At 37.7% G+C, this 243,793-nt stretch overlaps 2 protein-coding genes, 1 long non-coding RNA gene and 1 other non-coding gene across 4 annotated transcripts; 2 read left to right on the top strand and 2 right to left on the bottom strand.

Annotated features, from left to right (window-relative positions):
• Positions 1–697: 697 nt before the first annotated feature.
• On the top strand, positions 698–139,036 carry Tshr (thyroid stimulating hormone receptor). Its single transcript, XM_027931648.3, has 10 exons — positions 698–867; positions 70,720–70,791; positions 75,228–75,302; positions 87,959–88,033; positions 97,646–97,720; positions 99,165–99,242; positions 102,343–102,411; positions 115,744–115,821; positions 135,776–135,964; positions 137,632–139,036. Exons 1-10 carry the CDS (start codon positions 698–700, stop codon positions 139,034–139,036), a joined length of 2,286 nt encoding a protein of 761 aa, XP_027787449.1.
• Positions 139,037–175,804: 36,768 nt separating this feature from the next.
• Positions 175,805–213,318, bottom strand: Gtf2a1 (general transcription factor IIA subunit 1). Its single transcript, XM_027931649.2, has 9 exons — positions 212,873–213,318; positions 209,063–209,164; positions 198,688–198,892; positions 197,005–197,069; positions 192,955–193,030; positions 191,364–191,497; positions 190,642–190,962; positions 184,157–184,246; positions 175,805–179,940 (listed from the first exon to the last, which is right to left on the bottom strand). The coding sequence occupies exons 1-9, from the start codon at positions 212,900–212,902 to the stop codon at positions 179,833–179,835; spliced, it is 1,131 nt and encodes a 376-aa protein (XP_027787450.1). The 5' UTR covers positions 212,903–213,318; the 3' UTR covers positions 175,805–179,832.
• On the bottom strand, positions 197,625–197,770 carry LOC114089793 (small nucleolar RNA SNORA79). The gene has a single exon (XR_003582236.1). It is a non-coding gene; the product is annotated as a small nucleolar RNA SNORA79 (small nucleolar RNA).
• LOC139704666 (uncharacterized) lies at positions 211,862–231,334 on the top strand. Its single transcript, XR_011706547.1, has 3 exons — positions 211,862–211,956; positions 224,047–224,101; positions 230,994–231,334. It is a non-coding gene; the product is annotated as an uncharacterized lncRNA (long non-coding RNA).
• The last annotated feature ends 12,459 nt before the right edge of the window (positions 231,335–243,793 follow it).

Raw genomic sequence — 243,793 nt, 5'->3', positions numbered from 1 at the left:
CGGGGAAGAGATGGTCGCCTCCTGGAGGATGCTGGCGGCGACTCCTGTGGGAGAGGGCCACTGGCGCGGAGCGATCGGGGTGGGCGCTGGAGTCGGGCGGCCTCGAAAATCAAAGGTCCGCCAGGGCAGTCGCGCGCCCGCTTGGGCTGCACCCGGGGCTGGCCTGGGCGGTGTGCCAGCCCCAGACTCTCAGCAGCGAAGTTGAAGTTCAGCAGCACCGTCCAATCCAAGCTGGCTTTCCCGGGCTAAAGTGCGTGCGGGTGGGTCCTGGGCACAGAGAAAGGTGGTGTTTTGCATTTTACAGAAAAAGTAGGGAGAATGGTTTCTAAAGGAGGCTTTGGAGACAAATAATAGGAAGGAACGCGTTGGGGTGGGTTAGAAAACAGAGGGAACAGCCCGCACCGGTGCCTGGGAACAGACGGAGCGGGCTGCGTGGCTCAAGCCAAAAAAAAAAAAAAAAGTGAAACAAGTAGGCTTGTTTGGGTAGAGAGTTGCCTAGGGAAGCTGAGCACTTGAGAGCCTCTCCTCCCTCTCCAGCCTCCCCTGCGGTGGTGAGGTCACAGCCTCTTGGAGTCCTCCCTCCTACCACCCCTCCGGCTCCCTGATCTCCCTCTGCCTAGGGGAATCGGAGGCGCAAAGGACTGAGAATAAGACGAGAGCTCAGGATGAAGACATAGCCTTGGGGACCGGTAGAAAAATGAGGCTGGAGTCCCTGCTGCAGCTGGTATTGCTGCTCTCCCTGCCCAGGAGTCTGGGGGGCAGGGGGTGTCCATCTCCACCCTGCGAGTGCCACCAGGAGGACGACTTCAAAGTCACCTGCAAGGATATTCACCGCATCCCCAGCCTACCGCCCAGTACGCAGACTCTGTGAGTACACGGGAGAGGAAAGGGTAGGATGCAGAGGCCAAAGACACCTGGAAAGGTGGACACTTGGAAGTGCACGAAACAGCTTGAAAACTGGCCAAAGTAGATTGGTATATTGTGTGTGTGTGTGTGTGTGTGCCCGCGCGCTCGCATGTATCTGTCCCTAAGTAAAAATGTCATCAAATCACACTTGGAAAGTTATCATTCCTGACACCCTCGTGTTTTAACAAAAGAAAAGGTAACAAAACTCTGGTACGAAATGACTCATTGAGGCGTTCTTTCTAAAATGCTACCTTTATGCACTTCACCTACTCCTATCCCTGACTGAATCTTGGTTTCACTTCCAATATTACTAAGATTAAAAGCAATTCAAGAACAAACTTTGTAAATTTTATCTTGGGTTACAAAAATTGCAAAAAAAAAAAAATTCTCTTTTTAGTTTTTCTAGATAAGAAATTGTCTTAGTTCTGCTGATTTATCAAATAGTTGTCAAAAAATTAATCAGGAACCCATTTAAAAAATGTACCCTTCACCCAATATATATAATTCCTTAATGGTGAACTGCCCACCAAGGAGTGCATCTAGAACTCCTCTTTTTGATAGACATGGTAGAAGTATAAAGCAATGAAATTTCATGAACCATGTTTTTTTTTTTAATCTGAAGATTAAGTTAGAAATTTGGTGGCAACTAAAATCACTCATACACACACATGCACACACACTCAGGTACACACACAATGTTTCTTAACAGAAATTTAAATTAATGATTATTGAAAGGATAACTGAAGTCAACACTGAGGTAAAAGGGCTTTTTAATTGATTAAAAATAAAAAAACAAAAAAGAACAGAAAGAAAGAATGATCAAACAACCTGAAAGGTTACCTAGTTAAAGTAAGAAAATACAGACTACTTAAAAAAAAAAAAAAAGTATATGGCTGGAAAACAGTTGTATAGTTCTCAAGAATTCAGCTCATAGGAACACTCAACAGTTGATCGTGAATGTCGTAGCCTAGGTACATATTTCTGTGCTTGAAGAGATCCTACTTTCTTATATCACTTGGATTAATTAGTGCAATAACCTCTAAGCACTTCTTCATTCTCCATGATGCCATTACAGAATAAATTCTCATCTTCTTGATGAAACTGCTACATTGGTTCTGTACAGCTTCTAGAATAAAATCATTCTGTTCACACTGTAAGATCTGGCCCAGTATGTCAAACCTCTCTGCTTCTAATTTATCTGACTTCCCACTCCTACTGAGCACAACTTCTAACATATCCCCCCCAAAGTTCTCTGCTTACACCAGTGCCCTTGCTCCCCCTCCCACATTCTATCCCCCACCTGAAGTGCCTTCCCCCTTTCTTTGTCTGGCTTGTGTCTATCTAGTTTGGGAGTCAGTTCCTTTAAGAAGCTTCTCCTGACCATGATGCCTAGGCTGGGTGAACAACCCTCCTTCTCAATGTTCTGTGCATGAATATGACCCTAGCCCTTATATACTGTGTGTTTTCCTATGACTTTTTCTTTTGGGGACTAAACCCAGGGGCACTTGACCACTGAGCCACAACCCCAGCTTTTTTTTATTTTTTATTTTGAGACAGGATCTCACTAAGTTGCTTAGGGCCTCACTAAGAGTTGCTGAGGCTGGCTTTGAACTTGCAATCATCCTGCCTCAGCCTCCAGAGTTGCTGGGATTACAGGTGTGTGCCACTGTGCTTGGCTCCTGTGACTCATCTTTATTCGCATACCTACCAATGTAGAAATGAAGTCCTCTAACACAGTGACCCTGTCACTCTGAATTCCTCAAACCCAGCAGAGGAACTAAAACTGTTTAGAAGCTCAAATAAAGCTCACATGAATGAGTGAATAAATGAATATGGTGGCCACAGGTTGTCCACTGGGTGGTGGGAAGACCAGAGCACAAAGTTATCAGTGGCAGAATTTCAAGAGTCCTTGGAGAGAGATGTGGCTCTGAGAATGCAAAGGAACTCAGAATCATGTTGAGTGAAACTGCACCACGTGTTGAGAGAAGGACTGTCAGAGAACAAGCCATGGGATAGGAGTCGAGAAACCCTCCACTCTTCATTCTTTCCTCAAGAAACAGGGTGAGATCCTTTATTTGGAAGATTTCAACTTTTGTTCAGAGTAAAATAAAAGGTTCAATTAGGTGCTTTCTGATGTCATGATGCTATTGAGTATACTCTGAGGGAAACCACTGAATCACAAAGCGTGATTGGATAAACACAGCAAGGAGCATGTGACCTTGAGAATAATGGGGACAAGGTACTGTGTTCTGAACAATGAAAACTTTCTGAGACGGGGAAGAGAAAACTGATGAAAAATGTGGGTTAGATGCTATGGTGTTCTCATTTAAACAACAACTACAACCATCTGTGACAGCAGCAAAGTGATTTTTTTAATCTTTTGGGGGCAGTAGAACTCTTCCGTCAAAGGAAAGACTATGGGAGAAGTCAAATACGTAAACCTAATGGTTGTGCTGTGCTTATTTATGTGGGGCCCTGTTCTCAGCACTTTGCATCAATTTACCCATTGAGTCCTCACAAAATCCAAGTAAGTTGGTGATTTTATTATCCTCGTTTATAAAATGGGGTCATTGAGGCACACACACACACACACACACACACACACACGTGTCACTCAGCTTGTAAACGGTGGAGACAGGATTTGAAATATCATATTGAACTTCAAAGGCTGCCATCAGATGTACGTGGGTCTTGCCCTGCCAGCTTTCCCCCAGGATGGTCATGAGGTTTTAGAGATAAAAGTTTGAAAACCAGTGATGTCCAATAAAACACATATAACCTTGAGGGACGTTGGCCAGAGAAGCATGCAAGAACTCAGAAATTAGGAGGTTGGGGGAAAGGAAAGAAGGGAGAGGAAATGAGAGAGAGGGTTGAAGAGAGGGAGGAAGGAAGGGAGGGAAAGAAAACTCACCTTTTAAGTTATAGAAGGCATTCCCTGAGGCACCAAACCATATCTTTGCCATTAATAAATAACTTGTTCAAGGTAGCAATCCCTTTTCTGAAACTACTTAAATTAAAAGATCCGTTGCTGAGGGATGTTTTCTGACCAGAGCTATGTTATTGTTTAGATGTACCTCTTTTTGAAGTTTTTGAAGATCCTGCACTGATTTAAATGGAAGGACTTGTGCTCTTGCAGTTACTTGCCTTATTTCTGTATCCTTTATCCAGATGCTACAGAATCACTGCTTAGCCATTTTACAAATTACCATGGTGCTGAGAATAATTTTTCCTAAGCCTTAAACTTCCACCCATATTTCATGGTGTTGAAAGGTACTGCACAGGCCTCAACTTTCTGTGCTACCCATACCCATGGCCCATGATGTCTGGGAGACAGTTACACTGTTTGTGTCTCTTACTGAAGAGGTAGTTCTGAGTCTTTTCCTCACCTGTGTCCTCCAGTGGTCATGCGACAGTGACTTTAACAGGGCCGGGGTGCCAGGGGGTGAGGGGGTGAGGAGAGGGAGAGCTAGTTCTCCCACTCCCCAGTGGAACATTCAACAATCTCTGATATGCAGAAAGTCTGAAAAAAATTGACTCTCAATTGGGAATTAGTGATTTAAGGTAATTTAAATGAAGCAAAAGAATAAAATTATAAATTTAAATTTGGGGGCTGGGGTATAATGTAGGTCAGTAATAGAGGCTCTGAATTTGAGTCCCAGTACTGAAAATTTTGGAATATAATTATAGATTATAATGAATATAATAGAATATGATTATAGATTATAATGACCTGAAAATGAAGCTTGGCAAGACTGATCCATCAATCTCTCGTATTCAGAAAGTTGACTTTTTTTTTTTTTTACCTCTATGTATAAGAGGACCATCCTTCTCTGAATGAGACATTGATAGTCATTCTAGATTTGTGTGGATTGTTCCTCCAGAAAGTGCCAACTTGCCTTGCCTTGTCCCTTTAACCTACCCACTTGCAGTTTCATCGTGGCAGTAATTGCCATCTCTCCTTCCTCCAACCCCCACCACTGTTTAGGGTCTTAGGATTCAATGCAGTAAATGGTTTTTCTACCACACACGTGCTTCTCTTCAGAAATGTTTCTGAAGGAGTGGCTGTCTGTATTGTGATTTTCAGGTTATTTTTAGTCGTTTGCATGCTGCATCTGCACACTATCCCAGTGTTTTCTAAACTAGATAATCATTCATCATCTTTGGGATTTTTGCCCTGTGTACCATCTGTGCTACTATTTCCTCAGTATATTTTAAGTAGACCACTTTTTTAACTGAAAGAAATTTATTTAGGAAAGCATACATTGCTGCTATAAATGCAAAATTATCATGACTTATTTAAGTGAGAGGTAAACAGAAAACTGAGTATAACAAAAACAAAAATGTAATGAAATTCTAGGCATAGGTTATTGTCTGTGAATGCTGTGAATACAAGGCTCCCTTCTCTTTGCAAAGAGAAAGAGTACGAAGTGTTGAGAAGCATTAAACAGATCCAACCCTACTCTGTGTCCTTGATAGTATCAGAAGGACTGAAAGACAATAGGAAAAGGAATCACTTTTTCACTGTGTGATTCAATATTATCTCACGCTATGTAAGCTAATCTCATATATCTTCAAATCATCCCTGTTCCCCATATTTCAAAATGGTTTTAGTAACAGTCGGTGGTCACAACATGAATAACAATTGGTTTCTAACCTAAAAAAGAGGTTCTCTATGCCTAGACAACACAGCCCAATAAAATAGAAAGAAAGAAAGAAAGATAGAATCGATCTTGCACCGTGTAATGACATATCAGTTAATGACAAACCACATAAACAATAATATATATGTAGTATAGCCTAGCTGTGGAATGGGCTATACAAACCACCATCCAGGTTTTTATAAGCATATTCTATGATATATCACCACCATTAAGTGATGCATAACTCTATATAAAAATAAAATTAAAAAAAATATGTGTAACCCCAGGCACAGTGGTAGACACCTATAATCCCAGCAGCTTGGGAGTCTGAGGCAAGAGGATTGCAAGTTCAGATCCAGCCTCAGCAACTTAACAAGGCCCTAAAACAACTTAAGGAGACATTGTTTTTAAATAAGATAGTAAAAAGAGATAGGGATGTGGCTCAGTGGTTAAGCACCCCTGGGTTTAATCGCCAGTACCAAATATATATATATATATGCATATATTATTTACATATTACATTTTAATGTACATATAGCATATATTTCAGTTAAGATTTTCTATAGTAAGTAACAGATAACCCATTCTGCCCAGTTAAGAAGGAAAGAAATATTTAAAAGAATGATATAATTTACATGTTATATGATTTTATTGTCTGTTGACATCTTTATCCCAAGTGAATAAATCAATTCCTTCAGCTTTCAGGTCCTTTTCAGAATTTCTTATAGCTCCTGAAACTCTTCTTTCCCATTCTTTTAGAACCAGGCTTTCAAAATAGGCCAGGGTCCATAGCCTGCAAGGAGTTAGAGCCACAGCTAATGATCTGGTTAGGACAGTTTTTTAACCACAGCCACTGAACATCTGAAGTCCTATAACTGTTGGCTCTATATTGCCACCAATATTTTCTCAACTGTCCCTGACTCTCTTTGTTTGTTTTCAGTACTGGGGATTAAATCCAGAGGCTCTCTACTACTGAGTTACACACTCAGCTCTTTTATTGTATTTTGAGACAGGGTCTTGTTAATTTGCTGAGACTGGCCTTGAACTTGCCATACCCTGTCTTCACCTCTCTGGGAGGTATACACTACCACACCAAGCCTGTCCCTGCCTATTTGAGTCAGAGAGTGTTATCCTATATGGAGGATCTTATTGGTTGGCAAAGGTACCTGCCTTGTCCTAGCTGCTAGAGGGAGGAGGTCTGGGAGAGGCATGCAATGTGGAATTCCCACCAAAGAGGGGCCATATGCCCTCAACATCACTTATCACTTTCTTCATTCTGCTTTGGGTGTATCCAAGACACTGTGTTGAGTGCTGGATTGGATGAAGGACACTACCAACACTCTCCTCTAGGATCTTCTAGTATAGTGTAGAAGCTAACGATTAGTCAGATAGCCACATAAACATGTAATTACGGTTGTGCAAGTGTGCTGAGTGTTCTTGGCAGGGGTGGGGAACTAACTTACGTAAACTAAAGTTCAGGGAAGGCTTTAAGCCTGAAGAAATGGTAGGAGTTGAGTATGAAGAATTGCAGGGGCAAGGGCATAGAGTGGAAAAGAGGGGTTTCAAGAACCAATGAGCAATAAAATTGGTTACTATTCCCTTTATAACACAGCACAGGGAGGGGGTGTGTAAATGTCTTTATAAACTAATATTTAATTAAAGTAATGAATGCAAAACCTGGGTTTTTCTTGAGTTTTCCAAATATAGTAGTATACCAAGACTCCTAGGGGATGCCTGACAGTCTATGTATACTGTTATATGTTTTTCCTATGCATACATTCTTGATATAAAGTTAATTTATGAATAAGGTAAATTAAGAGATTAGCAACAATAAATAATAATAAAACGGAACAATAATAACAATGTACTGTAATAAAAGGTGTGTGGATATGGCCTCTGTCTCAAAAGAATCAAGATAAATAGGAATGTCTTTGAACCACAGTTGATTCCAGGTACCTGTAACCATAGAAAGTAAAAATGTGGATAAAGAGGGACCATTGTATATTGTTGTATTTGTAAGTCTAATTAATTACAACCATTACTTTAAGGGGTATTATTTAATAATACTTTCATGAGTTATTTAATATATTATTGAATCAAATAATTTAAATGAATAAAAAGTTTGTTTTGTACTTGAATGTTTGACAAAAGTTTCCCAATACTTAGAAAATTCTAGAGAATCTACTAAATTAGACCTTACAAGTGCCAAGAATCCCACATTTTTAGATACCCCAATACTATCTGTAGGGACAGGAGAGGAGAAAGTACCTTCTCTGGAGTGAGACCATTTGGGTCGAATGCCTTGCTTTCTGTCCTTGGTATGCTAAATTATCTAAATTCTCTGGGCCTTGGAATCTTCGTTCATAACATAAGAATAATAATATTACCTGCCTTATCAGATTGCTAGGAGATGTAGATGAATTACTACTGTTAAATGATAGTTTTCAGAGCAAGGTAAAATTATAACTTTCATTCTGCCACAAGTTGAACACATGTTAACTATTTTAATTGACTCATTGCTGAGTATATATTAGTTTCCTAAGGCTGTCATAACACAGCACCACAAACCAGGTGCCCTTAAACAGTAGAAATTTGACTCTGTTGTAGTTCTGGAAGCTGAAAGTCAGGAATCAAAGTGTCAGTAGGGCCAAGCTTCCTCTGAAAGCTCAAGGGAAGAATCCTCCATGACTCTTCCTAGCTTCCCAGGGCCGCCAGCAATATTTGCTGCTCCATGGCTTGTGCTGCATTACTTCAATCACTAGCTTTAGAGCCCACCCCAATCCAGTATGGCCTCAACTTAATTAATTACATCTACAAAACACTATTTCCAAATGCAGTCACATTCTACGGTTCCAGCTAGATGTGAATATGGCAGGGTGGGGGGTGGGACACTATTTGACCCATTATAATGAGGAAACAGGGAAGATATTACTGTTTAAAGGAGAATCCACAAAAACGACATATTTGTAGATCAGGAATATCATCACTTTCTAATATACATCACAATTTGTTTATTTTTATGCTTTCTTACTTATGTTTTTTCCCTTTAAGCAAAAAACAAGCTTTTTATTTTGTTTTGGTGTGCATTTGTTTCACTCAGCTGCATCCCAAGTGCCCAGAAAGAGCTTGGTATGATAGGCAGTCAATAAATATTTGCTTAACAGAGGAGTGAATGAACACAGGAATGAATGAATGGTTCTGGAAGCTCTTTAATGTCATTTTATTGGGTCTTTCCTGGCCTTTTATGATTCTTTTTCAAAGCCTTTGTGTTTTAGTGCTATGTTCTAGTGGATGGAATTCTGCCTATATTTCATTTTTTTCCTGGTTATCTGGGCCACCAGTTCTTCAGATACTGAAGTAACAGCTGATGGGGTTACACATCTCTCTCCACTTGTCTGGCCCTATGTTGAGACTGCTAAAGCCATGTTATAGACACTATTTTGAACAGTCACCTCCACAAAATATTAACTTCACCAGGACTTCTAAACTTTTCAAATGTGGTATTCCTAATTAAGTAATAGGAAAGAAATTTTCAGTGTATCGGGGATCTCCTGAAGTAAGCAAAAAAAATTCATTCAGAATTTCTAGTTTTATTGTTTAAATTTAATTTCCAAAACATTATGGTCATTTTTAATTCTTATTCATCACATAGATATTAGATAGCTTATACATGTCTTCTTGGAGTATTTCCTTGTACTTTCATGGTAATGTAATAACTCATTTGAATATCCCAGAAACTCGACTTGAATGCCCAGAAGAGCAGGCATGGTAGGGCTTTTGAAGTAATTTGGGGTGCAGTATTATATGCCCATAAGAGTCCAACTTCAAGGATCAGACCAACTCCACTGAAGCTATGCCCATTTAGTCATTATCTCAGAGACCTGGATCCACAATGCCTGGATATTTTCATCTGTATGAACAAACCCTGGCAAAGTTGGAGTCTGAGTCTATTTTCTTAGATGACCTCTGATAAAGCAGCAAGCATAGAAAACTAATTAACAATGCTCAAAATATATTGCTCATGAATTAATCCCATCAGAACATACTGGTAAACTTACCAAAAGAGTTATTTTGTTCTGTCCAGATCTGAGAAATTGTTACCTTGAATTAATATCTTTGATTATTATAATGTTTTCTGGTTGTACAGTTAAGTTGGTTAGCCTTCAGATTAAAGTTTATTAGCGAAAGGTTCAGAGGCTTCTAGAAGTCCATGGTTGTGCTTCTGGGAATCTGTCATTATTGAAAACCTGGACTTACACTTCTTAGATTTCCAAAAGTATCTTGGGCCCCCTAATAATTAAAGAAATTCTGCTTTGGAATAATTTGGCATTTTTATGTAACCATAAGTGTGTGTTTGGTATTCACTATGGCTCAATCTATTTTATTATAAAGAACACAAAACACTTTTAAAAAACAAACAAAAACTGCCTTGCCTTTGAATATGATGGCTTTCCTTATAAATATATTATTATGATGACCATTTTATTTATGCCTCACACATAGCCTGTCCTTTGAGGATTCTTTATACACAAAAGTTTACTAAATGTGGCCATTCTTCAAGTCAATACTTTAAAAACATACTTTACAAATGTCTGATGTGTCATATCTGACATTAAGTCCCTTCACAGAGTTTCTATTTTTTAATCAAACTAATCAATGTACTTCATTACTCTTTGCCTTTCATTACTGCTATTAAAAAATAGTGGAAAAAAATTTAAGCATGGGCAAAATGGTCCCAATTTGTTCAAAATTATAGATTAGATTTTAAAGCGTCCCATTTAGATGTCAGATTCTACTTATTTCACTTCAGTTCTGTATGAATTAGTAAGAACATTTAGGACAACATTCAATGCAAAATGTTTTGTTGTTTTGGTTTTTTTTTTTAAAGTTACAAAGCAGGCATTTGTAATTTTTTAGACTTCCGGTATATTGTTCCCTTACATGTGATGACATCCATATGTGCCCTGGATTTTCTGGCGTAGTTCTATTGAAAACATTTTGCCATTCAGAAAATGCCAGAAATTCAAATATTTCATCATCATCTTAAAATAAACTTGCCACATCATTTATGCACCTGGAAAAAGCTCCCTTGCGTCCAAGCTTTTCTCTCAGGAAACATGATCTCTCTATTTTCATTATACATTGAGGGTTTGGCTTTTATTTTGCAGACGTTGGCTTGATTTTACCCTTGCCCAAGTGTTATAATTACTCAACTCCAGAGAGGGAAATGAAATTGCCTCTTTTCAGGTGCTATCACATCATATTTTGTTATTTAAATCTTTTTGGGAGCTGAGAAGTTAGAAGTCTAACTTTGGGGAAAGACTCATGTAGGATCTGAGGACAGGTAGACCTAGGGCCTTCCTGTGACAAGATCTTCAGCAGGCTTGATGACTGCAGTATTTTCATCTTAAAGTCCTTTTCAATTATTTCTGGGCCCATGAACATGGTCCAAAGATTCAACATAACCAGAAATTCTACCTCTAGATCGATAGTATTTCATTGTAGTTTTTCTTCCTTTCTACTTAATTTTTTCAATAAATATTTCATACGGTAGTACTATTCTAGGCATTGGAGACATATGCTAAATTACTTCATTGGCTTTATATTATAGTAGGGGAAAATAGCCAGCATTTTTTTTTAAAAAAAAAAAAGTAGAACACAAAGATCAACAGATGGCAAAATAAATAAATAAACAAACAAACAAATAACTGATATCTGGTGGAAGAAAATTGTGCATAAATACAAAAGTACTGAGGCAAAAGAGACATGGAAGAAACAGGCATAGTGTGTTAAGAAGCAAGAAGAAAAGAAATGTGGCTAGAGTAGAAAACGTAGTAGGAAATAAGGTCAGAGTAGTTAAAAGGGACAGATCTATCTATCTATCTATCTATCTATCTATCTATCTATCTATCTACGGATACATACATATATCACTATATATAATGATCTAATATATACATAGTAGTGTGTGTGTGTACACACACACACACACACACTTTCCTGAATAAAAAGCTCTTAAGGATTTTGAGTCCCTCTTGCAGATATGCAAAGATCTGACTTACATTTTACTAAGGATCCCCCTGGGTACTGTTTGTTAATCAAGTAAGAGACATGAGGGCCTGAGCCAGCTTACTAGCAGGAGAGGTGATGAGAAATGTTTGAATCCTGGATTTATTTTGAAGATGAATCCATCTGCATTTCCTAAGACTGTGGAGTCTGAGGAAAAGACAAGAGTTGGTAATGTCTTAGCTTGGATTCTTCTGAAAGGAGAGCTTGCTCAGAAATCCTCCATGGGAAATTTGATTCTAGGGAGCAGAACTATAGGATGGACAAATGAAGCAGGGCAGGAGGGAGAGTTTGTAGCTACTAGGAACAAATGGTTGCTGTATCCCATAAGACCACCTGAGAATTCAGATAAGTATCTCAAGATTCTGGTTCTAGGAGGGAGGAAAGGAAAACCATATCCCCCAGTTCCTGTCCCTATAGGTCAGGATGTCAATTCTATCAACCTTTCAGATTCCTTGTGCATGGATGATAAAATAATTCCTGAGAACTAACAGAACGCTCCAATGTGACAGGTGAGAGGCATATGGTGCTTGGCTGAGGTATAGTGCTATCAAGTTGTAGCTTGTGAAGCCAGCTGGAACTCACACCACCGTGTGGTGGCTAGGCTAGGAGATAGGTCGGGCTGAGAGGATCTACAGTGAGGTACAGAGGTGTTCAAAGTAGTTCAGCCTTTACACGATTTCTCATTTGCCCAAGTTTCCTACATATCTGGCTCCCACACTAAAATGTAGGGCCTCTGTTTTTGTAAGAAGGATGTTGTCCTTACTTCTTTCCTGTGTGAGAGGACAATGCAAATCCAGTCGGCTACAGAGCTCCTTTTAAGACACAATCATTGCAAAGGTATAATATGAAAGTTGTCATGATATTTATCTTTTATGAATGATTGATCCAAGTTGCTTTTGTTACATTTTAACAATTTTAGTTATGACTTGAATTACATTTCTTTTTTGTACTGCATTAAAAAACCTATCACTAGGGCTGGGGCTGGGGCTCAGTGGTAGAGGCACTGGGTTCTATCCTCAGCACCACATAAAAATAAATAAATAAAGACATTGTGTCCATCTATAACTAAAAAAATATTTTTTAAAAAACCTATCACTATTATGTTGTTTTCTTTTGTTCAGTTAATTATATTGTGTCAACTCTAGAGTCATACTATGTGTTTTCATAATATCTCATTAAGTCCTCAAAGTGGCTCTGGAAGGTGCATGTCTGACTCTAATTTATAAGGGGAACTGAAACCCAAAAATATCAGCTTCCTTTCTCTTATGTTACTTATCACTAATAAGTGAAAGAATCAGAATTCAAACTCAAACTCCTGACTCTAAATCCTAGTCCTTCTATGTTATGTCATAGCTATCTTCCTAAATATGGTGTCTCCTCTTCTCTTTTCCTCTTTCTTTCTCTCTCCCTTCCTCCTTTCTCAGTTGTAAAATTCACATGACACAAAATTGATCACTTTTTAAAAATTTTTATTGGTGCATAATAATTATACAGACCCCTGGTCTGGTCACTTTTAAGTGTAATTACAGAGTGGGATTTTGTACATTCACAATATTGTAGAACCTTCACCTCCATCTAGTTTCAAAAAGAAACTATTGAAAAATGTTTGATATTTTCATCATCTCAAAAGGAGACCCTGTACTGATTAAATAAGTATTCCCCATTCCCTGCTTTGCCCCTGGCAACCACTAATCTACTTTCTGTCTCTATGTTCTTTTACCTATTGAAGACATTTTATATAAACAGAATCAAACAATAGGTGCCCCTTGGGTCTTGCTTCTTCCACTGAGCATAACATTTTCAAGTGTCATAACATTGTAGAGACAGAGTGGGAGCAATCAGACAAGTGGCCTGATGGAAAAACATGTGAACAGGGCCAGACTAATGCTCCCACGACTTTTCATGCAGTTTCACTATTAACATACTGGTGTGGAGAGCAGCCCCTCTCTGTCTCAATGCCTTGCATCTTGAAAATGAAAATTGGGGCACAGAAAACATCCATGCTTATTTTCAGAGGCTTGGAGTACAAAACTGCTTGCGTATGTCAAAAAGTTTTGAATGCCTATCTTGTAAAGGAGAGTATTTGGGGCCATTTGGCTGAGAAACACCATGCATTTATACCTCTATGTTTCATGGCAATCTTAGGCAACACATCTAGAAAGAGATAACCCAGTAGCAGTGCATGCACCATCATTTGTAACTCTTATGAGTCAATAGTCAAGCAAAGGGCTTTTCTTTGTTACAGGGAAGCTGGGAACAACTCACATAGTATACCATTTCCATGGCTGTTTTTCATAATAATATTGGCTTCTTTACCTTATATTGTATCTCCATTAAAAAGTTAGCCAATATTCTAAGAAAGAAAATTTGCCAAGAATTATAAAAAAGGTTTACATGAGAGAAATAGATTATTCTTCCCCTTATTTATCAGTGTTTTTCTCTCAGGTATTCCTCCCTCACCTGCTTTGATCTTAGAGGCAGAAGAGATGTGGTCAAATTCTCATCTCCCACAGACTCCCTGTGTGGAAGACTCTGCTTGCTCAACTCACAGGATAAACAAACTAGCAAGATCTATGAGATCTGCTATATCCATATCAAAATGTGGTTATGAGGAACTTAGTACTGGGAGTAGGTACACAGAAAACTGGTAAAGAAGTATATTTCTTGGATACAGGTTAGCAGTTGTCACCATTGCAGTAGTAAGTCTGAGATTGTGTGAGATCTCTTTTATATCAATTTATATCTCTAGGAAGAGACCATTCAGAAGCCCTATGGCATCAGTTGTGCAGCTTTAATAAGGAGAAAAAACACTTGTCCATTTTGCAAAAGGAACATGGTAAAGATATCTTAAGAGTTCTTTTCCTCTTTCAGAGATATTCGTCTCCTGGAATTGCTCTTAGTAGGATAAAGTAACCAAGATTCTGATGTGTGTGTGGTGTGTGTGTGTGTGTGTGTGTGTGTGTGTGTGATCCTATCCCAATGGGGCCCATAAATCTGTAAGAAGAATTTATCTGTCCTGTTTCATAGTTTGACTAAAAACTCTGTTAGTATTTCCAAATCTCCAGTTGCCCATATTTAATGCTTGGAGGGCCTTCTTATGTAGCATAACCAAATTGCCATTTCACAACCATCCTCAATCCCTGGAAATGAAAACAACAAAACCAGAAGCTCTGAAATGTGCTCTACATAGCATGAAAGAATCCATCAATCTCTGTCTGCTTCAGTGCTGGGTGATAACAGAGGTCTGATGAACTTAAGAAGGATTCCTTTTACTCATAAGAAACTTGGCACTTTATAGAAACTTATGTATATCATGTCTGAAAATACAGGGTGGCCTGGAGAGTCTCTGATTTCTCTTTATATTATATGCAGTATATTCATTATCAACAGCAGCAAAATAGGGAGGGAACTATCTTGCATAAAAGCTACGTCAGCTAAAAATCATGGAGAAGAGCAGAGGACTAAAGTTGCCCACCTCATAGGACAACTATTCTATGACTATAGCAAAGCACTAAAGCGTGGTAGGTAGAAATGGAAATTATATCAGGAGACCTTCAATAAGACATGAACATTTTAGCAAGGCACTTAATCATCCTGTGTCTTACCTATTCTATCTCTTACTTGGAAACCTTATAAGATGGCTCTGTTCTATGGTAGAGGACTTCTGGGAAGACCAAGGAAGTTCTTCAAGTGCATAAGGATCTCTTTGTTATTCAGGGTCAACCTTTTTCATTTAGCAGAGTAAGAATATGGGAGACTATAACTTATCAAATATGGGGGGAAAACACTGATTTAAGGAAGTATTTGAGGGAATTATACTATAAAGATGAAACAATAAAAGGTAAATATTTAACTTAGAGTCCCATATACTTATCCTTTCTTCTTTCATTCTTATAACAATGCAGGAGAGGTCCCTCTGGTGCATTCAGGTTCTTTTGATCTTATCCTACTTTGACTTTCTTCCTCTCCTTCCTCAGATCCTTTCCACTGCTGTCTAAACAATTCAAATGTCTTTCCCCTAAACAAAATATTTTTCCTCCATAATTTCCATATCAGGGTTCACTTACCACTTCTACTTCCCTTCCTCCTTCCCTCCCTTCATAGCAAAATATCCTCAACTTGCTTTCTTGATGTTTTGACTTCCCATTCACCCTTTGGCTTAGTGCAATCTGGCTTTTACCCTCATTACTCAGTTGACCAAAGTCACTGGCAGCTGTTGTTGCAAAATGTCCAGAGACATTTTTAGATCCTTTCCTGAGTCAGATGCTTTTTGTCTTTTGTCTAATGGCTTCTCGTGGTCTCCTCCACATCACACTCCTTGACTGCCTGTGCCTCAGTGTGGGTCTTCTAATGGGCCCAGGAGGCAGGGCTACTGCTGCTCATTGAGGACAATGCTGAGCTGGTTAGGCATGCCAAACCCACTCCTTGCAGCTCAACAGTAAGTGCATTGCTGAATGGAGTGCTCACCTTTGTTTACTGAAATAACCCACTCCTAGCACTGTGTACATCCACTTCTCCATATATATTTGGGACACACTGTCTAAGATTCCAGTAGGTCTGTCTTCCCTCGGGGGAAACAGAAGAGGGAAGATGGGGAATGAACTCTAACTCCTTTGCTGCACTGGCAATACTATAATTGGTAGTTATCATCTCTTTCCCACTATTCTTTCTAAATTCTCCTTAGCTTTCATTTCTGCTGGTTTTGATAACCTATCTGATGATATGGTCAAACCTCTCATTCCTGAAGGGTCTGGGGTCTATTCTTCATAGGTTGGGGTTATCACACTTGTCCATTCAAATATCATGATATGCCCAAGTGGATCATCTGTGTTCTACACATATTCTTCTCTGCCTTCATTATATGACAGCAGGGTTACCTACTCCCACTGAATAGCATCAGTTTTTCCTAACAACTAATTGATTCCTTCTTTAGTCTGCTACTCTTTATATAAGAAGTCCCAAATGCCCAGGTAACATTTATTGGTACCTGCAGAGCCTAGAATTGTAAAAATAGGAAGCAAAGAGCCCTCCAATGGGTCACTGGATATAATGGCAAGCCGGGCCACTCCTACTTCAGCACTTTGGTTCCCAAACTCTAATGGGACACAAAATCCACTTAGAGGTTTGTGATTCAATGAGTAGCTTTCATGATGGTACCCCATCATGGCAGCGTATTGCCTGTAAGTTAGCACTTCTGTTGAACCTTCCGCAGCCTATCCCATTGTACTCTGAAGCTAACCACTTCTGGATTGACCATGATTTGGGTGGATCTTGACATGTCCAGAAAATCCATGATCATAAGAGCACTCTTTTACCTCCTTCTTGATAAGTGAGTTGCAGGGTCATCTGCTTTCTTGTAGGATATTCTGTGCCTATGGGTCAGACACTTTGATATTTCCCTAGATAAGGCCCAGAGTGGTGGCACATGCCTGTAATCCCAGCAAATTGGGAGGCTGAAACAGGAGGATCATGAAATCAAAGCCAGCCTCAGCAATTTATCAAGGCCATAAGCAAATTAGTGAGACCCTGTCACAAAATAAAAAATAAAAAAGATTTCAGATGTGGCACAGTGGTTACGAGCCCTGGGTTCAATAGGAAGGAAGGAAGGGAGGGAGGGAGAGAGGGAGGGAGAGAGGGAGGAAGGAAAGGAAATCTCCCCCATATAATACTGCCTGAGGCAGTAAGAAGCAATAAAGGCAAATAGTTATCTGGAATAAGTGTCTACAACCATGATAATAGTCACTGGTCCTTCTAGAAAGAAGAGGCTCACTATAATCAGCTTGCTGCCAAATGGCCATGTGATCCCCTCCAGGAAAATGCCCCCTACTGATCTTTTTTTGCTAACTGACTGGGCTTTCAATAGTGACAACAGCCTGATCAGCCTTTGTGAGTGGGAGACCATGCTCCAGACCTATGTGTAGCCTCCATCTCTGCCAGCCAACTGTGCTAATTCTGCCAGTGAGAAAGCCTGGCAAATGTCAACTGGCAAAGTTATTTTGTATTAGTTGTTCAATTTTTTTTTCCTATAGTGACTGCTTTCTGGTGGTCACTAATATGTGATGCAAAGATCACATTTCTTGCTCATTCTCCTAAATATATACTCATGAATCTGACAAGACTTTCTTCTATGAAATCTTCTAGTTTTTTCTTGCCAGGATTCTGACAAACAGGCTAATCCATTAGCTCACAGATGCATATATATATATATATATATATATATATATATATATATATATTTATCTTGGGTCACTTTTCCCTGTAATCCACTCATTGGGAAGATTTTTCTTTGCCCCTGTCTTTCAAGACCACTTCTCTGTGCAACGCAGGCCCATTGACTAACTCAACATCCACATACCAAAGCTACTGAACCATTCACCAAGCTCTGACTCTTTCCTTTCCTTCAGTTGCTCTTTGGGGACCCTCACGTAGGCAGAAGCATAAGCCAACAGTGAAGGACTGCTGTCATCTGAGTGGATATCTTGGGGATCTAGATTGCCAGCTTTTGAGGCTTACCTGTGCTTTGCAGTCCTGCTGAGGCTTGATCTCTGATGTGTCACTTTCTGACAACCGCTGCTGTGTCTGCCTGACATTTTAACTTGGTATGTCATATAGAGATCAGCTCAGGATGTGGTATGTCAAATGGAGATCAGCTCAGGATGTTCCGTTTAGGATGCCTAGCCACTTGGTCTACTTAGTCACAAGTTCAGTCTCAACCAGTGCTCAGTAGCACACCAAGCACTATTTTTCTGCACTGCAGATGGTGTGGCCCTACTCCAGAACTCCAAAATACTGCATTTTGATTTTCCTATGAGTGCCTGCCATAAACTCCACATCATACCGCAAATATAGTCGGGTCTGCCAACTCATATGGCCCAAGTGGTGGGGCTGCTTGTACCACAGCCTGGTGCTGCAGAGTCCTGCCCAGGCCCTACTGCAGCTGGAGGCCTTCCATGTCAACTGACACACAGGCAGAGAAATCCTTCTACAGTATTCCACTTAATGAATCAATCCGTTTATTTATCCATTTTTCTGCTGAGATCTACACAAAGGCATAACTCTTAACCAGAAGTCCCAAGTTTAGTCTTCAGCTTTTTCTGATATCCACTGGACTCAATAAAGGCTAATTACCCTCAGCTTTGTTCTAGCATTATCTATTTCTGATAACTTCAGTCCAACATAACAAAATCCAGCTAATTCCCTCACCCCTGTATATATTGCTCTCCTTCCTCTTCTCATGCCTCCATATCCCACTTCCACACATGCTTTTTTCTAAACCGTGAGCCGTCACACAGGACAGGATAGTTCCCTCTATGGAACATTCTTCCAAGTCGGCATTGGTGAAAGTTTTAGAACATGGGCTGCCACTTTGTTCTGAGGGCTATCTGTGCCCCACATACCACCTAGAGTGGGAGTCCCATTGCTATGGGATTTCCATTACTGAACTGGAAATAGTAACTGGTTCCCAAACCCCATTTTACCTCTGCTTTCTCAGAACACTTCTAGTACCAACTGTACCAGTTGGGTTTTTCTAGGAAGCAGATACTGATACCGAGTTGGGAGTGTCAATGGTTCACTCAAGGGAAACATCTGTGAAAGACAAAGGGCAAGGAAGCAGGATTTGTCAGAGAGAGCCCTGGACTGTGCTGCATCTCTGACAAAGTCTTGGTGGCTAACCCAAGGAGGACCTCTGGAACAAGGATCACCTGTTAGAGAAACTCCTCACTGGGCCTAAAGGCCAGGCTCCAGTATGCCTGCCATACTCAGTTGTTGGTTGTAGGCTTCCTGGGAAGAGGAGGGTTGGTTAAAACACCAAGACAAAACCTGGCTGTGCTGAAGATGGAGGCTGGCAGCTAGCTGCCTCCTAACAGCTGAACAGAAAACAGTTCCCTGGAGGAATATCCGAGCAGCACATTTCATGGCTGCTATACCCATTCTTCTTTTTCATCTCTTCCATAAATACCTTGTCACAGTTTAGATATGGCTTGCCCCTAAAGCTTCACATGCTGGAAGCCTTGTTCCCAGTGTGTGGTGCTGAGGTGGTGGAACGTTTGGGAGATGGGGTCTAGTGGATGGTAATTAGGCCATGGAGCGGGTGGGGGATTAGGAATGGTTTAATGCTTTCTCATGGGAGTGGATCAGATCTGGTAGGAGTGAATTAGTTCCCGTGAGAGAAGGTTGTCATAAAAAGCACACACCTGGCTCCTTCCCAGTTTTGCTTTCTGTCTCACCATGTGACCTCTCTCTACCCTCTGCATGAGACAGATTCTCTTTCTATTTCTCCACCAGGTTGTGATGCAGCCAGAGGGCCCTCACCAGGATACTGGTGCCCTGCCATTAGGACCATCCAATGAACCTCTTCTTTATACATATATTTTCCCAACAGCAAGTATTCTTTTATAGCATTGCAAAATGGACTAAAATATACAACCTTGAATTTCTATGAAGGCTTCTCTTTCTCTCCCTATCTCTGAAATGATGGTGTTCCTTCGCTCCTTGTCCTATGCCACAATTGCCTCTCATGTACTCCCTTTCATACATCTAATAGAATTCTAATGAATTCTGTGTTAGGCAGCTTTCAGTTACTGTGACAGAATAACCTGAGATAATTAGTTTATAAGGAGAGATTTGTTTTGGCTCATGGTTTCAGAGGTTTTAGTTCATGGTTTTTGGGCCCCACCACTTTGGGCCTAGGGTGAGACAGCACCACATGATGGGACGTGTGTGGTGAGCAAAACTGCTCACCTCATGGTGCCTGGGAAGCAGAAAGCGGAGGGTGGGGGGCGGGCAGGGTCTCATCATCTCCTTCAGGAACACACCCCCAGTGCCCTTACTTCTTCCTACCAGGTTCTACTCCCAAAAGACTCCACCACCATCTAACAGCTGAACAGAAAACAGTTCCTTGGCATAAGCTTGCAGTCAAGACTTTAGAACATGGCCTTTGGGGGCCATTTCAGATTCAACCATAACAAATTCCAATTTCAGATCTCTAAGCCAGGTCTCTGAGAACTAAACCTATATCATCCAACTGCCCAGTTAGATATTCTATAGACTTCTAATATTTAGCATTTCCAAAAGTACCTCATCTTCTCAGCCAAAACTATCTTTCTGTATATTCTTCTCATTGAATGGATCCACTGTTTACCCAAATACTCAAAATAGGAAGCATAGAATTACTTGTCCCTAATAGAAAATCCATTATCAGTCATTACCAGCTAAATCTCTCTTGACTCTGTCTTCATTTTGCTGCCATTCAAGTTCACACTACCATCTTTTTCTCTCCCGCTTGAACCATTATATTTGGGGTTTCTTTTGTCCTTGCTAAACATAGCAGTCAGAACGATTAGTCTGAAATCAGAGTCTCAATTGCCCACGTAAACACATTATGGGCTTCCGGTGCTTTCAGGAGAAATTTCAAACTCTTCTCGTGTGTTAAACTCTTTCCAGCAGGATCTTACTTTTCTACTTTAGTCACTTCTATTCCTTCAGCCACTTAGAACTACTTTAAATTCCAGAATGTGCCACCCACTCTGTTGCTCCTATGTGTTTGCACAACTCATTCCTTTTTACTGAGACAGTCTTTATCTCCACTCCTCCTGTATCTTACTCATACTTTACTTTTAAAAGTTATAATGCATCTAAAGGCACACAAAATAGCAATACAGATAGCTATTCACTACCATCAAGATTAACCAGAAGTTAACATTTTTGCTTTCTTTGACTAGTTCTCTCATTTTTTTTAAATAAATGAAATGTCATAGACAACAGCTGAAGCTCTATCACTCTCCTAACTTTTCCTCTGATCCCAAGGGTCAAGATACAGTTTTATCATTTTTTTTTTGCCTTCTATTACTGCTGTTAAGAAATCTGCCACCCATCTGATGGTCATTCTTTTAATAGTAATCCTTTTGTCTTTGGCTTCTATTTGCTTTTAAGTTCTCTTCATTCTCAATGTTCAACACTTTCAATATAATGTGTGCAGACACTGATAAATTATTTTTATCCTCCTTTGAACTCATTGCCCTATTTTGAATGAGATGTTCTCTGCCATTTTCCCTTTAATATCATCTCTCTTCATTCTCTCTCTTCTTTTCTTCCATAAGTCCTATTAGAGGTATGTTGGATCATTCACCTTTAATTCTTGCCTTTTAACGCCTCCTTTATGTTTTTCAATGTGGAGTGTCTCTCTCTGTGCTGCATCTTATCTAATTTTCTTAGTTTTATCTTCCAGCTCACAGTCTCCAGCAGACTTCAGTTTAATCCACCCAGTATAATTGCATGTGTTTTCATCAGTGTCATATTTCAGTTGTTCATTCTTTCTCATATTCTTCTGTTTTTTTTCTTTATGGTTTTGACTATGCATTTTGTGTCTTGAATTGCTTTAAGCAATCTTTTTATAGTCACTGTGAAATCATTTCATATAATTTTTTAGCATCTCGATTTGCTAATTGTCAGGTCAAATGGCTCTTCTGGGATGAACTGTTACCTTCTTATTTTATAAGGTTGACTAACAAACTCATAGGAAGAAGGGCTAAGCCATTGAGAATCTTGTGTAACCTGGACTGGTAACTGGACTGGTGTAACTTTCCACCAGCAACATCAGGGATTGTGCCACTCCAGGCCACATTTTGTTACTATTTCAGCTTGGGAGGTGCCTCAACCACACAGTTAGTTTAAATGCTAACCCAAACACCAAATCTGTGGGCAGGTCCATGAGTCCAGATTCTCAAGAAAATTAAAAAAAAATACAGAAAATATAGAAGGGTTGCACAGACTTTGTTCAGTGGGCATATCTTTTTTGACTCACACTTTCCATTATATGTGCGGCCATCTGACATTTCTGATTTTATGGCAATACCTTAATTCCATCTCTGCCCTTTACACATGTCTCTTCTTCTGCCAGAGTGTCAGCATCAAGAGCCAAGCCCTTGGGTGACTGTGACTTGTAACTCCTTCCCCCTCCCCGAGGACCTTCCCACTCCTACAGCACTCACAAGGCTGCCCAGCCTGTTCTTGGTTCTCTTTTGACACCTGAGGAAGTTCTCATCTTACTAGAGAGGTCAGCCATTTATTTTAAAGAATTATTAGGTTTTACTGAGCACTTATAAGTGATCATAGTGGGAAGATTTTTTTTTTAATTACCTAGACTTATAAAAAGTCTTCATCTTTCAGCTCCTTGATAATTTGTTCTACAGAGATTTATTGTCTGAGGAGTTATGTTGGGTATTGAGGACAGTTGGTATGTTAGTCAGTTTTCCATTGCTGTGGCAAAATGCATGAGAAAAACAAATTAAATGAGAGAAGATTTATTTTGGCTCATGGTTTCAAAGGGCCATAGTCTCTTGGCCCCATTGCTGTGGGCCTGCGGATTAAACAGAAAATCATGACTTAAAGGGTATTGCAGAGGAAAGTTCCTTACCTCATGGGAGTTAGGAAGGATGTATATATGGATATATGGAGAGAGGGAGGGGGAGAAGAGAGAGAGGGGGAGAAACGGAGATTCAGAGACAGAGAGACAGAGTTAGAGAGACACAAACTAAGCCCTTTCAGGGCATATTCCCAGTGGCCTACTTCTTCAAACTAGGCCCTACTCCTACGGTTTTCACCAGCTTCCAATTGTCCATTAAGTTATTAATTCATAAATAGATTACTCCATTGATGAAATTAGAGCCATCATGATCCAATCATTCCCCAAAAGCCCCACTTGTGAACATTGCTGCAATAGGAACCAAACCTTCAAAGCAGGAGCCTTTGGAGGATGTTTCGTATCCAAACCATAACAGTGGGTAAAAAAAAAAAAAAAAAGGTTCTGTACTCAAGTTTTCAATATAAATTAGACATCAGTTTCTTCAGGAAGATTTTCCTTTTTTTCAAATCTACATTACATAGAACTAATCCAGCACTATACATTTCCTTGTTCTACCATGCTATTTTAATTTCATGCTTACTTGTCTGTATCATCCTCTAGACTATAAACTCTGATATGGTAAATCACTTAATGATTTCACAGTACCTTGCACAAAGTCCAGTTCATTTTAAGAACAAGAATATAGAGATGCTCCTTGACTGATAATGGGATTATGTCCCAAGAATCCATTGGAAGTTGAAAAATCATAAGTTACAAATGCCTTTGATGTGCCTAATCTACCAACCATCATCATGCCCAGATACTTATATTAGCCTACAGGTGGGCAAGTGTTTAAGGTAAAACTCATTTTTGCATTATAGTGTTAAATATTTGTAATTTATTGAATACTTGTGTCCAAAAGGAAAAAAAAAAAAAACACTGGCAACACAATATACTGTAGAGTGTTGGTTGCTTACTGTCATGACTGCATGGCTGACTAGGAGCTTCGGGTTGCTTCCGCTGCCCGGCATTTGAGAGATTATACCACATATCACTGGCCCAGAAAAAGATCAAATTTCAAAATATGGTTATCTACTGAAAATGCATTGATTATGTGCCATTGTAAAGTCAAAAAAATGACAAATGGAACCACTATAATTCAGGACCATCTGTAATTGTTGAGCACAATTTACTCAGAACATACTTGACATTTTGTGGTGTCTTTATGAAAATTCAATTATCATCCTGTTATTTTCAACATTTTCATGCACTATCAGCCTTTTCTTGTTCTTGAGTTTTTTCTTCTCTGCATATAAATTTGCTCAAGTGTCCTCTATTTTTAGAAACAAACAAAAAATAACATTTCTCCTAGTCTGACTGTTATCTTCTAAAGATAGTATTTCATCTCATCTGTCAAGCATTTCTCAGCTTACCATTTCTACATCTATTAGTTCTCTTAAAGCCAGGCAGATCAATCCTGATGGTTCCCAGATACCATTTCCAAAATAATACTGGCCACCCAGAAGTAGTAATCTACTCTTACCTAGTGTCTGCAGTTATGACCCAAAGCTGATTAGATCTCCTCCTGATGACCCCTGATCCTTGGCTAGTTCACTTCTATAAGGGTATTTTAATCCTGGTTCAATTTTTTTTATATTAATTATAAGAAATTATAATTAGTCAATTATAATTATGTTAATTATAAGAAATTATTAGGGTCTGGGATTGTGGCTCAGTGGTAGAGCGCTTGCCTAGCATGTGCGAGGCCCTACGTTCAATCCTCAGCACCACATAAAAATAAATAAAATAAAGGTCCATCTACAACTGAAAAAATATTTTTTAAAAAAGAAATTATTAATCTTGTTTCTGGTCTTATGCTGTTTCCCGTATCTTTTTTTAAAAAGTTGAAAAATAAAACATTTAACTTATATCTCATACTTTTAATTGATAGCCAAGTTCATCTAGGATTCCTCCAACAGGTCACTCAGCTCTGGAAGCTCTCTGTTGCCCCCTCCTGGTAGTTTACGGACCAGTACTTTGATTATTTTACATTGGCATGTTCTCATGGCTTCATGTAGCTTACCCCTCAGGTTCTAGTATCATCCTTTCATTCTAGTTCCTCAGTGCTCCTGTATAAGTTAGTTAAGACAATTCTGTATCTTACAGCCAAGAGAACTGAGGTCCAGAGAGACTCAATGCCTTGCTCAAGATTAAATGCCAGTCAGACATAGAACCCAATTCTCCTGAATCCTTTTCCAGAATAATGCTGCCTATGCAGCATTTCTTCTGGACCATTAGTAAAAACAACACAACAACAAACAACAACAACAACAACAAAACAGGGATTGAATTTTATTGAGCTTTTCTTCCCCTATAATTCCTTTTTTATAGTAGATTCACAAAATTATACTGGATGGAAATGAATATTTGATGTGCTGGTTAATAGATATTTTTAGCCAATCGTATGTACCTGGAAAACCATGCAAGGCAAAGATGGGAGAGTGAAGCGCAAGAGCAGTGAGACAGGAGCTGGGAAGTCATGTGCTAGCTGCTGCTTCCTGGTGAACCATGAGAGTCCCAGTAGGTAATGTGGCAATCCCTGCACTGGCTTTGTGAGCAATCTGTGGACAGCCTACATGAGAAAAGAATGCCTTGGGTCAGTTCACAAGAAGGAACTGGATATTCCTGTTCCTTACTTCCTGTTTCCCACTGATCACAGTTACACCCCTGTACTTCCAGTTCTGCCATCTGGCCCTTTAATAGCTCCTTGGATATTATCCAGAGTATATGTATGAGACTCAAATTGGTGTAAATATACTTTGAGTACAACCAGAGATATGAAAAATTGTGCTCTATATGTGTAATAAGAATTGTAATGCATTCTGCTGTCGTATATAAATTTTAAAAATTTATTAAAAAAAAAGTTCCATGGAAAGCCAGATATAAAGCTCTGTGGGGAAGTTTCTCATTTAAATCCAGAGTAGAAGATGATACACTCTCCAATAGGATAAAACATCCTGGAATCTAAGCCTCTTGCTTAAACCTGTTACCTAAATTTGTTACCGTCATCGTTGTTGAAGGAGGGTGGGATTGAAGTGGGAAATACAAAATGGGGATGATTTTTAAATGTTTTATACAAGCAAACGGGACATTCATGAGTAAAATTAAAATGTAGACTGGCTTTTTCCCTCAAGAATAATTTGCAAATCTGTATATGACTTTCAAAGACCCTCAAATTTTAGTGTTTTCTAATATTGTATGTATTAGTCAGCTTTGCATCACTATGATCAAAATACCTGACAAGAACAATTAACAGACTGGGAAAATGTATTTTGGCTCACAGTTTCAGAGGTTTAGTCAATAGTAGGCTGATTTCATTGCTGTGGACCAAAGGTAAGGCAGAACATAATGGCTAAGAGGAAGTGGGCAGGGTTCGGTGATGGGGGAGATGCATACTTCCAGAGCAAGCCCCCAACTCCTTCAGTCACACCCCCATCTGCCTGTTGTTACTAACTGGGACAGACTGACTAGGTTACAGTTCTCATAATCTAATAATTTTACTTCTGAACATTCCTGTATTAACACAGGAGCTTCTGGGAGACACTTCATATCTAAACCATAACATCGTGTTATGATTCTACATTGATGGACCTATAAACTCATCTTCTCATTAGTTACAATATAATGCAAAGAAGTCTATTCTGTTTACTTGTGATCTGTCTGTGTTATGTAATTCAGATCCTTAATAAAAGTCGTTTACTAGTATACATGATACAAACACTAAAGTCAGGGGAAAATTCCTTTTTTTTTTTCCTTACAAAAAAGACTTGAGGACTTGGACACACTTCAAAAGCATCTGAATATTTTTCTAAAGTAGAAATTCCGGGCCAGATATTCAATAACCAGGTTTGTTTAGAAAGAGGAAATAGAGAAACAAATTTCATACAGAAAGGCCAAAAATTGAAAGCAATTAATAGTGACAGGTCCAAGGGATTATTCTTCATTTTATTATTAACATTACCACTCTTTCCAGATTTTATTGTCAGATGTTAGAGAGGAGAGGGAACAAAAAAAGCTGGGAATTATAGATAAAATTCAACACAGAGAAGACATTATAAAGCCTACTTAAGAGTGGAGGAAGACCAATTGCAGGGTAAGCTGACTTCCAGAAGACCCTGGAAAGCTACAGATAAGAAGAGATGACAAATAGGAGGCCTAGGGAAGTTCTTTTCATGAACTTCATACTTTGAAAGTACTGCAGACCAATCCAGCTGACAGGGTAGTGAAGATTTTGCTTTAAACAAATTCACACCCAGAAACCTAGAGGGATACATCCCTCTATTCTGAAGAAATCCAGTCACAAGTCTCTGAGGGAGCTACGTGGAATTTCTGGGGCATCTTGGAAAACAAGTATGATATTACAAAAATAGAATCACTTTGTTCTGGTTTTCTAAAACAGGGATAAAGGAACTTATGTGCTGGATCACTTAATTGCTGTAAGTTTTTACTTCTTTTATGAATTGGAAACTATTTATCCATCAAAATTTCTTTGAAAATTAAATAAGATATGCGAAATAATTACAATTCTAAATCAATATTCTAATGTTAGTAATTATTTAAATCTCTTCCTTCTTTGTATTTTTTCTTTTTTAATAATATATACATATATATATATATTAGTTATAGATGGACACAATACCTTTATTTTGTTTATGTGGTGCTGAAGATCGATCTCGGTGCAAGTGCTCTACCAGTGAGCCACAACCTAAGCCCACTTCTTTGTATTTTCATATCACTCACACTTACCTCTGTTATTGATTTTTACATGCTGAACTATGGAAAAGTTTATGTCTAGCTTCTCATTTGGTATGTGAAGTACTCAAGAAATCAGATTGTAACTTAATTTTTCATAATGATCCCACAATCCAAAACACATTTAGTGGATGCTTAATAAATATTTTCTGAATGATTCAATAGCCATCTCAGCAAGGTGGGCTGTAATCAAAAGGTGCTAGAAAATATTTAACTGAAATAAATATAAACATTACATTTAGCTATATATCATACACTACATAGTTATAGGATGTTAAATTCCTAGATCAAAGTTCATGGCAAAGAATCTGGGAATTGTAGTTAACTATAAGGCCATGAGATAGAAAAGTTTCTAAAAATATTCATATTAATTTTCTTAGGCATGGCAGGGCATCATGAGAAATCATGGGAATCAAGGGAAATGGTGGTGTCACTGCATTCAGCTCAAGTCAAATCACATTTTAAAAGGAATTGACAAGGGGCTGGGCATGGTGGCGCACACCTATAATCCCAGTGGCTCAGAGTTCAAATCCAGCCTCATCGAAAGCAAGTCACTAACCAAATCAGTGAGACAATGACTCTAAATAAAATACAAAATAGGGCTGGGGATGTGGCTCAGTGGTTGAGTGCCTCTGAGTTCAATACCCTGTACCCCCCAAAATAAAAATAAAAATAAAGGAAACTAATGAGCTAGAGTAAATTCAGGTGACTATCATCCAAGTGGATAGACAGTACTCCAAGTTACATGAAAAAGAGTTGAAAGAGCCCAAGTGGAGTTCTGGGGAAGAGGCAAATAAAAGATAGATTTGAGCTAGCTTCAGGTACTTAAAGGATATTCATTTTTGCTCCTGTAGGCAACACTTAGACCAGTAAAAATTGTACTCCAAATTTGCATTGGCACGTGTGAGATTTGGGTTCAATACAAGGTGGAATGTTCTAAAGATAAGAGCTGTTCATCAATGGAATGGATTTCTCCAGAAGGTGGAGAGGTTGGCCTCAAATCTCTGTGGCTTAGACAGGTCTATAGTCCTATCTGCGCCTGGCATAACTCTGGGTACACAATCCATGTTCACTGTTTCTCACAGGTTAATGCCAGGGGAAAATAACCATATTAACTATGAGAGTATGCTTGCTTTGCCCAGTAAAGTTTGAACTAATCCAGTCTCCTACATTAGTGATCTTTAGATTTAATTAGTTCTGTGCTCCTGTCAGTGAAGTTTTTGAATATGTACTCCTAAAATATGTTTATTTATAAATTATATTCTACATTACTTTATTAATCAGCACATATTACACATGTTAATAAAACATAACAAGTGATGTAAAGGAAAAAGATGTGAGATAAAGAAAAAAGAAATAATATGAATTTTTTTCTTTGGCATCGGTGTGCCAAAAGGTCCTCACAGCCAGTTCACTTTGCCAATAACTGTTCCACAATTAAAGAACTTAATATAATTCTGTCCCAATACCTGGACATCCCTGGATATTTTGTACCCTTCTTGATCTAAATGATTTACATATCAATCTTAATTTTTCTTCCTTATAGACCAATATTAATTTTCCCATTTCCCTTTTCCCATGTGGGAAATGATTCAATAGCCATCTCAGCAAAGTAGGTTTTTTGTTAGTTGGTTGGTTGGTTGATTTTTTAAAAAAGTTAAGTGATTTTCTCAAATTTTATGTATTTTTGTAAAATTTTACGGAATTTTATATATTTTTTGCATCATCAGTAAATGTGAGTATGTGTGTGTGTTTGCATTATTGAGGATGCAACCCAGGACCTTAAGCAGTATGCTAGGTAAGTGCTCTGCCTCTGAACAATATCCTCAGCCTGGATTTTCTTTTTCTTTCCTTTTCTTTTCCTTCTTTTTCTTACCCTCCCTCCCTCCCTCCCTCCCTTCCTTCCTTCTTTCCTTCCTTCCTTCCATACTGGGCATTGAACCCACGGGTGCTTTACCATTGAGCTACATACCCAACCCATTTTATTTTTTGTTTTAAGACAGGGCTTAGCCAGGTGTGGAGGTGCATGCCTATAATCCCGGTGACTCAAGAGGTTGAGGCAAGAGGACTGGAAGTTCAAGGTCAGCCTCAACAATTTCAAGAGGCCCTGAGCAACTTAGTGAGACCCTGTCTCAAAATGAAAAAAAAGGGCTGGGGATGTGGCTCAGTGGTTAAGCGCCCCTGGGTTCAATCCCTAGTAACCAACCAAACAAACAAACCAGGGTCTAAGTTGCCCAGGCTGCCCTCAAACTTGCTATCCTCCTGCCTCAGCCTTCCCTGGCATTGTTGGGATTACAGGTATGCATCACCCTGCCTGGTACCAGTCTGGAATTTTTATGTCTTTTGCTAGTCTTTGTGAAGAACAAAACAAAATAAAATCCAACAATTTAGTTGGTGATGATGACATACACCTATAATCCCAGCTACTCAAGAGACTGAGGCAGGAAAATCAGAAATTTGAGGTCAGCTTGGGCAACTGAATGAGACCCTATCTCAAAAAAATAATAATTTTAAAAAATTAAATGTGGCGGAATGCCCCTGGGTTCAATTCTTAGGACTAAAAGAAAGAAAGAAACAAACAAACAAACAAACTTTTAAAAGTCAGTTTTTTTGTTGACTATGCATGATTTTGATACAATTTTTATCTCATATCTAAAACAACTATTATTGTTCACTTATAACTATATTACCTTTTACTAAAGTGAAATTTCATAGTACTCTCTGTTGAAACGATAAATTTCAATGAACGTACCAGCAGAAACTGAATCAATGACTCTTACTCCTTACAGCCAAACTTCCAATCAAATTCAAAGTCCTACCAGGCATGCTGGTGCACATCTGTAAAACCAGAAACTTGGAAAGAAAAGGCAGGAGGTTTACCAGTTCAAGGCCAGCCTGGTTAATTTTAGTGAGACTCTAAGCAACTTAGCAAGAATTTGTCTCAAAATTTAAAAAGAGGTAAAGAGCTAAAGATATAGCTCAATGGTAGATTGCCCCTGAGCTCAATCCCAGCACTAAATAAATAAATAACCAACTCAAAATCCCAACACAGACCTAGCAGCCTTATTTTGGAATGTAGGTACTCTTTGTTTCACCAATATCTTTCCTCTTACTCTGAGAGGATTTATTACAACTTTTTAACCTATGCAGTCCATGATTTTTCTTCATTATTAAAATTTTTCCTCTGTGACCCAATAAGTGAATATGATTTGTTTATTGCAAAACTTTCTGAACTTTGCTGTCCTCTTAATCTTTCAGCTAATCAGCAGAGGGAGCACCCAGGGATAAACTAATTTCATCTCAGCGTACTTCCAGTTGCACGAGTGGGCCAGAAAACCCCCACAAATACAGATCTGGTCCTGGGTAGGAAGAAGCATTATTCCAATAATTGGGAAATCCTGGGGTTTTGTCAATGTCACCACTAGGAATCCAGTCTCTTGCCTAAGACATCTCGGGATTCCTCTAGCAGTAGAGGGAAAATTTCTTTTGTACTAATTTCTCTTTGGGCCTCCAAAGGGTTCCTGTTTTTCCAAATCCTAAAAAAATAGAGCCTGTGGACTGAGGTGGGTGGAAATGATGAAACACAGACAATATGAAAAAAGCTTCTCATCAATTGTGTTTCTCCTAAAGAAAGTGCAAGACTTAGCATCTGGTTTATGGTGTCTCAAATCATTGAACTACTGAATCTCAGTTTCTTCAATTGTAAAGGAGATGTACAATCAACATCATCATCATCATCATCATCATCATCATTATGACTACCACCACTGCCACCACTATTACCATCCATTTAGTGACTTCTATTTCCTGTGCTTAATCTGATTTAATCCTCACATCAGTCCTAAAAGGCAGGTCTTATTGTTTCCAATTTATAAATGAGGAAACAGAGGCCTAGAGATGTGGAATAACTCAATCAAGATCACACAGATAGAAAGGAAACTTGAAGATGTCTCCCTGGTTTCAAAGTCACATGTCGTCACTTGTGCTGGGAATAAGACAAATAACACCATCTCATAGTTACAATATACCTTATAAAGCACTTTAACCTTTATAACCCCTGCCTTAGAATAATCCTGAACACAAATAGTAAATGTCCACCTCTCCCAATCCCTCTTTACCTTTTCAGTTTCCATTTTTTTAAAAAAATTGTTAACAAAACTAAAGCTCACAAACTAAAAAGGAGTTTCTAAAACATGGAGCAGGGATTGAACAGTCTTTTGTCTTTTGATTGCTATATCAGGATGTTTTGCCACATACAGGTGAAGAAGCTCTTCTAACCCTCTAATACTTAACATTAAGATGGTCATTTAAACCCTGCAAGTTTTGTGTGTGTGCAAAATAAATGGAAAAGATCTAAATGATAATAATACCTGTGTTAGTGTAACTTCCTCACAGTGTTATTTACAAAGATCAAATGGCATAATATGCCAGGAGTCATCCGTGAACTGTGCATGAACCAAATCAATGTGGAAGCCATTGGGCAGAAAAGCCTGGTATCAGGAACTCCCAGCAGCAACCCTGCTGGTTTGAGACTGCCCAATACATGTGGCTTCCTATAACAAGTTCAGCTCCATCAACAAGTTCAGCACAGCACCGGAAATGGGGTGACCCACTGGAGCCACACAGCCACAAAGCCTCTCAGAGATGAGTGTGACTTGCCAAGATGCCAATCAACCTGTTTACCACAAGACCCCTGCCACACCAAGAAGCAAGATTCCTCCCGCTGAACCTTATCTCTACCTTTGCTGTGCTCTCCCTTAAATAAAGAACTGGAGCCATTTTTCAGTTCCAGCTCCTTTCAGTACTGGATGACCTATCAGGTGAACCCTTTAAATCTAATTTCTGGCTCTGGCTCTTATTTCTCTCTAATTATTTCAGACTTTCTATTTCTCAGGCAGCTTATACCTTCCGAGCACAAATCTACCCCAGAGGGGTGATGGCCACCTCACAATAATAATATATGGAGATGTTTATGGGATAAGTGAATAATATACAAACCAATGAGATTCTATTGTAAAGATCATCCTGGGTTAGGAACTAGGTTATGTCTGGCTTCTGGCAAAAATTGCAAGAGAGAGCAGGTTGCTGTTTAACTACCCATCTTCCCAACTCCCGATCTCTAGGTAGCAAGAGCTTTCCTGCTGCCTTTGTCCTTACTCTCAGAATAGAATGTTGCCTGAAAAGGCATCAGGAGATATTTAATAGGCAGGATATTGTCTGTATTTACTTAAATTTTCTGATGAGTCTGTTTGTCTCAACTTTCCCAAGAAGTGGTATCCATTTGCTGGGAAGCCATCCACAGCTCATTCTTCCCTGTATGAGACCTGGAAGTAGTTCATTTTACTTTGAAACAACAGCTCAACAGCCAGAGGAGTTGTCATTGTTGATGTTCCTCAACTCACAATGGGGTTACACCCAACTAATCCATCATAAGTGGAAAATATCATAAGTTTAAAATGCATTTAATACCTACAAAATAGCATAGCTTACCAATGCAGCTCACCATGGATTTTTGGATGTTGCTGCTTGTGTTTACATGGCTGACTAGAAGTTGCAACTTGCTGCTTCTGCCCAGCATAACAGAGGATCCTATGGCATATCACTAACCCAGGAAAAGATGAAAATTCAAAAATGGAAGTACAGTGTCTGCTAAATGCATATTGCTTCCACGCCATCATAGAGTCAAGCAATCATAAGTCAAAACATCATTAGTTCAGTGACCATCTGTACCTCCCTATGAACTGTCCCAGTGCCTATTTGATACAGTTAAAAATATGGATTCATGAAATAATCTAAAAAGAGGAGCTAGACTCTGCACTGACCCAGAACAAAAGCACAAGAAAGTACTGCTTTCTTTCTTCAGTTTGCAAAGCAAAAGGAAACTGCTTCTGTTTAAGGAATTCCCCTCAACAAGTGTTTCTGTGCAGGTGTGGTGATGTGGGAGACACAATAAGTATTGGAGGGAACATTAAAAAATTTTTTACTTGCCTGACTTATTCATTCAACTAAATATTGCTTGAGTGCTAACATGGTTCCAGGTGCTAAAAATGAAATGCTGAACAAAACAGGCAAGTTGTTCTTACGTTCATGGAATTTGCATCTGAGATAGCCAACGTTGATGAAATAGTTACAAGTTTGGTGGGTTTTATAAAAGTGAAAACCAGATTTCCATTATTGATTTATCTATAAGCACACTGCAGTGCCTCAGAATTACTACTTACAATGATCAAGCAGAAGCTACCACTGTATACTGGAAAACTCCAAACGATTTTACGATGATAAAAAACTTGAATTTCTTACATGGTAACTCTTATGTAAAAAAGAAACTTGAATGGCTACTATTAGCTCTCTGCCTCTTCAAAGCCAATATGAAGAAAATGATAGATAACAGCACATAATCCTGATCTCACTGACTACGAGATACCCTAAGGAACAGTGCATGCAGATAAGAGTAGAAGGGAAAATCAGAGGATGTGTTTTATAAGGATAATGAATTCTGCTGGCTTTTTCTCTTCTGGACTATAATAATTTTTGCCTTTCTTGTAACCATACCCTGTTGGAAAGCCACATGGCTTGGCCTGATTTTTGCCTACTACAGATTTTGGTTTCCAAAAGTCTATCTCCATGACTAAGGAAATGGGCAGGTTGGCTGACTCCATCAAAAACACTTAAAATTTGGTTGCACAATTGTATAATCAGCTGGGGTCTTAGCGTCAATTTGAATTTTCTCATTGGCTTCTACTTTGGAGGATATCATATTGCTTGGGAAAAAAAAAGAGGGAGTAGTTATAATTTTCCTGGGCTTACAGAGTTTGAGTATTGGAAGGGAGACTTAGATACCAAATACTCTAACCTCTTCCCCAACATAAGAATCTCTTATACCTCCTTCATGATAATTATCCTTTGAATACATACTATCTCCTTTTTGATCAATTTCATTATCATTTCCTATACTAGAGAAGAAGATCTGCCACCATTTGTCTTAGATGTGTATACTAGAGGCCACACCAACCAAATCAAAAGGAATCTTGTTCTCCCTACCACTAATGAGTCTTTTGTCTTGTAGGTTAGACATTCCATTATTTTCTTCCATTTTTCTCCCCCATACACACCAGTACTGGTAACTGAACCCAGTGGTACTCTACCTCTCAGGTTAATCCCCACTTCTTTTTAAAATTTTACTTTGAGACAAGGTCTCACTAAGTTGTCCAGGATGGCCTTGAACTTGCCATCCTCCTGCATGAGTCTCCTGAGTCATTAGGATTATAGGCATGTGCCACCACACCTGGCTTTTCCCTTCTTTATGTAACATGATTCACTAAACTGCTACCAGTTTGGATGTAGGAGGTTGGGGAGGTAGAAATGCATCAAAATATCTGTGTCTGTTACCTAACATATTTGTTATTTCTCTCAACTTTGTAATATCATCAGATTTGATCAACATACCATCTAATTTCCCCAATAGCATTACCAAACGGGGTAACTTGACAACTCATCCTCTCTGGGTCTAGAAGTTACCCAATAAAAGAATATTGATGCTAAAATTAAGCCCCAAATTTAAAGATGCTACCATGCAGTTGAGTCACAAGAACATATTATTTTTAAATTTCTATTATACCATTATTTTAGTAACTTTTGCCAACGAAATATAAAAACATGCAATCTTCAATTTATAGGGTTGGGTTCCAGAAGTCAGTTGTTTGGAATATATTTTTACATAAGCAGTAGATTTTCAGGTCAGACGACCAAAGACATATTAACTCCTAAAATGCTTGACATTGTAATACTATAACAGATATCAGGTGCAAAACAAAATATTGTCTCAGGTGTTTGCTTAATATGTACCACACACAGCACTGGGAAGATTCTAGCATCCAGCATTCTGTTTAAAAATGTGTTTAGGGTTGTGTGACCAGGGTCATCATGGGGAAAACCAAGAGCATTTGCTTGCTTCCCTTCTTCTATGTGACTGAGTTGGGAACTCCCTGCTGAACAAAGAAACCTGAGCTCCCTGTGACCTGAGCCTCTGGTGGCTGGGAAGGTAAGGTACAGTGACAGATGCTGCAGATCTTCTGGACAAAAGCAGTTCAGGTGTACATCTCAGTCTTCACGGGTGACACAGACTCTCAGTCCTTCCTTCCATATCGGCCCAAGTCAGAGTCTCTTCATGTTCAATATCTCTCTCCTCACACCCCCTGTTACTGAGGGTCACAGCACAGTCTTCTGGTTTTGCTTCACGTGTCCTGTAAACACTGCCAAGGCTTTAAGAGTTTATAAGCATCTTTCCCACTGTTGGGTAGCTAAATTGAATAATCAATTAAAAAGTGAATCCTACTAGTCACAAAAGAGAAATGGGGGCTATGAAGAATCTCTCTACCTGCACCCCCTCTCCCCCATATCAGTACCTCATTCTCTATCTCATTTGTAATTGATTCTGGTCAAGTAAAATGCACTAACTTTTCAGAGAAAATGTAAGAACACCCTGGTTCTAGATCCCAGGGAAAGGTGAAGAAAGTGTGGAGTCCTATTTGTTGGTGGGGGGGGGGGGTTCTTAGTATTTAACCCAGGGATGCTATTTAACCCAGGGATGCTTTACTACTGAGCTACATCCCAAGATGCATCTTTTCATTTTGGGACAGGGTCCTGCTAAGTTGCCGAGGCTGGCCTTGAATTTGCAGTCCTCCTGCCTCAGCCTTCTGTGTTGCTGGGATTACAGGCATGTGCCACTGCACCTTGCTGGAGTCCTATTTTTAATAAGCAAAAGAACAGAGCCTCTTGTGGGAGATGAGAGTGCAGAGCTGGAGTCTAGCCTTTTTAAAACTTATTTTTGCAGCTGCTTTCTGCACAAATGAACAGGTGTACCCAACCCATCCCAAGGCCAACACATCATCCACCCTCCTTTTGTTTCTGAGATGCTTGGCTATTGTGAAAATACAGTTCCTTAACCTCAAGTCTAAAATATTATCAGCTCTGAACATGGACATTTTGGGGGTAACTCACATTGCATATCAACTTGGCCCAAAATGACATGAGGTTTTCTATAGTTGTGTTTTTTTTAGACAAAAATTTCAATGATTAGTGTGGTTGTTTCATGACGTAGCCCCAGTTCTTCACTGTGTGTAATAAACATCTGTATATTACCTTTCTATAATTTTAAAATCTCTGAATTCTGAAATATTTGGCCTCAAAAGTTTACAGGAATAGGATCATGGCCCTTGATTCCTCTTTTCCTCTTTCCAGCAATGTGTAGAAGTTAAGAGTATAGACTCAGGGTCTGAGGTGTAGCTGAGTGATAGAATATTTGTCTAGCACATGAGAGACCCTGGGTTCAACCCCCAGCACTAGACAACTTAGAGGAAGTAAGACTTATTTTGGCTCAAGATTTCAGAGGATTTAGATCATGGTTGCTTGGCTCTAAGGCAGAAATATAATGAAGGAAGGGTGTGGTGATGGAAAGCTTCTCAGCTCATGGCAGCAACACGGGCGCGTGGGCGCGCGCGCACACACACACACACACACACACACACACTGGGGGGAGGGGGAGAGAGGGGCTGAGGAGAAGATGAACTCTTCCAGGGAACATCCCCAGTGACATCTTCTTCCAACTAGGCCCTACCTCCCAGGAATCCATTCAGCTAGAAGCTTAATGGATGAATCCATTAATCCATTTGATGGATTAATCCACTTATTAGATTGGAGCATCCAAAACTATCAGAAATAATGTCTACTGCTTATATCAGCTCGTCTATGGTATTTTATTATGGCAGCTCAAGTAGACTAACATTCACCATATCTCCTAAAGTTCATCTTAACTCTAACATCTTGGAGTTTTCTTGTTTTCAATGACTCTGACAGTCCTGAGGAGTACTGGTCAGTTTTTTATAAAATGTCCATTAATTGTCTGATGTTTTTCCTCATGATATGACTGGGTTGTAGGTTTTAGAGAGGAAGAACAAAGGGGTGAAATGCCACTTTGCCACATCATGTCGAGTTTACACACCTCATCCTTGCTGATGTTAACTTTGCTCTTTCTCCCATGAAGTTCCTCTTAACCCCAGCTTCCATACTGTGGAAAGTCATTATGTGTAGCCCACAATTAAGGAGCAGGTAGTTACCAGGTCTCACGTTTATTATCTATAAAACAGTAGGTCTGGGTTAGTTGCTTTCTAAATTATCTCTAGTTATTTCATTGTAATCACTGAAAAGTACTGTCCTGATTAAAAATGAAGTCTGTATTCACAGAACAGACGAAATGGAATCACTTAGATTCAAACCTGTAGTTTCAAGCTCCCTAGCAATCACTCCAAAGGGGCTATAAAACAACACTATGAATTTAGCAGCATACCAGTCCGTCTTCTTGCATGTTGGCACTTATCCCATTGATCAGCCTTAGGACACTTGATCCTTGCATTCAGTACCGGTTCTGAAAGCTTGAGGAGGAAGAGGTGTGCCTCTGTTCTTCACTCTGATGACACCGTTGATTATGAATTGGTACTCAGTAACCACCTTGATTGCTCATTAGTCACATCTGACAAACCCAAGACGCTTAGGCATTTTCCAAAACTGAGAGAGGACATTTACTAGACATTTCACCTGGAATACAAACTATATAATTTACATTTCTTATTCCAGGGTAAAACACTTGTATTGGAATTCCACCAACATGAGTGTGGAAAATAAGGCAAAACAAACAAATGTTAAATGGGAACTTAGGTCTTTAATCTTTTTATCATAGGTGAATTATTAGTAAAATATGAAGAATCGTTAGTTCTTTCGTATCTAACCTCTTTCCTGCATTAGTTTTAAACATACATTTTCATTAAGAAATTCTTGAAAGCTCCAGTTACTATGGGAATAAAATACATTTTTTTCTTTAAATAATCAGGTCACTAATTCATTCTTTAAGAGAACTACCTTTTTAAATAACTATAAAAGCCCATAGAGCAATGTACCCATATAACATGGAATTGTATTTCACTGATAAACAATCCTCAAACAGGATATAATTTTCTTGCCTATAAAATAATTAAAATCAAATTTAAGCCCTCATTAAATATGATTACATGGATGAAATACCCACATTTTAAAAAGCCAATACTACAGTATTCAGAGAGCAATTCTTTATAATTAACGGCTTCCATGGTCTCAGATTTTTTAAACAATACAAACATAATCATGCTTTTATGTCCTCATAATTTATGAGAAAGGGAACAAATGATTTTGTCTTCTGTGTAAGAATGTTTTTTTTTTTTTTTTTAATGATGAAAACTCTTAGAGTTTCCAGGCTGGCAAAATATTTTCAACAGCATCATTTAATTTATAGGATGCGTTTGTTCATACACTGGATACACTCTACATATTAATTATAGGTTTTTCATCATCAAACATTTTAAATGAATAAAGATACATATACTAAACTATAAATAATATTCTGTATACCCACCTCCAAGAAAATGAACAGTTTGGGGATTTTTTACTTATTTACTTTTTCCACTATTGGGAATTGAACCCAAAAAAGCCCTACCACTGAGCTACATTCCTGCCCTTTTTATATTTTGAGACAGGGTTTTGCCAAGTTGTTGAGGCTGGCCTTGAACTTGTGATCCTCCTGCCTCAGCCTCCCAAGTAGCTTAGATTACAGGCCTGGGTTACCTTGCCAGGCAATAATTGTGTTTTCAAAAATCATTGTGTGTTTTTGTTCCATTTCCATTCACTACTTTCTGCAGAAGTTATCAGCTTGCTGCAATCAATGTGCATCTTCCTGTTTTGCAACCATAAATACCATAGCGTTGTATTTTGTATTTAATATTTTGTGTAAATGAGACCATTTTCTGTGTTTTATCCTATAGCTTATTTTCTTAACTCCATATATGAGTTCAAGAGAAACTAATATTGATGCAGGTATTCCACTTTCTTTTTATGAGAATACAGTAGTTCATCATGGAAATAAATCATGGATATAAATATTTATCCATTTTCTTTTGATGAACTTTAAGTTGTTCCCCAAAGTTGACTCTTACTAGGACTGCCACTGTGAATATCCTTGCATACATTTTTGTATATCAACATGTGCTAGTTATTGGGGGTTATATATCCACAAGAGAATTTGTTGGGTTGTGTGATATAGTGAATTTTAATTTGCTAAATTCATCTTTGAAGAACACTTCCCTCCCAAGAACAGGTTATGAGAAAATTCCTATTTCCAAATATGCTTACCACATCCTTATGTCTTAAATATCTACCAACCTAATGAATCCTCTTGTTGCTTTCATTTTTCTGACTACTAATATTGAGCATATTTTATATTTGTTGTTCATTTTACTTTCTTCTCTTGTACATCTTTTATTGCTTCATAGGAGTTGTTTATATATCCTAGGTACTAAGGCTTTGGTATACAATTAGTTAAAAGCCTTGCCTAGTTCATCACCTGCCTTTCATTTTTTTAAAAAATATTCTTTATATTTATTTTTCAGTTGCACACAATACCTTTATTTATTTATTTTTATGTGGTGCCGAGTATCAAACCCAGGACCTCTCACATTCTAGGTGAGAGCTCTACCGCTGAGTCACAACCCCAGCCCCTGCCTTTCAATTTAATTTTAAAAATATGTATTGGTCAGGAGGTCATACTCCTGTCATTTAACTTTTTGATGCAATCTTTTATTATATAGGAAACTTAAATTTTGGTATAGACATATATTTTTTAATGTCTTTCAATCAAATCTAATATTTTTCTCAGTATAATCTTGCATAGATTCCATTTACTTTTAATCCTCTAATAGTTTTTATTTTTTACGAGCCTTTTTAAAGGCAATGATTTCTGTTTGTCCATAGGAAATCTATTGATGTCTGTATGCTAATCCTGCATGCAGCAATTTTGCTGAACTCTCTGTTTTCCTTACATAAAAAGATATAACATTAACAATTGTGTTTTTCCATTTCTGATATTAATTTCTAATTTTCCTCATCTGGTGCATGGATTAGGAATTCTAATACAATGTTGGATAGTAATATTCAGTCTTCTTGACCCTAAAGACAATGTGCCTGAAATTTCCCTATGAACTATGTATGATATTTGCTATATTTTTTGGTAGACGTCCATTGTAGGTGTATCAGGCAAAATTTAGGGTCAGAGGTAACAGAAACTCACCCCAATAAATTTAATCTGTTTCCTTAAGATGTTGTCAGGGTCTCCGATCAGGCTTGGATGATGCCTCCTGGGACCTCAGCAGGGGGTCTGCCAGTTCAGACTACCACAGGTACAGAAAAACTGCTGAACTGTTTTGTCGTATTGCCCCCATGATTGAAGGGCCCAGATGAGATCATTCTATTAGCTAGAGCTAGGAAGTAAGCATTGAGTGGTTTGGGCTTTTCCTTTCCTGGACTATCCAGGTCTAGTTTTGATTTCAAGATGGTTCACATATCACACAATGAATTGGTCCTCTTCTTTCTTTCCTTCCTTCCTTCTCTTCTTTACTTTTTTCTGGAATAGTTTGTTGTTCAATCCCAGGGCTATAAACACCCCAGCATACTGTTTACTGTTCCCAAAGAAAGAACTTGGGGGACTCAACAGAGAGGTTTGAACAGTGCACTCCTGGGCAGAGGCAGGCCAAGATACAGCGGAGGGCCACACCATGCCTATAAGCAGGGGGAATAAATATATATGAAAGTTTGCATGCTCACTGCACAGGTAGAGTTCCTCAGATGTTTTTGTGAGCACTTTCTTTTACAAGTAAAGTCATTTTGCTTTGATTTTTACCTGAAAGACTGAAGGTAAGGGAAGTAGCCAGCTCCCCTCAACATTTCCCTTCTTCTTGCATTTTTTAAGAGTTCTTCTTAGCTTACTGCAAGCTTTTCTAGGCATAAGCATTTGACCCATCATTTGTATAAGAGAAATCAGTTTTGCAGCTTGGGTAAATTGTGAAATAGTTACCACAATTTGACCCAGCTATCCCACTCCGTGGTTTATACCCAAAGGACTTAAAAACAGCATACTACAGGGACACAGCCACATCAATGTTTATAGCTGCACAATTCACAATAGCTAAATTGTGGAACCAACCCAGATGCCCTTCAGTAGATGAATGACTAGAACAACTTTGGTATATATACACAATGGAACATTACTCAGCATTAAAAGAGAATAAAATCATGGCATTTCAGGTAAATGGATGGAGTTGGAGAATATAATGCTAAGTGAAGTAAGTCAATCCCCAAAAACCAAAGGCTGAATGTTTTCTTTGATATGAAGATGCTGACTCATAATGGCGATGGGGGGTGGGGAGCATGGGAGGAATAGATGAACTCTAGATAGGGCAGAGGGGAGGGAAGGGAAAGGAGAGGGCAAAGGGTTAGAAATGATGGTGGGATGAGTTAGACATCATTAACCCAATTACATGCATGAAGACACAAATGGTGTGAAAATATTTTGTGTACAATCAGTGACTTGAAAAATTGTGCTTTATATATATATATAATATGAAATGAATTGCATTATGCTATCGTGTATAACAAATTAGAATAAATCATTTAATAAAAAATTGTTAAATAGTGTGACAGGGATGGTGGTGGGGCAGAGAGAGAGAATTTATTTAATCACTATTCGTGCAAGTTTTTTCTATTTTTATTTCAGTCATTTATTTTTCAGACAGTTATCAACTTCTTAATTTTTAAAACTTATGAAAATAAGCTATTTGTAATACTGTTATTTTAAAAATCTGTACAATAGTTTTAACTTCTTCTTCTTTCCTAATGTCATTATGTATTTTGTGTTTTCCTTTTTTAGTGATCAATTTTGCTAGATGTTTGTCTATTTTATTAGTTTTTTTCCCCAAGGAACCAGATTTCATAGTTGTTTATCAAATTTTAAAAAATCATTACACAATATTTATGGTCTAAAAGGATAGCAATCACAATTTTTGGTCACATGTAGTAATTTCTGGGAAGAAGTTTACTTCTGTGTTTCAAGACATTAAAAAGTTCTCTGGAAAACATGAATTAAGATTTTTTTTTCCCATGTAGTCCTTGCTGAATAATCTGAACAGGTCTACATGATTGTGGGGACATATAGGTGCTTTTTCCCCAATAAATACATGTTCATATAAAATTTACTAGATCAGTGCCATTATGATGAACATTGTTACTACATTAAAAAACACACTCACTCTGTCCTCTGGGAGCTTTCATGGCAATAGAAATCTAACGCTCCTCTTCATCCCAGACCACACATGTGCCCAGGGAGACATATTTACTTTTGCTGAGTGGTATACAGTATCATCTATATTTACTTGGTTGATTAGAAATCGTGTATAACCCTAATCCTTGATGAAAGAATTTTGATGAGTTAATCTAACAAGATGATTTCCACTCTTAGACTGATATGTGAAAACACAAATTTACTAATCCTTAATTTAGATCTACTCATTCTAAAAATTCTGCTGTCATTTGAGCAAGGAAATAAACACTTCTAAAATATCTTGCTGATTCAGTTATTTTAATCCAAAACTCAATTTGAGATCTGTTCTATATCAAGGGTCCCTTGGCTATGTTATGAGAAGGAGTTGTTTTTCATTTGCCTGTTGTCTCGGAGAGAAGTGAAAAATAACATCAGGGATGGTTTCCTTGGAGCCCTAGAGATCTGCTTTTAATGGAGCACTCGTCTCCCCAGGGGAAACCAATTGGGCTGAGCTTCAGTGTCTGACCAAAGCGTGGCTGAAATCAGCAAGGGATGCAAAATAATCTATAGGGTGGCAGAATACAAAATTTCAGGGTATTTGTGTTGGGAGATTGGAATAAAGGAGGGTAAATGAGCTAATGTATGTGAAAAGCTAGGTACAACACCTGAAAAACACAGCCTCCTTCTCCACATTCTCTTTCTGCTCTCCATCTCATCTCTGGCATCCCCACCCCCACTTGTCTGTAAAAGCCTAAAGGTCTGATTGAACAAGGGCACCATACAGTCAATGCTACTAGATTTTTTGAACACCCCGATAACCACAAAATCATTGGATGGGAGCATGGTAGAACCAAACCGAGGTTGACTTTGTCCTAGAATTCCCACACCAAAGAAGACGCATGAGTCATAGTTCCTGCAGCGATTAGTCACGGTGTTTTAGTGGAACAAAGTTGCAAAAAGTCATTTTCAAATTCTTTCCAAAGACTCAGTTTCTCACTCGGATAGTTTTGACGAACTGTAATGATTGTTAGGAACTGCAGAATGTCCAGAAGAACATCATTTATGTCTTAAGTTTAACTTTGTTTTAGATTGAATCATCCTGAAAAATAAACCTTCACCTGATCCTCATTTTCATTTCAGTTCCCTGGACTAGTGATTTGAGTGTTGTGGATAGAATTCTTAGAATCTGTTTATGTGATAGGAATACAGAAATGGTCTGGGTCTGAGAATTAGGATAACAATCTGAGTTTTGATATAAACTCAAAGTCATGTATAATTTTTTTGAATCATAGAAATTGGACTTTGAAAGCAACCTAAATCCTTTTGTCTGGGAAACTTCAAATAAACACTGAGTTTTCTTGCCATGAAGTTCTGCATTGTATCTAGAAAGCTTCCTTGAAAAATAGCTCTGAAAACCCTAAGGCTGGGAAAGAAGTTGGCTAGTTGAAGGGGAAAATGGTAGAGAATTTTGTTTTGCAGTAAGGAAGAACAAAAGGAGGGAAGAAAATTAATTATTGTCAAAACTTCATATTAAATTTCTAGTGAATAGTTATTAAGACTGGCAAAAATTTGTGTTTGCTTTATCCAAACATAGTTATAATGCTAGATATGTGCTTAAAATCCAGCATGTGAATAACACCTCCTCAAAACAATTTAAAATTCAGTTTTATTTTTAAGTGACAAAAATTTTATCTATTTATGGTGTACAGCTTTATGTTTAAAGTATAGGTACAATGTAGGATGGCTAAATTGAGTTAATTAGCATACGAATTACATACTTAACAGTTTTTGTGATAAGAACACTTAAAAACTACTCTCTTAACTATTTCCAAATGTATAATTTGTTATTAATTGTAGTCATTATGTTGTACAATAGATCTCTTCAATTTATTCCTCCCATCTAGCTGAAAATTTATATCCTTTGATTTAAATCTCCCCAAAACTCCCCCACCCCTAGTAACTACCCTCCCACTCCCTGCTTCAATTTTCTTTCTTAGATTCCACATACAAGTGAAATCATGCAGTATTTTTTTTTCCTGTCTCTTATTTCACTCAACAAAATTCCATCCCAGCTCATCTATGTCACAAATGACAGAGTTTCATTCTTTTAAAAAACTGCATATAATTCCCTTGTGTATGTATAGCACAATCCCTTTCTCCATTCATCTGCTGATGGATATGTAGACTGCTTCCATATCATGCCTATCATGAGTAAAATTGCAATGAACATGGGTGTGTGGCTGTCTCTACAAGGTGCTGATTTCATTTCCTTTGGGTACACACCTACAGGAGGGGTTGATAGGTCATATGGTAGTTCTATTTTTACTTACTTTGAGGAAGCGCTGCACTATTTTCCAGAATAGCTATGCCAATTTATATTCCCACCAACAGTGTGTAAATGTTCTCTTTTCTCCACTTTATCAACACTTGTTATCTCTTCTCTTTTTGCTAATGTCCATCCTGACAAGGGTGAAGTGATATCTCCTGGTTTGGGTTTGCATTTCCCTGATGATCAGTGATGTTGAGCATTTTTTCAAATACATGTTGACCATCTGTACTTCTTCTTTTGAAAAATGTCTATTCTTGTCCTTGGTCCATTTTTCAATAGGGTATTTATCTTCTTGATATTGAGTTGTTTGAGTTATTTATATATTTTTTATATTATCTCCTTATGGGACACATGGTTAGAAAATCTTCCACTTCATAGGTACCTTTTCGTTTTGTTAGTCTTTTCCCTTGTTTTATACAAGCTTGTTTCCTGTAGTTTTGGGGTCAGATCCAAAAATCATTGCTAATACCAGTGTAAAGGATCTTTTCTCTTATATTTTCTTCTAGGACTGTAACAGTTTCAGGTCTTATGTATAGGTTTTTAACCCATTTTGAGTTGGATTTTGTATTTGGTATAAACAAGCTTCCAGTTTCATTCTTTTATAAGTGTGTATCCAGTTTTCCCAGGACCATTTATTGACTTTATTGAAGGGAAGTTCTGGTTTGTTTTATGCAAATATAGTTACAATATTATATATATGTTAGAAATCCAGCATGCAGACATTACTTTTTCAAACTTAAATAACTGAGGAGATGGGAACAGCAAAGGATTACAGAAATAAACAGCACATAGGCTTCAGTAGTCAATGAAGTGTGAAGGGCACCAAGGGTTACAGAGGTAAGATAAGAAGGGATGGAATTTGGGGCAAGTCTCCCTTTTATCCATCTTAAAAATTTCAGCCAATTCTAATGTCTGCTAACATTCTGTGAGTTTTAGAGGATGGTAAATTTGGATGGTGGGGGAAGTTTCTGGCCAATAGGACAATGGCCAAAGAGACTCCAGTAAAGCTCCAAGTAATCCAACGGAAGCTCGAGGGCAGCAGAAGTATCTAAGAAGGAAGGAGAACACAAAGAAAACCCTGACCCACTTTACAATTTAAGCGGAAGTCAACCCTGCTTTGGCACCCCAGAATGTTATTTCTCAGAGTATGGCCCCAGGACACTTTGCATGCAACTTTCTGGTAGGTCTGTTAAAAATCTTAGGTCCCCTGCCCAGTGCAGTGGCCCATGCCTGTCATCCCAGCAACTCAGGAGATTGAGTCAGGAGGATCACCAGTTCAAAGTCAGCCTGGGCATCTTAGCAAAACTCTCTCAAAATAAAAAAAAAATAAAAAGGGATGGGGATGTAACTCAGTGGAATTAATGCCCAGTACAAGGGGGGAAAAAAAATCTAAGTTTCTAGATGATACTCTAAACCAGAGAGTTGAACGTGTCTAGAGAGGCCAGAGAAGATACATTTCAAACCAATAGCCTAGACCATTTTTAGGTGCTCTCGTGTTTGGACCTCTGCACCTAAGAATAAATCAAGAATAAGTAGGAAAAGGCAAGGAATTTGCAAAATGGCTACTGCCCAGGCCTCCTCCATCCTCAGGTCAAGATTCCTGTGCAAGGGGCTGAAGTTGTGGCTCAGAGGAAGAATGAGGCACTGGGTTCAATCCTCAGCACCCCATAAAAATAAAATAAAGGTAATTGTGCCTACCTACAACTAAAAAAATAAATATTTAAACAAAAAAATTATTTTTTGTTTAAAAATATTTAAACAAAAGATTCCTCAGCAATTTCCTTCAGAGACTTTGGGAAATTTTCAAATGTAGAATTTTTGAAGAATCTTTGGCTTAGAAGTAAAGGAAGGAAGAACTTGTGAAATGCCAAGTAAGCAGACAGTGTGTCACTTATTGGGACAGACTTGTCCCAGGGCCAGTTTCAAGGCTTTCCATTCCACTTTTGAAACCTATAGTCTGGCCATGCTGAGCTGACTGCCTTACCCCAAATGGACCAGAATTTCCCCTGGCCCAAAGCTCTTGCTCTTACAGTTCTGCGTGCCTAGAATGTCCTTTGCCATCGTTTTAGTCAGGTTTTTTGCTGCTGTGACTAAAGGATCTGATCAGAACAATTTTAGGGAAGGAAAAGTTTATTTGAGAGCTCACCTGTTCAGAGGTCTTAGTCCATAGAAGGCCAGCTCCCATTCATCGGGGCTCAAAGTGAGGCTGAAAATCCTGGAGGAAGAGGTGGCAGAGGGATGCAGCTCACATGGTGATCAGGAAGCAGAGAGACACTCCACTGGCCAGATGAAAATATATACCCCATAGCCACACCCCCAAACCCCCAATTCCCACCTCCTCCAGCCACACCCTACCAGTTGAATCACCACTCAGTTAATCCCTATGAAGGGATTAATCACTGATTGGGTTAAGACTCTTACAATCCAATCATTTCTCCTCTGAACCTTCCTGCATTGTCTCACACGTGAACTTTTGAGGGACACCTCACATCTAAACCATAACAGCCATTTACATTTCAGTTAGTGTCACTTCCTTCAGGATACTCACAAGCACCCAAAATTTCATATTGTACAATTATTTAAAGTAGCACTTATCATATAGTAGTACTTAATATATGCTTACTTATCTTTGCATTAGCTCATACATTTATCAGGGTCATTTACTTTATTTTGTGGTCCTAGGGTTTAAATCCAGGGCCTGTACATGTCAACCAAGTGTTCTACCACTGAGCAATACTTGAACCCTACTGTCATTTATCTTCTGTATCTATCACAGAGCTTAGTTTATGAAAGCTATTCAACAAATGTTCTTTAAATTAATGACTTAATGTCTTGCTGTTCCAAAATATATTTTTTAATCTCAATAAATAGTTTCACTTAACTTTGCTTAGGATTTCATTTGGTGTAACTGAAAACTTTAGTTAGTGATCTAATAGTGTGAATAATTTCCAGCTTTGGTTTTCCATAGATCGGAGAGTAGAATGAGGAAGGAATGACAAGGGAAATTTTTTTTAAATTGTAGTTGGACACAATACCATTATTTCACTTATCTTCTTTTATGTGGTGCTGAGGATCGAATCCAGGGTCTCGTACGTGCAAGGCGAGTGCTCTACCGCTGAGCCACAACCCCAGCTCAATGGGAAATTTTTAAACAAGGATTTTTTTTTTTTTTTTTAGGGCTAAATTTATTCTGAGTGTAGGCACAGACTGAATGGGTGAGAGCTAAGGTCACTGAGCATCAAGAAGTTGGTGGGAAGTTCACACGGAGATGTGAAAAGGTGCTTGGGGATGAAGAAGGAGCGAGAACGAGAAATATTGCTTTCAAATTTTTACCTAGAAATAAATGGTCTGAGACCTGGTCTCAGGTCTTGGGGGAAAAAATGTACTTCCTTGTATATTGGCCATGGTCTCAACTCAAAACTCAAGCTTGTTCTCCTTTCCCTGCATGAATAGATAAAATAGACTTTGGGGAACTGTCCTGAGAATTTGACCACCCCATGGGAAAATGCACTCGAAATTTTAGAAAACATTTAGTTTTGGAATCCAACCAACTCAGAGATTGAGCAAGATCTAGATTAGATTTCTTTTGCAAATCAAGTTAGTAGCGAATTATATTTATGAAGATGAAGACCAGGACTCCAGAGACATAATGAGACATATTTTATGACAGAGAAACTAGATGTCATTAGAGGGACAGAGAAATTAAATGTATATGAATATCCTTAAACAAATAATAACAAAAGGACATTTTCTGAACCCAAAAGTGGACATACATCCTCATAAGTCATATCACATGAGAGTGGTCCCTTTCAGAAAATCAATGATATGACACATGCATAAAGAAGGGGCCTCCAATTGTGCCAAGATATAAACAAGATTGAACAGGAAAGAAAATGTGGATGGTTTAATGCAAGGCAATCACTAATTCCAAAAATCAATAACAAACATTAATTCATTGCATATGTGAGTGCGTGTGTGTGTGTATTACACTTAGGCAGGCACACAGAGATATTGAATAAATATTGTCAAATGAAAGAATATCTCATTGTGTGGCTACCATGTGCCAATGTTGTACTGGTGCTAGAAGACTATCCTAACAACAACATGATGTTTATTCTTATGGAGATTATGGTTCTAGAGGGAACTCTAGAACACATTGTTAAGTGTTGAGCACAAGAAAAGGAAGTACTAATTGTAATTGGAACACATAGCAATAGATGTAATCTAAGCCAAAAGGTCACACAAAATATCAAATAACTCAGAGAATAGGAAAGAAAAAAGGCAGGGGACAGAGCTGCAGTAAAGAGCTATGTGGAGAGAGCCCTGTATACCCCTGGGGGTGCCACTCACTTCTGGGGGAAGAAGAGGATAGATGCTAGTTCCTTATGCAATGGTGTATGCAAAAGCCTGGGCTGTGTGGGGAAGTATGGTAAATGCAGATGAACAGCTGGGGTCTGGAGAGTCACAGGAGAAGTCCAGCAGGCTGGGGCTGGAAGAAGTACGCCATCTTGGTCAGTGGGCGCTTTTGAGGGCAGGTTAGTACTCGGAACTTTATCCTAAGGTGTTTGTGGTTTGGTGGGATGGGTAGCCAGTGCCTTCTAGTTTGAGGGTGAAGCATGTTTTGGAGGGTGGTGAGAGTGAGAGCAAGGTGGCATGCACACTGGTTTGGCAGAGGGACACAGTAGCCTGGACCACAGTGATGGAGAAACTTCAGCATATGCAGAATAGTCAACAAGATGGCTGACTGGTTGGGTTTAGAGATTAAGAAAAATGGAAGAGTCAAGTATGTATATAGAGAGTGTGAAACATTAAAAAGATACAGAAAAAAAAAAGCCCTAGGCATTTAAGAGATCCTTTTTTATCTTTAAAATAAATTGCTCTGAGACTCTCTCCTGCTTCACATCTTGAGAATATGTAAAGGAGGCCACCACCTTCCCAGAGCTGAATACTCTGGAACAGAGTCCTCTAATCTCCAGTCTATATCTCTAAAATACCTGCTGTCTAGGCAGTGACAAATGTCCACAGAGGTGGCTTACTGAAGCTGGGAACCCCAGAGCTAAGGATGGAGCCTCTATTGGAACATCTTTTTCTCCAAAGCACTAATGGATGGTGAGCTCAAGATTTTACTTTAGGGACCAAAGACTTTAAACGTGTCCCTTGTTTGACGATCTCCTTTCTTTTTGCCCTCCTGGTACTCAAAGGCACCTGCCTTATGCTTTTTCCTTTGATACATCCAAAGTGATCCCTTTAAATGGTTGTTTAGGGTTTCATAACAGGTCTATGAACTTTGGGTGGGGAAAAGAATTTACATCTTTATTTCTACAGGCGTCTAACTGAAATGTAGCACTTCCTTTAATTTTGAATGTAGGCAGCAAAGCACAATTGTGTTTTGAGTATTTGTGACTTTGTTGCCAATAGGAATTGCAGATATTTTTCTATTTCATTATTGTTGTAGATTCTCAAAATACGGTCTACTGCATCACTCCCTAGATATTGTTTCTTAATATGTTAACAAAGAAATTCTCATACCTCTTTTCTAAAATTACAAGCAACCCTTTATTCGCTGTCATTACAAAAAGTGGTTACATTAGCAACAAAATGTGTTTTCTTGCATTGATATCAGAGGCAGTTACTCCCCCAAACATTAAGTATAACAGTGTACATCAGTATTAAAATGTTATATTTTACATTATCTTTACCACTTTGATCTTCTGAACTTTTAATTGAGGAAAATAAGGTAAAATATTACATATTTATTTCATTTTTCAGGAATGTAAAGGTCTAATTATTTAAACAATTTTTATTATAAAACCAAACTCTGAAGGTGTCTACAGAATTGGCTTTTTAAAAATGTTTTTCTTTAAATCAGAGTCATGCTTCTAATCATTAGTTTGTTTTAATATTCTGGTAACTGTGTTCTAGCATATTTTGTTTCCTTTATATACTTCCTGTGTATTTTATTTTATGCATTCAAAGGCATTATTATTGTACCAGAGATACCTTCCAAGTTTCTGGCTTGAACAACTCAGAGAGATATTTATTGGGATGAATAAAACTGGAGAAATTGGAAAACTAGTTTAGGGCTGTGTTGCACAGATAAAAAAAAAATACCATGGGTTTAGAACATGTTGTGATATAATTGAGCTCAGTCCATGTATGAACCAAATGAGTTATACTGAGTCACAGAAGCAAAGTCGTCTATAATTCAAAACCCTAAACCAAACCTAGAATTTTGCTAAGAGTATGCCTAAAATATCTAGCAATACAGTGAAAATCTTAGTATTCAGGGGAATGTTTCCTGTTAAAGCCATTTATGAAGTAACTCTGAAATGAAACTGTTTGCCTAACAGAGCTATTTTTCTTCTTGTCAACTTTGTGTCAGCTAAAATGACTTAAGAGTGTGAATATTCAAATCAGAGACACGCCGTCTGACAGAAGAAAAAGTTGGCTACGATCTACATACTGTGGGGTCGGGCTCCAAATTCCTCAATAGGACACCCATAGCACAAAAGTTAATAACTAGAATCAACAAATGGGACTTACTCAAACTAAAAAGTTTTTTCTCAGCAAAAGATACAATAAGAGAGGTAAATAGAGAGCCTACATCCTGGGAACAAATCTTTACTCCTCACACTTCAGATAGAGCCCTAATATCCAGAGTATACAAAGAACTCAAAAAATTAGACAATAAGAGAACAAACAACCCAATCAACAAATGGGCCAAGGACCTGAACAGACACTTCTCAGAGGAGGACATACAATCAATCAACAAGTACATGAAAAAATGCTCACCATCTCTAGCAGTCAGAGAAATGCAAATCAAAACCACCCTAAGATACCATCTCACTCCAGTTAGATTGGCAGCCATTATGAAGTCAAACAACAACAAGTGCTGGCGAGGATGTGGGGAAAAGGGTACACTTGTACATTGCTGGTGGGACTGCAAATTGGTGCAGCCAATTTGGAAAGCAGTATGGAGATTTCTTGGAAAGCTGGGAATGGAGCCACCATTTGACCCAGCTATTCCCCTTCTCAGTCTATTCCCTAAAGACCTAAAAAGAGCATGCTACAGGGACACTGCTACATCGATGTTCATAGCAGCACAATTCACAATAGCTAGACTGTGGAACCAACCTAGATGCCCTTCAATGGATGAATGGATAAAAAAAATGTGGCATTTATACACAGTGGAGTATTACTCTGCATTAAAAAATGACAAAATCATAGAATTTACAGGGAAATGGATGGCATTAGAGCAGATTATGCTAAGTGAAGCTAGCCAATCCCTAAAAAACAAATGCCAAATGTCTTCTTTGATATAAGGAGAGTAACTAAGAACAGAGTAGGGTCGAAGAGCATGAGAAGAAGATTAACATTAAACAGGGATGAGAGGTGGGAGGGAAAGGGAGAGAGAAGGGAAAATGCATGGAAATGGAAGGAGACCCTCAGAGTTATACAAAAGTACATACAAGAGGAAGTGAGGGGAAGGGGAAAAATAATACAAGGGGGACAAACGAATGTCAGTAGAGGGGGCAGAGAGAGAAGAGGGGAGGGGAGGTGAGGGGAGGGGGGATAGTAGAGGCAGCAGAATACAACAGACACTAGTATGGCAATATGTAAATCAATGGATGTGTAACTGATGTGATTCTGCAATCTGTATATGGGGTAAAAATGGGAGCTCATAACCCACTTGAATCAAATTGTGAAATATGATATATCAAGAACTATGTAATGTTTTGAACAGCCAACAATAAAATATTTAAAAAAATAAAAATTAAAAAAAAAGAGTGTGAATATAATTTAAAATAAGTAGTCATTGTGTTTCAGAGGAAGCATGTATAGTAATTCAGCTGAATGCACTTAACTGATCATTTTAACTATATAGGTTTTGAAATTCTAGGGTCAAAACAACTTTCCTTATTCGAAAGATATGCATACACATACAGTATACACATGTGCCTTGCCAATAACCAGTTGAAATATATGGAATTTCCATTTTGGGTATCAAAAGTGGTCAAATAGCATCTGTTTTCATATGCGTTCCATGTGACTTGCTCTAACAGTGCCTTGAGATTTTTGATTAAAAATTAAAGGAAATTTCTAATAGTCATGTCATAAAAACAACTCAAGACCAACTCAGAATAGACAGACAGATGGGCATATAAATACTTTTATTTCATTGTATGATAAATATTGAATTGGATGAACATACCTAATTATCTCTATTTTTAAGCTCTTTAAATTTCCTAGAAATATTGACTATTAGACCTGGAAACACTGGACATGCATTCAGTAAGTTTAAGAAGGTGGTCAAGTCCTTAAATGTTTGAATTTACCAACAGTGATTAAGGGCCTGGACTTTGAGATCAAAGACGTCTTGGTTTATCTTTTTATTTAACAAATTCTTTTGAGATCTCAACATTAAGTCAAATACTGATAGAAGCCACACTTGAAAGGGTGGACAAAACTCCTCCTTACTAGCTTACCCAGCATTCTCTTGTGGTTCTGTTTTCTCACATATGGAAGGATGAAAACATACATCTCATAGAGTTGTCATGAAGGATAAATAAAATTAATGCATGGAAAATACTTAGCCAAATGCCTAGCACACAGTAAAATTTCAGTATGTAGTGGCTATTGATCTTTCTGTGGGCCAATCCCTCATTTTGAAGCTGAAAAAAGTTGTATGACCTAGACATTCTCATTTTACCTACCCTACCCCTACCCCTAACATCTTCAACTTCTGCATAGGTTTTATCCTCAGACAGCCTTTCCAATATGGTGGCAAAGATGGACTCTTGCACCTCTAGGCTTTCTTTGTCCTCACTGCTAATGATCCCAATGAGAAGAACATGCCTTTGCAGAGGGTAGTGGGAGGTGAGAGGAGTGAATGGATTCATAAGGAAGAGAGTTTCTATTACTTGAAACAAGTATGTGGGAAAGATAGACAAGAACCATAGATATAGGTTAGGGATGTAGCTCAGTGGCAGAGTACTTGAATGTTCAAGGCCCCAGATTTCATTACTAGCACCATAAAAACAAAACAAAAACAAAAAATGAAGAAAAACACCTCACATAGCTACTAGAGTTGATTTTGGAGAAGTAAGGGAACAAAAGAGATGTGTATGTGCCACGGAGGTGGTGGTGGAAGTGACAGAGATAGAGGGGTGTGTGTGTGTGTGTGTGTGTGTAAACTGTGACCATGACTTAACATAAAGCAATAGACTAGAAACCACAAAAAGTAATCACTTCCTGAAGAGGAAAAGAAGAGACTAAAGGACACTCATATAAACAAATTAATTATCACATTTGCTGTCAGTTTCCTTTATCTTATGCAATTTTGCACAAGTCCTTACCATTTAATATGGTGATGTCAACTGCAACACTATAGATTAGAGAATTTACATTAGGAATCCTTTGGTTGCCAGTCTGAAAAATCCATTTCAAATTAACATTTCATGAAAATAAAGGTAAGAGTTGAAGGTAGGCTTGGGCCTACCTGGATATCACAAGGCTCAGTCAGATTTCCTTTATCAGTTAAATGCAGAAAACAAACCTCTGTTTGCAAAGACAAAAGCAAATTTAAATTCTCTCTGGGGAAGATAATCATAGGCTTCTAATGATTTCAACATTTTTCATATAAAATATTTTGTGTATGACAGAAAGTAACCAGAAAAATGAGAAGATGATATTTTTAAAAAATCAAGAGAAACAGAATAGATGCCCAGGAGACTCAGATAATAAATTATCAGACAATTTAAAAAATTTCCATAGAGTTTTTTGAAATCCCAAAGGTTTTTTTTAATATTTGAAAAGATCAATAAAGTTGAAAATCCACTGGTATGACTATTCCACCAAAAAAGAATCAAAAATGAGGTACATTAACACAGAGGTACATTAACACATTAACACAGGGACTATATAGCCTTTTTGACTATAATAAAAGATATTAAAAACTTTATTTTCCATAAATTTGAAAATGTATACAAAATGGACAAATTCCTGAAAATAAAATTTACCTAAACTCACACAAGAAGAAATAGATAACATGAATCATCCTATAACTTTTAAATAGATTAAAAACCATAATAACAACAAAAAAAAAAGACCCGATTTTTGAAGATTTAACCCACTCACTTTTCCCAGTTAAAATTTATTTTTATTTCTTTGAGATGGCATTCCTTATTTTCGCTACGAGAGTCCTTGGGAAGTTTTTTTGTTTGTTTGTTTAATATGAAAATCCATTTCCCTCCTTCATGTTTTTTTTTTAAACTCAATGTTATAAAACTCTGTGACTTACTTTTGAGGATTACATACATTAGCATTTCTACTGAATGGCAGATCATATGGCATAATAATGAAGGTAGAAAGGGAAGAGGAGAGACAGAAATAGAAAACTATTCTGATTTGTATTGCTACAGTTCTGTATTCACACTTTCTGTAATCTATTTATAGCCTTCTGACAGTAGCCGTGAATGTGTCATGAATATTGCTTAATATGAAATATTTTTGAAGAGGCATATAACAAAGTGGTTCAGACTTCTGTGTGTGGTTTTATATTTCTTGAGCAAGATCCTTGGACAAATCTCTTAACCTCTGCAATTTTCAATTTCATAACATAAAGGTCATTATGGTACCTACTTCATAGTATAACTGTGAATTTCAAATGAGAACAATACACATCACAGTATTAGTGTAGAACCTGGAATGGAACATAAAAGTATTCGATGAACATTAGCTATTATTATTTTTATTTCCATCATGATCATTAATATGTGATTTGATTATAGGTTTTAAAATATATTGCTTTTTTCTTTTTCCTTGGTACCGAGGATTGAACCCAGGAGCACTTAATCACTGAACCACATACCCAGACCTTTGTTATTTTTTGTCTTGAGACGGGGTCTACCTGAGTTGATTAGGGCTTGCTAAGTTGCTGAGGCTGGCTTTGGACTTGCAATTCTCCTGCCTCAGCCTCCCAAGCCACTGGGAAGGATTTTAAATGTATTGATGAAGAAAAACCCCAAAATATTAAGCTTACTTTATAGAAACAAAAAAATTTCGGTACCAAATGATAAAGAGTGGGCCATTCTTAGACTGGAAAGTTGTTTTTAAACTGGGCAACCTGGTGACTTTGGGGTTGATCAAAACATTTGACATTTTTCTAAAGAGAAGGGTGAAATAGCTTGGTTTTTTTAAAATACAAAATATACTCAGGGACTCCAAATCCTTGCCTGTTGTCTGTTGCATAGTTTGTTGAGACTGCCCAACATTGTCTGGAATTTCCAAGCGTTGGCTCTATAAAAATAATTCACTAGAACTGCCTCCAAATAACTTTATACTGTGTAATTACTTAATGCTGCACTTCGAAGAGAGTACAGGGCAGCTGTGTTTAACATTGGGTTCATTATGAGTCCCGTACGAAGACTGTTTTTTCCTAAGGAGCTGCCCCTTGATGCTTAGGGAATGGTGTTGATAGGATCTGGAAACTTAGTACTTACAATTATTGGAGTATATTTATTGCAGCACACAGAGGGCACTGGAGAGTGACTCATACAATCTTGGTAAAAAATAAGGCCACTGACATTCTAACATGAACCTTGAAGAGCCCTTGAGGGGCACTTTTCACTTTCACAGGGACTTTCCAGCTGCCAGCTTCAAGTTCTGATGCCTAAACACAGGAGACCATGTTCATTACTTTTTCCTTGTTTCTTGCCTAAAAAGACCACAGAAAACTGATCCTTCATTTATTTTTAAGGAAAAAAGTTTTTGGTTAAGTCCATCATTTTACCTCAAGGATTGAACTCAAGTTTATCATATCAAAATCTGTTTTCTTTTTTAAAATTCTGAAATTTTTGCTTTGGGTTTTATTGAAAGTAAATTCTACTTGAATTATGATATAAAATTTTTTGATATTAATAATTTTTTTCTCTCTCAATAAAGACAAAATAAGCCCCATTTAAAAATCATAAAGGGAAATATAACATTAATTATTGCTTTATCAATGGTTTATCATTTTGTGAAACCAGATTTTCTAAATCCAATGGCGTCACTGAGAAAGGAGCTATACTAAGGAAGGTTTTAATGACCCTGAATGGACTGAGAATGGCCTTCCAGATAGAGATGGGTCTGAACATCTGATTCTTTTAGACTATTGTATTCAAAAATGGAAATCATGGGATTCCATTTTAATTATTTTTGATTGAAGAAGATTGTCAAGAGGAAATATGGTTTTATTGTTATCTTGTTTGTTTTAATCAAAAACCATTATCAGTAGGAAGTGTGTCCTCATTATAGTACATGGAGCAAATAAATAAATGTGCCTTTGGGGTCATGACTTTTTCCCGTTTTAAGAGTGAAGGTTTTTCAGGGGTGCATGCCATGTTTTGCTGCCTTTTCCTTCTTTTTCATGGATTAATTTAGTAACATTTATTGATTATTTGACATATTCAAAGCTTACATTATTGGTCATTTTTGCAGACTCAAACTATTTTTTAAATGAAAATCAGCCGAATGATGAGAGATCACATATGAAGCTAGACTGTGACATACTCATGTATGGCAACATACAATCATAGAAAAATTACAGATTGCTAACCCATTCGCTAGCAAGATAAGAGCAACAGAAATTAGATGTTAAAACTCTGTTCAAGTTTTCATGGATATATAGATATAATAGACTTTATTTCCTGACCAACATGTGAATTGCTCCTATATTTTGTGAGTCTTAGTGGGAGACACTACAGAAAGAGAAAACACCAGATATACCCTTTCCTGGCCTCCCCTGCAGTTTGGATAAAGTGTATGACCTGGTGTGGCCATCAGACACTGCCACCCTGAACTTTGACTATAAAGCTGTGACAGTAAAGAATCAGGGACCGAAGAGACTATATTCTGGAGGCAGTAGACTGTGTCAGCCCCCTTATGAAGTGTACAGGGACAGAAGAGGCAGCAATATGGCGTTGGTACCTAGTTTTTAGTGCCCTGGGTCACAATGGGACAAGTGGCAGCACCTATAATTCAGAAGTAGAGGCATCAAGGTCCTCTCTGGACTCTCCCTGCAGCATTATTCTGGGTCCTATGTGCTCCCTATCCTCTCTTGTCTATTTTCCAAGTCTGCTTCTGTGCCCTTTTTTTTTGCAGGGGGGGCACTGAGGATGGAACTTAGGTGAACTTGTGCATGCAAGGCAAGCAGTCTACCAACTGAGCTATAGCCCCAGCCTCTGTGCCCTTTCTATAAATTTTCTAAGCTATCAAAAATGTCCTTTCAGTGAAGTTCCTTTCTGTTAAATTCAAACTCACTTCTGTTGCTTGCAAGAACTTGGATACATTGGGCTAGTAGCGAGCAGGTAATAAATGCCAGATTATTCCAATTCCAGCGAATTAATATTTGTTGAAGACTCACCTAATTTTGGGAGGGGAGTATATCAGAATTAATGAGGTACAACTCACAGAAAAGTAAACTTCACATTTTAAAATACAGTCATTCCTCAGTATTTGTGGGGGATTGGTTTCACAAAGCCAAACTCTGTGGAGTTCAATTCCTGTGTGAAATGGCACCTTGTGTCAGCTACAATGCCTTTTTCATATAAAATTGTAGCATTATAAATCTTGACACCTGTTCATGAAAGCTAAAGTATACTGGGAACCAGGAAGCTCTGACCAGTTGCCTCCATGAATAAAACAATGAGGAAATCTCCAGGGTTTCCTTCCACAGAGTTGAGGATCCAGGTATTCTCTACATAAGCCTTGATCTTACAAACCTGGTCACTCTGTCACTCTGTCACAGGGGAGATGGAAAGTGACATGCAGAGTGTGGATTCCTTCTGCACAGCACCTCACTTTAGGCCTTGAATCCCTATCCAGATTGTGAACCTGCAGTCACACCTCAGAAGAAACAACCACAAGAGACACCATAGGCATAGGCTTTATTAATGAAATGTTTTTTCATTAACATTTTGATGAGAAAGTTTCCTGAAAAACTGATTTTTAATTGAATCATAATTTGACTCATGATAAAAATATCCAGTGTGTTGTGTAGGAATTTCTGATTTAGTTTTTAGGAAAACTATTAGCTTTAATATGAAGAACTAACTATATTTTTAAGGGCAATTTCTACCACCTTGTTTCTTATTTACTTATACTTTTCTGCAATAAAACACTATTAGGGTATGTATTTCAGATTTTAAAAGTAGACATTATTTTTATAAATTTGCAATTGGAGCCAGGCGTGGTGGTGCACAACTGCAATCCCAGTGACTCAGGAGGCTGAGGCAGGAGGATCACAAATTCAAGATTAGCCTCAGCAACTTAGAGAGGTCCCAAGAAACTTAGTAAGAACCTGCCTTAAAACAGAAAATGAGAAGGTCTAGGGATGTCGCTCAGTGGTAAAATGCCTCTGTTTTCACTCTCCAGTACACACACACACACACACACACACACACACAAATTTGCAATTGCTTCATTCTCTTCCATTTCTATATATGTATCTCATGTTCAAACAACTTCCTAATTTTTTTTTCATAATAATAATAAAAAAGACATAGAATGTAAAGATTAAGCATAGTCTTTATTCCAGCACTGTCCAGGAACAGCCACATATGTGATTAAGTTTTTCTAGTTGTCACATTGAACAAAATAAACAGGTGAAATTTATTATATTTTATTTAACTATAAAATTATAATTTTAACACATAATCAAAATAAAATATTAATACAATAATTTACGGTTTTCTTATTACTTAATAAGAAAACCGTAAATTATCTTAAAATCCAGTGTGGGGCTGGGGTTGTGATCATCCAAATCTGGGACAAATATCTTTGTTCATTTTATCTCAGAGAAGGCTAGACCCTGGTAGAGCACTTGCCTAGCACTTGTGAGGCACTGGGTTCAACCCTCAGCACCACATAAAAATAAATAAATAGAAAAAAGGGATTGTGCCCATCTATGACTAAAAAATTTTTTTAAAAATACAGTGTGTATTTTACATTTACAACCTATCTCAGTTTACACTAGCCATGCATCACCTAAAGACATTTCAATCAGTGATAAATGGCCTATACAGCAGTGGTTCCCTAAGATTATAATGGTACTAGCCCCAGGCATGGTAGCACAGGTCTATAATCCCAGCAACTCAGGAGGCTAGAGGATTGCAAGTTTGAGGCCAGCCTCAACAATTTAGCAAGATCCTTTGTAAAATAATAATAATAATAATAATGATAAATAAATAAAAACTGGCGCTCAAATAGTAGAGCACCCCTGGGTTTAATTCCTAGTGCCAAAAAAAGATTATGTGGAAGTAAGAATTCTATTGTCTGGCGATATCATAGCTGTCATAAGATCATTGCATAGAGCATTACTCATGAATTGATGCTATTTCTGGTGTTAATAAACCTCCTACACTTCCAGTTGTGTATATAAATTATGCACACCCTGGGATACTTAATAATAAATAATATGCCCCTCTGCTTCCTGGCTGTCAGGAGATGAGCAGCTTTCCTCTACCATTCCCTTCTGCCATGATGTTCTGCCTCACCTCAGGCCCAAAGCAATGGAATCAGATAACCATGCAGTTCATGATCTGAACCAGGAGGAAACCAAGGCTGTATAAAGTTAATGACTAAGCCAGGAATCAAGCCTGCATCTGCTACACCCCAATCCTTTGAATCTGTGAGCTCTCTGATAAAGCACCTCAAAATGAAGATCCCATCAATACTAGGTAGAATCAGGGGAGCATAGTGACAGAATGAGTGATTTAATGTGAACAACATTTTTTTAAAAATATGTTTTTTTAGTTGCATCTGGACACAATACCTTTATTTTGTTTATTTATTTGTATGTGGTACTGAGGATCGAACCTTGCACCTCACACATGCTAGGCAAGCGCTCTACCGCTGAGCCACAACCCCAGCCCTTTTATGCAGTTTTATCCAAATCTGGAACAAATATCTTTGTTCATTTTATCTCAGAGAAGGCTAGACCCTGGGCTTGTGGGAGAAGGCAGCACTTCCTACAGGTATGAAGATGAGAAAGCCTTCTGTATTTATTGTATTTGTGTTATTGTCCATTCTTACCTGAAGGATGCTGCAGTTGAAAAGGAAAAGCTGATGATACAGGACAATACAGAGACATTTGGAGGAGTGATGTCCTTGGACAGGACCCTTTACCATGCTTAATGTGAAGATGGCTTCCCAGAGACACCATTCTATGTGTGAATGAGTCATGTATTTAGGAGCCCACCTGTATAGGACAAAGGCATTGGAACTGGATGAATGAGCAGACCACCAAAGTGATATGATTATTTTAAACTGAAAACATATCTCAACAGACACCAACTGTAGAAAGAAACCTAAACTTTAGTGAAATGTCCCCCAAATACAGCAGCCATTGACATCTGTCTGATAGAGCTTATTTTCTTGGGGGGAATTATATAAATATATAGAATATCTATATATGGGGGAGCTACATATCCATATATATATTATATATCTCTTAGGAGATATATGTATATTTAAGATATATAATGTGTGGCAATCTTTTTACACCACAGTGTGTCTTGATAAATCTCTTAAGATATATATATCTCCCCCCATTAATTAGCACCAGGAAACATATATTAGCACCAGGAGATTATATATGTGTGTGTGTGTGTGTGTGTGTGTATGTGTGTATGTGTACGTGTGTATGTGTGTGTATATGTAAATACACACACACACACACACACACACACACACACACATATATATAATCCCTCCAGGAAAAATTAGCTCCAGGAAAGTGTGAATTAGTGAATTAGGTTGCCATAACACCATCCTTATATAGGGGAAATTTCCACCTACAAAAGAGATAGACTGTCCATTCACATTAGCATAAAAGAAGCCAAATATATATCCAGGCATGGGGGTGCATGACTATAATCCCAGTGAATTGGGAAACTAAGACAGGATGATTGCAAGTTCAAGGCCAGCCTCTGCAACTTAGGGAGGCTCTAAGCAGCTTACATAAATAAAGGCACTGGGTTCTATCCTCAGTACTGAAAACAACAACAACAAAAAAACCCAAAGCCCAATATAACTTTCTATACCTTCCCACTGATGCCCCACTCACCGTGTGAGGCTTTTATATAAACCTTTATCTCTGCCTATTCAGTGAGTTACTCCTTACTATGAAACTTCTGCATACACATGGAATAAATCTTGTCTTTTCTCCAATTAAAAATAAATACACAATGGGGCTGGGGTTGCGGCTGAGCAGCAGAGTGCTTGCCTAGTACATGCGAGGCCCTGGGTTTGATCCTCAGCATCACACAAAAATAAATAAATAAAATAAACATATTGTGTCCAACTACAACTAAAAAATAAATATTTTTTAAAAAATTAAAAATAAATATATAATAAATAAGTAAAATGAACAATGCTACTGGTTTATGTATTTACTCTACTTCTATCACTATTTCTACTTTTTAATAAATTTATGTAGAACAGGATGCCATGTTACACCCACAGCAGCCTCGTACATTTCATGCTCACTGAATCTCTTGATTGCACCAAGAGGCCACATTGAGAGATTGGCCCATACCATCTAGGTTTTCATAAGTGCACTCCGTGATGTTGGCATAATAATGAAATTGCCTAATGATGCATTTCTTAGAATGTATCACTGTCATTAAGCAACACACAACCATGGCTGCATTTCAGGGCTCAGTTGACAAACAGACTGTGGCTATCCTATTGAATGGTGTGATTTGTTTTTTTCTTTATCACTGATGCTTCAGTGAAAACATAAATCCAAACCATTTTCAGAATTTTAGGGAAGGCAGAAATCTAAAGGGTAATTTCATGAATATAAAATATCTACCTAAATAGTATCAGATACAGAGTGGGTCTTTTTGTTATCTATTACTTCATGATAATTTACTCCAGAATGTTGAGGTTTAAAACAACCACCATTTTATTACATATACTGATGTGGTGTGTTAGGGATTAGGGTAAAGCATAGCTAAATCATTTTTATAGTATCCCGAGTTCACTCAATGGTATTTATATGGCAAATGAGTTTGACTGGAGAGTCCACAGTAGTTTCATTCACAGGTCTGCTGCCTTGGCAGCGGTTGTCCCAGTGCTAGACCTAGGTGGGACTTTAATTATAGCTCCTACACGAATTCTGCAGGCATGGCAGTCTCAGCAGTTGTACTTCTTACATGGCCGTTCAGGGCTCCCAGCATTGAACTACAAGGCACTCAAGCAGAATCTTCAAGGATTCTTCTAAGCTAACCTCTGAATCCCAGGGCATCACTTCTGCCACATCCTTTGATCAAACAAATAACCAAGACCAGCCCAAATTTAAAGCAAGGGAAATGTGTGTTGATTTTTTTACTACCACAGTAGGTCTTAGTATATCTTTCCCTCACTTTAATGGAAGTTGTCACATAATGCTATTTTTCTAAGCAATAGGAATAAAAAAGAAGTGGTCCGGAAAATATGAACCATAACAAAGAAGAAGTGTCATTAATAGCGATAGATCCCAAATGGCAGAGATGGTGGAATTGATAAGCAATGGCATTAGAACATCTGTAAGTCTTAAAAGCAACCTTAAGAAAATAAAAGAAAGCATGACCAACATGAAAGAAATGGAATCTAGAAAGAAGACCCAAATGATACTTCTAAGGGTAAAAATATATAAAATGAAAAATTAACTAGATGGGATTAAGAGCACTGAACACTACAGAAAGAAAAAAAGCAGAAGTTGAAACCATAGGAATAGAAACTAACAAAACATAAGCATAGAGAGAAAAAAGGTAGAAAAAAACTAGAGTGCCTCAGTGACCTATGTGACAATGTCAACTACTTTGACTTACACGTGATTGGAGCTACAGAGAAGATGAGAGAGAAAATGATAGGAAAATATTTTAGAGCAACAGTGACCGAAACTTGTCCAAGTTTGATAACTGATAACTCTAAACCTACAAATCTAAAAAGCTCTCAATAAACCCCCCCAAAGAGTAAATGTAAAGAAAACTATACTAAGGCATATTATAATCATACTGCTGTCACTTGTTGATGAAGAAAATATCTTGGGTTCAATCCCCAGCACCACACACACACACAAAAATGAAGAACCAAAATGGACATATTACTAGAAACTACTGACTAAAATGCTACAGAATGGCATCTTTAAAGTAAAGAATGAAAATAAAACTGCCTACCAAGAATGTTATATACCCAGTAGGAGTATCTTTCCATATTAAAGGGTAGAGACTTTCATATAAGCAAAAATCAAGCAAGGTCATTGCTAGCCAACCTGTATAAAAAAAAACGGGGAGAGAGAGAGAGAAAGAAGAGATGAAAGAGGAAAAGAGAGAGAGAAGAAAGAAAGAAAGAAACTTCAGCAGAAAGAAAATGGAAATTTGGTTTTACATGAGTAAATAAAGAGCAGCAGAAATGGTGGTAGGATGAACATGATTTGAATTCACTGTGTAACAGCTGAAACACAAGCAAAGAAAGAAAAATGAATCCACTGAGAAGTGGTAACACTTGAAATGCAAATTCAGAATGGGAAGAACTTGCTTCATGGTTGTCACTTTTCAAATGCAATTATTTTTCTTCTCTCAAACAACAATAGCAACAACCAACAACACAAATATTCACATACACATGTGTACACACACACACACACACACACACACACACACACACACACACAGTCCTCCTAAAATGCTTGCCTATGGTATTTCATATTTCTGAGTAGAATATATCAATGATAAACATGTACATACTCTCTTGAACATCTAACTCTTTTACCTAATGGGTTTGAAAGTTCCCTAAGCCAAGAATTGTTTTTTTTTCTTCCCGGATACAATTCGCTGGCAATACTTTACAATTTTAATGAGAAATGGTGAACTTCTGAACCACCAAAAGGCATGTGAGAACCAGGGGAAAATGTTACCCTGTGCCAAAGCCCACATGGCCATTTGTAAAGAGAGCTACTTTCAGAACACTGGACCGTGTTCATTAAGGGGCTTTTACGTGGAAGAAAGCGGAACACCAGCTTGTTTATGGACACCATCTTAGATAGAACTAATGACCTGCTGACATTCAGTGCTTTGTAGTATATAATTTTCTTTCATATCTACTTTGCCTTCTCCTCTTAATATCTGATTGTGGAGATGGAGAATATTACTACCCTTTTCTGTAATTGAAATTCAGAGTCCTGACTCTCATTATCACCCTGCTTCCTTCGCTGATATTTTAATATCCTTCAGACCCTGCCACAAACAGAAGCCTTCACCTCTCACCTGAGGTCAATTCCTCAGAGAACACCCTCTCATAGATTTTGTACTCTTCCTCTAGGAACACAGTGATAACAATATAGTTATGAAAGATGTAATACTAAGTATAATGTTTATTTTTCCCCTTAAAAATGTTCTATTTTTTAAAAAAAATTAAATGAATGTTTATGAGCAATCCAGTGTTCCAGAACAACCCAGTCATAGTGTATGAAGACTAATCCTAAGTACTGTAAGAACAAAAAAAGAAAGGACAGATGTTAAGACTGTAGAATACAATTTATTGGGAAACTTTCTGACACAGTATGGTCCTGGGTAGCAAAAAGATCACAATTTGAGTCAGAAAGAGAAGAGAGGTGTATTTGTGGATTAAGATGAATGTGACTTTGTCCTGACTGGAACATACCTGGTTTATCTTAAGATAATTCAGGTACATCCCTGGAGCTGGGTTCCAGTTGTGATGCAACACATACCACACACTAGTTTTGTCTGTTTATGATTGCTGGGAAATTATGCAGGAAAAAAAACATATAGGGTTATGCAAGGGCAATCATGGTGATCCATGACTCAAGATGGCTACAGTCATGCCAAGTTGAATCTACACAACAAATGGTTGTGTATATTTAAGGGATACAATGTGGTGTTTGGGTACTGGTATATATTTTACAATGATCAAGCCTTGCTAATTAACATCTAAAATCAGCTCGAATACCTATCATTTCTTCATCGTGAGGATATTTAAAATCCATTCTTTTTCACAATTTTGACATATGAGAAACAGTTTTATCACTACAGTCACCAAGCTGTACAACCAATCACCAATTCAAATGTTAAACTCAGTAAGAAACACCTTCACAGACACATCCAGAAAAAAAATGTTTGACCAAATATCTTGGCATTTATGTAGGAAAGGAAGACCAAACTAATTCCAAAATTAGTAGAATATAGGAAACAATTAAGATCAGAGATGAAATTGAAAATTTTAAAAAAATACAAAAGATCCATACAATAGAGTTGGTTCTTTGAAAAGACAAAAAAGATTGATAAACCCTTAACCAAAGTAACTAAAAGAAAGAGAAGACCTAAATCAACAAAATTGGAGATGAAAAATTAGATATTACCATTCAAAGTCCAGGCAGCAGCTGAACCAGTGCTTAAGTGCTTCACCCTTGATGGCCTTGTGACTCCATTTTGAAAATCTCTTAAAATGTGGTTTTCATTATAATTTTTCTTTTATTTTCACATAAATAAGGTCCAAAGGAAACATTTGACTCTAAGTCACATTGTTAATGATAATTCTTGGTTAAGTTAATCAAGAAAATTTTAAATTATATTGTCAGCTTATGTTTATTGTTTACTCTCATTTATAATAAATATCTCTATGTTAAAACTACTCTGATCACAAAACATACGGAATTCACCTAGGATATCAAACTATAGCTATGAACTCTTTCCTAATCAGTTATATGTAATGCCTTAATCATTAATATAAGGAGATAAGTTTTTTGAGGTTTTTAAATTATATTTTAGAAAAACTAATCGCCATATTTTTATATTGAATCACCAAAGATAAATAAAAAACAGAGTCTCATATGTAGAGTATCTAGCATACTCTAATATAAAATAAATACTATTTTGATGCTAATTCTTTGACCCATAGTAAAACATCTTGAAACTTTTTCTAATATTTTTGTCAGAAGAATATTTACGTCCTTCTCCTTTCCACTACTATCCAAAATGTATTTTGAGATTAACATAAAATATTCAGCCAAATAATCATACTCATTTTTTTGTTTGTTTTACTTCCTATTTCTGCTTTTTAAAAAAAAAAAATACTTCATTTATTTATTTTTATGTGTTTCTGCTGAGAATCAAACCCAGTGCTTCACATGTGCTGGGCAAGCGCTCTGCCACTGAACTATAGCCCCAGCCACTCATCTGCTTTTAAAGCAGTGAATGTTGTAGAGACCAGCAGAGATTTATACAAAAAGTGAGATAAATAAACAGTATAGGCACGGAGAGGACTGTCTCCTGACAGAACAAATGTAGCTCTTAAAGAGTTTGGGTTTTGAGTGCCTTTGTGCTTCCCTTAGTGGTTTTTTTTTTTTTTTTTTTAATCTCTTTAAATGGTTTATTGCCCTTTGTATAGCCCTCAGCAAATTTTCTTTGCCAGGGTCAAGATGACTCAATCACAAGGGGTGACTGTGACATGGTTTTTGGTAATGACCTGTTCACAATAGGAGAGTAGGGAGGGACGACCTGGGCACAAAAAATAGCTGTGCCTTGTTCTTGTTTCCTTAAGGGATTATAATTAATTCTACTGGGGAGGTTTGACATACCAGCTCCCATTGTTCCTGATGGTTGGATGCTTTGATAAAGGTTTTTGTTATCTCCAGTCCTGTGACTCAATGACCACTCTATCTGATGTCCTTCCCTCCCTACCTGCTCTTGGCTGACTTCCTACCTAAGGGGAATCATAACATCTTAAGACTCTTTGAATAAAGAAAATGTGGACAATGGAAAGAACATCCAGCTGCTTTTCCCTACAAGAAGGGACAAAGAAAAGCATATTGATGATAAACATGCTTCAATTAGCTCTAGCTATAAGACTGCTGCATAACAGAAGAGCTACAAAACCTCCTGATGGGTTATTGCTCATGTATCCAGGGTCAGCTGGGGCTAGAGAGGCATCCACTTTTTACAATAATTTATTCTCCTCATCTCTCATCTTGCAGTAAAACTATTGAGAAAAAAGAAATAGAACAAAAGCTCCCTAAAGATGCTGTCTTCATTAGTTAATTCACTAGATGCCAATCCTCACCGATCATTCTTGTTCTTTATTTGAAGAGCAATAGATGGCTTGGAAGAAAGTGCTTTCTAAATGCTTTCATAAGGAAAATCAGAAAAATCATTTTAAAATCCAGGAAAGAAAGGAAAGGAAAGCTTAAGGTAATCTGTGATGAAAAGAGGGGAAACAATTGATACCAAAAGTAAAAAAAAAAAAAAAAATTGAAAACTTAACTATGGATATTCTTCTAGATTATGTAGTGTTACTATGGATACACCAAGACGAAATGTATAAATTTTTTAAATCGTAATTGAGTTTGAATTTATATGATTCTGTGTCATTGCAATAATTCATTTAACATTATTGAAATCAGTCTTCCATCCCAGGCAATGCTATAATGATCACAATATTAAGTTCATCCAACAGTCAGATAATTTACTTTCATTTTAGGCTAAAATGGCTGACATCTCTTCCTTTATTTTTGAAGATTTATTGTGTATATAACATTATTACTAAGACAACTGCTCTTAGGTACATAATTCTTCATGGTTTATGTGCTTTTTATGGTGAGAAATCTGGCTGGAAAGAATATTTTGTTCTAACTTAAAGTGTGTATGTTTGGGGTGTAAAGGAAAGAGACTTCAAGAAACAGGATTCAAATATTTCAGAAACTCATACGTTGGGAAAGAAAATAAACATTGTTTGAAACTTTAACTCAAAGTCCGTTAAGTTGCATTTATATACTATTTTTGTTCCATGTCAGACCTCTTGGAAAACACTGCAATTTTGTTTTAATTTCCAATTTAATTCCATGTATATTATTTACTTGTGAACACAGGCTGCACCCCTCAATTTTTCAGTCAGTGAATGGTACAGTTTAGGCCCCCATTACCCACAAGCACTGTGCGCAGTCTTAAACCATTTTGCCTTAGGACAGCTTTAAATGACTATCTTTCAGTTTAAGAAACAGTCTTTGGGGGTGATACCTAACAGGTGCATACCTTATCCTTTGTTTTCCTTTGGCATGCCCCAATTTTACACAGAGATTTTAGTAGAATTACTTGTTCTTCCCATATCTTTTTAATTTAAGAATCCTGGATCGGTATCAATAAGCCCTTAATCAAACCAATTAAGGGAATGTAGGTGAGAGACTTCGAGGGAGGACAGGTAACTTAGGGACATGCATTTCGGAAATCATGATAAGGCAACATTGGGTTTCATGGTGAAACACTTGGCGTCGCAAAGAGCTGAAAATTTGCCTTTCTACTGTTCATATCACCCTCCCATGCACATATATTAATAGTCCTTTTAAAAACTAATTCAGCCTCCTGATATTTTGTAGGCAAGTTACAGATACATTTTAGGCACTGCAGAAGTGAGTAGTCCAAAGAAAACAGATCAAGGAAATAAATTATTAAGAAATAATCCTACAGTCAGAAGGGAAAAAGACATAATACCTAGCTATCAACAAGTACTAAATAAATGGTGTGTGAATACCAGTATTTAAATGGCAAAGAGAGATCCATGGAGAAAAATGTGTAGTGTGTGAGGCATTGTCTTTTTTGCCAAGTGAGTTAGGACATGAGGCACACCTTTGTCCATATGCATTCTATTCAAGTCAACTCTAGAGAAAGGGGAAATTTAACAAATGGAACATCTAGGTGGAGAGGCACCCTGGATTGCATGAAGATGGTTTCTTATAAAGAAAACAGCTTCAGCCTTCTGAAGGATATTTTTAACAAAGCAAACTGGAGGGAAAGCCACACCTTTAAGTTGCATATCCAACAAAAATGTCTTAAGACTCTGAGGAAGAATTAGCTCCTTGTTACTTCTCAATGGTAGCAAGTAGACAGTAAGATCAAGGTAATAGCTAGACACCTTTGCTTGGGCAAAACCATCATAACCATATCACTATTTTTAAACTTTAAGATAAAATAAACACGTTTAATTCCTTTAAATATGTACATAATATGTATACTGATGGCATGCCAAGTCATTTCTATAGACAAATACATGATATGAAACTCAGTAGTTCCAATATACTGATGAATATATTATGCTGGCCTTCAATTAACCAGTAGAATGTGGTATCAGAGGATACTAGTTTATTATTGATCCATTGATGAAATTTGAACATTTATTTTCTGTATCCAAATCTCTCTCAACTCTTGTACTACTGGGGAAAAAAATTTATGTTTTTAATTTAATACTATTTTGTTGATTATGTAAGATGAAATATGTGTTGTAAGAACTGTTGTACTTCTAATCATGAGGGGTTTTTTTGTTTGTTTTGTTTTGTTTTTTACAATTAAGAGCATTATTATAGAGGAGCAATAGTAACAATTCTAACTCATAACTGTTGTTTTCATAGGAAGCTCACAGAGACTCGTCTGAAAACCATTCCCAGTCTTGCATTTTCAAATCTGCCCAATATTTCCAGGATGTAAGTCATTTTTTAATATAAAGAAAAGTTGGAAATTGTGACATGTGATTGTCTAAATATGTTCTGTCAAGGAAAATACTTGTTACACTTGCATGACTCAATGGTATCTTTATTTTTAATATATCTGAAAACATGATGTCGGTTTGATTTTGCTACATCCCTACATCTTAAATCCTAGATAAATTTTTAAACCTAAAGCAAATTTAAATTGATTTGATCTTGAGAATTTTCTTATTTGTTTTTGTTTGTTTGTTTGTTTTGTGGTCATGGGGATTGAACCCAGGACACTATACCACTGAGTCACATCCCCAGCTCTTTTTATTATTTGAGACAGGGTTTTGCTAAATTTCTGAGACTGACCTTGAACAAGTGATTTTCCTGCCTCAATCTCCTGAGTCAGTGATATTACACGTATGTGCTACTGTCCCCAACAAGAAGTTGATCATTCTTGATATGTTTTAACATATTTTGTGATGTACCCAAACTTTGGCTGGGAATCTCTCCCATAAACATATTTATGCATCTCATCTAGCCAATTGATTCACTTTTCACCACTAATACAAACGTTTATATATGGTCAAGAATTTGGCCATTGTTTTCAGACTTCTCTCACTTAAAACAAAAAGAATAGAATTAAAAAAATTCTTTTAAACATTGAAAACTGAATTGCTGTACACTCAAGAGTGAGGAGAAAAAGAAGTTCTAGGGGCTGGGGATATAGCTCAGTTGGTAGAGTGCTTGCCTTGCATGCATAAGGCCCTGGATTCAATCCCCAGCATATCACACACACACACACACACACACACACACACACACACACAGAGTTCTGGATTGGGTTGACAGATAGCATACCTGTGTATGAAACGAGTCAGGTCTTCATTTCACTTCATTGGTTCTGATAGGCAATCTAGGTAATTCAGGCACACCAAATAACACCACCAGGAGCAACCTGCACAGTTACAGTTTCTGGCTAAATCTATTCATTGTATGAACGTTTATTAATTATTGTGTCATGGCAGTGGTTTTCACCCAGAGGCAATTTTGACATTCAACATTTTTGCTTGTCAAAACTGAAAAACTGCAGCTATGGCAGCTAATGGGTCGAGGGGAAGGACACTGTTAAGCATTGTGCCTTGCACAGGACAGCATGCACAGTAAAATCTACCTGGGTCAAAAGTCAACATTGCTGAGGTTGAGAGACCATTCTCACTGAACATCTCTGCAAGCTTTCATGTTGTTAAACAGCCTTTCCTTGTTCAAATCCTTGCCTTTTTTGATTTCCTTGGTGATCCTCTCTCATCTCCCTTCTTTTTGTCAGTGCAAGGATATTCTGATGACTTTATGACATAGACATCATCTACAAAAGTTTTAGTCATTCAACAAGTACTTATTTGACCACTCCTTTGTGCCAATCGCTATTCTAAGAACTAGGGAGACAGCAGAGAACAAGTGAAGAAAGATCTATGCTCCCATGAAGCTGATGTTCAAATAGGAGGACCCAGACAATGAAACCAAAAACACAAGTAAATTATGTACTTAGTTAGAAAATAATAATGTATGTGGGGGGAATAAAAAGTAGATTAGGGAGCTTCAGAAGTTGTAGACATAGGGAGCCTTCAGAGCAGAGATGTGAGCACAGATTGAGACTTGAAAGTCATGAACAGGCAGAGGTAACTGAGACCAGTGAAAGGTATAACAGAGGGAGAAGATGAAGGAGAACAATTTTAAGAGCATATGGTCCTTGAGGAGGGAATGGGATCCAAAGAGAAGGACCGACTTTCTACAGGAAGATGATTTCCTTCTGCACTGTTAACACTAGAGTCATAGTGTCGGATGGGGTTTCCATCTTTTCTAAAAATTATTAAAAGTTCACCTAAGATGGAGCTGGCAGAGTTATAAATTTGAAGATATAGTTTGAAGCCAAAAAAATGGGCAATAAAAGGAAGACTGAGATGAAGAGAACATCCAGGAAGATTCAAAGGCCTCACTGAGGCTTCTTCCAGCGGGGCCTTGAATAGAGTGGCCACTGGATTGTGTTCCCTATACCACTTCGGAGCACCAAGCACCTTGCACGTTAATCCCATTTACTTGCTTTCATTTATAACTACTATGATTTCCTTGAGGCTACAGAATAAGTTTGTTTGTCAATGTCTAAATATAGTATATGTTCCATAGATTTTTGTTGAATGATAGGAAATACACATGCATCAATGATAAAGATACAGTATAGCTCAGGGCAGAGAGGGAGGTTACCAGGGTGACTCTAGGTGTGCCTGGTACAGTACAAATTCCCACCCATTATTCTGGCATAAATATTAATGGTGCAAATTTTTTTTCTAATTTGGACAATCAATAATATAGTTATTATAGTCATCGTGTAAGATTTATATGCTAAGAAATTTGAAGAAGAGGTGGATCTGATTTTTTTCTAGTTAGAAAAATGGAATAATAATAATAGGAGCAGGGAATCATTACTTTTGCCCCACTGAAAAGTACCTCCTGTGTGTTTTCTTCACAACCAAGTTATAACTGCCTTTAAGGAGGTGTAGGTTGGAGAAACTAAAACTTCAGTTGGATGATATGAACTGAAGGATTAACCCTCTAAAATATTGAGAAAGGTTTTGCACTTCTTAACTAAGAAATTCAGTAGAAGATATGGTGTAATGCATTGGATGAAAACTTAGGGAAGCAACTTGTCAGTCTTCAAGTTGAATCTTGCTCTTTTAGATGGCTCACATTCATGCATGATAAATCCCTGCAGTCCCTAAACAATAAATCAATCTGCTTAAAAGATTCCATTGTTTCCTCTGTTTAATAAACAATATTTGGATCAAAATAATTTATATAATGCTGCTATCCACAAAGGACAAAGGGTTGGGAGACCTGATCAACCAAAGAATAATTGTTTAGAGAATAGGTCATTCAAAACAAAAAGCACAGGGCCATTAGAATCCTCACAATAACCAGGATAAAAAGCTCAGCATGCCACAATGAGCATTCCTCTTATAACATTGTGTCAGTGAAAATATTTTACTGAAAGATTCAACTCCAGTTATAGGCCAGTGAGTCTCAACTTTGCCTGCACATTATAACCATCCGGATGCTTTTGAAAAATAAAAGTGCTTGATCCATTCCTCATAAACTGATTTAATTATCCTGGGCCAGGTCTTGAACATCTGTGTGTTTTAAAAGCCCTGCAGGTAGTTCAAGTGTGTGTATGGGTTGAGAATCTCTGCCATGGTTACAACTGGACACCATCTGTTAATCATTAATTTTCTCAAATGTCAGAGAAAAGCCTCTCCATAGAAAATGGTCATTGAATTTGTCTGTATTGGTCATTCTCATTATAAGATGGAATTTGAGAACACTATTTGAAACATAATTCCTTACATATTCCTGTCAAGTCCTATTTAGGAGTTTCTCTTTTCTTTTCTTTCAGTACTTAAAACTTTTATTTGAGTCATCTTCTGCTTATAAAGTTCAAGCCAAATCTTGAATTTTCTACCTCATTCAAAATCAGGAATAGAGGTCTTGAGAGAATGTATAGTCAACACCCTATGGAATGTTCCACTAAGCATTATGTTTTTCTTTTCATCCTCTTGGATACTATACTTCTAATCTCATGCTATTAAGTGCTTTAATAAAAATGATTCTTATTCTGCCGAGGGCGGTGGTGCACACCTGTGATTCCAGTGGCTCAGAAGGCTGAGGCAGGAGGATTGTGAGTTCAAAGCCAGCCTCAGCAATAGTGAGGTGCTAAGCAACTCTATGAGACCCTGTCTCTAAATAAAATACAAAAAAGGGCTGGGGATATGGCTCAGTGGTTAAGGGCTCCTGAGTTCAATCCCTGGCATGCACACACACACACACACACACACACACACACACAAAGATTCTTATTCTAAGTCTTTTTTTTTCTACTTAGAGTAACTCATTCATTCATTGACTTAACATACTTATTGAGAATCTACTACATGTCAAGAACTAAGAGATGCATTTAAGATTCAATGATCAAAACCAGACACAATTCTTCATTTCAGAGAATATAGTCTAATAAGATAACATAAATCAAATATCAACCAAACAATAAGAAAGTTAAACTGTGATAATTAGTGAAGGGAGATATTTTATGGTACGATGAGGCCATGCATGGGGAATTTAACCTGGTCAGGAAGGCGGGAGTAAGCTTCCAAAGGAAGTAATAGTTGGATGAGATGTGAGATGAATTGGACTTAATGTTCTGGGAAAGCTTAGGTATCATGGGACCTGGAAGTAAGGAGTTATTAATTTTAGCATAATTTGGTAGAACACATGTGGGTTGTGTATGTTGCATGATGTGGGAAGCCCCTAACAAAGAAGTTATGTCAAAAACGGTACGTTTAGCGTTCACAGCCCAGCTAACTTCCTACTTTGTCTTATATTTTTGTGATGTTCAGCTACTTATCTATAGATGGAACTCTGCAGCGGCTGGAATCACATTCCTTCTACAATTTGAGCAAAATGACTCACATGTAAGTACAAGCAAAAGTGCAACATAGACCTGGGCAACTGACACCTTTGGAGATAATTTTGGGGCTCCAGATGGCCCTGAGAGCTGCTTTCTAGATCATAGTCAAACCTCTGTTTATGATTAAATTCATAACTTGTTCTCTCTCTCTCAGTTTGTATTAATCCATCCTAATTACTTTTCACTTACATAGTTGGATTCTGGACTTTCATTCATTCTCTTCCTACTATGTCAGCAGATTTTACTGGTATGTTGTGTATGTCAATAAGTCAATAAATACATACTGAGTCCACACTTGGTTCCAGACCCTGTGTAAGAGTCTGCAAAATGGACATCTTTTTTCCTTTATTGGGAAAGAGAAGGGTTGTTTAGTGAGATTAGATGGGAGGGGAGTTGATAACTGTATCTCTGGAGTTGGTAAGAATTGGATTTGAATGCTGGCTTCTCTGCCTGCCCACTAAGCATGGTCAAGCCATGGATTCTTTCTCAGCCTTATTTGTACAATAAGGATATTAAATGTTCCATCTGCATTTGATTATTGTAAATATAGAATGATATAATGCAGGTAAGCATTTACAACAGTGCCTAGCACATTAAACTAATCAATATACTTCAAAACCATTTTTAAAATTTCTCTAGTACTTTATAATCTAAGAAGTTTTACATAAACAATCACCTTATTACTTTAAGCATTACATTATTTTCATCACATATTATGAAATACTAACTTTTTAAAGTGAGTGTATTAGTTACCTTTCTGTTACTATAACAAAATACCTGAAGCAATTTATAAAGAGAAAGGGTTTAGTTTGGTTTATAGTTTTGTAAGTTCCAATCCTCCAAGATCAGTGAGAGGAGAGGGAGAGGGTATTACTTTGGACACTGGTGAAGTTGCATATGATGTTGGAAATAAGGTCAGAGCAAATTGCTTACCTCAAGAGCCATGAATGGCCTGGGTCCCACAGTCCCCTTTGAGAACAAGCCTCTAATGACCTAGGACCTTCCACTAGTCTCTACCTCACCTCCCAATAGTGCCATCCTGGGAATCAAGCCCTCAATACGTAAACATTTAGAGGATACTCATCCAATCCATAACAATACACACAAAATTATCAATTTATAAATGCTTGATATCTTCTAGTCAGTATATTAGATATCTCATATGCATTATTTGTACAACCCTTATTTAACCCATGAAGTAGAGATCATTATATCCATTACTTATGTATGAAAAACATAATTTTAATAAGATAATAAGAAGTATTAGGATCCCTAATAAGAAGTATGGGGTTTTTTATCACATATTTCATAATATGTGATGAAAATGATGTAATGCTTAAATAAGGTTTGTGTAAAACTTCTTAGATTATGGGGTAACTAGAAATAGATAAAAACCCTCACAAAGATGAAAGCCCAGATTTGAATCAGTAAAAAATAACTGGGCACATAGAGAAAAAAAAAGCCAAGAATTTATGGGAAATAAAATTTTTTAAAAAGAGAGAAGAAAACAGAAAGTAATCCATAGGAAATACAGATATTGGGGTTAATAGACATAGATTTTTAAATAACCATTACTTAATGAGTTCAAAAATTTAAGTGATAAGAGAGATAATAGACTAGAACTTGAAACTCTAAAAAATGATCAGTTAGAAACTCCCAAACTTGGGCTAGGGTTGTCACCCAGGGTAGAGTACTTGCCTGGCACTTGTGAGGCACTGGGTTCGATCCTCAGCACCCCACATAATAAATAGTTATTATGTCCATCTACAAATATATATATTTTTTAAAACTCCCAAACTTAAAATGTCAGTAATTGAAATAAAGATCTAAAAACAGGAGTTTAACAACAGATCAGACAACTCAAAAGAGAATTAGTTTCCTGAAAGAGTTCAAAAGAATATACCCAGCCTGAAGCATGGAGGGAAAAAGATATTAAGAACTATATGTTATATAAAAGGTTAAGCATATCTATGGTTGAATTCCAAGAAAAGGAAAAAAGAAGGAATGAGAAAAGCAGTATTTGAAAGGAATTTTTCAATTATCTTATGAGATATCAAGTTTCAGATGTTAGAAGGATGGCAAATCCCAACTAGATGAATACAAAGAAAATCTCATTAGACATCACAGTAAAATTGCTAAAATGTAAAGACAAAAAGAAAATCATTAAAAAGCAAGAGAAAATTATTATATAATACTTTCAAAGACAATAACAGCAAATCAGAAGGCTATTCAACAAAAATGATGGAACTCACAAAACAACAGAAAGATATCTGCAAACAGCAAAATAACAACAGCAAATACCTAACAACACATCAAAAATGTTCTTTAAAACTGAAAAGAGGGGCTGGGGATGTGGCTCAAGCGGTAGCACGCTCGCCTGGCATGCCTGCAGCCCGGGTTCGATCCTCAGCACCACATACAAAGAAAGATGTTGTGTCCGCCGAGAATTAAAAAATTAATATTTTTTAAAAAAACTGAAAAGAATAATACTTAACAAAAGTTGAGAGAATTGGTTGCCATTAAGCTTGTATTAAAGGAATTATTAAATGAATTAGAGAAAAAATGATCCCAAATGGTAGCACGTTCTGTGCAGAAAGAAATGAAAAGCAATAGAAAAAGAAAATATGTGGATAAATGGCAACAAATTAAAGAAATAAAGAACTGCTGAAATAAATATTAGATTTAACCCCAAATAATCACTGAATTAAATGTAAAAGGACAAAATATTCTATAAGATACAGAGATCACCAGATTGGCAACTTTTTTTTATATGCCAAAGTTGAATTTTTATTATATTATGGTAATCTTATTCTGAAACCATTGTTATATGATGGGTACAAGGCAAATTAATTATGAGATGGTTCTACTAGTATATGCAAGTGTTTTCTAATTGCATAAATCAAGACTGGAACATTTTGTCATAGCAGACCAACAAGGAAACTGCTAAGAAAAGGGTCATATCAAAAGGGCTTACAAATCCACTTGAAGAGTTACTTTAGGCTTTAGTAGGATAATAATAGCAATGACTTAAAGCCCACCAAATATATTTTTAAAAATCCAACAATATGGTGCTTACAAGAGACATATTTTACATATAATATAGGAAGGTTGAAATTGAGAGGATAAAATATATGATATGCAAACTAGCTAAGAGAAAATTTATATAAATATAACACAGTATGAAGCCTTATCATATATAAAAATGGGTTCTTCATAGTGATAGAAAGAATTACTACACCAAAATAATATAATGATTCTAAATCTAATATTTATAAGAGCATAGCTTCAAACCAGATAAGCAGAAATTGGCAGAACTATAGAGAGAAACAGTCCACAATCACAGTGGAAGCTGATTTTAATATAGCTTATCAATAATTGATAGAACAAGATTAACAAAAAAGTAAATAATTATACTAATAAGAAATAAGAAGAGTTAAATAACATAATTTACAAACTTGACCTTGACTTATAAAAAATACACCTCAAAATTGCCAAGTACATCCTCTTTCTCAAAGACATGTGGAATAACTGCTGAAATCAACCATATGTTGGACGGCAAAGCAATTATCAATTGCTTACAGAAAACTAAAATCAAATATGTTCTTTGACCAGTAAATAACCTGACTTCTAAATAACTCTGATGTTGAATAACCATGAAAGAAATCACAATAGGCATAGGAAATTTTTTAACTAAATGAAAATAAAAATACCATACCAAAACCTGTGGCATGCAGTTAAAGTCAGGTTCAAAGAAAAAGGTATAGACCTAAAAGGACACAGACTAAAAGAAAAGACTGAAAGCAAATCATTTGTGTATTTTTCACAAGAAATTCATGTAAGAAAGAAAATCAAAACCAAAGAAAATAGAAGAATACTGAGGCCCAAGAAAACAGAAAATTCTGCACATTGGGGACAGCCATTGACAAACTTTAAAAAACAAAGACAACTCCAAATATAATTCATTTATCAAACTGTTTTCTGTCTCTCTCACCAAAAAGTAAAAGCAACTAATTTGTAATAGATCCCTCTATAAATTGTTGACTTTAAAAGCAACTCTTTTGCTTTCATTTGTTTCCTCATAAAGTGGTCAGTTATAAGTTTTCTTATAAATATTAACTTCCCCCAGAATTTTTCCCTTCCTAGAGAAAAGAGAATTTAAAAATAATAACTAAAAAGAGGATAAGTTGGGGCTGGGGTTGTGGCTCAGTGGTAGAATGCTCGAATAGCACGTGTGAGACCATGAGTTCGATCCTCAGTACCACACCAAAATAAATAAATATTGTGTCCAAGTACAACTAAAAAATTTATAATTTTTTAAAAGAGGATAAGTCTACAAACAAGTATCCAAAAAGATATTTATTTGAGGTATTGAGAGTCTAATATCTTAGAAAATAAAAGAATAATTAGTCTTGCATTCTTCACATTTTCATAATGTGTGTGTGTTGGGGAGGGAGAGAGAAAGAGAGAGAGAGATTATCATCTGCAAATGGATTTGCTCAGCATAAAAGATAAGTGAAGATTATTTTTTGGAAGCATGACACCCAAATGTTTAATGCATTTATTTTTAATCATTTGTTAATCAGTGAATAAACAAAAAAAAGGGATTATGCTACTTGCAGGAGAAAAAGAGAGCTCAAACATCACTCGTTTTCCCACCAGGAATTGAGAATGATTTTGTGGAGTTAAGGGATGAAGTCAAATATCAATATGAAATCATTTGTTTTATCTATAGGCCACATAGTACCATCAACCAAACTTTCCTGGGATCCAGAAGTGCAGAATTAAACCCCTCTGGTTTATTTAGAAAAGAGAACTTTTAAACCATGTTGAATTTTCTCCAAGGTTGGATACTAAACTAGGAATACATATTTCAAATGCCAGTGCATCTTGCCTACATTTATTGAAGAGCTTCAACGGGAACATCAGCAGCAAAAGAACAAGATGTTTTTCGTTTTGTATGTGTATTTCCTTCCTCAGCTGCCTCTCAGACTTGTTTTGGTTATGTGATTTGGTGAATAGGAGGTTGAACTAGAAAAAACACAGGAATCTGTAGTGTTCCCACTACTAACCATCCCTGCCAATGCCTGTTCGGCCCTCTTCCTTCAGGTTTTGATTTTGTTTTGTGATATGGAGTGTTGGAACATAAGCACTAAAATTGTTTCTGTTCATGACCTAGAGCTAGCATTAAAAAATATAAAGCTACCCACTCAGTACTTTAACACTTGTTAAGCCTGTGGCCATTGAACCTTACAGGGCTATATGGAAGATTCAGAAGAGTGGATTATTCTGTTCTTATCAAAACTTCCTCCAGGTCTGAGGGTATGGCTCAGTGGTAGTGTTCTTGCCTAACATGCACAAGACCCTAAGTTTAATGCAAGCACTCAAAAACAGAAACAAACAACAAAAAGGAAAACAAAACAAAAGCAAAAAACACCTGCCTCCTCTGTGATAACCACAATCCTGGCTGTACTCCTGGTTGTCGGTCCTTTGCATTATCCTTTGCTGGAGGATCCCCGCTGCCTTTTTCACTTCTAATTGTTGGAGTTCCCTAGTAATCCAATCCCGTGTCTTCTTACTCGGTATTCTCCCCTTATGTAACCTTGTCTAATAATTCACAAGTTTGTGTATCTAGTTCAGGTTTGTCTTAGCATTGGATTAGATGCCTACTGGTATGCTAGACCATCTTCTCTCAGATGTCCCCCATATATCTCACATTTCATCTATTTATTTATTGGTGCTGGGAGTCATTATCTCTCATTTTAAATAGCCCAAACTGAAATCTTGATTGTCCTGAAGTTTACTACTCCTTCAGAATTTGCTGAGCCAAAAAAAAGATACCTGCAGTCATCTCAATGAAAATCCCAGATTCCTAAAGAGTCCCGTCTTCTCTCCCATCACATAATTCCAGTATCTACAGATTTCTGGTTTTGTTCAAATTTGAAAAATTTTAGCCCAACATTTCAATAGAATATGTTTGAAGTGGTGCCACTGTTGCGGGAAACAAGCCAGTCAAGAAGCAGCAAGCGGCACTTAAAGAGAAGGAGAGCTTCAAACCTTACGTCAGCAGGCCCAGAGGAGAACAAACTCCAAATTCTGAGCCCTAATCCACAATTTCTTACAACATTCATTGGTTTTTTTGGCATAATCTTAGACCTATCATTTTTTTTTTCCTTTCAAAAAAATTCCTAATTTACATGACTGAGGGCCTTGTGTGGGGTCTCTAACATAAATGATGTTTACAGAAACACATAAGGAGAGAGGGCTCTTTTCACAGGAATCTGTTAAATCTGTAGCCTTGAAAGCCTCTCATAGGAGTGATTACATTTCAAAAGGAGGTAGTCAGACTTCTACAGACAATTATTGACAATCCAAAAGGTAGGGACCCAAGGTTAATTAGGTTTCCATAAGAAAGGCTGACAGAAGAGTAGAGGAACTAACCCTTTCCCCAGGCATTGGATTTTTCACTATCACAGTCTTGTAATTTCATTTTACAACTAACTGGGTGTGGTTTGACCATCTCACCATGACAGTTCTAACCCTAATCCTTAAGAGAACCTATGCCTTTTACTTTAGATTCTTGGAGCCCTGAATTACCATATAAGGAGTCCAATTACCCTGATGAAGAGACTGTGAAGGTAGGCCATGAGATTATGTAGAGATGGGAAATGGCTTGTCTGAGCCTAGCCTTCTAGCAATCTCCATTAAAGATTTAATATAAAAGTCATTTGTCTTAGAGTCAATTTATAATAATGAAAATTCATAAACTACTCAAATGATTGGCTTGAAGAAATGTTAAATATAAAATATCACGCAGCCACAAAGAATCTGTTACCCTAGATATTTCACTAACATAAGAAATGCTTTTATCATAATGTCATTTAAATTTTTTAAATTTGTTTTTCCAATAGAAACCTAAAAATTATGTATATTTATGGGATACCTCGTGATGTCCTGATACATGTATACACTGTCTAACAGTCAGATCAGAGTAACCATATCTAGCTCCTCAGATGTTTATCATTTCTTTGTGATGAAGTGTTCAAAATCCTTTCTTCTAGCTTTGTTGGCCAGGACTCTAATGATGGGTGAGTAAAGGTATCACTCCTTCGCAGCAGGTGAAATGTCACAGTGGCTTCCTATGGCCCTCCACTTGTTTTCCGGTTTGGTATGGTTTTTTGTTTTTTGTTTTTTGGTTTGTTTTGAGAGAGAGAGAGAGAGAATTTTTTAATATTTAGTTTTAGTTTTCGGTGGACACAACATCTTTATTTTATTTTTATGTGGTGCTGAGGATCCAACCCAGCGGCCCGTGCATGCCAGACCAGCGTGCTAATGCTTGAGCCACATCCCTAGCCCCTGGTATGTTTTTTTAACTCATGAACTGGTGATGTTTGGAGTGTAGACAAATATCTCTAACGTCAAAGGTCATAATCAAGTACCATGATCTATTAAATAACCGAGGTCAGCTGGGCATGGTGGTGCATGCCTGTAATCCCAGTGGCTTGGGAGGCTGAGGCAGGAAGATAGTTCAAAGCCAGCCTCAGCAAAAGTGAGATGCTAAGCAACTCAGTGAGACCCTGTCTCTAAAATAGAAATACAGAATAGGGCTGGGGACGTGGCTCAGCGGTCGAGTACCCCTGAGTATAATCCTCGGTACTCCCTCCCCCACAAAAAACAGTTGAGGTCCAAAGGGAGGGGAAAGGAAATAAGGAAGTCAGGAGCTGGAGAGTTCCTTAATAGTAGATGAGTTTAAGCCTTCATTGCCTCTCCTTTTATTCCCCCTTTTCCCACCTTAGAACTACCTTTTCTCCCTCTGCTGTTTCCCCATATTGTTTGGGGTTTAGGTTTGGAGACCAAGTGCCTGGGACAACACTGACTGTCTCCGACAATCAGAGCCAATTTCTCTGTTCATGGCTCTTACTGAGAATAAGCAAGTATGTCTCAGAACAAGAAAAAAAAAAAAAAAGCCAGAACCTAGACATATGATTAAACCTAGTACATGCTAAGTTATTGATCTGTTAATTTGTGATCATACTGCCTCCTGGACGTTTCACCTCAGTGTCCATTTTGTTTGAAATCCAGTGAAGTGGAATTAAACAGCAGTATGTCATTTAAATACTTTTTACTCTGGCAAATGATATCCTTGTAATTAACTCAAAAACAAAAATCAAAACAAATAACAACAACAACAACAAACTGTCTTTGAAGTTAGAAGCCTGAGGATAAGGCCCAGTGTTGTCTCTGTGTGACAGATCAGGTACTTAATCTCTCTAAGCATGACTCTTCTGTTTCTCTGAAAGATAGGGGTGATTTTTTATTTATTTAGTTGTCAATGGACCTTTACTTTATTTACTGAGTTATTTATATGTGGTACTGACAATCGAACCCAGTGCCTCATTCGCGGTAGGCAAGTGCTCTACACTGAGCTATGACCCCAGCCCAGGGATGATCTTTACTTGCTTCACAGAAAGCTGTTCTTTCATTGTCTCATTGGTGCAACAGCCTGGGTGATGAGGAGCACGCTCAGTCTCTTCTAACCCTGTAATCATCATCATCTGAGCCTGAGCTTTTCAAATCAATAAATCTAAAAATCCTCAAATATTTCTCCAGCATAGATAAATAACCCAACTCCATAGAAAAAGCACACTGAACCAGTCTGTCTGGCATGTCATAGTCCAAAGATAATTTTAATATGGAATATATACTACTTGCTGTATTTAGATTTTGGAATTTGGGGGTTTTTTGTTTTTTGCATGCCCTTCTAATTTTTTTTTCTTTTGAACAAAATAACAAATAAAAATTGCATATTTTTTGCCTCCAAACCCATGTACCAGAATCGACCATTATTAGCAGTGTGCTCTATATTTTCAGCTCTCGATCGAATTCACCTTGCTCTGCTGAATATATATATATAGCTAGCCTCCTCCGTCCTTGGGCCATAATTGCTTAACTTGAAATTGCAAGGCACAAATTCATGCTGTCAGGTATGCTAGGAACACATTCAAATTTGGACTGCTCTTTCACCCTTCTCTAGCTGGAGTTGTTTTTCTTTTTTTCTTTTTAACTTGCTTTGAGCCCTTCTTTCTTTCTGTCTTTGAAAGGATAGTACTGCCTGCATTTGTTATCTTTCTCCATTTAGCTGAACTCCTGGTAATCTATGTCCACTCCATGCTTCTGTGCTCCTGGAGAGATTTTTAAGCCACTTGTGAGCAAGTGTTGAGCTGATGGCTGCTTCCTTCAAAAAGCAATTTCTTTTCCCTGCTTGGGTATTTTGTTCATTATTCTTTCTTTCCTCTTATACTGTCCTCCCCTCCCCCAGAAATCCATCTCTTTTGTGTCTCTACCCTCTCCTCGAGACCTCTTCCACTCCCTTCTTCTCTTCCAGGTCCCATGTAACTTCCCAGCGTCATTGAATCAACAGTTAGAACAGCAACGTTTTGATTCCTTTTCATTCACTGCCTTAGAATCCGACTCCTGTGGGCGCATTTCCTTCCATTGTGGACATACTTTTAGGCCACTCAAGTCCACCTGCTCAAAATGATCTCTCATCAAGCAATTTTCCAGACTGTAAAACACACTCAATTTCCAATCTCTCCTATTTTACATCTGTTTGTCTCTAACAGCAGCTGGAAGCCTCCTCCCCAAATGGAAAGTTCTGGTAAAAAGTTTATGGCTCACCTTGAAAAAAAGAGAGAATTACATCTGCGGAGACTGATAGTCTCTGGAGGGCAAGGCAGGATCATTATGAGATTTTGGAGTAGGGTAGCCAATGGTTCCAGTTTGTCCAGGACAGAGGACTTTCAGTTTTAAAATTAGTTCAAAATTTAAAGATTGGCTTAAGGAGAGTCTTTCCATGCAGAGTCTTGGTTAGGGAAATGGTGATTTAATAATTTAGGACTAGTCGGGACACAGCAAGGTGAGGATTTTGAAGTAGGGGGTTCCCAGAGTCTTGGGAAGCAAATGGTTGATTCTTTTGGTTGAAACACTGATGAGTCTTTCTTTTAAGAAGTTCCTATATTGAACAATAAAGTTATGATAATTAAGAAAATGAGCCAGTAAGGTTATATTACTATAGACAGTAAGCTATGTGTATAGGGAGGAGGGGGAGTAGATGTTTTCTTTTCTCAGAGTTAATTTCATCTTCTTTCCCAAGGTCTGTTTCATATTCAATGTCCTTAGTTGAAATACCTAACCTAGCAGGGTATTTAATTTTTTTTTTTTTTTTGCTAGAACATTACAGCACTTTTATGACAAGACTTGTGTGTTCTAGCTTTTATTATACTTGTTAAAATAATGAGAAGACCATTATTTACAGAAGACTTAACCTGTAGGAAAACTACGTAGCCAACCTTTTACAGATATTATTTAATCCTCATAAGAGCTCTTTGAAGAAGGAGGTGTTGCTATTATGTTATTATCCTTTACTTTAAAAATTTTTGAGGGAGGGGGATACTGGAAATTGAACTCAGGGGCTCTTTACCACTGAGTTACATCCTCAGTTCTTTTCACTTTTTATTTTGAGAGAGTGGGTTGCTAAATTGGTGAGGTTGGCCTTGAACTTGTGATCCTCCTGCCTTAGAGTCTCAAGTCACTGGGATTATAGGCATGCACCACAGTGCCCTGCTTATCAACCCTGTTTTACAGAGGAAACAGGCTAAAAGAAGGCAAGAACCTTGTCCAAATTCATGCAGTCAGAAGTGACAAAGCCAAGTTTCTAGCTCAGATCCATTTGACCCATTTGACTCAGTAAAAGGGGGATACTTCAGGTATTTGTTACAACATGGATGAACCTCATAGACATCATCTAAATGAAAAAAGGAAAACAGAAAAGACTACCTATGAGATGATTCTACATATAGGAAATGTCCAGATAAAGCAAATTGAGAGAGAGAGAAAACAGCTAGCGGTTTCTAGGCATGAGGGAGGGAATGAAAATGGTTAGTTTTGTCATTGAAAGAAATGTTTTACTGGATTGTGGTGATGGTTACACAATTCTGTAAATTAATTAAAAATTATTAAACTGTGTACCTACAGTGCATGAATGTTATGGAAAAGTTTTTCTTCAATAAAACTGCTTTTAAAATGGCACAGGTCAGATTCTATGTTTTCTGATTGGTACCCTCAATGACTAGATATAGGTCTCTTTAGGAACCAAGCCCCAGGATTGAAGTGGAGAAAATGTTACATGCATTTGTGGACATATCATGAATATATCAGAATGAACCCCACTATTATGTATAACTATAATGCACTAATACATTTTTTTTAAAAAAAGAATCAAGCCCCAAGAGCCAACCCAAAAGGAGAAAGGCTACAGGTTTTACTGAATTTTTATGTATTTTCCTATAAGCATAGAAAGTATCTTTAAGCTCTTTTAACCAGTCCACATATGTTGAATATGTTTAATTTTACTAGTGACAACCCATTTCTAACTTATTGGTTAGTGAGTTGCTTATTTCATTGATGCTGTGTTCTTGATCAGCATATATGTATGTATATACACATACGTATAAATCTAAGCATGTAAATTACAGACAAATAAAACAGCACAACATACATCCTGGAGAGTCTTAAAATACTCACATCACAAAATAAACCCAAGTGAACTGCTTAGGCTCACTGCGTACCTTACGTCTGACATACCAATCGACAGAACCTGACTGCCCTTGTTACAGGGCTCCATCCATCGTGAAATTCACCCGGCCTCTCCCTTTAGTGTTCATCACCTTGGCCAGGATTCTGGCTACTGTTAATCAGATAGATGTTTGTCCTCAGCTTCTCACCAAACCATTGGAGAGGTTTTTCTTTTCTATCTAAATATATATTTTGTAAAAAATCCCTCTGTAGTAGTCAGAGTTCTCTAGAGGAACAGAATCAACAGGAAGTATGATTATAAAAAGGGGACTTATCAGGCTGGCTTACATGACCAGAAGCTGGATAGTCCACAATGGCCATCGGCAGGCTGGAGAGCTGGAGGAACCAGTAGCTGCGGAATCCAAGAGGTTGAAGCCTCAGAACAAGAAGGATTAAAGGTGCTACAGTAGTCGGAAACTGAAGGCTTCTTGAGGAATCACTGGCAGAGTCCACTTTGGAAGAGTGAAGAAGAGAGAGTCAGATACCCTCAGCCGATCACAGCAGCAATCAAAAACCCATTCAAGAAGAATCAAGCTTGTATTTGCTGCTGCTTCCTTGTTCTTGCAACTTTTATTTCATCCAATCCACCATCCTATTGGATGGTGCTGCCCCTGCTTAGGGAGGGTCTCTGCTTTGGTTTGCTATCATACATGTCAATCATTCCTAGACACACCCTCACTGACACACCCAGAAGCCTCTTAATCATCAGCATCTCTTAATCCAATGAAGTTGACAATTCAAGTTAACCACTTACACCCTCAGATACTACAATTGAGAGAAAGGTAGTCCATAAGTGCAAACAGATGGAGATCAAGTCCATGAAGCAAAAGGACTAAACAGCCTTTGTGTCCCTGTGAGAGCCTGGAGTGATGGTGATGGGACTAATTTCTGAGATCAATAGTCCTTGAACCACCAAATAGATGCATATTCTTCTTATGGACATTTGTTAAAGCTGATTTATGTTGTTTTCTCTTTGGTAAAAGCAGAAGTAAATGTATACGGTGACTGTTTTCCTTGTAACTTTTACAGAGAAATTCGAAACACCAGAAGCTTAACTTTCATAGACCCTGATGCCCTGAGAGAGCTCCCCCTCCTCAAGTTCCTGTAAGTCCTAACTCCCTTCTTTTCACTTTTTTTTTTTTTTTTAGAATTTTAATGCTATTGTCTTGTGGGAATCTCCCTAGGATTTTATACTATGAGGTCATTTTCATAATGTATGGTTTGGGTTGAATTGTTTCTTGTGACTTTCTTCCCACCCCTTCTCATTAGGCAAGGTCTCAGGTGAAATGATTCACATGTTTAAAACCCACTGGAAGAATCAGTGCATAGTGCTGGGACCAGAGACCTGATCCAAGAGATGTGAGGGAGTGAATGCTGTTACATATATGTAACCTTTACATATAGTATCACAGGGCAAAACAAATTCCTGAGAGAAAATGGTCAATTTTGTTTAGAAAAGGATATTGAAACAATATTAGACTGGCTGCTACATAGAACACACACACAAAGTCACAGAGGATAAAATTTAGTCTCTTGAGGTTAGGGGACAAAAATGAAATGGAAAGGGACAACCACTTACTGTTTTGCTTTGACAATCCATTCTGAGCTGACTGTAAGCTCCATGAGGGCAGAGACCACAACATTTTTGTTCTCAGTTGTATCCTTATTGCCTAGCACAGAGTAGGTGCTCAATAAAAAGAAAAATGCATTCAGTGGATTTGTATTCATGAGCTTAGGCCCTCTAGAAACTGGCTAGAAGAAGATTCTTTCCTGCTTATATGCATTATAAAAATTAGAAAAATCTCTAAAAGGGACTATACCCTAAGCCCAGATATACACACTATTACCATTTCAGTTCATTTCCATCCAGGCTTTTGAAATTAAAGTGTACACCCACAGATATTTTATGAGAGAAATCTTTTTTTTTTTTTTAATTTTTATTGTGGGTTGTTCAAAACATTACAAATTTCTTGACATATCATATTCCACACTTTGATTCAAGTGGGTTATGAACTCCCACCTTCACCCCATACACAGATTGCAGAATCACATCAGTTACACATCCATTGATTTACAAATTGCCATACTAGTGTCTGTTGTGCTCCGCTGCCTTTCCCATCCTCCACCCTCCCCCCTCCCCACCTCTCCCCTCCCCTCCCCTCCTCTCTCTCTACCTCCTCCACTGTATAACCCTGAGGGTCTCCTTCCATTACCATGCAATTTCCCTTCTCTCTCCCTTTCCCTCCCACCTCTCATCCCTGTTTAATGTTAATCTTCTTCTCATGCTCTTCGACCCTACTCTGTTCTTAGTTACTCTCCTTATATCAAAGAAGACATTTGGCATTTGTTTTTTAGGGATTGGCTAGCTTCACTTAGCATAATCTGCTCTAATGCCATCCATTTCCCTGTAAATTCTATGATTTTGTCATTTTTTAATGCAGAGTAATACTCCATTGTGTATAAATGCCACATTTTTTTTATCCATTCGTCTATTGAAGGGCATCTAGGTTGGTTCCACAGTCTTGCTATTGTGAACTGTGCTGCTATGAACATCGATGTAGCAGTGTCCCTGTAGCATGCTCTTTTTAGGTCTTTAGGGAATAGACCAAGAAGGGGAATAGCTGGGTCAAATGGTGGCTCCATTCCCAGCTTTCCAAGAAATCTCCATACTGCTTTCCAAATTGGCTGCACCAATCTGCAGTCCCACCAGCAATGTACAAGTGTACCCTTTTCCCCACATCCTCGCCAGCACTTGTTGTTGTTTGACTTCCTAATGGCTGCCAATCTTACTGGAGTGAGATGGTATCTTAGGGTGGTTTTGATTTGCATTTCTCTGACAGCTAGAGATGTTGAGCATTTTTTCATGTACTTGTTGATTGACTGTATGTCCTCCTCTGAGAAGTGTCTGTTCAGGTCCTTGGCCCATTTGTTGATTGGGTTGTTTGTTTTCTTATTGTCTAATTTTTTGAGTTCTTTGTATACTCTGGATATTAGGGCTCTATCTGAAGTGTGAGGAGTAAAGATTTGTTCCCAGGGTGTAGGCTCCCTATTTACCTCTCTTATTGTTTCTTTTGCTGAGAAAAAACTTTTTAGTTTGAGTAAGTCCCATTTGTTGATTCTAGTTATTAACTTTTGTGCTATGGGTGTCCTATTGAGGAATTTGGAGCCCGACCCCACAGTATGTAGATCGTAGCCAACTTTTTCTTCTATCAGACGCCGTGTCTCTGATTTGATATCAAGCTCCTTGATCCATTTTGAATTCACTTTTGTGCATGGCGAGAGAAAGGGATTCAGTTTCATTTTGTTGCATATGGATTTCCAGTTTTCCCAGCACCATTTGTTGAAGATGCTATCCTTCCTCCATTGCATGCTTTTAGACCCTTTATCAAATATAAGATAGTTGTAGTTTTGTGGATTGGTTTCTGTGTCCTCTATTCTGTACCATTGGTCCACCCGCCTGTTTTGGTACCAGTACCATGCTGTTTTTGTTACTATTGCTCTGTAGTATAGTTTGAAGTCTGGTATCGCTATACCGCCTGATTCACACTTCCTGCTTAGCATTGTTTTTGCTATTCTGGGTCTTTTATTTTTCCATATGAATTTCATGATTGCTTTCTCTATTTCTACAAGAAATGCCATTGGGATTTTGATTGGCATTGCATTAAACCTATAGAGAACTTTTGGTAATATCGCCATTTTGATGATGTTAGTTCTGCCTATCCATGAACAGGGTATATTTTTCCATCTTCTAAGATCTTCTTCTATTTCTCTCTTTAGGGTTCTGTAGTTTTCATTGTATAAGTCTTTTACCTGTTTTGTTAGGTTGATTCCCAAGTATTTTATTTTTTTGAAGATATTTTGAATGGAGTGGTTGTCCTCATTTCCATTTCAGAGGATTTGTCGCTGATATACAGGAATGCCTTTGATTTATGCGTGTTGATTTTATATCCTGCCACTTTGCTGAATTCATTTATTAGCTCTAATAGTTTCTTTGTAGAGCCTTTTGGGTCTGCTAGGTATAGAATCATATCATCTGCAAATAGTGATAATTTAAGTTCTTCTTTTCCTATTTTTATGCCTTTAATTTCTTTCGTCTGTCTAATTGCTCTGGCCAGTGTTTCGAGAACTATGTTGAACAGAAGTGGAGAGAGAGGGCATCCCTGTCTAGTTCCAGATTTTAGAGGGAATGCCTTCAGTTTTTCTCCATTCAGAATGATGCTAGCCTGAGGCTTAGCATAGATTGCTTTTACAATATTGAGGTATGTTCCTGTTATCCCTAGTTTTTCTAGAGTTTTGAACATAAAGGGATGCTGTACTTTGTCAAATGCTTTTTCCGCATCTATCGAGATGATCATATGGTTCTTATTTTTAAGTCTATTGATGTGGTGAATAACATTTATTGATTTCCGTATATTGAACCAGCCTTGCATCCCTGGGATGAATCCTACTTGATCATGGTGTACAATTTTTTTGATATGTTTTTGTATCCGATTCGCCAGAATTTTATTGAGGATTTTTGCATCTAGGTTCATTAGAGATATTGGTCTGTAGTTTTCTTTCTTTGAAGTGTCTTTGTCTGGTTTAGGTATCAGGGTGATGTTGGCCTCATAGAATGAATTTGGAAGTTCTCCCTCCTTTTCTATTTCCTGAAGTAGCTTGAAAAGTATTGGTATTAGTTCTTCTTTAAAGGTTTTGTAAAATTCTGCTGTATACCCATCTGGACCTGGGCTTTTCTTAGTTGGAAGTCTTTTTATGGTTTCTTCTATTTCCTCAATTGATATTGGTCTGTTTAGGTTTTCTATATCCTCCTGACTCAATCTGGGCAGATCATATGACTTAAGAAATTTATCTATGCCTTCACTATCTTCTAATTTGTTGGAGTATAAGGATTCAAAATAGTTTTTGATTATCTTCTGTATTTCTGAAGTGTCTGTTGTGATATTGCCTTTTTCATCCCGTATGCTAGTAATTTGAGTTCTCTCTCTTCTTCTCTTCGCTAGCATCGCTAAGGGTCTGTCGATTTTGTTTATTTTTTCAAAGAACCAACTTTTAGTTTTGTCAATTTTTTCAATTGTTTCTTTTGTTTCGATTTCATTAATTTCAGCTCTGATTTTAATTATTTCTTGCCTTCTACTTCTTTTGCTGTTGTTTTGCTCTTCTTTTTCAAGGATTTTGAGATGAAGTATGAGATCATTTATTTGTTGGTTTTTTCTTTTTTTAAGGAATGAACTCCAAGCAATGAATTTTCCTCTTAGAACTGCTTTCAATGTGTCCCATAGATTCCGATATGTTGTGTCTGTGTTTTCATTTATCTCTAAGAATTTTTTAATTTCCTTCTTGATGTCTTCTATAACCCATTGATCATTCAGTAACCTATTGTTCATTCTCCAAGTGTTGTATGCTTTTTCCTTCCTTCTTTTATCGTTGATTTTCAGTTTCATTCCATTATGATCAGATAAGATGCATGGTATTATCTCTACTCCTTTATATTGTCTAAGAGTTGCCCTGTGACATAATATATGATCTATTTTTGAGAAGGATCCATGTGCTGCTGAGAAAAAAGTGTAACTGCTTGATGTTGGGTGGTATATTCTATATATGTCAATTAGGTCTAGGTTATTAATAGTGTTATTGAGTTCTATAGTTTCCTTATTCAACTTTTGTTTGGAAGATCTGTCCAGTGGCGAGAGAGGTGTGTTGAAGTCTCCCATGATTATGGTATGGTGATCTATTAGACTCTTGAACTTGAGAAGAGTTTGTTTGACGAACATAGCTGCACCATTGTTTGGGGCATAAATATTTATGATTGTTATGTCTTGTTGTTGTATGGTTCCCTTAAGCAGTATGTAGTGTCCCTCTTTATCTCTTTTGATTAACTTTGGCTTGAAATCTATTTTATTTGATATGAGTATGGACACTCCTGCTTGTTTCCGAAGTCCATATGAGTGATATGATTTTTCCCAACCTTTCACCTTCAGCCTATATATGTCTTTTCCTATCAAATGCGTCTCCTGCAGGCAGCATATTGTTGGGTCTTGTTTTGTGATCCATTCTACTAGCCTGTGTCTCTTAATTGGTGAGTTTAAGCCATTAACATTTAGGGTTATTATTGAGATATGGGTTGTTCTTCCAGCCATATTTGTTTATTTCTGTTACTAAACATGGTTTGTTTTCCTCTTTGATTATTCCCCCCCCCCTTTACTGTCCTACCTCCCACTGTTGGTTTTCATTGTTATTTTCCATTTCCTCTTCCTGTAATGCTTTGGCGAGGATGTTTTGAAGAGATGGTTTTCTAGCTGCGAATTCTTTAAACTTTTGTTTATCGTGGAAGGTTTTAATTTCATCCTCCATCCTGAAGCTTAATTTCGCTGGATACACAATTCTTGGTTGGAACCCATTTTCTTTCAGTGTTTGAAATATGTTATTCCAGGATCTTCTAGCTTTCAGAGTCTGTGTTGACAGATCAGCTGTTATCCTGATTGGCTTACCCCTAAATGTAATCTGCTTCCTTTCTCTTGTAGCTTTTAAAATTCTCTCCTTATTCTGTATGTTGGGCATCTTCATTATGATGTGTCTAGGTGTGGATCTCTTATGATTTTGCACATTCGGCGTCCTATAGGCTTCTAGGATTTGGGGTTCTGTCTCATTCTTCAAGTCTGGGAAGTTTTCTTGTATTATTTCATTGAATAGACTTCTCATTCCTTTGGTTTGGAGCTCTGTACCTTCCTGTATCCCAATGACTCTTAAGTTTGGTCTCTTAATGTTATCCCATATTTCTTGGATGTTCTGCTCATGGTTTCTTAACAGTCTTGCTGAGCTGTCTATGTTCTTTTCCAGTTGAAATACTTTGTCTTCATTGTCTGATGTTCTATCTTCTAAGTGTTCTACTCTGCTGGTAGTATTCTCCATTGAGTTTTTAAGTTGGTTTATTGCTTCCTGCATTTCTAGGATTTCTGTTTGTTTGTTTTTTATAACCTCTATCTCCCTGTATAGTTGATCCTTTGCTTCCTGGATTTGTTTGCGTAATTCGTTGTCGAAGTGATCTTTCATTGTCTGATTTTGCTGTTTAATGTCTTCCTTGATACTCCAGATCATCTGAAGCATGTAAATCCTGAATTCTTTATCTGACATTCCATCTGCTGCAGCTGTTACCTCTTCTAAAGTTGCGTTGACCTGCATTGCTTGTGGTCCTTTCTTTCCTTGTCTTTTCATACTGCTTGCGTATCTTTCCTGCAGGTGCGGGCGGCGGCTGTGCTCTCTCCTTATTCCAATTGGGGTGTCGTGGCTACCACGCCGGCAGGTCACTGGGCCTGTTCTGGGAGCTGGCGGCGGCTCTGTTCTGCCCCTACTCCAATTGGGGTGACGAGTGTACCACGCCGGCAGGCCACCGGGCCTGATCCGCCGGTCGGTTGCAGGTTTGCCTACCCTGCAGGCGCGGGAGGCGGCTCTACTCTGCCCCTACTGCAAATGGGGTGACGTGTCTGTCGTACCGGCAGGCCACTGGGCCTGTCCCGCTGGTCGGTCGCAGATCTGCCCACCTTTCGGGCACGGGTGGAGGCTCTGCTCTGCCCCTACTCCAATTAGGGTGTCATGGCTACCCCGCCTGCAGGACGCTGGGCCTGTTCCTGGCACGGGCAGCGACTCTGCTCTGCCACTACTCCAATTAGGGTGGTGTTTGTACCACGCCGGCAGGCTCCTGGGCCTGATCCGCCGGTCTGTTGTAGGTCTGCCTACCTTGGAGGCGCGGGCGGCGGATCTGCCCTGCCCCTCCTACCACGCCTGCGGACCCCTGGGCCTGATCTGCAGGTTGATCACTGATCTGCTCACCCTGCGGGCACGGGTGGCAGTTCCGCTCCGCCCCCACTCCAATTGGGGTCACGTGACCACCACACCGGCAGGGCCTGATCCGGGCGTGGGAGAAGGATCTGCTCTGCCCCTACTCCAGTTGGGGTGACGTGTGTACCACACTGGCAGGCCACTGGGCCTGACCCGCCAGGCTGACACAGGTCTGTTTACCTTGCAAGCGCGAACTGCGGCTCTGCCCTGCCCCTCCTACCTCGCCCATGTACCACTGGGTCGCGGGTCTGCCCACCTTGCGGTTGCGGCTGGCGGCTCCGCTCCGCCCCCTCTCCAATTGGGGTCACGCGGTCACCACGCTGGCGAGCCGCTGGGCCTGCTCCGGGCGCTGGCGGCGGCCCGGCTCCTTCCCTCTGGCTCGACGACAAATTGAGGAGACTCGGGTGACTGTGCCTCACCCCCCCTACCAGGAGACCAACTGCTTATGTCACCACTGGTATTGATGAAGTTCCCTCCTCCGCCGCTTTCTGCAGACATCAGATCTCTGCCATGTTGGTATCCTATGCGAATGGCAGCATTTCGTTCCCCTTGCCGGGCAACCAAAGCACCGGGTGAGTCCTGACCGGCCCTCAGCAGAACCCGGACCGAGAAGCAGTTTCCGCGGGCTCCTAGCCCCGGGCCAGGGAAGTTCCGGGAGCCGGAACTCGGCCACTCCGTGCTCGGTGTAAGCTCCTATAAATGTCAGCTCCAAGAAGCAGTCCCCGCGGGCTCAGTTCCGGGAGCCGGAACTCGGCCGCCCCGCGCTCAGTATTCACTCTGATAAGATCAGGTTCTAAGAAGCACCCAGGCGCTGAGCCCTAGCAATCTGTCTGCAAGCCGCAGGCGAATTGCAGCCTGAAATTACCTGTTCTATGGCTGAATGAGCTGCGGTCAGTCAAAAACAGGGGTGGTGACGTCAGTTTACCAACATGGTGGCTGCTGGCCTCCTCTGTGGTCTGACCGGTGTGGAGAACCGAGATGGACCGCTTCCTTCCCCCGTCTCGAACCCAGAATTCAGCCCTGAGTACGGTGCTTGCGCGGCTGGCAGAAACTGCAGCGCTGTAACCCTGCGTCTCTATCCCAGACTTTAGCCGCGGGGCGATTTGCTGAATAAGCAGTGATACCCTCCGTGCGACAAACCTCTCGCGTTTGAGTCCCCGTAGCCGATCCTCGTGCGATGGAAATCCTTCCTCCAGGTTCCGGAGTACCCCACTATTGCTGTAAATTCCTAACAAAATATCCTTTAGCCGTCCTGACTTGTCATACTCCCACACAGTGAAGCAGCACACGGGGACAATGCACTCCCCTCGCCGCCATCTTCCTCCATGAGAGAAATCTTTAAGGATGAATAGAAGTTATCCAGGAAAAGAAGGAAGAGTAGATGATGTAGCAGCATGATAAAGGCACAGAGTCCTCCTTTTAAAGGAGGACTTGTTCAGGGTTTTGGAAAAAAGTCAGAAGTTTCTTTAATCTGGCATTTCCAGCCCTCTGCTTTGTGGCCTCCATCTGACTCTTTGGCCATTCCCCCCCCCCCATTCTTTTACATGAACCCCCATTGCAATTGAGCTAGTTGGTTTACTGTACTTCAAATACACCTCATCACCTCATGGGATATCATTTTTCTTCTTTGGAATCTTCCATTTGCTCATTTTGAGGTCTCTGGTTCCTGCCACCTCTTCAAATTCTATGCCTTCCACTAGAGAAGGAGTTGAGTCTGAATTTCCTTTTCAAGGTGCATCAGTGAGGGCTGGGGTTGTGGCTCAGTGGTAGAGTGCTCACCTAGCATGCATGAGGCACTGAGTTCAATCTTCAGCACCACATAAAATAAAGATATTATGTCCACCTAAAGCTTTAAAAATAAATAAATATTAAAACAAAAAAAGGTGCATCAGTGAAACTAGTTGTTTGGTTTTCTACCAGACCTTCTATAAAGATCTACTGGGTAGTGTCTAGGACTCTAGGACTCACCACATCCCCCAAATCTCACAAAAAACATTTCTACTTCCACTAATTACATTCTAGTAACTTCAATAAACCTTAAACCAACTAAGTCTGGGTGGCATCAGGAACCTGAGAGCTTTCGTGCTCATGTTGTTTTAAGCACGTCTTTTAATCCTGACATTTTTTCCTAGGTGACACAAACTTTGGAAGGGGAAGACATTGTCTTCGAAAATTTCCTTTATTTTCTGGACATTTTAAAAACAGTTCTAGTGCAAATGTACTCCCAGGTTATTGCTGTAGGAAAATCATTCTTTTTTAAATATATTTTTTAGTTGTAGATGGATACAATCTTTATTTTTATTTATTAATTTTTATGTGGTGCTGAGGATCGAACCCAGGACCTCACACATACAAGGCAAGGGCTCTACCACTGAGCTACAACCGCAGCCCAGGAAAATCATTCTTAGCAAAATAGTAATGCAATAAAACATCGAATTTGAAAGAGGAAGACTGACTTGGTGTTGGGTAATCCTGTGTTCCTCTTCTATCTTACTCTTATCCCCCCATAATATACATACACATAATATCTTCCAATCAAAATAAGGAGATCCCTCTCTCTCTCTCTCTCTCTCTCTCTCTCTCTCTCTCTACACACACACACACACACACACACACACACAGAGGAAAGAAACCTAAATTTCTATTTCTAGGAATCCCACTGGGTCCAAACAATGCCTGGAGTATTCTAAGCAGAATAGATGTATTGACACTGATTAGATTACTGTGTCTTGAGCAAATATCATCTCATGGCTAGAACTTACCAATAATCACTCAGATAGTAAGCAGAAGAGTTAAGATTTGGCTACAAACTGACATTATTCTACTTCTGTGTTAATTTTTTTGAAACCTAAAATCTTTTTCTTCTTTCATGTAATTTAGTGGCATTTTCAACACCGGACTTAGAATATTCCCTGACCTGACCAAAGTTCATTCCACCGATGTATTCTTTATACTGTAAGTATATACAACATGATGTGTCATATTTTTATCATTGTCAAGAACTAGGGTGCAGCCATGGGGGGTTCAAACCCAAGTGAAGTAATTGTGTCAAGGAGGAAATGGGGATCAATTGTGACTACACTGGTAGAAGCAGCAAGGAAGGATTGAAAAACGGCCATGGGGTTCAGTGATGTGGGTCAGCGGTGACTCTGACATGAATAGTTCTTGTGAAGTGACGGGAGCAGGAAAGTCAGGGGGAGCTTCTTCTGGGCCAACGTACAAGAGAGGATGCGAGGGGTTGAATTAGAGTGATGATCACAAACTCTTGAGAACTTTTATTATTAAAGGGAACATAGATGTCCCGCTAGTTGAACCATATTGGTTGAAGAGATTTTATTTGAGACGTGAGAAAAATATTATAGAATGTTTGCCAATGGGAATGATTGAATAGAAGGAAAAATTAATGATCACAATGATACTTTATTTTTCATAGTGTTTTAAACAGGTTTTCAAACACTTTCCCATGCATTACATTTGCTTCGCTCAACCACTTGATACGGCATAAAATGAAGTTATGATTTTTCTATTTGACAAATGAAGAAACTGAGGAAGAAAAAACATAAGTGATTTTTGCCTGACTTGCTCCCATGGAGCAGTCAGAAATGATGCTCAGACTACTTGTGTTCTTTTCCAAAACCTGTAACATATCATCTTACCTAATTGTATAGAAGTAAAAAGACACATGCAGAGGGAATTACACAAGTTGAGTTTGACTACAGAATCAGCAAAATGTGGAGTGATAATATCCAAACTCTTGGGGTTTTCTAGGAAAAAAAAAATTGGCCATACTTCTTTGCTGCAGAAAAGCTCAGCTATCTTCTAGAAACTAGACAAGTGTAGAAAGTTTTTCCAGAATATCTGCCTGGCAGAGCTTTTCAAGTAAGAGGACATTTTAGCAATAGTCATGAAACAAAATCCATGGATTCCTTTCTCCCATGGAAGATTCTAGTGGCTCTGGACAAATGCTGCAAGTTCAGGAGAGGTTTGTGAAATCCGTTTGCTTCCTTTGAGATAAGTAAATTGGGGACCTCAGCTCTTACCGAAGCTTGCTTGCTCACTACACACCCAGGGTTCTGAATTCATGTCCTTCTCAGACAGCTCTTAACCACCTGATCTCTGAGCCACCAGAGGTTGAAAAGGGTCAATAAAACTTAACAGTAGGCGTTTGGGTTGTGGCTTAGTGGTAGAGCACTTGCCTAGCATGTATGAGGCACTGTGTTTGATTCTCGGCACCACATATAAATAAATAAAATAAAGACCCATCAACATCTAAAATTTTTTTAAAAAAACAGTAAATAAGACTAAGCTGTGAGCTTATTTAATCTGCATATGTATAACAAAAGTCCATTTCCAGGAAGAAAGCATTTTTTTTTCAAGTGTTCTTGTCCCTCTCTTTCAGTGAAATTATGGACAACCCTTACATGACTTCAATCCCTGTAAATGCATTTCAGGGACTGTGCAATGAAACCTTAACACTGTGAGTATTGCCAGTTTCACTCTTGCCAACAATTGAATATTGTTCTGGGCCACTGTCATAATTTTATAGACCACTCAGAGCCATAATACCCTGTAATGTTTATATTCTACAAAGAGTTTCATGTAATTAAATAAGCATATTGCCTTGTGCCATGGTACACTGTAGATTATTATTTCCAAACAGGTTTAGAAAATAAAACAAAAGTATTTCCTTATAGCAGTGGTTGGTTTTCTTTGTTTGGTTTTTTTTCTTTCTTTCTTTTTTCTGGGAAGGATCAATTAGGCTTTACAGATTACATGGCCTCAACTCTGCCTGTGTTCCACTAAAATTTTATTTCCAGAAAGAGATAGTGGACTAGATTAAGCCTGCAGTGGCATTGTATTCTGTATTCAAGTATCCCTATTTGACAGATTTGAATTTGCTGTAGAGCAAATTTAAGTGACTTTCCCTAGGTCACTGAGTATGAGAGTGGTGATAAGCTCTGCAGTCACACTCTTACTCAGTAGTGGCAAACTTATTAAGCTCCCGTAGGTGATGCTATACATCATTCTTTGACCAGAGCTTGAATGGATTCTTCTCTGTAGCTGTTCAAAAGCAGATGCTTAATCTGGGATAGTCACAGAATGGCTCTAAAAGGAGAAGATCTAATAGAGGTATAAAAGATAAGTTAATTCTCTTTGTATTAGCCAGAAAGTAGAGCTGAGACCACCTCTGCAGATCCCTTCTATTTTTCAATGCCACTGCCCATGTTCAGGCCTGGTGTGGAGTTTTTGCCCAAATTGTCACCCAATCTCCCTGTTTCTGCTCATGCTACGGTCTCTAGTGCTCTGTCAAATACAAATCAGATTCAAATGCTCCCCATAAAAACTTATTCAAGCCTCCTCACAACTTTCTAAGGGGCTTTTTTCCAAACCATTCAAATTGATCAATTTGGGATCTATGAACTATCTCCACTGTTGGAAATTTGTGCACAATGGAGCCTTTCAGCTAATCCTTCTCCTCACACTCCAGGGAAGAAGACTTTTGAAAAGACAAGATTCCTCTTCAGTTATGATTTCTTTTGACAGAACAGAAAAGACCTGGGCTCTTGTTCTGCTCAGCCCCAAACCTCAACACAACTTTCCTTCTTTGTGAGGGTTTCCATTGTATGATTTAGGGCCCATCACATCGCGAGTTAAAACTCTATCATTCTCAACTTCTTTACAGAATGTTGTTACTCTCCCTTTTAGACAACTATTTCCTAAGGACCTCATATCCCAAGCAGCCCTCTCAAATGAAAGCTGCTCACTGTCCGCACCCTGCATGAGGCCCATTTTATAAACATCTGAGCAGGGAACTGAATATTTCCTGAATACAGAGGTGGGAATGGCAGGGGTTGTCCAATACCTTTTTGTATGATCATTTCTACATTGATGCAAAAGTCCTTTCTCCTTTGAAGCCCATTCTCAAAGAACTATAAAAATGAAAAGAGGCACATCTAACAGTACAGTCTGTGCCTGTATTCCTGATAGGACAGAGTACGGCAAAATTTACAATCCTTTCTTCCTTCCTTCCCTCCTTCCTTCCTTCCTTCCTTCCTCTTTTCCTTTTTCAAAAATGTCTACTTGTTCATGAAGTTTTATTTAATCTCTGTAATGTAATATAAACGAAGAATATTTTCAATGTCCAGAATGTTCAATGAAGTTTGGTGAAGTAAAATGCATTATTTTCACAATTTTGTAAAAGAATTCCAGTTCAGAAAAAAATAAAGTTATTCATTAGTACTTTCTCAGTCTCCGTAACGTGTCCCTGGGGTATGTGTTATAGTCTTTGCCCAGTAACTGGAATTAAACTCACTGTGTAATTATTTAAAACAAAATAAACAACAAAACCATGAGATTGTTTCTCAGTTCCCCACAATTATATAAGATAAATACAAATCTTAGGGTATTCCTTTTAATGTGATCATCTCAAAAGTGTCCCTCATTGTGTTAGGTATAGAATGATTTGATCATCTTAGCAACCTTTTGTTCGGGAATTATCATCTTATTTTTAGAGACATAGAAACTGAGGATGAGACAAGTTGAGAAATTCTCAGGATCACCCGGCTCTTAAGTGACAGAGCCAGGTCTAGTTCCACATGTGAAGTCTCCTGTGTGCTTCTTAATGCATTACCAGAGTTTACATGGGGCAGAGTACCATCATTTTCCAAGTTCCCCTAGGGGTGTCCCTAAGAGTTGCCACCAGCTGTGCCTGATTGTGGTCATGGCTCTCTTCTCTTCAAGCCAACAACCACCAGTAACGCCCACACATCCCAGAGTTCCCAAGACTGGGGCTCCTTCTCTTGCAGAAAGGGTGGGTGGAAAGAATTGTATTTGAGGTCAGGATTACTGACAGTTCTAAACTACTGTTTTTGGCAAGTCACTTCCATGTCTTAGTAACTTCACTGGGACATGGAGGTGGTAACATTGCATACAGGTCCCCTGTAAATCATTGTATTAATTAATCCATTGTAGAAACATGGCAACGAGTGAAAACATTAAAATTTCCATAGAATGGGTTGGTCTTTATACTTTCTTATAGTTGTCTATGAAGTTCAATTTAATTCAGCCCACAACCATTAAGTGTTTAATCTGTGGTGAGCTCTGAGGGTAAATAGATAAAATACAAATGGGAAATAACATCTTGAATGGAAAAAAAGAGAGAGAGAGAGAAACCATGTGTTTAGATGAATGTCTTTCAAAGTGTTTATCTTAAGAAACTGCAGTTAGGCCTCCATTATTGACACTGGGTTAACGATTACCTGAAACTCTGTTTCCTGTGTATATGTGGACATTTAAAACAAAAATCCTTTTGCAAGCCTTTGTTCTTTGACCTGAATCTGCTTCTAAGAAAAAGCTTATTTACTAGCAGCAGAGTCCGAGAATCAATATTCACACTGGAAAATATTATCTTGTGTCCTAAGGAAGACATAATGTGAAGTTTCTCTGTGAGGTGCATATGTGAGACTGTAACTCTTTATGCACATTTCTGGCACAGAAGAAATGAAGCCCAAACATTCAGAAAAGGTCCATCAAACTTCCCATAAGTTATTAATTTTTCCTCTCTATATTTATTGTAGAAAACTGTACAACAATGGCTTTACTTCAATCCAAGAACACGCTTTCAATGGGACGAAGCTGGATGCTGTGTAAGTCAAGGGTAGCCATGAAAACCCTCCCCCACCTCCACCCCCAGATGGACTAGCCAGTAGGTCACAGTTTGCTGAGGGATAGGTCCTATTGGAACATCCCTCAACCCTAAGTTAGTGTGACCAATACTTGGAAATAATGTTAGGGAATCTGAGAAGAGCCAGTTGAATAGACGCTTAATATTGGCTCTAATTCTAAATCCCAAGAGATTTATCCTCAATAAAATGGAGGAACATGATGTCACCTTGTTACTCTGCAGGGGTGTGTGTGTGTGTGTATGTGTGTGTGTACACGTACATGCAGGTAATATTCATCTCCTAGGCTCATGAAGAAAAGGTGCCTTTAGTGAACCCAAAGTTGTTCAAAAAATGAAATTTCTCACTTAGTCCTGTTTGACATGTTTTAGAGAAAGATGTCACTTTCTGTTTGATTCACTCAGAAATAACTGAAAACCCATATCCAACATTTCCTTTTCTAACAAATTTTAAATAAGGCCCGAAATAGCTGAAACCACAAGCAACAGAACTTGTATTGGATTTATTTTGTAACACTTCTTACTTCTATATCAATCACATATTTTTTTTTTTCAGTTCCAGATGTTCTGGGTTGTATTTCCAAACTTACCTGCTCATTTTTTATAGTGTTTTGTTACTCACCTTTGTCATTTCCCCTTTAAACAATTTATACATAGTTGTTTTGTATTCCAGAAATGATCGTTGCCCAATTTGAAAGAATTTTGATTCTAAATCTGTTGTGTAGTACAGTGTCTTTCAAATCTTACTAGGCATACAAACTTTCTGGGATCTTGTTAAAATACAAATTTCCAATTTAGTAGTTCTGCAGAAGACTGTGGGATTCTGTATTTTTAACAAACTCCCAGGTGATGCTGAGGCTGCCACAGACCACACTTTGAGTATCAAGGTGAAGTAAATAAACTGCACAACCATGCATGGTAACCCTGGATGGAAAAGAATATACTTATAGCTGGGTGTGGTAGCACACACCTGTAATCTCAGTTCCTGGGGATGCTGAGACAGGAGGATCCTAAGTTTGAGGCCAGTCTTGGTAACTTAGTGAGGCCCTCTCTCAAGTTTAAAAATAATAATAAAAAAAATTTAAAGGGCTGGGGATGTAGCTCAGAGGTACCAAACTCCTGGTTTCAGTTCCCAGTACCACAAAATGAGGAGGGGGGGGAGAGGGGAGGAGGGGAGAAGGAAGGGGAGAGGGAGAGGGAGGAGGATGACAAAATGTATGGATTAAGTGATTTGGTTGGTGTTTTGGTGGTTAGGTGGTATGTTCTAGAATGATTCCAGTTTTACAAGATAAATGGTAAAACATTCTGAAGTCATTAAACTTAGGCAAGGCTCTCTGAGTTCTGTTTGAAGGGGAGTCTCATTCTGCCAAGCTTTTGGGTTTCCTATTAGTCTTTATCCGAGGAGGAGTTAGAGGTAATTCTCTTCATGTCTGGCAGGGGGTTGTCATTAGGGTTGACATTAAGTTGTCACTAGGGTCTCACTGAGTTCAGTTGTTTTCAAAATACATAATTATAGGGGATGTTTTAAAAAGACTTGTAGAGTAATATGAATACTTACATATCAAATTTATTTACAGATTTGGAGAGACCCTCTTTCTATCTTAACTTCATTGTACTAATCTCATGTAATCCTACATTTACTTCTCAACATATTTATTGAACACTTGTGATGTTCCAGGCACTGTGCTGTTCACTGGCAATACAAAGATAAGAGCAAAGTGCTTCCTTCCTCCAGAGGACAGAGCACTCTGTGGGGTCCACTCAAGGGCAGCAATAGGATGGACCCAAGTACAATAGGGAGAAATGTACCCAATGCCAAACATGCATCTCAATAATAACCCAATGCTTGTTATCCAAAAACATTGGCCTTCTTGCTTGGCAAAGAGAAAGGAATGATTTTCTCTAAACTTACCCTATGGTTTTCTAATTATTAGCATTTGATTTTAGTATTATACAAAACTCACCAAATATTGTCCTTTTTGATTCAGTTATTCCTTGAAAGCCGTGAACCTTAGGGAAATGGCTTTCCTGATCCAAATTTTTTATGGAGTATTGGGACCTCTTAATTATTAAAATAATTTGTAGATACTAAGGGTTTAAAATTTTCAAAAGACTGACATACTATTCTAGATGCATGGGGCATCAAGAGACCCAGCTATCGCACTCCTTTGTATTTATCCAAAATAACTAAAATCAGTAAACTATACTGATACAGCTACATCAATGTTTATAGCACTGCAATTCACAATAGTCAAGATATGGGACCAGTCCAGTTTCCCACCAATAGATTACTGGATTAAGAAATTGTGATATATATATATATATATATATATATATATATATATACACACACACACACACACACACACACACACACACATACACATACACACACACACAATGGAATATTACTCAGCCAAAACAAAGAATGAAATTATGGCATTTGCTGGTAAATGGATGAAACTGGAGACTATCATGCTAAGTGAAATAAGCCAATCCCAAAAAACCAAAGGCCAAATGTTCTCTCTGATATGCAATACTAACACACAATAAGTAGGGGGAAGGAAGAATAGAATTTCATTAGATTGGACAAAGGGGAATGAAGCGGGGAGGGGAGGGGGAATAGTAAAGGCAGTAGAATGAGTTAGACATTCCTTTTCTATGTTCATATATGAATGCATGGTCAGTGAAATGCCACATCATGTATAATCACAAGAATGGGATCCTAATTAGAATAAGTTATACCCCATATATGTATAATATGTCAAAATACATGTATATCTAAAAAGAACAAAATTTTTAAAAAGTTGGGGGGGAAAACGAAATTATGATGTTTGCTGGTAAATGGATAGAACTGGAGAATATCTGGCTAAGTGAAATAAGCCAGTCTCAGAAAATCCAGGGTTGAATGTTTTCTCTCATATGTGGAAGCTAGAGCAAAGTAAAGGGAACACAACGTATCATAAGGATAGAGGGAAAATCAGTGGAGAAGATGATGATTGAGGGCTGGGGTTGTGTTGTAACTCAGTGGTAGAGACTTGCCTGGCGCGTGTGAGGCACTGGGCTCAATCAGCACCACATATAAATAAATAAATAAATATATTGTGTCCATCCACAACTAAAAAAAAAAGAAAAAGAAAGAAGAAGATTGAAGAGGAGGGAGAGGGAGGAGGGATGGAAAGAGGAGGAAATATGGAATGAATTTGACAAAATTACGTTATGTGCACATATAAATATACCACAGTGAATTCCACCTTTATGCAAATCTATAAAGCACCAATTAAAAATAAACAAATAAATGAGAAAATAGAGAGCTTAGCATTGAGACAACAGAAAACCCACATTATGAAGGACATGGGTAGTGATACTGATGACACTTTCCACCAGGGAGATCAGAGGCGGGACTGTAGCTCCTGAGGTCACTGCTTTTCCAGAGTGCTGGATGCAAAGGATCCAAAACCTTGAATAGAGGGTGGTTGATTTCTCACACTTTTACAAGCAAAGGATTTTAATGCCCAAGATAAGGATGTAATCTCCAAATTATTTACTTCTTTATCCTGTCATGTTTAGTAATTGGAAAGTATATTCCTCCTACATTCTCAGTTACTATTATTTTTTGTACTGGAGATTGAACTTGGGAACACTTAACCACTGAGCCACATCCCCAGCCCTATTTTGTATTTTATTTAGAGGCAGGGTCTCACTGAGTTGCTTGATGCCTGGCCGTTGCTGAGGCTGGCTTTGAATTCACCATCCTCCTGCCTTAGCCTCCTGAGCTGCTGGGATTACAGGCATGTATCACCACACCCAGCTCTCATTATCAGTTACTTTTTTAAGAACAAAGATATGGGTATAAAATTCAGGCTTTAAGGTCTACAGAGCAGTGGGTACAAATTGGAACAATCTGAGGAGTTTCGAAAGCACTGATGCCTAGGTTTTGTCGCCAGACATTCTGGATGTAGCCAGACCAATGGGGATTTTAAAAGCTCCCCAGGTGAATCCAATGTGGAGCCAAAGTCAAGAATCACTGTTGTGGAACGCTATCAATCCTCTTGTCCAGTTTTCACATTTTACACGTGAAGGGAATAAAGCCCAAAAAAGGACACATGACTTTTTTTTAAAAAAAAAAAAAAAAAGCTTTTGATATTTGTTAATGTAGTGGTTGAACCAAAGCTGGGACCTAGGTAACCCAGTTCATGACTATTTTCCCTGGCCTCTGCCAGAATTCATCACTGTTGATTTAACAGCCATGACCAAAATAATTGGACACCCAACTTCTCTGGCCACTGCTACTTGTTCTTACCCCTGAAGAAGATTTAGGCTTCTTAGCTCAGCCAAGCAAAAGCATTAATACAGAAGTTAAAATATCTTGCACCTAGAATGATCATTTCTAGAAAGAATGAGACCAAGTAAGAGAAAGGACTCAACTCAAAACTTGGAGCACAATCAGGAGAAGTCTCAGATGGCAATCACACCAAGCAATGGTGTCATTGGTCAGTGAAGATCTGACTTTACCGATGCAGGAAGACCATCCACTCAATGAGCTTCCAAAAGAAGTCTCTGTAGGGATGATTCGATCAAAAGGCTGGGATAGTGAATGTTGTTAGATTTAAAGACTTGAGGTTGAGGTTAGTTCATGTATATTAACCATTTTGTTTCAAAACATTGACTCCTATTCATGATAGGCACCCTGGTCATGTTTAGAGAACTCTGCAAAGATTTCAAGAGATTTTCAAAAGGAGTCTTCTAGAATCAGGATACTCCATTTTATGGTTTGGTCATAGAGTCAGCTATAAAATATCAAACACTTTTTAGAGACATTGTCTATTGAAAAGATGGGGAAACTAATAAGGGAACAAGAATTTCTATCCCATCTTCTCTCTAGCCTTTATAATAAAAGAAGAGATTGTAGGGCCTGGGAACATTTGCCAATTTTTTTTCTTTGAACTTTGTTTCTATATTAGGCTAATGAGAGTTACTTTTAAAAAGGCAACTCATGATCTTATAAAGTTGAACAAAGTATACAGATGATTTTTAGGTCTTTTAATAGAAGGGTCTGAATGCAGTATCCAAGAGAGGGTGCAGAGCTCTTGGCTCTCGGAACATCTCTTTGGTGTGGTGTTCCATACAACACATTTTGGAAATATTTCTTCTAAGAGAAAGGGAAAAAAGTGTTTTCCTAGACATGATCTTAGTACATAATGCTTCACTTCTGGGCACCAGTACATGAAGGGATTTCTCTCCACTAAGTACCAAATTCTACAGCAGACACCAACCGGATGCTCTGTTAGTTCATTCTGACACCATCTTCAGGATTCACTTCTGAAGACAGCGTTAGATCCCATAGGCTATGAGCTCAGTCCTACATATTCCTACTTCACATGATAATCACAAGCCCTAGGTTGTGACCTGCATTTCTGCCCAAGTGGCTATCAATTGGGGTTTCTCTCTCTCTCCTGTTCAATTAATTTGCTGCTGCAAATATAATCATATAATGCTGGGAAACCCTTTACTTAAAGGACAGGGAAAGGACCATCCAGATGGAGGAGATCTACAGGGCAGAGCATGTGAGAAGGGGTACAGAGCTTCCCTGTCCTCTCAGGGCACACCACTCTCCAGGAATCTGCACATGTCCAGCTATCCAAAAGCACATCCAAACCCCCTGTCCTTATGGAGGTTTGTGGAGAATTCGTAACATAAGTAAGACTGACCACATCATTGGCCATTGGTGACCAACTCAAATTTAACAAGATATGTTCAAGAGGCAGCCTACAGAGATTCTAACTAGGAAAATTTTGGATTATTTGATGGTGCTCTGTCTAAAACTAACCCTACGAGGTGAAGGTACAGAATCTGTCTTTCCACCAGCTTGTTCTTCAGTCCCCTCGTAGGCTTTGTGAGGGAGCTGGCCGATGGTTTGGCAATGGCTCTTAACTCCCATTTTATTTACTGCAACTTTCCCCCAAACACGGAAAAGAAATCAGTGTACCATTTTCAATATACTTCCTTGACAATCGTATGTTAAATATTAAAGTTATTTGGAGGATTCTAACAAATGCAGAAAATATTTCTTAGTTAAGGATAATTTTCTTGATTTTTAAAAAATCCAGACTGGGGATCAGCAAACGTTTTCTCTGGAAAGGGCCCAGATAGCAAACACTTTGGGCTTTGTAGAACATCGGGTCTCAGTTGCACCTATTCAGTTCTGCTGTGAGTATATAAAGGCAGCAGTAGACAATATATAAACAAATGAAAGTGGCTGTATTTCAATAAAACTTTCCTTATAAAAACTGGTGAAAATCAAGATGTGACTGGAGGGTCCTAGTTTGCAGTCCTTGGCTCTAAAATGAAGGCATTCAGTGAAGATGGCCACTTGTGGCCAAATGTGCATCTATTTCTCTCAATTCCTGGTAAGGGCGAAAGGGCAAAGCCTGGGATAAAGATAAGAAGTATCTGGATGAAAATATTCCAGGGTTAAGAGTTCAGATCCAATCATAATAGAAAACAAAGATGTCTTTTTCCAACCAGTATTGTGGATCCAACTGGAAACTCTGCTCCTATGATAAAACCATGTTCCAGCCACTCATCATTCTACCCTAAGTGTCTGATTCCTGGTTGATGAAAACTGGTTCTTTCCTAGCTTTAAGCACCTCAATAAGAGTATCATGTAGATCAATTTATAACAAAGCTGGTGGTCATTTTAAGGAGCCCTGCTGCAGAAGGAAGACGAGGTTGAGTCATAGGTAAAGGAAATCAATGTTATATGTCCATAATAATCATGAAACAGTATTGACTGTGTGTTGCTTCTGGTCTCAATGTGTCTTGCATTTTCAAACTAGGTAAACAACTCAATCTTTTATAATTACCCTTATAGGATTCAAGGATTTCACAAAGAATGTTAGCAGTTTGGTCATTTCTCCCAAAGTATGTTCAGATATCAGTAGGTTCTAATTTAAATAATGTGTCATCCAAAAGAGCAATCATTTCCCATTATCTACCTCACGCCAGTGTGCTGAAACTAGCAGGTTTGACCTCATTTACACCCATGTTTGAGAGTAACTGAATAACAATACTGCCACAGCCAAATTGGGCAGATGCCACACTGAACACAAGCACTGGTGCTTCAGCAGCAGTTGAGTAATTAGTCAGAAGTTTGTAAAAATCATGGCAGATGTGTAAAAGCACGTCGTCCTGTGATTTTTACATGGAGCCAAGAAGGTTGTCATCACTCAGATGTGAAATGAATAATAAATACAAGCATCCTTGCTCAGCAGAAGTTGAACTGCACTCAGTCGCAGATCAAGTCACGTTGTCCATTCTTTGGAACCTCTTTTTCGTCTTCTCTCTCTCCACAGTCTCTGTGGGGATGTGTTGCTTCTCAAACATTGCCTGGTTCTCTGTATTATATTTTTTGTTTTCAAACTCTGGTGACTAGCTACTATCAGTAAACATTAAGGCAGGAGAAAAAAAATACCCTCTGGATGTGCCAAGAACCTAGTGAGACACTAATCATGACGAACCGAGAAGTCAACACAATTAAGGTACTGATTAGCATCACACATCAGCTGGTTAGAAGTTAAACACCACAGCTTGGAGCACTGGGAAAAGATGATGATAGAGAAGATTATAGGATTAAGCAGGCTATTATTTCTCATGGTTTAAGTATTTGAACAGCTTGTAGGATGTGCTCCAAGGCTGGCTTCTCCCTCTGCCTGTTGAAATCTTGAGTGCTTTCTCACCTGTTACTGTTTATAAACAGGTGCCCTGAACTTCTGCAACCAAAAGCATTTCCATAGAGCAGCCTAGCTTCTCTCTCTAGACTAATGTGAGAGCCAGGCAGGGGAACCCTGTAATTTTCTGAATAACTGGAGTCATGGGAAAGAAACAGTTCCCCACAGAAGTGTTCCCATGAGAGTCTCACAACACAAGAGGTGCCAGCACAAGTTTCTTCTGAAGGGAGTGCAGAGATACAGGTGAAAATTCCTTCTTGGAGCTGAAGTATATCCTAAAACTTCTCAGACAGCAAAGCTCAAGAATTTGCAACCAAATATCCTTGGTTGGCCCAGGGTCACACTCTTTTCCTCACATGGATCACTTTCTTGGTGAGAGAAGATAGAAGCACATAGAGGATGCTTCTGTCTTTGTCTTGGCCAGCAAATGAACTTTCATTTATTCTTCCAGCAACTCTCTATTGAATAGCTGCTGTGTGCCAAGGGTGAATCCAATGGAGACCATACCCACATATGTATATTGCACATGTAACAGTGAGTTTGTGAATTGAATATTTTCCCCCTACTCATTACTGACCAATTCGTTTTTCCCAACTATAGTGTTCTTCCCTAAGTATTATGAAATACACAATCATAAACCAGGGCAGGTCTTCCTAAATCCCTATATGGAAAATCTGACATCCCTTTTATGAGGAACTTCATCATTTTCAACAAGTCTGCAAAGAGATGTAAACCCCTGTCTCTCCAAACAATGGAGAACAATTGAACACACACAACTCTGGTAGCATCTCTTATTTATCTGCAGTACTGGGCCTTGTGTATGCTAGGCAAACACTCTACCACTGAGTTACATCCCTGGTCCTCTATCCTACTTTTAAAAGAAGTATCAGTTCTTTGCACATAAGCCTTTCTCAGTACTTAGATTTAGAAACCCTGACTTTCAAGAAATATTTCATTTCTTACAAGTCTTCCCACACTCTTTTAAGTTCATTGATGTTCCTCTTCTCCTTGCAAGGGATGGTTTAAATTATCATCCCCTATCAAATAATCATTGTCTAGAGTAGGTTTCCATCTACTAAGATTTGTGATGGGCTTGCCAACATGGAATAAGGATAAGTTATGACTAACGAATCCTTTTAACTAGACTGACATTCCCCAAAAATGTCATGTGATAAATGGGGCTGATGGAAGCACTCCCTTTCTGGATATTATACTTTCTCCATCTGTATTTCCTCACCCTACTCCCATAGCTTCAGATGGAAGGGAGGGTGAGGAAATTTGAACCTGAGGTTCAAAGGGAAATAAAGCAGTCCTCACAGTTCCAAAAGTGGAGTGATGGTTTCATTTTTAAGCACCTAATTATCTCAAAGAGGTTGAGTACCCAAACAGCCACATTGGGTTTAGAGAACACAGTCTCTTGTGAGATCAGTTCACCTCCGTTTAAGTTGGCTGCACCCACCCTGCATCTTGCTCCTCTCTTCCTAACTCTGACTGGCTTTCCCAGTTTCTGCAGTCTTTCTGGTAAACTGCAGTGCTTATCAACCAGTCTCATTATCCTCAGGGAGGTATTAAGTATCAGATGAAAACACTGCAGATTTGGACAAGCAATAATTTAGTTTTACAATAATTTCTGATGATGAGAGTAAGCCGATTTTCACTTGCAACAGTCAGAGATGAAGAGGAAAAACTGAAATGAGCTCACTGGCTCTTACTTGATTTTCAACGTCTGGGAACAAAATGTGATCTGAGAGCTGCATGGTCCAAAGAATACAAAAAATAGTTGCAAGCCAGTGTGGCTATTGTGCCGAGTTTAGTTGTCATTTTACAAAATCACACGGTTCAAGATTTTCTCTCCAGTTGGTGTTTTCTCCAAGATGGCGCTTGCCCACTCCAGTTATCACTAACCAAAGGATTCTCGTTAATGTAGTGGGTTGAAGGAATCAAGATATGATCAAATGGGGACCATGAATGAAGCCTTACATGACAGTATTGGAAAAGCACCAATTGGCTGCTTTGGCATCTTAGGTCTTTGAACATGTATGAGACTAATTATCTCTCTCCTGTCAGATTTAACAATGAATGCACTGTGCTAGAGTTTGGGTCTGGAATGTCCCCCAAATGCCCATGTGTTAAATGCTTGGTCCTCAGTTTGGTGCTATTGGTGGTTGGTGGAACCCTTAAGAGGTGAAACCGAGTGGGAAGAAGTTAAGTCATTAGGGATGTGCCCTTGAAAGGGATATTGGGACCCAACCCCTTCTTCCTCTCTGGTTTGTCAGCCATTATGAAGTGAATATCTTCCTCCACCATGTGCTCCTGCCATCATGTACTGCCTTTCCACAGACCCAAAAGCAATAGAGCCAAATGACCATGGACATGAAACCTCCAAAACTGTCAGCCAAAATAAGTTTTTTCTTTTCTTAAGTTGACTTTTCTCAGGTATTTTGTTATAATCATGGAAAGCTAACTAACACCACCCTAGAAGTTAGGTGTCTAGCCATTACCTGAAGAGGCCACGTCTGGATCAAACCCTTTGTAAACCAGCTGCCTCATCATTACTGCCATCCAGAAGGTCGATATTGGCCAATTTGACCACATCACATGCTAAATCATCTGTTCTATCGTTCTCTGTTGTTTTTTCTTTAAAATAATCACGTCACCCTCAGAATTTGACATCGCTCACCTCACTATCTTGGAGGAAAGATGTATTGATATATTTATTCACTCATTCATAATTTTCTTCCAGCAAATAGTTAAGGAGGCAATGAATTTGGCACTAGGTATTCATCAATGACTAAGACATAGAACTTTCATTCTGGTTGGGAAGACAGACAATAAACAAACAGATGAATAAAGCAGGTAATCAAAGATTTTGATAATGCTATAAAGGAAATGAAGATGTATGGAGGCAAACTGGGGAAGGCTGCTTTAGGTTAAGTCATTCTTGACTCCATTTAAGAAAAAATTGATGGCTGGGGATGCAGCTAGTGGTAGAGCATTTGCCTATCATGTATGATGCCCCCGCCAAAAAAAAGAAGAAAGAAGAAAGAAAAAGAAAAAAATTGAAAGACTCAAAAACGTATACAATTTGTAAGATCTGTATGAAGTCCCAGTATTTACCTGTTATTTGTTTAATCCCTCTTCCTTCCCAGAAGGGGAAGATTTCTTCAGATGTGTTGGTAGATAAAACTCTTATCCCCACTGCTACAAGGAAGACCCACCTGGATTCAATTAATCAGAGGGAACTTTCTCTGTGAAGTCTGTGGAGAAAGACCTCTTCTGAGGTTGTTATGCTCGAATTTGGGACCCCCAAAAGACCACCAGACACCAAGATCGATGTAAGCAGCAAATAGGTGTTTATTGCAAGCTAGCTTGGTCCTCCGAGTGTGCACACAGCAACAGGTGACGCTGAGAGGCCCCGAGCCCAGGGTTTGCAGCAGTTTTATACACTCTTTGGGGAAGTCAGGGACTTCACATACATCATAGAATCTCTTAGCAAATCATCACACACCGCAGGAAAATCATAAAACAACTCTAAAACATGATTAGTACATTCACTGGCGGGAACAAGTTGGGTAGGGGTGATTGGTTACTACAAGAGGGAGATTCATTTGAACTGATTGGTGTAAGCCACGAGAGATGTACGTGCTGAACTACATGGTTTCCCAACATGTTATCAACCACCATAAACTACTGGGGGGTCATCTGGCATCCCAGGTATTTTCCCTATCTCATGCTGATTGGTGGTTGCTAGGGGGTTGCTATGGGTTCTCACCTAACCTGACTGAGTCAGGACACCTGGCTCCACAGATCTCTCCTGTTATTTGTAGATAAACAACTCAGCAGGGTGGGTATGTGCCTAGGAGTGCTCTGTGGGTCTTTCCAAGGACAAGGGTCATGCCCGCTTCCTTGGACAGGCTTTGCTCTGAGGTAGAGGCTGGTTTTTCAACGTTACTATGGACTTTCATCCTTGAGAATTTTCCATCCTGAGAGCAAACCCCATCAGTACAATAAATGGAAGCATTATCTGAATCATAGCAGACTTACTAAGGTTCTGAGCTATATTCATTTTGTGTCAGGCTCCCCCCACTCAGCAGTTGGTTATGCTGGAGTCTTTTGTGGTGGTGGTGGTACAGCTGGGAATCAAACCCAGGGGCTTGCACTTGATGGGCAAGTGCTCCACCACTGACCCATGGCCCTAGCCCTAAGAGTTGTTTTAAATGTGTAAATAGGGATCATTCATAAGAAGGACATATATGTACTTTATTTCTTTTTAGATGATTTTGTTCTCTAAAAAAAGCTATGGTGGGGGTCAATTTCAAAATCCCTGGAAGCTTTTATCCATTTGGAGGAAATTTTATGTTTCAAAACCACTTTGTGACTTAAATTGCTTTAAAAATTACAGCCTCGAATATCCAATATGTTTTCAAAATGGAAAGATCAATGTGCCCATCAAATCCCTTCCATGGAAGGTATATGCTATGATTTTATCTGCCCAAACAATCCCTGTCCCCCTCCCCAAATTGTGTTCTCAGGTGAAACACAGGCTATTCAATTAAATCTGAACTTCAAAGAAATAACAGATAACTTGTAAAATGTAAAAATGTTTCAAAAATTGCATGGGGAATACTTCTACTAAAAAAATCATTGTTTATTTGAAATTAAAATTATACTGGCATCCTGTGTTTTCATTTGCTAAATCTCACAACCTTGCTCAAAGAAGATTTGGATCTCTGACCTTTCCTGTCACCACTCACCACCCTCACCACTTCCATTCCCTCCCTAGTTGAAGTCCTAATGGATATGGAAAATAACAACCCCCCCCCCACCCCGCCCAGGAAAAAGGTGAAACAACAATCACCAGAATAAAAGGGGAATAACAACCCCTAGGGAGAGGGGAGGACAATGTCACCTGGGGGTGGGGGTGGGGAGAAAGTAAACAATGGGCTCTGGAGTTTCATAATTTCCCATTCTACAACTATTTTCCTGAGTACCCAACCAACACATTCTACTATGATTAAGTCTCCAGTGATTAAGTCACACTAAACATTCTCTATGGTTAACTCTCACTAAACCCTATAAAAATCAGACCTTATTGTAACCAGTGCCCTTTTCTTCCCTGAAAATGTGCCATTCCACTGCTTAATAAAGAAATCCTTGCTGATCCATTGAGGTCTGCTCCCATTTCAATTATTTTTGTTTTCAAGTCCTGTCTTCCAAAAAACTTGGAATATTGATCAATACTGAGAAACAAAGTTTAAATCAGTTGTTACTGAAGAGGATTGAAAACACAATTGCCACTGCACAGGAAAATAGAAAATTGAAGCAACTTTAATGAAATTTAGATATGCGAACTAGATCCTAAATAAGCTCATTTTCCAAAACTTCTGCCATAATTAATGTCTATAAACCTTGCACAATTGAAACATAGAATACTTTGAGTACTTGTGGTAAAAGAAGGTAAAGTAAAAATAGTTTATAATTAGGGAGCCCATAGTCACATTTTGTTTGGGTATTTGCACTATTGCTTGAACTCACCTAATTTGTTCTCTTTTCTTCTCATTCTCTAGTTATCTAAACAAGAATAAATACCTGACAGTTATTGACAAAGATGCATTTGGAGGAGTATACAGTGGACCAACGCTCTTGTGAGTAAGACGCACAAAAGAATGTTGTAGTGTTTCCTTCCTTTACTGTTTTGGAATAGATGGAGACTGAGGAGGAGAAGCTGATGTTCAAGGGTAGAGAATGTTCTTATAAGGCTTCTGCTAACATTTTTCTGCCTGGCTGCGCAGGCTATTTCTTGGAAGAAAGTCCTGTTCTTTGAGATTCAGAAGGTCCCAAGCCCTGCATGCCCTTCTGATGTCTGGTCAGCCAGCCACCTTGGTGTGGCTCTTCATAGAGGTTCTGTTTGTGGAGCAGCTCCTGTTTGCAGAGTTGAGTTGTGAGATATGAGGTCTACAGATAGGTAGAGGGCACTATAGTGTCTGCAGAGAAAATATACATGGGTGGGCATTGCACGAGGCTGGCACAAAGGAGCAAATAAATGATAGTTTGATTCATATCTGAAAGAACTTCAATCATTAGGGAAAATGGGATATAAACATTTTCTAAAATAGCTGTATAATGTACCTATTGTGCATTTCTTCAGACTGGCAGCCCCCATGCAATCAGTGACCAAGTTCTGTCAATTGTGTCCCTTGAGCCTCTTTATCCTTACCATACTCTCCATTCCCTTGGTTTTGCCTTAGTTTAGAATCTTTCATTGAGCATCTAGCCTAATCCTCACCAGAGTGGAACACAGCATTCTAGAGAGGCAGAAGACAACCTGTTGGGGACATGAAGGAACATTTTACTGTGCTTTAAAAAACTAAGAACAAATAAGGTTTTATGAATGTTTTGTACAGATGATTGATGACCCTCTGGTGTCAGGTAGAGAATGGATGCTCCCCAGAGAAGAGAGCATAATCTCCAGCCCTGAGGATTTGGCCTCTTCCCTTTTTCCCCTTTTACAATCTCATTTCCTTTCAGGTTAAACGCACCCAGTTAAGTGGGTTTGTGGCTCTGTTCTCTTAATAACTGTGATTCCAAGTGGGAAGTCATAGCAAAGTGCTTCATAAACAACAGACTTAAATGCATTGTGTGTTTTTCTTTCTTTCTTTCTTTCTTTCTTTTCTTTTCTTTTTTTTTTTTTTTTTTTTTTTTTGCACAGAGTATAAAACAAGTTTCTATCAGTACTTTGTAAAATCTGGAACACATCTTTATCTGCATCTTCAAGATAAAGGTGATTTCTCCAGTGAATGAGGAAAGTTGTTGCTTTCTAAAGAATCCAGTATTTTAGAGAGAGCCTTTAGAAACAGGTGTTTAGAAACATTTTCATGTTTTGTGGCTTTCCTGATGACAATGATGAATACCATAAAAAAATCTGTTTTTCTTAATCAGAAACAGAATTTTAACTGTTTTTATAATCTTCAAATTATAAATTTATATGGGCTTGTGTAATTTATGTAATTCAAATGATTGAATATGTGTAATTCAAATGTCAAAGCCTTACCCTCCATTACCTTAGAATGTGACTGTATTTGGAGACATGGTCTTTAGAAAGATAATTAAATTAAGATGAGGATGTTGGATAGAACCCTAATCCAGTCTGGCTGGTATATTTACAAGAGGAAATCAGGGAAAACAGAGACACCAGAAATGCATAGGGAAAAATCATGTCGGGATGACAACCATCCATCTGCAAGCCAAGGAGAGCGACCTCAGGAGAAATCAAACCCCACTGACACCTTGATCTCAGGCTTCCAGCCTCCAGAACTGTAAGAAAACAGATTTCCGTTGTTTAAGCAACTCCATCTGTGGTAATTTGTTATGGTGATGGGTTTACAGAGTTGCAGTGGTTTTAAAGTCCGTGTGTATAAAACATGAACATGACACACACTCAGATCAGTTTGCAAATCATCAGAGGATATGGCTTTCCTTAAAAACGTATTTGCTGAATGGGAATGAAAAATGAGACTCTTAATTTATGATTACCCAAAGTTACTTTATTCTGTTATGCTTGAATTCGGGACCCCCAAAAGACCACCAGAGACCAAGATCAATGTAAGCAGCAAATAGGTGTTTATTGCAAGCTAGCTTGGTCCTCCGTGTGCACATAGCAAATGGTGATGCTGAGAGCCCCTGAGCCCAGGGTTTGCAGCAGTTTTATACACTCTTTGGGGAAGGCAGGGACCCCATATACATCATAGCATCTCTTAGCAAATCATCACACACCGCAGGAAAATAATAAAACAACTCTAAAACTTGATTAGCACATTCACTGGCAGGAACAAGATGGATAGGGGTGATTGGTTAGTACAAGAGGGGGATTCGTTTGAACTGATTGGTTTAAGCCAAGAGGGGTGTTCGTGCTGAACTGCATGGTTTCCCAAAACGTTATCAACCACCATAAACTACTGGGAGGGTCATCTGGCATCCCAGTATTTCCCTGTCTCATGCTGATTGGTGGCTGCTAGGGGGTTGCTATGGGTCCCCACCTAGCCTGACTGAGTCAGGGACATCTGGCGCAGCAGATCTCTCCTGTTATTTGTAGATAAACAACTTAGCAGGGTGGGAATGTGCCTAGGAGTGCTCTGTGGGTCTTTCCAAGGACAAGGGTCATGCCCCCTTCCTTGGACAGGCTTTGCTCTGAGGTAGAGGCTGGTTTTTCAATTCCACTTGAATGCACCTGTCTGTGTGGTAACTTTTTCAACTAAGACAACTGTTTACACCAAAACCAAAATAAAAGGCATCAGAAGCAGACTTCAAACAGTCATATCAGAAAGTGTTTTAAAATTGTTTTCAAGACTAGTTAAGCATAGTTGATAACATTGTTTTACCATAGTGAAAAAATTAAATGTTGCTTATTTTATCTTTAGCATTGCTTTTTAAAATGTGTACTTGGTGTGTTTTATAATATGCGTAATACAGTATTGCAGTGACACATGTATAGAGCTCGTAATTATTCATATATTAGAATTGCATACTCAACTAAGTTTTAGTTACAAACATGTGAGATTGAAAGCATTTGAAGATCAGTGATATAAACCAGAGCCACCCAAGGTATGGGTCCACCACAAGGTCAATGGCTGCCCCAGAATCTGCAACAGAGCCCAGCTTCCTCCATGGAGAAGGTCTTGCCATGAGAGTGTAGTCAGCCAAACTGGACAGTTTCTCAGGGAAGCAGTGGGCTTATAATCCAGCACAAGCTTCTTCTTCCCTTGTCAAGGACTGGTAAGAAGCTGTTGGCTGCTGGCCACCACACTTTGTAAGACAGTAGCATAGATGACAAAAGTCTCCAAATCTCCCCACTGCATTTAGTCTTGGTCCCTCTCAAATTCATCTGCCTCAAACATCTGCGGGCTCAAATGCCAGCAGGATCTTAAAACCCAACACTGGCCTCCCCTCAGAATAAGGCATTGGTGTGGCACAGGAGGCCCTGCTATGATCTTTGTCTCATGCCACTTCGTACCTCTGACCAAGGAGTCATCCATATTGAAACTCTTAGCCCTGCTAATATTCAAACCTACTACGCAGCTGTGATAAACTCTTCCTCTTCTCACGGTCTGGAAAAGCCTCCAACCTTAACTATCTAATAAGCTCCTGACACTTTGATATTCAAGTAGAGTTCTCCCCTTCTCCTCAGGAAAAAATGACCTCTTCTTCCTCTGTACACCACCACACACCCTTTGTGACTCTCATGTACCAGATAATTATCCAACTGTGCCCCTTTATGCATCTCTCCAGGGTATCCTAGAGAGCAGCATTTATGCTTTATTTTTATAGCTCTAGCTCATATTTTAATGCCTGAGACACAGTGCAAGCATAATAAATGTTTGTGAAAATAATAAAATTGACAATAAACAGTCCAATCATATTTCTATAATCACTACAGCATTTAAATAGCAGTCACATGTTAAAGGTATTTCAGCTTATAGTGCTTAGGTAAATGTGTTCATTTCTACGTTTTTGGAAGTGGTCAATTCATCTACCCATTTGTTTGTGCTTCTTAAAAGTTGTCTTTTTTATTTATGGCAATATTTCCTACAACCAAGTTAAGAGCAGACATCCAACTGCTTGAAAGTGCTTTTCTTGCTTCCTGATGGCATTCCAAGTTGAAGAAAGTGAACTTGGTAAAAAAATTATACCAGTAATTAACTCTTGGCACCATCATTTCCTGATTGTAAGAACTAAGTCTCAGTTCTCTCATGTCAAAACAGGAAAACTACAAGTAACGAAGTTTAAGCAGACAATCTAAAGGGACTAAGGGTATCCTCCATGAATGTTAAGCTATATTACGAGTACATTCACTTCCTCTTGAGCTTTGACACATCATGATTCTGCTCTCTTAACCTCTCACTAGCTCAGTTCAGCATTACTCCAAATAGTATTCAGTTCTGGGTCCCAGTTCTTTCTTCTCTGTACATTCTCCTTTGGTTAAACCATCTGCTGTCAAATATCATGAGACTATAAACACTCTCTTAAGTCTCAGATCTTAAATTTTATTAATCGTCTCACCTGCCTGAAATTTCTGCTTTGTTTGGTTAAATTCTCCCTAATTAACTTTTGAAAATGTACGATAAATACCTACTGAGACCTTCTAAGCTTAAGATGCTTGAGGGGGGCAATATTTTATTCTATTCTATTATTTTATTTCGGTACTAACTCAGGGGGCATTCTATCACTGAATTACATCCCCATGCCTCTTTTATTTTTATTTTGAGACAGGGTCTCAGTTGCTGAGGCTGACCTCAAACTTACGATCCTCCTGCTTCAGCCTCCAAATTGCTTGGTTACAGGTATGAAGGGTCACTATTTTAAAGAGCGGTTAGGGAAAGCCACCTTGAGAAGGTGACAATTAGGAAAATAGTTGAAAGAAAGGAAGGGGTAAGCCATGTGGCTAACACAAGCAAGAACATTCTAGACCAGTGCAAAGACTTCCAGGTGAGAATATTCTGGCATATTTGAGGAAGAACTAGGAGGTCATTACAGCTCAAGCAGACTGAACTAAATGTGAAAAAACAAGACAATTGGTTAAAAAAAAAAAAGGTAATGAGGTATGAGAACAATTTGTAGCCCTAGAGGCCATTATGAGGTCTTGATTTTGTTCTTAGAGCAGGAGCCTTTTGTGTTTTTTGAGCATAGAACTGACTCATGTCTTAACTGGAACTCTAGCTGTTATGTTGGAAATAGACTATAGGGGGCCAAGTATGGAAACAGAGACCACTTAATACCCCAGGTAATGTACGTAAGAGATGATAGCAGCTTGCCCTAAGGCAGTATCAGTGGATGTGATGAGAAATGATCAGATTCTGACTATTTATAAGGAAAAGCTAACAGGATATGCTGGTGTTGAATGTGGGGTTGAGCAAAAGAGAAAAATCGAAACAACTGCAAGTGTTTTTGCCTGAACTATTGGAAAATGGGATCACCCTTTCCTGAGGTGGGGAAGAACAACTGCAGGTACCTATGTCACCTCCAAGCAGGCAGTGACATACGTGAATGTGAAAAGCACAACAGAGGTCAGGGATAAACATGTATCTGAGACTCTTTAGAACGTAGGTGGTGATGGGAGAAATAGATGTGGAGGAAATCTCAAAGAACAGATAGAATTAAGACTCATGATAACCCTCCCTATCAAAGTGATGTTCCCTGATTTTTTTTCTAAAACAATATTAAAATGGGAGTAATTTGAGTGGGGGGGAGGCCATACCTTCTCAGTGACAAAGAAAGGTAGGTGACCATGTAAATAAGTGACAAATGTCTTCAAAGATGTAGAGAGAGTGGCTTGCTTAGTACTTACATGGGTTAAACCCATTAAAAAAAAAAAGCTAATTCAAATGACATGATCTAAGGAAGATTTCATCAATTAAATCTTAAGTAAGGGTATTGGTGATGTCGAAGTTGGAAGTCTTTAAAAACTTCACCTGTTCCCCCAGATATCCCCTCTCATCCTGAACTATTAAGTAGTAGTTCATCCTGAACTACTCCCCACCCCCAATACACACACAGGAAGAGACTAAAGTTTTTTCCATTAAAATATGATCATGAAGATTTAAGGATAAAAGGCATAGAATTTGGGACAGAAGTGAAGAACTGTTGTGAAAACAGGGTCTGTGAAACTACATTATAACATTTTGGGGAGGGTACCAGGGACACTCAACCACTGAGTCACACCCCCAGCCCTCACTTTTTTTTTTTTTTTTTTTTTGAGACATGGTCTGGCTGAGTTGCTTAGAGTCTCACTAAATTGCTGAGGCTGGCTTTGAACTTGTGATCCTCCTGCCTCAGCCTCCAGAGCTGCTGGGATGACAGACATGCGCCATCATTCCTGGAATATTATAACATTTAAGACCAAGAAGCCCCCCTGTACTCATTTCATAAAATGAATGCACTCTAGGGAGGAGTTAGAATTTGGAGGAAGCTGACATTCCCAAAGATAAGAAAGAAATAAAACATGAGAATGAACATTGGTAGTCTCCCCAAATTACCATGGTATCACGTGTCAGCCAATAACCCCCAAGCTTCCTGTAAGCTTCCTGCAAAGCTCAGAAACTTAGTATTCTGTTCACCATTTTTTGGAGCTTATACCAGGGAAGAAGAAAACGGAGAATTTGTAAGGGTCCGGTGAACGTCGGAGGAAGAGACCACCAAGAGACCGGCTCATGCAACAGCAAAGGGGGTTTATTGAGGATCCAATCCAGCGCGCTGGGGCTCCGTGCTCACTCAAGAAGGGAGAGCAGCCCAGAGCCCCGGGCGGGGGTTGAGCAGTGCTTAAGTACACTTTTTGGGGAGGGCGGGGACTTTACACACATCACAGTCTCCTTTAACAAATCATCATATACCGCGGGAAAATCAACAATTCTTAGACATGATTAGTACATTCATTGGCAGGAACAGGTTGGGCGGGAATGATAGGTCACTCCTAAGTGGGGGATACATTCAAACTGATTGGTTTGGGCCCTGAATGCCTACGTGCCAGGCTGCACAGGGTCCTAGGTTATTGTCCTAACAGCTACAGGAATTTCAGGTTTTGGGTCCTTTACGTTTTAACTCAGGCTTTGCAGCTTAGAAACTTTACAATGCCCTGTCTTTTACACTTTAACTTCAATTTCTTCTACCCTTACAAATTCAAAACAGTGATCAACACAGGAAAGAAGCAAATGGAATTCCAGGATGAGCATAAAGGGTGGTCCTGGGTGTCCACATCAGAGCTGAAGGCTCCGGAAGGAAGTTCATTTGGAAAGCAAAAGGGATGGTCAGATTCTCTGACAGGACCCACTCTGGGAAAAAATGGTTTGGGGGTGTTTTACAGAACTTTGGAACATATGAAAATCCTAGCAAAAGATCCATTCCAACCAAGGCATATAAATATAAAAAGAGGCAAAGAGGCAGACACCCCATTAGACTAGAAAGATAATGAAATCACAATATGCAGAGTTGTAATAACCAAAATAGTGAATGTGGGTTGGATCCAGTAAGTCCTAAAACTATTTCAGAGAGTAGAGGGGTATCCAGAAGGGAAATGTATGTTGTTGTGTTACTGGAGTCAAGGTTGAAGACCCTGGCTCTGGTGATCCCAACAGACTAGGCTCAGCTACTTGTCCCAGGATACCAAAGGGACAAGCGGGGGTGTAGGGCAGGAAAGGAGATTTAATTGGCATGGCCACATTGGGAAGGACAGATCTAAGAGTACAATGGCCAAAGATCTGTCTTTGAGGAACTGACACAAACTTTGCAGTATTATAGGAAAGGGAAACAAAGACAAAAGCTGGGGGGCTTGCATGGCTGAGGGGTTTGTATCACTGGTAGTGAAAGTCTCCTGCTCAGGCCTGGTCTGCTTGACCATTGTCTGCAAGGTCACCATCACTTGAGGGGTGATTCAGTTCCCATCTAGAAATGATCGCTTCTGCTTAAGGGGACAACCTCACCTTTGTCTCTAGGTAATTGCTCCTGCTTCGGGGGTGGGGGCAATTTCACCATGAAGTGGTCTGTTCTTTGAGGCTCAAGGTTGCTTGGAGGTGGTTTCAGTCCTTTGTCATAAAGATGCTGGTATCAACCAGACCTGTGGTTCCTGGCATCTAAAGTAAATGCAGAAGAAAGTGGCTCAAAGAAAAAAAAAAAAGGTTAAAAAGGCAAACAGAGTCAGAGAGGGACAAAAATGGAGTTGTTTAAGTCAGTGACTGGGTCCCCTCAGGCGAAGAGTGATGCATGAGAGTTACATCTTAATCTTCCATAGCAAGGAGTCAGTGAGTAAAATCTAAAACCACTACCTCAAGAGAGGTTTGTGAGCTGGGGTTGTGGCTCAGTGGAGCGCGCTCACCTAGCACGTGCGAGGCACTAGGTTCAATCCTCAGCACCACATAAAAATAAATAAATAAAATAAAGGTATTGTGTCCAACTACAACTAAATATATAAAAAGAGAGGTTTGCAATTATGGAAGGAAACACCAAAAGTTGAAAGTGATTGCTTCTGAGGTATCAGAAACCAGACCAGCAGAGACTGGACAAGAGTTCACTGCAATTTGTGTTGTCAAGTTTCTAGGGTAATTTACTTTTTTCAGAGAAGGTCCACATATTATATTAATAAAAATTTAAATTAAATTTAAAAAGAAAGCCACAGAATGTAGGATGAGAAGTCCATGGAGATGTCAGGAATTGAGAAGTCAGTAGAAACAAATAAAGAAATGAGTGGAATCCAGTCTCATTTCTCAAATTCCAAGCATATTTGTTGTCTTAAAATACATTTGTTAACTAATCATGCATGTCCCGTGACCACTCTCTAATTCTTATCTTGAATTCTTGTGAAAATCTTCATTACTTTATTTCCCACAAATTTCACATGACTAGATTTTAAGATCCAGAGGAAATGGACTATTTCTTACGGTTTTGTAGTCCCGCACCTCAAAAGAATAGATAGCAAGTAGCCAATAAATATTTGATGCTTTGTAACTGAATTTCAAATAGCCATGTTTGGTTGTTGTTTGGTATGAAAGCCAAAAAATGGAAAATCTGAAACTCCGTCTAATGAAAAGAAAATTGGGCGCCATGTGTATTTTTGCCTTATTGAAGGTTTCTGTAAAAGAACACAGTCATTTCTAATAGTCAACAAAATCAACAAAACTTGCCCTCTTAGTTTATCATCTTTTTTCCAGGTCACTTCTCAAAAAAGAATCTAATTAAAAACAAGTTAAGGCTGGGGCTATAGCTCAATGACAGAGCACTTGCCTAGCATGTATGAGGCACTGGGTTTGATCCTGAGCACTATAAAAAAAAAAAAAAAATGCATGCCATCTATTTACAACTATAAAAAACTTTTTTTAAGTTAAATATCTAGAGTGAAATCTATTCTTAATCTTTGCTATTAAGAAAAAAAAAAGTGGGGTAGGGTTGTGGCTCACTGGCAGAGTGCTTGCCTAGCAGGTGTAAGGCACTGGGTTTGATTCTCAGCACCACATATAAATAAATAAGAAATAAAAGTCCATCAACAACTAAAATATATATATATATTTAAAAAGAAAGAAAAGCTTTTGAACTTAGCTTGGGAGTAAAGTAACATTTTTTACTTATTGATTTTTTAAAATCAAGATATGCCATCTCATTTTCCATTTTTATGCTTTCTATTTTGGATTACCTCGTTTTCTTTCATGTTATTTTGAAAAAGAAGCTCTTGGTGTTCATAATGCTGAAGGAAAGAACACTGAAATGCAGGGCTTTCCATAATAGCCAGTGTTATCTAAATTTTAAATTATGTAACTCACTTAAATAGCCTGTAGCATACTCATGGAAATTACTATAATAAAATAGTCCCAATGATAAGTACCTCTTAAGAAGAAGGAATCTTTGTGAACGTATCCTTGAGTTTCCATTACAAAAATAAACTTGTTGCTTTTTTAGCTGATCAAATTAATCACTTGAAAGTCCAGGGGTCATAGTACTGCCAACTTTCTTGGTTTAGAGAAAATAAGTCTTTTTTGTTGTTTTTGTTTGTTTTTATATTCTTTTTGATCATCCCAAGATTATATGATTAGACAGCTGAAAATTTGTGGCAAGTTTCTCTCTAGTGTGCCTGAACTCTAAGGAAATACATATTTTCTAGATGTATCCAGGGCAAATTTTTTTTTTAGTTGTAGAGATGGACACAATATTTTTATTTTATTTATTTATTTTTATGTGATGCTGAGGATCGAACCCAGTGCCTCACGCATGTGAGGCAAGCACTCTACCACTGAGCTACAACCCCAATCCCCAGAGAAAATTTTTTTTCTTGAGGTATAATTTATATAAATAACAGTTTTTAAATGTACAGTTTAATTGTTCTACCTTGATTATGATTTAGAACATTTTCACCACCTAGAAACTTCCCTCATACCCCACCCTCTTGTAATTTTTCCAGTATAAAAATCTAAGAATAGGGGCTGGGGATGTGGCTCAAGTGATAGCGCGCTCGCCTGGCATGCGTACGGCCTGGGTTCGATCCTCAGCACCACATACAAACAAAGATGTTGTGTCCGCCGAAAACTAAAAAATAAATATTAAAAAAAAAATCTAAGAATAAGGTTGCCAAGCCATAGGAAAGATGTATGTTTATCTTTATAGAAAATACTGATGAACTGTTTTCCAAAATACTTGTTCCATTTTCTATTCCCATCAGCAAGGTATGAGAGCTAAATACTGGCCAACCTGTTTTATCTTTTTTTATTCTAGCCATTCTAGTGGGTTTACAGTGGTATCTCATTGTGGTTTTAATTTGTGTTTCCCTAACTATAAATGAGGTTGAGCACACTTCCATGTTCTTATCCATTTGTATAATTTCGTTTGACAAGTGTCTGTTCAAATCTTTTGCCCATTTTTTGGTTGTATTCTTATCATTGAGTTGTGATCCTGCATAAAAATTTGGGCTAAATGAAATACATTTTGGTTCTAACCACCAGCTCACTGCCCTCCCAAGTTTGACCTCTCTTTCTTTGTTCTATTGCGTTAACTGAGGAGAACCTACTAATCTAAAACAAATCAGGGCAAGGGGTTCACATACTCAGTTCACCACAAGCATCTTACGGAATGCCTAGTCAACTCCATGAAAATTATAAGGATAAGACAGAGTCTCTGCCTTTAAACAGGTTACAATCAAATTCAGGAGAAATTTACGTAAGTAACTATAACACAGGTTTGATGTAAGAAGAGCCATAAGACATAATTAGAGAATCAAGATACCATTCTTGCTTAGGGCCATCAGCAAAGGCCCCATTAAAAAAGTGGTAACTGAGATAGGATTCAGGTGAGGGGTGGAGTGAGAAAGAATAAGGTAAGCCTACAAGAAAACAGAGTGAATTCAGAGGTGAACTTAGGTCAAAAAAGAGTGTTTGAAAGATGTTGATACTATATTGGGGGAAATCTGATCTGATGATAAGGACAGTAACTGGGTTGCTATGGAAATACCACAAGCAGTTACAGAGCTCTCTGCAACCTCATGACTTCTGTCCTATGCTCCTCCACCCTCAGTCCTGGATACCTTGGTCCCAGCCACTCAGCTGGGACTGTTCTTCTGTATCTCCAGGCTATTTGGTAGGAATTGGACTTCCCTCAGAGGGAGGGACAAATCAGCCTGGAGCTCCAAAACTGAACCCCTGATCATTTCTGCCAAAGCTACCTCAGGATCTTTATACTGATGGGTCCTTGTCTGGCATGCTCTTTTCCTGGAGATTGATATGGCTTTCTCCCTCATCTCCTGTAGACATTTGCTCAATAATATTATCAATTAGGCCCTCCATGACATCTTCCCCCGATCTCTAACTGTGACTCACTTCCAGCCTCTTCCTTTTTTCTTCATTTTTCCCACAGCACCTATCATCATCTAATATACTATATGTCCTCTCTGCCCACTAGAAGGTGTGCAAGAGTAAAGCAAGAATATCTGCCCATTTAGTTCGACCACTATGGTCCTAGCATCTAGAAGTGCCTATAGACAGAGAGCAATCAAAGCATTGTTGAATGAAAGAATTTTAAAACATGACATGCATTTAAACACATTGAGGCAAGCTCGCTGTCTTTAACGTAATAGCTTTTAAGGCTTTATTTTAATTTAGTGTCAACAAATTTATTAAATTGTCTATATGCACTTAATTCATCTATTTGCTCTTCATTGCTTTTCATCTACCAATTTACAAATGTGTCTACACACAGCTTCTACATTAGCAATTGATATCGGAAATTTGGCAAGCCAATTAGTGCTTATTTAGTTTGCAATTGACTTTCTCAAAACTTGATTTTAAATAAAATATCTCACAAAAAAAGGAAATTATTCCAATGTTTGAACAGTGCTAGAGTACATAATTGTTTCAGAGAAGAAATTCATTCTTCCTGCAATATCAATTACCAGTTGGCTCTTTTTTCCCCCTGGCATTGTTAAATTTTGGTGATACTCCTGCCCTGTGTGTAACTCTGTGTATAATCCTCCTTCCAAATTCAGGTCTTGTCACTTTCATTAAACACTTGAGATGGTTCCCATGACCCATACAATTAGACTTCAAATTTTCTGCCAGCCTCAGCTTAGCTGCATCCTGATTTGTGAGTAAACACTTGCTAGAGACAAATTCTCATGGAATTCAGTGCCCATCACTTGAAGAGCTCTTCAAGGAAAGTGCCAGAGTCAATAAGAGGAAGCCCTCTGGCTAGTAGGTTTCCATCCCTGTGACTCCAATCACAAATGGATTCAGATCTTCCAGCTGCTGATAGCAACTCTCCATACACTTCTCACTCTGAAATAAACAACTTTTTAACTGTATGTTCAAGGTATGCTTTTAGAAGAGAAGTCATGCTAATGGAAAATCCTGAATTCAAAGTGACCAAATAAAAATTGGGGTAAATAGAAGACACAGGTTCAAATAACTTAAAATGGTCCCTGACTTGTTGAGTTTGGGGATTTCTTCAGAGTGACTCACTCTAGAGTAAGGGTCTTTCTCCACAACTCCAGAGCCAGGACACTGTCTCATGTGGCTCAGCACTCAACAATTATTTGGTCCAAGCTGCTGCATTGTTCTACATGGGAAATAGAGTGGTGATTAAAAGTTAAAGATGAGGGGCTGGGTTTGTGGTTCAGTGGTAGAGCACTTGCCTAGCATGTAGGAGGCACTGGGTTTGAACCTCAGCACTGCATATAAATAAAAGTCCATCCAACTAAAAAAAAAAAAAAAAGTTAAAGATGATACGTTCAACCTACACTTGTATTTCTTCTTCCTCTTCAGATCCTCCTGAAAAGATGAGGAAGGAATTTTTAATACACATAAATCCACGAGGGCAAGAGGACACATAAGACATATTGATGGTCTGGAGAACTATGGAATCCTGAAAGAAAAAAAGGCGGAAGGGAAAGCTTAGAGGAGCCCAGGGAGCAGACAGTCAGCTGCCTTGCTCTACACAGAACCTTTGAGGGGCGATTTAGAGGTGATGTGTTGGCAATGGCAAGAATGAAACATAAAATCAGAAGAATTCATGGAAGGTCAAAATGCCTACGTCCAAATAGCTCCCCTTTGAGCTAGAGGTCTCAAATCTCTTTTCTGAAAATTCTGGAAAATTCTAAGACAAAAAAGGTATCCACTATCTGGGATTTTAAAGCCCAACAACATAATTTTCAGCTTTCTATATAATTGCGTTAATCAAAATCTGCCAGTGGAAAAACTTGCTCTTAAGTATGAATGTGTAACCAACGATCACCACAGAATGCTTCTAATGTAAAAGATTGAAACACAGGTTAAACAAATGGGTGGAAATGAGCCTATAGAAATCAGACATTGCAGAAATCAGAATAGAATTATTAACAAAGCAATAATTAGTGACCTGCGATAAATCTAAGAAAATATTTCAGCTCTATGACTATAACAACACTAATGATTACAATAATTTATGAGAACACACTCTCAGCTACTATTCAACAAGCCCAAGATAAGGAAACTGAGGCACACAAATGCTGAATGACTGGTAATAAGTGCAGAAGCTGGAATTCAGATCTAGATAATCTGAATGTGCTGGGGATGTGGCTCAAGTGGTAGCGCGCTTGCCTGGCATGCGTGAGGCACTGGGTTTGATTCCTGGCACCACATAAAAATAAAATAAACATATTGTGTCCACCTAAAACTGAAAAATAAATATTTTTTAAAAAAGAAAGTTCAAATAGATAATCTAAATGTAAAACTCGTGCATCGTTGCTTCTTGGTCTTTGGGTTATGATCAAGTGTAGTAAAACCCATACCCCAAATGTGTGGTGGGCATCCTCAAATATCCCATCACCAAAGGAACAAAAACCAAGAAAGCATTCTTAAAAAAAATGTACTCATGCATCTGACAAATCCATATTCAGAGCTTTCTGTTGATTAAATACCAGCCTATTTGTCAAAAGTACTGCAGTGAACAGAACTGGCAGAGTCCCAGTTCTTGCGAAGCAAAAATTAAAAATTCAGTACAAGAGATGGAAAATACAATGAGGGAATTCTACCAGAAGACTTAATAAAAGTAACAGGAGAAAATGACAAACCAAAGAAGGAGATATATCTAAGTGACTCAGAAGGCTCCTTTTCTACTTAGCAGGAATTTCAGAGAAGCAGAGAAAACAAGAGTAGTAAGTTATCCCGGGAACAATATAAGAACACTTTCTAGAGCTGAAAACATTTCTAGACCTTCAGTCAGGTCTCCAGACTGAAGGGGCCCCTCAACTCCCTGTGCCCAGTGCAATAAATAGAAAAAGATTCACATCAAGGCACATCTTAATGAAATTTCATACCATAAAAAACTTCCAGAGAGCTGGGGTTCTAGAGTGCAGGCTCAGAATGCAAAAGAGTTCAATCCCTACCACTGCCAACAACAACTTCCCGAGTCAAAACAAGTCAATGACCAAAGAACTTAAATGGCATTGTACTTACCAAAATCAACACTGGTTACTAGAATTCAACAGGGTAAAGTCTTTTAAATTCTAAAGAAAATGATATTTTTAAATAAATTATTGCAATCCCAAATTTTACAGCCAGGTAAAACATTAATTGAATGCAAGAGAAAGACTGAAAAGAAAATAGAAAATACCTCTTTAGTGTGACCTTTCTAAAAAGTTATTTGAAAAATGTGCTCCATTGAAATGAGGGGAGGAAAAAAAGAGAAGCAAATTTTAAAAAAGAAAAAGAAACGTGGGAGATCAAGAAGATGACACAGGAATTCAGGAAGGTACCCCTAGTGGGGAAAGGAGAAGTAGTCTAAGAAGCTCAAATTTCATTCTGTAGACATTGGAGCAAGCAGGGGGTTTCAAGCTGGTGAGCAAAACAATGAGATCATGTTTTAGAAAGAACATCTGTACTAAGTTTGAAGGTGGGATTAATAAAAGATATTTCTGGCACCATCTTGGAATTTTTGCAAGGTTTGGGTGAAAAGTAATTCAGACTCAAACTAAAACCGTAGCAATGAGAACCAGCTAAGCTGGCATCTGATGGGTGGGGAGAGCACAATTGCATTTTACTATAGATTTTTACAGCATGAATCTAAGACAAGGTCAAGAAAGACTCCATGAGGACACTGAAGCTTCAAATCCTGAGATGTGGTGGATAGAAGATAGGAAATAAAATATATCAATAGGTTTAGAGGGAAGATTCATTCCATTGGGGATATTTTGAGTGGAGAGGAAATGCTACATCTACTGGGTAATATAAAGGGGCTTCTGCTTTCCTTTCTGATATCACCCAGAATGTCTTTTTAAAAGTGTAAGAGAAGATAAATTTTCAACAAGAAAATAAAAGGATAGTAGTTGCTTGCTTGACCCTGTAAATGTAAAGTAGTACAAGGAAAGCAACCTGCATCAGGAAGTAAACAGGATCACTTTAGCAGCAATAGGCTTAATGGATACTCAGAGTTACAGCAGGTCCCTGAGATGAGGTTGGAGAGCTAGTCAAGGGCCAGACCTGCAGGACCTTGAGGAATATAGTATAAAGAGTGAGGCTGGGGATATGGCTCAAGCAGTAACGTGCTCGCCTGGCATGCGCGGGGCGCTGGTTCGATCCTCAGCACCACATAAAAATAAAATAAAGATGTTGTGTCCACTGAAAACTGAAAAATAAATATTAAAAAATTTTTTTTAAAAAAGAGTGGATGGGGCTGGGGATGTGGCTCAAGTGGTAGCGTGCTCGCCTGGCATGCGTGCGGCCCGGGTTCGATCCTCAGCACCACATACAAACAAAGATGTTGTGTCTGCCGAAAACTAAAAAATAAATATTAAAAAAAAAAAAGAGTGGATGTGTTTTAGTCAGCTTTTTTGCTGCTGTGACTAAAGGACCTGATCAAAACAACTGTAGAAGAGGAGAAGTTTATTTAAGGGCTCACAGTTTTAGAGGTGTCAGTCCATAAGCAGCTGGATCCATTCCTCTAGTGAAGCTGAATATCATGGAGGAAGAGTGTGACAGTGGGAAGCAGCTCACATGGTGATCAGAAATGGGAGAGAATGAGAGAGGGGTGGGGGTAGGGGTAATCTTGATGAATATAGTATATCCAGGTAGTCTCCAGGTCTTCCAAGCTGAGCCTCACACATCACAGAGCAGAGACACCGCATCCCCACCATGCCCTGTTCATATTCCTGATCCAAAAAGCTATTCTTTTTTTTTTTTTTTGGGGGGGGGGGGGCGGGATGGAGTATCAGGTCTCTGGAGGCATTAACATTCCAATCTCCCAGGGCAGGCCTCCACTGATGGCTTGTCTTTAAATTCTTGCTTTATTTGGAACCAACATGCCTTGTTTCTTTGTCTAAATTTTCGTATCTGCCTTCTTCATTAAAAAAAATGTTTTAAGAAATGAGAGGTGCTTCTAAATGAACTCTATGGAGCATCTTACAGATATAATATACAGACTCCTGAGCTCCACCATAAGAGATTATTTAATTCATTTGTTTGGGGATGTGGCTGAGTCTGTAACGCAGATGATTCTGATGCTGGGGTCCAGGGTAGTGCTTGGACCCTAAATGCTGATTTTCAAAATGGTAACCTACCAGTTTCTCCCACAAATATCTGCCTCAGTGATATTTCCACAAGTTAGATCACAATAAGGCACCAAATTCTTTGACATGCCTTCCATTAAGAGGTGGGTTCTATATCCCCTGCCCTTGAATTCACTAGTTCTTTTAGAATCTGCTATACCTGAGAAGCCCAAGCCATATGGAGCAGCTATGAGCTCTGCCTTTGAGTCTGCTCCTCTGACATGCCAAGGAAGGAGCCTGTAGGTCACTCCAGCCTCCAGCCATCAGGTCACTGTTAGAAATACTGAGGTGCCGCCAGAAATCAAACACATGCTTAAAAGTGGGTGGGCATGTGTGTTAGTCAGCCTTTTTGCTGTTGTGACCCAACCAGCACAATTATAGAGGAGAAAAGTTTTGAGAGCTCACAGTTTCAGAGGTCTCTATCCATAGAAGACAGGCACCATTTCTCAGGACCGGAGGTGAGGCTGAACATCACAGCTAGAGAGTGTGGCAGAGGAAAGCAGCTGACATCATGGTGATTAGAAAGCAGAGAGAGAGACTCCATGCACCAGAAACAAATATATACCCCAAAGCCACGCCTCCAATACCCACCTCCTCCAACTACACCCCACCTGCCTTCAGTTACCACACAGTTAATCCCACCGGGTGATTAATTCAGGCTCTCCTAACTCAGTCATTTTTTTCTCAGAACCTTCTTGCATTGTCTCACATGTGAGCTTTTGGGGGACATCATACATCCAAACCATACAGTAAGGTAAACTTTACTTCTGCCAGAAGGGTGAGCTACAGAACGAGGCTGGGAGCCAGGTTAGCAAGTGTGCCTGTCCCAGGTAGTCCCTGGCTGCTTATATCCCTAATGGGGCACTGCCCTTCATCCTGATTGGAGGAGCTCAGGGTTACAGTCTATGTGATTGGCTAACTTTAAAATTGGGGCAGGCAAAGAGAAAGGCTATAATTAAAATGGCTACACAATTGGATCCAATTAAGGCTGAAGACTATATTCTGAAAATAAACCACCAGATTTTCTATTTCTCACAGTCACCTCAGACTTCAGGTCTTCCCAGCTGAGCAGAGACACCGCATCCCCACCATGCCCTATTCACATTCCTGATCCACAAAAGCTATTCTTTTGGTGGGGGGGGGGAGGGCAGTGGAGTACCAGGGATTGAATTCAGGGGTACTAAACCACTGAGCCACATGCCCAGCCATACTTTGTATTTTATTTAGAGATTGGGTCTTGCTGAGTTGCTCAGCACCTCACCTTTGCTGAGGCTGGCTTTGAACTTGTGATTTTCCTGTCTCAGCCTCCTGAGATGCTGGAATTACAGGTGTGAAACACCACACCCTGCCACAAAAGTTATTCTTATAATAAAAATGTTATGGTTTCATGCCACTTCGTTTTGGAGTGTTTTGCAATGCAGTAACTGAAACTTTACAACTTTACAATTTTGGAATATTTTGCAATGCAATAACTGAAAGTTTTCTCCAGGAATATCTACTAAAATGCAAACACTCCTTGGAAGGATAAATTCTTTCAGATAACATGTAAGCAGTGTATCTAGCAAATAGCAAGGCAGGGAGAATGAGCTAAGATATGTTTTCTTTTCTCATTGACCTGAAAGCACCATGGGACAAAGAGATATATAAATGTAGCTTCCAGAAAACTGGAGGCAAAAATATGGCCATACCTTGAAGTCAACATTGCTTAAAGAGTAGATGAGGCAGCAGAATGAAATCCAGCTTGACTTACTCCACAGCTGTACTAGAGACCAGCTCCAAAACCCCTCCAACAGCTCTCTCACTAACTGTAAATCCCAAATTTATTTGCCTAATGTTAGAAATCACCTAGAGATCACATAGTAATAAACACCACAAGTCATGCTTACCACCAGGCAAGTTTGGAAAATACTAAATGATAGAATTTTATGTCAAATACAAACCAAGATAGCAAATGTGTAACCTTGCCCCACAAGAGTCACGATTCTGCAAGGATAATGGGATTAATTTGTGAGCTTTGTGTTCATACAAATAAACAACAACAACAACAACAAAATAGTAGAAAGTTCTGGAAACCTTGGACCTTGAAAATTTAAATCCCACCTAAGCCCTATTATAATCATGTGCAGAAAGAAGCTGAAAATATTAGAATTCATTTGCTAATCAGAAACTACTAATTATGTTACATTTAAAAATGTAAAGGCTTTCCATAAGGAATGCTTAGCAAATATTTTCATTTATAAAATATAAAATAAGAGGGATGCTAGGTTAAATATTCATGGTTTTATTCAATCAATTATCTAGTCCTAGTAAAAAATGATAGAGCAAGACATATAACGTGGACTCTCTGGATTGAGAGAACAGAGATTGTCAATTAAAGGCCATCTACTTTAGTAATTAACATTATTACACAATTTCCAGCCTCCACCACTTCTCCCTCCCATAGTTTGTGAAAGTGATTTTAATCTCATTTCTCATTGTCTTTATACGTATACATTACAGTCTTCTAAAGAAACTGGGCGGGGGGGGGGGGGGGCATTGGTCTTAGTCATGAATTCATAATGTAACTGGCTAGGACTTTCAAGTTCCACATTATTATAATCATTTTCACCATACTGTTGTTGACCTAGATCAGTCCAAAACTCTCACAGAGACTCGTAACAATTTAGGTCCCGTTAAGCCTGTTCAATTTTATTTCTCTTGCCTCTTGAGGCCATTTAATAGTTGCCTGGTATCATTTTGCTGAGTAAACTTGACACCCATCTCTGATTCCAAGAGCTCTCACATATTCTGAGGGATAGAATAAAATGTCTGCAGAAATAGTATTTGTGTTGGTGGATTCCAAAATTTCCAGCAATAAAAATGGGAATTGCTATGACATATTGATGTAGAAGCCTAATACCCCTCCTTGGACCAGGGAGTCTATGTAAAGAAGTCAGTTACATATTCAGTAGCTAAAAGGAGCTCCTTGTTGATCTGGGGTCTGTTTGATCTTCTGGCCAAATATAGAAGACCTTGGCTGCTCACTGCCTCTCTGTGTTGTTCTGTTCTCTGTGTTCCAGGGACGTGTCTTACACCAGTGTTACTGCCCTGCCGTCCAAAGGCCTGGAGCACCTGAAGGAACTGATAGCAAGAAACACTTGGACTCTTAAGAAACTTCCACTTTCCTTGAGCTTCCTTCACCTCACACGGGCTGACCTTTCTTATCCCAGCCACTGCTGTGCTTTTAAGAATCAGAAGAAAATCAGAGGGTAAGTGGTAGGGACCCAGAAAGTGATGAGGGGCCATGGTAGAGGCTGCGTTAATTTCTGGGTTTGGGGAAGAATCTCTGTGGTTTGAAAAGCAGGTGGAAAAGAATTGGAAGCATCTGTATGAACAGGAAATCTAGGAGCACAATAACCCTGAAGATGCCGTGTGGTTGCGGACAAGAAAGAAAGTCAGTGTCTCTGAATAGTAATAGCCGAGGTGAGGTTTAGTCAAAGATGGCCTAGTGGGGACAGGTGTGACCAGGTCATGTAGCACCTTGTAAGAGGTTACAAGACATGACTTCTGGCCTCCAGATGCAACACATAAACGACACCACAACCACAAGGACACACTTGCCAACAACACATGCAATTGGACTACCTGATCCGTCAGGACCTTGCACCTGTCATAACTTGCTGGTTGCATGTATATCATTTTAGAATCGGCTCAGCTTGTATCCCAGCCCTGCCAGTTTCTAGCTGTGTTATCCCCGCTTGTCTTAAAATGCTTTATGTCTTGTACCTGTTCTCCTAAGTCCACCTTCATTAATCTCTTATTCAGTCCCCCTCAGCTTCTCTGTAAGTGTCTGCAAGTTGACTTTCTACACTCATATTTGTACTCAGAAAAGAATTGGGATCTAGTTTTGGGGGCAGAAGCAAAGTGGCAAGTTAAACGACTGTGCAACAGGTGTAATGGCTGCAGAAAACTAGAAGTGGGGCAAGAGGATGGAAGCAGCAGACTATACTGACTCCATGTGGCACTAAGTAGGAAAGGACCAGGGAGGGATGGAAAGGATCCAGGCTTCTCCTTAACCTCCCAACTGGATAGAAGTGCTAGCCCATTGGACGTTTTTTTGGTTTTTTGTTTTTGTTTTTGTTTTTTTGGTTGTAGATGAACACAATATCTTTATTTATTTATTTTTATATGGTGCTGAGGATCGTACCCAGTGCCTCACATGTGAGGGGCAGGTGCCCTACCACTGAGCTACAGCCCCAGCCCCCACTGGACATTTTAACCAGATCTCATTAGGTGAATCAAAACCTGATCAGCAGCTGAAGCAAGGTAAATTCCTTTTGTTGTAAGGAGATCAGGGAAGACTCCTCTGAGAAAGGGACATTTGAGTTCAATATTGAATAATAAGTCAAGGCAGCCACCAGTCTTCAGGCAAAGGGGATATGGAATTCTAGAGCTCTCGGTGGGAATAATAATAACAACAAATAACAATATCCAACATATATATGCACTCCCAATATTGCAGGTGCTGTTGTAAGAGCTTTAAAAAATACTGATCTACTCCTTTAATAAACTATGTGAAATATCTCATTAACCCACAATCCAAGTGAATAAGCCAAGGTTCTTAGACCTGCTCCAGGGAAAACAGCTGGAACTGTAGAGCCAGGTTCTGACCTACATAGACTAGATAAATATCATGCTTTTTTATTATTGCTGTGCTTGAAGTGGTTATAGAGGAGAAATAAGAGCAATGTCACTGGATCACAGTAGGAAAGGTAGGGAGTAAAGGAAATGGTGTAGGAGAGACAATCCTGGCCAGATCATGTAAAATCTTGTAGAATCATGTACATTATCATAAGCACTGACATCTTGGGTGTTGTGGGTCTCCTGATATTAAGCAAATATTTTTTCTGCAACTCATTTTTCTGCTGCCTTGCAGAATCCTTGAGTCCTTGATGTGTAATGAGAGCAGTATCCGGAGTCTGCGTCACAGAAAATCTGTGAATGGTCCCATCTACCAGGAATATGAAGAAGATTCGGGTGATAGCAATGTTGAATACAAGCCAAACTCCAAGTTCCAGGATATACACAGCAACTCCCATTATTATGTCTTCTTTGAAGAGCAAGAGGATGAGATCATTGGTTTTGGCCAGGAGCTCAAAAATGCCCAAGAAGAGACTTTACAAGCCTTTGACAGCCATTATGACTACACTGTGTGCGGGGACAATGAAGACATGGTGTGTACCCCCAAGTCAGACGAGTTCAACCCCTGTGAAGACATAATGGGCTACAAGTTCCTGAGAATCGTGGTGTGGTTTGTTAGTCTGCTGGCTCTTCTGGGCAATATCTTTGTCCTGTTCATTATCCTCACCAGCCACTACAAGCTGACCGTCCCACGCTTTCTGATGTGCAACTTGGCCTTTGCAGATTTCTGCATGGGGATATACCTGCTTCTCATTGCCTCTGTGGACCTCTACACGCACTCTGAGTACTACAACCATGCCATCGACTGGCAGACAGGTGCTGGGTGCAACACAGCTGGTTTCTTCACTGTCTTTGCCAGCGAGTTGTCCGTGTACACACTGACGGTCATTACCCTGGAGCGCTGGTATGCCATCACCTTTGCCATGCGCCTGGACCGGAAGATCCGCCTCAGGCATGCCTATGTCATCATGGTTGGCGGCTGGGTTTGCTGCTTCCTGCTTGCCCTGCTCCCTCTGGTGGGAATAAGTAGCTATGCCAAGGTCAGCATCTGCCTGCCCATGGACACTGAGACCCCTCTTGCTCTGGCGTACATTGTTCTTGTTCTGTTGCTCAATATCGTGGCCTTCATCATCGTGTGCTCCTGCTACGTGAAGATCTACATCACGGTTCGAAATCCCCAGTACAACCCTGGAGACAAAGACACCAAAATTGCCAAAAGGATGGCTGTGCTGATCTTCACCGACTTCATGTGCATGGCGCCAATCTCCTTCTATGCCCTGTCGGCACTTATGAACAAGCCTCTCATCACTGTCACCAACTCCAAAATCTTGCTGGTTCTCTTCTATCCACTGAACTCCTGTGCCAACCCATTCCTCTATGCCATTTTCACCAAGGCTTTCCAGAGAGATGTGTTCATCCTGCTCAGCAAGTTTGGCATCTGTAAACGCCAGGCTCAGGCATACCAGGACCAGAGAGTTTGTCCAAAGAACAGCACTGGTGTTCAGATCCATAAGGTTACCAGGGACATGGGACAGAGTCTCCCCAACATGCAGGATGCCTATGAACTGCTGGAAAATTCCCACCTAACTCCAAATAAACAGGGCCAAATCTCAGAGGAGTATAAGCAAACAGTCTTGTAAGTTGATCCCATAACCACTCACATATGGTAGGGGGACTTATAACAGGCTGGTGTCTTGAACATGCACTCCAATCTCATGACACACAAACACACAGCTGACCTGACCTTTGTGCAGGTGATGGTTCATGAGGTCATAGTTCATCTCTGGAGAGTGACTAGCATTAAACTAATCACCGCCCCCAAGAAGGAAGAGAAGCCACCAGCACCATCGGAATCCCAGGTGATGTGAAAACAATCTGGGTTCTCTGGAAGACGTGCTTCATGCTAAATTCAGAGATGACCTTGTGTGACATGTTCAACAAGTATAAACTGAACCATTGTTCTTCTTGCCTTTATACAGCATTTCATACTAAAGATTCAGCAAATGGTGACCACAGGATAAAAACAGCCCCATATTGACTCATTCAACTTCACATTCCCTTATACAACCAAAGAGTTTTAATTCCTTAAAGCTGAAAAGATAAAAACAGCTAGATGCCATTCAATAGCTGTTATAAAATAGGAAAAAGATTAGCTTTGAGTCCCGCCCCCCAAACTCTGAAAGTATTAATCATTTCTTCACTAGCATCTACCTGATATTATGTGTTGCCTGGAGAAACTGGTAAGATTCCAGTTCATGTGATCTAGAAAACTAGAATTAATCTTATTGGCTATTCTCATAGCATCAAAGATGTGAAACATAGAAAATATTTGACTGATAAAACAAACTGAACTCCAATTAACTAGGCCTCAGAAGTCCATGGAAATGAAGGATTCTATGGCCTTTTCCATTTAAAATTTTGTGTCTGTCTCTTTCCCTCAAGACAGATTTCCATGACAAAGAGAAAGAAGACCACTAGGTAAGTATAATCTATTTTTCCTATCTTGTAGGGTTGTTGTCTCCTTTTTGAAACCAGACATATGACTCAGGAATATGTCTGCTTCCAAAAATTTCTGAACCAAAATTTCCATTGAATGACTATATTGAGTTGGATCCAAATCATTTATCTCATTACTAGATCTATATTGCTATAATCATCAGACCAAAACCAGATTGGTATTGATATAACAGAATAAAAGTCCTGCAAGTCTCAATTACTTAGTTACTACTTTACTTTGCCAAACCACTGCTAAGCACTTAACTTGTCTTCAGGGATTGGTATATTAACAATTTCCAGCCCACAATACCACACTTAAGCTGTCAAGAGAGAGGTGTCTTCTCTTCTGATACGCCTGCTCTTTCCAATCCCGCTGACCACTGGATATAAACCTTTATTCCCTGACAGTGCTTCCTTACTTAAAATCACTAGGAGCTTCATCTTGGATTCTCTCGCCAGGTTATCAGTCATGGAACCCCTCTAATTTCTTGCTAGAAAAGAGTCCCCAAGCAGAGATGGTGTTTGCTTCTCAGTCCTGATGAACCCCAGCATAAACCTTTTGTCATTCTAGATTTGTGGTGTGAGGTTAATGGGCCTTCAGAGATGGTCCTTTCCTGGGACATTCACCTAGAATATGTTCACAACCATAACCATCACTGCACTTGCACATCTTAGCAAATCTTATAAAACACCTAAAATCGTGGCTTTCCTAGCAGTTCATATGTAACTAATGAAATTAAACAAGTGTGTTACCTCTTGGCATGTTTCTCTCCTGTGGCATTTTGAAATATCATGTCTTCATAAATAATGTGTTTTATCTTGAGTAGCTGAACTAGTTTGTGCTTTGGAGACAGAGTCCTACGAAATAGACTTCAACGAGATTGTTACTAAAATTCGCATCCACAACATAAAATAAATGTTCTTTCTATAAAATGATCGTTCAGAGTCCTACAGCATTGTTCTTTCCATTTTGCGTTTCTTTGGGGGTTAACATTATGTGTGTTAAAACTAAAGAGAGGGAAGGACAATTGGCTCATTTGCTAATGAATCTTTATTAGTAAACAAATAGTTGACTATCAACAACTTAAGTGTAACATTGGATCTTGACTGTAAGTGGTCTCAATGTGAAAAAAAAAAACTTAACTTTTAGTGAACTATGATTCTTCCATAATGATGATGGCTAAGAGAAAAATAGTAAAACAAATATATCAAGCAAAAGATTAGCATTAGTACTAGGAATTGAAGCAATATTCTAATGAAAGTAATAAGTCTGTAAGTCCTTTCTAGAGTTCACGTTAGCTGGGATCTTTCAATTATTTGAAGACAGATCCAAATCAGTGAGGTTAAAAATTCATGCCCTACTGAAAACAGGAGGGTCACCAGTTCAAAAACAACCTCAGCAAGGGTGAGGCGCTAAGCAACTCAGTGAGACCCTGACTCTAAATAAAATATAAAATAGGGCTGGGGATGTAGCTCAGTGGTTGAATGCCCCTGGGTTCAATCCCCGATACCCGCCCCCCAAAAATTGATGCCCTAAAACTCACACTTGTTGCTCAAAACATTCTAAAATTTATTGACTTGTTTTGTGGATAAGCTACTGTGTGTAATAGAAGTAGGTGGTTAGAAGAGGAACCTATATTACAGGGAGCACCATGAGAGTGGCAATAAAGGAAAAATGAGGATAAAAAGAAGAAAATCAAAATCACAAGCACTTTAAAAGCAGTAATAGTTTAAGACCAAATACCCTACCTACTTGAAGTCTTTGGAGGGAACCATATTATAATAGAGTGGAGTGATTCTTATTCATTCTGAATACATAAGGAGACAAGACACCCTTGCCGGTAGCAGTGAATTCTGTTTTAAAATGCTACGAAAGTTCCAGTTTAGCATGAGGCCCTACACCCACCAATCTTCCTCTTTCAAATTCCACGGAAATGACAGTGAGAAAATAGACAATGAGGTCAAGCTGAATATGCCTAGCAAACTGGACGCTTGGAACCACCAGCAAACCAAAGACTGGTGGCTTTCTGAAAGTGGCAAGTAAGGCTTGGAGTGGGTGGGTAACTCAGAAGGGAGGAGTCCGCAGCCTCCACCACACTCACAGAATCAGGCTGCAGCTGTGAAAGGATGCCTTCTTCCCTGTAAAGTCCCAGAGACCCCAAGCCTAAAGGTCACAGGAATGAGTGGGTAACTGGGGTCATTAATTGAAAGTCTGTCACTTGGCATCTCTTCCATCCAGTGTGTGCCCCAAGTCAAATCAGGATCTTTAAAGAAGGCAAATGACCAGTGTAGACAAAGAATCCAGTCCAATCACCCACTTCCTGTCTTTGCAACACACATTGAAGCCTCATCCTTGACACAGAGGCGTCACTGTGTAGCTCATTGGTAGAGCACTTGCCTGGTATGTGAGAAGCCCTGGGTTTGATTCCCAGTACCACGAGGAAAAAAAAAAAAGAGAGATGTCACCACCAGTGTCCCTCTGTCCAGGTAGGGAGAGGTGTCATGGGAGGAAAATCCATACCATCTGCCAACATTGACCATTCTCATCCTTTATTCAGAAATGTAAATGAGCCACCAAGAATGTGACAACTTGAAGAAAATGAATTGCACATTAATAATAGCACACAAAAAATAAAAAATGAACAAAAAGAACATTTGTCCAGAGAAAATAAATAATTCAGAAACAAAATACCAGGTTTAAAATTCCAATTAATAGCATTAGAGAAATTTGAGAAAATAATAGGCCCTACAACAATAGCAACCTACTTTTTTTTTTTTAAGGTAGTGCTCTAGAGTTAGGAGTTTTGTCAAATTTGACAAAGCAAGAATTTAACAGAAGGAATGGAGGTTAAAGTAGAGGATATTTCCTAGAATGTTGATGAATAAAGATGTGAGAGAAGAGTTAAAAGTTGAAGTATATTGAGGGCTGGTCTCCAAGTCCAACATCTGTCCAGTTGGACATCGAGAGACAACATGGAAGACATTATAATCAAGGAAGTAGAAGAGGAAATTTTCTTCAACAGATAATGATTGACAGTGTCCATTTAGTGCTAAAGAGGATTAATGGAAAGAGTCATTTTTAGAACAGGACTTATAACATGTTGGAGTCTCAGAAGTGAGGGGTGAGCCTAAATTCTTGAGAGAAAAGTCAGCTATAGGGTAGGACTAACAGACTGCCAATTCACTTCTCATTATCAACAATGCACACCAGGGACAAGGGAGCAGCACCTTCAGTGACTTCAGAAAAACTAGTTTAAATCTAGACTCTTAAATCCACCCAAATTTAATCCAAATGTAAAGGCAAAATAATGACATGTTTATATAATAAATATGCAAGTACTTCATTTAATTATGTAAGACCCGTGATTTAAAACTTTGAATTAAATAAAAATATAGCTGGATGGTTTTTTTTAATTGCATACTGGGTTTAACTTCTTAAGCTGACTCAGTAGAGGCTTTTTATTTTATTTTTATTTTTTTGCAGTACAAAATGCTTTGAACCCAGGGATGCTCTACCACTGAGCTATATCCCCAGCCCTTTAAAATTTTTATTTTGAGGCAGGGTTTTTCTTAGTTACCAAGGCTGACTTCAAACTTATGATGCTCCTGCCTCAACTTCCCAAGTAGCAAGGATTACAGGCATGAGGCACCTGCATCTGGCTTTATCTGAGAGATTTAAATAACCCCTGCATTGTTTATGACCCCACTGGACATTAACCACTTATGTATGTAAGCCAGTGTCTTATTCTAGCACTGTCGAATTGTTTTTATATACGTAGCTTCTTCCGTGCTTTTTGGACCAGTTTTCAATTTTTCCTGCTTTTTTTTTCATTAAGTCATACATTGAATAAAATCTTTGACACATGCTTATTTTCTATTCACATGAGTCATTTTTTGAATATTTTCCACATGCTCTTTTGTGAAAAAAAAATTATTGGAAGTTGTATTTCAGATGGAATGTAATTTCTTTCTCAATAAATCCTAATACACCATAGTAAACTATATAATTGCATTATACTATAATTAATAATGTTTATATGGCATAATATGGAAATAAAATTGTGTGAGACTCACTTATACTGACCAGTAGAACATGAATATCACAACCCTTGAGAAGTAGAAATAATGATCAAGTATTGATACAAGAGAGCAGGGGCAGGAGAAACATAGGATGTGGTGAAGAAGATAAACTCCTCTCTTACTCGATGGGGAGAGAAGAGAGGCTGCCCATAGTTCATAAGATAAAAAAAAAAAATAGAACCTTGTTTTCTAAGATTACAAAGTCAATCAGTTGAAAAACTAACAGTAATAACTGGAAAAAAAATGTAAGGCCAAAAGAAGAGATGTTCAGTCCACTAACTTCCCAATCTTCATCCTATGCAGCCAAAAGATTTAGAGTCTAGATATCCATAGTTCAAAAAGTAGGTATATAAGCATATAATAGAAGCACAATGGCTAAAATCAAAGAATGATTTAGTGATTTTTTTCTGAAGAGCAGGACTAAGGACTAGGCACTGCTAAAAATTGCTTGAAGTTGTATTGTGTCCCTTTGAGTTCATATGTTGAAGTGCTGACCCCATGTGACTGTATTTGAACACAGGGCTTTCAGGGAGATAACTAAGATTCAATAAGGTCATAAGAGTGGGACCCTAATCTGATAAGACTAGTATCCGCAAAAAAAGAAATGCTAGTAAGCTCTCTTCCACCCTCATACACACAGCAAAGAGATCGCTGTCTACAAGTCAGGAAGGCAGACCTCAATAACCAACCTTGACAGGACAAATATCTTGGATTTCCAACCTTCAGAACCATGAGAAAATAAATTTCTAAGTTGCCCAGTGGAAGCTTTTCAATTGTTACTCTTCTATAATGATGATTTTTATTTTCATATACATACTTTCTTAAGCCATTAGAATCATACTTTAAGATAACAGAAGTGTGATAGTTAAAGAACATTGCATAATGGCTAATTTTTTTTAGATATCTGAGTTACGTATTTAGAGTTTTAAGAAGAGGCAAATATCACAGTAAAAATGATGGGTGTAATTATCTAGTCATTATGAAATCTAGATTTTACAGGGTATGATAAATCTAAGCCAATGATTTCGAAGTGCCTACCTAATTGCAAAATCTGATAAGCTAACCACTAAGAAAGTAAAACTTCTATATATTTGTTCCAGTGGAAAGCATAATCACATTAGATCCAAAATTATTTTCCCATAAACGCATTGCTCTAAGTAGCATAAAAAAATTAAGCAACTAATTACATGTTATATTAATTTAATAAGTAAAAAAATTAAAGTCTGAGCAGATTAGGGAAACCAAGACTCTGTATAAACAACTTCAAATCAATCACCCCAATAATTTAGGATAATATTGAAATCTATCTTGGAAATTTGGGAATATTCTGTTCATTTAGTGAAGTATTTTAGATGAAGAGGGCTTAGGAAAGTAGTAAGTAATTGCTGTTTTTTGAGAGCTCAAGATATAAAGTTTGTATCTCAGTCCTGTGCCTCACAGTCTTAAAAAACCGCAGCATGGATCCTTGTACCACATTTTGGGGGGATTAGAGTACACTACTCTGTAGAAATAGCTCAAGTACATGAAAAATGCTCAAAATAACTAATAATCATCAGGGAAATGCAAGTAAAAGCCACAAGGAGACACCACCTCACCCCAGCTAAAATGCTGTTAGCAATCTCCCCGCAAATTACAGAAAAACAAAATCCAACAAAGATGTGAAGAAAGGGGAAACCCTTATATACTGTTAATGGGAAGGCAAATCAATCACTATGGAAAACAGCATGGAGGGTCTTCAAAAAACTAAAAATAGAACCACCCTGTGATCTAGCAATTCCAACACTGGAAATATATATCCCAAGGAAATGAAGTCATCATTCAAAGAGACACCTGCATCATGTGCAAAAGGCCTCTGGAATGATTAACTTAGAAACTGTCAAACTATATAATGACAAATGACTTACAGGTCTGCAGAAACAGGGTTTGTTATAAATAAACAATAGAACCATTTTACTCTATTTACTCTCAGATATTTTTCTGATTTCTCAGAGCTCTTTAAGCACTCTGACAGAAAGAGAACAGGGGAAGTATTAATAGCTTCCACAAATGTTGGAGAAATGAGATATCCTGGCCCATCAACACCCTGGTCCAGATGAAAGAGGAGATGGCTGACATCATACCTGTTTTCACCATCTGTGGGCCAACTCTGGTGAAAGGGAAAAAGTGAGCACTTTTGGCTCTCAGAGGTCTTGCCAGCCATTCAAGTTGCTACTTGGTTTCATTTTAATTAGCACAGTCAGCCACTAGTGGGAACAATACTTGGAGAAAGTTAAAGTATTTTTTTTCTGTGTCTTTAACTGTTTTCTCAACCAACTATAGGGTAGGCAAAAATTTCTCTCGAAACCCACTCACCCTGCAGCCACATCCTGTGTTACATCTGGAAGATGCTCAAACTACAGCAACCCTTCCATCCTATCCAAGCGCCAATACCCTTTCTTCAACCTATTCCACTCTGTCCCTGTCCAAGTCCCCTTTCGACATAGAAGTCCCTTATGCCACTACCAAAAACAAGAGTGAGGACGATGATGGTTGGTGCTGTGTGGGGAACCTATGAAGAATACATCAATATTCAAGAATATTGAATTTAAGAATCATCATCATCATCATCATCATCATCATCATCATCATCATCATCCACAGGCCATGGGAACAGTGAGAGGTGGAGAGAGAAGTGATGTGACAGGTTGAAGGGTGCAGGTTTAGAGATGACAGTTATACATCATGAGAGAGCACTGTGGCTGGTACTCCTTATCACTTGTCCCAGTTAGATAAAAAGGAATACAGGGACTAGTCTTCGCATGCTTACACAGCTCACTCTTAGAGCAATTGCCTACCATTGTTCACCATTTTTAGAGAAAGGTCCTTCAACCTTTTGGTAAGTTAACAAGACTACATCAAAACCAATGTTTGGAAGAAATGTCCAGAAATATCAAATTTCACTTATTTCCTTCAAGGTTTTATGGAACAAATCTGAAACATGCCTGAGGCAAGTCTCAGCTTTGTTGTTTACAAAGTAGTCTTATATACTAATAGGAATCTGGTTTTAAATGATAATGAAAAAAAACAAGGTCAGTTTGCTCATTCATCCAAAGTCTGAGCACAGGGAGACACCAGCAAGCTGGAAAATGATTAGATTGATGTTGGTTTTAATTCCACAGAGATATTTGAAATTTCTTCTGAGAAATCTGCTAAGAACCTGATTACTGTTTGTAAGATGTAAGGGTTTTTTAAATATTTTTTATTAGGACATTATAGTTATACAAAATAGGGGTTCATTTTGACATATTCATCAATGCATGTAATTTGCTCCATTTCAATACCCAATGCTTCCTCTTTCCCTTCCTTCCTCCCTCCCCATAAACCCTTTCCTCTATCTAAGATGTAGGTTTTTTCAATTACAAAGTCCTCTAAGAGCTGTCAACAAAATGCTGAATTGAAACTTGGAAATGGAATGACCTAACAACCACCAATTTTCTGTATTTCCTCTTGATTGTATTTTATCTGAATAAACTATAAAAGACAAGGGGCCCAAAAGGGGTGGAATGAGTATTTGACTTACCTATAGAAATATTTTTCAAGGAAAGAATCATTATTGACCTTGCTGATAATAAAGTTAAAAGTACATAAACCTAATGGTAATAATAGTTTTAGGGTAGGTAAAATGGTATTGAATGCTTCTTCTATTTCCCTTAATAGAAAGGAAAATCAAGGCATGAGCTCAGTCTCTTCAACAGAATTGTATCATACAATTTATCTCCAGAAAAAGCACTTCTAAATTCTAAGATGGCAAACAAAATTGTCTAATATTAAAAAATTTTTTTAAATTTAATTTGTGCATTATATTTATACATAATAGGATTCATTATTTTAAAAATTTTACACATAGTTATTCCAACTGAAGTATTTTATGTTATTTGTGTTATTGTATATCTTGTATAATTTTTTTTAGTTGTAGTTGGATACAATAACTTTATTTATTTTTATGTGGTGCTGAGGACTGAACCCAGCACCTCACATGTGCTAGGCCAGTGCTCTACCGCTGAGCCACAACTTCATACCTTGTATAATTCTTATAGATGCCCATTTTCTAGTAAAAGGAGTATAGATTTTTTATTTTTAAATTATTATAAAATAATAAAATTACCATACTTTGCATTCTTCCTTTTTTTTAATTAGTTGCTCAAAACATTACAATGATCTTGACATATCATACATTTGATTCAAATGGGGTATGAATTCTTATTTTTCCACGTGTACAAATTGCAGGATCAGCAGAATACAACAGACACTAGTATGGCAGTTTGTATAAACGTGGCTGTATAACCAATGTGATTCTTCCTTTCTTTTGGTATCTCCAATCTATATACAAATAAGTGGTTGTTTTTTCCATGTTGAAAAAAAAAATCTCTTCTTGATTTTATTTCTTCATCATTTCTTTGGCTCTTTTGTTGCAAAACCAGAATACAAAGAGTTGCCTTTAATCACTGATGCTTCTCTTCCATATCTATAAAGCCCACTCTAATTAGACTTTCCATCCCACAGCTCCAAGGAAACTGATCTTTGCATCCAAGTTGCTAAATCTACAGGTTAGCTTTCTGTCTCTTGCTACAGGAATTCATCAGCAGTTCTGGATACAATTGTCCCCTCCCTTAGACTGGGGATGTACCTCAGTCAATACAGTCATACAGCCTAGCATGCATGAGGCCCTGGATTCAATCACCAGCATAAAAAAAAAAAAAAAAAAGCCCCCTCCCTAATTATTTGTACCCTTTCTTCCCTTGGCTTTCAGGTCACAATATTCTGGCTCTCCAGTAACATCCTTGAATGCTCCTTTTCAATGGCTTTTGCTGCTTTCTTCTCTTTGCATCAACGTCTTATAATGCCCTAGAGTTCTGTCCTTGGTTCTTTTGGTCTTTTCTGTCAATACTCCTTAAGTGATCTCATGCAATCCCATGGCTTTGAATGCTGTCCATCTTCAGTGGTTCTTCCAAACACATCTCCAGGCCACATCTCTCTCTCTGAACTTCATACTTGGATGTCCACCTGCCTTCCCAGCATCTCCACATTGATATCTACAAACACCTAAAAGTCGACTTGTCCAAAACCAAACTCTTGATCTTCTACACCCAAACCCACTTCTCATCAGTGTCACGAGTGGTGATTTGAATCACGGTCACTGACTGTCTTACACCCGGAGCTACACACCTGCATTGGGAACTTCCTGTGCAAAGGTACAGGTCAAGAGTATCCAATTGCTATGGTGACACCCTGCTTAAAGGAGGTTCTGTGCTAGGCACAGGACTTATCAGTCTTGACCCTGAATTCAGACACAGCTGTCAAGGGTAGAGAATTAAAGAACTCTCAAGTTGATAATTACAATTGGCTGCTAGCCTTTGACCTTCATCCTGCATGAGAAAGAAGAAACTTTCTCACAGAAAATCCTTTTAATGAGAAAACCTACAAAATAAATATCATCCTCCATCAGGGGATGATGTCCCACCTGGTCCTAGGTTTCTCTCTATGTATATCTGTTTGTCTTCTCTCAATCTCTGTTCACCCCTTGATGGTTTCTGCATGGCCCATGAGTCTTGCTCATCTCAGTTAACAACAATAAATCCTTCAGAGTTATTCACGGCCCAGAGCAAGGTCTCCAAGTCTTTCCTTGACTCTCTCAAATCCTACATTCACACCACCAAACCTTAATGGTTTGCCTTCTAAATTTATTTGGCAGCTTTCACATCTCGTACCGTCATCCCAGTGTAGATTACCATCATCTCCTTCCTTGGATTATTAAATGGCCTCCATTGTTCTAGCTTTTCTACCCCCACAATCTATTGGAGGGTTGACAAACCATTCCCTCACCCCCGTGGCCAAATTGGATCCATAGTCTCTTTTTGTTTATATAACTAAGAACAGCTTTATATTTTGAAATGATGGAGAAAGAAATCAAAAAAGGAAGAATATTTTGAGGCATACGAATTATCTGAACTTCAAATTTCAACGTTCATACACAATGCTTCAGTGAAGCACAGCCACTCTCTTTCATTTCCCTGGCACACGGCGGTTCTTGTGCAACAACGGCAGAACTGAATAGTGGCAAAAGAAACTGTAAAAGCCCACAGAGCCCATCATGTGTACTCTCTGGCTCTTTGCAGAACAATTTACCAACCTCTGGTACATTCTCAACAGATCGCCTAGAGTAGTTCTCTTAACACTTAAGTTCAACCAGGCCATTCTTCTGCACAAAGTCTCTAAGTGGCTCTCCAGTTCTCTCAGAGCAAAAAGCCAAAGTCCTTAAACAAGGCCTACAGATCTCCTCCTTGCTGTCTGTATTCTAGCTGCTTTGCCTTTCTGTCCTTCCTTGATCACATCAACAAAATCCTCCACTAGAACCATGACCCCAATCAATCACTGTCTGGAAGGATTTTCCCCCAACTGCTGAATGGGTAAGTCCCTTTCCTCTGTCAAGCCTTCCCCCAAATGGTACCTGTTCAGTGAGGCCTGTTCTCACAATTCTAACTTAAAATTGTAACTTGTTCCATGCTGTAGTCCTAGTTCCCTCATTTTCCCCTAATTTTAATTTTTTCTATTATATTTATCACTTCATAATATGCTGTGAGGCTTATCTATGTATCACCTTAAATTAAATAGAATATCAGCTCCACAGGGTGGATGTTGGTTTTATTCACTAGTGTATCCAAGAGCCTAAAACAATCCCTGGCACATCATAGGTGCTCACTAAATATTTATAGGCTTTGACTTGAATTTCTGATATATTATTGTCCATGCTTATGTCATGTTTAATTGATGCTGAGCCCTTAAAATTCATCCTCCCAAATAGAACAGCCTATGTCTAGTATAGCATAACTATTTGGCAATTATCTATTTTATGACATAGTTAGGAATTCTGTGTGGTCAAAAATTAGCTAAGGCCTTATATAAATCCTTAAAGACCATGAGAAAAGATGTCACTACACAGTTTTCTCTGTAAAGAACCTGTTTATTGAGTCATCAATCTCACAGTAAGGCAGCACTTGTGATCATAAATTGAAAACCTTTGTAACTCACAGAAATTGAGTCTCAGCTTCCCTTTTAATACAAAACTGTGGTGATCCGCATCTATGAAAAAGTATTTGAATAGAGCTTCTGTTGTGTATTTTCTGAGTACCTTCTACAAAGAAAGGCGTGTAAATCGATGTTTTTTTTTTAATTGTCCCAGTCTTTAAGAAACTTACAATCTAGAGAGAAAGATAGATCTCTTACAGCTATAAAAATTATTACAAAGAGTTTCTGAATGTTACTGTGGAACAGCTCTGTCCCATAGACATATAATGCAAGCCACTATGGAATTGTAAATTTTCTAATAGTCACAGAAAAGGAAAAAAGAATAAAATTAATTTAATAAAACACTTTAAGCCAATATATACAAAATATTATCAATTGGACACAAAATCAATATAAACTTGTTGAGGTATTTATATTCTTTTGTCTTATTAGGTTTTGGAAATTCAGTGTCTACTTAAAATACATTGCAATTTGACAGCCAAATCTTCAGAAAAACTTGATCCATATATAAAGTTCAAATTTACACTTGAAAAATAGATTTATGTACCCCAATTTTTCCAAATAGACTCTAAGGTTTTCCAAATTGAATTGAGTACAGTGAAAAGTTTCAGAAATAAGTAATTCATAAGTTTTAAATTGAGTGCCATTCTGAGTACTGCAATGGAATCTCCCACCACCCAACTGTAGCTCACCCTGAACATGAATCATCCCTTTCACCAGCATATCCTCACTGTATGCACTACCCTCCCATTAGTCATTTAGCAGCCATGTCAATTACCAGCTTGACTGTCATAGTATCACAGTATGTGCATTCAAGTAACCCCTATTTTACTGACTAATGGCAAGAGTATTGATGCTGGAAATTCATTTATGTCAAAAAGAAGCTGTAAAGTGAACAGGTAAATGTTCTTAATTTAATAAGAAAAATATCGCAGGCTGAGGTTGCGAAGATCTATGGTAAGAATGAATTTATTTGAGAAATTTTGAAGAAAGAAAAATAAATCCATGCTCGTTTTGCTGTCACATCCCAAACTGCAAAAGTGTGTCATAGACATAGTGTATAAGTGCTAAGTTGAGATGGAAAAGGCATTCAGTCATTGGGTTCAGTACTATTTGTGGTTTCAGCCATCCATACAGGGAATATAACTTCCATGGACAAGGGAAGTCCAAAGTTGGAAATTTAAAATTGAGTTAATTAAAATTAAAAATTCAGTTCCTCAGTTCTCACTTGCTATATTTCAAGTGTGGTAGGCACATGTGGCTCAGGGCTACCACAGTGGACAGTGACGTGATAGGGCGGAGGCTGTCCAACTTTTTGGGGTAAGGTCCAGAAGGTAAATACTTCAGACTTTTGCCATTTGTATCCCTGGCCTAGAGGATTCCACATGGAGGACTGAAGAAGTCTTCAAGGTCTCCTTTGAGCTGAGATTTAAAGGATGACCTGGTTTCCGAATGTATAACTACAGAAGGGTTCCAGGAAGGCATTGCAGACAGAGGCATGAGCACAAGTAGAGCCAAAGCAATATGTGACCTGCCATGTTCCTAAAACAGGGAACCAGCTTCCCTGGTGTGCAAGATTCAAGGCCTAGAAGATGGGAAGGCAGTGTGTGCTTGCTCTCCTGGATACAACCTACAACTTTTCTACCCTGCAGAAAGGTAGAAACTGACCACAGTGGACCACAGTGGACACCATTGCCCATGCTCCTCTGAATTTGGTGGGTTTAGCCACAGGGACATTCACTTGGGATCAGAATACCAAGGGGAGAGACAGTTTGGATTTTAATCCCAGTTCACTCTCTGCTTCTTGGCTGTTCATGATGGTTCCATGGATACAGCTCTTGTCTTCTATAACTCCAAGTTCTCTCCAGGGTCCAGTTCCACCCTGGGGTTTCCCTATCCATTCAGTCCTAAGAGTGGTTGTAATCGGGGTATTTCATTACCCCAATTGGTTCCCTCAACCCCATCCATCACTCTTAAATAGTCTGTAGTTCTCCCCAGTTAAATCCCTTGATTGGGCCATTTGTTTCCTGTCAGCATCTTCATGATTCGGGTAGATGGAAGCCAGATCTTAGAGGGCCTTGCATGATGGACCATAAAGTTTGACTTGGTGACCATGAAGAACATCGAGGCTCTCAGCATAGAGTTGTGTGGGTTGTACACTATACAAGTACATCTATGGATGTACTCGCTCTCAAGGAAAAGGAGAAATATGATGAAGGGGAACACAAATAAGGAGGCCGGCCAGGGAGACATTTCAAGGAGGGAATCAACATAATGGTGTCATCGGTAGCTCAGAGTATGTCATAGGCACACAAGATGATCACTAGGAAGACTCCGAGCATGGTGTCAGTTTTAAATGTCATCTCTGTGTTAAATAGGTCATATCCTACCCAACATTCCAGAGCAGATGATTCTTTGCAGATCCCGTGGCCATTCATCGCAGGACCCTCCATTACTTCTGGCTTAGAAGCTGGTTGTAACTCACGGTTCCTTAGCACACATGTTCCCGCTTCATTGCTTTAAGATATTAATGGGTAGCAGTTCTGGAAACCAGTTAAGTGAATACAAGGAAGGCTACCTATTCCTTCAGGCCTTTGGGTCCTTATAGCAGTGCTCCCCAAACTTGTCCACATCATTGCTTTGCATAAGCACTAGGTAAATGGACAAGGCTGTTCTTGGCCATAGGTGACCAACATGAAGGCTCTGGTTGCTCCACATCCTGGCCAGCTTCCTTAAGTGTTAAGTGGTTCAAAATTGAGGCAGATTTTCAATACACTTTGAGACTTAGAGCATAAGGAGTGAAGCCTTAGACCTCCAACTCCATCTGCACAAGAAAGAGCCCCTTCTTCTTCTTCTTCTTAAGGCATCTCATGAATTTGTTGTCTTCAGGCAGGGCCTGCCCTACTCCTTTAACAGACTTATTTACCCAATCACAATCTGGCCCTAAGATCGGGCTTTGTTCCTCTGTTGAGTCTCTGAAGCACAGCCAGAGCCACAGATAAACCCTACTCAGTCTTCATACAAATTAGAAAAATGTGGACCTTGCTCTGGATAAACATTGCCTAGAACCAAGGTATCACAGTAACCAACCAAGACTGAGTTTATGCAAATAAACTTTACTTAAATAAAGTTCTATTAAGAACTCACAGGATTATAGGCTAAAGAGAAAGTACCATCACTCAATAATAAGCCTTACAAAATGCCACTCACTCATGTTTAACTCAGCCTGGGGCTCACAGGAAGGCAGCTTCCTTCCCTGGCTGGGCACCTTTATAACTGTCCTGCCATTCATTCTATCCTTGTGACTCTATACCTGGGAGATTGACCAGTCAGATTAGCTGGCTCTTCCCTACATAGCTCATCTCTCTGTTAAAAACAAAACAAAACAAAATATAGTTGCATTATAAACCATGAAGATACATTTTCACCCTCCAATTCTGTCACGGAGCCTTATGATCTGTCTTAGTGATACCCGAGATCTTATGGAAGTTTGGCCTGTTCTACGATTTTCTCTCTTGAAGAGTCTGTTCTATAACTTGGCTAACAAGTAGCAAGGATAATGCCATTAATCCCACAGCACAATCCACCAGCCACAATAAATAGTGCTAACTCCCTTAACAAAAATAAATCCTCTGCCTTCAGGCCAGGAAAGGAAGGGTAGAAGTTAAAGTTTTAATCCTTAGTATCCCTCTCTTTGGGGAGGGTCTTGCTTCTGAGCCAACTTGAATTGGACTTGATTTTATTAGGAAATAGAAAACAAATTTATTTGTAAAGGTCTGTAATAAGCACCTAGTGACATGGATGTTTTTCATGAAGGTTGACTTTCTCCTTTATAGAAAGGTCACTGATATCTGGCAAAGAACAAAGGAGTTTATAATTTACAAATAAATAAATTTATAAATAATTTACAAATAAATTTCACTTTGTGTAAAGTAGCACTAGAGGATTTCCCACGTCAAATAAATGCTTAGGGGTGGGGATGTAGCTCAGTGGTAGAGGGCTTGCCTAGCATGTGCAAGGACCTGGATTCAATCCCCAACACCACAAAACAAACAAACAAACAAAAACAAGCTTCCCCCACTGGGATTGAAGGGCATTTAGACTCCTCACGTGTTGAACATACACCTTAGCTCCCACCTATCTCTCGGGTCAGTTCAGTCGCTGGAAGCTGCAATCTGCAATGGAGAGGATCCCCCAGCCTCAGCTTCAAAATCAAACTGTGGCAGGAGATAAACTGCTTTCCAAATGTGGGAGAAGGGCAACATGACCCCAAACCAAAGCTCCTTTGTTCTTTGCCAGATACCAGGGGCCTTTCTATAAAGGAGAGAGTAAACCTTCATGGAAAGCATCCACGTCACTAGGTGCTTATTACAGACACTTACTCAGCGAGTCTGCCAGGTCAGTGAATGAGGTCAAGAACTTGCCAAGCTGAAGGGCCATTGTCAACCAGCGGAGCCAAGAGAAGGAAAGAGTGAAGTAGTTCTGAGCTAAGAGGGGAGGCACAGCCTTCTTAGAGCTGCTTGAAAATATGTCTTTCTCTCCTTTCCACTTGCCAGAGATTTAGGCACCTCTCAAGACAGATGGTCACAGTTGACAGAAGCCACACACGAATTTTCACCTGGAAGATTCTCCCACTACAGGCTGCGCAGGTGAAGCACAAGGAAGGCACTTGTATCAGAAGTGTCCAGGTGTTACTGACACTGTCTTGTGCCCCACCCTTGGGTGGCTTTCTCTCAGCCAGCCTGTGGATAGAAATAAGGACTGATTGCTCTGTGGCTGGTTCACAGACCAGAAAATGTTCAGCCACTGCTAGGTGATACGTGGGTGGGAAGTTATGCTTCTTTGCCTTTTTGTGTTGGTCTGTACTACAGGTCATGAGTTAGGTACATCCACATTAGTGTGGACCCAAAGGTACCAGACAACACTCAATTAAAGAGATTTTTCTCATTATATGAGATCCTTCAGCACCTTCTTGTTTTAAACTCTCCAAAACAGCTTGCCCCATTGGATAAGGAGAGGAGAACTCTCAATCCTACCAGTCCACACATACACTAGCTACTCAGGTGGTTCCAACATAGGCTTGAACAAGCTAGCTTTCTCCAAAAAGATGGGGCTTTCGAATTCACCAGGCAAAGCAATCTTGCAAACCAGCCAAATCATCTTGCAAACAGTCAAGTGGCAGGAATTCATTTAACTGTGACACAAATAGAAATGACTTTTGCAGCCAAATCACTTACACTTTCCACATTGAGTTAGATTTTATAGGACGGTCTCTCCTAAATTTTCCACAAGAATCAGACTGTGTTCCCTGGGTGAAGCCAGAGTCATGATTCAGCCCCTTGGAGGCAAACCTCCTCTGTAGACTGGATCTTACTCAAACTGAAAGTCCAAAGCCGCTTCTGGCTCTGCTTTCCCCACCTGTGACTTGAAGAGTTGCTCTACTTCCGCTTTGCTGGGTAGATTTCCTCTTCTAGGACATTTCACAAAGTCAGAGTTCAAAGTTCCTGAGTGAGAAAATTTAGTGCTGCCCAGTCTCAAAATGTACTCCGTGGGCCACGCGGAACATAAAGTGTTTGTCAATTACTAAGCTTCTGTTGAAGAATGTTGTGTTCTACAATATGGAATTGAAAATGATACATATTTGTAGGTGAATTAAATTTATAAAACAGAATGCTGGCAAATGACTTCAGTAAAAATAATGCAATATTAGACTCTCCTCATCACATAAGCTGAAGAGTCAGCTGCATGTAAAAATATAACAGTTGTTCAAACACGTAAATAAATGAAATAGTGTTTGGGTCATAGGGCTCATGCTGATGGCTCTTAGGAAGTAACCGGATGCAATTAACTTGGAAAAACCATCAATAGTAAATTATAAATGTGACCGCTGCATGATTAAATCACCCTGGTTACTTTTTTCAAACTTGCAAAACAAAGTCACCATCAGAAAAGTTACAGAAAGGGTTTTACATATATATGCAGGCGTGTGCCCCAACATCCTGGGCACATGCCTGCGAATACATTCCCCAACTTGCTCCCCAATGATCGAGATCTGGCTAGTGGAATGAAAACAGGGATAAGGAATGTCACTTCCAGGTCCTTAAGCCCTCCCATACAATGCTCTCAGGCTTTCTGTCTTCCATATCTGCTAGACTTATGTGAAGGATGCCAGGCAAAGGGAGAGAGGGTCTGTAGTTTCAGGGAAAGGTAAATCCACTAGATAGGAGGCACCTGTGTCCCGTGGAGCCCTCCACACATCCTGATGGTACTGTGACCTGCAGAGGCAGCCAATGGTTGTTAAGTGAACCTGCTCAAGACTTGAAGCTACATGAATATTGCTAGAGTTCACTTGCCAGGACTAATTCACATTCTTGCACGTTTTTATTTTTTCCATAGTTAGAACATATTTAAACTCTTTGTCGATGTTACTAAATTTAGGCACATCCTCCCATGTCAAAATAAATTGACAGCAGACAAATAAGGCAGAATGATACAGTCATAAACAGTCTTTTAGACAATCATGTTAACTTATGTTAAATTTAAAATTAAATATTCTAAAATAAAATTGGCATCAAATGCAGATAACAAGCAGTTGGGAGAAAAAAATTTTAAATAGTGTTAGATTCCTTCTTTAATCATAATCTCATACTGGCCATTTCACGAAAAAGTAATATTTTTCATCATAGTGTATACATTATTGTCAACAAATACCTCTGAGTTACAAAGCGATGGCTGTGAATTCCCCATCCTTTAGCCCAATCAAGTTGACACAAAATATTACCTGCAACAAAGTTTATTAATTCTAGTTGTTTCAAATTATATGGGAAATCTCTATATATTAAAGAAAAAATAATATAAAACACTTTCTCAAAAAGAATAAGTTTGACTTCATTGGTACTAGTATTAATGTTATAAGAATTATAAAGTCCTACGAATTACCTGGACTAAATCAAGGATCAATATATATCCAGAATGTATATGAGTCAAAATGCATAAGAGGAAGGACCACAGTCTTCCCCACCAATCCAGTATCAAAAAATGGATTTTCCAAGTACAATCAACTTAAGGTAGCAGGTAATGATAGTGACATCAACAAAAAATACACCATTTTGACACTATGTTTTTTATTTTTTAATATTTGTTACATATTTATACAAAAGAAAGGTTTACTGAGCCATCACCAGTGAGGAGATGGCCAAATTGAAATAAAAGCTAAAAAAAGTCCTCTTTTATTTAAAGAGCCCCCATTATCTATAATGCACAACATAATGGAATTTTTACTATAGATTATATTTGTTTCACTGTCTTTTAAAATTTCCCACACTATTTTTCTTGTAATCATTATTTAGAGTCATCCATGCCTACCAATTCCTTTTTCTCATTTTTTTCATCCTGCTTCTACTTTCTACAATCTTTTCCCTAAAAATATTTTTTTTTTAGTTCTTTTGTCCTGGACCTTATAAGTAGTAAATGCTTTCAGTTTTTAATATAAAAAAAATCTCTGTTTCATCTTTACTGAAATAATATTTTAGGCTACAGGTTTCTCGGTTGAGTTACTTCCCCTTGGTATTCTAAGTGTATGTCCTAGGGAATTGTTCTTGTTTTTGATGAGGAATATGCTTTAGTGGGTAAATTGTCAGACTCTGCCCAGGCTTGGCACCACCACCCACCTGCAGTATGACTGGGCAAGATCCACAATCTTTCTGTGACTCAGTTTTCCTATCTGTAAAAAAGGGGATCTAACATAGTCCATTAGGTTATTTAAAGATTCATATGTGGCTAATGTCTGGGACATAAAAAACATCCGATATCATTCTCATTTATCTTGTTCAGGACTTGCTGTCTTCTTGAATCTGTAATTGTTGCATTACATTGTTTCTAGGAGTCTGAGGTAGGAGGATCCAAGTTTGAGGCCAGCCTCAGCAACTTAGTGACACCCTGTCTCAAAATATTTTTTTTTAAAAAAGCCTGGGGATATAGCTCAGTGGTAAAGCACTCCTGGGTTCAATCTCCAGTACAGGGAAAAAAAGAGGAGGAGGAGGAGATAGAAGGAAAGAAAAAGAAAAATTGGTCAATGTTTCTTCAAATATTGTCTTTCTTCCATCCTCTCCTATGGGAACTCCTAATAAATTTTGTTAGTCTTCCTCATTACAATTCCCATGCCTGACAACCTTTCCTGATTTTAATATCTTTACTTCTGTGGGCTGTGTTTTATGTAATTTCCTTAAAACTACTCTGAGTTCACTAATATTTCCCTCCTCCCCTTTCTTCTCTTTCTCTCTCTTTTTATTTTTAATTTCTTTCTTTCCTTGGTACTGGGGCACTCTACCACTGAGTTATATCCCCTGCCCTTTTAAAATTTTATTTTGAGATGGCCTTGCTAAGTTGCCCAGGCTGACCTCAAATTTGTGATCCTCATGCCTTAGCCTCCCAAGTTGCTAGGATTACAGGAATGCGCCACTGTACCTGGCTCACAAATTCTCTTTTTAGTTATGAATTTTCTACCACTTAACTTATTACTTTTGTTGTTGTTGTTGTTGTTAATTTTAAAGACACAGATTTTCAGGTTTGTATTAGGGTTCTCCAGAGAAACAGAACCTATGGGATTTATACATAGATATGTAAGAGGAGGTTTATTATAAGAATTGGCTCACCCAATTATGGAAGCTGAAAATCCCACAATATGCCTCCCACATACTGGACACCTGGGAAAGTTGATGGTATAATTCAGTGTGAGACAAAGACTTGAGAACCAGGAACTCTGATGTACCAGGGTAGCAGAGGCTGGATATCCCAGATTAACAAGAGAGAATCTCCGCTTTGTCTGCCTTTTTGTTCTGTGGGGTCCTCAGTGAAGTGGATGATGCCTGCCACATGGAAGAGGGCAGATCTTTACTCAGCCCACAGAGTCAAGTGCTGATCTCCTCCAGAAGCAGCACACAGATGGGCTCAGCAATAATGTTTTACCAGCTACATGTGCATCCTTCTGCTCAGTCAGGTTGATGCGTAAAATTTACCAACCCAAGACCTTCTAATTCCATGGACATTATTTTCAGATATACCTGTTTTCCCCCCCCAATGGCATTCTGTTATTTCCTTGTGATTGTAGGACTCGTTTATTTGTTTATTTTAAACATACTTAGAGTCTTTCTGAGATGGTTCCATTGTCTTCAGTTTTAGGTGTTAAGCCTCCTCTCTGTTCTGTGGTATCTCCTTATGTTCCCCATAGTGAACTCATTCTGCATGTATCTAGGAGGTTAGTCTGTGAGCAGCTTTTTATCCAGGATTACCTTTCTCCATTAGAGTTCCGTCTTCCCGGGGAGTGGCAGCATTGTATACAGAAATTTTGCTTTGCTTCTGCTATGTAATCTCTGTATGTCTGGAGTCAATTTTTAAATTACTTTTTTAAAGCTTCACGAGCCTATGCTTATGAACAAATGTGTAACAACAAATCCCACCATTCTGTACAACTATTATATACCAATTAAAAGCATGGGAAAAAAACATAGTCTATGCTTAATGTAAATCTTAATTGTGTACCTAGACTTGGAACTTTGAATTCTCTTGGGGTCAAGGGCTTTTTCATTCTCTCTAGAGTCCTATGCAGAAGCATGCTTTCTTGAAGAGCAGTCCAGAGTAGAGGCTAAAAACACAGTTCTGAAGACCACTTGGATTTCAGTCTTCACTTGACTTTGTATTAGTACAGACACTCGGGCATATTAAAAAAAAAAAAAAAAAATCACTGTGACTCAGTCACCCTGTCTAGAATCCTTCTTCAATCTAGAGGGATTAGAAAACTCCACACATATCAGTACAGGAAAATGACAGTGATGATTGATGCTTACAGTACATACTGTACATTCTGCAGTGTTCTAAATATCTTGCTTGTGTTCACTCCTTTAATCCTTATAACAGTCTTACAACGTAGGCATTATTATTACAAATAAGAAAACTGAGTCACAGAGTTTTTGACATTTTAAAAACTATGCCTAAGGAATAATGGATTTCTTTTCCTTTCTTTTATACTCAACCCCCTCCCATATATATATTTCTTTCTCCACACAGGAAAAAGCCTGGGAGGATGGTTGAGGCAGGGGATGCAGAATGGGGGAGGACAACTCACCCTGGCACAGTCTGCTGCGATGTTGCCAGAATTGAAACTTTGCAATTGACTTTGAATACACTTTTCATTCAAAACCATCACAGGAAAGGGCTAATTTTGCAACACCACAGGTTCTTTCTACCCAGATGCCATTTGAGAGCACACTTTAATTTTCTAAAAGCTCACAGACAACTTCTGGGAAAATGCAGGGAGACCGTGAACTCATTTCACACCACATCACTGGCTAAGCTGAAAGCTCTTATCCTCTGAAGAACATGAGCAAAGCAGACAAAAGTGGATGGGCTATCCAGAGTGACCTTAGAAACTCCTACTTCTTCCCCCAAATCCCCTGACTTTATGCTTTAAAAAAAAAAAAAAAAAAACCCTCCCTAGATTCACCAGAATCATTGTATCTTATGAAAGAAAATATAATGCAATGTCTTCATGCAACATTTTGTATGAAAGTCTTAAAAAATGATTCAAACTAGAGGTTTCTTTCTGATGGAACTGGTTGTTATTGTTTATTATGTATAGGAAAGAATAAAACAAGATTATTGGAAAAAAAACAATGCTAATAAAATTTAACCATCTGCCATTTAGACTGATGAAATTTAAATATTGGTCATAAAACCTGCAATAATCTCCTAAACCATCCCTCCCACAACTGCAAGACTGCAGGGAGGGGGAAGGGCTCTGAAGTGAGCCCGTGATTCCCTGCATTTTCTCAATTCAAGTTCCTGGTGACAAAAGTTCACAGCAGTAGATGCAGGATGTGGATTAGGGATGGAGAGTAGTCTTTGTGTTCGGAAAAGGCTCTTCCACTAAGGACAACTAACCACATGAGGATTCCAAACCAGGACCCTTCATTTCCTCTGTGTGTACAGCTCATTCAACCTTAACGGACCTCGGGTTCCTCATTTGTAAGATGGGGGACAACCCACGTGTCAGCCAATGTCAGCCAGCCACATGATTATACCCTAGTTCTCCTACCTTGTAGATGAAGATTTTTTAAATATTTAAATTTAAATGGCTTAAGCCTCCATCCAAATACAGAGGGGAAGATAGCATGCAGGAGCCCATCCCAAACAATCCTGGAGATAACTCATGCTTCTGCTGGTGACCTGCTCAGATTTCCTCGACCCCATTGCCATCTTGCCTCTTGCAAGTCCACCTTCCCTTCATCCTCACTAGCCTAACATTGAGATTTTCAAACCATGCATCCATCCATGCTTAAGGTTGATGATTGAAGAGGACTTGTGATGATGTGGCGGAGGGGCCGCCGGGTGAGGGGACCGCCATCACAGACTCAAACCCCTCTATGCTTTAAATGTAACTTTACACATTTTTGTTCTCAAGAATCCCTCAATCATCCTTGATCATGGAAACTTCCCCCTGGCTGTTTTTCTTCCTCGGGGACCTCCACTCCCACCATGTGTCTCAGCACCCGCCCTCTTCACTTCTCTCCTTTCCTCTCTTTGTCATTTTTCATACTGAAAAATGTGGATCCCTGATTCTGAACCTTCTGCAGAACTCTGGAAGATGTTTTAACATGCAGAACTCATTAAGATGCTTTAAAAATAAGGTCATTTCCCCCTATTTCTCCCCTTCAAACCCCAACACAGAAGTTACAATATCAGTTATTATAAGATCACATTCCTGGTGATGGCTCTCTTGCTCATCAATGTCTTTAAAGAGAAGAGACCAGTATAAAAATGCATTATTTCCACTATCAATATGAATCGTGACGCTTCCTCCTGCTTCCTCCCTTGAAGAACCAAGGGCCATCATTTTTTCTTTCTTTCTTTCTTTTTTTTTTTTTTTTTGGTTTGTTTGTTGTTTTAAGTAGCAATTTGTTCCTTCCTTCTTGTAGGAGATAACTACCGATTCTTTAGTAGAATTGAGGATAACACATGAGAATATGCCAACTGCTAGGCCTAAACTGAGTGTAGTGGCACTGTGGCTACTTTAGGTTTTGACTGCTACTATTGCTACCCTCCTCCTTTAGGAAATAGTGATTTAAAAAATAAATAAGTCATGTATCTTCTGATTTAACCTCTCCATTAGATTCCCACTGCTTTGAGAAGATAATCCAATGTCTTTGTCACCAGGATCTATAGGTCTTGCTTTCTAATCTTTTCCTACTTCTTCTTTGATATGACCCCAAAAGCACAAACAACAAAAACAAAATAAATAAATAAACAAATGGTTCATCTCAAACTAAAAAGCTTCTGCATGGCACAAGACACAATAGGGAGACGGCCCACAGACTGGGAGGAAATTTTTGCAAAGCATATATCTGATAAGGGGATAATATTAAAAATACATATGAATAAACCACACAACCTAATAACAGGAAAACAACACAATAAGAAAATGGGCAAAGAACCTAAATAACATTTCTCAACAGAAGACAAACAAATGGCCAACAGATACATTTAAAAATGTTCTTCATCAAATCAAAGGGAGATCAGTAGAGTGAAGATCCAGGAGAAGGGAGAGGGCAAGGGAAAGAGGAAATACTGGGGAATGATATTGGTAATTATATTGCTATGTTATGTGTATGTATGATGAGTATGTGACAATCAATCCCATCATTATGTACAAGTATAATGTACCAATAATATGGAAAAAAAATGCTCTTCATCACTGATCACCAGGGAAATGCACATTAAAACCACAATGAGATATTATTTTAGACCTGTTAAAATAGCTATTATCAATGAGCTGGGGTTGTGGCTCAGTGGCAGAGCACTTGCCTAGCATGTATGAGGCACTGGGTTCGATCCTCAGCACCACATATAAATTAAAAAATAAAAATTTACATCAACAGCTAAAAAAAATTTTAAATAGCTATTATCAAATGAGATGAAGGCTAAGTGTTGGCAAGGGTGTGGAGAAAAGGGAACCCCTGTGCATTGTTGGTAGGATTATAAATTAATAAAGCAATTATGAAAAACAGTATGGTGGTAGCTCAGAAAACTAAAAATAGAATTGCCATTTTATGATCCAGTAATAAGGAATGGAAACCAGGGTGCTGAAGAGATATCTGCAGCCTGAGTGCTGTGCAGCATTGTTCACAACAGATAAGAGTAGGGAAGCAATCTGTGTGCACATCATTGGATGAACAGATAAAGAAAATGTGGTACACATATACAATAGAATCCTATTCAACTTGAAAAGAATGATTTTCAAGACTATAGATGAAACTGGAGGATATTATGTTTAAGTGAAATAAGCCAGATGCACAAAGACAAATGCTGCACCTTCTCACATATGTATGGAATCTAAATATCCAAACTCATAACTAAAGAGTAACATAATGGCTTCCAGAGGCTGGGGGAGGGAAAGAGGTGGCAACGGGGAGACGTTGATCAGAGAGTACAAAGATTCCGTTAGAGAGGAAAACCAAGGTTTAGAGGCTATTGCACAGAATGGTAACTTTAGTAAAGAATAATGCATTGTATATTTCAAAATTGTTAGAGAGAAGATGTTTTCACAACAACAACAACAAAAATGGGTATGTGAAATGATGAATTAAGCCTGACTTAACCAGTCCAGTATATCACAAGACATTGTATCTCATAAATATATAAAATTATTATTTGTCAACTATGAATGCAATTTTAAATGTTAAGAACAAATCAAAATAAGTACAATTTTAAAAGTCCTTAGGATACTGTAATATCTTTTTAAATATAAGAGAGAGAAATTTGTACTGATTTCACAGCTTGGTGTCAGGTAATGTTTTGGACACTTGAAGAACAACAATGAACAAATTAGAAAAGCATCTTTTTTACCCAAAGGACTTCGTAGCTACAATTTACCCTAGAACATACTTACCAAGAATTTAGCAAAATCTGACTCTTCCTCATACTTTCTCAAGTATTCCTTCCCCAGAAAAAACTTCCCTAACCACGTTTTCCTTATCCACTCTCCTGGTCACTATGTATTACATCATCCATCTTTGATCTCAATTGCACTTATCATTTTCCAATATTGCCTTGCTCATTAATCAATCAATCAATTAATTTAACTTAAATTTTTTTCTTACTGATCATCTGTCTTTCTGAATGAGGATATACATGTACACTTCATGAGAGCAGGAGCTTAGTCTACTATGCACCCCACTGTATCCCTGGCGCCCATAATGATGCCTAGCATACTGTAGACACTCAATAAATCATATACACTGAATTAGTGAATGAGTGAATGGATGAATGGATAAAACTGCCTCTACTTTTTTTAAAAACATTTTTTTGTAGTCGTGTATGGACAGCATGCCTTTATTTTATTTGTTAATTTGTATGTGGTGCTGAGGATTGAACCCAGTGCCTCACATGTGCTAGGCAAGCACTCTGCCACTGAACTACAGCCCTAGCCCCTGCCCCTATTTTTGCTTTTGAATTCAATCTCCCTCCATCACAAGGTCCTTGTTGAGTTGTCAATAATCATGCGTCTTCTACCACATTTGGGTATAGTTTGGGTATGTGGGTCAATATGAACCTACACTCTTTTGGATACAATAATTAATACAAAGGATTGGGCACAGGGTCCAAGCCAGACCAGTTGGTGCCCTTCTCCAAATATTTCAAAATTAGACACCTTAAGACAGGAAGTGTTCATGGTTCACAAGCTTTAAGGATATATATATATATATATATATATAACCATTACTGTTCACCACCTTCTTTTTTTTAAATTATTTTTAGTTGTCAATGGACCTTTATTTTATTTATATGTGGTGCTGAGACTCGAACCCAGTGCCTCCCACATGCTGGGCAAGTGCTCTACCACTGATCTACAACCCCAGCCCTCACCATCTTCTTTTAAGATAGAAAGAGGTTGTCAAGGGTAGACAAGAATGAGATAAATTTAAATGAAGCCACACTAAGAGCTAGAGTTATAGAGAGTATCTTGATAACATCCATTGGGCACCTGCTTCCATTTTGCTTGAAGCCTAGTATTCCACCTCTGTAGGTCACTGCATTTCTATTTTTGCTAGAGCCAAGTTGAGCTGGATTTCTGTACCATGTAACTGAAAGTCTAGACTGAGTCGCTGCTTAACACAGATCACTTCCAAACATCTGCTCCTTTTCCAAATGAAAGAATAAAGCATTGTAACACCAAGCAACAGTTAAGGCATTTGGCTCTCCACCCTGGAGTGCTGTTTGAAAATTGAACTTGAGAGAGGGCTGCTGTTAAGTCCATTCCTGCATTTGAGATCATCTGAATGCTGCTTGAAAATTCCCACCCACATCCCCTTCCTCTCACCATTCAGTAAGCAGCAAGGTTTACTTCATTCAATAGAGTGATTTTTCTCTCCCACCCCAGAATGCTTTGCAAAAGATCCTTTGCTCTAGGTTTGGTCACTAATAGTACTGGTGATAGCTAGGGTCCTTCCTTTTCCTCCAACTCTGCTCCTCTTTCCCAAAGACCAGAGTCCAAATGAGAGGCAAACCGAAATCTTATGTCTGAACCCAGAGCTATGTCTGATTTATTATTACACTTCTCTACGAAAAGAGAAAAAGCAATGACATCAGTGGGGTTCATTGTGCCTTGGTGGTTGCAGAGCCTTTCCTGCCCAGACCAGAGACTGGGTAATTCACCCTGGGTACTTTAAAACTCATCAGAAAACCCAAGACAAAAGGCAGCATAACACTGCAAAAATGAGACTATTGAGGCAAGGCCCTCTACTCTGTGTATTGAACAGAACACTGCTCTATTCTGTGACCTGGCTTCTCAATTTGATTCTCTCTGTTCTTGAATATGCTCATAATCTGTTGGGATCTGCTCCTTTTCTTTAAACCTCCTACTTTGAGAAAGGATTCTTCCTCCACCAAGTTCTCAGCTTCTCCCTAGCTATTCCCTTAAATCAAGGTTTCGTCAGAAACAAAAGATCTTACCCACACATAGTGAAGCCATTATTATTAATGAACTTCATTTTTTGTTGCCAAGATCTAGGGGCAAGAAATACTAAAATGGAGGATCTTCTCATTTTTTTTCCAGTTCTCTGGACCAAGTAATAAAAAGACAAGACAAAAAACAAACAAACAAAAATAGCCTCTGGCATGTTACTAGGGAGGGAAGGTATGCACTGCTTGCTGGATATGCTTTGCACAGAACCCAATATATGTACAGTATGTAATATTAATACTACTAATGATTAGCTATGCCAGATTAAACGCCCCCTAAAAGATATGTTTTTGTCCTAGAACTGGTAAGTGTGACCTTATTTGGAAAAAGGGTCTTTGTAGATGTAATTAAATGAAGGATCTCAAGTGAGATTATTCTGGATTGCCCAAGTGAGCCCAAAATTCAATGACAAGCATCTTTTTATTTTTTTAATTTGGTACCAGGGGTTGAACTCAGGGGTACTCAACCACTGAGCCATACCCTCAGCCCTATTGTGTATATTAATTCAGAGACAGCATCTTGCTGAATTGCCTAGCACCTTCCTTTGCCAAGGCTGGCTTTGAACTCACAATTCTCCTGCTCCAGCCTCCCTAGCTGCTGGGATTACAGGCATGCGCCACCACGCTGGGCTGACATGCATCTTAATAGGAGGTGAGAGGTAGATACATAGAAGAAATGGCCATGTGAAGACAAGGAAGAGACTGGAGTTAGGAAGAGGCAGCCCAGGAGCTTCTGGGCCACTGGAAGAGGCAAGGATTTTTCTCCCTATAGCCTTTGGAGGGAACATGGCCCTGCTGACGCCTTGACTTTGAACTACTTTCCAGGACTGGGGGAGAATAAATTTTTGTTGTTTTAAGCTATCAAGTTTGAATGGAAAGCAAATTAATATAGAGCCTATTTCATGCCTACTGTGCTTACATCCATGTTTGCTGCTTCTCATTCTTTCTCTCCCCTTTTCACAGCAAAACATCCTCACAAGGGAGGTGTTGCTGTTCCCATTAAATCAAAAGCCCTGCCCACAGTCTGCTGAGGAAAGGGTGAAGATGAATTCAACTTCAGTCCTGATTCTGAAATCCACACTGTTCCCATCATGCCCCTATTTCTGTATTTAATAGTCTATTTTCAAGTCACTGTAGTATCTGATCCCAACGCTAGTTTCTAGCATATTTGACATCCAAAGGATTTCATTTTTTAATGTTCCCTGTTCCCTTATGAGACATAATTATTTTCAGAAATAATCATAATTAGATGAATGTATTCTGTGCAAGGATTAAAATTCACATTTACCACACAAAAATAATTACACTTTACAGTTTGCATGGTTTCACTTGTTTCTTATAGAAACACAAATAAAAACTCCTAATGGTCACATAGAAGAATGTAAATCTTACTCAATTCTCTTTCCTTACAACCTTATGGTGGTTGTGCCTTTTTTAGTGGGTGGGGGTGGTAGCAGGGTTTGAACTCAGAAGCACTCTGACCACCAAGCCACATCCCCAACCCTACTTCATATTTTAATGGAGACAGGGTCTCACTGAGTTGTTCAGTGCCTTGCTGTGGATGGCTTTGAACTTGTGATCTTCCTGCCTCAGCCTCCCAAACTGCTGGGATTAGAGGCGTGTGCCACCATGCCTGACTCCAACTCTTCCTTTCTAATCTACTGTTTAAAATACAGAAATATACACTGTATGTTCAAAGTATGACCTGAGCCCCAAGTAAGTGGAATCCCACAGGAATTTACTCTAGAAACAAATACATGTTGCTATGCCCCTCATGTTGGGGTCTGACTGAGTATAACAGGGAGTTGTCCAAATTAAATCCACACTGAATACAATGTTTTTTTTAAAAAGATGTGCTTGCTTGTCTTTTTTTATTGTGGTAAAAACATAACATAAAATTTATCATCTTAACTGATATTAAGTGTACAGTTCCACAGTGCTAAGTATATTCACATGGTTGTGCAACTGATCTCCAGAACTTTTTCATTTTGCAAAACTGAAAATCTGCATCCAGCAAACAATTCTCCATTTCCTCCTTTTCCTCACCCCTCATAACCACCAATCTATTTTCTAGTTCTAAGAATTCAGTGCTATAGCTACTTCATTTAAGTAGTACTATTTATCTTTTTGTGATAGGTTTCCTTCATTTATGTAAAATACTTTTAAAAGTGTAATTCAGATGAAGCTTACAAATATATTATTAAAACTCAACATTAATCTATTAAGCACTACTGAATTGTACATATACTAATGGTTAAGATGATAAATTTATATGTATGTACTATCTTAAAAAAAGAAAAAATTGGGGCTGGTAGAGTGCTCAACTCGCACATGCAAGGCCCTAGGTTCGATCCTCAGCAACACATAAAAATGAATAAAGGTGGGGCTGGGGATGTGGCTCAAGCGGTAGCGCGCTCACCTGGCATGCGTGCGGCCCGGGTTCGATCCTCAGCACCACATACAAACAAAGATGTTGTGTCCGCCGAAAACTAAAAAATAAATATTAAAAATTCTCTCTCTCTCTCTCCCTCCCTCCCTCTCTCACTCTATCTTTAAAAAAAATGAATAAAGGTATTGTGTCCAACTAAAAAAGAAATATTTTTAAAAAAGAAAAATTATTGTAAAATACCCTCAACACTTGTTAGATAAATTTTTTTTCTTGTTGGGGAGAAGTGTTTTATCATGGACAATAGCTTAGGATTGCTGCCACTTGGTAATAATAAAAAGCACACCAAATTTAATCAACATTATTATTGTGTTTACATTCTCTTCCAACACTTCATCTCCTTATTGCCTATATCCAGGACAAACTGGTCCTCTTCTAAAATCACTACTGCTACAAAATATGACAGGGAGGACAGCATTCGACAGCTTTACCTGGAACCAGTCCAGGCAACCTGATCTACCATGTTCATATATTTAAGTTAAAAAATTAAAATGGGTTTTTAAAAAATAACTGTCTTAGTTATTTTTAAATAACTTAGTTCGGGCTGCTAGAAAAGAAAAATCTGAGGGACTTATCAAGAGTAAACATTTATTTCTCAGTGTCTGGTAAGAACAAGTTCTTTGCTCCATCTTCACATGATTGGGCTAGCTAGCTGTCTGTGGTCTCTTTTATAAGGGCACCAATCTAATCTTTGTAAAGAGGTTTCATGATCAAATCACCTCCCAAATGGCCCACTTTCTAATATTAATACTTTGGGAGCTGGGATTTCAACATGAATTTAGGGGACATTAAACAGATCATAATAACTATAAAACATTTGCCTCTGGGTTTCCTATATCCCTGCTGCACCCTATAAGAAAGATTCAGAAACCAGGATCACTTTGATTACATTAGGAAGCTCTCTTGGAGAAAAACACTTAAGAGAACTAATGTGAGCTGAGTGCAGACAACTCTCCTTTGGGCAAATAAAAATATTTTCTTTTTTTCTCTTGTAAGCATACTCTTTTCCTTTAACTCATTTAAGTATTAAGGAGAGGAAAACCCATAACTAACCACTTTGTTGATTCCCAAGTCAGCAGAACAACTCTCCGGAGTGACTGTGACCCCAGTGGTGTTTATCTCCCTGTCTTTTCAGAGTTGGGAATGCAGTGAAAAGTGCAAAAGGGTTCTCAAAGTACCTCCACTGATCAGAAACCAAGACCAGGCTGCCGGCAGACCATGATCGCTTATCAACAGGTTTAACTCATATGCAAACCATTTGCTCCTGAAAACTGAGGTGGTGGATAAACCTATTTCATCTAAACTATGCTAGAGATGAAGCATCTTGACCTCACTCTGCCCACCTGCCCACACTTCTTGCAATGTGATCTTAGGCAAATGATGTGGCTTCCATAAAGTGTTAGTCAACTCATCTATAAAATAAAGATGAAAAATGATGATCCTCAGGGCTATTGTGAGAATTTAAAGAGCTGGCAAAATATTTGGCACTGAAGAAATATTTATTCCTAGCCCATGTAACTTTTCCTTGGCAAAAACAGTTTTTCAAAACATGTCTTTCTGGTCCACTGAAAGCTGTGTCTATAAAATCTTTTGGTCAATTTCAAGCAAGGAAATAGAAGATGCCATCAAAAGCCTACCAACCAAGAAAAGCCCAGGACCAGATGGATTCACAGCTGAGTTCTACAAGACCTACAAAGAATTAATACCAACACTTCTCAATTTATTCCATGAAATAGGAAAGGAAGGAACCCTTCCAAACTCATTCTACAAAGCTCATATCATGCTGATATCAAAACCAGGCAGAGAAACACATCAAGGAAAAAATTTCAGACCAATATCCCAGGTGAACATTGATGCAAAAATTCTCAATAAAATTCTGGTAAATCTCATACAAAAACATATTTTAAAAAAACTGTGCACCATGATCAAGTGGTTCATTCCAGGGATGCAAGGTTGGTTCAACATATAAAAATCAATATATATAATTCATTACCTCAATTGACTTAAAGATTGGAATCATATGATTATATCGTTTGATGCAGAGAAAGCATTTGACAAAATACAGCACCCTTTCTGTTCAAAACACTAGAAAACTAGGGATAGTAAGAATATACCTCAACATTGTAAAAGCTATCTATGCTAAACCCAAGGCTAACATCATTCTAAATGGAGAAAAATTGGAAGCACTCCCTCTAAAAACTGGACAAGACTGGAATACCCCCTTTCGCCACTTCTATTCAACATAGTCCCTGAAACTCTAGCCAGAGCAATTAGACAGATGAAAGAAATTAAAGGGATACAAATAGGAAAAGAAGAACTCAAACTGTCATTATTTGCTGATATCATGATTGTATACTTAGAGGATCCAAAAAACTCCACCAGAAAACTTCTAGAATGAATTAACGAATTCAGCAAAGTAGCAGGATATAAAATCAATAACCATAAATCAAATGCATTTCTATATATAAGTGATGAATCCTCTGAAAGAGAAATTAGGAAAAGTACCCCATTCACAACAGCCTCAGAAAATAAATAAAATACTTGGGAATCAACTTAACAAAAGAGGTGAAAGGCCTCTCCAATGAAAACTACAGAACAGAAAACTAAAGAAAGAAAGACCTTAGAAGATGGAAAGATTGCCCATGTTCTTGGATAGGCAAAATTAATATTATCAAAATAGCCACATTACCCAAAACGCTATACAGATTCAATATGATTCCAATTAAAATCCCAGTATCATTCCTTATAGAAACAGAAAAGGCAATCATGAAATTCATTTGGAAAAATAAGATACCCAGAATAGCCAAAGCAATTCTTAGCAAGAAGAGTGAAGCACGAGGCACCACAATACCAGACCTTAAACTATACTACAAAGCTACAGTAACAAAAATGGCATGGTATCAGCACCAAAATAGACATGTAGACCAATGGTACAGAAGACACAGAGACAAACCCACATAGATAGTTATCTCATATTAGACAAAGATGCAGAAAACATCTCATATTAGACAAAGATGCAAAAAACATACACTGGAGAAAAGATAGCCTCTTCAACAAATGGTGCTGGGAGAACTGGAAACCCATATGCAGCAAAATGAAATTAAACCTCTATCTCTCACCATGCACAAAACTCAACTCAAAGTGGATCAAGGACCTAAGAATTAGTCCAGAGACCTTGCACCTAATATAGGAAAAAATAGGCCCAAATCTTCATCACGTCGGATTAGGCCCCGGTTTCCTTAACAAGATCCCTAAAACATGAGAAATAAAGAGAAATGAAAAGTTGTGTGGCTATGTGTACAAATGAATCAAAATGCATTCTGCTGTCATACATACTTAATTAAAATAAATTAACTTAATGTAAAAAAAACTTAATTTAAAAAATCTTTTGGTAAACTTCTTCCATTTTTAATGCCCTCCCTGTCTGAGAACCAGAACTCACACAACAGCCCCTTGGTTGTGGATGGTGGAATTCTATAGGGGGCTTTTAAGAACGTGAAAATGACATTAAGTACACATCACACAGGCACAGACTCCTTATATAGACTACATGCCACTTGGGGACAAGGCATGGAGGCCCAATACATGTTCACACCAAGGAAGGAAAGGATATTTTGAAGAGAGACTGATGGCTCTCAAACCTGTGCTAGGTCAAGTTCAGGGAGACATCAATGACTGAAACCTGTGTTCCTTCATCTTCTACAAATGGGCCTTTATTAGCCTTATCTAGGCAAGACTCTTTTCTTGGTCAACAGACACCATCCATGCTAGGGATGAGGGATCTTGAATTGACTCTGCCAATCCTCCTAATTGGGTACTCCATCAAGACTATACTGGGGGGGCTGAGGTTGTGGCTCAGTGGCAGAGTGCTTGCCTTGCACATGTGAGGCACTAGGTTCGATCCTTAGCATCACATAACAAATAAATGCATTCTGTCCATCTACAACTACAAAAATAAAAATAAGACTATACTAGATTTGAATCTGTTATCTCATCACAGTGCACATAGCAAATACTCAAATATTTGTGAATAAATGATGCAACAACACATAATAGACTTAGATATAACAAAGTTATGTTCAAGGATAATTTTCCATCATAATTGTGTTATGGACATTTTAAATAGTACTGTTTTATTTATCTGGTAAAGATTTTAAATGGGATAATGAGTATCCAAGGGGAAAAGGGGACTTGGAAAGCTCTCAGCAAGGGAGATGATCATTCTTAAAATATGCCTTATCACTTCCAGATTTATTTGTCCCAATTTACCAACAAATGTGGAAATGTTTACATACTATGGATGTTTAACCTTGCTGTTAAGCGACACTGCTTTGTGTGACTAATAAAATTTTCATACTAGCTCAATATTAATGGTGGCTCATTGCCAAATAAGCAGAGATATATCAAGTTTCTTGGTTGCAAACAACAGAACCAGACTGGTTATTTTAGAAAGAAAAGGAATCAATTGGGTTATTTGCACATCAAAAGGCTGATAAACTAGGCTGAGGCAGGAGTCCAGTAAAGAGGAGTAAACCCATTCATTGTCTTGCCTAGCAAAATCTGCTTATTAAGGCTGCCACTGCCACCCTTGTTCAGTCACTATCATACCACCAGAGATTACATAGGACGACCTGTGACAGGTTCTGCAACTTTGTTTCAGCCTCTCAAGATTCAAAGTCCTGAGTGTAAGCATCATACTGACCATTTGAGATTTTGATCCCATTGTGGATGCAGAGACAGTTGACTCCTTGGGGGTACTGACTGTTCTCTACGCTGCTTGGCATAAAGCAAAATAGGAAGGGTATTTTGCTATTGTGTCAAAAGAAACCAAATATCCTTTGTGCAATCTGTTGAAAGTAAATAGTTCTCTCTCTTAAAACCCAATTGGACTTCCTTGGTTTTCCTGCCCCTATGTATCCTATTTAGCACTGCTACTCTACCCATGGAATCCTTGGTGTCGAAGTTCCATGCTTGACAATTCTCAACGAAGTGAACTGGGCAGACCTACTGATGCCGGGAAAATTAATTTTTAAAATATAGTTCTACCTTAGTTACACCTTTAGGAAAATTCAATCTATTTTAGACATAATTCAGGACATATCTTCAGGTTAAAAATATTTTTTTTATTTTTTTAAGTTATTCGACACGGTATCTTTTTCATTTTTATGTAGTGCCGAGGATCGAAGCCAGTGCTTCTTCACATGTTCAAGGCAAGCGCTCTGTCACTGAGCCACACAATCCAGTTTTTTTTAAATTGGTTAAAAATACTTTTAATTAAAAAAAAAGTATAAAGGTTCCCATTGTTACATTATTCCTCTTCTGCACACATCACTCACTTTTCTTCCAACACTGTTTGCTGTGGCCAGACGCACTGCTCCATCAAATCACTTAATCAGATCACAGATTATCTGTTGCTATTCTGACCATTTAAGAAAGTTTTAGCTCTAAGTCAAATATTTAAAATTATTCAAATTACAAAATTAAGGAAATAGTCGACAAATGCTCTTGTATCAAGCACCATTATAAGATCTTTATATGTATATTTTAATCCTTAAAATCATATTGTCATTTCACATATGGAGAAACTGAAACCAAAAAGATTCAGATTATCAATGTAGGATGCTTGAATTAAACCGCAAAATACAAGACTTGCTGGCAATAAATAAAATCTTTATTATGATTTTAGTAGTTAAAATTTGCTCGTTTCCTAGATAAAGTAGTCTGTAACAGGATAAAAAAATTACAAAAAGGCAAGCTCTTTCTTAATGATTCATTTGAATTAGCTATAAAATGAAAATACCTGCTAATTATTTAATACCATCTAAAATAACACAAAATATATTCAATATGTAATACAAACCTCAATAATCCAATTTTCCTAATAAGCAATATTTACAAACTCTGAACTAAGAGAAAAAGATTTAGTTAGACAAAGAAATAAGAGAATAGTGACTTTAAATAATTTTATCCTAGGTAATCTATGCTTTGGAGTAGAAAATACTCATTTAATACAATGTTAATTATATTAAAATTACACTTCGTTGGTGTGAAGTGAGCCCAACCTAAATTCCTGTGTGCCTGGAAAATACAACTTTTAAAAAGCCATTATCAAGAATTGGTAATAGTTTAATAATTCAGACTGACATCCAAACCAACTTATCTTAAAGGTGCAGAATTTAATGACACCCTTATTTTTGTTAAACTTATCTTCATTAACAAGGTAAAGCACTTTCCTTTCTAAACTGTATTAATCTTATTCAATAATCTATGTAATAATGTCATAGGCTAGTAAGCAAAGCAAGGAACATTACTTTTTTAAATAACATCTTTAATTAAAGTTTTGCAAAGGTAAAATATTAAACTTAAAATAGGTCTTAGTACATGAAAATACTAAGTTCTCTAATTGTATTCCAAGATGGGTCTTTAAAACATAATATCCCATTTATCACAGAAGAGCAACCTTGATCTGCAATTGTACAGAATGAATTTTACAAACATAATAAATATATTTACGCCCTTACACATAACAGTATGTACAACAGCAGTTGACAATAGTAGCTCAGAACAGCAAAAAGATTAGTTCCTCCCCCCCAAGTTGTAGCCCTGTGTATACTGGACTGATTTAAGGAAATCTGACTAAAGGAGAGAGTAGTTAGTAACACAATATAATTCTCTAAAAGAGAAGGAAAAAAGTTTGTTCCTCAAAATAAACAAAAATAGTTTGATCTGTTCTTCTAAAATCACAGAAAAATAATGATAGACTAAGGCAGGATTCAAAAGGGAAGTGTATAAACCTCAAGAGTAATTTAGCATAATAGATGATTAAAATGCAAAATTAACAAACCCATGAGGAAACATATAAAACAACTACTTTTTAACCAGAAATTCAAAATTTGCTATAGCTGATTCAGACAGGTAGGTGGGAGACAGACATTATGAAATGAAAATATACAAAGACATATCAATAAAATATTACATTGCACAAAAGCTCAAAAAAGCTCAAAATGAAATAATCTGAAAATATAGGAATTTTCTCAAGTGAAAGAAAATACTAAAGTTATAAAGGGAACTCCCAAGAAGGAATTATGTCTGTTTTCCTATACAAGGAATATTTTCCCTCTAATAATAGTGAAATTATTGCTATGATAATAAAAAATTACTCTTAGAGGGAGACCATTCTTTTTAATCCCTTCATAAGAGCCAGGAAAAAAAAATCCTTGACTTTCACTATAGCAAAAGACAACCTTTATACAAAAGCTATTATATTTTTATGATATTTTCTAAAACCAGAATCTATTTTGCTGGTCAAGAACATATTTTAATCACTAGACACAATGCTCAAATCTTATTGCAATCATACAACATCAGTGGCTTTGATTTTTAAAAAGCCAACAGTGCAAATTGTGATGACATTTAATTAACATAAATGTGAACATCTCAAAAAATATAAAAGCTTAATATAAAGATCCCCCTCATATAACAGACATTTTAATCTAGAATCGAATTGCACATTGAAGAGTTGTTTTAGCCACATGCAGCGCTCTACAGAAATTAAATGTGCTATCAGGCATTCAAGTGACCAGATCATACAAATGACCATCCAACAAGACTTGTATGCCAAAAGGCATATACTTCCACACTTCAGTAATTTTTTGTAAATTTTCCATAGCACTTTTGTTTTTTGAGTAAAAGGTGCCATCATCACCATCTGTGCAAATCTAAACAAATTCTCTTCTGAATAAGCAATGGTTATTATGAAGTCTGAATGATTTTTCCCCTTTGGATACAGATGCTTTCATTTAAAAACTCTGAAAGTGGGAATCCCTTGCCTTTTCAAAGGAATGACATTTTAATGGAACCTAATGAAATGATTTGTTAAATATGTTAAAAGCATGATTAAAAATTCAAAGCAAGTGACATTCATATAGCAAAAGCCACTATAATAAAAAATAAAGCAAGCTATTTGATTAAAAAGAAACACGATGCAATAATACATAAGAGCACAATTTGGTATCAGTGTTGTTTGGACCAGCTTTCAGAATTTTCACAGGTAGAAGAAAAGCATTTGCCAAGTATATCATAATTCATATGCAATATACAGGTGCAAATACGACTGGTTATTTCCTGCTTCAAAATAACTCCAGTGAGTCATTCTGAAAGCAGTGGTTGTTCATGTTTGCAAATATAATTATAAAAATAGGCCAGTATACAATGCTACGATGAATATTTGTCTACAAAGAGGGCCCAAGACATGAGCTGAACATCATACAGTAATCAAAGTTTCAGTAGTATAAGAACTACTAGATAAGTCAAAGAGTTTTACTTAAGCAACACTGCAGCACTGCTAAACTTTTATAGGTAGTTCAGGTCATTGACTTCTTCATTGAGTAAACATAAGCCTCCTAATAACTATACTGAAAAGGACACTGAACAGGACTTCTGTGATTTTACTCCCTCCCTTCTAGTCTTACTTATAATTAAAAATAAAATAAAAAACCTGTGTGTGCTTTGAGAGTAGTGGGGTAAATAAATTTCCCCTCAAAAAAAGCTAAATTAATAGTCAAAATAAAATCTCTATTACCAGTTATGGCATCTAAATAAAACCTAACTACTCGAATGCCAGACATCACCATTTATACCAAAATTCAGAACAAAAGTTAAAAGAGACCAAGTTGGAAGTGGGGTGAGAAGTAGGCAAAAAAAAAAGTTGATTAACCTTTTGAGAAATGTAAAGATATGTTTTTTTTAAAAAAAATAAACACTATAATAGCTCACAGTTTTCTCCTTTGTAAAGTACTTTAAAGTGTTTTATCTGTTAGTTCTGGAAACACATAAAGGCAAATTAAGGGAAGACAACAATGGAAGACAAAAAAAAATCAATATACCAGTAACTTATTAAACATGTGAATTTTGTTAAGAAAAACCATGAAAAGTTGAATTAATTATTAGAACACAAAAGTGAAGGTGAATGTTCCTACAGGTCTCCCAGGCAGCTGATTCACACAGATGGCAGTGCCATATTGTTCTTTAGAGCCCCTTAGAGAAATACAGAGCTATGCATTCTTAAATACATATTAAAGTTCTATTATTTTTAATATACAAGTCAAATTTCTATGTTTTCTTTCCAATGTGCAAACTGGAGCCCAAGTCTATATTATCAATGGCCCTTCTAGGCCACCCAATGCAAGAGAGGTAAATATGTACTTATTAGTTGCCCACCTCCCTCAACCCCCCAAAACTTCCCCTCAAATTACAAAGTTACTTTTAAAAAATTTGTTCAAATAAAATAATAGGTTTTTAAATTCTTTACTAGTAAACACAAGAAACTTTTATAATTACTAAAATGTTTAATAAAAATCCAGGTCCTCACCACCTGCCCTTTATGCTTCAATCAATATACAGAATGTTATCTGAATGTTTATCTTAAAGACTAAATGCATATATAAGCACACACTTCAGCCAAACAAGAAAAATCTTCATATATCCATGTATATACAATTTTAGCTAGATGGTACCTTTGTGAAATAAAAATGTGTTCCTGAGGAGCCAATTTGGAATTTCTTTTTAAAGGGTTACAGTTTTTCTGTAAGGAAACTGAAGTTGTCATTTTTATTCCACACAATTCAGATAAGACCCAAGTCTTTAAATTTCATTTAATAAGTATGAAAACCTAATTAAAATAAATATCCATTCCTGGGTCAATTTTGTCTCCAAACTGTGATTACTGATTACTTCCTTATATCTTAGATGTTTCATAAAGCAGGGAAGGAAGAGTTATATATTACCAAGGGAAAATAACAAGTAAAAATATTTAAGACCTATTATGAGAATTTTAAATTGTTTTCTTATACAAGTGAATTAAAATTCAACACCATAATTCTTACCCTTTTGTAAAAAGCTCACACGCAATTTTTACCAAATATAACCACATACAATAAGCAGTTTCAGTTCAATCTATCAAAAGGGAAGTTTCTTCAGTTCATTCCAACAAGAATCTTCTGATTGAGCCCAAGTTGGAGGAAGGAATAGAGACAAAGCTTTACATGCTAATTACCGGTGGCAAGTTCCTGTATTTAAAATTGACAATTATGGTTTTCCTACACAAAACCCCAACCCCCCCACCCCAACAACCCCAGGTGCTACAGTTCCATGGCTTGCCAGTTAGAAGTAGTGTCTATGTTGTCAAGGTCTATCTTTGTTCCAGTAGCTTTGCTTCTACTGCACTTTTCTGACATGCAGAAATGAAGTTTTGGTTGGTGTTTGTCCCAAGTTTCAAACTGTTCACTTTAAATTTTTTTAAAGTTTCTTTTATTTATAAAAGAAAGAAGCAACTCTTCACCATTCAGCATCTCCAATGGCTTTGGAAAATATATAATCTCTTCCATTAAGATTCATAATACCATCCTTGAGATGAAATTTCCATTTGTTTTTACTTCTGTGTATCTAAACAAAAATAAAATTAAATGAATGTAAGAGATACAATCAGAAAATAGAAAAATAAAGAAAAAGCCTATTCACAAAAAAACAAAAAAAAAAACCCCAAATGTTCTATTGTAATTTGGTTTCTTGTTTAATTTGACCCCTCCCCGCAAAAAACACAACCCACAACACAGTAGGTGGTTTTAGAAATACTAATTTATCTGTAATATATTATCTTATAGTTCATACTACCGTGTTCACTAGTTAATAATTATTTTTAAACATACAATTATAGTTTCAACTTCTTTTATAAAAATGAAACTTCTTAGTGTTCTTAAGACTTAATATGGAATAATAATAATGCAGAAGTGCTTACCAGGGACAGATATTTTCTGAGATCCCAAGCCTAAACTTCATGGACTAACCTCCTGGTGCAAATACTCTCTATGGCATATTCTTGGGAAATGGTTATTCAGTGTCTGCTTATATGTTATCAGAAGTAGGGAGCAAATATTTCCAAATTAAATCATTATTTTCTGGGACAGATCTCTCCAAAGGTTTTTGTATTTTATCCCTTATTGAAATTAGCTTCCTAGTTCTGCTTTTTGAGACTTAAAAACAAGCTTTTATAGGATTGAAAATCACTCATGCTCCTCCTCTAGAATCACCTCTTCTTACTGAAACAGCACAACAGATGGGCACAGTGGCACACTCCTATAATCCCAGCAACACGGGAAACTGAGGCCAAAGGATTCCAAGTTTGGGCCAGCCTTAGCAAATTAGTAAGACACTGTCTTCAAATAAAAAATAAAAAGGTCTAGAGATATTCAATAGTAAAGCACCCCTGGGTTCAATCTCCAGTACAAAAACAAAACAACACAATAAAGTTAAAAGAGCAAACAGATCAGAGACTCTTGCATTAAATGGTTGCTTATAGCTCTAATCTAAACAATATAAACATTAAATCTAACATATTATAGCGGATGACCTGAATGTCTGATAGACATGAGATTTAACATATCCAAAGCTGAACTCTCTTTCTCACCTCCTAAACCTGCTCTACATGCAGCTCAGTTGATGGCTTTATCATCCTTTTTTTCCAGTTACTCATCAATTTGAGTCACTTTATTATAGGAAATCCTGTTGACTTTTCAAATCATCATCATTCAAGATCCACTAATCCCCACCAACTTTAATACTACCAGCATAGTTTCAGTCACCATTATCTTTTACTTGGATTATTATAGTATCTCCCTAAATAGTCTCCTTAGTTTAACCCTTCCTTCCTCCCTATACTCTATCCTCAAAAAGAAGGCAGAGTAATTCTTTTAAAATTAAATCAGATTATACCCTTTGAAACCTTCTAATATCTTCTTCGTATACTTAGAAGAAGAGCCTATAACCCATACAATCTGTCTTCTCTATTTTTATGGCTTCCCCACCTGAGTCTCCCCACACTGGCATCCCCCTGCTGCTCCTGACACTCAAGTAGGCTCTGCCACAAACAATGACAGGGTAATTCCCTTCAACTCTTTTACTCAAATGTCATCTTCTCCAAGGGTCTACTTACTATGACTACTGTATTTAAAACTGAAACTTGCCCCCCCATCCCTTCTCTGAATTTTTCTGTAGCAAATATCAGCTTCTAATGCGCTACATTAATTTATTTATTATGTTTTAGCATCTGTCTACCTCTACTATAGCAAGTTTCCCAATGACAAAGAATTTTTGTTCACTAGTGTATCTCAAGCTCCTAGGAATAGTACCCTGTGATACCATACCATATGCACTCAATAAGAATTTGTTGAATGAAAAGACCTGTCTCCCCCTCCAATTCTCTATAAGTACACTAATTATCTGTAAAATGGGTTTACAAATTTATTTCCAGCATGAACTGAGAGATTGCAACCTAAGAGATTATATACAAGTGGTGAAAAGCCAGAAAATAAAAATTTCACAGATCAAGGACACACAGCATTTTGCTGAATAGCAACTTGTAAAACAATAATGTAGAAAAGTTTCATAGGTCAAATAGTAGTCCATACACTCAGAACTGAAGTCACATTAGTTAATAAATGGTAAATATTTTTTGAACAAAAGTACAAAGTTTAAAAAGCAATTCATTTATTGGTCTTAGTCCTTCATAAAGGAATATCCTAAATGCCAAGAGAAAAGTCACTTAAATTTCCTAAAGTAAAGGTAAAATAAAGTAAAATTATGTATAAGCAAGACTGAAGCCTCTACCCTGTGGCATTTTCACCAAATGCTAAAACAGTCCTATCTAGTCACACTTGAGAACTCTGTCACATTATTAGCATTTTATACTAACATTCCAATTTGACTGGCAATATAAACCTTATTCCTTCTATGATATCTTGTACAAGTAACTCATTGCTGAAATTTTAAAATTTAGGCATCCAAACTAAAACTCCTAAAATTCAAGTAGGCTCAAATAAAATTCAATGTCATTTTAACCAATCACAAAATACACCTACCATTTACTATTGGTTAAAACATCAAATCCCCACTCCTTCAATACAATTCTTAAAATCAGACCTCTGAAAATGTTAACTGTTAATCATTTTCCACATTATTTAAAGCCATTTTCAATTTCTTAGTTTAAAACATAATGTATCTGGAAGCAAAACAAATCAATTTTAACACTGAAAATATGTGTACTGATCATCAAAGAACACAACCATTCTCTTATAATTGAAAAATAGTTTGCAGTATATTCTTCTGAAAGCAGGCTAAGGTAAAGGTTCTCTCTCTTTTGCCTAATAAATATTACATCTTATTATCATGAAATTATTTTGGGTAATTTGGTTGCAAGCAGTTCCCTTGAGACTTCCTGACAATAAAGCTTACTGGTATCTGCTATTTAATCTCATACTGCTTACATGTGCTTAAGTGGAAAATTAAATGTTATTGTATTCATGGTATAGGATATTAAGAACACTCACCTAGAAAACATAATGTACAAAAGCATATGCTATGAAACTCTCAATAACCTCAGTGACTTTATTCTATAAACATCACCGGACTGACTTTATCTTTTTATTAGGAAAAAAGATCTAATATCTTGGCATTCTTCCTATAGACCTGTTGGCAATAAGCATAGCTAAATTTCAATAAAATTTCCTTCATACATAAAGCAAACTTCATCAGGGCACAAGTTTTGCAAGTTCACGACTATAGCTCCAGTGCCCAAAAAAACATCTGGGACTTTAAGGTACTCAATAAATCAATAGTTGCAAACAAAAATTCAATTGCTTCTGTTAAGAGTTTTCAGCATTTGGTAAAGATCTCTATAAAACAAAATTATAAATCTCATGTAATATGTGGATGCATTTTAAATTTAATAATGGAAGAAAAAACAAATTTTATTCCAATTTAAATGTCTTGATTATTAAAAATCTTAACACTACCAGTAACTATAAAAAAGTACTTTGAAAGAGCACCCAATTTAAGAATTAAGAACACAAAGAGTCAATAGCTAATTCTCACAGAACTTGGTTTAAAAATTCCTTAATATTACCAAGGCATAGCAAGCCTAAATAAAATTTTTAAAAAGATTTTCAGCAAAACTTATCTAATTATGCTATCCTGTTTATTATCTGAGTCATCTTCTTTTAAAAATATTTTTTAGTTATATTTGGACAATATCTTTATTTTATTTATTTATTTTTATGTGTACTAAGGATCAAATCCAGCACCTCGTATGTGCTAGGTGAGCGCTCTATCACTGAGCCACAACCCCAGCCCCTGAGTCATCTTAAAGGAAAAAAAAAAAAGTTAGAGATTCAATTAACTCCTTTTAGTTTTGAGGTACTCAATGCTAATGAAAAACTAGATTATCTCATTAAGTTAGTCAATGTTGCTAAAGAAAAAAATGGTCTTAATAGAAAAAAGATCATGCCTCTCCTCCCTTTCATTATTTTTTCAAAGCTAAAAAATTTGTTCTCTTATTCTTGCTTATAAAGAACAAAAAAGGGGGGCTGGGATTGTGGTTCAGTGGCAGAGAGCTTGCCTCTCACATGTGAGGCACTGGGTTTGATCCCCAGCACCACATAAAAATAAATAAACAAAATAAAGATATTCTGTTCATGTATAACTAAAAAAATATTTTAAAAAAAGAATAAGAGAGGTACTAATCAGCAGTCCCAACATTCCCATGAGGCAGAAAAGATGGTCTTGAAAAGCAATTAAAAATGTCAGTGTTATGAAGATGAATCTTTACCTTATCGTATTGGCATACAACAACATTTTCTGTGTCAAAGAGTTCCTGTCCTTCCTCATCACTCACATCATCTTCACTATTGAGGGGTTCCTATAAATAAAAAGAGAATTTATAAATACATCCCATGTATTACTATAAAAGGCCCCTCTGATATTCAATGAAAAGAAATATGACTTCGATGTTTCAAGAATCAAATGCCAAATACGTATTTATATACACCATGAACATAGTATTGTTAATCCAATGTTATTTAAGAGCCTCTCAACACTACTGAAAATTTAGCAAGAAATTAAATACAATTAAAACAGTTAAACTACACTACTTACAAATCTGAAGAGACATTCAACTTTATTTCCTTTATTCTTAAAAGAACAGCATGAGAAGGCAATTCTCCATAACTTTTTAAAAAAATATTTATTTTTTTAGTTGTATTTGGACGATACCCTTATTTTATTTATTTAATTATTTTTACGTGGTGCTGAGGATCCAAACCACAGGGCCTTGCACATTCGAGGTGAACACTCTACAGCTGAGCCACAACCCTAGCCCTCCATAATAACTTTTTTAAATGCCTAGAAATGAACCTAAGAAAATATGCGGGTTTAATGAGATAACGGTACTACATACCAGCAAAGTGAAAATTGTTGAAATTGGAGAAGGAAAGGAGAATAATTTAATAGGCTATCAGTCTGAGTTGGAACTTTACATTAAGAACCAGGACACTGAATACAAACCAGCACTGTCTACCATTATAATGGTTATGGTGGAGGCATGAAGTATAATAAAGATTCTTTTGGGTTTTGTTTTTTTTTTTTCAAGATGGGTTGGGAAACCTCAGTACCAAAGAGAATAAAGGACCAAAATAAAACATATCTAGAACTTAAAATGACCAACTACATTATATTTCACCTCAACTGTGTCAGAGATGAAAGATATGGTGCAAATTTCTAATAAATGGAGAAATAGACAAAATAATCAACAGGTTGTCAGACCTACTCATACAAAGCTATATTTGGATGTATTTCTAATTTAAAATAGGCATCATCAATATAAAATGAAAAAAAAATTTAGGTAAATTTCACATAATAAATTATTTTAACCATTCAAAGTGCACCATTCAGGTGAACTAACAGCATTCATAAAATTAGCCATCACAACTACATACTTCCACAACACCTCATCACCCTTACCCATTAAGTAGTCAGAGTTGTACTCTATTCCCTTCTGTCCTCTGGCAATAACCAATCTGCTTTCTGACTTTATACATTTGCCTATTCTGGACATTTCAATGAAATTATATAGTGTATGTGTGCGTGTGTGTGTGTATATATATATATGTACACACACACACACATACAAATATATATAAATAAATGGAATTATATAATATGTGGCCTTTTGTGTCTGGCTTCTTTTACTTGGTATTTTTTCAAGGTACATCCACATGGTCTCAGTATTGTATTTCTTTTTCTGGATAAATTCTATTCCACTTTCTGAATACACATTTTATTCGACCATTCACTGGTGAAAGACATTTGAGTTGTTTATGCTGTTTGGGATATCATGGATAGTGCTCCTATGAACATTCATGTAAAAGTTTTTGTTTGAATGCCCTTTAATACTCTTCTGCATATACTTTAGAGTCAAACTGCTATGACATATGGTTAATTCTATGCTTAACTTTCTGAGGAATCACCAAACTATTTTCCATGGAAACTACATGAACTTATATTCCTACCAGCAACACAGAAAGCTTCCAATTTCTGCACATCTTCATTGACATTTATTTACTTTCCTTTTAGATTATAACCATCCTGTATGTGCAAAAATGTGTTTTGCATTTATCTAATGACTAATGATGTTGAGCATCTTTTACATGTGCTCATGGGCTATTTATATATCATAATGGAGAAATGTCTGTTTAAACAACTTTGCCATTTTTTAATTGGGTTGTCTTTTGTTGTTGAACTAAGAGTTCTTTGTATATTGAATATTAGACGCTTATCAGTTATATGATTTTACAAATATTTTCTTCCTTTTGGCAAACTGTCTTTTTTCCTTCTTGATATTGTCCTTTGCTATGCAAGATTTTAATCTCCAAAAATCCAAAATTTTGTCTTTAATCACTTTTACTTTTAGTGTCATGTCTAAGAAGCCATTATTACCAAATCTAAGGTTATGAAGATTTATCCCTATGTTTTTTACTGACAGTTTTATAATTTTAGCCCTTAGAGGGGTGGGAGGGGAAGGGAAGGGGCAGGGGGTTAGCAATGCTGGTGGAATGTGATGGACATTATTAACCAAAGTAAATGTATGAAGAAATGAATAGGTATGAACATACTTTATATACAAACAGAGATATGAAAAATTCTGTTCATATGTGTAATAAGAATAGTGATGCATTCCGCTGTCATGTATTTAAAAAATAAAATCAATATAAAAAATAATTTTAGCCCTTAGATTTAGGTCTGTGGTCCATTTTGAGTTAATTTCTGTATAAGATATGAGGCAGGGGGCAAACTGTTTGTAGTCAGCTGTCCCAGCATCATTTACTGTAAAGACTATTTGTCCCTTTACCGAACAGCACTTTGTTCATGTAATCTAATAGCATAAATATCAATATTCCACTAATAAAAGACAACTAAAAAGTGTACAGACCCAAAAAGTTTGGAAGAGAAAGAACAAAAAAGTTGTATAAGGTAAATTCTAATCAAATCTGAAGCTGGTTTGACTATTAATATCACACAGACTTTAGCATAAAATAAATAAAAATCACTAGTGATAAGGATGCTATGTAATTATTCAATTCACTGGGAAAATATAATTTTAAGCTTATATGTACCTATTTTTAGGCTCAAAATATAATAAGTGACAGAACAACAAGGGAGAAACAAATCCCTTATCATAGTAGAAGAGCAGAACATATTTCATTCAGTAAATCAATGATGGATCAAACATACAATAAATACTAATGAGGATACAGAATATCTGAACAAACCTAGTGACAATCTAAATCTAATAGACATACAGAAAACAGTTGCAAATAACTGCAACAAATATACATACTCTTTTCAAATACATGGCATACTTAAAAACTGACCACAAACAAGTCTCAACATATCTAAGGATTCATAAATCACACAGACCATTTTCTCTACAAAAGTTAAATCAGAATAGAAACTTATGAAGTAGGAAAAAAAATTTAGAAAAAATAAAGCTAAAAGCCAAATTCTTTGAAAACACTAATGAAATCCACACACTCTGACAAGATTGAATAAGAAAAAAGAGAGAGAAGGAATAAATATATTAGCAGTAAGAAAAAAATGACTACAAATGATTCTGGTATTACAAAGATAATACGATTAATTTTATTCTTGTCAATTTGGAAATTCATATAAATATATAGAAAATCCTTAAAAAATAGAATTTATCAAGATTGTCTAAAAAGAAACAGAATACTTGATCAAAACTAAGGAGACTGGGCTGGGGCTGTAGCTCAGTGGAAGAGTTCTTGCCTAGCACATGTGAGGCGTTGGGTTCAAGCCTCAGCACCACATAAAAATAAATAAATAAAATAAAGGCATTCTGTCCACCTACCACTACAAAAAAATTATTTAAAAAAAAACGAAGATAATAGGTCCACACATCTTTAGCAGCATGTTTTAAGAAATATTCACAGAAGAATTAGATACAGTCTTAAAGAAAAAAAATATTCAAAGTTGAATATTAAAAAAACTTTCAAGATTTATTTAATGAGACTACCAACCACTAACCTGAAGACCTGGTGAGAAGAATATGAGAATGGAGAATCACAGTTATCATGAATACACATGCAGAAGTCCTGAACAAAGTCAATTCAACAATTCAAATAAAAAGGGTAATATTTAATGATCAAGTTTTGCTATCCCAGGAATCCAATAATGGTTTGCAAACAAACCAATTAATGAAAATCATTAATAACGAAAGACTAAGGGAGAGAAGTTATATGATTAACAGCTTCTGAAAACATTTAACAAAATACAACATTCATAGTCTTAAAAAACAAAGATAAGCAAAGTTCTTAATTTAGAAAGGAAGATCCTTAATCTGATATAGGGTATCCAAAAAACAAAACAAAATATACTTACTAGTGAATCATAAGAAAGATTATTTTTAAGTTTAAGAACATGACAAGAGTGGGCTGGGGTTGTGGCTCAGCAGTAGAGTGTTCGCCTACCTCATGCGAGGCCCTGGGTTCAATCCTTAGCACCACATATAAATAAATAAATAAAGGAATTGTGTCCAACTACAACTAAAAAATAAATATTAAAAAAAAAAAAAAAAAGAACTGTCACCATTTCTCATCAATATTGTTCTGGAAGGCTTAGCCAATAAGGCAAGAAAAACTGCCATTTTGACAAATAATGTTATCATCCTTAAGAAAATACAAAAAACCTACACAGGCATTATTAGAATTAACAAAAACATAAGGTAGGTGGGTACATCAATGATGAATATTAAAAGCTCTATGTATTTCCATACTATCAGCAAATAGAAGAAAACCTAAGAACATATCAATTAGGGGACATCAAAATTAAAAAGAAGAGCTAGGGGTATAGTTCAGTGGTACAGTGCTTGACTAGAATGCAAGGGGTCCTGGGTTTGATCCCCAGCAATACAAAAAAAACCCAAAATTATAGGGAATAAAAAATGCGCAGAGCCAGGCACAGTGGCACACACCTGTAATCCCAGCAGCTCAGGAAGCTGAGGTAGAATTGTATATTTAAAGCCCTAGGCAAAAGGAGGCACTAAGCAACTCAGTGAGACCCTGTCTCTAAATAAAATACAAAAATAGGGTTGGGGATGTGGCTCAGTGGTAGTTCAATCCCCAGTATAAACAAAACAAAATGGGCAGAAAACTTGAACAAGCACTTCCACATGATAAAATACAAATTAAAAAAATACATACATGGAAAGAGGCTGAAGCCAAGTAATCAAGAAAATAAAAACTAAAACCAAAACAAGATACATATTTCTACCTAGCAGACTGGCAAAAATTAAAGAGCCTGACAATAATAGGAACTGATGAAGATGTGCTGACACCTACACAATTATATACTGAATGGCAGGAATGTGATTAGTACAACTTGGGATTGTATTGTAAAGCTGAAGATGTGCATGACTCGGGATCCACCAAATTTATGCTATGTATAATACTTAAAAGAAACACATATATGTATCCCCAGAAAACACACAGAATGGAAAAAAAAATTTTTAACTATATGGACATCAAGATATTTATATTTTTAAATATTTCTTATTCATTTTTATTCAATATTTAATAATAAACTGTAAAAAATAGTTAGCTAATTTAGAAGAACTTTTTGCAAAGATAAAAAAGATTGCATCTTTGGACACAAAGTAGTTATTTGGACACAAATAACTACCCTGGAACAATAGAGAAAGCAAACATATTAATAGGTTTCTAGAAGAAAAGACATTAAAAGGGTGATAAGGTTATTAAGATACTGGTATCTAACATGGTCCAAAACCAAAAAAAATTGCTTTGAATCAATCTGACATTTGGTTTTTCTTGAGTTTCCCTTCTTGGCCAAATGTTGCCATTCCTTTTCAATTACTTAAGCAAAAGATCAACTACTTTCTATCTGTTCTACCAATGACATATGTTTAAAGCCATATTATGAATGCATAAGCCCAGGAATTAGAATTATTGGCAGCACTGTCTTCACTATCCTTGTTAATACAATTTTATTTGGGATATATAAATTTATTATCAGTTATAGCAAATAATTATGTTTTATATGAAGATAAATATAGCCACAACAATCTAAACACTACATTAAAGAAGAATCTAGGGCGGGGGATGTGGCTCAAGCGGTAGCACGCTCGCCTGGCTTGCACGGGGCACTGGGTTCGATCCTCAGTACCACATAAAAATAAAATAAAGATGTTGTGTCCACCGAAAACTAAAAAATAAATATTATTAAAAAAATTATCTCTCTCTCTCCCTTAAAAAAAAAAAAGAAGAAGAAGAAGAAAAGGAATCTAACTATATCTTTAAAGTCTTATGTTTACAGCACCTAACAACCTCTGGAAAAATAGGATCTAATTTGTCAGTTTGGCACCAAATAAAACAAAATTATTATTTTTTAAATTATTTGTTCTAATTATTATGACAGCAGAATGCATTTTAACTCATTACACACAAATGAGCACAACTTTTCATTTCTCTGGTTGTACACAATGCATAGTCACACCATTCATGCAATCATACATGTACATAGAGTAATAACGTCTGTTTCATTCTACCATCCTTCCCACCTCCATACCCCCTTCCCTCTGCCCAATCCAAAGTTCCTCCATTCTTCCTTTGTCCCCGCCCCCCATTATGAATCAGCATCCACATATCAGAAAAAACACCTGGCCTTTGTAAAATGAAATCATTGGATTGAACTCTCTTTCCAAGTCTTTTACTAGAGACTTACTTCTTCTACCTGCCCATCTTCAGCTCCATCTTTCTCTTTATCCTCCTCTTCATCATCATCATAGTCTTCTTCTTCGTCTTCATCTTCTTCAGATGATGTATCCCCAGTTCCATCAACTTGTAATACCAATGGAGCTTGCTGTTGAGCAGGCTGGGCCTGTGGTTGCTGCTGGCCAGCTGCAGTTATCTGTGCTTGTGCTGGTGTGGGCGCTGCCACTGTTGTAGGTATAACTTGAGTCTTATTTCCTGTAAATAATATTTGCTGAGGCTGGATGATAACACCAGTCTGTGGTGAAATCGCTCCAGGAAGAGGGGCAAGAACCTACAGCAAAAGAAAACCACATTATTAGGAACTAGTTACAGGGAAGAAATTGGTTCAAATATTAGAATCACCAGAAATAGTCCATATCTCATATACAGTTAACACTACTACCTAAGTACAAAAGCAATGTTTAACTAGTACTGAACCACTAAATTTCTATTTTGCCATTTAAATTTCTGAAAGAAAAATATCCGCTAAAGGTAAATGCTTCATTTAGTGAGCATTAATTGTCTATATACCAGACACTGACCAACAAGAGCTATCCAAGTTATTCATTTATTTGCTTGAGTCTAAGTATTTGTATATATAAAACCACGGGCAAAGGGAAGGGACCCACTCAAGGAATCCATACAGAAGTTGAAAAAGGAATCCCATAGGAATCTTAACTAAAATTCTTTTACCTGTTGTATAACAGGAGCTTGTACTCCACCAGGCTGCATTTGTGGAATAACCTGCTGTTGTAGAACCACTGACTGCTGAGGCTGAAAGATATATTGGGCACCATTGGCTGCTCTGACCACCTGAAGAAGCTGGCCTAAAGCAAAAAAATCATGTGTTCTAAGTTATCACTTTAGCAGTGACCGTCTCAAATAAAAAAATAAAGAAAGAAATGTCAAACCACTGAAAAACCCAGGAATTATCAAGTCAGAAATCTAACAGTTTTTTTAAGGTCTAATATCTATACACAGTAAACTATAATTAATACCTTCCCTAACTTCCCCCCATGTTCAGACACATTGCTTAAAATGATACATTTTCCAAATTTATTATCCTCATTCAGCTGTTTTTCAGTAAGATTTTAAAAACAGAATATAAGATTTGAACTAAGCTTAAATTATCTTTGTTCATATGCTAACAGTCAAGAAAGCAATAAGAAAATAAGACATTTTATGGGCTATTCATTTTTAAAGCTTTGAAGAAACAAAAACAAAAGTTTGCTGAACCAGTCATCACTAATTATGTGACTGGCTTATATATATAGAGAGAGAGAGAGAGAGAGAACCAAACACTCCTAATAGGTTGCTTTAGATGACCCAGGATCTTGAATGAAATAACAAACATATGTTAATAAAATATGTAATAAGACAAGCCTCTAATTTGTTCTTCACAAATTTAGAAAATTAACAAAGTAACAAATACAAATAAAATAAGTTTGGGTCAGACAGGCATAGTGGTGCACACCTGAATTCCTGGTGGTTGAGCAGGAGGATCCTAAGTTTGAGGACAGCCTCAGCAGTTCAGTGAGGCCCTCAGCAACTTAGCAAGACCCTCTCTCAAAAATTAAAAAGGACTGGGGATTTGGCACAATGGTAAATCAACTTCCCCAGTCTCCACCACTCCTCCCAAAAGGCAATAAAATGAAGATTAGGGACATAATACTTAAAATCTATGTGGATAGGGCTGAGTTGTAGCTCAGTGGTAGAACAAGTGCCTAGCATGTGTGAAGCACTGGCTTCGATTCTCAGCACCACATATAAAAAAATAAAATATAGGTCCATCGACAACTAAAAAATAAATCTATGTGATAAGTTTTCAAACACTAATATCACCAAAAATCGTATGCTAAACATTGGTCTTTAGTCAATCAATAGGAGAGACTATGCCTAATAGCATGCAATGAATTTGCTCTTAAGGCACCATAGGATTTACTTTGAAAACACAAATTAATTCAAATGAGTCAAGTTTATCTCCTTTGACAAGATAAATATGCTTAGTAATACAGTAAACGAGCATTTCTATATAACCATACTTCTTCAATAATAGGGTTGGTTCTCATTCACGATCAAAAGCTCAAGAGCAATTTTCATCTTCTCTATTGCATCCTCAACAATGATTACAGTTGTATGTTACAGCCCTCAAAATTATTTTAACAACCTAAACCAAATGATAAAAGAAATATTAGTACTGTCTTTCGATGAAGACAAAACACAAGGGTTAGATGGTGCAATTTTCTGAATTATATTTAACAATGGTTCTGTTATTCCTAATTACCTGAATTTGTTAATATCTGTTGAACAGGAGTCACACCTGCAGGGAGTGCCAAGGTAGCAGCTGTAGCAGCAGCACTCTTGAAAAAAATAAAAACAAAAGGAAAATATCAAAACTACATTATATATAAAAGCATTTCAGCTTATCACTAGCATGTTTTAGTAGTATACGAAATTTTGTTTGGTACATACTAAATAGAAATTTTAACAATAAGACCAAACACCATTTGATAAAATGATGCAAATAAAAAAGACCTTAGCTTACATAACCTACTTAATTATTTTAAGCAGTTAAATAGAACAGTGTAATTGTTTATCTCCCAGGTATTTTTTTTTCCTACCTTGTCAATCTTTAAGATTTAAGGTACAGATCCTTTATATATTCAATCTATACATTTTTGGGAAACCCACATTAACAATGCAATAAATACATAAATAAAATATATGAAATAACCATTCCATGATCACTTCCTTTCCTAGTCTTTGCTTCCTTACACCCAATTCCTTGTTTTTAATTAATACAGTTGGGGGAAAGTATAAGTGTCTTTGTTTCTTAATTTTTTAAATGTGTACTATCATCAACAAGTACCCACAGAAGACTGTATCTGAAGACTTCTCTTAAAGTATAGCATTACTTCCCTTGTGTACAGATTAATACCAAAAAAATCCTCAAAATCTTAAGTCATCAACTTTAATTTCCATTATTTAAAATAGAGTTACTATGTAACATTCAAGTTATAAAAATATGGATGGGATTATATTGACTTTTTAAAAAAAAATTTAAATTTTTAAAAATTTGTTTATAGACCTTTATGTATTTATATGTGGTGCTGAGACTTGAACCCAGTGCCTCCACATGCCAGGCAAGTATGCTACCGCTGAGCCCCAGCCCCAGCCCTAGCCCTATTCTGACATTTTTTAAATTAAAAAAATAATTTATTGCTTCCAGAAATTGTTTCTCCTCTAGCTTTCTTGCAAAAGAATTACACCATTCTCTATATGTTTTATACATTTTATTCATGTATCTCACTGTTATTATATTTAGGTATTTTATTTTTCCATCCCCTTTCAATCTTAAGGTATGAAACTTTCATATACTTAATTTAACCTACACATTTTTACAAACACCTATATTTGAATAAGCTTAGGGATATAAATATAATAAACAAGCCAAGCAAGCAAGCTTTGGAGAAATTAATACCAGAGGAGTTAACAAACTTAGAAAACTATACTAAGCTCAGTTACTAATACATCTATCTAGTTTGGGATTTTAAGGTATAACTTCTAAAGAAAATGGGGTTTGTGTTGCCATTGGATAGGCCTAATTAACTTCTACTTCTTCAGTGTAAATTCCCTGAATTTCTTCAGATGACAGCTAGAGCTCACCAGTTCTTCTTTAATAAGTTAGATACTTAACCACTCAACTTAAAATAAATTATAGGCAAATAAAGGTAAGTTAAATTTAAGAAACATAGTAAGCAACCACTTGCTACTGATATTTAGGAATATTAAATGCCTTAATTCATATCTTCTAAGATAACAGATCTTGCTACAGCAATAAACCATTTTTTACAGCATATATAACACAATAACCACCTGATACACTTTCTACACATTCAAGTTAATCAATAGGTATTTGCTGAGTGATGATGCACCATACATAATCACCTTTTATTTAATGACCTGAAAATTTTTTCATGTATTTTATGAAACAGCCCTAACACAAATGCAGCATTAGACCAATCATTTTGTATCAAAAACCTGGAAAACTGGTTTGCTCTAAGTTCCCTGAAATAGCCTTCTACCTGTTATTACGTAATATTACCTATTATTTTTATGAAATTACATAATTTTAGTATGTTCATTTCTAAAGTACACAAAGCCATGAGAAAAATCAGAAGTATTTTTACTTACTGAATATATATGAATTGGGAATAATAATGCAAAACAAAATCCCAGAACACTTTTACTGGTGAAGAGCCTTTATAGATTATCTTTCAGAACATGCATAATACACTAACTAAAAACAAAGTAAAATGTAAATGATAACCTATTTTACTGATTTAAGTTTCTAAACTATAATCTGTTTAAATATATATTCTCCAATGTCAGAGACCTAAGCAGTACACATAAGAAATCAACTACTAATTTGATTCATCTCTTAAAACACTATTAAATTTGAAATTCTCTCCCACAACATTTAAAACTCTTCAAAATTAGAAGCATCTACTCCAGGTGATTCTGCCAAAATTTTGTTATAATTTACATAATTCCCTAGGAAATAATAAAACTGTTAAAATGAGATAATACTTCTGAGGCAAGGAATTTTAAGATTTACATGCAAAAAAAAAAAAAAGATTCTATTAACTTGAACTGAAGTATAAACATAGATCCTTTTTTTTTTTTTTTTTTAAATCTTAATTTTGTTGTTGTTTGAGTACTGGGAATTGAACCCAAGGGAATTTTACCACTCAGCTATATATCCGGCCCTTTAAACTTTTTATTTTGCAACAGGGTCTCTCACACTTACGATCTGGCTAAGTTGCAGAGGCTGGCCTCGACCTTGCAATCCTCCTCCCTGAACCACCCAAATTGCTAAGATTAAAAGCATGTGCCACCACTCCCAGCCCATAAAACAGATCCTTGATATTTGTGAATTCAAAAATACAATTTCTACTATCTCAGAAATCTGCAGTCACTCCAGTGTATAAATCTGTGAAGCTGGTAAGGTGCAGGAGCAGCACCTTATTTGTCTGGTAAGTCCTGCTGTCTATTTGACTTATAAACCACAAAAGAGCTTTGTGGTTCACAACTTACCACTCACAAAGTGGAAGTGATTTTTTTAAAACATTGCTTTTTGAGAGCATGGTAGCACACACCTGTAATCCCGGCAACTCAGGAGGCTGAGGAAGGAGAATCAAAACTCTGAGGCAAGCCTCAGCCACTTAGCAAGATCCTGCTCAAAATCAAAAATAAAAAGGACTGGGGATGTAACTCCTTGGTTCAATCCTAGGTACCAAAAATAACACCAAAACAAAACAAAAAACTCATATAAACATTACTTTTTTTTTCAAAAAAATAGAGATCTCATTTCTAGCATTACTTACATAGACTGAGAGAAGATTACAAACAAGGATTTTTACTTTTGAAGTTTTGGCTGAATTTAATAATGAAATGTCAAAGCTAAGACACTTCTAGGATATTAACAGTCTGATTATTTTAAACAAAATAAACAAAGGCAATTTACAAGAAAGTACTGAACAAATAATCAGACTGTGTTTTAATGTTAAAAAAAAGAGTAAAGAATATAGGTAAAAGGATCTGAAGGAATCCTTTCAATTTTACAGTTGTATATTATACCACATTTGATAGAACTATCAAAATTCTAATATAACTCAACTGTTTCAAATGCATTTTAAGATAACAATTTACAGATCATAACATAAACCATATTATGGTTAAATAGGAGCAAACATTTTTAAATTTGTTCTTTTAAAAACATTACCTTGAATTATCCAAACAGATTGTTTTAATTTTTTAAAAGTTTACAATTCTTAGCATTCCTGATCTCTTGTGATTAACAGATCTTCTGAAACAGAACTATATGTGGTATAATAGATTTGGTCAATTCCTAGAACTGTTGTTCAAAAATAGGTGATGAAATAATGCCCACAAAGCATCATTCTTTTGATGTTTTAAAACAGAAAATTCCTAATTTTGTGCATCTCTCTGTGTATTGAGAGTGTTTGTGTTTGTATGTGTGGGGGGGTGTTACTGGAGATTTGAGTCCAGGGTGCTGAGCGTGCTAGGCAGGCACTTCACCTCTGAGCTACATCCCCAGGCCTAATTTTATGAGTCTTAGTACCAATCTAAACTTCAAATTTATCATTACTATATACATTTTATACAAACATGTATAAACACAAACCCAGCAATCTTTTAAAAATCAAAACTGTTTTGCTCAATCTATAAGTTGTTAACTTACAATATGCCTAGGAATAATCACAATTTGGATTAAAATAAGAAAAGCAAATCTAAATGTTCTGAATCTTACCATGTTTGATGCATTCATATGCTGTATAAGCTTTGAATCGGGAACAATAACTTGTGGTGCTGTGGCTACAAAAAAAATCAAGAACACATACAAACAAGGAACCATCAGGCTATTTCATAATCACAAGAAATGTCTATAATTTTAAATGTCTATGAATTTTTCCACATTTTTTGTATTCAAATACTTTCAACCATTTATCTCAGAAGGTTTTAAATTTCTATGAAAAACAAAAGCTGTGATATACCCACTCTATATGGAAAAGTAATAAAAATTACTTAAATGAAACACATAAAAATGCAAAAGAATTTAGAAATACAAAAAAATACCTAACACCTAAACATATACATTTCTGTGCATTCCTAAATAAGCTGGGAATTTTAAAACTTAATTTAATCTTGCTTTATTAACTCTACACTAACTGTTTAACTGACATAATGTAATATGCCAGTGTTATAGCGACTTACTAACTCATTAAAAATAAGGTCAAAAAGTTAATATTAGGGTTTTGTTTGTTTTTTAAATCTACAGTTGCTTTTCTCCCACCTTGACAGTTACCATAATCAAGGCACTTTCATCAACTGTTTAAAAAGTACAAGTCAGAAATAATGGCAACGTTACCTAAGTGTTAGATTCCGCAAATTTCAGAGAATAGACAGATAATAAACCCCATTATCCTAATATTCTCTGAGTGAAGAAAATCAAATTAATTTATGATGACATAAAATCCTAGTGCCAAGCCTATAAGCAATAGGAGGAACAGTCATCAAATAAAACGAAAAGGATAAAAATTACGTAAAATAACCCAACAGACCTATCTACTATTATCAATGTCACGTCTTATATATAGTCTCTCAGATGAAACAAAGAGGTAGCTAAATGGTTACTTAATTTACTTTTATTCTCCTCTCCAATAACAAGAAACTGAATTAGAATACTTAGGAAATTTTACAACTAAACAGATGATATCATTGAGAAAAAAAAATATTTTCTGTATGTAATGGATCATGCTTCTTAGACTTCCCAGGGCCCGGATTTTCCTCAACTGTGAAATGGAGCTAAGAACTATTTCACAAAAGCCCCATAAGGCATTACTAAAACAGTACTATGACTTGCATATTGCAAAGCACTACAAACTTAGTCTATAAATAATTGTTTCTTTGTTTTAAACCAAGTAATATAAAGTAAACTGTTATAAACATAAATGACTATGAGACTGAATTTTCCGATTTCCCAAGTTATACAATCCCTCCTATGTTTAAGATATATGGATAAAAGCTAAACTCAAAGCATGTTTTTAAAGGAACAGGTTCCATACAAAATACAGATAAATATTTTACCACATAAAATAATTAACCTGTTAGTAAATAAACTTCTAGGAAATACACCACTGTCTGAGTTTCTCAAAAGAAAATAATAAACTTACCTGAACATGATTTTAGGCTTTCAAATATGGGATTATCATTACTATATACATTTTATACGAACATGTATAAACACAAACCCAATCAAAATAGGGGAAGAAAAACAAAGCAATTAAAAAAAAAAAAAAGCAATATAGTCTTATTTTCAATTTTTTTTTTAATCTACCAGATGACTCTTAAAAAAGAAGATCCAAGAAACCTAGAGTTATTTTCTTTTAAATCACTGCTAAGCTGTAGAGTAGGAAAACAAATTCAGTCTCACCTTGCTGTGATGCAGGAATAAGAACCTGCTGGGTCTGTGCTTGCTGAGGTACTGTCTGCTGAGGTTGAGTTTGCTGATGGTGGTGGTGGTGGTGGTGTTGCTGCTGCTGGGGTTGATGCTGCTGTTGAACTTGCAATAAAAGCTGTTGCTCTTCTGAATGAAATCCATCTACTGCCCTAGACTGCATTAGTTTATTCTCCCATAACTAAGGCAAAGAACATAAGATTTCTAAGTGAAGGTCATATAAATAACTCTGGATATATGGACAAAATATACTATTATTATCTGTTTATAAATCTCTTCCATTTTAGAAACTGATACAACCACAAAAAATGAAACCCATCTTTCTTAACCAAGTATAAAGAATAATGAAAACAAATCTTAAAAGAATTAAACCTTAAAAAAAAAAGAATTAAACCTTGTTTCTACCACTTTGAGTACTGAAGAGATTTTTCTTGATTTCTCTTTTTATCTTCAATCTTTTTACAGTAATTGGCAGATATTATTTAGCAAAGAGTTTCATATAAACAATTTTTTTAGTAAGTGAAGATTATCTTTTGCAGTATCCAAACCTTTACTAACCTATTTCTATATACTCTTTCCTTAATACAAAACTTCCTGACTCTCCAAAAATAGATACAGAACATAAATAGATAAATTCATCTCTTCTTAATCAGGCAAATAAGAAACACAGAGGCAATCCCCTGGTTAGAAAACCGCAATTTCTCATCTATCCAATTCTACATAAGGTAACAGTAATGCCTGATGGTCATGGAGGTTTTGGAATCCTCCATATTACCTGAAATTTCCCTATTCCTCCCATTATGTCAAAGATTATTTTCTGCTTAACATCTTCTCTTAGTAAAATGAGAGTCCCTAATCCAAACATTAAAAATCTTAAATGCTCTAAAATCTGAAATTTTTTGAGTACTGATATGATCCCACAGTGGAAAATTCCACACCATAAACTTTGTTTCACGCACAAAATTATTAAAAGTATTGTACAAAATTAACTTGAGGCTATGTGCATAAGGTACATATGAAACACAAATGAACTTCGTTATGTATATGCATATATTCCAAAATCTGAAATACTTCTAGTCACAAACATTAGTATTCATGTGATAGGGGGAGGGTCAGTGAAATGGACCAAAAAAGGGAGAAAAATAAAATATTTGCAACTTTTTCAACCTTCTGCCTAACATATTTTCTTTTTTACCACATTCAGTGTTAAATTTAAAGCCTCAATCCTGTTTCTTAAAAACACAAATGAAAGAATTCAGTCATTTTGCACCCAAGGATCTACAGAAACTGTTTTTCTCATTTAGGATCTGCTCTTGGAATATTCCCTAACTCATGTGAACTTTCTAGCAGTTTCTCCAAATCCCTGCCATACAGAAGTTTTCCATAATCTCCTGACCCTTTCCCACTCCAGACATTCTAGATCTTTGTCTACATGCTAATAACAATTCTAGCACATCTTACTGAAATTTCCCAATGCAACCTTCCCCCAGTAACCCCAGTAATTAGTCTTACCTGAAATTGATTCTTACAAAGATGAAACAATATCTATTAATGGTTGTTTTAAGGATTAAGCAATATGTTCAAAAACAAAACAACTACAACAACAACAAAAAACACCAACAGAGTCTAAAGTCAGTGACCAATACATATTAGTTGTTGTTACTATTTTTTTTAGTGATGGTATTAATTGAGTAATAGAGCATTATACCAGAAATCCAGAAACATTTAATCCTGGTTTGGCTATTAATATGACCGAATCATTTATCTCTCAGGCACTTTCCTCATCTAAAAATAAGAAAAACTGCATTAATTACTTCTCACTTCCAGCTCTTAAATCTAGGCCTATGCAAATCCCAAACTAAAACCAGTTTTTCCTGTGGTAACAAAGCAGTGCTTTCTGAAAGTCCAAACTGTGTCGGGTTCATCTCTGTAAAGTGGGTTCCTAGCACTGACAAACACACTGTCAAAATAGGTGCTTATACATCTAATAAAACACATTACAATGTTTCAAACTCTGTCACCCAAACCTATCTCCTTTCCTCTTCCAAAACAAAACAAAATCTAGATTATTGAGGCAAAAAATCAAGTTTTTTTAAAAAAGTACTATTAATGATTTTAGAAATTATCTTATAAAAACTAATTTTCTTAAAAACAATTTTTTTGGATGCCAAAGATTGAACCTAGATCCTCATGCATACTAAACATGGGACTCCACACCACTGAGTTATACCTTAATCACTTCAATTTTTCTAGAGTTAGCAGGGTATGGTGGCCCCGGTCTGTAACCAAAGGAACTCAGGAGGCTAGGGAGACATAGTGACTATTGTCTCAAAATAAAAAATAAATAGAGCTAGAGATAAGCTCAAGTGATAAAGCACCTCTGGGTCTAGCTACTGCAATCTAGACCATACAATAAAGCTTCAGTGATGATGACAAATATTCATTACATATTATGTGCAGCTAAGTGGTGGGTATCACAATTCACCAAGGTTAACAAGTCAACAACCTAAGGAATTAGATTCCACCATAAGACTCCAACAATATTGTCAATTTTCCTTCTGAAGCAATGCTTCAATCTATCCACACTATTATGGCCCTGGTTCCTCCCCTCAGAACTACTGAAAAGGGTACTGATGTAATAACAGAGTTCACTGAACTTCCTGAATCGAGTCATGCATTCTTTCAGGCATTGAAAAAACAGAGTAGACAAATCCAACAAAATTCTTGTCTTCAGAGAGCTTATATTCCAGTGGAAACTTGTCTTTTCAATCTAGCCTCTACTATATAGGTTCTCAAAATGTGGTCCTGGACGAACAGCATTAGTATCACCAGGAACTTGTTAAAACGCTAATTCTTAAGTCCCATCCTGTACCTACTGCACCAGCAACCCCTAGAGGTGAAGCCAACAAGCTACTTTAACAAACTGTCCCAGTTATTCTGTTGCTTGTTTAAAATAAGGATCACAACCCATTAGTGGCGCGCGTGTGCACACACATACACACACACACACAAATTTAGAATTGTTTTTGTAATAAAATCAAAACTGAAAAGAAAATGCAGAGTAAAACGTTTTGCAGATTTGTTATACACACATTTATGTAATGTTGGATCAAAAAATTTAAAACTATATTTAATCAAAATGTTAAATACTATTACTTTTAAAGGAGAGTCCTAGACAAAAAGTTTGAGAAAACATTGCTCTACACAGTCACCATCGTGAATGTTCTAAACTTTATAAATATATCTTCTACTTAAAAATGGTGCCTATGACAAACTGTAACCTGTAGATACATATTCTATAACCTGGAATACAGTAATCCCCTCTTATACTTAGGGGATATGTTCCTAGACTTACAGTGGATGCCTGAAAGCATACTAAGCCTTATATAATGGGGTTTTCTCCTATATGTACAAACCTATGATAAATTCTAAGTTATGAATTACACGTAATAAGAGATTTTAAAAAATCTTAATTGTACTGTATTCACCTTGATTCTTACAATGATGTGAGATGATATGATGCCTACCTGCTGAGATGAAGTGAGATGAATAACACTGGCATTGACACAACAGGTACCATATAAGGGTTATCCAAACACAAATACTGTAAAAGTTGATCTGATACAACTGAGCCATTCCCTAAGTAATTAACGAGTGAACAGCGTATGGGTACACTGGACAAAGAGATGACTCATGTCCTGGGCAATATGAAAATGGCTGGAGAAAGACTTTATCATGCTACTCAAAACAAGCAATTTAAAAGTTACTATTTACTTCTAGAATTTCCCATTTAATGCTGACCACATGTATGCAACCCTGAGATGGGTGCAGTGGTGCATACCCATAATAATCTCAGCGGCTAGTGAGGCTGAGGCAGGAGGATCGTGAGTTCAAACCCAGTCTCAGCAACTAAGCAAATCAGTGAGACCCTGTCTCAAAAGGGCTGGGGATGCTGCTCAGTGGCTGAGTGCTCCTGAGTTCTATCTCCGGTAACAGGAAAAAAAAAAAAAAAAAAAAGAAACCCTGAAAAATGAAACTCTGGGTAAGGGGTCTCTACTGTACTGATTCCTGAGTTCCATATAATCCTCAAAACTTGCATTTTAACTAGCACCCCAAATAATCCTCACACTCTACAGATCAAGTTCCTTAGCATGACATGTGTTACCATAAGCCAAATGCTACTGTATCTTGAACTTTATTTTCTAACAATAGCAAAACACCTGCAGTTTCCAGAATACAGTATTCTTCGTATTCAGCTGTCTTCCCTCAAAATTCCCAAAACAAGACAAATGGCAAAGTCATATAGCTTCAAAAAAAAAAAAAGGCAATCACTCACTATATATGTTAGAGATGTCTCTATTTTTGTAATCACACTAAGTCTACCTTCTCTATTAAGTCATATTGATATCAACTACAGACTGCCTTATCCTCATGATCTGACATTTTGACAATGTATTTAGCAGTCATTTAGTATTTTTTTTTTTTCCAAAGAAAAAACAGAGAAACAAACTACTGTTTTCTAGGAGGCTACTGACATTTTCGGCAGAGCAATTCTTTATTGTAAAGGACAGTCCACAGGAAATGTGAAGGAAATGCAACATAGTCCTGGCTCTTGCCTACTAAATGCCAGGTGTCTAATAGTCTAATGACACACAAACATGGTCCTACAAATTTCCAAAAGCTTTATAGGGATTGGTTGGTATAATTCATTGAGAATCAGTACTTACCAAGTACCAAAATACTGTTTTGATATGAAAAAAATAAAAACAATGCCATGTAAATACAAGTATTAAGCCTAAACATCAAATAATGTGAAGTTTGAATGGATTGAATGTTTAGTTTCTCTTCAATTTCATTTTTATATAATTTTATTTAGCAAAACATCCTATTTGTTAACAGGATATCAACTGTTAAACAATGTTAACACTGTTTTCTCTCTCTCTCTTTTTTTTTTGTACAGGGGATTGAACCCAGGGGCACTCTACCACTGAGCCACATCCCCAGCCCTATTTTGTATTTTATTTAGAGACAGGGTCTCACTGAGTTGCTTAGTGCCTTGTTGTTGCTGAGGCTGGCTTTGACTTGTTATCCTCCTGCCTCAGCCTCCCGAGCCACTTGAATTACAGGTGTGCACCACTGCACCCAGCGTTAACACTGTTTTGACATTAGTAATCATACTATTGAAGACAACCAGGAATACTGAGTTATTTATCTATTTATTTTTACTAACAATATAGGAAAAACTGCCTCCATCTTGCATTTTTACAGTACTCCATTTCCCTCAACAAATAGCTATTATTTCTGGGAGCCCTACACTTCAGCAATCCTTGCCCAGGTCTCTAAAAATTGACATGCAGAAAATTCATTTTCTGTTCCTAAAATGATTTGAGATATACATTTGTATAAATGTTGACTAGATATTTTAGTAACTAAGATTTACTGAATTCTGTATTACACAGACTTATTAGTCTGACATGTACAGAATGTTTTTTTACAAAATCCTATAAAATAGACATTATCATCTCCTTTTTACAGAAGAAAAAACTGAAAAACAAGAAGTTAGGTAATTTGCCCAAGAGCACCAACTAATAGTAGACAGAACTAGTATATAATCCAGTCAGCCTGACTCTAGTATCATAGTCAGATCTGAACCCCATCTCTTTAAAAATTTTTACAACCTAGGTACCTTGTCTGTCTCACTCTAATTCCAGCTCTAATCCAAACTCCTAACCTCTTAGCTACATTGCTGCACTCAAAGCAAGTAATAAATGACTCATAAAAGCAACTCTGACCACCCATCACCAAACCATGTTCTTACATAATTTTATTTAGCAAAACATCCTGTTTGTTAACAGGATATCAACTGTTAAACTATAAACTGTTAAATCACAGCCTTGGTACCTTCATTCTACTATACACATCACAGGAGATAAAAAGTTTCACATCTCTACCACTTTTAAGTTCTTATCAAATCACAGTCCGAGTCTGCTTTCTTATCTTATAAAATAAGATGAACCTACTTACTGCTTCCTCACAGTATGCTAGGCTAGAAATTCTGAAGAATTCTCCTATTTTTCACATTTTTATCTAGCTACTAAAGGCTAATTTTTCCTACCAAGAAATGTCAGAGACACACAGCTTTCCCGAAGAGCAAATGAAGTAGAAATAGATTATTATTCAATTTATGGTCCAAAATTCTATATACCCAGAGTAAATCAAGTATCTATATATAACTAGAATACATTCGGAGAAGTGTTTCTCACCTGGAGGTGATTTTGCCCCCACTCCCCTAGAGAGATTTGGCAATGTCTGGTGACATTTTTGGTCACAACTGAAAGGTGCTACTGGCATCTAGTGGGCAGAAGACAATTATACTGCTAACATCCTACAATGAAAAGGACAGCCCCGTAACAAACAGTCCAAAATGTCAACAGTGCCAAGGTTGAGAAACCTGAACTAGAAACAGGCAAACTTCTTTCCAACTGAAGAAACTCTTCCTGTTGTTTCATTAAAAACAGGCCATGTGTTCACATGATACTTACTGTTTGGATTTGGGTAGGTCTCTGACAGTTTGGAAATCGAGATAATTTTATCATTCACTTTGAAGAGAATTCTAAACTGTCATTACCATCTAGTCACTTACAAATCCAAAACACATTTTCCATTCAAATATGAATTTACCAACAGAACTATTTTCAATACCTTCTCTATTTCTAATAATCCACACATTAAAAAAAGTAGGCCCACAGTGGTTCAACAAATAACCTTAAGAATTGGGCTAAACTTTTTTGTGTGTATCACTTTTTCTGCATTAACTATGGGACCCTTAAATTACATGGATTCTCATTACACATACTAAATCATAATGTAATTCACCATGATTTCCTTTGTAGCTTTATGCAGCTTCTGATAAGAATTTGTGAAATGGCCAAAAAAACAAAAAGGACAGAAGGGACTAGAACTAAATTACAATGTCTTTATGAGTCATAAAATATAAAATTAATGTTAGTTTTACTAACAAGAACATCTAAACCTGCACAATCCGATATGGTAGTCACTGGCCACATGCAGTGATCTAAATTTAAATTATCCAAAATAAATAAAAATTCTATTCTTCAGTTCCTTTAATTATATTTTAAGTCCATGATAGTCACCTGCAGCTAGTGACACTATATAGAACATAAATATAGAATCTTATGCTGGGGATGTGGCTCATGTGTGAGGCATTGGGTTAGATCCCCAGGATCACATAAAAATAAAATAAAGATATTGTGTCCACCTACAACTAAAATAAATAAATAAATATATAAAACATATTTTTTATATATATATATGTGTGTGTGTATATATACATATATGTGTATATATATACATATACATATATGTGTATATATATACATATATATATATTTCCCATCATTGTAGAAAGTTGTATTGGACAGTGCTGGCTGGCTGTTAAATCTAGCACACACTCAGCAAATCCTAAAGAAATTTAGCGCAGAGAATTAAAATAACAAACTTAGTTTAGACTAAGAGTTTTTATTTTATTTTTTTATAGTTGGACACAATACTTTTATTTTTATGTGGTGCTGAGGATCAAACTTGGAGCCTCACACATGCTAGGTGAGCGCTCTACCACTGAGCCACAACCCCAGCTCCAGTTTAGGCTAAGAGTTTTATTTTTAACTCCTATACAACTGAGCATATTAGAATATACCCCATTTAAAAATAAAAATATCAAACTACTTTGTTCAGTTATTTTCTGGAGCCCCATTTGTTTTTAATCAACTCAGCTGAATGCCAACTGCATATGCTAAGCACTGTGGTTGAAGCTGAGGATTCAAAGTCTAAATAAGTCCAAACTTTTGTCATTTAAAATTACCCAGTAAACTAAATATCACCACATGACCTATAGAATATCCACCCATACTTAAAAAGCCAAATATAATAGAAGTGCGAGTAAAGATGTGATTTTTTTTTTGGTACCAGGGACTGAACTCAGGGGCACTCATCCACTGAGCCACACTACCAACCAACTATTTTGAATTTTATTTAGAGACAGGGTCTCACTGAGTTGTTTAGCACCTTGCTTTTGCTGAGGCTGTCTTTGAACTTGTGATCCTCCTGCCTCAGCCTCTGGAGCCACTGGGATTACAGGCATGCACCACCACCCCTGACAAGATATTTGATTTTAAAGAGAACTTTTCTTTTTAATTTCTTGCTTCTATCAGGAATGTAAGAAAATGATCAATTCTCCAGATTTTCAATGTACAAACCAAGAATTGATAACAACCTGGACTGACCACTACACTCTTGACCTAGGATAAATTAGTCATTAGGACTGATTTTCTACAACTATAAATGTTATAACTTCCACATAAGGTGGCAGAACTACGATGACAACCATTATATGACTATAACATTAATTGTAAAAAAAAACATGCCAGCTATACTAAGAAATCAAAATAAGCTTGTTCTCTCATTATTCATATCCCTGAGATATTTTATGCTCTTTGAATAGTTTATACTGTTCTTCCAACTCATATCATAGTTGGCATTCTTACGTTTGCATTTTTGGATGCTTACTCTTCACTATTCATAAATCTTGTATTTTTCTCAGGGTAAATATTTCCTCATTTCTATTCAAGCTTTTTCCCCCCTTCCTCACATGGGCAGATTCTTACTGAATATAGAGAAGTTGCTCAGACACTGAAACACACTAAGACATATTTCAACACTACAGTAAAGATATTTGTTTTACTTAATGAGTTGCTAACTTTCAGCCTCTACACCTCAGATGAATGAATAAATAAGAGCAAAACAAATCTTCCTATTTGCTTACTGTGATTATATTTTTAGACATAGCTTTAAAAGAGCTCAATATTCAATTTATAAACCAGCAATATTAACACTTTTTGATCTCTGGACTCAGTATCTCTTTCAAAAATTAACAAGAACCTCAAACGACCTTTTGTTTGTGTTTTACTTATTAATTTATTTAGAAATTAAATCATCATGGGATGGCACTGTAGTTCAGAGGCAGAGTGCTTGCCCAACATATGTGAGGCACTCAGTTCGAGCCTCAGCACCACATAAAAATAAATGAATGAATAAATAATTTTAAAAAAGAAATAAAATACATTCACCACATGTAAACATAAGTAATATTCTTTCTGAAAATAATCACATTTTCCACATAAAAACTTGAGGGTGAGAAATGACTTAAAGAAAAATAGCTGTATTCTCAAATCTGCCTCTACCTACATTTGCTTTGTTTTGGTTAAAGAAGAAAATATGGCCTACAGTTAAATAGGTGGGATAGAAAAGGTATTTTGATCAAAGTTTTCTTAAAAGTTCAGCAATTTAGAATCTGAAACTGTATATCAATGAACTTCTGGAAAATAAAAGTTGAATGAATTATACAGATCTTTCAAATGTTAACACATTTCATTACAGAACATCAGGCAATCAAATTTTCTAACATCAGCACAATACATGAATAAATTTCATCAGACTTGGAAGTATGTATAAATCATTTCTGCTGCATATGAACAACTGTCTCAAGGAAAAGCATAGGTGCATTTTAGCTATGAGTTAGCTAGTCACTTTTCTCATAGAACACCAATTTTACTTGAAAAGAATGAAAGAAAGTCTATGATTTTTCAGACTTAGGTGTTTAGTTCACCTGTGAAGAAAACTCAGAAATCCACACATTATATAATTTGAGAACCCTATTCTAATCAAGAGGGCAAAAATATTCCACAATTTCACCAATCATCATTAAAAAAATATATATTTCTGTTTAAATCCAATAAACAGAAAACCAGCTCTGAACATAAAACGTAATCTTAAATATAACATTTGGACCACATAAAAAAATCTGACCAAAGAACCTAAAGTTCTTTTAATTAAATACTTCAATCCTACAAATTCAATTTTACAACCAAGTATATTAAGACCAAAAATTATTTTAAAAAGTTGCAGGCATTTCAAGTAATTGGACTATAAAATGTAGAATGTTAGCCACTCGATAACAATAGCTAGTGCTATTGGGTAGGCATTGTGATAAGTATTTTATGTAGCTAGTACATCTAATCCTCAAAACTGTTTAAGGTTAAATACTACCAATTCCTATCTTCGTCTAAGGAAACTGAAATAAAAGTAGCTTGCCTGAGTTCAGAGGAAGACTGGATGGTAGAGTTGGGATTTAAAACCACCACCCATTCACTAAACTATACTGCATCCTTAATCAGAGTCAAATGTTCATCCTATGGAAACATATTCATTTGTGGTTGAAGAACATGTCCTTAGTGGGGGAAAGTATAAATATTAAAAAAAGAGACAAACTCACAGTTTTTAGTTCCATCAGGACTTGTTCATCCACTCCATCATCCAAAAAGATGTCTCTCACATCATTAATAACATCTTCAATCACAGATCTATATAATTTAGGCTTTAAAGGAAAAATAAGACTCTTGAAAAAGATTGTTTTCAACAGGTTAAAAGATTCAGATTCAAAAAAATTAAAAAGTCATCTTGTCAACTATCTAAAACTTATTTTAGAATATGTTATGGCCATCCTAATAAACACCATTTGTACTGTACTTGATGACTGCACATTAAGTATTAAGACATGTAATACAATTCATAAACAGAAGGCCCTTACACATACAAGATCCATACATCTTCAGTTATAATTTCCTATTTTGTAGAAAAAAATACTTAACATGATATTTTAAAATGGCTTTATGGCTGCTTATATCTGGTTCCTTTTATTCCATTCCGTGTTTTATACCCTGTTATACCATATAACCTTGCCACTAAGTCTTGAGACTTTGGAGAACCTCATGTCCACTCATCTGGTAATAATGAACATTCAAGTTTAAAAATCGCCTCACTTCTATTTTTTGTGACCCAATTTGTAATGTCAAGCTATACCATTAAACTATTCATATAACCACAATTACAGATCTCAAGGTACCAGAGGAACAGATACACTGATTCTTTTCTCATGATTTCTCTCTTCCTTCTCCTGCCTAGGTGACACTACAGAATAAAATCATGAACATCCCTGCATGTTCAATATGATTATTACTATTATTATTGCTGGTATTATTTGGAGGGGGGGAGTTGGGTGGAGGAGTTAGTTTCCAGAAGACTTAACAGAAGAATGACTAAAGTGAAAACAAATGTGAGAGCACTTTACAAGGTTTCTAAAAACCAAAAGGAGGGAGTTAGAACAATCAGCCTAAACCTCATCCTATGGGGGGGGTTAAAAAAAAAAAAAGGAAGTCTGCATTCCAAATGATAAACTAGATTATGTCTCTTTATAACTCTTACACATTATCAAAATGTTAATGTTAACAATATTTTTTTCATTTAATCCTTTGTCATTATTTGTGTTTGATACCTTGCTTAAGGTTAAAGCTACTGGCTATCAATAAAACCAAGGGTTTGCTCTCATACACAAACTTCAAAAAGAAATCAAATGCTTTATCAGCATCTCTACCAGCAATACTGTTACCACAGGGAACCTTCTAAGAAAATATATCCTTCCTAACCAAAAATACTGGTTTGTCCTGTACAATGTATCTCAACCATTAAAACCTATTAATTCCTTTTCTTTACAACCAGGACAATTCAAATATCCTTACTGTTTCACTCACTAATCTACTTTTTTTTATTATGCCAACTCTGCCTCAATAAACTAATCTGTAAAAAGAGAATCTCTCTAGTCCCTCCTTACTTTTAAACATTCTTCTATATAAAGTATATCTGGCTACGGATTATCTTATCCATGATAATTTAACTACTGAATTACAAATGTGCAACTATAGAGTGCTTTCTACCAATGACTTCTCTGGACATCAGACAGGCAACGTAATTTTAAATAGGTAGGATAAATCAATTATTTTTCCAGGAAACTACAGACATTTTGATCTGAAGTCAGTTATCCTAAAACATTTCTGCTTAGTATTTCAGACATTTATAAATACAAATCTGCTTTTTTCTGGTACTTCGTATTTAATGATTCATTCATGCTTTAAGATTTTGCTTTTGTGTCTTAATGAACCACAACCGGGGCACTTAACCAATTTAGAAGCACTATGGTTGCACAAGAGAAACGTGTAGTCTGTCACAGAGTATATGCATAAAGAATAATTTAGCAGTTGTTTACAATGTGAAAAGTTCTCAAAATATTGATTTTTTCTTAAAAGCATGTGGATATACAGGCACTGTTTGAAATAAGCAATATCTAATTTATTACTTAAATTTCTGAACTTGGGCCAAAGCTTTTATTATACAGAAGATAATTTAGGTTTGTCCAGATTTTTTTAAAAAGCAAATATTGCAAACTTTAAAACCAGTGACATTATCGAGTGATTAATTAGAGATTTCCTTTCAAAAGCGTTAATTCTTTTATGCAGTGGTGGAAAGTAAATTAATTTCTATACTGGGTACCAGGTTAATATCCAATGCAATAAAAACACGCCCTACTTAGAATTTTAATTTTTTAAAATGCAGTTTGCCGTCTCTTATTGCATTTCCCCTTACCCATCAGTGTACTGTGGACATTAAATCCTATATGGGCTTTAGCCACTTGCCTATTTCTTTGAAAAGCTTCGTTTCTAGGATAATTATAGGAAAACATGAGAAAATATTATAAGATATAGTTGTAACATATTTCCTGAATACTTGGTGAACAGTAAACTCAAACCCTTGCAGTCCATTACAGCTAGCATTTAATATAGAAAAGCGTTTGAAAAAATTCCGACAATAAGACACCTTCCAATCTAAGAAAAATGTCATGTGATTTTTAATTTTTAAAAAATGAGCCGGCAGTTGGGCGTATTTCTCTTAACAATGAAAGCAAACCCTAGGTGTTGCAACAAAACAAAAACTTGGGGCTTTTAAGCGGCCCCAGCAGGATGCAAAATTACAGCGTTAGAAAAGGACCTAGAAATAAATAGAGCTCTGCACGCGCCCGCCTCTCGCCTCCGGAGCACGCACCTCCCAGCCCCGCTCTCAGCAGCTCTCACTATTTAAAGCCGGATCTGGTGTTTAAATGGAGAGGCGGTGACGTAGGCCTGAAAAGCACCTTCCCATCCTGGCAGAGTCTATATTAGAGAGCGGCAATGGCTCTATATAAACAGGGCAGCCAAAGGGAGGAGGACCACAAGGCTCAGGGACTGAAAAGCAGGGTAAGCGGCCGCAGCCATGATGGATCAACCCGAGTCGCCAACGGTACTGTGTCGCGCGGCCGCGGGCATGTCTGCGGCATTTGGGATCGGGCAAAAACGTGTTTTATTGTCATAATAAAATAATTAAGAGTTGGGTGGACTAGTGATCACATTGCGTTGGTGACTGAAAAGGTTATTTATGTGACTGCTTTTTGCAAACCTACGTGATCGCCAAGTAACCAAAAAGGGACAAGCGGGAAGAAGTAGGCAAATTCCAAGGCGAAAGCCGGAGACACTTTGATCACTGTAGGCTTTTTTGTTTGTTTCGGTGCTTTTGCTAGTCGAAGATACGATGGGGCTTTTGCTTCCCCTTCGCCATTTTACCCGTGCGGAAGGAACTGAGATAAGTGCTTTTCAACCTTCGTCCTTTTTTTTTTTTTTAAAAAAAAGAGCATAAAATGGCCCCAGAGATGGTTCCCAAAGCACCACCGCCAGAGAAACCCAAAGTAACCCTGAAAGTAACCGTCAATCTTCCACTGCATTAAAGTGGGTCTCGGGGGCTCGCCCAATTCCCTAGGCTCGGCTTTGGATGCGCGGCCGCTCGGGGAGCCTCGTCGAGCCAGCGGACAGCCGGGCCCCCGCCGGGGACGCGGCGACTCGCTACCGCCCGCCCACCCGGCGACGGGGGCCGGGGTCGGGGCCGCGCGCCCGCCCGGGCCCAACCGCCTGCGCGGCCCGGTCCGCCCGCGGAGGCCCCAGGCCCGCTGGCGCCCCCGCCCTCCCGCCGCCGCGAGCCCTCGGCGCCCCCCCGCACCCGCCGCCCCAGCCCGGTCCGCCCGAGGCGGGAAGCGGCGGCGGCGGCGGCCTCGCGGGCGGCGGAGAGTCGAGGCCGGGAGTCGCCGCCGTCCCCGCCCCCGCCCGGTCCGGCCGTTGCTGCCGCCGGAACGAAGCCCCCGCCGGCCACCGAACCACGTCCTTACCACGGTGTTTGTATTTGCCGAGTTCGCCATTTCCACACACAACACAAACAAGAGGGGGGCAACCTCGAGAAAAGAAAACAAAACCAAAAAAAAAAAAAAAGAAACAAACGAAGACCTGGAGGGTGACCCAAGCCACCGCAAGACTGGGGCAAAAATTTAAAACAAAATCGATCCTGAAGGAGTAAGGGTAGCGGTGAGATTAGGAGGAGGGGAGTACTCCTCCCGGGCTAAAAACCTCGAGAATCGCCTTTAAAAAAGCCACGACCCTTCAGGGGTCCGGGGGGCGTTGCCCGCTCCCCACCCCGCGACAAGGAGGGAAACCAACACCGGTCGCCGCTCCCCGCGCCGCCGCTGCCGCCACCGGCTGCAGCTCCAGCCGTCCGGTCCGCCTGCTTCTCCCCTTTATATAGCGAGCCAACAAGCTGCGCGAGCCGCCGCCGCCGCCGCCGCCGAGAGACAGGGCGGAGGGGGAGGGAGGGGCGGAAAGGGCGGGGGCAGAGGTGGGCGGGGCCGAGCGCGAGACACCGCGAGAGCCGCGTGCGCAGGCGCGCCAGGGCGGAGGCCGCCGTGAGCAGCGTCGTCGCGCGCCGTGAAGGGTATTAGGCGGGCGGAGGCCCGGGACTGGAGTAGTGAAGGCCGGCCCCCCCCCTCACCCCCGCCTCCCCTACACTCACGCGGTCACGTGTTTGGCACCCAGGCGGAAGTTTCTGACAGCCCTTTGCCTACGAGGGATTTTGAAAGCATTGCTGGACAAGGCCCGAGTTCTAGTGACCCCGAGTTCAGAGCTAATTGGGCCGCCTCCTCAGATGTTTCAGGGTTGTCCCTCGCTTTAGGAGCTAAGGAAATGTGGCAGCGGCAGTGGCGAATAATGGCCACGAAGGAGGGCCGGTCACGTGGCGCGGCTTCCGCCCCCTGGCGCGCTCGTACTCGGAACTGAATTTTAAATGCGGAGTCATCTCTGGATTCCTGAGCTCGGATTTCGAGCATCCTTTTGTGCGCGCCTCTACCAGAGGCTGGGCCTTTAGCACGCGGAATTCTGTATGTGTTTTAAAAGGGGATGAAAGCCGACTTGGGCCGGCTGTTCCCACATTCTAGAATTAGAAACCCCAGGAGCCATCTGTTGTCTCTACAGAGTCCCGCTAGGAATCTCTGGGCTTAAGTGCCGCAAAGGGTCGGACTCTACTATCCCAGGTACTTTAAATGACTTCTTACTGTGGTGGAAATGCCATAAAACAAAACTGGATGATGACAGTACAACTTTCCTTGTTGGTTTTTTAATCCTATTTCCAAAGTACTGTGACTCCTCATGGCGAGCGTATAATGGCCAACCACATCTAAAATACATATCCTCGACCTGCCAACTCACATGGTCTCTTGCTGCTAGGAGTAGGCAGTTTGTCCATATCTTAGGGTGCAATTCCATAGGCGTTTGACCTCCGCCACTCAAGTGAATCCTTCCTTTGTATCACCATTTCGTTGCAGAACAGAGAATGTTCTGTTTAGAAGGCAGAATTCACAATACCTGATTTTTCCATTCTAGGAATTTTGAGAGACAAGAAATGCAATCAGGAAGCCTGAGGGAGTTTATACTCAAAAGACAAAGCAAAGAGGCTGGAGTTGTAGCTCAGTGTGGTAGAGCCTTGCCTAGCACATGTGAGGCCCTGGGTTCATCCTCAGCACCACATAAAAATAAATGAATAAAATAAAGGTATTGTATCCATCTACAACTAAAAAAAAAAAAACTTTAAAAAAAGACAAAGCAAAACAAAGTTTTGTGCCAGTGAATTAAGATTTGAGGACTATCAAAGACATCCTACCAGAGAGGAAAAGATGTAGCCTACCAGGTGCCGCGTCCGGCCAAGGGAGCCGAGTCCGGCGAGGGACAGCGAGGTTAAAAGACACACAGGACACCAAGGTTCTTCATCCAGGAGTCAATACCCTTTATTGCTAACACACTTTTTTTATACCCCAAGCAGCAGAAGTGGAAAACTACCCAAAAGCAGGAGGGAGGGGGGAGAAATTTAGTTTCAACATCTATTATTGTCAGGTACGAAACCTCCCTTATTGTTAAAATAAGTCCATCAGACCAGAAAAGGTCAAGGCATTCCCGTGGGATACATATGTCTCAGACGGACAAGCAGGAACAGAAAAACCGCAAGTTCGCCATGGCCTTGTGAGCTGGCCACACTGGCATGCAGAACAAACTAGTGGAGGTAGGGCTCCAGGGGCCAGGGTGGACCTGCTGCCAACAACCAGGAACTCAAGGGAATAGTACTGATACTCAGAAAATGGAAGATAGTAAATAAGGTTGTGAATGGATGAAGAGAATGTCTATTAACTTCAAGACTTCTTTTAACACCAACTTAACATTTGCACCGCAGTTCTCTGCAGAGCTGCCTGGTCTGTAGCACTTAAAGAAAAAAAAGTTCACAGGAAATCAGTGTTCATAGTATATGAAGTTATAATTGTATCAGAAATTATAATATTCAGATGATAGCCTAAAAAATTATACTAGCCTGAAAAATAAACAGTAGCATTCCTGGCAAGTCTTAATGAAAGGAAAGTGAGGAACCTGAGACAAGAGAACAAAAAATAAAAGAGGGAGACCAGGCAGAGATCCATACACACAAGAGTTTATTTGTCAGAGCTGACAAATAAAGGCCATCTCTCCATAGACAGAGAGTGGCAAAACCGGCTTGGGGTTTGGGACTTCTATGGGGGCAGGCTCAGGGATTGGGGGCTGTGTGTGTGTGAAGGGTTGGGTTGCTATGAAGGAGTGGTAAGACTTTCTCAGAAATGCTCTTGGGTGGGGAAAGCAGAATTTTTCTTAAAATGGCAGCTGTCACTTAATATGCCCATCCAGATGCTAAGCAAGGACCTTACACTTACTACATATTATTTTAAGAGGACTTTTGGTTTCCTCTTTATGTACATATTACCAAGTGTTCACACATGGAGTTCCTCACCTTCCACCTATTTTTTCTTCCTTCCCATTTGGTATTCTTAACTAAGCAGTCAGGTGTTTTTGCCATCAATTAAATTTAAGAACAATACAAACAGGACCTGGAAGTAAATCTGTGAAATTTGTTTTCTTCAAAAATCTTCTATACCGGGGCTGGGGATGTGGCTCAAGAGGTAGCGCACTCGCCTGGCATGCGTGCAGCCCAGGTTCGATCCTCAGCACCACATACAAACAAAGATGTTGTGTCTGCCAAAAAATAAAAAATAAATATCAAAAATTTAAAAAAAAAATCTTCTATACCAAAATTGATGAGATGTATGTTCTATTGGGTCTGATTTATGAATAATGGAGTGTGGATAAAAGACCTCTTTAAGACTTTCAGACTTCCTGTATACTCTGAGTCTGTGTCTTTTTACACCTTTTAGATTGTAACAATGCCTAAGCACTTGATTAAAATTTACCCAAATTTCTTTCTTTTTCCAGCCCATGAACCTGACTCCGGGTAATCATCATGAATTTCATTCCAATTTATTGGTTTTCCAATTCTTCCTTTAGCTGCAATATACCTTCAGTCACAATATGCCGCAGTCTGGGCACAAAATAACCCAGCCGCCACAAAGCCTTGTAGGTTCAAACAGCAACTCTTTATTCCGGAACTCTCACTGGCCCTCTACACACACTTCCCGGGAACACACTCCCTCCACCGGGCTCCCGCGCACCAATTCTCCCGGAACTCCAGGAGAACTCAATGGGAACTCCAAAGTAGTGGGCCCCAGAGGCAGCAGGATCCGCCCTAATCCCAGCAGGATCTACCCTAATCCTGGAGCCGCCCTATTCCCCCCCCCAGGATCCGCCCTAATCCCGGACCGCCCTAATCCCAGAGCAGGGTCACCTTTCAACCATTCCCTCTAGCAAAATGCCAGGAGTCATTCTGACTAAACTGTGGCTCTCAACAACAATACATATGTGCCAATTTAGTTTCAGAAAGTGATATTTTCTACTCAGGTATCAAAATTGTGGGCCTAAATCTATGGAAGCTACAGTCCTTTGTTTTACAAAATTGAAAATTTGTAAGTAGGAAAATTTTCCCATATAAGACTAGATTTAGGGCTGGGGTTGTGGTTCAGTGGTAGAGCGCTTGCCTAGCATGTGTGAGGCACCATGTTGGATCTTCAGCACCACACACACAAAAAACAAAGTTCTTTTTTTTTTTTTTTTTAAGGACTAGATTTAGTGTCATATTTAAATAGTTTTTATCTGAACTTCTAATTCTTTGTTCCCAAAAGCTTGAGTAACATAATTTTAATAGTTATTTATATAAAGCATACTAAATTTCCAAAATGCAAACTCATATTTTGTAGCAGCCATGTATAGACAGATATATTATAATGCTTTTTTCTTTGTGATGAATCTTTTTTCCTATCTTCAAAATGTTTTATTTGGGAAGATAAAAAGTTAACTCCTCTCTTTTATATGTTAATATACTCTCTAGACACTGGATAGCTACAAAAGACAAGAAAACAATCAATATATAAATTGTGATGTATGCTAAACAAAATGATACCAAACCTTGGTGTCCAGGCATTTAAATATTTTACTGTTCAAATGAATATTTTAGCAATAATACCAAGAAAAAAATCAAAAACGGCTGATCATGGAAAGAGGCTTAAACTAAAACCTTGTAACATTCCTTTACCTCCATTTTCTTAAATAATAAAACAATAATCTAATATATTTAGGCATCACACAGCTCTTACATACTCAGCAACTGTACTTTAGGAGAATATAAGAGTGAAAAAGCTTTCCTTTTCACCTACTACTAATCATAATAAAAGTTCCTATTATAAAATATAGTGCACAATTGCAGCATTCTTTTCAGTTTTGGGGGGTCGGCGGGGGTGGATACCAGGGATTGAGCCAGAGGCACTTAACCACAGCCACATCCCCAGCCCTTTTTATTTTTTTGAGATGATCTCACTATGATGCTTTGGGCCTCCATAAGTTGCTGAGGCTGATTTTGAACTTGTGATCCTCCTCCCTCAGCCTTCTGAGTGGATGGGATTACAGGCACATGACACCACACCCAGCTCAATAGGATTCATTTAGGTTATTAAAAATACGCTGCTGTTTTTCAGTCTTACCAAAACAATTTAATTTTAATGTATTTAAATTGTATCTGTTTGTTTGGTTGCAGTTTTTTTGTTTTTGTTTTTACTAAAAAAAAAGGAAAAGGAAAATTTTCACATGCAGTAATTTTTGGTATGGTATATGAAAGAAGAAATTGTGGCCTCCACAAATTACTTCTGTACATGTGCTATGATTTGCTTATAGTTTGGCCCCCAAGGTTTCATGTATAGGAAGGAAACTTTGTTCTTAGCCTGGCAATGTGGAGCTTTGAAGAGGTTGGGCCTACATGCAAGGCAATTTTGTCACTGTGGCCACTATCATTAGAAGAGATTGATACTGGAGCCAGGCATGGTTTGTGCACTTGTAATCTGAACTCAGGAGGCTGAGGCAGGAGGATCTTAAATTCAAACCCAGCTTCAGCAACTCAGCAAGGCCAAGCAATTTAGCGAGACCCTGTCTCAAAACAAAAAATAAAAAGGGCTGGGAAATTGCTCAGTGGTAAAATTCCCCTGAGTTAAATCTGCAATACCAGAGGTGGGGGAAAATGTAGAGATTGATACTGGTCTGGCATAGAGTGAGTTGTTCTCCTAAAAGTGAGTTGTTATAAAGGAGCAAGACTGGCTCTTACCTAGTCTCTGGCTTCTTGTCTTGCCATGTGTTTGCCCCTTCTGGTATGCACTCCCACGACACCTTCACCACAGCAGAACAAATGAGGCCAACCAAGCATGGACTTTCAGCCTATGAAACAGCTAAATAGACCTCTTTTCTTTACACATTTTCCAACTGATGTATTTTGTTATAGCAACAGAAAATGGATTCATTAATACTATATGTGAGGAGGAAATTTTAAAAAATTTTAGTATTCTCTTCCTCTCTTATAATTCAAAACTGCTACTTAATATCTAAAAACAACAACCAACTTGCAGTTCTCATATATCCCAATATATATAAGCAGCTTGGTGGCTTAGAAACATAATTTAGCATGGAGTTTTGGTAGAATAGGACTTGACTCTGCCACTAATTTATTGTATTGTTGTCTGCTGTAACTAATCTTCTCTGTTCAGTAAAATGGAATTATAATCATCAACCTATGATTGTTGAGAAGATCAAAAATACTTGAAAGTGCTTCAACAAGTACTCAGTGGATGTTTTTATTAGTAATGATACATGTATAACAAGTACACCAATATCAGCAAAGCAGAGGAAAGGTCTTTTTAACTCACTTTATAGGAACACTTCCATTTGGTGATGCCAGTAGTTAGTGACTAATTTATGCAGTAATTGGGCAAATTTTTATACCTTAGGTCATGAGTATGCAGCATAATTTTTGCATGTAAATATAATAATTATATGCTGCCATGAGCTATGACTCCTTGAACTGAAAGCTGGCTTATTGTTGGAATTTATCAAGCTAGTTAGGTACACATGTTCCCTACTGTATCTAACAAAAATTATATATGAATTTATCCATTAATTCAGTAATGCCATTCCTAGGACTCCATTGTGATACTGCTTATAACATCAAAAAAAGAAAAAAAAATATTTCACATAAAGAGATTATATGTCCATGTCCCACATGTCCACATAAGGAAATAGGCTGAATGAAAACTATGGTACATGTACACAAGAGAGTACTAGACAACTGCAACAAAAGTGAGGATCTCTCTCTGGAATACTGTGGAATGGTCTTTGGGGTATAATGTTACGTTAAAAAAAAAGCAAGGTAGAAAAAAGTGTTCCTTGTATATCATCATTTAAGAAAAGAATAAATATATAAATGTGCATATTAAGCTTGCTTAGATTTTAAAAAGAAACCATAGTTTAAACAAACAAAGGTTACCTACAAAAACAAGGAGAAAATAGTGTGGAAAAGACAGGAAAAGAAACTAGACTTATTGAAATCTACTTAATTTTTTAGAAGTGACTCTGGAAACATATAAATATTTTACTTAGTTATAAAAAAATTAACTTTTGAAAAGAAGCTCCCCAAACCAAAAATAAAGCAAAGCAACTCAATCTAACTAAATATTACATAACACAGAAAGGAACTTCTTGGGGTTGGGACTGTAGCTCAGTGTCACAGTGCTTGCATAGCATGTATGAGGCACTGGGTTTGATCCTCGGCACCACATAAAAATAAATAAAATTAAGGCATATGTCCATCAACAACTACAAGAAAAAAAGAGAAAGAAAGGAACTTCTCCAAGTGACTTTAAAGCACCATAATTTGGCTATAGATCTGTAGTGGGATAATCTTTAAGCAATTACTATGTAGTACTACTTCTCCTATAGCTAGGATTCACTGCTCCAGGAATCAAGGGGTAGAAACAGGAATGGTACTACACTGTTACCCCTAGTGAACAGCTAGAAAAAATTTTGCTTCCTGTCCCTACAACCTTATGCTCTGCTGGTCTAGAAATCTTAGTTCCAGAGCTGGGAAGCTCCTGCCAGGAGGCACAGCAATGATTCCATTAAACTAAAAGTTAAGATTTCCTTTTGGCTACTTTGGGCTCCTCATGCCTCTGGTCAACAAGTTAAGAAGGCAGTTACATGTTGATAAGGGTGATTGATCCAGATTACCAAGGATAAATAGAACTATTACTCCACAGTGGAGGTAAGGAAGAGTGTCTGGAATACAGGAGATCCCTTGGGGCATCTCTTAGCATTACCATATTCCTGTTATTAAGGTCAAGAGGAAATAGAACAATCCAATCCATGGTAAATGATAAATGTCTAAGACCCTTTAAGAATGAAGATGTGGATAATTCCTCCATGTAAAAACCAGGACCCACTGATGTGCTCACTGAAGATAGACGGAATACCAAATGGGTAAGAGAAAGTAGTTAAAAGTATCAGTTATGGTCACATGATTAAAAATAAGGTCTGTTAATTGTCATGTGTATATTGTTTTGTTAAGAATATTTTGTGGGCTGGGGATGTAGCTCAAGTGATAGCATGCTCTTCTGGCATGCATGGGGCGCTGGGTTGGATCCTCGGCACCACATAAAAAAATAAAATAAAGATGGTGTGTCCACCAAAATCTAAAAAATAAATATTAAAAAAAAATTCTCTCTCTCTCTCTCTCTCTCTCTAAAAAAAAAAAAAAGAATATGTTTGGGCATCTTGCCTCTCTTATTCCTTTATTCTGTAACACCATATTTATTGACAATATTGATTAACTTAATATCAGTTCTTATATGGATGGCACTGTCCAATAGACTGGGGACATAAATAAAAAAATGCAGAAGAATGAGGAAGCTGCTTTGGATGCAAGCTCCATTCTTTTTGAGTAGTGCTATCTATTGTTGCTGCCATTTCCCAAGGACATTGAGGTCCAGCTTCTTCACTCTTCCAGCATAGACTCTGAATAGTGATTCTTTGGGGCAGTTTCTAGGCCTTCAGTCTCAGGCTGGTACTGCATCATTGGTCACTTTTGTTCTGAGGCTCCATCATCATAGACTGAGCAATTAATGATTTTTCCAGCTCTCCAGCATGCAGATGGCCATTGTGGAACTATCCTGCTTCTGATCATGTAAGCCAATCTAATAAATCTGCTTTTATAATCATAAAAATATATGTCCTGTTGATTTTGTTCCTCTAGAGAACTGACTAATATACTTGGTTTATAAGTACATCAGTTCTATTTCTACCTCCATTTTCATGTGACATTCTCCTATGTCTTCACATCATTTTCTCTCTGTACATTTGTCTTTATACCCAAATTTCCCTTTTTATATCAGTCATATTGGCTTAGGGACAAATTTATTTTAATTTGATTGCCTTTGTATATTCCCAAATAAGGTTACTTTCTGAGGTACTTGGAGCTACATTTTTAAGCATATCTTTTTCAGGGACACAATTCAACTTGGAAGGAATCTAGAAGACTAATATTATCATCTCAAAAATTTCAGGAACCAACATGAAGAAATTTCAGTTAGCCTTTGAGAATTAATAGGATAGTACTTGTAGTAAGCTGAATTACATCAAATATTTAAATTCATTACTTATAGTGCTTCTAAAAGAATGAAATATGAAATTCCCATTGAAGGATGCTAGGGAAATGACTCATTATTTAAAGATTGGTAAGTAAAAAGAAGCCTTATCCAGCCTTTCCTAAATGAACTGGACCACTAAGTATCAAATAGTAGGAATAGTGGGTTGAATGGTTGTTCCAAAAAAGATATGGCCATGTCCTAATCTCTGGAACCTATAAATGTTGCTTGTTTAGGAAAAGAATCTCCACTGGTATAATTTACTTAAAAGATTTTGTGATGATATCATCTTGGATTGTCAGATTACCTAGGTGGGCCCTAAATCAATGACAAATGTCCTTTTAAAAGAAAGAACAAAGATAACAGAAGGAGTAGGAAATATGATATAATGGTCTAAATTGGAGGGATGCAGTCACAAAGCATATTGGTAGCCACCAAGAATGCCAACAACCACCAGAAGTTGGAAGAGCCAAAGAATAGATTCTCCTCTAGAGGATGTGAGACCCTGCAACACTTTTATTTTGGACTTCTGGCTTCTAGAACTATGACAGAATAAACTTCTGTTAATTTATGAACTATGTTTATAGTAATTTATTACAACACCCTCCAGAAACTAATACAGTAGGTGAAAAGAAGTTTCTCTATTTTTAAAGATCCATTGTTGCTAAGAAGTAAATAAGGAGTAACAGTATTTCACCATTTTGCAAACCCTAATAAATTAAGAGATGGAGAAACAACTAGATGTTATGTTCTTCCTAATGAAAAACACACTACCATATATGAGATAATTTTGCCCTGACAATACTACACTCCCCAAATAAAAACTCTGTATCTGATCAATCTTCTACATCCCATTAAAAGTTCATAAAACATGCAAAAGATACAGGGACATGTTAAAGTACATATCAGGAATGCAATAAGCAAAGTTCAGGCCTTGGAAAGTTATAGAACAAATGATATGATTTTTAACAAATAAATGCAGAAGGAAGGAGTAGGAATCTATAGATTAAAAGACATTTGAAAAAATAATCAATTGCTTCTTTTTTTTTGGTACCGGGGATTGAACTTGGACTGAACTCAGGGGCACTCAACCACTGAACCATATCCCCAGCCATATCCCCTGTTTTGTATTTTATTTAGAGACAGGGTTTCACTGAGTTGCTTAGCGCCTCACCTTTGCTGGGATGGCTTTGAACTCATGATCCTCCTGTGTCATCCTCCTGAGAAGCTGGTATTACAGGTGTGAGTCATAGCACCCAGAATCAATTGCTTCTTGTTCTTTTGGTTAATTTAAAGTGTAAACAGAGAAGTCATAAAATGTATGGAACTTCTTAGAACCCTAACTTGAATCATCTGTTAAAAAAAAAAAGCAATTATTAGAAAATGGAAAATTCAAACACTTGCTGGATATTTGATGAGACTGAAGAGTTATTGATAAATTTTTAAGTATGGTTATGGTTTTACTTGTAAAAGTCCTTATCTCTCAAGAATGCTACTGAAATTTTTAAGGATGAAATGATATGAGCTCTGGGTTTGCTCTAAAACACAAGCAAGACTATTTATTGCTGGGATATGAATGAAACAAGTGTACCCATGAGTCAGTCCTTGTTGAAGGGGAGCACAGGGTACATTGGGATTCATTATACTATTCTATACATTTTATTTTTAAATTTTTCCATTAAAAGTTTAAAAGTAAGCCCAAGGAAGCAATATTTTATAATTAATAGTGGATCTATATCTTCACAATTTATCTTCTGGTCAAAATACTTGATGGGAATTTCTAAGAAAGCCTGATATTCTGATAAATGCAGTCAGTGTAAAACATTGTATTTAATTATATGGATTTCCTCTCTGGTTCTTGGATCTCAGCTAATCCCATGTTTTATCTTGAATCACACATTTCACAACTGTGATTTAGGAAAGTTAAAATGGTGAAAATTAGGGTACTTGTACAGATGTTATAAAACCATACACACACACACACACAAAAAAAATAATGTTGTAGTGGCTAAATGAGCTTTGATTTTCCTGCTATCTTCTTATTATTCATAGACTTTCAGCATGATACAGCTGCCTTTTTTTTTTTTTTTCAGATGGAGGTCTCACTACATTACCCAGACTCAGCCTCCAGAGTAGCTGGGAATACAAGTGTGTACCACCTGGCCTGCGACTTTTTATATGCTAAAGAGTTCGTTATACAATGCAACTTTTTAATAAAATGTATCATGGCAGGGAGATTAGATTGTAGTTAACCTAAAAACTGTGTCTTATAGAATAATTATGGGTTGATTATCTGTTATCTGAAATGCGTGGAACCAGAGTGTTTTAGATAATTTTTTTAGTTTTAGAATATTCACATATACATAATAAGACATCTTGGGAATGGGACCTAAGTCTAAACATGAAATTCATTTGTTTCATAGACATACACATATCCTGATGGTAATTTTATGCAATGTTTCTAGTGTGCATGTTTTGACTGACCTTTCATGTGTGGTCATATGAATTTTCTACTGTGGTGTTATTTTGGCACATCAAAAGTTTTGAATTTTAGAACATTTCAGCTTTTGGATTTTCAGGTTAGGGAAGTTCAACCTGTATTGAAACTGAAAATACAGGTAATTATTCTCCAGAATTACCTGAGGAAGGAATGGTTAAAAGTAGAGGTAGTGGAGATTAAAGATTACAGATCAGAATGAAAGTAAGAAATCTGCATAAATAGTTAACAATGAAAAAATCAAAGGGTGCAGTTCAAATACCTTCTTCAGGACTGAGACTGGGTTGATATAGGAAGATGATTCTACAAGTGTTTACCAATAGGCAGAAACAATGGATGTTTTCCTCATCAGTACTCATCAAAAGTATGAAGACCATGAAAGACAAGGAAAGAATGTCAACAAAATGCAGTATGAAATCTCAGATTGGATGCTGAAACAGAAAAAGGATATTTGTAGGAGAAACACTTTAAATAATGTTTGTATTTAGTTAATTGTATTGTATCAATGTTAACTTCCTGGTTTTGATCATACTTTTAGAGTTAGTTGACATTATTATAGGAATCTGACTAAATGGTAATGCATGACCTATATGTTTAATTTTTGCAACCATCTGTAACTCAAATTATTTCAAAATAAAATGGTTTTTTTTTTTTTTGAGATTAGAAGGGGATGTTTAAACATGAAAATGGAGAATTGTTTTTATCAAAGCTTTAATCACATGATATCTCCTATAGAGCTGGTAACAGCCAAACAGCACAAGAGATAAGTAATATTATCCCTGCATTATGGATAGGAGACTCTGATTAAGCAATGACTTCCTCAAGGTCATATTACTATTTACTTGGGAAATTTTAGAGGTACAATTTCAAGGTTTTCCCCCTGTCTTAGAAATAAGGAACTATCAGTTCAGGAGAATGTGAAGGTTTTGAATCAGATTATGTTGTTCCCTAAATTAAGTACACAAAATCAAGACTTCTGAAACTTTACCCCAATTAAATATAATTTTTTTAATACCAAAAAGCTTTTGTTAAGTCATTTGAATAACTGGTTTCTCTGGGGATTTCTTTGAGGGGGAGGTCTTTTCCTCACACTACACCCACCCCACCCACTCCAGGGCTGAGGACCAAACTCAGAACCTTTTGCATGTGTAACAATGTAGTCAAATCCAAATCTCTTCTAACTCTCCTTCCTCTTTTCTTTCTCCTTTCCTCTTCCTTTATCTTTTCTTTGCTTTTGTTTATTTTTTCTTCTTAATACAATAATTACAGAGTACCAAACATGCCCTCTTTTTAATGACTATATTGAATTTTCAACCTTCTAATGTTGGTTTAACAATCCAATTGTCTGACTTTTTATAGATATGATTGGACAATAGTGATCAAATCCAATCCATTCTCAGAATCTTTTCTTAGTCTCCATGCTTATCTCACTTAATTTTATGCTCAATCTATTATGGCATTTTAAAAATATTTATGCAGGGAAGGAAAACCAACAAAACAAGAAAAGTTTAATTATGAAGAACCAAAAAACAAAAATTATGTAAAAGATGAAACTCCTGTATTCCTGTTATCAAGTGTCATCCCTCAATCTCACCTGTGTTTTTCCTATGCTAACAATACATCTCTAGATAAACATGTAGATGAATACAAGTGTATTTTGTTTTTGGTAAAAAATTTAAATTTCATATAAACTTGCTTTTTTCATAGATACAGTATATTAGGGATTTTTTCTAGACATTAAATTTTAGACTGTCTAAGCTATTTTTAATGACTGCATGGAATTTCATAATGATATGTAATAATTTATTTCCCTGTAGTTGCAAAACAAGGCTGTTTCCTTTTTTGCCATTATAAATATTGCTGCAACAGTATCCCTGTGAATGTATCTTAATGTACTTTTGCTATTATCTTTGTAGGATAGATTCCTAGAAATGGAGTTGACAGGTCTTTAGTTTCTATCTGTTAAATATTAATTAATAGGGTACTCCCCTAATCAGTTGTCACCATCATCACTTTGACTTCATAAAGGTTCTAAGTAGCTTGTCTTATATAGTTGAGACCTCTCCTTTCTCACTCTTTTAGAAAAAAAGAGTTCTTCATCTTTTTGAATATGTTTATATCTTTCTTCATACCACACATATATCTTACTTTACTTATCTTCATCCTTCTTCTCTGGACAAATACAGCTCTTGAAATCTTTTCATTGCTTCCATCAGTTGTTGAATCACTATTTCTATATAATTTTTTAATCTTTTAGAAAGTAATAAATATTTGGCATAATTACTTCTCTACTGTGTTTAAATATACATATTTAAGAGGAAAATTAAGGCAAACATTTTCAGAGTGCTCTTTATTCTTGAATTTGTTTTTGTTTTTCTTTCATAAAAAGAGACAGACTAAACCTGTCCCAACTTCAAAAAGACCTGGAAATAATCTCTTTTCTAAATGTTATAATTCCCATTTTTAAATACATTCTGAATATACATGTGTGTGTAATTTTTTTCTAATACTAGAGATCGAACCCAGGGGCTCTCTACTACTGAGCTATATCCCTAGACCTTTTTTTTTTTTTTTTGAGATAGGATCTCACTAAATTGCTCAGGCTGGCCTAGAACTTTCAATCCTCCTCCTTCACAAGTAGCTGGGAATGACAGATATGTGCCACCGTGCCTGACTCATTATGAATGTATTTTTGCATGTCTGGTTCTTACTAAACTCTTTCGTTCATTTAACAAATGCATGTTGAGCATCATGTCATATTCTAGGCCATAAGGGGATAGCACAGAATAAATCAGACCAAATTCCCTTCACTTGTGAAGCTCATGAGGCTGGTGAGATTGACAATAAACAAATAAGTGAAATGTTCTATAACATGTTCAACAATTGTAGAAAAGCAGGAGGGAAGATTGGAGATAGAGGAATTCTTCATGTGTTTTGAAAAGAGATCCAATAAAGCTTGCTTTGAATAAAATGTGGAGTTTTAGAAAAATGAGCAAAGATATCCCACCTATCTCCCTTACATAGAAGGAAGAGTGTAAGTGCCCTTTACTAAGGGAAAAATTGAGTAAGGGACACCTAGAGTGAGAAAAGTTCTGTTTTGGTTAGATTACGTATTGAACATTTGAATAGAGACATCAAATAAATAGTTGAATGATTTTCCAGCTCAGCAAGGTAACTTGAAAGTAGAGATTTGGGAATCATTTAGTATATGCAGATATTTACAGCTTGAGGAATGTATGAGATCACGTGAGGAATGTTTGAGGAGTAAGTGCATACATTCTGATATTTAGAGAATGGACAAAAGAGAAAGAGCAAGAAGAGGAAGAGGACTGGGAAGGAGTAATGATGTAGCATATAAAATAGAATAATGAGGATGTGGGGAGAGGCACAGGCACCAACACCAAGGAAAGAGAGTGTTTGAGGAAGAAGAGAAAGGTTAATGTATCAAATGCTTCTGAGAAACACATAAGATAATGATAGAAAAGATCATAGATTTGTCAAGTTGGAAGACTATGACAAAAGACACTGTTGTGTGGTAATCGAGATGGAAGATAAACTGGAGTGATTTCAGAAGAAAATAAGAAACAAAATGGTGAAATCAATTATAGACAACCTTTTGGAGAAGCTTTGTTGTGAAGGAAAACCCCCCCAAATAGTTTGCACTTGAGGAGTTATGGTATCAAATTCCTCTCTATTTTTATTGTAGTATATAACATAAAATTTATCATCACCACCATTTTTCAATGTATAGTTCAAGGCTATTAAATACATTCATGTTGTGCAACCATAACCACCATCTGCCTCTAGAATGCTTTTCATCTTGCAAAACTGAAAACCTATACCTATTAAACAATAACTCCCCACTCCTCTCAGCTAGCAACCACCATTTCACTTCTTCATGATTTTGACTAATTACCTCATATGAGAAGAATCTTACAGTATTTGTCTTTTTGGAACTGGCTTATTTCACTTGATTTATCCATATTGCAGCGTATATTAGAATTTACCTTCCTTAGCCAGTCATGGATTACCCGTAATCCCAGAGGCTCAGGAGATTGAGGTAGGAGGATCTCGAGTCCAAAGTTAGCCTCAGCAACTTAGTGAGTCCCTAAGCAATGTAGTATGAGAGCCTGTCTGAAAAAATTAAAAGGGCTGAAGATGTGTCTCAATGGTTAAAACCCTCTGGGTTAGATCCCTGATACCAAAAAATAAAAAAGAAAGAAAGAAAGAAAAGAATTGTCTTCCTTTTTAAAGTTCAATAATATTCAATTGTATGTATTAACCACATTTTTCTTATCCACTCATCTGTCAATGGACATTTGATTTGCTTCCACGTTTTAGCTATGAATACAGCTATGCAGATATGTTTGAGTCTTGACCCTTCTGTCATTTATTTGGGATCTATATCCAGAAGCAGAACTACTATATTATATATAGTATTATATATATATATATATATATATATATATATATATATATATATATACACACTATATATTATATGATAATTATATTTTTTAAATTTTGAGGAACTATCATACTTTTTACACAGCAACTGTATAATTTCACATACTCACAAACAGTGCACACAAACTCCAAAATCTCTACATCTTTACCAACAATTATTTTCTGGGTTATTTATTTTGTTTTGTTTTTATACCTAATTGGCATGAAGTGGTTTCTCATTTATGTTTTCAGTTTGCATTTTCCTAATGATTACAGATGTTGACCATCTTTTCACGTGTTTGTTGACCACTTGTATATCTTTGGAAAAGTGTGTAGTGAAGTCTTTTGCCCATTTTTTTAATTGGGTTGGTTTTTTTGTTTTTGAGTTTTATTGGGAATATTAAACCCTTATCAGATATGTTTTCTCCCATTCTATGGGTTGCCTTTTTATTTTCTTGATGGTGTTTCCTTTTTTTTTTTTTTTTTTTTTGGTACTGGAGTTTGAAGACAGGGTATCCCTAAGCATGCAAGAATGCACTCTACAAAAAACCTATATCCCTAGCCAATTATATGTTTTTGGAGTAAACGTTTTTAAAAATATTTTCATGAAGTTCAATTTGTCAGTTTTTCTTTTGTTGCCTGTATCTTTGAGCCATATCCAAGAAAACATTATTAAATCCAATTTTGCAAAGTTCTGTTTTGTTTTCTTCTAAGAATTTTATAGTTTCAATTCTTAAATTTAGGTTTTTTATTTCTTTTGAGTTGCCTTTTGCATATGGTATAAGATAAGAGTTCAAGTTCTTTCTTTTACATTTCCAGCACCATTTTTTATAAAGACTGTCTTTTCCCCATTGAACAGTCTTGGCACTCTTGTCAAAAATCACTTGACCGTATTTTCAAGGATATATTTCTGGTCTCTCTATTGTAGTGGTCTCTCTATTTGTTCTTCCTTTTCAAGAAACCACTTCATGTCAATTAGGTATAAAAACAAAACAAAATAAATAACCCAGAAAATAATTGTTGGTGAAGATGTAGAGATTTTGGAGTTTGTGTGCATTGTGAGTATGTGAAATTATACATTGTTCCAGTACTGCATTATTTTCATTATTATATCATAGTAAGTTTGAAATCAGGAAGTGTGAGTTCTTCAGCTTTGTTCTTACTTTTCAAGATTGCTTTAGCTATTTGAGATAAAGGATTATCTGTGAATTTCAGTATGAATCAAAAAATCATTGGGATTTTGACAGGGGGTTGCATGAAATTTATAGATACTTTTGGATACTATTTATATCTTAACAATAATAAGTCTTCAAATTCATGAACAAAGAATGTTTCCCATTTATTTATGTCTTCTTTAATTTCTTTTATCTAAGTTTGATAGTTTTTATTATACCAAGTCTTTCACTTCATGGGTGAATTCCTTAGTATCTTATTTCTTTTTGAGGCTATTATAAGTGGAATTACCTCCCTAATTTCCTTTTCTGATTGTTCAATGCTAATATACAAAATTCAGCTGATTTGTGTGTGTGTTGACTTGATATCTACTTTGCTGAATTGGTTTATCACTTCTGAAATTTTTTTTTGTGTGTAGAATCATTAGGGTTTTCTACATATCAGTTCATATCATCTGCATAGACAACAGAGATCATTTTACTACTTTTTCAATTTGGATGCATTTTATTTCTTCTTCCTTTCTGTTCTAAGTAGGATTTCCAGTAGTATGTTGAATAGAAATGGTGAAAGTGGGCATCCCTGATTTGTTCCTCATCTTAGAGGAAAAACTTTCAGTCTTCACCATTGAAGTTCACTGTGTATTTTTAAAAATATATCTGGCTTTTATTATGTTGACATAATATATTAGTTCTTTTCTGTTGCTATAATAAACTACAACTGGCTGGAAAATTTATAATGAAAAGAGGTTATTTAGTTCATGGTTCTAAAGGTGTGACATCAACTTCTGCTCAGTTCTGTTGAGGGCCTCAGGGAAAGTGGGATCATAATGACAATAGCACATTTGGAAGAGATCACTTGATGTGACAGGAAACCAGAAAGATTCATGAGTCAGATTTGTTCTTTTGTAACAACCCTCTCTTGCAGGGACCAGCTGAGGTCCAGGAGAACTGCAGTGATCTCTTCCAAGGGCAGCACTCCTAATGACCTAGTTACCTTGCCCTAAGCTCCACTTCTTCAAGATTCCGACATCTCTCCACTCTGCCACACTGAAGGTCAAGCTTCTAACTCATAAACTTTTGGGGACACATTCAAACCATATGCAAACTATAGCACTATAGCAACTTGTTGAGTTTTTTTTTTTAATTATGAAAGGGTATTATTTTGAATGCTTGTTCTGCATTAAATGAAATGATCACACCCCTCTTTCAATTGTTAACAATGATGTATTATATTGGTTGATTTTCATGTTGCACCATCCCTACATTCCAAGAATAAATCCCACTAGGTTATCCTTTTACTGTGCTGTAGAATTCAGTGTGTTAATATTTTGTTCATAAGAAATATTGGTTCTTAGTCTTTCTGTGTCTTGTTTGGCTTTGATCTCAGGGTAATATTGGTCTTATAGAATGAGTTAAGTTTTCTCTTCTTTTCTTTTCTCCCCCACCCCCATCCCAGTACTGGAGATTAAATCCATGGTCACTCTACCACTGAGTTACAACTCCAGCCCTTTTTTTATTATTATTTTGAGGCAGGGTCTCGCTAAGTTACTGAGGCTGGCTTCAAACTTGGAATCCTCCTGCCTTAGCCTCCCTAATAGCTAGTATTACAGTTGTATGCCATCATGCCTGGCTTAAAAATAGACTTTATTTTTAGAGTAATTTTAGGTTCACAGCAAAATTGAGCAGAAATTATAGATATTTCCCAAGTATACCTGGCCTTCATGCATGCATCTACATCCCCGACCAGAGAGGTACATTTGCTACAATCAATGAATTTACATTGGCATGTCATTATCACCACAGTCCATAGATTATGTTAAGGGTGACTTGTGACGTTGTATATTCTATGGTTTTGGACAAATATATAATGACATGTATCCACACTTATAGTATCATTAGAGTAGTTTTAGTACCCTAAAAATCCTTTGTGCTCTATCAATTTGTTCCTCCTTTTCTCTACTACTTGGTGACCACTGATGTTATAAATGTCCCCATAGTTTTGCCTTTTCCAGAATGTCATATAGTTGGAATCACATAGGATGAAGCCTTTTAAGATTGGCTTTTTTAACTTAGTAAAATGAATTTGTTTCCTCCATGCCATTACATGACTTGATAGCTCATTTCTTTGTACTGCTGAATAATATTCCACTGTTTAGATATAGTACAATTTACTTATCCATTCACCTATTAGAGGAATTCTTAGTTGCTTCCAAGTTTTGACAATAAGGAATAAAGCTACAATAGACATCCATTTACAGGTTTTTGTGTGGACATATTTTCAACTCCTTTGGACAAATATCAGAATTTGATTGATTGATGATTGTATGGTAAGAATGTATTTAATTTTGTTAAAAAAATTGCCAAACTATCTTACGAAGCAGCTGTCCATCCTGTATTCCCATCAGCAGTGAATTGGAGTTTCTGTTGTTCCTCATCCTCATCGTTACTACTATTGTCAACGTTCTGGATTTTGGCCATTCTTACAGGATTATAGTGGTACTTCATTGTTGTTTTAATATGCATTTCCCTGAACGAAGATGGTGTGGAGCATGTCTTTCATATGATTATTTGCCATCTGCATATCTTCTATGGTGGTGTTTCTTTAGGTGTTTGGCTCAATTTTAAAACCAGTTGTCTGTATTCTTATTGTGGAGTTTTAAGAATTGTTTGCATATATTAGATATCAAGCTTTATCTGATATGTCTTCTATAAATGTTTTCTTCCAATTTGTCTTTCATTTTCTAAATAGTGTCTTTCATAGAGAATAGTTTTTATTTTAAATAAATCTTGGTTATCCATTCTTTCTTTTATGAATTGTGCCTTTGTTATTGCAACTAAGAAGTCATCAAACCCAAGGTCATGTTGATTTTCTCTGACATTATCTTTGAGTTTTATGGTGCTGAATTTTACATTTAGGCCTGTGATTCATTTTGAATTAATTCTTATTAAGGGTGTGAAGTGTAAAACCTGTATCTAGTTCCTTTCTTTCTTAGAGCAAGCTTTCTTTTTTTCTTAGAGCTTTATATAAGTTACAAACAGTAGTTGGGTTTATACTGACAAAGTCATGTATGCATGAAATTTGATTTCAGTTCATGATCCCCCCTTTCTTTCCCTCCCTTTTTAAAATGTGTATGTCATTGTTTCACCACCATTTCTTGAAAAGACTATCTTTGCTTCATTTTATTGCTTTCCTCTCTACCCTTTCTTATAGATCAGCTGACTATATTATGTCGGTCTACTTCTGGACCATCCATCTTATTTTATTGTTCTGTTTGTCTATTCTTCTTCCAATACCATATTGCCTTCATTACTGTAGATTTTTAGTAGGTCTTGAAGTTGGATAATGTTAGTTTATCAACTTTGTTCTTCTATTTCAATATTTTGTTGACTATTTTGGTTTTCGGTTTGTTTGTTTTGATGTTTGCCTCTCCATATAAACTTTAGAATCAATTTGTTTATATTCACAAAGTACCTTGGTAGGATTTTGATTTGGAATGCACTTAATCTATAGATCAGGTTAGGAAGACATCTGCTATCTTAAAAACATTGAGTCTTCCTATCCATGAACATGGAATCTCTCTCAGTTTATTTAGTTATTTGATTGCTTTCATTAAAGTTCTGTAGCTTACATGTATAGATCTTATACATATTTTGTTAAATTTATACCTAAGTATTTCATGTTTGGGTGTTAATGTGCATGGTATTGTGTTTTTAATTTCAAATTCTATTGTTTATGGTATATATGAAAGTGATTGACTCTTGTATATTAACCTGGTATTCTACAACAGTACTATAATTTCAGATTAATTTCTGAAGTTTTTTAAATCAATTCTATCAAATTTTCTACATAGATAATCATGTAACCTACAAAGACAATTTTATTTCTTCCTTACCAATCTGTATACCTTTTATTTCCTTTCCTTGCCTGTTGCATTAGTTAGGACCTAATAATTCTTTGTAATATATTAATCTCTCAAATCATAGAGAAAACAGAATGTAAAGGTACAAAAGATTGTTATAATAATATTAGCTTTAAATTTTTATTTACTTATTTTAATTGACAAATCAAATTGCACATATTTATATAAATATTCTATTTTGAAATATATATTGTTGACTAATTAACTTACACATTATGATTGTTTTGCAGCAACACCACCAAAAAACCATCCCACTCCCAAGCCCTGGGTAAATATCATTCCAGTCTCTGCTTTTATGAGTTCAACTGTTTTAGATTCCACATATAAGTGAGATCACGTGGTATTTGTCTTTCTTTGCTTGGTTTATTCCATTTAACATAATGTCCTCAAAACTAGCTTTTGTGTTTACCATGTACTTACTTATGGAGATCATTTTTTTTTTTTTTTTGAGATAGGGTCTTGCTAAATTGCTTAGGGCCTCACTAAGTTGCTGAGGCTGGCTTTGAATGTGTGATCCTCCTGCCTCAGCCTCCCGAACTACTGGGATTACAAGCATGTACCACCATGCCTGGCCTTCTTCATATGTCTTTGATTTACCACTTATATCCTTCTCTTGCAGGGAATATATAATGATAACAAAAGCTCGGTAAACAAAACTTAGGGACGTTAGGAATGTCTTAATTTCTTCCTCACTTCTGGAAGTCAGTTTTGTCAAACATAGGCTTCTTGATAGAACCCCACCAGGCACTCAAGACCACTTCCCTTAGCAATTAAATGTACCAGCCCCACTGCCTTTTGGCTTCAAAAGTTGAGAAGTCTGCTGATAATCTTATTACCTCTTATAATGGGATGAATTGCTTTTCTCTCTTGTTGCTTTCAGATTCTCTCTTTGACTCTTGACATTTTGATTGTAATGTCTTGGCATGGATCTCTTTCAGTTGATCCTACTGGGAGTTTGTTAGATGTTTATATTCGTATCTCTCAGCCATTGTTTCTTCAAATATTCTCTCTGCTCCTTTATTGATTTCTACTGATTCTGAAGCTCCTACAGTGTATATGTTGGTCTGCTTGATGGAATCTTCTAGATCCCATAGGCTCTGTTCAATTTTATTCAGTCCTTTTTCTTTCTGTTCCTTATACTTCATAATTTTTATTGTCCTATTTTTAAGTTCACCTACTCTTCTGCATGCCCAAATCTGCCTTCAAATCCCTCTAGTAGGTTTTTCATTTCTGTTGTGTTTTTTAAAAATATTTTTTTAGTTGTAGATGAATACAATACCTTTATTTTATTTATTTATTTTTATTTGATGCTGAGGATTGAACCCGGTGCCTCACATGTGCTAGGTAAACGCTTTACCAGTAAGCTACAGCCCCAGCCCTCTGTTGTACTTTTAGGCTCCAGAATATCTTGTTGGTTTCTTTTTAGATTTTCTGTTTATTAATATTTCCATTTTGGTTGTACATTATTTTCTTGACTTTATCCACACTTTCCTCTATTTTTTTCTTTATTGTCTTTCTTTCTTTTTTTGTACTGGAGATTGAACCCACGGTCATTTTACCACTGAGCTAAATCTCCATCCCTTTTTATTTTATTTTATTTTATTTGAGACAGGGTCTCGATAAATTGTTGAGGCTGGTCTTTGCAATTCTCCTGCCTCAGGACCTCAGTCACTGGGATTACAGGCATGAGCCACTGCACCTGGCTTCAGGGACTGTCTCTGTTAACTGTTTTCCTTTGTATTGGTCATACTCTCCTGTTTCTTTGTATGCCCTGTGATTTCTTTTGTTGAAAACTGGACATTTGAATCTATTAATATGTTTACTCTAGAAATCAGAGTCTCTCTCTTCCTAGGGTTTGTTATCTGAGATATTAAGGTCTTTTCAGGTCTATTCTGAGTGTGCGCCTTTCCCTGGGCATGCATAATGACTTTCTAATTTCCTCTATATATGCGATTGATTTTGAATGCCTTAGTCTTTAACGTCTAGCTCCCAAAAGGGGAAAAAGAGAAATGAAGACAGCCAAGGAAGGCACAGGTTCTTTTAATCCTCTGGAAGTTACTTCAGCTGAGGGGGAAGAGCTCACAGGAGGGTGAAGTTGCAACAATATGGCCATTGCCTGTTTGAACACTTGCAGAGACAGCAGTCAGTGATGGGAGCACATATCCCTGATATTTAGAGGACAGTGTCCTTTTTCCCATACCCTTACTCCTATGAGCTGCACAAAAGCTGCTCCTGGAATAGTGCATGGCTGCCTGCCAAAGGGCCCAGGGAGGGGGTGGGGGTGGAAAATTTACTGCACTAGGAGCTGAAAATGACCAAAATCAACTACAATTTACCCTCTAAGCCTTTCCCTGAAATCTCAAGCCTTCAATAGGCCCCAGAGTTCCAAAGTAGTTACATGATACAGATTCTGCCAGTGCAGTTGTTGTCAACGTGAGGCGACAGATTCCAGGTGCTTCCTACTCTGCCCTCTTCTCAAGTGCTTTTGTGAAGGTAGGATTTATTACAGACTATTTCCAAGCTGATGGGAATGATCCAACAGAAAAGCAAAACACGTGGTACAGGATACATTGCTTATTTTTGTATTTTTCTTTGAGAAAGACTCAAAGAAAGTCCCAAGCCCAGGACAAGATGTTTGCCTTTGCTAGGAATAGGGGGCTTCTGTGTACTGTAAAAGGAGAGAAGAGTACAAAGAAAGTTAGACTTCATGCTGGGAATAAGTAGCTAGGTTGGCAGATTTTGCAGTGTCAGGAGAAGAAAGTTCCTATGATTGTTTTCATTTTTTTTAAATGAAAAGCACAAAGGACAATTAATATCTGAGAGTTTAGTATAAGGAATGGTAAGAGGTTGTTGGAGTTTTGAGAAAAGAGAAGGTACAAAATAGACATTACAAGAAATTATTCATTTTATATTTAAGGCATGCATTATCATGGTCACCTGCTTTTCTTTGGTCTCAATCAGCTATTTGTGGGGAGAAATAGAATATGTGGTATTTTGAGCTTAACCAATGTGGTTAAACATCCTCCAGAACATTCATATTTCCTTTTTCTTTAATAATAGACTGTCCCAGATTTTAGCTGGTTTTCTTAGTCCATTTGTGCTGCTATAACAAAATACCTGAGTCTGGATGATTTATCAAGAATAGAATCTTATTTCTTCTAGTTGTGGAGGCTGATAGTCCAAGATCAACGCACCAGAAGGTTCAGTACCTGGTGAGAGCCTGGTCTTTACTTCCAGGTTGGCACCTTTTTACCACATTCTCCAGCAGGGAGCAAGGCTGTGCCCTCACATAGTAGAAGGGACAGAAAAGATGAACTGCTTCCCGTAAGCCCCTTTATCAGGGTCATCTGTTCATGAGACCAGAACCCTCATGACATAAAGACCTCCCAGAACTTGCCATTTCCTAACACTGTTGCATTGGGGATTAAGTTTCCAAATGTATGAATTTCAGGGGATATGTTCAGACCACAGCACTGACCTTAACTAATAAAAAGACTTTTTGAACCTCTCTGCATCTGTGATTTAGTTTGATCCAATGTGTTGTGAGATGTGATGTGAGCAGCTCCCGGGTCATCCTTCCCTGACCTAAAGAAGGTACTATGATAATAGACTGTTGAACCTCAGGGGATAAATGGGACTTTCTTTTAACTTCCCATGGGTGATAATGAAGAAAAGAATAGACTAATTGAATCTGAAGTTGTTATGAAATAATAAAAAATGGAGGTGTTAGACAAAGGAGGCCACTTGAAAGGGGTGGTGGTCAGAAAGTGGGGTTCTTGGAACAAGGTATGACCACAGGAATGGGCAGCTGAAGTAAGAGAAAGAAAAAATCATCAGAGTTGAGGAGGCCAAGGAACTAAGTGTCCTCATTTGCCACAACCTGCACCACTGTGAATTCAGATACCATTGAGGGGTGATGAACAATTAAGAAAGACACACAAACATTAAGAGAGAAGAGTGGGATCAAGTGGGAAACTGATCTCTGGTTGAGAACAGTGACTCAGAGCTAGATCCACGTGTTTATTAGATAGGTTTTATAATCAGAAGGTTATTTGTGGGAAAATTTCTGCAAAGCAGGCAGGCTTGAAGGTCACAGTGCCGACGAGGCATTATGGTTATCTTGCTATCCTCAGAATCCTCTATCCATGGGACCTAGTGTCTTAACTCAGCCTTTGCACAGTTTTCTCAGGCTGGCATCACCCTAGCAACTGGGCCACCTTGCACAGGGGGTTCCCACACAAGCCCACCACAACCAGGAGTCAATCAAACACCTTGATCCACATCACCACCTCTCCACACTCATTATTAGTTTGATTACACATCAGAAAGGCTGACAGGGTGGGGATGAAGGGAAAATAGAGAGCCAGCTGCTAAAATCTTCATCAAATGAGGGAAGACTTGGAGGTCAATGGGATGACAATATTTGGTGCTAAAGTGTCTGGTAATGTAAACCTGGATCTACAATTTGAAGGAAGGAGAAAAATTTATGTAGCTATAACAGGAAATGGGGAGGATACCGATCTTATCTCTTCTCTTTGAATCCAGAAAGATATCATATAATAAAAAAAGGGCATCCCCTTGAGGGGACTGCACGGCAAGCAGGATTCTTGGGGAACAACTGGATTCAGTCAAGGCAAAGAGTGAAAGGCAAGCTTAGAGAATCTTATAGAAAAAGAGTATTGAAAACAGATCATAAGTCTCTGAGACATAGGAAATGTTCTGGGAACTAGGGAAGAGGTGGGAGAGGGTGCTGTGCTCTTGGATGAATTATTTATAAGAAAAATGGGAATAATAATGATACTTATTTGATGCTTATGAAGACTAAATATGTGATAGATTGAATTAATGGCCAGTTCTTTACCCCTTCCTATGTGCGTGCTCTTTGTCTATGACTTTGTAGAATACTAGATAGGTGGAATATGTTTTCTTACCTCTTTAATCTGGGTTTAGCCAGATGACTTGGTTTGTCCTGTGAAATGTGGCATAAGTGGTGTTGTGCCATTTTTAAGTCTGGGCCTCAAGAAGAGTTCTATTTTTCCATTGTCATTCTTGTGCTTCTGCTTCTGTATGAAAAATGACATCCTGTCAAGCCTGTTTGCTCTAAAAGGTGGATGAGAAACCCAGAGCAGATCTAAGCTAACACACCCTAGCCAAATCCATCCTTGAGCAGATCTCCTAGCCAACACTGAAACATACAAGTGAGACTAGCCTTGGCCAGCAACCTCAGTAATACTCACAAATATGTGAACTATAATACAAAAACAAAAAAACCCACAACACTATTTTTAAAGCTACTGAAGTTTGGAGTGGTTTGTTGCATAGACATGACTGATATAAGATATAAAGAATCAAATATATTAGTATGTGTTAATTATTCAATTAATGTTACTGCCCAGTTACTTTGTCTATGTAACCAATTGCTCCCAAAACTTTTGTCCTGAAACAACTGGTTATTATGTTCAGATATTATGTAGGGTGGGAATTTGGATAGGGAATAGCAGGGATGGCTATCCATGACATCTGGTGCCTTAGCTGGAAGAGCAAAGTCTTGAGGGCTGGAATCACTTGAAGGTTAATGTACTTCTGTGTCTTGGTTGGTTCTATTGTCAGCTGACACCTTAGCTGGGGCTGTGAACTGGAACACCTACATGTGGCCTATGTGGCCAAGGCTCCCTCAAACATGGTGACTGGGTTCAAAGTGCCCTAAATGTTTATTGCTTTTGTTGTTGATGATGGTGTCAGGGATTGGAAGGTGAAAAGTCCTAAGAGAGAGCTGGGCAGAAACAGTATCCTTAAATGACCTAGCCTTGGAAGTCACAAATATCGCTTCCTCTGTACTCTCCTGGTTGGTCTTATGTAAACGACCCAGATTAAGAGGTGGGAAAGAGACATGGACATTTGATGTGACCTAGAAGGTTCTGGAAGAGCATGTGGGACTGAAAATATCACTATTTCTTGTATTCATTTTGGGAAAATAGAGCTTACCATAGTCAACCATTGTTATTATGTCTACTGTTCTCATCAGACAGATACACTGATTTTCTCTCCCTCTTCTCCCTTTCCCTCCTCCACCTTTCCTTCCTTCCTTTTTCTGAGATGGGGTCTTACCCTGATGCCCAGGCTGGTCTCAAATTCCTGAATCCTCCTGCCTCAGTCTCCCGAGAGCTGAATGACAGGCACATGCCACTGTGTCCAGTTACTATTACTGATAATCTTTAAATCCACTATTTGCCCTGAGTGTTGCCTCCCTTACTTACATCACATCGTTCCTCTTGTTTGGAACATACTAGCTGCCCTTCCCACTGCCTGCTTTCTCTTTGGGGTGCCCTTCAAGAACTGGCTCAAAACACACTCCCTTTCTCTCTTTCTCCCGAATGTAACAAGTCACCTGTTTCCCTCCCTTAATTTCTAAAATCCATATTTCAGCACCATATACTTGGCACATATCATATGTGTCTTGCATTATACATTGTCTTCCTGAGCGTACTTCATTTTGAGGGTAAGAGTGATGACACGTTAATGCACTTACTTAATCATTAAGACTATTTTATAACCGTGGGAGTGCCCTAAATGTTTAGTGTCTTTGTCGTTGAGGATGGTATTAGGGATTGACGAACATGGTCTGTACGCTCACGACAAATGCAGCTTTAGGAGCACATGTGAAGTGTTCCTGGCTGGAATGTGTAAGCATGGAACAGCCTCCCAAAGCCAATCTTAGTAACATTTCCACAAGTCCCTATTTATGATATACATATCACTTTCCCCTAGCTTCATGATTAATATGAAATATTAAAATATTCAGCTACTACTCCTGTATTTTCTTACAAACGAATTTGTGGCTTTGTAAATTCTAGGATTCTGATACTCTCAGACTTATCTTTTAACAAATAGGTTTCCAGGGCTGGGGTCTGGCTTAGTGGTAAAGTAGTTACTTAGCATGAGCAAGACCCTGGGTTTAATTCCCAGCACTGCAAAAAAATAAAAACCAAAACTTCAAAAAAATTATATATATATGTGTGTGTGTGTGTGTGTGTGTGTGCATGTGTGTATGCATGTGTGTGTGTGTGTGTGTATTTTTTTCTACAAGCTGTAATTTGAGCATGAACTATAGAACTGGGGATGCTACATACTATTGTTTAGTTTTCACACAGCATAGAAGGAACTCTTCTGAGAAGATGGAGGTAAGATCCAGCTACTGTAGTATTCTATATTATTTGGTATGGGACTATCACTCCAGAAAGTGGGATACCCTTTTGTAATTCAAACAAAGGGATAAAACATGCCACACTTGGCCCTGTTGGTATATTCAATATAAAAACTGCCCTCTGGGGACTGGGGTTGTGGCTCAGAGAGTACTCGCCTAGCAAGCTTGAGGCACTGGGTTTGATCCTCAGCACCACATAAAAAAATAAAGATATTGTGTGAATCTATAAGTAAAAAAATAAGTTAAAAAAAAGTGTCCTCTGAACTGGGTATTTCTGTAGTGTTCAGACCATATCTCATTCACCTTTGTCCCTTGAACCTCACAGAATGCCAAGTGGGGACTTAAAACATTTCCTAAATGACTATTATATTGATTATTCTTGAGCCCACAGAGTACTCTAAAGATACTCGCTATTATTGCTTTCACTGGGAATGCAGCTAACCCACCTACAGCTTCCTGTAGGTGGCCAGATTAATAGATAAGAGCTTGAACTGGAGTCAGACAGGTTCTACCACCTATTAGTTTTATTACTCCTGGGAAAATTAACTGACCTCTCTGTGCTTCAGGGTTTAAAACTGTAAAAGGAGGGCAGTAATAGTATCTACTTCATAAGGTCGTTGTTAGGATTTGTTGTCTGCAGGGCAGGCTGAACGAATGTTAGCTGCAGGGTAACTCATGCACTCAAACCCCCCCTCTGTCTGGTCCTTTATCACCTGTTTGCATCAACTCTGAACACTGAACCCCACTCAAGGCTGAACACTCGACCCCCACCAGTTTGGTGCAACAGAAACCCACATCTAGCCTCTGCCCCGTCTGCCTAAAGGCATAAGATGACACTACTGTATGATCCAATCACTGTACACCAACAAGGCAGCTTGCAGACCCAGAGACCCCATCAGATTTTGGTTATAAAAACTCCCTCCTGCCAGGCCCCTCTCTCTTGCTCTTGCTCTCTCTTTCTTCCCTTGCTTTTGCTCTCTCTTTCTTCTCTCTCTCTCTCTTTTTCTTCTTTTGCACTGCTGCAATAAAGATCTCTTGGTCACTCCAAATGTTGTGGTCACTTTCCTTTCATTGGTGCCGAAACCCGGAAGGGGGTTAAAACCCACCTTTGGGTCCCTCTTCCTTCAGAAGTGCCACTCACCAGATGACCTGAACCCATTTTCTCGACTGTCAGAACTACATCCACCACCAGCCTTCGATTGGTGAGTTTCCCCTCCCTGGAGTCCTAAACCCAATGGTGGTGTCCTGAGGATTTGACCATTGATTGTCGGGCAAACCTCTTCGCCCTCCTGCGGGGAGGAAAACACCCCACCACAGCCTTTAAGGGCACGGTAGCCCTCAGGGACTCCTTCCTTGGGCAGATTCGACTCTTAGATTCAAAATTATTTCCCTTCCCCTTCCCCAGCATAGGCTTTGTAAGTCACTATCAAAGGACTGTGTAACCTCCGGGAACATGTAACAGAGAACTGAACATCACACCCCACCCAGACCTTCACGGTTTCGGTGGCTCTCATAAAGTCCTTGTCCTCGCACCTTTAAGACTCAGCCGCTAGAGATACGCTTACCCTCCCCTTTCTCTCTCTCTCTCTCCTCTTTCTGGCCCTGGGAGTCTCCGGCCTCTCCAGGAGGGGTCCCGAAAAGCCTTGGCCAAGGACTCCCATGGCTACGGCCCTGTCCAGGACGGGAGCCTGTCAGGATTTGGTGACAACCAATCTCTGCAGCTCGAACTTGCCTCTAGGCTCTCCTGATTTTTGGCTCTAGTGGGGACGCCCCTTTTGCCAATAAATCAGTTTCTTCCCCCTCCCTTATACTATGTTTGCATCCCCTTCTCTCTCCCTTATACTACTTTTGCGACATGGGTAATGCATCCTCTCTGCCGTTCTACTCTCCCTTACAGTGCCTCTTAGATAAGCTCAAAACCCTCTCCTTGACACCAGACATCAAACCCCCAAAATTGATCAAATATAGCACCCAGGATTGGCCCACTTATCCCTAGACCATCAAAGCAAATGGCCCCCTTTTGGGTCTCTGGATCCCTCCATTCTAAGGGATCTTTACAATTACTGTGAGCATTTGAAAAAAATGGGTAAAGAACCCCTATATCCAAGCTTTCTTCTTGCTCTAATCCAATCCTGCTCTCTGTACCTCTTGCAAACCTCTACAAATTCTTCTAGCTTGCAAACCACCCCCCCTCCAACCACTGATCCCCAATCTTCCCCTCCTACAAGCTCATCCACTACTTTTGACCCTGCTGATGAACCTCCACCCTATCGCCCGGCTCAAATAGGTCCTCACCCTCAACCTTCTGCCCCAGCCCTTCAACCGTCACCCCCACCTCAACAACCTGCTTTCTTCCCTCCTTTTTAGGTCAAAAACCCAAACTACTGCCCTTCCTCAAACCGTTGCCCCCTTGCTGAGTTAACAGGTACTGAAGTTATCCCTTCCCCCACTCACTCCTCTCTCCTCCTGTCAGTGCCCACACCTGGTCCTACCAGGCCTCTTACCAGCTAACCCAAAGCTCAAACTAGCTGAGGGGAGCCCCCGGACCCCTATCCAGGTTCTGGTGAAAATGGCCTTTAAAGTAACCTGAAAACAGGTTAC

Source organism: Marmota flaviventris, chromosome 2, assembly GCF_047511675.1.
Source record: "Marmota flaviventris isolate mMarFla1 chromosome 2, mMarFla1.hap1, whole genome shotgun sequence".
Classification (NCBI taxonomy): Eukaryota; Metazoa; Chordata; class Mammalia; order Rodentia; family Sciuridae; genus Marmota; species Marmota flaviventris.
The sequence above is the reverse complement of the archived record's forward strand: the minus strand, read 5'-3'. Positions and strand labels throughout refer to the sequence as shown.

What these genes read in the sequence shown, in the direction of transcription:
- Gtf2a1 (XM_027931649.2), bottom strand. Translation starts at nt 212,902, where the DNA reads ATGGCGAACTCGGCAAATACAAACACCGTG. An exon ending in TCCTGATGGAACTAAAAACT is followed by an intron (nt 198,893 to 209,062) that starts GTGAGTTTGTCT and finishes TCTTTGCCTTAG; the next exon opens with TTATGGGAGAATAAACTAAT. An exon ending in ACAGATATTAACAAATTCAG is followed by an intron (nt 191,498 to 192,954) that starts GTAATTAGGAAT and finishes TTTTTGCTTTAG; the next exon opens with GCCAGCTTCTTCAGGTGGTC.
- Tshr (XM_027931648.3), top strand. Translation starts at nt 698, where the DNA reads ATGAGGCTGGAGTCCCTGCTGCAGCTGGTATTGCTGCTCTCCCTGCCC. An exon ending in CCGCCCAGTACGCAGACTCT is followed by an intron (nt 868 to 70,719) that starts GTGAGTACACGG and finishes TTGTTTTCATAG; the next exon opens with GAAGCTCACAGAGACTCGTC. An exon ending in ACCGATGTATTCTTTATACT is followed by an intron (nt 97,721 to 99,164) that starts GTAAGTATATAC and finishes CCTCTCTTTCAG; the next exon opens with TGAAATTATGGACAACCCTT.